The 263,256-nt window shown below is 40.1% G+C and overlaps 3 protein-coding genes across 3 annotated transcripts; 1 reads left to right on the top strand and 2 right to left on the bottom strand.

Moving 5' to 3' along the window:
* Nucleotides 1–30,700: 30,700 nt before the first annotated feature.
* On the bottom strand, nt 30,701–159,317 carry LOC127624152 (mRNA-capping enzyme-like). The gene is made up of 16 exons (XM_052098835.1): nt 158,940–159,317; nt 157,823–157,932; nt 157,635–157,738; nt 155,681–155,769; nt 139,554–139,629; nt 130,593–130,848; nt 129,681–129,790; nt 125,635–125,736; nt 114,573–114,708; nt 112,287–112,358; nt 99,845–100,009; nt 75,862–75,930; nt 54,271–54,371; nt 41,822–41,888; nt 33,758–33,881; nt 30,701–31,229 (listed from the first exon to the last, which is right to left on the bottom strand). Exons 1-16 carry the CDS (start codon nt 159,001–159,003, stop codon nt 31,078–31,080), a joined length of 1,797 nt encoding a protein of 598 aa, XP_051954795.1. The 5' UTR covers nt 159,004–159,317; the 3' UTR covers nt 30,701–31,077.
* Nucleotides 159,318–159,541: 224 nt separating this feature from the next.
* On the top strand, nt 159,542–164,264 carry pnrc1 (proline-rich nuclear receptor coactivator 1). The gene is made up of 2 exons (XM_052098836.1): nt 159,542–160,016; nt 162,154–164,264. Exons 1-2 carry the CDS (start codon nt 159,795–159,797, stop codon nt 162,502–162,504), a joined length of 573 nt encoding a protein of 190 aa, XP_051954796.1. The 5' UTR covers nt 159,542–159,794; the 3' UTR covers nt 162,505–164,264.
* Nucleotides 164,265–165,451: 1,187 nt separating this feature from the next.
* gabrr1 (gamma-aminobutyric acid type A receptor subunit rho1) lies at nt 165,452–200,318 on the bottom strand. The gene is made up of 10 exons (XM_052098923.1): nt 200,196–200,318; nt 199,187–199,237; nt 197,257–197,363; nt 196,242–196,309; nt 190,329–190,552; nt 181,320–181,402; nt 179,460–179,600; nt 176,639–176,791; nt 173,845–174,041; nt 165,452–165,749 (listed from the first exon to the last, which is right to left on the bottom strand). The coding sequence occupies exons 1-10, from the start codon at nt 200,291–200,293 to the stop codon at nt 165,453–165,455; spliced, it is 1,419 nt and encodes a 472-aa protein (XP_051954883.1). The 5' UTR covers nt 200,294–200,318; the 3' UTR covers nt 165,452.
* Between the last annotated feature and the right edge of the window lie 62,938 nt (nt 200,319–263,256).

The raw sequence follows: 263,256 nt of genomic DNA, 5'->3' as shown, positions 1-263,256 counted from the left end.
CTAGCAACCAATAACAAATCACATATCTCTGCATCAGAAAAGCGTAGAGACTTCGGGTTGACTTATTTCAATCAGGATGGCAAGGACACTTGATTACTATCACTATGATTACTGCCTAGCAACCAGATGGGGTTACCCTAGCAACCGAGTAACAAATCACATATCTCTGCACCAGAAAATAGTACTGACTTCGGGTTGATTTATTTCACTCAGGATGGCAAGGACACTTGATTACTATCACTATGGTAACTGCCTAGCAACCAGATGGGGTTACCCTAGCAACCGAGAAACAAATCACATATCTCGGCACCAGAAAAGAGTACAGACTTCCAGGTTGATTTATTTCAACCAGGATGGCAAGGACACTTCATTAGTATCACTATGGTAACTGCCTAGCAACCACATGGGGTTACCCTAGCAACCGAGTAACAAATCACATATCTCTGCATCAGAAAAGCGTACAGACTTCTGGGTTGACTTATTTCAATCAGGATGGCAAGGACACTTGATTACTATCACTATGGTAACTGCCTAGCAACCAGATGGGGTTACCCTAGCAACCGAGTAACAAATCACATATCTCTGCACCAGAAAATAGTACTGACTTCGGGTTGATTTATTTCACTCAGGATGGCAAGGACACTTGATTACTATCACTATGGTAACTGCCTAGCAACCAGATGGGGTTACCCTAGCAACCGAGTAACAAATCACATATCTCGGCACCAGAAAAGAGTACAGACTTCGGGTTGATTTATTTCAATCAGGATGGCAAGGACACTTCATTAGTATCACTATGGTAACTGCCTAGCAACCAGATGGGGTTACCCTAGCAACCGAGTAACAAATCACATATCTCTGCATCAGAAAAGCGTAGAGACTTCTGGGTTGATTTATTTCAATCAGGATGGCAAGGACACTTCATTAGTATCACTATGGTAACTGCCTAGCAACCAGATGGGGTTACCCTAGCAACCAGATAACAAATCACATATCTCTGCATCAGAACATCGTAGAGACTTCCGGGTTGACTTATTTTAATCAGGATGGCAAGGAGACTTGATTAGTATCACTATGGTAACTGCCTAGCAACCAGATGGGGTTACCCTAGCAACCGAGTAACAAATCACATATCTCTGCACCAGAAAACAGTACAGACTTCGGGTTGACTTATTTCACTCAGGATGGAAAGGAGCCATGTATTAGTATCACCTATGGTAACTGCCTAGCAACCACATGGGCTTACCCTAGCAACCGAGTAACAAATCACATATTTCTGCACCAGAAAATCGTACAGACTTCTGGGTTGATTTATTTATGACCATAATTTTTGTTCTTTTCAAGTTACAACATGCTGTTTGGCCGAGTTTTGCCACGGCAAGCACCACTCACATTTTCTTCAGGAAATGTACCTATCTAGTTATACTTTTATTTCTTATTTTTATTATTATCATCTCTTAACAAAACCCGGCACCTAACTTCGTCCCGCTACCGTTTGGCGTAGACCCACGAATGAGGTGTCAAATCGAGCGACCTATTGAGGACACGTGTGCTATGACTTTTATAAGCGATCGAGTGCGGTATTTGCCCCAGGGGCAAAAAAGCGGCGAAAAATCCCATAGACTTAACATTGAGACAAACTTTGGCGTCACAGCTCCGAGCGAGGATTTAGCAGAAGCGTGTGATTTGCCACATTTGAAGAGGCTGGCAGGCTCTGTAAGAGCATACCTCAATATGGGGTAAAAGTTGCACCCCTGGGGGCAGGAGCTGCCCAAAAATGCCCCAATTGACTTATAATGGTGTAGGGCTGGCCCATGAAATGAAAAGGCATAGGGATTTGTATTGAACATAGCTCTGGATCACAGTGTCATAGAGACGAGGGGTGGGCTCATTTTACTCAGGCGACCAATCAGTCTCTCAGGATCATTGTGAAGCTATCAAGCCACGCCCTAGCAACCATTAAGAGCACCTTAGCAACAAGTCCCATAGACTTCTATTGAAACAGATCAAAGGGATATCTCCGGATAGAAGTGTCATAGAAACACAAGGGTGGTCTCGTTTGACTTCGGGACAGCAAACAGCCAATCATGCATCACATCAACACTTCCTAGCCCCTCCTAGCAACCATTGTCGAGCACCTTAACAACCAAAATCCATAGAGGGATATCTTCCATTCTGAATGTCACAGAGGCATGGGAGTTGGTTTATATCATTCATACTGACAAGCAGCCTTTGGAGATTCATGATTGGCAGCTGCCAAGCCACTCCTAGCAACTAAACAGAGTACCCTAGCAACCGTTTAGCAGTAACTATATCTCTGCACCAGAAAATCAGAGAGACTTCTGGGTTGATTTATTTCAATCAGGATGGCAAGGACACTTGATTAGTATCACTATGGTAACTGCCTAGCAACCAGATGGGGTTACCCTAGCAACCGAGTAACAAATCACATATCTCTGCATCAGAAAATCGTAGAGACTTCGGGTTGACTTATTTCAATCAGGATGGCAAGGAGACTTCATTAGTATCACTATGGTAACTGCCTAGCAACCAGATGGGGTTACCCTAGCAACAGAGTAACAAATCACATATCTCTGCATCACAAAAACATAGAGACTTCGGGTTGACTTATTTCAATCAGGATGGCAAGGACACTTGATTAGTATCACTATGGTAACTGCCTAGCAACCAGATGGGGTTACCCTAGCAACCGAGTAACAAATCACATATCTCTGCATCACAAAAGCGTAGAGACTTCTGGGTTGACTTATTTCAATCAGGATGGCAAGGACACTTGATTAGTATCACTATGGTAACTGCCTAGCAACCAGATGGGGTTACCCTAGCAACCGAGTAACAAATCACATATCTCTGCATCAGAAAAACATAGAGACTTCGGGTTGACTTATTTCAATCAGGATGGCAAGGACACTTGATTAGTATCACTATGGTAACTGCCTAGCAACCAGATGGGGTTACCCTAGCAACCGAGTAACAAATCACATATCTCTGCATCAGAAAACATAGAGACTTCGGGTTGACTTATTTCAATCAGGATGGCAAGGAGACTTCATTAGTATCACTATGGTAACTGCCTAGCAACCAGATGGGGTTACCCTAGCAACCGAGTAACAAATCACATATCTCTGCATCAGAAAAGCGTAGAGACTTCTGGGTTGATTTATTTCAATCAGGATGGCAAGGAGACTTCATTAGTATCACTATGGTAACTGCCTAGCAACCAGATGGGGTTACCCTAGCAACCGAGTAACAAATCACATATCTCTGCATCAGAAAAGCATAGAGACTTCTGGGTTGGTTTATTTCAATCAGGATGGCAAAGACACTTGATTAGTATCACTATGGTAACTGCCTAGCAACCAGATGGGGTTACCCTAGCAACCAGTAACAAATCACATATCTCTGCATCAGAACATCGTAGAGACTTCCGGGTTGACTTATTTCACTCAGGATGGCAAGGACACTTGATTAGTATCACTATGGTAACTGCCTAGCAACCAGATGGGGTTACCCTAGCAACCGAGTAACAAATCACATATCTCTGCATCAGAAAACATAGAGACTTCTGGGTTGATTTATTTCAATCAGGATGGCAAGGAGCACTTGATTAGTATCACTATGGTAACTGCCTAGCAACCAGATGGGGTTACCCTAGCAACCGAGTAACAAATCACATATCTCTGCATCAGAAAAACGTAGAGACTTCGGGTTGACTTATTTCACTCAGGATGGCAAGGAGCCATGTATTAGTATTACCTATGGTAACTGCCTAGCAACCACATGGGCTTACCCTAGCAACCGAGTAACAAATCACATATCTCTGCATCAGAAAAGCGTAGAGACTTCTGGGTTGATTTATTTATGACCATATTCTTTCAAGCATGCTATTTACAAGTTTGACACTTGATTAGTATCACTATGGTAACTGCCTAGCAACCAGATGGGGTTACCCTAGCAACCGAGTAACAAATCACATATCTCTGCATCAGAAAATAGTAGAGACTTCCGGGTTGACTTATTTCACTCAGGATGGCAAGGACACTTCATTAGTATCACTATGGTAACTGCCTAGCAACCAGATGGGGTTACCCTAGCAACCGAGTAACAAATCACATATCTCTGCATCAGAAAACAGTACAGACTTCTGGGTTGACTTATTTCACTCAGGATGGCAAGGAGACTTGTATTAGTATCACTATGGTAACTGCCTAGCAACCAGATGGGGTTACCCTAGCAACCGAGTAACAAATCACATATTTCTGCACCAGAAAATCGTACAGACTTCTGGGTTGATTTATTTACAGACTTCTGGGTTGATTTATTTATGACCATAATTTTTGTTCTTTTCAATTTATAACATGCTGTTTGACGAGTTTTGCCACGCCAAGCACCACTCACATTTTCTTCAGGAAATGTACCTATCTAGTTAGTGGTGCTTGCAAAGCATCACTATTGTAATCTCACATACTTATTTTTATTTTTATTTTCTTTTTTATTATTATTCTATCTCCGTACAAAACTTGGCACCTAACTTCGTCCGCACCGTTTGGCGTAGACCCACGAATGAGGTGTCAAATCGAGCGACCTATTGAGGACACGTGTGCTATGACTTTTATAAGCGATCGGAGTGCGGTAATTGCCCCAGGGGCAAAAAAGCGGCGAAAAATCCCATAGACTTAACATTGCGACAAACTTTGGCGTCACAGCTCGGCGAGGATTTAGCAGAAGCGTGTGATTTGCCATATTTGAAGAGGCTGGCAGGCTCTGTAAGAGCATACCTCAAAATGGGGTAAAAGTTGCACCCCTGGGGGCAGGAGCTGCCTAAAAATGCCCCAATTGACTTACAATGGTGTAGGGCGGCCCATGAAATGAAATGGCATTGGGATTTGTATTCAACATAGCTCTGGATCACAGTGTCATAGAGACAATGGGGCGGGCTCATTTTACTCAGGCGACCAATCAGTATCTCAGGATCATTTTGCATCTATCAAGCCACGCCCTAGCAACAATTTAGAGCACCTTAGCAACAAGTCCCATAGACTTCTAATGAAAGACATCAAAGGGATATCTCCGGATAGAAGTGTCATAGAAACACAAGGGTGGTCTCGTTTCACTTCGGGGCAGCAAACAGCCAATCATGAATCACCTCAACACTTCCTAGCCCCTCCCTAGCAACCATTGTCGAGCACCTTAGCAACCAAAATCCATAGAGGATATCTTCCATTCTGAATGTCACAGAGGCATGGGAGTTGGTTTATATCATTCATACTGACAAGCAGCCTTTGGAGATTAATGATTGGCAGCTGCCAAGCCACTCCTAGCAACTAAACAGAGTACCCTAGCAACCATTTAGCAGTAACTATATCTCTGCACCAGAAAATCAGAGAAACTTCTGGGTTGATTTATTTCAATCAGGATGGCAAGGAGACTTCATTAGTATCACTAAGGTAACTGCCTAGCAACCAGATGGGGTTACCCTAGCAACCGAGTAACAAATCACATATCTCTGCATCAGAAAAGCGTAGAGACTTCGGGTTGACTTATTTCAATCAGGATGGCAAGGACACTTGATTACTATCACTATGATTACTGCCTAGCAACCAGATGGGGTTACCCTAGCAACCGAGTAACAAATCACATATCTCTGCACCAGAAAATAGTACTGACTTCGGGTTGATTTATTTCACTCAGGATGGCAAGGACACTTGATTACTATCACTATGGTAACTGCCTAGCAACCAGATGGGGTTACCCTAGCAACCGAGAAACAAATCACATATCTCGGCACCAGAAAAGAGTACAGACTTCCAGGTTGATTTATTTCAATCAGGATGGCAAGGAGACTTCATTAGTATCACTAAGGTAACTGCCTAGCAACCAGATGGGGTTACCCTAGCAACCGAGTAACAAATCACATATCTCTGCATCAGAAAAGCGTAGAGACTTCGGGTTGACTTATTTCAATCAGGATGGCAAGGACACTTGATTACTATCACTATGATTACTGCCTAGCAACCAGATGGGGTTACCCTAGCAGCCGAGTAACAAATCACATATCTCTGCACCAGAAAATAGTACTGACTTCGGGTTGATTTATTTCACTCAGGATGGCAAGGACACTTGATTACTATCACTATGGTAACTGCCTAGCAACCAGATGGGGTTACCCTAGCAACCGAGAAACAAATCACATATCTCGGCACCAGAAAAGAGTACAGACTTCCAGGTTGATTTATTTCAACCAGGATGGCAAGGACACTTCATTAGTATCAATATGGTAACTGCCTAGCAACCACATGGGGTTACCCTAGCAACCGAGTAACAAATCACATATCTCTGCATCAGAAAAGCGTAGATACTTCTGGGTTGACTTATTTCAATCAGGATGGCAAGGACACTTGATTACTATCACTATGGTAACTGCCTAGCAACCAGATGGGGTTACCCTAGCAACCGAGTAACAAATCACATATCTCTGCACCAGAAAACAGTACTGACTTCGGGTTGATTTATTTCACTCAGGATCGCAAGGACACTTGATTACTATCACTATGGTAACTGCCTAGCAACCAGATGGGGTTACCCTAGCAACCGAGAAACAAATCACATATCTCGGCACCAGAAAAGAGTACAGACTTCGGGTTGATTTATTTCAACCAGGATGGCAAGAACACTTCATTAGTATCAATATGGTAACTGCCTAGCAACCAGATGGGGTTACCCTAGCAACCGAGTAACAAATCACATATCTCTGCACCAGAAAACAGTAGTGACTTCGGGTTGACTTATTTCACTCAGGATGGCAAGGAGACTTCATTAGTATCACTATGGTAACTGCCTAGCAACCATATGGGGTTACCCTAGCAACCGAGTAACAAATCACATATCTCTGCATCACAAAAGCGTAGAGACTTCGGGTTGACTTATTTCAATCAGGATGGCAAGGAGACTTCATTAGTATCACTATGGTAACTGCCTAGCAACCAGATGGGGTTACCCTAGCAACCGACTAGCAAATCACATATCTCTTAATCACAATAGCGTAGAGAGTTCGGGTTGACTTATTTCAATCAGGATGGCAAGGACACTTCATAAGTATCACTATGGTAACTGCCTAGCAACCAGATGGGGTTACCCTAGCAACCGACTAACAAATAACATATCTCTGCATCACAAAAGCGTAGAGACTTCGGGTTGACTTATTTCACTCAGGATGGAAAGGAGCCATGTATTGTATTACCTTGGTAACTGCATAGCAACCACATGGGCTTACCCTAGCAACCGAGTAACAAATCACATATTTCTGCACCAGAAAATCATACAGACTTCTGGGTTGATTTATTCATGACCATAATTTTTGCTCTTTTCAAGTTACAACATGCTGTTTGACGAGTTTTGCCACGGCAAGCACCACTCACATTTTCTTCAGGAAATGTCCCCATCTAGTTATAATAATAATTATTCTTCCACATGAAAGTTTGGCGCGTAACTTGTCCTGCAGCTTTTGTCACACACCCTTGAGTGAGGCGTCAAATTATGCGGCCTATTGAGGAGAGGTGTGCTATGACTTTTATAAGTGATCGGGGGTACGGTATTTGCCCCAGGGGCAAAAAAGCGACCGAAAAAATCCCATAGACTTAACATTGCGACGAACTTTGAGGAGTCACAGCTCCGAGCGAGAATTTCGCAGAAACGTGTCATTTGCCACATTTAAAGAGGCTGGCAGGCTCTGTAAGAGCATACCTCAATATGGGGTAAAAGTTGCACCCCTGGGGGCAGGAGCTGCTCAAAGTTGCCCCATTGACTTACAATGGTGTAGGGCGGCCCATGAAATGAAATGCATAGGGATTTTGTATTCAACATATCTCTGGATCACAGTGTCATAGAGACAAGGGGGCGGGCTCATTTTACTCAGATGACCAATCAGTCTCTCAGGATCATTGTGAAGCTATCAAGCCACGCCCTAGCAACAATTTAGAGCACCTTAGCAACAAGTCCCATGGACTTCTAATGAAAGAGTTCAAAGGGATATCTCCAGATAGAACTGTCATAGAAACACAAGGGTGGTCTCGTTTGACTCGGGCCAGCAAACAGCCAATCATGAATCACCTCAACACTTTCTAGCCCCTCCCTAGCAACCATTGTCGAGCACCTTAGCAACCAAAATCCATAGAGGGATATCTTCCATTCTGAATGTCACAGAGGCATGGGAGTTGGTTTATATCATTCATACTGACAAGCAGCCTTTGGAAATTCATGATTGAAAGCTGCCAAGCCACTCCCTAGCAACTAAACAGAGTACCCTAGCAACCGTTTAGCAATAACTATATCTCTGCACCAGAAAATCAGAGACACATCTGGGTTGATTTATTTCAATCAGGATGGCAAGGAGACTTGATAAGTATCACTATGGTAACTGCCTAGCAACCAGATGGGGGTACCTTAGCAACCGAGTAAAAAAACACATATCTCAGCCATTATAAAATGCTATTTGACGAGTTTTGCCACGGCAAGCACCACTCACATTTTCTTAAGGAAATGTACATTCTAGTTTTGTTTGTTATTTGGCCTTGTCTGCCCCTGACGCTAAAAACCCTTTTGGAAATAAACGCATGTTATTTTTGATATCTCTCTGGTAGTTTGACTTATTCCTTTTCCTGTTACGGCCGACCCCTAGTGGTCGTAACACTGGTGAATCACGTTGTCTCATTGTATGTTATGTCATTGTTTTGGATGCTCGCTCATTCATGTTCCTATGGAGTGTGTGCACAAGCTGGTAGCTGGCCGCAGTTCACTTAACAGCCACATGTGTCACTAATAACATGAAAAAACTTTCTGAAACTTACTTACTACACCTTTAATAAAACAGTAAAAAACTGTGCAGCCCTCATGGCTAAACCCATGCTTTGCAGGGCTTTCCGAAGTTGAATAGGCCAACCCCTGATCTACCGTATCATCTGCAATAATGTCAACCCTGCTGTGCGTAAAGTCAGTCTTCCTTCATCGATTCTTTAATTCTCATCTCTCTGTAAGACTTTTCATCTGCTCAGTGAGTGTTTTGAGGTTTTAAACTTGTCTGAAGTGGAATATGAGCCACAATCAATGTCTAATCACTTCAGATAAACAGACTTATCGTTGTACTTTTCAGCAATTTTGAAACAATTGGATGTAACAGGAGAGATTTGGACATGAATGTCAGATGTGACTCACTCCTCCGGGGACAGAGATAATGTCAGTTTTTCTCAGTCATGTGGATTTGCTCTTTGCATTGCAGCTTTCAGTATTGTAAACACTGGATGAGACGCACAAGAGTGATAAAGAATTCTACAAGCATCACAATTTCATTGTATTTAGCGCACTGACGTTCACTGAGGCTGTGACAGTTGAATCATGAGAGACAACTGCTGAAATGTTCATATTTATTACAAAAACAACACATTCCGACGAATGCAATGGTAAATTTAGCTAGCTGTGATCTCATAAAGTGAAAATAATGACACTATATACAAACATTTTACTCATGAAAATGGACCAATGATCAATTGTTAGACTTATTAATTTTGACTGATTTAAACCGAATCGATTCTCAAATCAATCAATGTTTGTATCTATTAGTCGGTTTGTCTTTCCACAGTATATGCATACCCATTTAAAAGTCTGTAATCTGCTAGAATGCCTCTGCACAAAGGTGAGCATGCTTCAACAGTCTCATGACAATTTGTAATAATTCATACAACTTAATGCTTTTATGCCCATACCAACCAATGAACAAACTCAATTTCAAATCGATAAAATACACACATCCATTTTTTGCTAACCTCCAGTCCAACAATTTCTTTTAATAAAGGAATTGTCTGTGAACAAATTTTGTTTCTCATTGTGCAATAAAATGACTGATGTATTACAAAAACCTGTATCCCTTCCATGTCTTCTAACAAACGTTCATGGTTTCTTTCTTCCATGGTACACAACAGTGATTTTCTTCTTAAAATCATGGTTGCCTTTCAAAAAGGTAACTTTGATGCTGCGTCAAATGCTGAGGCTATAAGAGCACCCCAAGGGGGCATTGACTTTGAAACCCTATACCATTACGGCTTAATGACTGGCTGGTGATGTTTGGTGCTCCAACTATACTTACGCCATTATGGGCATATAAGCCAGAGCCCAACGCAACACCATTAGAATTTTCCTCTTTCAGGGCAGTAGCGAAGACATCTCTCGTGCTCTGAAAATTTAAACCCAGTGCTTCAATGGTGACCTGCACCCAGTCAGAAAGAATGAGTTCTATTCTTCTCCCTGCTGTGTTCCAGCAAAAGAAACATCTCTTCAAAAACTCTCCGGGTTTGCAGTGTTTACATTACTCTCTTAACACAGTAAATTAAAGAAATACTGTATAAAAGAGTCACCTGGTGAAAGCACATCATTTTAAACACCTGTGCTTAAAATCAGTCTTTCTTCATCGATTCTCCCATTCTCATCTCTCTGTAAGTCTTTCCATCTGCTCAGTGAGTTTTTTGAGGTTTTAAACTAGTCTGAAGTGGAATATGAGCCGCAATCAATGTCTAATCACTTCAGATAAACAGGCTTATAGTGGTACTTTTCAGCAATTTCTTTTTCATTTTTCTTCTGAGGAAACAATTGGATGTAACAGGAGAGATTTGGACATGAATGTCAGGTGTGACTCACTCCTCCGGGGACAGAGATAATGTCAGTTTTTCTCAGTCATGTGGATTTACTCTTTGCATTGCAGCTTTCAGTATTGTAAACACTGGATGAGACGCACAAGAGTGATAAATAATTGTACAAGAGCTCCAAAATTTCACTGTATTTAGCGCACTGACGTTCACTGAGGCTGTGACAGTTGAATCATGAGAGACATCTGCTGAAATGTTCATACCCCGTTATTTATTACAAAAACAACACATTCTGACGAATGCAATGGTAAATTCAGCTAGTTGTGATCTCAAAAAGTGACAAATAATTACACTATATACAAATGTAGGGAAGTTTTAACGTTTTACTCATGAAAACGGACCAGTGATCAATTGTTAGACTTATTAATTTTGACTGATTTAAACCGAATCGATTCTCAAATCAATCAATGTTTGTATCTGTTTGTCTTTCTACAGTATATACATACCCGTTTAAAAGTCTGTAATCTGCTAGAATGCCTCTGCACAAAGGTGAGCATGCTTCAACAGTCTCATGACAATTTGTAATAATTCATACAAATTAATGCTTTTATGCCCATACCAACCAATGAACAAACTCAATTTCAAATCGACACAATACACGCATTGATTTTTTGCTAACCTCCAGTCCAACAATTTTTTTTAATTAATGAAACATCTATGAACAAATATTGTTTCTCATTGTGCAATAAAATTACTGATATATATCAAAAACCTGTATCCCTTCCATGTGTTCTTACAAACTTTCATGGTTTCTTTCTTCTGTGGTACACAACAGTGATTTTATATTTAAAATCATGGTTCCCTTTCAAAAAGGTATCGTAGATGCTGCGTCAGATGCTGAGTTTATGGGAGCACCCCCAGGGGGTGTTGACTTTAAAACCCTATACCATCAAGGCAATATGATTGGCTGGTGATGCTTGGTGCTCCACTTATGCTCACGCCATTATGGGCATATAAACCGGAGCCCAGCGCAACACCATTAGATTTTTTATCTTTCAGGGCAGTAGCGAAGACATCTCTCATGCTCTGGAACTTTAAACCCAACACTTCCCTGGTGACCTGCACCCAGTCAGCAAGAATGAGTTATATTCTTCTCCCTGCTGTGTTCCAGCAAAAGAAACACTGTAAAGGGATTAATGGAAATTAGGAGGCAAGAACCAGCTTGACAATATAAATTATATTTAATTAAGAACTTAAACCAAAAGACACAAACACACACATATGTCAGACAGCTGCCCGTAAACACTCTCTCTCTGTCGCGCCACCATCCGCATTCAGCCTTTATCCCTCTCGGAGGCTTGATTAGCCTGATAAGGGGCTGGGTGTGTATAATCCCGGCCCCGCCCTCTGCCCTGTCACAATCACCTTTTCAAAATCTCTTCCAGGTTTGCAGTGTTTATATTGCACTCTTAAAACAGCATATTAAAGAAATACTGTATAAAAGTGTCACTTGCAGAAAGCACATCTTTTTAAAGAAGGCAATGTTCTGCAAGGGTTTTCCACCTGTGAATGATCCATTGCTCTGTTTGACGGGCATGATCAATGTTTTATAAAAGCATGGGAAGTGAGACGCACCTGCAAATACACTTTAAGAAGGTCTAGGTTGGTAACAAACTTAGAGGATCACACCCTATCAATGCAATCCTCCATCCATGGTAAGGGAAACAAATCTTTTGTTATTTTATTTCAAATCAAATCAAATCACTTCACACAACCATATACACAAGTGCAACAGCAGACTTGTGTGCAAAAGACTTGTGTGCAGTTCCGAGCAACATAAACAACATATTTACACAACACAATTTATATATCAAATGTACACATAATTACACAACAATAATATACAATGTACAGTAAACAATACACACAATATAGAATACACATACAATAAAAACATTAAATAAAGAGTATATAAAAACATATATACAGTAGTTGTATTACTATTTACTATTATCTATTTACTTTGCAATATTCAAAATGAGGAGTCCAGTTTAGGAACAAGCAGAGATGGGGAACACCATGGGCTTTGGCTTGGCACTGCAAGGTCGTGACACAAAATATACTCATAATTTCGCTCTCTGGAATTCACTCTATATGGGTGCTGTTTTATGGGAGTACATTCACCTACATTAATATCATGAAACAGCATGGTAGTCCTACTTGGCACATCTGAAAACAGAGTTGGGTGCATGTGTAACAAACAAAACCTCCTTCTGCTGACCTTCAGAAAAGTGAAAAAGTAAATTGGGCAAATATTTCAATATCTTCTTCTAACCCATCATCTTCTAGACTGTAAGTAACAGAAAAGACTGTAGGAACAGGAACAGTAACTACAGGAGAAGAAGGAGATTTGTCAGCACGTACCAGATATTTTTTAGCATGTTTATGTGGCACACTCGTGTTATCCACTGGCGATCAGGAGTACAGATCACAAAATTGGTGTCACTAAGATTTCTCTCAACTTCATAAGGCCCAGAAAACTTTGCTTGGAACTCTGAGCCAGAAAAAGGCAAAAGAACAAGAACAAGATCACCAGGTTTAAACTCTTGTATAACGTTCTATCAAAGCGAGTTTCCACAGTATACTGGGCAGCAGCCAAATTAACTTTTGCAAGCTCCCAAGCCCTATGAAGTCGGTCTCGGAAGGAACAAACATAGTTCAAAATAGACACAGGTGAAGAGTCAAACATGAGTTCAGCAGTACTAAACCCTACTGAATCTTGTACAGTGTTTCGGATAGCGAACATAAGCAAAGGAAGACCTTCAACCCAAACTTTTCCTGTCTAAATGCAATAAGCACAAATCACGGACTTCAAAGTTTGGTGGAATCGCTTGAGTCCACCCTGCGACTCAGGATGGTAAGTGCTCGACAAGCAATGCAACACCCCCAATGCCTCCAAAGTCTGCTTGAATTTTTTTAGAACCTTGATCTATTTTGATTTCTCTCAGTAACCCAAACATTGTACAAAACTTTACCGGTTCTTTAATCACTGCTGGAGCTTTAATTGTGCATAACAGAACTGCTACGGGGTACCTAATTGAGGTTCACATGATAGTCAATATATACTGATACCCTGTTTTAGATTTAGGCAACGGGCCCACACAATCTAAAATGAATCTTTCAAACAGTTCATTCATTACCAGTATAGTTTGTAGAGGGGCAACTGGAACTTTTTCATTTGGTTACCTGAAAGTTGACATACCGAACAACTTTTTTCAGAATTTAGATAGAGATGATTTTAAACCAGGCCAGAGGAAATATTTGACAGAGACACGTTGAAAATGTTATCCTGACTCCTAAATGTCCAGCGAGTACGTTTTTGTGAGCTAACTTCAGAACTTGTAATCACTAACCAGAGGGCAAGACAATTTGCAGTACATCTGGATAATCTCAGAAAGCTTGGGTTTCCACTTATGTATAAGTATGCCGTCTTCCCAGAAATATTTTTAGTATCCACTACCGCACTTATGCACCCAACTATAGAAGGATCTGCCTTTTGAGTAGCAGCGAGTTGTTCTTTTCCAACCTTGAGGAGCAACTCTGGTTCTGCGGTCGACTCACCAGAGTCAATAACAACTGCAGGTTTTACTGTCAATTTACTCTCAAAAGGTTCAGAGGAAACCTGCAAGAATGAATCAGAGGTGTCAATGATGTCTCAAAATGTCAAAGATTGTGCACGCGTCACCGTACAATTAGGACATGTAAAAGGAAACTGACGAACAAGGTCCAGCGATTCGCTAGCACTAAGCTCACTTGTTACAGTTGGTCTGGGAAAAACCTCGCCACCTGCGAGATCGTTACCCAATATAATACCAACACTATCAACAGGAAACCATTAGCGCACCCCAAGCTTAATTGCACCAGTCACCAGGTCAGACCATAAATGGACATTATGAAGAGGTACACTGTCACATCCCATTTCTATTCCACGTATCAAGCCATCGATGCCAGTGTACAATCCTGCAGAGTAAGCCAGCACTTCTTCCATAATGAAGGACTGAGCCGAACCAGTCACTTAGAATTACGACAGGCCTGTGATCAGTGTCAGAAACGGCATCTGATGCAGACAGGAAAAAAGGCTGCATCAACTAATATTTTACTCCCCGCAAACTTGGCACAGTCCGCAAAAGCACAACTTTCTTAGTCTTCGCATTCAATTTTCTCTCTTTCCATGCCTGACACTCAGCAATCAGCATCAAGACAGAAAAAACAGACGCAACGGTGATTTATTTCTGACGTTAGGCGGAGAACTCTCTTTCGGAACATATGAGAAAACATGAGCCGTTTCTCTTATGAAAACACTCTTACTTGAAAGCGAAGTATTTGACTGACGTATGGAAGGGATCATATTTCGGTTTGTCAATGCAAACTTGTCTGCTAAGACAGCGACATCCAAAAATGAAGTGACCTTCTGTTCATTTAAATTAATGGTAAATTTCTCGGGAATACCGCTTTTGAAAAATTCCAGCAAAATCAACTCCTGCAACTGATAAAAAGTTGTAGTCTTGCTAGAAAGACACCACTTTTCGAACATTTCTTCTCTTTTGAATATTAAACAAATGTCTGTTCTGCTGTTTTTGCTCAGTAACGAAATTTTATGGTAAGCCTCAGGCATTTATTCGTATGCCCTAAGAACTGCAGTCTTCACTGTCTCATAATCAAGTCAAGTGGTTTTTATTGTCGTTCAACCATATACAGTTAGGACAGTACACAGCAAAACGAGACAACGTTCCTCCAGGACCATGGTGCTACATAAAACAACATAGGACAAACAAAGAACCACATGAGACTACACAGACTAAATAACATACCTATAACGTGTGCACAAAGTACGGGACAGTACAATAAATTATTAAAAATGAACAGGACAATAGGCACAGTGAGAGACAGTGCATCGCTGACCAGTACACAGTAGTGCAAAAAGATGACAGTTTCTAAAAATGCCAAATGTAAACATAACATACTATGAGATAGTATTCTATGGACATAGCAGAAAGTGACAATAATTAAAGTGCAACTCAGGACTGACACACTATGAAGAGTTGGAAACCAAGGACCTGAACTACATGACTTCTAACATGAGAAGCAAATAAGGGGTGCCAAGTAATTAGCAAACACACTGATATGGTTTTTTGGGGGTGGGGCCAAAATTTTGACTTTACAAAAAGCACATAAAGGTATCATAAAAGTAATCCATATGACTCCAATTCATATCTTCAGAAGTGATATGATAGTTGTGGCTGAGAAACAGATCAATATGTAAGTCATTTTTTGTTTGAAATTCTTTGACCCTGCCCAATGGGGGCAATATGCATGAAGAATGGGAATCACCAAAAACACAAAAAGAATGTGAACGTTTCATACGCATGGTCAGTTTATGAGCATTGGCTGTTTAGACCAGGATTTTATATGGGCTACATTTAAAATGTCATGTGAACAACCTTACAAAATAAATAAATATTTTAAAAAAATCAGATTTCAGCAAAAAATCAGATCTGGGTCACGTTCAGCTGCCTTTGCCACTAGTGATGGGAATTCTGGCTCTTTTCAGTGAGCCGGCTGTTTTGGCTCCCAAACGGCTCTTTAAAAAATAAATATTTTTTTAAGTCAAACAGTTTGCGATTAGTTTGACTATAATTGCGGTTAAAACAACCACTAACCTTAACCACAATGTATTTAAAAATGCATTGTTTTTTTATGAAAAAGAATGCTATTAAACTTTTGCATTTAAAGTATAACTTTTTAATGTATATAAACAAAGTTCATATAAATGTAACAATTCAAAACAAATACAATCTGAACAACATAAGTTGGCTCCGCCCTCCCTCACACATCTTTGGTTCATTGGCTGACTGTGCATCTGATTTGACAGGAACAACAGGTGAGGCTGTTAGTCTGAGCAGAAAGTCAAAACAAATGTGTGTGCGCTTGACCATTTAGGCCTATATTATTTTATTTCTTGAGTGGTGGTGGCGTAGTGGGCTAAAGCACATAACTGGTAATCAGATGGTCGCTGGTTCGATCCCCACAGTCACCACCATTGTGTCCTTGTGTAAGGCACTTAACTCCAGGTTGCTCCGGGGGGATTGTCCCTGTAAAAAGTGCACTGTAAGTCGCTTTGGATAAAAGCGTCTGCCAAATGCATAAAGGTACATGTCAAATAGATTTTTTCATTCTTTGAATTCGTTAATTCTATTCATTTAAATCTTTTGATTAATCTTCATTTTTTATTTTTATAAATAGATTCGGCTCTTCTGATATGTGAGCCGGCTTCCAACGTTCACCTACAAGAGCCAGCTAGAGCCGACTCATTTGTGAACGACACATCACTATTTGCTACCTGCATGTACCTTCCCTTTCTTTCCAGATCTTTCCAGAGGAAGAAGTCTGATCACTGAGCAATTGGTTAGAATTTGTGTTAGATAAAAAAAAACTATGGTCTCTCCATTCCTACTGCTGTAAATGAGAGCATGTGTGCAATGTTTCACTACCCTATTGGCTAGTGTCATTGTACACTGTAAAAAATGTCTGTAATTTTAATGGTAAAAGACTGTAAAAATGCTACGGTAAAAAAAAAAGAAAGGTTACTTGGTTAATGGGTAGTTATCTTAAAATATACGGTCAATTTTTTTAATATACTTAAAAAGACAATACATGATGTTTTTCCTGTAAAATATTGTAAACATACATTTTTTTTTATGTAAAAAGTAGGATTTTCCTGTATAATTAATGGTAAATAATTATATTATGTTTAACAAGAGAGTACATGTATTTTTTTATGGTAAAAATTATGGTACAAAAAACAATAATCGGGTGTTCCCAGAATTCCCTGCGTGACCCAATACATTTCATTATATGTTATGGGAATAGTTATGTTTCTTTTTATTTTTAAATCAGTTATGTACTTTGGGGTGTTCTGTGTAATATTTGATGTGGTTTCATTAATGTTTATTGCATTATTTTAATTTCACATGTTTAGTATTTGTGGGAGTGACACTGAACGGTCTCTACATGTTTATTGGTTTATTGATGAACTTCATGTCATCATGTGCTCTTCTGTAATTACTACGGAAATTAACAATACATTATAAAGTGAAAAGCAGATTTTTACAGTTTCAGAAGTTTAATGGCTCAAGTTTATCATTTAATACATAATACAAACAATGGTAAGGCACCATAAAATATACAGGCATCAAAATTACATCCCTTAAAGCCTGAAACCTTACCTTATTTTTTACTGTAAATGTCTGACAGTAAATTTACCGTTAATTTTATGGAATTATATAACTTTTTTACAGTGTACAAAGGCAGTGGGCTAGGCAATCGTTCTGCTTCCCTCCTTTCTGGAAACAGAGAAGACATTGCTCCACTAACCGGCATGGCTCGGCCTGGCACTACCCATGTTTTTGTCTTGACATTAGACTGTTGGTTTATTGTTCCCCACCGCCAAACACTGCAGGTTTCTCTTTCTTTCATGGTACACAACAGTAAAAGTTATACATTTTGTAGCCAGCTTGTTTGTTTTCTTTGCCATCTCACACTATTCTGACTTATCTTAACATCAGGTTCAGAATTATTTGATAAACAATATGTTTATAGAATTGGGCATTTGTTTAAAACAGAAACAGTCCACTGTTTCTTTAGACGTTACCTGGGATTAGTTTTTTATATAGCAAAAGTTCCACTGTGAAACTAATCCGAGTTGATCTATTGAATGCACAAATGTATAATGTCTCTTTGTTTGATCAACATTAGGAAATTTAGTCATTTTTGATCAAATCTAGACTGGCCCCATTTCCAGCAGCCATCACTCCAACACCTTATCCTTGAGTAATCATGCTAAATTGATAATTTGGTACTAGAAAATCACTTGCCATTATATCAAACACAGTTGAAAGCTATTTGGTTTGTTAAATGAAGCTTAACATTGTTTTTGAGTTGCAAAAGTATGCAATAGACTGGCATGTCTTAAGGTCAATATTATGCCAAAAATGGCAAAAAAGAAACCGCTTTCTCTAGAAACTCTTCAGTCAATCATTGTTTTGAGGAATGAAGGCGATACAATGCTTGAAATTGCCAAAAAAACTGAAGACTTCATACAAATGTATACACTACAGTCTTCAAAGACAAAGGACAACTGGCTCTAACAAGGACAGAACGAGATGTGGAAGGCCAGATGTACAACTAAACAAGAGGATAAGTACATCAGAGTCTCTAGATTGAGAAATAGATGTCTCACATATCCTCAGCTGACAGATTCATTGAATTCTACCCGCTAAACACTAGTTTCATGTACAACAGTAAAGAGAAGACTCAGGGGTGCAGGTCTTATGTGAAGAATTGCAAAGAAAAAGACACTATTGAAACAATAAAAAGAAAAGGTTAGAATGGGCAAAGAAACACAGACATTGGACAACAGATAATTGGAAAAGAGTGTTATGGATCTTAAACCCCTAAGCTTTTGTGGGATCAGCTAGACTGTAAGTTGCATATGAAGTGCCTGACAAGACAGTCACATCTATGGCAAGTGCTGCAGGAAGCGTGGGGTGAAATGTCACCTGAGAATCTGGAGACTGACAGCTAGAATGCCAAGGATCTGCAAAGCTGTCATTGTGGATTATATATATATATATATATAAATATTGTGGCAGGAAGAATGAGGCACAGACAGCTATTCTCAAGTGCAAAGAAAACCCACAAAGGGCTTGTTTTATTGTGACAACAAGTAAAAAGAAGGACTTAATGGTGCGTGGTATCTTTGTTGCTGGGGCAGGGTGAGCATGCCGGGGTGTCTGTGAGTCCGGTGATCTGCGTAGCTTCCAGGAAACGCGTACGGTGATCGGCGCTCACTCGTTGCTGTGGTCTGGAATTTGAGAGCGAGAGAGAAGAGGATGAGACTCATGCCTTGGAGTTAATGCTCACCGTCTTCCTCTTCCTCTGGCGTTTAAATCCCCTCCAGCTGATCGTTCTTAGGTGACGCCGATCAGAGCCAGCATTCACTGGAGTTGATTGGGAAATGAGCTCCATATATATATATTTAAGCAATATCACACTCACAGTCATGCTACATGGCCCTAACTATATGGGCCTAAATCAGCATTGCTGATGTAGGGCCATATAGCATGATTGCAAGTATATAAGGATATCGCTTATATACAACAGTTCAAAGAACAAGTACATTTTAAAAAATTAGGAAAAACTGAATATGGTCATAAAAACAGGATTTGTGCATGGAACTACTTTCTTATGCGACGGATCAGAATCTGGTCAGAATGCTGGTTCAAAACAAATAATGCGTTCAGGCCTCCGTTAGTAATTCAAAAATGTCACTTCAGAAATAGTATCACGGCTTGTGCTGTTTCGAACAAGTTATTGGATAAACAAGAATGGATGTGTATGTGTGTGTGAGGGGAGAGAGAGAGAGAGAGAGAGAGAGAGAGAGAGAGAGATGGAGCGTGTGTGATCACCTGTTGCCACACCCAAGCAGAAATGCTGTCAGCTTTCTGGAGATCAGCTTTCTCAGAGGAAAAATAGCCATCCAAGCGGGGGTAATCCTCCCTATTTCGCGGTAGCCGGTGTAAGAGTATTTCACTATAGAAACGGCAAAGTCCTCTGCCATTTTGAACAGTACATTTTCTCCTATGTGGAAAATCCAGTAAGAGGTAAGAAATGAGTTGTATATTTAATCTGTCTGTTGTGTCTCTCATCTGTGTTGAGCCTTAATGCTGAAGTTGTTCTTTTAAAGCCATTTAAAACTATTTTCTAGCTGTAGTTGTGTAGTAGTAATAATGATGTATTCACTTCACGTCACCAACTGCTCATATTACACACAAAACGTATCTTTTTCCACCACCTGCTGGCTAACATATGTAATGGCAAAAACAATATATATGTAAGTGACACTTAAACAGTAATTCTTAACACATATGCACTACTCATACACTTTAGTTTAGAACAGCACGAACACAAGCGGAGTGACACACACACAGTGAAGCATCTGAGTACTGTGGTGTCAGACCATCAGTGCTCATGGAACGTCTCTCTAACTGTTGTGTATGTACAGTGAGGGAAAAAGTTTTTTTTCCCACTGACAAAGAAATGATCCGTCTATAATTTTAATGGTAGGTTAATTTGAACAGTGAGAGATAAATCCAGAAAAACGCATTTCAAAAATGTTATAAATTGATTGCATTTTACTGAGGGAAATAAGTATTTAACATAAGAGATTTCTGGCTCCCAGGTGTCTTTTATACAGGTAACGAGCAGAGATTAGGAGCACACTCTTAAAGGGAGTGCTCCTAATCTCAGTTTATTACCTGCATAAAAGACACCTGTTCACAGAAGCAATCAATCATGGCCAAGTCCAAAGAGCTGTCCAAGGATGTCAGGGACAAGATTGTCGATCTACACAAGGCTGGAATGGGCTACAAGACCATCGCCAAGCGGCTTGGTGAGAAGGTGACAACAGTTGGTGCAATTATTCGCAAATAGAAGAAACACAAAAGAACTGTCAATCTCCCTCGTCTGGGGCTCAATGCAAGTTCTCACCACGTGGAGTTGCAATGATCATGAGAATGGTGAGGAATCAGCCCAGAACTACACGGGAGGATCTTGTCAATGATCTCAAGGCAGCTGGGACCATAGTCACCAAAAAAACAATTGGTAACACACTACGCCGTGAAGGACTGAAATCCTGCAGCGCCTGCAAGGTCCCCCTGCTCAAGAAAGCACATGTACAGGCCTGTCTGAAGTTTGCCAATGAACATCTGAATGATTCAGAAGAGAACTGGGTGAAAGTGTTGAGGTCAGATGAGACCAAAATCGAGCTCTTTGGCATCAACTCAACTCGCTGTGTTTTGAGGAGGAGGAATGCTGCCTATGACTCCAAGAACACCATCCCCACCTTCAAAAATGGAGGTGGAAACATTATGCTTTGGGGGTGTTTTTCTGCTAAGGGAACAGGACAACTTCACCGCATTAAAGGGACGATGGACGGGTCCATGTACCGTCAAATCTTGGGTGAGAACCTCCTTCCCTCAGCCAGGGCATTGAAAATGGGTCGTGGATGGGTATTCCAGCATGACAATGACCCAAAACACACGGCCAAGGCAACAAAGGAGTGGCTCAAGAAGAAGCACATTAAGGTCCTGGAGTGGCCTAGCCAGTCTCCAGACCTTAATACCATAGAAAATCTGTGGAGGGAGCTGAAGGTTCGAGTTGCCAAACGTCAGCCTCAAAATCCCTCCTGAGATGTGTGCAAACCTGATGGCCAGCTACAAGAAACGTCTGACCTCTGTGATTATAATAATAGTTATTTCTCTAAAAAACATCAAATTAAATTGTGATTCCAATCTTTGTATTGGTAGTTTACTGGTAATCTATCTGACTGTGTGTCACACACAGCCTAACACAGTGTCCTAACAAGGTGCAACACAGAAAGATTCCATCATCAGAATCAGAATAAATTTGGACCAATGAGATAAAATGCAACAGAAATAGAAAATAAGGGACAGATCCAATAATGTCCTGTAGCTTATTATAGTGGGTAAATGGGATAGATCACCCAAAAAGGAAAATTATATCATCATTTACTCACCTTCATGCCATCCTAGATGTGTATGGATTTCTTTCTTCTGCTGAACACAACGTAAGACTTTTAGAAGAATATTTCAGCTCTGAGGTCCATACAGTGAATGGTGACCAGAACTTGAATGCTCCAAAAAGCACATAAAGTCAGCATAAAAGTAATTCATATGACTCCAGTGGTTTAATCTATGTCTTCTAAAGCAATCCAATTGATTTTGAGAAAGATAAAACTGTACTATAAATCTTGATATCAGCCGTCTCCTTGGCCATCTAGAGCTCTGCGCATGCGTCAACCAATAAGAAGTGTAATCAAGTTTGAAATCATTATCGTGCCTAGAGACTGCAATGGCAAGGTGTTCAAACAAATGGGAGTTTTCATAATGCCAGAGTTCAGTTTTTGCAAAAATGTACCTACAAATGGCTTAATTGTAGTTTTCTCTGCATATTTAGCTGGGATAGGATAAAGTATTTTAAGACAAAGTTAAAGACATTTAGTATGTAATGTGAAGTTATTGGCATAACGACAATCTTTATTTTATATTTATTGCTTTCTTATTTGTTTTTCTTTACGTCCATAAACAAAAAGATTGAAAAAAACATCCAAGCAAACTGACATACAAAACACTCTCACCTAACAAATACACAATCATAGGACAATAGCATATGAATGAATAACTGTACAGAGCAACTGAAATCAATTCTAGGTTTCAAATGATTTATCATAACTAAGAGTTCCAGAATTGGTGAAATTTGAGAAAATAGCTAACACTCAGTTTTCAATGTCAGGTTTCACTCACAAATGTCAGGAATAGTTTAACAAAGTGAAAACACTGTTATTATTTATTTACCATCATGTTGCTCCAAACCTGTATGCTGTTATTTTTCCATGGGACATGAAAGGAGATTTAAGAATCTTCATTACATCGTTTCCAATTAATTGGAACCACGGCAGTCCAGTTCCTTACATCACTGAGCTCCCATGGGAGAATTCAACAGATGAGGCCTATAAACGCAAGAAACTGCGCTATATAGAACTGGCAGCAGACGCTCAACAACGAGGATGGAAAGCGAAAGTCTATCCGGTTGAAGTGGGATGCAGAGGTTTTGTGGCTTTTTCTACCATCAGACTGCTGAAAGACCTTGGCATCCGTGGACAGGCTCTGCGACAAACAATTAGATCAGTCTCTGAAGCGGCCGAAAGAAGCAGCCAGTGGATATGGATTAAAAGGAAGGACCCTTGTTGGGCTCAAAGAGCATCAACATGACCCACTCACTAATCCCCCCACCCTATAACCCACTTGAGAACCCAGGTCATAGCCCTCCATGAGGAGGCTGAAGGTATGCGGTCAGCCTTATGCTTGACTCAGGGAAGAGGACGCCTCCTGCCTTGCATAGTCCTAATTTTCATGATTGGGCATGGGACACAAGCTCAGGTTTGATCACCCTGTAGCTGGCCACCTTTGATGAGGGTGTCTAGTGATGAAAGGCCGAAACACCCCCTGATTCAAAGGTACATTACTGATGATGTGTCCCGAAATTTACATCTTTCCCATGACTGAGGTACAGCTCCCACGCCACTCTCAACATCAAGGCAAACCTCATGTGCATACCATCCATTGGCACAATGGACAGTTTACCATCACGTCCCGTGTTTATGATTCTTCTCTCTAATGGCTTAATTTTAGTTTTCTCTGCATATTTAGCTGGGATAGGATAAAGTATTTTAAGACAAAGTTAAAGACATTTAGTATGTAATGTGAAGTTATTGGCATAACGACAATCTTTATTTTACATTTATTGCTTTCTTATTTGTTTTTCTTTACGTCCATAAACAAAAAAATTAAGTAATGAATCCAGGAAAACTTAAACGCACCTACCATTTTTTCAAGAAACAAAACCCAGAGAAAAAGATTGAAAAAAAACATCCAAGCAAACTGACATACAAAACACTCTCACCTAACAAATACACGATCATAGGACAACAGCATATGAATGAATAACTGTACAGAGCAACTGAAATCAATTCTAGGTTTCAAATGATTTATCCAAGAGTTCCAGAATTGGTGAAATTTGAGAAAATAGCTAACACTCAGTTTTCAATGTCAGGTTTCACTCACAAATGTCAGGAATAGTTTAACAAAGTGAAAACACTGTTATTATTTATTTACCATCATGTTGCTCCAAACCTGTATGCCGTTATTTTTCCATGGGACATGAAAGGAGATTTAAGAATCTTCATTACATCGTTTCCAATTAATTGGAACCATGGCAGTCCAGTTCCATACAGGACCAAGTCAAGTCAAGTCAATTTTATTTGTATAGCGCCTTTCACAACACACATTGTTTCAAAGCAGCTTTACAGAATATCAGCATTAACAGACAATAAAACTGTAATGTCTATAAAGTCGATTAATCATCATTGTGTAATTTCGATAAAATACGATTTTTAATAGTGTTTAAAAATAATTAAATAATAATTGTATTAATAACCCCAGTGAGCAAGCTGTAGGCGATTGTGGCAAGGAACACAAAACTCCATAAGATGTTGATTAATGGAGAAAAATAACCTTGGGAGAAACCAGACTCACTGTGGGGGCCAGTTCCCCTCTGGCTAACATTTTGAATGTAATGTAAATATTATGTATAGTTAAAATCATGGTTTAAAATTATTAAACTAAGTGTTAAGGGTCAGTGATTAAACATCGATTGTGTTTGAACTGTAAGATTAATGACCAAAGTCTTTGAAGTCCATCTTGATTAATTGCAGAAGTTCACATAGATGCAATTGTCCTTGTTAATTGGCTGATGAAGGCTTTTGTTGGCAATAGTTAGTCTATGCATTCCATTTCAAGATCGTAGTCCATCTATAGACCGAGGTGATGCAGGTTGGAGTTGGCATCATTTCATCCTCTGAAGTCCGTCATAATAGATTGAAGTGATGTTTGGCTGGCACCGGCTGCATTTAGTCATCATCATTCTGCGACATGTAGCAGTGGAGTCCAACATGAAGCAGGAATGGTGCTGGATCCAGCCAGTTCTGGTGACCTCAGGATAGGAGTCCCGAGGTTGAGACAGGGAAACAAATAAAAAGATATAAGCGTAGATGCCATTTAATTTATTGCAGAGTAAGAGATCATGCTCAATGTTTCTGGTTTCTGGTTCCAGCAGACCCAACTAAAGCAGCCTAATTGTGGGTTGGAGGATAAATTAGGTGTATGCCTGGCTAAATAGATGAGTCTTTAGTCTAGACTTAAACTGAGAGAGTGTGTCTGCATCTCGAACAGTGTTTGGGAGACTATTCCATAGTTTAGGAGCCAAATATGAAAAGGATCTTCCTCCTTTAGTGGATTTTGATGTTCTAGGAACTATTAATAGGCCACAATTTTGCAATCTTAATGAACGTGTTGGAATATAGCGTGGTAGAAGATCACTTAAGTACTGCGGAGCTAGACCATTCAAAGCTTTGTACGTAGTTAACAGAATTTTAAAATCAATACGGAATTTAACAGGTAGCCAATGTAATGATGATAAAATGGGGCTAATATGATCATATTTCTTGGTTCTCGTCAGCACTCTGGCTGCTGCATTTTGAACCAATTGAAGTTTATTTATTGATCTTGCTGGACATCCTCACAGTAATGCATTACAATAATCTAGTCTTGAGGTCATGAACGCATGAATTAGTTTTTCGGCATCAGCAACCGAGCATATGCCTTAATTTAGCAATATTTCTTAGGTGGAAGAATGCTGTTCTACAAACATTTGTAATTTGATTTTCAAAGGACAGATTGGTATCAAATATAACACCTAAGTTCTTCGCTGTTGAAGATGATGTAACAGTACATCCATCTAGAGACAAATTATATTTTAGTGGCTTATTTTTATTTATTTATTTATTTTTTTTTTTAGAGTTTTTTGGTCCAATAATTAGAACCTCTGATTTGTCAGAATTGAGTAGAAGGAAATTTCTGGCCATCCAATCTTTTATTTCATTAATACACTCTGCTAATTTTGAGAATTGTGAAATCTCATCAGGTTTTGAAGAAATATAAAGTTGTGTATCGTCAGCATAGCAGTGGAAACTTATTCCACGATTCCTGATAATATCTCCCAGGGGAAGCATATACATGGAGAAAAGCAGAGGCCCTAAAACTGATCCCTGTGGGACTCCATATTTTACTTTTGTTTGGTTTGACAATTCCTCATTTACATAGACAATGTGGTAGTGGTCTGCTAAATATGACCTAAACCATGCTAATGCCACTCCACAAATTCCAACATAATTCTCTAGCCTATTCAAGAGAATGTCGTGATCTATCGTGTCGAATGCAGCACTAAGATCTAAAAGTACTAGAAGAGAAATGCAGCCGCGATCAGATGATAAGAGCAAGTTATTTGTAACTCTGATAAGTGCAGTCTCTGTACTGTGATGAGGCCTAAATCCTGATTGAAATTCTTCATATATACTATTTCTCTGTAGAAATGAACATATTTGGGAGGATACTACCTTTTCTAGTATTTTTGACATAAACGGGAGATTTGAAATCGGTCTATAATTAGCAAGTTCTCCAGGATTAAGTTGTGGCTTCTTAATTAGCGGTTTGATAATTGCCATTTTAAAGTTTCTTGGGACATGTCCTAAGCATAGCGAGGAGTTAATGATATTAAGAGGTTCTGATATTACAGGAGATACCTCTTTTAAGAGCTTAGTTGGTATAGGATCTAACAAACAAGTTGTGGCTTTTGATGTTTCGATAAGTTTTGTTAGCTCTTCATGACCTATGATAGCGAAGGATTGAAGATGCACATGAGGGAAATTATTCGACATTGTTTTCTGGGGTGCTATGACAGATGATTGCATAATTCCAATTTTATTTCTGATTATTTCAATTTTATCTGTGAAGAAATTCATGAAGTCAATGCTCTTGAGCTGTGACGTAATATCTGGTTCGGTTGAGGCTTTATTCCTAACCAATTTAGCCACAGTACTGAATAAACATCTAGGATTGTTGTGGTAATTTTCTATGAGTTTACTAAAATATGCTGACCTGGCAGCTTTGAGTGCGTGTTTGTAGCTACAGACACTATCCTTCCATGCACCCTGAAATACTTCTAATTTTGTATTTTTCCACATGCGCTCCATTTTCTGAGCTGCTCTCTTGACAGCATGAGTGTGATCATTGTACCATGGTGCAGGGCTTATTTCTTTAATTTTCTTTAATCAAAGTGGGGCGACAACATCAAGGGTGCTAGAGAAGACTGCATTTAAATTTTTTGTTATTTCATCAAGTTCTTCTGGGCTTTGGGGTTTATTGAGTATATGAGATAGATCTGGAAGAGTATTAGTGAAGCAATCTTTAGTGGTCAAAAGAATGGATCTACCTGAACGACAGCGTGGTAAAGATTGAGTAACATTAGCTGATTGCAGCATGCAAGAAACAAGGTAATGATCCGAGATGTCATCGCTCTGTTGCAGAATTTCTATATTATCAACATCAACTCCATATGAAAGAATTAAATCTAGCGTATGATTATGGCGATGAGTTGGTCCTGTTACATTTTGTCTGACTCCAAGAGAGTTGAGAATATCGATAAATGCTAATCCCAATGTATCATTTTCATTATCTATGTGAATGTTGAAGTCACCAACAATTAAGGCTCTATCTACAGTAACTAAAAGATCTGATAAAAAATTTGCAAATTCACTAAGGAAATCTGAATAAGGCCGGGTGATCTATACACTGTAGCAAGGGTAAAGGACGACAGAGATTTTTTATTTATATTTGTATTTGATGGTGTCACCTTAAGCATTATTAGTTCAAAAGACTTACATTTATATCCTGTCCTCTGAGTAACACCAAAAACTTCACTGTAAATTGTAGCAACACCTCCTCCTCGACCCTTCAGACGAGGCTCATGTTTATAACAATAACCTGGGGGAGTAGATTCATTTAAACTTATATATTCATTCGGTTTAAGCCAGGTTTCAGTCAAACAGAGTGCATCCAATCTATGATCTGTAATCATTTCATTGACAATTAGTGCTTTGGTAGAAAGAGATCTAATGTTTAGTAGCCCTATTTTTATATGATGTACATTTTTAATTTGTTTGTTTTGTTCAAGTTTGACCTTAATCAAATTTTTTCTAAATGATTTAGTGAGGGTTTTGTGTTTGGTAGTTCAGGGAACAGACACAGTCTCTATGAGATATCTAGGTGATACAGTCTCTATGTGTTGTAGTTTATGTGACCTGTGTGACGTCTCAAGGCAGCTAGCAGACGTTCGGATTAACCAGTTTGTCTGCTTCCTGACCTGGGCCCCATTTAGTCAATTAATATCATTATTAAGTCTATGAGCCAAATTACTAGAGAGGAGAGCGGCACCTTCCCTGGAGGGATGGAGTCCATCTCTCTTTAGCAGGTCAGGTCTACCCCAAAAACTTTTCCAATTGTCTATAAATCCTATTTTATTCTGCAGACACCACTCAGACATCTAGCCATTCAGTGACACTAATCTACTATAAACCTCGTCACCACGACGTGCAGGTAGGCGACCAGAGCATATTACAGTGTCTGACATCGTTTTTGCAAATTTGCACACCTCTTTAACATTATCTTTAGCGATCTCCGACTGGCGAAGCCGGACATCGTTGGTGCCGACATGGATACCAATTTTAGAAAATCTACGTTTAGCATTAGCCAGCACTTGTAAATTTGATTTGATGTCAGACGCTCTGGCCCCCGAAATGCAATTAACAATAGTGGCTGGAGTCTCTATTTCCACGTTCCTTACAATAGAATCACCGATAACAAGGGCTCTTTCAATATGATTCTCAGTGGGTGTATCACTGAGTGGGGAGAATTTATTGGAAACCCTAACAGGAGCGGGAGAGTGGTGTCTCTTTGCTGAACGATTATGCCGCCGAGACGTCATCCAAATGCCCTGCTGCAGGGGCTCTATAACCGGAACCAAAGTGTGTGTGTTGCTCTCTGTACTGCCCGCATCCGAAACAGTATCTAACAGCTTCTCTTTCTCACTGACCTCTACTAGCGTTCAGATGCGAGTCTCTAACTCATTAACCTTCTCCGTCAGCCTGACTAATTCCTTACATTTATCACAAGTGAATCCCTCACTGCTGACGGAGGAGGCTATTTTAAACATGTGACATGCAATGCATGAACAAATAACATGAGCCGATGCCATGACTTACCGCAAATTGTTCGTTGTTCCTGAGCGGTGAGGGTTTTGAGATTGATTTGAATCCCTCACAAAATGGTTTGTTGTTGGTGGTGGTTGTTCTGATAAGCAGTGCTTTGAGATCGATGCAATAATCTGTGTACCGCAGAGGAGAAAAAACGGGTGCGCGCTGAAAAAATGCACGCAGTTTAACCACGATAAAAATAGAACGCGGATACAGGTGGAATATGCGCCCAGTTGAATCCCGATAAGAGAATAATACGGGAAGACCCGATGCGTGCTTAAAAATGGCAGATGTTTAAGGATTAAAGGCTACAAACACAGACTCTAGCTAGGTGTCAGCAGCAACCGGTAAAATACACGCAGATGAAACGGGAGAAAAAGCGGAAGACTCTGAAACGCGGTAAAATGTCAAAGGATATAACTATGAATGACGCGGTAAAATGACAAAGGATATAACTATGAACGATGACTATAACGTTGAACGTATGAGAATAAGCAGTGCTAAGCAGGCCACAAACAAACTCTCATGCAGCGTGCGTGCGTGCGTGCGTGCTGTGCCGTCAGAAACAGGAAGTCCAATTGAATACCAAAAAGAATAATGAAAGCATCATAAAAGTAGTCCAAATCACTAAAGTTATACAACTGAAAATCTTCTTCTCCGAAGCAGCTTTTAATCTTTATTCGGCATTATTTACATGTTGTTCCAAAATTGTTGTACCTGCATTCTTCCATTGAAATATTTAAAAAAGCTTTTTGCCTTCGCTATTATGAAAGTGAATGGTGACTAGAGCCTGCTCAAAAAAGGCACCCAACCATAAAACCACAATAAAAGTAACCAATACAATCTATTTGTGTGATGAACAGAAAAAGTGTTATTGATTCTCAAATCAAATCATTGATCAACTCCTGGTAGCTGTGCCCAATTCAAACAGTGACTACACCGCAGGTTTGATGTCATGACATTTAGTCATGTGACACACAAATAGGATGTTTTTGACATCCAACCTGTGCTGTTGTTGCCATATTTTATTTGAGAGTTATAAACTTCAGACAGATCACACAGAGATCATATGGCTTCAGACCACTTGGAATACAGCGCACAAGTCGCATCAACTTCTTTGGAGTTTGAGCTGCATGAAGACTCTTTAAAAAAATTAACTTTTGTGTATTACTGAAAAATAACAGCATACAGCTTTGGAATAATGACAATATTTTTATTTTTGGGTGACTTATTCTTTAATCAAGACAACCTGCGGGTAGACAAATCTAGCACACTTTACTGTTCGTCAATAAAAATAAAATAACTGCAAAGGACACACTGTAACAAATACAGATCATGATAAAGAAAACAAATACAACCCAATCCATTTTTATTTTTATTATTTTAAATAAGAACTCATTGTTGAAACAAGTTCCCTGAACAATGTCTTTAAATAGATTCACTCATCAACAGCAGCCCAGTGAGGCCAAAAATCAAAACATTCTCCAAAAGTCTCTTGCGGTGTAGACCGGCAGATTATTTCAGGAATAAAAAAATATGTAACTGTTTAAGTTCTGCTCGGGCGGTGTTGTGTCATTATGGTATGGTGTGGTTTGGTCTCTTGGGTGCTGGTGGAGGCATGAGTTCAGAGTCAGGTGGATGTTTGCGGGACTGCATCTGCGCACATCGGTCCACAAACTCAAAGAGAATTTCCTTGGTTACAGGATGTTTGATACTGTTGCACACAGCTGTCGAGAAAAAAAAGCAGATAAATAAATAAACAACTATAGCATGTGTGTTAAACAGTTAAATAACTACTAAATGACATGATTAACCCCTAAAACACGCAGCGGCCTGGAAGCGATGATGGTATTATTCAATAACACTTGCTTGATCTGCACACAATGTGTCGTTTTAAAACTTAGACTCTAATCTTTACAATGAATATAGCTGACCAATTCTAAAATACTGCTTCTAAATTGATTGACGAATTAGAACTGTTCCAGTTGCAAATGTGCAATCACAACAATCATTTTTAAAACCACTAATAAGATCACATAGCCATGTGTTATATATCTTTGGGATCAACTTGATTAGTAGACTACAACGAGCAAAAAGTAGAATACAATTTGTTCCACTCTTGTGAAATCCACATGTATAATAGAATTTTCATCACATTTTGGTTTATTACTTCATGAAAAATAAACAAGCCCATCAAACAAGCCCATACTCAGCGTAATATGGGGTGCAGATTCTGAAATATTCCTCAAAGAGTTTTGTGATTTATTAGTGACGGTTTCTCTGGGATCGATTCACTGAAACACGATCCTTTGCATCATAGATGTGTTAGATCATCATCACAATGTCTAGAGAGAGTTAGAATCAATATTTGGGAGGTGTTCAATCCTAACATGGGACCCAGAGCACACATACACAGACTGTGCACAAGACCGGGTGATAGAATAAGGTGATAATGTAAGTGTTTTTTGTTTGGCATATTTGATATAAGTTTAAGTATTTTAATATTTCTCAGATGTTTGCATTCATAGTTTTTTGTTATTCCATTTTAATGTTCAATGAAACACCTGAATGCATGTTTGGAAAGGTTTTTGGACTCTTAAGTGTAATGAGAGGCCACTAGTGTCCAAAAGTTGAAAACAAGAAATTCTACTTTTGGCAACAACTATTTGGGAATTTTCTCAGCAGTGTCTAAAACTGAAAATGTCATGCAATTAACCAAACATATGTTTTATACCTTACGACCATTTATTTTCTGTTTGCCCTGAAGTCAAGTCAATTTTATTTGTATAGCACTTTTCACAACACACATCATTTCAAAGCAGCTTTACAGAATATCAGCATTAACAGATGATAAAACTGTAATGTCTATGAAGTCGATGAATCATCATTGTGTAATTAGATAAATTAAGATTGTTAATCGTGTTTAAAAATAAGTAATTAAATAATAATTGTATTAATAACCCCAGTGAGCAAGCTGTAGGCGATTGTGGCAAGGAACACAAAACTGCATAAGATGTAGATTAATGGAGAAAAATAACCTTGGGAGAAACCAGACTCACTGTGGGGGCCAGTTCCTGTCTGGCTAACATTATGAATGTAATGTAAATATTAATTATGTATAGTTAAAATCATGGTTTAAAATTATTAAACTAAGTGTTAAGGGTCAGTGTTTGAACATTGATTGTGTTTGAACTGTAAGATTAATGACCAATGTCTTTGAAGTCCATCTTGATTAACTGCAGAAGTTCACATAGGTGCAATTGTCCTTGTTAATTGGCTGATGAAGCTTTTGTTGGCAATATTTAGTCTAAGCATTCCATTTCAAGATCGTAGTCCATCAATAGACCGAGGTGATGCAGGCAGAGATCAGGGATGTGAAACGCAGGTCAACCTGGCCAGTAATTTCGGTGAGGTTCGGTGTGGTAGAAGGTAAATCTTTCAAAAATGTCTTCAGAGTGTAAGGAGTAAATAAATAAATAATATAACTTTTAAACCAAATCTAATTAATTCCACCCATGATTCTCTGCTGGAATACCATCGTAAGCTGGGAACTGTTTTGGAACATTGTAGCAGGTTTCAAGATGGTTATTGATATTGCAACACTTGACACTTGGGTCGTGTTTCTTCCTGCTTCAACTTGTCTCCACCATTTTTCAAATGACTGTTTACATGCAAATACATTTTTTACATCTCTGTGCATGCCACAGATAACAGACTTACTGATAATAAATTTGTTGTCGATTATTTTCTTTTTTTACCGATTTTTATCGATTAGTTGTTTCAGCACTAGCTAAGACCAAACACTTCTACACGCACTTTAGATGCTTCATACATTGTATGTGTTAAATTCTTAGTATTGCCGCAAGGGGTGCTATAGTGGACATCAGTGTAAACTGTTTACTTTTACATTCAGTCTTCCCTTTCAGGTCAGTTTCATGGTGGAGCAACAGTATGAAGAGAATCTTTGAGAATTATTTAGTTACATTTTGTTGACACATGCAACCTGAATAATAACACATCTTGTTTCAAAGCACACACATTTAAAGATAACTATTGCCCCTTTGGTTTGTTACCACAGTATTGTTAAGTGTGTACAACAAAACAGTGTACTTGCAATGGCATAGCCAATCATTCATGTTTGCGAACTTAGCGAGTGTATGTTTCTGGCTGTTAGAGTCATAAGAATGCTTTGAACTAGTTAACTGGATTGGAACGGAGTTTGACTCTGGCTTTAGTTTAACCTGTGAGTTCTTACCCATAGCTGTGTCATATGCGTTGGGGAAGCTCTTGTCAATTCTCTGCCGCATAAATACCCAGGTGTTATTGGCGAATGTGCATTCTATGATTTTATTATCATACTGTTTCAGATCCTTCGTCACCTGGAAGAAGAATAACAGGGTATCAGCATTTAATGAATCTGAAGCAAAAAAGACAAAGTTGCATCATATAAACCAAAAGACATTCTTGTAAACATGTATAAACCACTTTGAACACTGTTGAAGCATTGCTATTTGTGTATTATTATTGTTTTGACCTTTCTGTCATTTTATATATAGTGAAAGTAAAGCAATAACATTATCTGTATTGGCCGATAATTGTCCCAGATTGGATGATTAACTGTTAGATCCCCCTATTAATAATTCCAAAATCTACTAATAATTTCAACATATAAAAACTGTTTCTGTTTGCAATAGTTTTAGTTAATTATCTGGCAATATGTAATTGCAGTCCATCCCCCATTTACAAAGTCCAAGAAACGTTCATTTATTTTTTTGAAATTGTATTTTTCTAAAATAACCCACGTTGCCTTTAGGACAAAACAAGAGTGTGTTTAGAAAGTGAATAAGAGAAATACATTTTAGAAAGATAAAAAGACAAAATCCCACTGAACTACAGCAGGCTATGTGTGTGAGTGTGTGTGGGAGGAAGTGAGCTGGCAATGAAGCCTCCCCCACCACTCCCCTCGGCCTGCTGGCATGATGGCATGAGTAAATACCCTTACAATCCAACAGTGATGGGCATCTGTGAGCACAGAGGGGAGGCAGAATACGTCACGCACGGACACACACACACACACACACACACACACACACACACACACACACACACACACACACACACACACACACACACACACACACACACACACACAATAGGACAATATTCCAACAATTAACTGACATTTGGGGGTGTGGTACATTAACGGTGTATGCATTCTTGTACTTTCAGAGTTTGTGATGCATTAGATGAAGAACTTACTTTCTCTGTTAATAAAGTATGTTCTTTAGGTATGCCGGTGTGTTGCATAAATACATTCCCAGACATACTACATCTGAGGTCATGAGCATTGTTCTATGATCCAAATGTTATGGACCTTTCACTATTAACGACAATAATTCACTCGAGTGTTGTAAAACAAGTACAATTTAACCACGAGGAACACATTTTACTGGCCCTTAAACTTGAACTGTTTGGTCCGAGTTCTCAGTCAGCGTTTCTCAGCTATTTTTTGTAATCATTATTTTACAATTATTTTAATTTGCAATATGAAATTAAGCAACATGGTGAATATCTCAATCTTTTCAATGCACTTTTTACTTTGTCATTTAGTGTCTAAAGAGTGCATAATTAAAGTAGTTTTGTGATCCCTCCCAATACTCCGAGTTGCATCATTTTATAGCTGTATTGGCCTTTCCTAACTGGATAGATTGGGAAAGGGCAAAATATAATAGAGAAGGCGGGCAAAAGATGGCTTGCACACGCTTTGAGCAAACCACACAAGCACAAACATGGCAGAGATCCAGGGCTGTTGTTGGGCTTTCGTCTGGCATGGAACACAACGCTCCTGCTAGCTCTGGATCAAACCGTCATGACTCCCCAGTCACTCTACTGAAGATCTGGCAGACATTTACAAACACCACAAGGTGCCTAACACAGCCAAATCCAATTAATTATGTGCCAAAGCCTGACAAACACCTTATTAGTTTGCAATGGTGATACGGTAAAAAAACGAGACAAACAATAATGAATACCGGTAGTGGTTAACCAATGTGGGTTTTTCAATGGCTGATGCTGATAAAGAAATTTAGTGAGCTGATGATATGTATTTAGGCCATTGATTTAAGTAGTTAATTAAGTGCGATTAGTGATATTAAAAAAATAACACATACATTTTTTTTATGCAATTCATCATGCCCCCTGACCTGCACATAATTTCCATAATAAGAAGTTTTCCTACCATAGGAGCAATTCAAGCTTGAAGTACCACCTTTATGTTTTTGCGTTTCTCAGTCAGCAGGTGGCAGTTAGCACAGCCTCAGCCCCTGCTTCACCAAACCACAAAGGCAGCACAAAATATCCTTTCACTTTGGCTGTCCCGTTTTGAAGGCTGCATACTCTGTAGGTCACATTTGTCAGGTGCATACACGTCTCATTTCAGAAAACTGAGTAGGACAGTCCAAATGTAGCCTTTGAATTTGGAGGATGCAAGAGGTGTATACTTCATTGGCACTCACAACCATAATTCTTTACTTCAATGGAAACAGATTTAGAAAAAACTTTCAAATGCAAGTAATGTTAATTCCCTAGTTGATGTACCTCAGTAGATGGGAGTGAAATATATAATATGTAAAATTCTAATAATATATAATGTAAAATAAATTATGATGAATTATAAAAGTACAGTTATAACTCTCCTAAAGTTTACCTCAGATATTTCCTTCTCACTCAGAGCCAAGGAGCTTTAAAATACCACTCGGAGCACTCGCGCAGGATAAGAGCGATGTGTGCTATCACAGCAGCCATGATACACTCAGTTTCCCCTACCTAAGCCATCTCGTTTAAACAAAGCTAATTCGAAGTTGAGGACACTCTGTATACAGTGCATCCGGAAAGTATTCACAACACTTTTTCCACATTATATTATGTTACAGCCTTATCCCAAAATTGATTAAATTCATTATTTTCCTCAAAATTTATAAAAAAAAAAAATCACATGCACATAAGTATTCACAGCCTTTGCTTAATACTTTGTTGAAGCACCTTTGGCACCAATTACAGCCTCAAGTCTTTTTGTGTATGATGCTACAAGCTTGGCACACCTATTTTTGGGCAGTTTCACCCATTCTTCTTTGTAGGACCTCTCAAGCTCCATCAGGTTGAATGGTGAGTGTCGGTGCACAGACATTTTCAGATCTCTCCAGAGATGTTCAATCAGGTTGAAGTCTGGGCTCTGGCTGGGCCACTCAAGGACATTCACAGAGTTGTCCCGTAGCCACTCCTTTGTTATCTTGGCTGTGGGCTTAGGGTCGTTGTCCTGTTGGAAGATGAACCTTTGCCCCAGTCTGAGGTCCAGAGTGCACTGGAGAAGGTTTTCAGTCTCTGTACACTGCTGCATTCATATTTCCCTCCATCCTGACTAGACTGCTGCCACCACATGATTCACTGTAGGGATGGTATTGGCCAGGTGATGAGCGGTGCCTGGTTTCCAGGCGGGCTGTCATTTGCCTTTTACCGAGGAGTGGCTTCCGTCTGGCCACTCTACCATACAAGCCTGATTGGTGGAGTGCTGCAGAGATGGTTGTTCTTCTGGAAGGTTCTCCTCTCTCCACAGAGAAATGCTGGAGCTCTGTCCCTGACAAAGGCCCATCTCCCCGATCGCTCAGTTTGGCCAGGCGGCCAGCTCTAGGAAGAGTCCTGGTGGTTCCAAACTACTTCCATTTATGGATGATGGAGGCCACTGTGCTCATTGGGACCTTCAACGCTGCAGAAATGTTTCTGTACCCTTCCCCAGATTTGTGCCTCGATACAATCCTGTCTCGGAGGTCCACAGACAATTCCTTGGACTTCATGGCTTGGTTTGTGCTCTGACATGCACTGTTAACTGCGGGACCTTATATAGACAGGTGTGTGCCTTTCCAAATCATGTCCAATCAACTGAATTTACCACAGGTGGACTCCAATCAAGTTGTAGAAACATCGACAACGAAAAAATTCATCAAAGAATTTTTTGAGAATAATGAAAATTCTTCAAATCCACACAATATTTGGGAAGCTTTTAAATGCTCTTTCAGAGGACATACAATTAAAATGAGCTCATACAAACGAAAGAAACCTTTGTTGAACTCATTTAATTATTCATTTCAGAAAGGAACATTATCTAATTCCCAAAGAGAAGGAGTTATATCATTACTGTTAAAGCAAAATCCAGATGGTAAATTTAAAGATCCTATGTATTTAAGAAATTGGAGGCCTTTGACCTTGCTTTGTTGTGATACTAAAATTCTTTCCAAATGCATTGCATTAAGAATGAAAAAAGGAATTGATTGTATTATAGGGAATGAGCAAGTAGGGTTTATAAAAGGAAGATTTATTGGTGACAATTTGAGACAGATACTTGACACTGTAGATTTTTATAAAGATATTCAACAGCCAGGATTATTATTTATAGCGGATTTTGAAAAGGCCTTTGATAAAGTTAGATGGGAGTTTATTAAGAAATGTCTTCGTTATTTTAATTTTGGAGAGAACTTTATCAAATGGTTAGAAACGCTCTACAAACACACCATCAGTAGAGTTATAAATAATGGGCATTTATCTACAGGATTTCCCCTAACACAAGGGGTTCGTCAGGGGTGTCCGTTGTCACCATATCTGTTCCTGATATGTATTGAAATATTAGCAATTAAAATTAGAAAGAATATAGAGATCATAGGTTTGAAGCCGAATGGCATAGAGACAAAACTTACAATGTATGCTGATGATGCAACCTTTTTATACAACCAAAACAATCTACTTTGGAAGCCTTGATTACAGATCTAAATATGTTTTCTAAAATATCAGGTTTGAAACCAAATTTTGAGAAGTGCCATATATTGAGAATAGGGACTATAAATGGAACAGATTTTAAGTTAAGTTGTTCGGCCCCTATTAGATGGACAAATGGCTCTGTAGATATTTTAGGTATTCACATACCAGACAATTTCAAAAATATTGTCAAATATAACTATGATAAAAAAATGCAAAAAGTAGATAGAATTTTACAGCCATGGAGGAGTAGTTCACTTACATTACAAGGTAGGGTCACATTGATTAACTCATTGGTAATCCCCCAATTTGTTTATTTAATAACGACCCTTCCAACTCCTGACACATCCTTTGTTAAATGCTTTGAACAAAATATTTTTAAATTTTTATGGAATAGTAAACCAGATAAAATTAAGAGACAATATTTATACAATTCATATGAAAATGGTGGACTAAATCTAAAAAATTTTCAAGCAATGAATAGTTCGATAAAGGCTTCTTGGGTTAATAAAATATATAATCACAGACAATGGCTTACCAGTAAAAGATTATATACATTTTTTTTATTTCTTTGGTTCGGATTTATTTCCTTTTTTTCAACTAAAATCATTACATATCAAAGAAATATTTCAGAATCAATTAAAAGAACTTTCTCCTTTTTTTAAAGACGTACTTAAAAAATGGTTGAATTTCCAGTACCATCCTCCTGATACTCCAGATGACATGCAGAATCAGCTATTATGGATGAACTCTGAAATTACTATAGGAGACCAACCACTTTTGTGGAATATATGTATTCAAAATGGTTTAATCTTTGTGAATGACTTTTTGGATACATCTGGTCACATTATTTCATTTTATGATTTCTCAATACAATTTAATGAATGTTTGGATTTGTATCGATACAATCAGATTGTTTCAGCAATTCCAATTGGCTGGAAACAAAAAATACAAAATAAACACAAGCAATTGGTTTGTCTCCCAAAAGTACGATGCTGGAAATGGTTACATAATATAAAAATAAATAAAATAATTTACAATTGGAATTTATATTCTGCAGGATTTGCACTTTTTCCTCACAGGGTCTGTCAGTACTGGGAAAATGAAATTAATGTATCAATTCCATGGAAAGAGTATTTTAGATCAATTTATAACACTACTGTAGATTCATATTCAAGAATATTCCAACTAAAAAATTTTTACAAGATAATTGCAACTAAAAAAAATTTATATTTATATCACATTGAAAATAATCCATATTGCAGATTTTGTGAGGAAGAAGAGGAAGACCTATGGCATTTATTTTACTTTTGCCCAGTAGTATATAAATTCTGGTCAAGTGTCCAAGTTTGGTTAAAGACGGCTAGAATGGAATTTACCATAACACCTCAAACTATTGTACTTGGTCTTTTTACAGGTAGTTTGCTTGTGATAAATACCATTTTATTAATGGGGAAAGTGTTTATTTTTAAAACAAAAGTATCATCATGCTTGTGTTTAGGTTACTTTAAGAATGTTATAAGGTCGCATCTTCTTTTAGAAAAGATAATAGCAGAAAGTAACAATAAATTAGATGAATATAACAAAAAATGGAATAATATTCTATGTTTATTATAACCTTTTCTCATGTATGTTGTTGGGGTATGAATGTGAGGATGAATGTATACGCATGCTGTGTCTCTGTAGATTTGGGTCTGTAAATTGTATTTCTTATTAAATAAAGATTAAAAAAAAAAAAAAAAAAAAAGTTGTAGAAACATCTCAAGGATTATCAGTGAAAACAGGATGCACCTGAGCTCAATTTTGAGTGTCATGGCAAAGGCTGTGAATACTTATGTACATGTGATTTTTTTTCATTTTTTATTTTTAATAAATATGCAAAGATTTCAAACAAACTTCTTTCACGTTGTCATTATGGGGTATTGTTTATAGAAAAGAATGAATTTTATCAATTTTGGAATAACCACATTTAACTTGACACGCTGTCTTAAAACATTGCGTTTATGGCTAGTCACTGAAAATCATGCTGTGCAACCCAAGTAATTCACCTCAGCAGCATCTGAATAAAGTGTGTGTGTATATATATATATATATATATATACACACACACACTACACATGCGCACACACCCTAAATAGTTTCCTTTTATCAATTAAAGTCATACAAGGTCCAGTAAACATAAAAAACCTACATTAATATTTAGTGTTACAACCTCTGCTTTGAAAACAGTACCAATTCTCTAAGGTACACCAGGACACAGTTTTTCTTGGATGTTGTCAGATAGGATGTTCCAAGCTTCTTGCAGAACTTGCCACAGTTCTTCTATCTATTTAGACTCAATTGCTTCTGTCTTGTCATGTAATCCCAAACGGACTCAATAATGTTGAGATCAGGGCTCTGTGGGGGTCATACCATCTGTTGTAGGGCTCCTTGTCCAGGGCTCAGTTTCTATTGCTCTTGTTGTTCGCTGATTTTGAGCGTGGCCGAACGAACAGCACGCAGTGCAGAGGAAACATTACATTGACCCTGAAAACGCTTGAGATTGCACAATAGCAAAGTAGGCATCAGACTAATTTTGTTCCCTTGTTGCAACACTGTTAATAAATGCCATTTGTGGGATTTCTAAGTGCTAGAAACGATACTTAACACACGTGTGAATGGGTTAAAATTTCTGTTAGCACGTTATAATTTAAGCGCAAATGCCAGCAAAAATGTCCCACTGTACAGCTGTGTTTCTTTTTTTTATTTATTTGATTTGTTTATCCCCTTTTCTCCCAATTTGGTGTCCAATTCCCACTACTTGGTAGATCCTTGTGGTGGCATGGTTACTCACCTCAATCCAGGTGGTGGAGGACAAGTCTTGCCTCTGCTTCTGAGACAGTCAATCTGTGCATATTTTCATGTGGCTCGTTGTGCATAACACCGTGGAGACTCCCAGCATTTGGAGGCTCATGCTACTCTACGTGATCGATGCACAACTTACCACACACCCCATTGAGAGCGAGAATCACCAATCACGACCACAAGGAGATTACCCCACGTGACTCTACCCTCCAGTTGCTTAGGAGACCTGGCTGGAGTCACTCAGCAAACCCTGGATTCGACCTCGCGACTCTAATGGAGGTAGTCAGCATCAATTCTCGCTGAGCTACTCACGCCCCAGCCGTATTCTTTACACATAACTAGCATACAGGCTTATTGACTCAATCTAGGTCTGAGTTGAGTTTCTGGTTTGGTTTGCGCTGTTAATTTTGAATGTCAACTCTTTCATGGTTTTGTGGCTATAATAAGCACTGCTAAATGTAACATTGTTATGTACATCTGTAGATTAAATTAATAAAAATATAGAACATAATGTGTGAATGTAAGATGAGTCACCTGTCTCCCTCAATTAATTAAAAGCCCATCAGTAAAATAATTCGACATGACTATCTTTAGCAGTGTCTGTTTGCAGTGAATGTTGGATCATGCTGACACAAGACATTATCAGAGACACATTCTATGTTTGACTTACCTTCATTTGTGCAAAGGGCACGTCATGTCCGCCCACGTACAGAAGCCCCACAGTCTGAGGAATCAGTCTGCAAAAAAATTGCCAAAATAAAGATCCAATTTAAATTTCACATCCGGACAAGAGCAGCATTGTGATATTTCACAGGACAACAGAATAATAGCAGCTCTCCTAAAATACTGCCATGCAATTATCTTGGCTTTATAATAAATGCCTTGAAGGCTTCACAGTCAGCATGAAGTTCCCAAATACAAAAGACCCAAAGAGCTTTATACTAAGTTAGATATCAGTATAGATGTGGGTAACATTATATAATTCGGGCAGGCATTAAATAGTTTTATAGATATGAAGGTACTTATGAGTGAAGTCATTTTTCTGCTCTTCATTTACAAATGTACAGTGAAAGGACATGCTTAACCTTCATAAAATATTGATTGTCGAGCACAGGAGGTTTGGGAGGAGGTTAAAACTAGCAATATTTATAAGAATTCACTTTTTTTTTATTTTATTTGTGCCTTAATTTGGAAAGTGGCAAAAATAAATGAATGTGTCAACTGTGAATATTTCTTTTGTATATCCTAACAAACAGACTATAGAGTACTGCATCATCAGCATTCAGTAATGGTCACAGCTGCTCACACTTACACGCCCACTAAAATGTGCTAGCATCCAGAATAGTGCTAAATCACAGGGGAGGAGACCGGATCCAAACCCTGACACCATGGTAAAGACCACCCTGCCACTCAAGCAAATGGCGCTGTATATTGGGAGCATGGTGGAGGACTGATTTACCCACATACAATGACTGTTTTTAGCCTCTGTTACTGGAAGTGTGTGGATAGGCTTCTTCTGTCTGTGTGCTTGTTTCAGCCCTTTAAAATCCAGATTAACAGCTTTTAGTCAAATAAAAAAAATAAAAATTTGGCTAATTGTTTACAGCAGGTTTTTATAGCTTTGAAAATGTAAAGTTATTTTTCTTTTCATACATACAACTAATTGTATTTGACTGAAAATACAAAGTCATTTCTCTGTAATTGTAAGTTTTTGTTTGCATTTTATTTTGTTTAGCTTTTGAACTTTTGCAAAAAATGTAACAACGATAATACAATAATAATCTTGCTTTACACATTACTGTAACTAATTTCCCTTTCCCCTGTTTACACATTAAGAAGATTAGACCCTTCCTATCTGAGCATGCTACACAACTCCTTGTACTGGCTCTTGTTATATCTAGACTGGATTACTGAAATGCTCTTCTGGCAGCATTTAATGCATGTACAGTAAAAACATCTTCAGTTAATCTAGAATGCGCCAGCACGTTTTGTCTTCAACAAGCCCAAGAACAGCACTGGTTGCCAATGGTTGCTTGCATCCAGTATAAGGCATTAATGCTCGCTTACAGAACAAACACTGACTCTGCACCCCCCAATATACACTTGATACCTCAAGTCTAGTGATTGTTATTTAAGGGGTCATTGTTATTTTAATTGAGTAACTGTTTTAACTGAACTTCAAATGTGTCACTGTATGTTGATATCAGACTAACTGAATATACTCTGTGTATTCTGAGTACTTATATACTCAGTCGAGTGGTGGCGTAGTACTCACTGTGAAAGGAAAGTAAGGCAATCATTCCCTCTGCTAACCTGTGGGATACCCTTGGGCAAGGTCGAGCACCCACTAATCCTCCCACTCAGGGCCATAAGAAACCCCCACTGCCTTGTTGGTCAGGTGTGGAAACATAAGGCTATGGGATGGAACATCGACAGAAAAGCCAGGCCAAGAGACAACATGTAAGGACAGTCGTGCTCGTGAACTCCGCAGCTCTTCCGGCCAGTCACTGCGACCACTGCACTGCTGATCTTGTCCTGGATTCCCTTGCCACATCAATATGCAACCAGTGTTGGAGAGGGCTACTCTGACAATTGGAAAAAAAATCAGTGTATCCTTAAAGTCTTGTCTACAAGCCTATGAATAATGAACTCCAATAAATACCCATACTGGCAGGACATCGCCCAGGATAAAAAGGTCCACCCAACTTACAACTTAAGTAACAAGACAAGACAGTGAAAGACCAGAACACAGAAGTGCAATCATATTGCACAAACTTGCTAAATACAAAATTGACATGGCAGCACTCAGCGAGGTCAGATTTTCTGAGACTGGCAGCATCTGAGAGGAGGCTGGATACACCATCTTCTGGAGTGGCAAGCCCGCTGGAGACAGGACTAAGTCTTGAGTGGCCCTGGCTGTCAGAAATAACCTTGTGCCAAGACTGACAGAGGAGCCGAAACCAGTTAATGACAGAACAATCACGATGAGATTGCCTCTAACCAACAGCCGATATTGTACACTAATAGCCATCTATGCCCCGACAATGACCAACAGCCAAGAATCCATCAGCGGATTCTATTACCAGCTCAGCCAAACAATAAGAAGCATACCTAACTCTTCAATGCTCGAGTAGGTCAAAATTACACCACCTGGCCGAAGGTCTTAGGAAAATTTGGATGTGGCCAAACCAACTCGAATGGAGAGCTCCTACTCTCCCTTTGTATGGAACCTGAGCTAGCTATCACAAACACATGCATCATATATCATCACTCGCCAGCGCGACGAGGCTGACATTCTTGACACCAGAGCAATGAGAGGTGCAAACTGCAGCACTGATCACATGCTGATCAAGTCAACCACTAAGCTGAGGGTGCGAAAGAAAATGAAGAAAACAAAACCAAACTAAAGTTCACGAAGCATTTGTCCCGTCTGGATCTATGGAAGCATGCTGGGATGCCTTTAAGTCTACTGTCTACGAAGCATACAAGACTACATTGGCCATTGCCACCAGGAAACACGAAGACTGGTTTGATAAGAACAACAAAGAACTGGCTGCACTCATAACCATTAGAAACACAGCTTGAGTCAATCTTCTGAATCGGAACACACGCTCAAACAAGACAAAATACAGGAATGCCTGCAAGAAACTCCAACAAATGAGCAGGGAACTAAAAAACCAGTGGTGGACAGCTAAAGCAGCAGAGCTTCGGGAGCATGCTGATAGGAATGACACAAAAGGTTTTTAACCAAGGTATGAGAGCTTTCTGGGGACCACGAGTTAACTACCCTGTCCACATGCTGGCAAGCGACAACCAAATGATGCTCATTGAGAAGCGGGATATGCTCAACAGATGGGCAGAGCATTTCAACGTCCTCATCAATGAAAGTGCCTCGATAAGCCCCGATGTCATCAACAGCATCCTGCAGTCTTGGAGGCCATCAATATGCTGAGTTATGGCAAATCTCCCGCTGCAGATGGACTCCACCCCGAAGTAATCAAGCATAGAGAACAAAAAATGACAGAAGCACTCTATATCATCATCAAGGAAGCATGGAGCCATGCTAAAGTCCCACAGGACTGGAAGGATGCCAAACAATCTTTAAAAAGTGATAGACAATTGTGCGGCAATTATCACGGTATATATCGCATGTCCTTCTAAACAGACTGTCCTCATATGCAGACACCCTGCTGACCGAGGCCCAGTGTGGCTTTCGCTCTGGTAGAGGCACAGTAGACATGATATTTCCCCTCAAGCATTTTCAGAAAAAATGTATAGAACAAAATATGCCACTTTACATGGTCTTTGTGGATTTCTCGAAGGCCTTCAACACTGTCAATAGAGAGGCTCTCTGGAAAGTCCTCCGGAGAGCTGGCTGTACGGACCACTTCAACGACCTTATCGCTGCCTTACACTCTGGAATGAAAGCCTCAGTCAACAAGATGGGAGAGACCTCACACCCATTTGAGGTCAACAATGATGTGAAGCAGGGCTGTGCGCTCGCCCCGACACTCTTTTCGATATATCTCTCTGTTGTCATGGCCCATGCTTTCAAAGGCTATTAAGAGGGTGCGCGCATACAGACAAGAACAGGCGCAGACTTGTTTAAAGGAAATCAGCTCAAAGCAGCAACAAAAACCAGGACAGTAGTAGTATGTGAACTCATGTTCGCTGACGATACAGCCTTTGCAGCCCATACTCATAGAGATGCACAGGACATCATCTTTCGTTTCACAAGTTCAGCCAGAGCTTTCAGTCTGAAGATCATTATCAAGAAGACAGAGATGATGTACCAAGCACCTCTGGCTCCAAGGACACGGGCAGCCAAATTCAGATAGATGGAGAAGACCATGCGCAGGTGCACCAATTTAGGTGCCTCGGCTCCACTGCTGTGATAACAAAATGAACGCAAAGCTAGGATTACGGAACTCAAAAACCTCAGCAGCCTTTGGAAGACTAAAGGACAGGGTCTGGCAGAACAGACAAATCACCATGAGAACAAAATGTACAGTATATCGGGCCATTGTGCTCCCAACATTTCTCTATGGGGCCGAATCCTGGACTGTATACAGGGCTGCTGCTCACAAGCTAAATGCTTTCATGATGAGGCAGCTCCGGCAGATAATGAACATCAAATGGTGGCAACACATACCAAACAACCCCATCCTTGAACGTGGAACTATACCAAACATGTATGAACTCTTTGCCCAGCGAAATCTGCGATGGACAGGTCATGGACAGACAAGACGATCCCTGACTACCCAAATGAATCCTGTACTCACAACTTCAAGAAGGGTTTCGCAGCAGAGGCAGACCTAAACTGCGATACAAAGACACTATCAAACGAATCCTAAAAGCAAAACAGATTCCTCTCAACAGCTGGCAAACTATCGCCAAAGACAGAAATTTGTAGTGGAAACAGATTCACAGGATGTCTTCATCGGACACAATGGACAGCTGATTGATTGATTGTGTTCTGAGTACTTACATACTCAGTCCATAAATGTTTAAAAAAAACAAATTTTTCAGTTGGATGCTTGTTTTTCCCCCATGTTTTTGTAAAGCCACAGTTAACCGGCAAAGTTTAAGACCCTTGTTTTAGGGCAGTGGTTAATTGGCAGATGGGCAGGTCCTTCATTGTTGTCTGGGACACACCAAGACATTACCTTTGACACTACAAATGTGATCTGGTCACATGTTTCTGACTACCTCTGAATGTGGTTTGAATGATCAGGTCACAAAGCATTGTGGATCCCTTTATAAGAGATGATGCAAAGTGAACACAGTAAATAGCCTAAACACCACCTTTGAGTAAATCCTCAAAACTCAAAATATTGATAGCCTATTAATAATAATATCTATGTTTTAGAGGGTATTTATATTGTACAAGAGTAAAACTCTTCTTCAGTCAGTTACTTGATACGGCAAGCATCTCTTGCTATTTTAAACAGCCTACATTTTTTTCTTTTTAATGATTAAATGCTCCGTTTCACTGTCATTGTTGCTTAGTGATTTTGTCATAGCATCCCGTCCGCAGCTGTTGCTTAAAGTCCCTATTATTTTGTAAACATCTGTAAACTCCCTTAAGAACAACTCTCACCCACCTGTCTTTACTTCGTACTCGCATCAAGAGATGCCTGTGGTTAGATTGGACGAGGAATGGGCATGAGGTAAATGCATGGTTAAGTCAGACAGGGTATTAGATGCTGCGTCTAATTCTTCATTTGCCAAGTAGTGTGAGTAACATAAGAAGAAATCTTTTCAGGCATATTTTTTTTTAGATATCTAAACAAAGCAAAAATGGCAGTTATGGATTTTGGTGCCATTTCCACTTTCATAGCTTCTTCAGAATGCAACGACTGACGCTCTTCGCATGTGCAGAAGTTTTGTTCGGAATACATGTAATGCACATGTAAACCCTCAGGCTATCTCTCAGGCTGTATCAGACTGTAAAGTTTAGGGGACATTTAAGCAGTACATTCAGAATCTGCAATCGAATTGAATTTATTCGGATTGAGGAAAATGAGTGCATGTAAAATTGTACTGCGCGGTAAAAATAGGCTGAGCGCCTATTCTCTCCTCTCACTGCCAGTCAACACTAGATTACATCACCACAGGTTTCCCCGTTGTAGGTGCAAAAGCATGAAGGAAAAGTCTCTTTCAGTATATAGTTCATCTTTAAGTGTCTCCTTTCAATTAGTTCCACTTGGGGAGTACCAGAATTAAATGTTGGAAAGCCCCTATTGCGACTGAGTTCATTTCATGAGGTCTTCAAAAATCTATCACTGACATCTAATAAAATGAAAAAAAAAAATGCGTAACTATTAACTGTAGTTTACCAGCACAGGTATACTTTAGAAGTACAAAAAAATTCATTATATAATTTTTAAACAAACCAAACACACATATCACATGCACAAATTAATAAATGTATTTAATTAAATTCTGTGCAAATGAATAATTAAGAAATGAATGACAAATTAAGGTATGGTTGATGCCGGACCTGATATGTAAGTAAAGCAATGGTATGTAATGACACCTCATCTCTGTAGTCTTTAAATGCTGAGGATGGCTTTAAAGAGAGTGGCCTCTTCAGGTCCTGGAAACTGGTAACCGAGTCACCATCATGACCCTCAAGTCAAGTCATTTTTATTTGTATAGTGCTTTTCACAACACACATCGATTCAAAGCAGCTTTTCAGAAAATCATGCATTAAGAGAAAATGAAACCGTAATATCTATAAAGTCTTAGAGTAATCATTGTGTAGTTTGATTAAATATGATTGTAAATAGTGTATAAAAATAAATAATAATTGTAATTCATTGTCGTGCACCAGCGTTGAATCCCTCGTTGTGCACCAGCCCGTTAGAGGCCGAGCCGCTGGAAAAAGCAACCACCCACGCGACCCAGACAGGAAAAGGGACATATTCAGCCACCCCTTCTCTGCACTGCCTGCACTGAGCCTCCAGATTACGACAAGAACACTTACTTTTGGTGATATCACAATTCCCTTAGACATTATACTTACACCACTTGTGTTAATTTTTATTGAAAATAAATGACTTTCCGGTGGCATACAGTCATTGTCTATCTTGGATAAGGAGAGCATTGTGAATTTGGGGGAAAAAACAGATCTGAACTCAGATCATCCGCATTACTAATCAGCTGTCATATTAATTGCCACACTAGATCTTAGGCTCAGACCTGTCTTCAAACCGTATGTAATATTTTTTATAGTTTTGACAGATACCATCGGACTACTGACATGCATATAGCCGGGCTGTGATGACAATGCTTTCTACACTTATTGCAAATAATTATTTGTCAATATTAAACCTGTGATAGGGGCTCCCCAGTGGCCGCTAGGGCACTATGCAGTCGCTTATGTCTCTTTATGTAAGGAAAGGCCCTGCCGCCACTCTCCATAAGGCAACGCAGCATGAGACTTCCAAAACTCTGCTTAATTAAAAATCCTCGAGCTGAGACTGGTAACAGATGAGACCATACTGTCCTACAATGTCTCAGACTATGCATTCATAAATAACTGACCAAGAAGACAAGTCATGACCAAACAAGGAGGCCAATAAAAGATGATACCAGCTTGTCAACAGCTATCACCCTGCAGCTCTTGTCTGGTTTCCTGTGAAGCTAAACAGAGCTGAGCCTGGTCAGTATTTGTATAGAAGACCTCTTGTGGAACACTAAGGTTGCTGCTGGCAGAGCTGTTAGTGAGACCAGCAGGGGGTCCTTATGCCCCAGTAAATTGACGGGGACCCTATACTGTAAAAAGGCATAAACTTTCAGATAAGACGACAGGTCCTGTCTGTCTGTAGTCATTAAAAATCCCAGGGTGTTTCTCAAAAAATGTAGAGGTGTAACCCTGTCATCATGTCCAAAGATGCCAATTGGCCTCTATCCATCATGGCCTCCTTATTTACTAAACATATTGGTTAAACATTAAGGCAGCAATACATTTCAAGCTAAATCAAAGAAAAAAATGGTTGTGATGTCAGTTTATGAGGTGGATTGAAAAAGCTTGTCAGTGCAGACTTTCCCTAAGGAAAACTTTGTACTAAACAGCTTCTTTTACTGATTACTTGATGTGGATTCTATTTATAGAATCACGCATTTAGTCATTGATAACACGTTTCAATGTCGCAATTGTTAATGTTTTAAATTAAGTTTAAATTAAATCTGTGCCTCATATTTAAATGCTCCTCTAAACATGGGTGGTGTCTGAATGTTCGCAAACAGTTTACCGTTGATCAGCTATTTCAACCTTCTTTTCTAGCTCTGAACAAAACAGAGAGCCTTTACTCTCATCTCCTCTCCAGTGATAGTCTTTGTCCAAGTGAACAAAAATGTCCAGAATTTCTAATATGTAAAATTGCTGACCTGGCCATTATAACAATATAACCACAAAGCTCAAGAAATGGAAATGGGGAACAAGCACTTGAGTGGAGTTTAACTTCTAAATGCCACCCACCTCATGTTGCAGTCTCTGAACGCCATTCTGGCTATTCTTGCAGTCCTGTGTTTTGCCCATTTTTTTTCTCTCCCCTGACTCGGAATATAGAGTACCAGGCAAAAACAACAACAGAAGCCCGTTCATGTATCTATTTGATTACATCTGTAACACGGCTCTAAAAACAGGAGGGCAAGAATCAATAAGTCTGTAATTGTACGATGCCTAGAATTGTAAAAAAAAGTGTCAGATAGACAAGAGTATATTTATGAACTCAATTCCTGACGTTTTGCTGCTTTTTGCACTTGAATGTTACAACACAGACCTTGGAATTAACTAATAAACTCTGACTGTTGATAGTGTTGTTTTCTGCACTTGCTATCTGTGTTATTTTAGCACATATTTTAAAGTAAGCCTCATTTGCTCAGAAAGGAGGCGTGTTTGTGCTAAAAAGTAATTGACTGTAAATATGTGCAGTGATGAACCATTATACTGTTTAAAAACCATGGACTATATGGATGGTTTGTAAACAAGCCGCAGGTTTTTGCATTGAAATATTGGCTATGTTCAGACTTTCAGTCCAAATCCGATTTTTGTGCATATCCAAATTAAGTCTAAACTGCAAAAAATTCACATGAAATACGATTTTTACAAACCAGCAACACACTGACGTTATATGCTAAAATCTAATTTTGAATTTCAATTAAAAATGTCATTCCCTTCAATGTTGTTGTTTTGCATACTGACGCAACATCATTGCTATAGCAACCAATGCAGATATGCTAGAAAATGAAGATTGCTACGGAACACACAAATCGGATCTGATCAGTTGCGATACACAGGGCGGACAGTCAATTACTAGAATCAGATTTTGATGGGTCACACAAATTGGATTTGGACTAACAGTCTGAAAATAGCCACAATGCGCTAAAGTGGCCAACTCTTTCACAAATTCGCCCCTCGAATTGTAAATACACCAAGTTATATTGTAATGCCTTTTGGGGTTTGTAGTTCAATGGTGAACACTCTGAAAGGGCATGAAGACTTTCAACCCCTCCACCTCCCCTTCATGTTATGAGAAAATATTCCCAAAGAATTCTGACTGCTTTTACCACCACGCACAGCTTGTTTGTTGTGAAGAGACTAATAAAATGTTTATCTGTTGTCATAGCACACAATTTTGAAGTACAAATTGATTTCCTTTAACAATTGCAAAAAATCAACTTGGTCTTCTCATTATAACTCTCGTTGTAAGAAGTGTCGACATACAGTGTTGTCTATGCTGAACACTTGGGGGTTTCTCTTATTATTTTACCCATCTCATTTCAAAGCTCTCGGCAAATCAAGAGGGCATGTAGAGAGGGATAAAGAAGCGATGTGTGGGAGGAGGAAGATGTCATCTGTCTCGCTTTGCTGGCAGGGAAGGAACGCCACTAATAACCTCCGCTGCTCATTGACACATCCGCTGTAGAAAAGCCCAGATGCTATGATACTTCAGTGACATGCAGTGCCCAATGGCCTTCATAAAATATATATCTAACACATCCACAGGACACTTTTGGCTGATCGATTTAAAGAAAATCGTTTGGGAATATTGAAACATACTGAGTAAAGCTTAAAAGGGAAATATCTATTGGGTAAAATACATAAATGGTGATCAGAAGAAATGATTGCACTCACAATAATCAGGTCACTCAGATTCAATTCAATGGACTAACATGCCCGGGTCATATGAATTTTTTTCACATTACATGAGAATTTAGGCAAAAATGTGCTTGATTGTCATGAAAACAAACATGTGAAAATGCAATGGTCCTAAAACTTCATTTACTTCTTATTTCTTTTATTTTCAGGGTGAAATATAACCTAGACTTGTTCTTGACAAGTTTTCTAAGATTCATTCATATGCTGTGAAGTACACTGAAGAATGCCTAGATTTTCACATTAGGAAACAAAGACTGAAAATGCTGAAAGTCCTGAGAGAAAGGCCACCCTCCCTCTGGCTGGGATGCAGCCTGTATTTTAAAGATAAGACTTTCGTTTGAGTCTGGAGTGAGCGGACAGATGGTTCGAGAGAGGTGTAAATGAGATGTGCTACATTACTGCTGAGAGAAATGTCAAGCTGCAATTAAAGCTAGTTTATTTAGAAATGAGCTACACAAAGCACATTTATGTGCATATTACAGTCTCAAAAGTACCAACTATGCCTGTTGCAGTTATTACAAAATCACCTTATTTGATTGAATCACAATTATTTGAGAAAACCATGATTTTTGAGAACTTTCTATTCCAATGCCATATTGCATTAAAGCATTAAATCATTTTTTGATAGAAAATAACAAAATGTAATTAGTGAGCAAGTACACCAACAATCCGTCTTCCAAACCATGTTTTTTCCCTGATTCAATAATCTTATAGGTAATAATATTATAGGCAAGCCTATAATAATGATTTATATTTTAGAGCTGTCGGGGCAGATTTGGTGGGAAATTGCATACTGCCGTCATTCGTCCATGTGGGTTTATGTCATGTCCATAAATAAAGAAAAGAATGTCCGGTTATACAGCGCGTGTATATATGCAGTGAAAGTCGTGGTAGTAGTTTGAAACTGAAAGCTTGTAGCCACAACATACGAGCGACATTGAACATGGATCATTCAAAAAGGCAACCCTCTGGGGAATCACCCATTTTCAAAATAAAGAAACCTCGGACCGAAAAGAATTTGCAAGCAAGGGGAAGTGACAGAGGCCGTAAATAATAATAAAACACCAAACAACATCGGCTTGACTTTTCAGAGGTGGCAACAAGATCTAAAGGGACTTAAAACAGAGTTTTTCTTGCTCGACAAGTAAGACATTTTATTGGACCGATAGTTAGCCAGGAAGCTCCCTTAGCACGGTAGTTCGTAAGATAGTGTTTATTATGGATTGGAATAGTTTAGTGCTTGATTTCATTTTCAAGGAAGGACAATAGAAAAAAATAATTACCTTTACACTGGTAACTACACCAATCTCTAAACCTGTTACAACATTAGTCTATTTACTATATTATAAATATTAGCTAAGTTATAATAGTTTCCACCATTCTTTTTCTTAATTTCATTATTTATTTATTGAGGGGAGGGGCGAGTTTTGTTGTTGTTAGTGGCATTCGCTCTGATGAGACGATCACCTGTAACCCATGGTTACAAAGGTACTCCTCAAACCATCAGATTCATCTGCACAGATGAGCAGAGCCAACGCCCGACTCATGTAATTACCAAAACAGTGTTTCTCCACAAGTAACTTACAGTTTTATGCTTCAACCGCTAGAGGGCCAAAAGTTACAGTGTAGCTTTAAGTGAATAGGTAAAAACAGATCTGGCATTAGTTGTGCAACAGTCTCACTGTTCACAGCAGTAGTTCATTATGCGAGAACTCCAAATTAACTCAAAAAGACAGTCTCAAAAGACCGCTATTGTGAATGCAAAGCACTGCAATTTTTCTTTATTTTACGACTCACTTGAAAATAACTCTTTAAAATGACTCTCTCCATTACGTATATTAAAGATCATGTAAACGGAGGTTACAAACTTAAATGGATAAGTGCGGATGTGGCCTGACAGCCTGTGGAATGCCACAAACACAGAAAAGCAAAGTGATACAACCAGTGAAATGTTCCAGTGCTAAATATCAACACTCTTGACGCACCGTTTGACCCATCAGATTGGAGGACCGTGACTAAGTGTTGTACAGTCAAATATGTATATTAATTAACTATAATATTCATGTTGGCTGGGTTCACAAAAATAACAGTGTGAATAGAAAGTGGACTAAGACTACAGAGGACCAAAAGAAGAAGTATTTAAAACATTTGCAAATATTGTAATATTTAAAATATTATTATTTCTGGCATTTGTCATAGCCCTAATGCTTAACTGAAAATACCCCTTAACTTGCTAATGATGCACCTACCAGTGAGTGAGAACTGAATGTTTTATAATCTACACATCAACGCATATATAAAGATACCCAAGAGAAATCACTGAGCTTCCAAAAATACAAACGTGCCCTCAATGTCTCCGTGTGAGTTGTGTGAAGTTTGTATGGAACGTTCTGAGGTTTATTATTGATTTCAGAGCGGTGGATGCAGTTGCCATAGTGATGATGACTCACCCCTCCCCGCCAACTTTGGTGATCTTGAGTCTGAAATCAACAGAGTTTAGGCTCGGCGGCTTCCACTTCAGAATATCATCACATCGGCCCGGCTTATATTTCTACAGGAACAAACACATGACAAACAACACAGGGACAAAGACATGAGTTTAAGAAAGAAGAATTCAAATGAACTGAAATAAATTCATACAGCTGTAAGTGTGGTTTTGGATAATACATTTCATTTTCCAATAAGAAGAAACATAAAGCATGTTCTCATGCAACAAATTATTTCTGTGCTATTTCCACAAACATTAGATGTGGCTACAAAAAGGATATCTTGATATTTTTCAGCCGTCTTGACGATTATGTATTTGCTCGGAAATGGCTTTTATTTTCAGAGGAACTATCATTTCAACTTTTATTGTAGTCAAATAGATTCAAAATGTTTAATGCATGTCAAAATCTAGTAAAAAAATAAATAAAAAAAATTCTTAACTAAATTAACACAAGAATAATACATAAAGTATACATGCACCAACTAATAATGACACATAATTGAATGAACATCAAACACATTTTTTTAAACCCAGAGTTGGAATATTAAAATATGATAAAATACTGAATTATTAAAGTGACACCCGGTCAAGTTCATTATTATAAAACAATACTGAATAATTATTACTATTATTTTGAGGATTAGATTTGTTCTATTCAACAGTAATACGTTTCTGTCATAATAAATTAGAATTATCTTTATTTAATAAATTTAAACCTTTTATTTTGGAGAAACACTGACAGTACACTGCAGTGCAGTGTTCCTCATTACAAACCCGGTGAGATGCTGTCATTTCCTTCTTTTCTGTGATACCGTGTGGTGTTTTTAGAACTTATAGCAGTTACAAATGTTCTGAGTTGCGTGATTGGTTGATTGATGGAAACAGAGGAGTGCGTCACCATTCCTTCTGAAGCACGTAAATGACCACGTCATAAGGTCACAGGATTAATTGCAGATCAATATTGACATATGACTACATTACGATTCTGATTCGATTCATTGTGCAGCTCTGGAGTATTGTGACACAAGGCTAATGATATGCTCATTAGAAAATGCAGTGGCCAAATAAAAGGCACATTCACAATGTTGCTTAATATAATTTTGTCAGCATATCTATTGTGATTATATTGTGAATAATCAATATATCGCCCAGCCCTAGTAGAAACATTGAAATAAAGTTAAATAAAAGTAAATTAAATAGTTTTTATTGCTTTGACAGTATTTAAAAAGTTTAGAAAAAGTATAATTAAAAGAAAATTCAACATAACCAAGAATGAATAATAACAATTAGGCAAAATTAATCATGTAATTATTATAAAATATTATTTATACCATGGTCTGTTCAAATACTTGATTCTGATTGGTTGGAATGCGTGCATTAAAATCGTTTAATGCACAAGTAGGTCCAGTCACTTTTAAACACTGTTCTATATTAATGCAACTAATATGCTATCCTCCGTAATAAGAGTTTTATGCCTCAGTTCAAATGGCCTCCAGACATGAATATAGTCTCAGAACTGGGATTAACCGTCACATCACAAAACAACATCATCAAGTAATGCAGTGCAGTCTTAAATTCAACTGTGAAGTAATACAGGAAACACGGAAAAGATAGCAGTGTTCATCAGGCCTGAATTACTCAAAGCGTTTGTGAGGAAAGTATGGTTTGACATTCAGGGAGAGAAAGTAAACGTGAACCATCAAATTAGTCTTTTGCTGTCCGTCAAGATGAGGCAAGAATATATATATATATATATATATATATATATATATATATATATATATATATATATATATAGTAATATGATAAAACATCATCATCATCTAAAATAGCTGCACTGTTTACACAACGTGGATTTATAACCGCTAGAGGGGACCCCACGATCACACATCGTTTGATGAAGGAGACTATTTTATAACATGCAGCATTTTGCCGTTTTGAAATTGAGCAAGGACACATTGCAATTTCATTCTTAATTCAATCAATCGTGCAGCTTTAATGGATACCATATGGATGTTTCAGAGGTCTGTTAATGGGTTTTGAGCATTTTGGATGTTTTTTCCTCGTCTTGTACAGTAAGTGCTGTACAGTAAGTCACGTCAGCAACGCTGGTTTTCCTCAATGTGAAAAATACAGAGAATAGGAATGAAATATTGCATGTTCTGAGGAGTGCCAACCCTTCTATATGATGTGGCAATTATTATTTCTAGATTGAGTATTTAAATTCACAGTTTTTAAAGAGAGTTTGGTCTCCAAAAAACTGTGATATTACACAACTTTATCTCTGTGTCTGATTTAGATCGGGCAGAACGCTTGATTTAACACCCTGTAGATATAGTTAACCATTATTGTTCATCTGCCAGCCAATGACAGCTGTAACTAATCAATGCTGGCAAGTGACCATGTTATAAGAGAGATAATCCACGGCTAGGTAATTGTTAAACATTTGAACACACTTTGCGGAGGCCTCTGCTTTGGGTGGTTCATTGCCTCTATGTCGTGCATTAAAATCATTCAATGCACAACTGGCCATGGACTATCCCTTACTTAATGTTGTTTATGTTGGACTAAAGCATTTCTTCTTTTTTGTAACTGTTGAATTACATTTCATTTTTATTTCAATTCAAATTCCAATTCAACATTCTGTGGGGGCATGACCAATTCAATTCATTTTCCAATTTAATATTCCGTGGGGCATGGCCAATTATATTACATTCATATTTTATATTCTGTGGGGCTTGACCAATTCAATTCAAATCCAACTTTCTGTTGGGATTAGTCCTTTCAATTCAAATTACAATTGATCATTCTGTGGGCTATGTCCAATTCAACATTTGGAGGAGCATGTCCACTTCAATAAAAATTTTCCAAATATCATTGGCTTAAATCCTACCATGCAGGAGAGAAATGACCCTCTATGACTTTCGAAAAAGCATAAGTGCCAATGTCCAGGGCCATGCCACAAGAAATTACATTTATCTTCAGTTGTGAGTTTTCAGTCTGAATTGAATGTGATACAAACTCTGGAGACCGTGAAATAACACAAAGACAAACTAGATCTGGCTCGCCGTCAGGCAGTCGGAGTATGTCTCTGAGAGACTCAGATCTGTCTCAGATCCATCCTTCGATGCAAGTCTATGGGATTTTTACACCAATTGTATCGTTCTTTTAATGAATCCATTTAAAAGACCCATGAGTTTGTTTAAATCATTCTGATGACTGCTTTGCAAGTTCCTGCTGCAAATATATATTTGCAAATAAATAAACAATTAATTTCTGCAATTAATATTTTTTAACACTTTAGAAAAAAAACGCAGTGTCCAAACAAAAAGTGTTTTTGTACTTCCTGAAACTTCATGTGATTTTATCTTAAATAATTGTGAAAACAGAATTAGTAATCTTTTTAATCGAATCACAGCACTAATATATATATATATATATATATATATATATATATATATATATATATATATATATATATATATATATATATATATATAAAATTATATAAAAGATTTATATATCAATTTTTATATAAAGCATTAATTCGATAAATTTTTTGGCATGTCATGTAATTGATTGTAAGTGTTGGCACACACACACACACACAGCTATATGAGGATTTTCCATAAACATAATGATTTTTATACTGTATGAACCATAAATTATATCCCCTAACTCTCACCCTCACAAAAAACTTTCTGCATTTTTCCATTTTCAAAACAACTTTGTTTAGCATGTTTTTAAGTGATTTGAATTATGGAGACACTAGAAATGTCCTCATAAACCACATTTATAGCATAATACCTGTGTAATTACCAGTTTGTAACCCAATAATATGTCCCCGTAAACCGCACACACACACACACACACACACACACACACACACACACACACACACACACACACACTTCCTGTAAATTCTTATTATAAACCTGCTTTAGGATTCATTTTCAAGTACTAGTTGAGTTTTTTATCAACCTGAGATGAATATCTCTTGCACTATACAGAGACGAGCCTTTAATCCGGCTACCAGTTCTCGTTCACATTAATATACATTTATATTTAAATTACAGTCATTCATTCAGTATGCACTTCTCTTCAAAGCCACTTACAAAACTTCAAGACTTAAAGTAAAAACCATCTAGAAGTTTGTTGGACATGCGCTCATATTTAAATTAGTACACTGAAGTACACTAAATGTTAACTACAGTTATATAAAACTAAAATGAAATGAGCTTTCAATTTAACAATTTTTTTCGTACAAATAATATAAGTATAAAACCAAACCAAAGGATATTTTTAAATAGACTGAATATGCAAACAAATGTCTTTGTACTTATATTAATGTCTTTGCATTATATAACAAAATACAAAGCAAGTGCCAATTATTTTAGAGAAATACAGCACCCTTTTCAAGCAAACGTTTTCAATAATAGAACTTTATTGACTCCAGATGCTTAAAAGTCATTGCAAAAATGGCTCAGAAAAGTGAAGTTCTGAGAAAAGCTGTAGTAGCATTTGTTTGAAGATGCCATTTGTATTTAAAATGTAATGGCAATGGCACATGTTTATTTGTTACTTGTGCCCAAATACTTTTTGGGGCCACTGTATATCCAATTTTGCGATTAAATGGATTAATTAATCACTCAACATATCATTTAATTCATAATAAATGTAACTTAAAAACAATACAAATAGTGGTGCTCAAAGGGTTTTAGACAGCTCTCACATTGATACTAGTCATGTGACTATAAGACCATTCATTATAAGACTACGAGAACATTCATGCTGAATCAAAATCTGGAGAAAAGCAGCGATTGGGCAGACCAAAATGAGTTCCAGCGTAACAGATGTGTTGCCAGGAAAAGGAATGTGAGCCGCTGGACGGCTACAAGACAGGAGGTGCCTCTGCAAGATTAGGGATGAAAGTGCGGTTGTTACAGGTCACAGTATCCAAACTGCCTTCACACATCTCCACAGCACTGCTCTCTGAATTCATCAAAGCCCTTCAGCAGCAACAAAGCTGACTGTAAGAGCATCATTTTGGGGAAATACTCACATTGGCTGCATGTGAAACTGAAGAGGCTGAAAACAACCTTACAAAACAATACAATGTCATGCCTTTATTGTGTCGATTTGTAATTCAGTTCATTGATTGGTTGGTGTCGATGGGAATAAAAGACACCTCTTCATACAAGCCAAATCATACAATATCTTGACAATGTTTTTTTGGAACGGTGCAATAATGACCGAATTTAAAATTCTGGGTGAACTATTCCTTGCAGCCGGGGCTAAGGGAAGGGCCAATTAGAGGTTAAGTTAGAATTTTTTTTAGTTAGAAATATTTAGGTTTCATAAGGTTATTTAGTGGAACATAAATCAAAAGCACTGTTGAAAGCACTTCAACAAAAGAGTTATGCAAAAGAGTTCTTGAAAATGTATCGCATATTTGCTAAAGGTGCAAGATGTCTAGACTACTGATAATTCTTTTATGTGGTTTGACGGTACTGCTACAGCTCTCTGAATGCATGAATGTTCCTTGTTTGAACACTGTATTGCAATAACACAAAACACAAGCAAGGTCGACCGGCCACTGCCGCAGATCTTCTTGTGGATCTTCAAAACACCATTCTGAATCATTTGGATTGTGTTCTTTAATCAAATAACCGTAGTTATTCAGTCATGTGGCGACACTGAGGAACCTCAACAGCAGAGCACCGTTTGTCCTTGATGGAGTCAAACGGAATGAATGCAAGGGTGAGTGCAACACAAACCCAACACATCACCATGGAAACAAGCTCTACCCTGTTAACATTCCTCCATGCCAGACTAACCTGTTTACCTTGGGCTTTTCAATTCTAATGGAAGATGTTTGTTTCTATACACTTCCAACCCAAGCAAAATCCTACTTCAAGATTTGAGATAACTCTTTTCTATCACTTTTATACTTTGTTTTTCTGCAATCCGGATAAGATTGAGCCAGGTCGCCCACATTGCCTTTCCAAGTATACTCTTTAATTCCGATCAACACTACAGAAAACCGAAGTATACTTTTGCTTTTAGGCCATGTCCACACAAATACTGAATGTTTTCATTTGAAAAGATATTGATTTTGCTATGTTTATGTCTCTCATCCACACCTGAATGCTCTCGATAACCACATACTTTTGGTTTGAAATTTAAACAGGTTAGTGTGGATGAGGCCTTAATTTCTTCTGTGGGAAATTAAAGGAGATATTAGACAGAATTGTTCAGCCTGTCACCATTCACTCAAATAAGATGCAATGAAATAAGTGCTGCAACAACTAATCCATAAAATCATTAATAATCGATGATGAGAATAATCAACAACAACTTGCTTTATCAATTAATCTGATATATGCGGCAAACAAGGAGAAACTTTTTACAGTAGTGAAACTCTGCATGATAAAACTCATCTGAAAAATGGTGGCGACAAGCTGAAGCATAAATAACATGACCCAAGTTTTCCAGCGCACTAGAGTACTTTATGCTAAACATTTCAATCATGCATCCGCATCAATCAAATCGACCGCAACAGAAAACGGGAGCACGACCATTATGTTTAAAATGTGTCATCTAAATAAACATATGTTTGGACATCAAGTTTACTGTAGGTTTAAATGTAACTGTAAATTAAATCCTAAATATAAATATAAGAAATAACATTTGAGAACAACAGAAACTGAATCCCTTATATTTATTGAAAAAAGGCATTACAACATTCAACATCTAACCAGTTTTTCTCCTTTATACTAACTTAGAATTGTGTGGTTTGAATCGTCCTGCTGCATTTGAAAAATATTTAAACTGCATGCAATACATTTTAACATTTATATGTTAAACATTTTTTGTACACAATGTTTAGCATACAATCATTTATATTTTAAATAAATACTACTTAATAAAATACAGGAATTAAAAGTTGGCTTTTTTAATATCCACTTAATTGAAGAAATAATCAAAAATGTATAGACTATCAAAATAATCGTTAGTTGTACAAAGTGCATAGAGACTGAGGCTAACATTCTACCTGGCATCTCCTCCGACACGCAACTTGTCCTGCACTCTTTGTACTAAGGACATAATAATTCTAATCATGAGGCTCTTTGAGGAGAGGTGTGCGATTACTATTCTTAAGCATTTAGACTTTAGAACTTTCAGCAGGTGAACAATTAAATAGGTGCAACATACCATAAACCTACATTGAAGCCATATCTAGAGACCAGAACATCATAATTATTTATATAAGATGTGTCTCGGGTGATCCGATTACATGTTGTCAGGCGAGACACATTGCCGTTCACACTTGGATGCTTAAATTAGTCTCCTGTGACCACTTACATCTTTGACATACATCAGTCACTCTGTCAGTGTGTTACTGCATGATAATCTAAGTCATAAAAGGAAAGCATGAAAGAACCAGCCCACGATTTCTCCCATATGCAATTGAAATTTAATCTAAGCACAAATGCATCATTTTGAGCAGAAATTTCCATTGCTTGCCAGTGCTGGCTGAGCTTCATATGTGTGTGCTTCTCAATCACTGTGTGTTGATATAACACAGTAAAGAAGATCAGTGAAGTTCTCATGCTTCTTTAAATTTTCAGATCGGATAGTTATTTCCTTTTATTGCACAGCTCTCTGGAATCCTGGATTCTGATTGGTCAAGGGTGCCATCTAGCGGTCGGATATTTCTCTGTAACAACCGTACATCCATGCGAGCCATCTTTCCTGCTTCTCGGATCACTGTGCGTTCTCTACAAGTAAGCTAATAAATAAATAAATGCACATGAAACATTGATTTGCATTTAATTTATTTTAATTGACAAGTAGTCTTGTAATAAGCTGGATAACGAGGAGTCAGATGGTCATTTTCACAAAATAAACACCAACAGAACCGGAGGTGGATTTCATCTGTTCAGGGATTTATTTCTTGTCACAATTTCAATGCAAATCAACATTATATGTCCATATGTTTATTTATTTGGTTGGTAGCCATGTAATAAGCCCCTTCAGGCTGATACTAGACTCGTCCGCTTTGTCTTGATCACCCTGTCTGGGTTTATTTTATGAAAACAACAGTCTGACTGTCCATTATCCCTACATAAAGCCGCGTGTAACTGACAAAGTTGAAACTCTTGTTTTATCACACCGGTTCATTGAGGTGAGGGGTGGTGTTTCGCTGCTGTCCGGGACACATCAGGATAAATTAGCGTTTACACCTCAAATGCGATGTGGTCACTTGCGTTTTTCACTACCATCGTATAAAGTTTTTGGAACACCTGAGACGTATCTTAGTACAGTTGTAAACGGGGTCATAGAGAATTCGGGGTGGGTTTTATCAATAACCTCCCATAAAACAGGCAAGCACAAATTGCATTCTCTTTGGAAAATTTATTTTCTATTTGCATCCGATATTTGTACACAGACAATTGTGAAGGATATGATATTATCTGCTTGATCCGTGTGGGAGATTTTCTGGAATAATCTTGCCATCTGTCTGACATTCTGACACTGTGTGTCTTTGTGGTGTCAGCCAATAAGCGTTGTCATGAAGTCATTTTTCTGTTGCTCCAGAGTGATTAGTCACAGCATTTATAGCTTAACGATTATGCCCAATCATGAGCAAAGATGGCAGCATGCAAGTCGTGAACTAGCTTTGCAATCCCTAGCCTACATTAATAAAGAAATATCTGTTGCCGTAGAATTTAAGAGATGAGTTTGATCCTCTTTGACAAAAACATTTGAAAAGGAATTCTATTTTAATGACAGTGCAAAAGAATAAGAGTGTGTGAATAAAATGGCAGGCCACAGAATGGCACAATCCCAGCAGTCTTTATCTCCATACTTGGAAATTTCAAATGCTGCCGGCAAAAGCTGATATTAACAACATCGGTCTCTGTCACAGATATTCAATTACCACAGGGCAATTTCCTTATGCACACTGGAGAGCCATTCTGGATATATGATCATATCATTCAGTTATTCATCTGACATACAGTTTTCCTTAACCTAAAGATGAGGTCATGTTCATGAATTATTTCATTATCACAATCAGTTTATAGTATATCGTTCATTTTAATAGCTCAATGTAACCTTTATTGTATGTATTGATGAATCTACAAACATCATGTGGCATAATTTTCTTGAATAATCATTGATTTTAAAGGTCAAAGATATTTTACATAGATAATACAACATATTTCTGAGCAAAATAGGATATTAAATGAGAAACAAAATGAGAAAAAGGACTTGGAATTCCATACTTGAATGGAGTCAGACCTGAATGTGAGCAATATTTACCAGTATATATATTTTTTACAAATTTATACTTGAACATCTTTGATTGTGATTCTCACAGTGTTGCTTCAATTTACATCACCAGAAAATGTGCATTGTGAATATGCTGTGTATATTTAAAATATCAGCCCTGATTTTGATATAATCCATGTACACGTGTGTGTGTGTGGCTTCAGGGACCATAACAAACAATCAGCTCAGGTATTGTGTGTTGCGAGGATGGTGAAGTTACCTGGCGCACATCAAAGATGGCAAGATCAAAGATTATTTTTAAGAGTTTATCATGAGGAGGAGAGTGTGTGTGTGAGTGTGTTTGTATAACCTCTGCTCTTGTGTGCATTTAAATGTGACTCTTGGCATTTTCATGTGAATGTCATTAAAAGCAAAAGGAAGGCAGATATGTATGTGGATTGGTTGGTGTGTGGAGGGGTTATTTGGAGAGTTTTCAAGTTTCAAATAAATAGAACAAAAATTACAGTAAATGAGATGAAATTACCTTTCCTTTGTAAATTGCATAAAAACATGTATAAAGAAAATTATGAAAAATAGACATTATTACAAGGTTATGAAACTTTACAGCATTAGAGATTCGTTGAAATGTACGTGTTTTACATGAACACAGCGTAAACATCTATTATTATCGTATGGGGATATTGCAGGCTGAGAGTTAAATAATAATTTTTTTGTAGATCTCAAAAACAAAATACACAGCTATGCCGAGGTCCATAAAAAACTATGCTTTGTAAAGCACAATATAACGTGTTGTGTTACTATACTAGCCATACTATACTAGATACTAGCCATACAGCCATACAGTTACCATACTAGCGGTTGACCAATCAGCAGTTACAGAAATACTCAAACCAGCCCGTCTGGCAGCAACAATCATCCATGCGGTTATCTAATCTGCCAATCGTGTGACAGCAGTGCATAAAATCAAGCAGATATGGGTCAGGAGATTCTGTTAATCCATCACATCAACCATGAGAATGGGGACATTTTTTTTTATCTCAGTGATTTGGACTGTGGCATGATTGTAGGTGCCAGGTGGGCTGGTTTGAGTATTTCTGTAACTGCTGATCTCCTAGGATTTTCACACAAAACAGTCTTTAGAATTTACTCAGAATGGTGACAAAAACAAAAAACATTCGGTGAGGGGCAGTTCTGTGGATGGAAATGTCTTGTTGATGAGAGAGGTCAACAGAGAATGGCCAGAATGGATAGAACTGGCAAAGTCTACGGTAACTCAGATAACCACTCTGTACAATTGTGGTGAAGAATATCATCTCTGAAGGCTTTTCTGAGATGCAGGTTGGCACTGTTTTGGTGGACCTACACAATATTAGGCAGGTAGTTTTAATGTTGTGGCAGATCAGTGTATACATACACCTCTAAAGGCAGCTATTATATTGTAGAACCAAGCCGTTTTAACAGTAGAATCCTCCAGCACTGTCCATAGATAAACTATTTACTACTAAAAAACTATCCGTAAAACCGATACATCATTCTACCATCAATTGGAGTAAAAGATATGTGCCTAAAGTAACCGCACAGACTTGTAATGAGAAACACTAGAAAATAATATAAAATGTAATACAAGTGGCCACAGCATTAAAACTGTTACCCGTTACAGATTTATGAAAAATAAATAAGCTCTCTGTATCTCAAATAACAACACAGCACAAAGTAATAAAATTCATGCTTTGAATAGTTAAAAGTTCATCAGATACTAATTATTTTAGCTTTGGGGAATAATGAGCATTTAAAACCTATATTATGTTTATCCAATTAGCTGATACATCAAAAACTAGATACTTCTTCAAAATAATGTGCATTACGCATTTTAAATATTTAATTTTCCAATTAATCATTATATTTTCACCTTGTGTGTACTGCTACAATTGCCCCTGACCTCAGCCTTGATTAAATCCTTTATGGTAGCTACCAGTTACAGTTTAAGACTCATGTTAGCTTTTAACCAACAACTTATAATTATATTAGTAAATTGTACCAAAAAAATAATAATACCCAATTCTTTCTTGGCATGGAAGTTGTAAAATGCATTACTGTATATAAGGTAGTGTATATTTCCAAGAGAATAATATTCTTTACATGGAATACATTTAAAACACGAATTAGACTAGTCTCTCTCTGTTAGTGGTTCTGCTGAAGTATAAAGTGAAACTCACAAAGAAAGACAGCTGTGTTGATAATAACAGGATCACTTTTTTCATTTTAGAGTGATGTAGTTTTGGCACATTATGCTTTTGCTTACAGCATAGACACTGTGTATTAAAGCAGTAAAATGAAGAATGTGAAATAAACAGTGTACTAAAGCACTAAATAAACTTCCATCGTTGTGGAACATTTTTATTGAAAATGACAAGACTTGCATCTCAGACACACACACACACATGCATGTCACAGCCACTCAAATACACTCACAAAATAATAACTTGTATGACAATGTTTTTGTTCATCCAATTAAGATTTCCTGTAGACATTGATAAAGCCCTAATTAAACTACTGCCAAAACAAGTAAAAGCCAACATGAAATGTGCTAACTTACACCCTATGAGCCTTTTAAATGCAGATATAAAGATATTAAATAACTAAATGGCAAAATGGCTAGAGGATTTATTACCCTCTCAAACACAGAGTGACCAGAATGGTTTTATCCAAGGCAACCAAGGATTTCACAACATCAGACGAGTGCAGAATATTGCGAAGCATAAAAGAGTATCGTTTGACACCGCTCTGCTATCAGTGCATGCAAAAGAGATTTTGAAGGGCTTCAATGGGCCTATCTTTTGAAAAGCTTAAGAGATTTGGATGTGGTTGTTCTATAAAACTCCTGTGGCTGCAGGGCTAATCAACAACATGGTGTCAAAGTCATTTAACATGTCTACAGGCAAGAGCTACTCTGTCCTCTTTAGAATCACCATTGAACCTTTTGTTGAGCATAAAATAGCTTTCCTGAGATTGATGTCTCACTCATCTAAACTGCTTTGACACATCCATCCCTGCTTTACTAATCTTACTGACATGTTAAAGAAATATCACTCTGCAAGATGAATAATTTTAACACTATATCATGTTGCTAAGAGAGGAAGAAACTCATAACAGAGTTACTAAGCTCAATATAACTCAGCATTATGAATCTAGATAACACCACAGGTGTTATTTTGCCACAGTGATTTATGATACTATTAAAAAAATAATATAAATACATAAATCTTTTTTTTACCCACATCCTAAATTAGTAGAAATAATATTCGAAAAATGGGCGAATCTTACCTGAAACACATAAAATTAGAATTATATGAGAATTTGTTGGAAAATGTGCTTAATTGTCATGAAAATAAAAATGTCTTAAATTTTTAATTAGGTCTATCTGAAAAAAAAAACAAACAAACAAAAAAAAAAAACAATTAGACACTAAACAATGGCTACAAATTCAACCACACTGGCACACAAGATATAAGAAGGGATTCACAAATTTGTGAAGCATTTCATTCACTGTGACTAAATTATCAAAAATAGTAATTTTTTATGGTTATGTGACTAACAAAACATGTTACGGTTGAAAAAAAAAATAACTACACCATGATATATATCATAACCGTTGTATAACATAACTCATATTAGTTTTTTCACAGATTGGTACAGATACCAGTGGAAGTCCAATTTTGTAGATACCAGTGGAAGCCCAATTTCGATACCACAGAAAGAATATGCTAATATGTTTAAGTGCTACTGAGCACACTCCTTTAGCCTTTTTAAAGGCTTACGTCACAGCTCAAGAGTAATGACTTCATGAATTTCTTTACAGATAAAATTGAAATAATCAGAAATAAAATTGGAATTATGCAATCATCTGTCATTACACCTCAGAAAACAGTGTCGAATAATTTTCCTCATGTGCAACTTCAATCCTTCACTATCATAGGTCATGAAGAGCTAACAAATCTTATCGAAACATCAAAAGCCACAACTTGTTTGTTAGATCCTATACCAACTAAGGTCTTAAAAGAGGTATCTCCTGTAATATCAGAACCTCTTCTTAATATCATTAACTCCTCGCTATGCTTAGGACATGTCCCAAGAAACGTTAAAATGGCAATTATCAAACTGCTTATTAAGAAGCCACAACTTGATCCTGGAGAACTTGCTAATTATAGACCGATTTCAAATCTCCCGTTTATGTCAAAAATACTAGAAAAGTTAGTATCCTCCCAATTATGTTCATTTCTACAGAGAAATAGTATATATGAAGAATTTCAATCAGGATTTAGGCCTCATCACAGTACAGAGACTGCACTTATCAGAGTTACAAATGACTTGCTCTTATCATCTGATCGCGGCTGCATTTCTCTTCTAGTGCTTTTAGATCTTAGTGCTGCATTCGACACAATAGATCACGACATTCTCTTGAATAGGCTGGAGAATTATGTTGGAATTTGTGGAGTTGCATTAGCATGGTTTAGGTCATATTTAGCAGACCGCTACCACTTTGTCTATGTAAATGAGGAATTGTCAAACCAAACAAAAGTAAAATATGGAGTGCCACAGGGATCAGTTTTAGGGCCTCTGCTTTTCTCCATGTATATGCTTCCCCTGGGAGATATTATCAGGAATCGTGGAATAAGTTTCCACTGCTTTGTTGACGATACACAACTTTATATTTCTTCAAAACCTGATGAGATTTCACAATTCTCAAAATTAGCAGAGTGTATCAATGAAATAAAAGATTGGATGGCCAGAAATGTCCTTCTACTCAATTCTGACAAAACAGAGGTTCTAATTATTGGACCAAAAAACTCTAAAAATAAGTCACTAAAATATAATTTGACTCATTAGATGGATGTACTGTTACATCATCTTCAACAGCGAAGAACTTAGGTGTTATATTTGATACCACTCTGTCCTTTGAAAATCAAATTACAAATGTTTGTAGAACAGCATTCTTCCACCTAAGAAATATTGCTAAATTAAGGCATATGCTCTCGGTTGCTGATGCCGAAAAACTAATTCATGCTTTCATGACCTCAAGACTAGATTATTGTAATGCATTACTGGGAGGATGTCCTGCAAGATCAATAAATAAACTTCAATTGGTTCAAAATGCAGCAGCCAGAGTGCTGACGAGAACCAAGAAATATGATCATATTAGCCCCATTTTATCATCGTTACATTGGCTAACTGTTAAATTCCGTATTCACTTAAAAATTCTGTTAACTACGTACAAAGCTTTGAATGGTCTAGCTCCGCAGTACATAAGTGATCTTCTACCACGCTATATTCCAACACGTTCATTAAGATCGCAAAATTGTGGCCTATTAATAGCTCCTAGAACATCAAAATCCACTAAAGGAGGAAGATCCTTTTCATATTTGGCTCCTAAACTATGGAATAGTCTCCCAAACACTGTTCGAGATGCAGACACACTCTCTCAGTTTAAGTCTAGACTAAAGACTTATCTATTTAGCCAGGCATACACCTAATTTATCCTCCAACCCACAATTAGGCTGCTTTAGTTAGGTGTGCCGGAACCAGAAACCAGAAACATTGATCATGATTTATAACTCTGCAATAAATTGAATGGCATCTACGCTTACATCTTTTAATTTGTTTCCCTGTCTCAACCTCGGGACTCCTATCCTGAGAACCAGAACCGGCTGAATCCAGCACCATTCCTGCTTCATGTTGGACTCCACTGCTACATGTCGCAGAATGATGATGACTAAATGCAGCCGGTGTCAGCCAAACATCACTTCAGTCTATTATGATGGACTTCAGAGGATGAAATGATGCCAACTCCAACCTGCATCACCTCGGTCTATTTATGGACTACGATCTTGAAATGAAATGCTTAGACTAACTATTGCCAACAAAAGCCTTCATCAGCCAATTAACAAGGACAATTGCATCTATGTGAACTTCTGCAATTAATCAAGATGGACTTCAAAGACTTTGGTCATTAATCTTAAGGTTCAAACACAATCGATGTTTAATCACTGACCCTTAACACTTAGTTTAATAATTTTAAACCATGATTTTACCTATACATAATTAATATTTACATTACATTCATAATATTAGCCAGAGGGGAACTGGCCCCCACAGTGAGTCTGGTTTCTCCCAAGGTTATTTTTCTCCGTTAATCTACATCTTATCGAGTTTTGTGTTCCTTGCAACAGTTGCTTACAGCTTGCTCACTGGGGTTATTAATACAATTATCATGTAATTATTTTTAAACACTATTAAAAATAGTACTTTATCTAAATTACACAATGATGATTAATTGACTTTATAGACATTACAGTTTTATCGCCTGTTAATGCTGATATTCTGTAAAGCTGCTTTGAAACGATGTGTGTTGTGAAAGGTGCTATACAAATAAAATTGACTTGACTTGACTTAAAGTTATATTTCAAAGTACATAATAAATTAAAAGAAATGCATGTTTCCTTCAAGTTTTTCTCAATTAAGTATGCATTGCTTAAGTGTTTTTTAGTAGGGCCCTACTTAAATCTGTTTTGTTATTTCCTAAATCATGTTTTTTCTCCTTTTCTTCTTTTTCAGAATTCCATGTTTAAATGTTTAATTTAATTTGTACATATTGAACAGCAAATACTTTTATAAAAACTATTATAAAACAACTTTTACCCAGTACAACAGCACTCTTGCTTGTGATCTATTGCTTATTTTTATTATAATTTATCGTTATTTAATTATTATAAATTTTACTACATTTGACTTTATAGTTGTAATATATATCTGTTGCAATTTCTTCTATTGTGTATGTCTATCTTTTGTTTTGAATCGTGCTTTTATTTTGACATGAGCTTTAATTTTGATGTGTGTTTTTGTCAAAAGCCTCATTATAAACAGTTTGCTACATGGCACAGTTCGATCGTTCAAGCACAAATGCTGTGATTGAATTACATAAAGTCTACATGTGCTGTGCACTTCACAGTAGCTTAGTGCTCTGCTCTGTCATCTTCTACAAAGTGAATGATTCTCAATGTCTGTGAAGTTCCCAGTATAAGAACAAGTATATGAAAAGCACACAGCTAGAATGCAGACTAAGATTGCAGCTTTTCACGGTTTAATAACCTCACTAGAACATTTTCGATTTTAATTTGATTAATTGTGCATTTCAGTTTAAAAGGAGTAACAGAGCACAAGCTCAAATAAGCATGTGAGCATTTGAAAGCATTCGTTTTTCTGTGTAATTATGTAGCCCTTTTAAGAATGTATGATCTCCCCAAAAAAGCTTTCTTTTCAAATATGTATGATTTGGAACATCTATTATCTGAAAGTCTATTTAAAATATATGGACAAAGTGTTGTATTTTGTTCTAAAAACTGCTCCTTAAACAGGATTAATATGTTTTCTCAGCTGGAACAGGTCATTTGAATGGACATAATTTAATTACCATACGGCACACTGTTATCAGGGTCACAGGATTTCTCCCATTGAAAATGAAAGGCCTGGGGCATATATGGAAATGAAGATAGCATGGATAATGATTGGATGGAGGCGTGCGGGGATGCTCAGATGAAGAAATTGAATGAAAGACTGAAATAACTGATGCATTATTCCAGTAACGAAACCTAAATATAGTTACAACAAGCTGGACATCATATGAAAATTAGAAGTAATTGTGAATTCAGACAAAGTCACGTACAATTACTGAATAACCATACCTTAGCAACTGCTACCATCCATCATATCACACAACAAACATTTGCTCTTTTCTAATGTAAGTCAATGGAAGGCCTTTGTGTTTGGATACAGTTTTACAACAGATTTGACAGAATTTACTGCTTTAATATTGACAAGGTGCCCAGAGAGGATTTCTACAATTTCTACAATGTATATAATATACATTCACAGAAATCTCCTATTGATTCTGAACAAGAAACAGTAATTAAGGGGCGGAGCTTAGCGAAGAGTCAACTGAAATGTTTTTCTACTTGTACAAAAAATATTTCACTTCATTGAAGTGGAAGAAAATCAAAATTGGACCAGCTTTATAATTTTTTGCATTTTTGATGATTTCAGAGGTTTTTAGTCATAAATATAGTGTAGGTTGTGTGATGTGCCCTCATTCTTAAAAAAACATGAACAAAACAAAACAAGGTTAAAGAAAATATGACCCAGATGTATTAAATATTAAATACAGGTTCACTTGCAATAAGGATAAACATGGTTTGTGTCACCCATAACGTATTTTGTTCTGTGAATTATTAGCTGCCGAGAGCATGAAACCATTGGATTAGAAGAGAATTTGAAACCACTGAACACTCATCTGTTTTATTTCAAACAGTCAGTGTCATATTGATGCCAAGCTTCTTTTGTCAATACTGCAAACTTGTTGTGAATCTCGTGTATTACTATGTGGTAAGCCAGTAGCATAACCTGCATGTATGCAGTGTTTTGACAAAAGATGGCTCATCCTTTGTGCTCACTGTTACTTAGAACAGAAACTGTGTGTCCTTGACTGAGGTTTGAGTAGCGTTTCTTGACAGATTCTATTATAAAATATAATCACACCTGGATACAGGTGCAGGTAAGGGATAGAAATAGGATTTTAGCTTAGCATAAAGCTAATTGTTTACATGGCAAGTTACACAAGGTAAACTATTTCTGCTGCTCCAAACTTAGTACAATATTCCACAAAGTGCATACAACCACATCATTTTTCACACTGTATGTTGATTTTGTTCATAGAATAAGGCAGAAAATATATTATTTGTAGCTTTCTATATGATGTTAAATGTTACATTGGTTAGCATTTCTCCTATAGCATCCTTTGTTCTTGTAAAATAAAACAAACGGCATAAAAAACACTGACAAACCACATTATTGTTGTAATTGTGTATTTATTGGATTCATGTTTCATCAGTCTACTCAGAACCTTTCTAACTGTTTTCTGTTAAGATGTATATTGACCTGTTTCAGTGCAGCCGCAATATTTGTGACAATCAGCGGGAGGAAACAATGGTGGTGAATGCAAAAACTCCTGAAACACGATATCAAGAAAACATAAAAAATTACTTTTGATCCATGCCAAGTCCCAGGAAAAGTTCATCCAGGTCTGAAGGTGGCACAAATATTACCAAATTGAAATTACGCGGACATAAAGATATTTTATCCACAATTCATCCACAGATGCAGGCCAGTCTGACCGGCGAGTACACACACATTCAGCAGATGTCTTTGAGACATTTTATATTTAGAATGATTGCAAATCTGATCTTTGTAAGATGTTCAGGTGTTGTTTATTAAAATGCGATGCTATCCAGATGAAAAATCTAAAACAAACGCCTCAGAGACGTACGTGTGCTATCTGGGAAATGTTTTTGTGTTGTTTTATGGTCTGATTTAGTCACAGTATTAACAAACATCTGTGATGATCCAGTCTATATGAATGAAAGAGCTGTTTTTAACTAGGGATGCACCAATATCACTTTTTCTCTTCTGATCCGATTCCGATATCTGAAATCTCAGTATCGGCCGATACCGATCCAAAGCCGATACCAGTGTTGTTTTTTGCAAAAGCGGTTTAGAATTTCTTTACATTATTGTGTGGAACTAATTGGGTGTGCTCTTTAATATGTAAAGAAACACAAACCTCTAACTATACATTATTTCAATATAAATGTATAGCTTATTAAGAAACACTTTATTATTAATGAGAATACTGGATAATGTAGCAGCAAAATTAACAGTAATTCCAGTCTTCAAGCCTTTAGTAGAAAATAAACCAGTGTTTTATTTTTGCCTTGTTTTCTCCAAAAATGTTTCAACTTGCATCTGGACTTTAAAGGATTCAGATCTCTTTTTGTTCAATTTAGTTGTAAGATATCAGCTCACTTTTTTTGGAACCCATTCAACTTAAATATTGTTATAAATTGTAAACTACTACTAATGATGACAATAATAATAATAATAATAATAAACTGTCATTAATGTTATTGACTTTTAATTTTAAATACAATAGTAATATATTTAAATTGTGCACATTTAAATCCTCAGGCTTTTATTTTGACATTCTGAACTCTCCAGGAAGTTGTGTCTGTTTGTAGGCAAGTTCACAGTAGTTTAATTCGCTTCTTATTAAAATTCTGGTAAAATGCTCCTCTGGTGCTGTTCTAAATGCATATTATAAGTAAACCGAACTATTGAGCATCTACATCTGAGATGTTGTTCGTAAGTAGCGCTCAAATATTGCGCACCGCTGTGAAGGCTGAAAATAGCTGTGAGTGCCTCACAAGCCTGTCCATTATGCTTATGTGTGTGTGTGTGTGTGTGTGTGTCAACAGAGTAGCACCATTCACTACCATGCTGGTGAGGCGCATACAATATATTTACTTATTAAACATAGCCTTTTGTGATTCACAAAAGCTATTGCACATCTTCAAGTGGCTTTGAATAAAATACTTGTTTTTATGGTTCTTTTATGTCATTTTTGGAGGTTGACAGTAACAAACATGACTAACTAGCATAAAGCTAATTGTTCTAATAATAATCTAAAGATTATTAGTATGATTATCCGACTATTAACCGACTATTCAGCTTGTGACTGACTTAAAAGGTTGTATTAAACATGCTTACAAACAATCAAGAGGACAAATTTGTCTTTTAAAAATACCTCTAAATGACATTCACTGAATTTAAGGGGGAAGTAATACTTTTTATTATGTTTAATTCAGTTATCAAGTGTTTTTGTCTTGTTTTCCATTTAAAATTGTCTAAAAATCCTTAAAAAAGATAAATTTACTTGAGAAGCAGCATATAAGATATTTAGACTTTTAAGAGGATGCATCTTAAATATAAGTGTATTTTGTATATACGTGTATTTCTTTCACTTGGTTATACTTCTGTGAGTGCAGTAAAGACAAAATACACTTATATTCAAGATCTATTCTCTAAAAGCAAGTCTAAATATCTTATATGCTGCTTCTCAGGTGAAAGCATCTATTTTTAATAATATTATATTCAACATTTTCAGATAACAATTTGTTTTTCTGCAGTATAGTTCCTAAAGTAAATGTACATTGTTTTAATTAAGTTTTAGATATTTGTATTGGTAAACAAGCAAAAACAAAATCAAATCAAAAACGTAGTTGCAGTGTATAATGGGGTGAACACAACACCTCTCTCACCTTTTTGTTCACTTCAATCCATATTTAACTCACAAAAAACAAACTCTCTCTTATTAATAAAGTTATGTATTGCCAATTTCCTTCACGATAAGAAATGCACAGTGACATATATTATGATTCAATAAGTCATAAGCCATCACGTTATAATCTAGCTGCATTAAGTGTGCGCGCTTGAGGGATGAGCGTCCCCGAGACAGTGTTCATCAGCCGGGTGCAGTTTCAATCTCTTCCCCTTAGATCGGGACATTCACTCAACTAATAGAGGCACTGACCGCACAGAAAAATACCAGAGTCTGAGTTTGTATTTAATTACATGATCTGCTTCCGTATAATTCGATTTTTAATAAAGCTATAACGCATTAAAACTGCATTTAAGATGTAACACCAGGGTGTTTCCTTTAAAGAGCTCCGACTCCAATTATTCCACAACGAGAGTGCTTCTGTATTTACTTATTTGGTATTTTTGTATAATTTCCTTGTACTTTGCTATCTACCTCACCTGAAGCTGTGAAAGTTTAGAGAGCATCTGGACTGTGATCTGTGTAATTCTTCCTCTCCTCAATCAGGCTATCACACATCATCAAAAGAGTTTCATGTGATCTCATATTACGTCAAAGGAGATCAAACGACCATTCGACAACAAAAATTTTTGTCGCCAATTTTTTATTGTCGACGTTGTTGATAACATTAACGTTGTTGTTGATTACAACTGGACATCGCTCGCAAAATGTAATCAAATGACAACAAATTAGCATATTACTGTCTAAAATGTTGATTATGCATAATGAATTCTGTTTCACATACTATTTTAAAAAGTAGCAGTATAAAATATATACTGTGCAGTATTCCATATGTAGTAAGCTAATAATCCATTCTGAGCGCAATCAGACACTCCGATTTACACTTTAATATGCTAAAGTTACTTCGTTCAGCCTCAAATCTTGCATTTTCTTTTCTGAATTTGAAGGTACATTCCACTTCACCAGTTTATATTTATGTGAATGATGTGCTGTGAATGTGAATACGTACAAAACACTGAAGGTACAACTCACCCCTATCGGCTGGAAGATCAGACCATCCACTTCATGGCTCACCTGAGAGGTGAAACTGCCCTCCAGCAGCTGCGAAAACACACACATTACACATCAAAAACCTACCAATGGATTTGCTGGGATAGGAGAAAGTATTTTAACATCCAAAAATTTACATTTGCATACAAGCATTAGTGTCCAGCTTGATTCACGGCAATAAAACCACTGAAAAGTGTAAACACTGTGACTCTTTGGTGATTGGAAACGTTGCTCCATTAGTTTGACCAACACAAACAGCCCGACATAGCAACACTGTCACAACCAATAATGCGAATATGGGTGGGATTATCGGTCAACATGAAATAGCCTTTTAATTCAATGTACTTTTATCTGGAAATTTGACAAATTTCCAAATGAATCCGGATATTCAAAAGGAAAACAATTTGGGACTTGATTCTATGCACAAGGAACTGAGTGTCTCTATATGACAGCTGGGCTTGGTGAATTCAGCTGAAAAGGAAAGTTGTTTAAAAAAAGATTTTAACTGTATTTGTATGACATATTACATAATAAACATTACATTCCTTAGAATGTGCATAAAAAGGCCATGAACATGTATTAAAAAAATAGGGTTAATCCATGTCTGCTTTAAAAAATAGTGAGAAAGCTTTGTGGAACAATACATGAAAAAGACGCTTAAACCAGCCAAATCTGGTTTACTGTTCTGTTTTTGGAACTGGTTTTAGCTCGTGTGACTCAAGTGACAGGTGTCCATCCTCACGGCCTGGCCACACCCTCCTCCTCATCACAAACTGATCAACATGTTTGGCAGACATGGGACAATGGTAATCATTACATAGATTTAGAATTTCTAATGGTAACTTTTATTTTAACAAGGTTGGGAGTGATTGGATAATGCTGGCCATTAAGAATTATTTATTCAGCTTTACAGAAAATCCGCTGTCATGTCTGTAACGTCTAAAAAAAAACTGAACAACCAACACTCTTGGACATATAATAAACAATTTTATAAAACAAATTTGACTTTCTACAGCTTGGTATTATTTAAAATTTCACAACTTAGTCCAGCTGTCCACATATGTGAACATCAATTTTAAGAAAAACTGTTTGATCTCGATTTTTTTTTTGTGCATGTTTATTAGGTGCAACTAGCTACAAATCAAAAAGGGATATGTAAAATGCACACAGCAATCCCGCTCTGGTCTCAGAAGGTTAAGGTGGTCTAGCTGGTCTCTCTGTCTGGACAAGTGCACAAAATTCTTCTAGCAAACCAGATCAGCCTGACCTGAAAAACCATCTTAGTTTGGTTGAAGCTTCTTATTTTTCTTAGCAATGAAAGGGGACATTACTGAGAAATAGCAACCAATTTAATATGTAAAACAATGAGTTATAAATTAATCTAAGCAAGTGTGGAAACAACAGAAAGTACACTGTGTGAAACTGAGTGAGAAGAGTGCTGGAACACTCAAGATTTATTGTCTTCATTAAGTGAAGAATGGTCTATACTGTAGTACAGCTGCCATAAATGAATTCTCATTTAATAAATGTTTCAAGACCTTGAGTCTGTTTGTGTTTAAAATGATCTCTCCAGCATAACATTTTGGTAAACGATTAAAGGAAATGACTGCTGCACAATGTCAGAGCAAGAGACCTTGGAATCTGTAAACTGAACATATTTTAATTACTTTTTAAAGGAATATTCTAAGTTCAATACAAGTTAAGTTCAATCAACAGCATTTGTGGCATAATGTTGCTTACCACATCACACATTTGTAGCCTGCTTAGCATTGTTTATCTTTCTATTTTCAGCATTTAATCTTTAATCTATCCCTTTTTTGCGCGCATTGTTTTTTCCACTTTTATACTTTTAACGCGATACACCTACGTGCATTTTACAGCGCACACCCGCCTTTCCACTTGTATTATTTTACACAGATCTTTAAATCAATCTCAAACCACTGGTGATCAGGAATCACCACAACAACAACTTTTAAATGAGGGATTCACATACATCTCAAACCCCTGCTGATCAAAAACCACCACAACAAAAACATATGTAATAAATGTAAAGAATTAGTCAAGCTGACGGAGAAGATAAATGAGTTAGACAAACGCATCAGAACACTAGTGGAGGTCAGTGAGAAAGAGAAGCCGGTAGATACTGTTTTGGATGCGGTATCACAGCGAGCAACACACATTTTGGTTCCAGTTGTAGAGCCCCTGCAGCAGGGCCTTAGGGTGACGTCTCTGCAGCATACTCGTAGGGAAAAGCGATACAACTCTCTCGTTCCAGTTAGAATTTCCAAACAATTCTCCCCACTCAGTGATGAGCCCACTGAAAATCATGTTGAAAGCACCCTTGTTATTGATGACACTATTGTAAGGAACATGGAAATAGTGACTCCAGCCACCATTGTTAAATGCATTTTAGGTCCCAGAACATCTAACTTTAGATCAAATATACAAGTGCTGGCTAAAGCTAAACAAAGATTTTTTTAAGATTGTTATTCACTAATGTTGTTCAGCTTTGCCAGTAGGAAATCACTATTAATGCGAAATCGTCAGATCTTTGTCAACTTTTGTTCATGCAACAGTATTTAGACCACCAGGGCCATATTCGGATTCCATAAAACGTTATTGCTCAGGTAGAACTATTCTTTCAACTACTAAAGATAGCTTCACTAATAATCTTTTAGATTTGTTTCAAATACTCAGGAGTAATTGATGTTGTCACAGAAAATATGGATACAATCTTCTATAGCACTCTAAATAGTGTCACCACCCTTCGATTAAAGAAAGTTAAAGAGAAAAATACTACATCATTGTACACACTCATGCTCTCAGGAGAGGAGCTCGGAAAATTGAGTGCAAATTAAATACAAAATTAGGAGATATTTTGCGGTGCATGGAAGGATAGCGTCTCTAACTGCAGACAGGCTCTAAAAACTGTCAGGTCTGCAAAACAATCCTAGATGTTTATTCAGTTCTGTGGCTAAATTGGTTAGGAATAAAACGTTGATTGAACCAGATATTCTATTGCAACATAATAGTAATGACTTTATGAATTTCTATACTGATAAAATCGAAATCATCAGAAACAAAATTGGAATTACACATCCATCTGCCACAGCTACCAAGAAGACTAAAATTATTCCCTACAAGCAACTTCAATCCTTCACTGTTATAGGTCAGGAATGATCAAAACATCAACAACATGTATGTTAACCCAATACAGACTAAACTCCTAAAAGAGGTGTTTCCTGTAATCTAAAAATATCTTCTTAATATTATTAACTCCTCAATGTCCTTGGGGCATGTCCCAAGAAACTTTAAACTGGCAGTTATCAAACCACTTATCAAGAAACCACAGCTTCATCCAGGAGAATTAGCTAATTATACACCAATTTCAAATCACCCATTTATGTTGAAAATAATAGAAAAGGTAGCATCCTTGCAACTGTAAATTTTTTATGAGAAATGGTATATTTGAAGAAATTCAGTCAGGATTTAGGCTCCATCGTAGTACAGAGACTGCACTTATCAGAGTAAATTACTCTTATCATCTGATCTCGGCTGCACTTCTCTTCTAGTACTCTTAGATATTAGTGCTGTTTTAGGGCCTCTGCTTTTCTCCCTATATATGTGTGGCAGGGCGGAGGGCGGAGTCGGGATTCTACACACGCGGTCCCTTATCTGGCTAATTAAGCCTCCGAGAGGAATAAAGGCCGACTGCGGAGGATAGTGCGGTAGAGAGAGATCGTTTACGGACATGTCCGTTATAATTTATATTGTCAAGCCGGTTCTCGCCTCCTCATTTCCATTGAGTGTTACACTGGTGCCGAAACCCGGGAAGGAGGAGGGATACGCCGTAGTAGAGTTCTCGCCACTACAGTCCATCCCAACGGAGCAGCTGTGGCCATCTGCCGGGGGACGAGGAGACCGGCCGCTTGGAAGCGGAGGAAGGCCGCCGAACGCGAGGGGAGAAGGGGCTCCTAACCGACCACCTGGAGTGGTCAGGGCCACTGCCAGGGGCGGAGGAGTCCCCTACCAACCGTTGAAACGTTGTGGGGTCTGAAACCACCGACCGCGAGCGGGGAGGTGCTCACTGCTGACCGCCTGGAGCAGGAGAATCACTGCCAGGGGCAGGGGAGACCCCTTCTGTTCCACAAGAACGTGGCAGGGTGTTCCGTCCGCCAGGGGCTGGAGGACTGCCTCCGATCCGCCCGGAGAGGCACGGCTGTCTTCCGTTAGAGGTTGGAGGAGTGGCTGAGGAACAAGCTACGGCATATCGGAGAACTGGCGAGTACGTTTTTTTTTTTCATCTCTCTCTCCTCTCTCTCTCACTGCCGCACCGCGTTGGCCTTTTCCCTCTCGTTTAAATTTTACAGTGTTTTTGGGGGTACTACACTGTTACATGAGATTCTTCATAAGCCTCTGTCTGAAGCATGAGCTGAGGATGGAGTTCACCAAAATTACCTACCATAAGCTTCCAACTGGACTGGAAGCCTTCATTGGCCAAAATCAAAGTACCATGCATCTATGTGTATTTCCTCCGTTAATTTGGGAAGGACTTTAACACTAAAACTTATAGTTCATACAAAATCATGTTGTTTAACCAACAACACTTACTTAGTTTACTCATTTTAACCACTAATAGTTCTAAACATAAAAAAAAAATATTTTGGCATTATATGTAAGCAATAAGGTACGAGAGGCTGTGCTGTATCGTGAATAAGTAACGGCTGAAGGGCGTTGTTAGGCACGACGCGAAGCGGAGCACTTGCCTCGAGTACCGTTGTTAGGCACGATACAGCACTTGCCTTGAGTACCTTATTGCTTTTATAAAACGGTTACCACACAATATTAAAGAAAAAAAAAATGTATTAGTGGAAATTTCATGAAGTTAAATCAATAAAAGCATTCCATCCGCTAGAAAGAAATAGTCCCTGACTGTGAACAACAACGTTCCAATATGTAATATGCATGAAAGCTCAAATAAAAACAAGAAACTGTTCTCAAATTTTGTCTCATTCTTTTTATTTTTTACAACACAATATTTGTGAAATTTCCTCACACAAATAGGCATAGCTTATCTCTCAGCATGAGAAAATGTTTATTTTTTTGTTTATTCCATTATTTTCTCTCTGCACTAAACTAAACATTTACATAGCCTATAAATAAAAACACAAGGGCACATATTTTGATAGATAACAGTTAGGTCTTTAATCTATTTAATTAATGTTATTAATTTAGTTGCTAAAATGCTGCCTAACAAGAGATACTTTTTTATTGTTGTTTATTTAAATGTATTTGAACATCTCCGTTTATTGTGCACGCATTAAATATTTGTCTCATTTCAATCGGCTCCACTGTGGTGATATTTAACGCGGTTCTCTTTAGTTGGGGCTCAGCACTGTCAGCAGTGTTTTCTGTTGCAGCAAGAATGTCGCTCCAGTGCTTTCTTTGTTTTAAGTTTGGCCTCGAGTAGCTCTGTAGTGAACTTTCACACTTATGTCTACTCACAGACATAATTTCCCTCGATTCAAGACCAGCATCGGACAATCTCTGCACCATGGTGCTGCGAAGGCAGTGATTTGTGTAAACCTTGGAGGTGCCTGCTGCTTTACAAATTCTCTGCAACATTGTTGCGAGGTAGTTCACACCCGTAGGCTCTCTTGTGTACCTGCAACAGTCAAAAACGAGAAAAAACTTTAACACAACAAGATTTAACACAAATTATAAATAGCTAATATGATTTATGTGCCGCTGCGTGATCTACGTACCAAACACATTTAGAGAGGTTTTGCTTTTTGGGGTGAAGGTAAAAAGCAGGGGGGTTAGATGGCAGAAGAGAAACGTACTTCTCTAGAGAGGCAACGGGACAAAGCGGGTTCCCATTTTGTTGGAACATGAAGCCACGCCTGCTCTCTTTATTTCTGTCATGTGGGTCCTTATGGTTTTTAGTGTCTTCATTGAAGCTCATTGTGACATACTTTAGACCATTTTCGGTTGTTAAAATGCGGAATGAGTCTGGAATGAGTTCTCGGTTCCCCTCTTTTTCTCTACGTCCGAAGTGTAACTGCACGTCAAACCAGACTTTGTTTACGAGTCCTTCAGGTGTGTTAGGATTAAGCACATCGGACAGTTTTATGGTGCTGAAATCTTTAGTAGAAATCGGTGTGTGATGCTCCGTTTTATCACGACCCTCTCTTCTCATTGTCTTTACGACTCCAACGAAAACATTATTGGATGAGGTGAATTCGCTGTCTCTCATCAGACACCAGGACAAACTCAAAGGTGGATCATTCAGGAATCTGTTCAGTCCCGCACGTAACGCTACATAGCTACTGATCCCATATTTTTCGCCTTTGGAGCTTCTGACAGTTCCGTTGAAGTCACGGAGAAGTACGTTGAGTTCCGTCTTGGTGATTTGTTTAAAATCAATGCTGCAACCCTTTTCACTACACCAGTCACCGACGCATTTCACTGCCCATTGGGTTTGCTGCACAGTATTTTTTTCATTACGAGTCTTCTCGAATGTATCAATGTTACATTTCAGCACTTCAGCATGACGGCTCATATTTGTAGATGTCTCTACAAATTGTTCCTCAAACCACTTATCCATCGTCATGCCACCTAGTAAATCGAAATTTACTTTAAACACTTTAGCCTTTTTAATTCTTACGTTTTTTTCTATGTTTATGTTGATACATGTGGTTGCTAAGGGTGTTGCTAAGGGCGCAGTGATAAATAGAACCGTTGGGTGAAGCGGTCATAGCTGTGTTTTATCGTGAATAAAGCACAGCTATTGACCAATCAGAATCAAGGATTGGAACTAACCGTTTTATAATCATTCATTTTCTGTTACACCATAATGTCATGTACAGCTGCTATATATTTACAAGTGCTATACAAATACATTTGACTTGACTACATAAACTCGAGGTCGAGGTTACAATGTGTCACTTACAATCAAAGTGAACATAGCCAATTTTTGTAGGATTTAAAAAGGCAGAAATGTGAATCTTATAATTTTATACAAGCACTTACATTAATTCTTCTGTTAAAACTTGTGTATTATTTGAGCTGTAAAGTTGTTTAAATCATAATTTTCAGTCATTTGAGGGTTTGTTGACATTACATCATCAGTGCAACAAAGTTGTAAAATTGGCACACAAAAAGTTAATAAGTGATTTTACCACACAAAAATCATGTTAACACACATATTATGTCTTGAGGCTAAACTTTTGAAACAGTGAGTAGTTATCATTTTAGGACTGACCCCCCCATTCACATCCATTGTAAGTGCCCCACTGGAAGCCAAATTTTTGCTTTTTTGTTTTGTTTATTTGTTTAAGAAGAGACATGTCAAAATTAATTTCTGTGGTAATACATTGTATGCCACAAATGCGTAACCTGTATTGAACCTGGATTATTCTTTTAATTATCTGTCCTCAACTGAATAGCTCTTATATAAAATAGAACTGCCGCAAAAGGGGTAAAGTATGGAAGCCCAGGAATGCCATGTACAAAAGAATGAAGGAATAAATCATCAATCTATTAATTTGAAAATAAAAATGTGAATAAACCAATTTATAAATGGACAAATAGATGCATTTAAATGTGTTTATTAAATTTTTGTTTTAATGTACTTATATTTAGCAATAAAACAGCACATTATAAATCAATTTTTTTTCATTATATTTAATAATAAATTGTGCATTAATAAATCATATTTATTTCATGTTTAAATTGTAATTAAAAGTGGCAATAAATGAATACATTAATGAGTATGTTAAAAGGCACTTTTTAATGCACTTTAAAAGCACCTTTTAAAATGCATTTTAAAAAGCTATTTGGCAACTTCTTTTCTAAATTAATTAACCAATGGCTTTTTTTTTGTTTTGTTTTCCTTTTTCCAATTTAGAATAGAGTTAAAAAAAATTCCATTGGACTTTTGACTCGAAGAGGATGTAAAACAGCCTGTCATTGGACGATGGTACAAGCAGTTTGCGTGATATTACCACACATAAGAAACGGATGCAAACATAACAGAAGTTAATGGTGGCTCTCTCACTGTTGCTGCGAAATGCTGAACGTGGCCCTAACTGAGCGTGGACAGTGATGTGTCTAGGATGGGAGAAAGTAATCATGATGCTGTCAAAAGAACAGCATCATTATTTATTTGCTTCTCTATTTTTAAGAAATATTTGACACTATTTTTGTATTTGATTATTCTTCTTTAGTCAAATAGTAATGTTATGTTCCTTTTGGACCGTATATGTGATGAACAGTATGCCTTAACTGAAAATCAAAATAATGTCTTAAAAAAAAAAAAGAACAGCATCATATTCCACACCAATCTGCTGTGTATATCGGTTTATAATGTCTTTTGTTGTGCTCATCTTCATAAAGATGTTTACTGACTGACAGTAGCTATACACACAGTAAACACACAATGTACACATTCTTTTATCACATTCCTCTTTTATAATTTTAGTCTGAGTCTTATGGATTTAACAGTTGGAATTATTAATTAATTTACATTTTAATTGTATCTGAATCGATTATGTTCCAAGCAAAACGTAATTGACACAAGATAATGGCAAGACATGTCCACGATTTAGGCCAGACATTTTCCAAGAGAAAAAAAAAAGCAATAACCAGCATGTGCTAGAATTGTGTGAAATGAAACCTAACATTACTTTTACTGGAAGAAAAAAAAAGACCTTCAGGCTGTGTAAACGAAAGTTATCACTTCATTAAGCTTTATAAACAGAAACAGTTTAGCAAAGTTTAATCGTGACCCAGTGCTTATATGATCCCACAGTGCACAGAAGGTACAGTATATGGTATTTGTTCACAAATATGGCAGAGAGAGCAAATCCATGTATCATTCATTCATTTCATATTCAATTAGGAATTAAATATCAGAAAAACAACTTTATTTAATTATTTGTTTACAAAACAATATTAAACACAAATAATGACTTGTTTTTCATAATTTCGGTGTAATGCTCAAGTTAAAAATAGGACATTGGAAAAATAGCCATGGGATACTGTGCATTTTGATAATTTGATTAACATATGGCTTGGGTGGTTTACAAGGAAATTGCTTTAGGTTACAAACTGGTAATTACTAGGGATGCACCAATGCGATACCTGGATCGGTATAGGGTCCGATATTGACGTTTTCAGACAGATCGGGTGAGCCCGATCTAAATCCGATACTGTGTTAGTCATGTTCATTACTGTCAAGCTCCAAAAATGTTAATAAATTAACACCATTAATGTAGTTCATATGACTCTATTGACAGCTATTTTCAGCCTTCACGCCGTGCACAATATTTGAGCGCTACTAACGAACAACATCTCAGATGTAGATGCTCAATAGTTCGGTTCACTTATAATATGCATTTAGAACGGCACCGGAGGAGCATTTTACCAGAATTTGAATACGAAACGAATTAAACTACTATGAACTTGCCTACAAACAGACACAGGAGAGTTCGGAATGTCAAAATAAAAGCCTGAGGGTTTTAAAGTTAAAGGTGCATAATTGAAATATATTACTGTTGTATTTAAAATTCCAAAGGCAATAATAAATTATTATCATTATTATTTGTTTTCAAATTATTACAATATTTAATTTGAATGGGTTCCAATAAATAACTGTGTGAATAAAAAGTGAACTGACATCTTACAACTAAACTGAACAAAAAAGAAATCTGAAGTCCAGATACAAGTTGAATGCAAATGTTTTGCAAACTGGCTTATTTTCTACTGAAGACTTATACTGGAATTATTGTTAATTTGTTACTACATTATCCAGTAGAATAGTTAACAATAAAGTTTTCATTAAAATGATTTAATGAAACAATAAATCTATACATTTATATGAAATAATGTGTAGTTAGATGTTTGTGTTTCATTACATATTAAAGATTACCCATAATTAGTTCCACACAATAATGCAAAGATATTTTAAACTGATTATTTAAAAAAAAAAAAAAAAAAAAAAAACTCACCAAGGTCTCACCAATTCATTTTGGTGTGTGTGTTCCACATTGTGGCTGATTGTTTTAATTTTTGACAAATTTCAAAATAATTGTTTTGTTTAATAGTCTGACCAGTTAGTGTGTGTTTGTGTTTGAGTTTTGCAATCTTGATATTTGGTAGTCTCTTCCATTCATGTTTGTGTGTGTTTTATATGCATTGTGGCTGTTTTGTAGATTTTACATCATTAATTATGCCAAAAAATATCTGATTTTTAGTGTTTCCCATTAATTTCCTATGGCGGTCACTTTTGACCGGTTACAGTACAAGTGTGACTAATTTTTGTGTGTGTGTTCAGATATGAAATGGACGAAAAGTCACCAAGTTTCATACCCGTCAAATAAAGGAAACTAGTTTTATTGAAGAAAATTGATTTCAGTCAAAAATAACCGAACAGTGCATAAGGTCTAAAGGAATTTCATGAAAGCTCATCTCTCAAAATCTCAACCAGTGAATTAAAAATCAGCATTTACACATAGCTTTCACATTTGTCCGATAATAAAAGGCACACAAAACTTCCGCGTATATGACCCAGTAGGTAAAGGTTACCCATATTCCCGTTCAAAATCATGGATTTCAGAATGATCTGAGCTTGAAATTAATACTCTTCGCTGCCATGTAAATACTTATTGTCTTATAATAAATGTAATAATATCTTCCAATTTATTTATTATTATTATTATTAATAATTTGTTATTTACTGTTGTGGCTGTTATAATTCACTGGCATAAATGCTCATCTGTCTTGGATACACCCTAGTTTAAGTCTGTATATTCCGTGAACCGCATCTTGCTTTATTTCACTCCAATATATAAAATTGAATATAAACTTTCAAAGAGTATTATTTCAATACTCTTTAATGATTTCTAATTTCAAAAATGCACAAAAAAACTGATGTCAATTTAAAATGCTTATTTAAAGGAATCAAACTATAGCTGTCTTAGACTAGTTATTAGGACAAATGGTGTCCCGACTGCAAGTCTACCACGATGCGGTTTTAAAGTGATGTCTGATCACCCTATCTGTGAATGCCATACACAACTGCAGCCGATTCTCCAGTGCATTGTGAACCACCAATGCCCAAATGATCAGCTGCATTGCATAGTACCACTTATAAATGAATAAAACAAGATGTGTGGTAAGATAACTGTGAAAAGGCATTTGGCATACAGAGCGAGGGATTAATCTTAATAAACAGTGTGTGTGTGTGTGTGTGTGTGTGTATTGCTCTCATCAATTGCTTCACGTGGCAATGATTGTCCTAATGCTAAATCGCATGAAGGCGAAACCCTGTCTGCATTCAGTGAACATTTGACGGTTATGTGTAGGCACTGTGTCTGATTATTTGATGAGAGAGATATTGAATATGAATATAACGAATGATACATGAATTAGAGCGGTCCTACAGTAATGAAACAGGTGAATAGCTGTAAGGTCAGGCAGTGTAGAGAAGCAATTGCTTTAGTAACTTTGGCATAGGCAAAAATGAATGTTAGTGCTGGTTCGGTGTTTGAAATATTAGACATTATATTAATAATGTGTGTCATTAATTTCCACCCTTTGTGGTCCAAATCACTCCAAACTGGTGCCGTTTGTTTGAGCTCGTTTTGTGCCATTAAATGAACACTAACTACTTCCCTTCCTTAAAAATAGCAAGAAACTTTTCAGGAGCATTGACTTCACTCTCCACCCCATATCGTACAAATCGCTCCGAACCGGTGCCGTTCATTTGTGCTTTTGGGATCCGTGAAATCGCGCAGGCTAAACCTTGTGTCAATCACTCTCACCTGTCTCCATTGTATGCTCTAATCATTTTTGGAAAAGATTTAATCTTTCATCACCCACCAGCTAACATTTTTTAGGCAAGTTTCCATGTAAAATTCAGGGCTAATTTCTCTTCCCAGACCACCCCTAGGTGAGAGTGATTGACATGGGGTTTAGCCTGCATGATTTCACAGTTTCCAAAAGCTATCTTGTTTAATACAAAGAAAGGAAAACGTTATGATGTTTCTTTTGACAGCACAAATCGAGCACAAATGAAGGACACTGGTTAGGAGCGATTTGGAGTGACAAATTAAACAGGCTCTGAATAAGAATCGGTTCTCCATCCCTAGTTTTGAAAGCATCCAATAGCTTTGTGTGAGCATAACAGGCTGATATTTCAGTCATTATTCACTGAAAATCCTGACATCTGCTCTAGCTCTCCTTCATGAGAGAAGTAGCAATGGATTCTTTAAGTCTGTTATTTTTGGTTCACAAAACTATTGTGACTGACTCGTTTACAAATCAGACCGAGCTCAACTCAGTGGGCACTATACACTCACCTAAAGGATTATTAGGAACACCATACTAATACTGTGTTTGACCCCCTTTTGCCTTCAGAACTGCCTTAATTCTACGTGGCATTGATTCAACAAGGTGCTGAAAGCATTCTTTAGAACTGTTGGCCCATATTGATAGGATAGCATCTTGCAGTTGATGGAGATTTGTGGGATGCACATCCAGGGCACGAAGCTCCCGTTCCACCACATCCCAAAGATGCTCTATTGGGTTGAGATCTGGTGACTGTGGGGGCCATTTTAGTACAGTGAACTCATTGTCATGTTCAAGAAACCAATTTGAAATGATTCGAGCTTTGTGACATGGTGCATTATCCTGCTGGAAGTAGCCATCAGAGGATGGGTACATGTTTGGCCATAAAGGGATGGACATGATCAGAAACAATGCTCAGGTAGGTCGTGGCATTTAAATGATGCCCAATTGGCACTAAGGGGCCTACAGTGTGCCAAGAAAACATCCCCCACACCATTACACCACCACCACCAGCCTGCACAGTGGTAACAAGGCATGATGGATCCATGTTCTCATTCTGTTTACGCCAAATTCTGACTCTACCATCTGAATGTCTCAACAGAAATCGAGACTCATCAGACCAGGCAACATTTTTCTAGTCTTCAACTGTCCAATTTTGGTGAGCTCTTGCAAATTGTAGCCTCTTTTTCCTATTTGTAGTGGAGATGAGTGGTACCCGGTGGGGTCTTCTGCTGTTGTAGCCCATCCGCCTCTAGGTTGTGCGTGTTGTGGCTTCACAAATGCTTTGCTGCATACCTCGGTTGTAACGAGTGGTTATTTCAGGCAAAGTTGCTCTTCTATCAGCTTGAATCAGTTGGCCCATTCTCCTCTGACCTCTAGCATCAACAAGGCATTTTTAGCCCACAGGACTGCTGCATACTGGATGTTTTTCCCTTTTCACATCATTCTTTGTAAACCCTAGAAATGGTTGTGCGTGAAAATCCCAGTAACTGAGCAGATTGTGAAATACTCAGACCGGCCCGTCTGGCACCAACAACCATGCCACGCTCAAAATTGCTTAAATCACCTTTCTTTCCCATTCTGACATTCAGTTTGGAGTTCAGGAGATTGTCTTGACCAGGACCACACCCCTAAATGCATTGAAGCAACTGCCATGTGATTGGTTGATTAGATAATTGCATTAATGAGAAACTGAACAGGTGTTCCTAATAATCCTTTAGGTGAGTGTATTTGCAATCACGCTAGGCACTTGACCAAACCTATTCACACTTTTGTATGCACTACCCCACGCCAATCCACTTAAGCCTCTGACTTATGTCATGATTGCACGAAAAATGTTTACTCCATGGCCATGCTCCCTGAGTGTATGATGTATTGCATAGCACTTTAAGACAAATCAGTCTTAAAATAGGGACCATTGTTTACATTGTCCTGTCGCAGTGGTCAACACGGGGAAAATTATCAGTAAATATCGACTTGAAAGCCAAATTGAAACCCTTCATGTATAAAAAAAACATGACAAGTACACTAAAAAATGTCTCCTTTTTTGCTCCATGTAAGACAAAGTCATAAGTCAAATGGTTTTGAAGCAACCTGAGGACGAGTAAATTATGATCGAATTGTTTTTTGTAAGTGCACCATTTCTTTCAAGAGATTTTCTTTCCTCTAATGAAGCATGACTCTCAACACCACATTAGCTGCCTTATTTTCTCATTTAATCTCTCAGAAACACACACAAGTATCTGCTCTGCCGTATAAAGCTTCTCAGGTAGTGTATTAAAATTCCAGTCAGTTCAGCAGTCTGTTGCAAACAGAATCTTTCATTCCTAATACAACTCACCCTCAAAGCTCTGAGCCACTGCTGTCTTTTCAATATTACCTGATATTTTACAGTCTGCTCAGGTTAGTGGCCAGTTAGATGCCCTCTGTCTGTCTCTGTTAAGTATATTAACACTTAACGAATTCATTAACTCTTGTTAAACGTGTTTCCTGTGAGAAGTGTAAGTGTGTGGGTAGAGGACTGAAAAGAGAGGAACAGGTTCTCAATGGCTGGGCGATGCCTCTATCATTGCACTCCATGTTCTTTTCTCAACTGCGGCAATTCATTTACATTTATCTTTCTTCCCTTGCTTCATTTCTTCCCTTCCTTTCCTTGTATTTCTTTTATTTTTCCTTCCATATATTTCCTTTTATTTCTTTCTATTTCTTCCCTTCTTTTTCTCTCTTTGTTCTTTTTTCGCTCATTCTCTTTTGCTCTTTAATTTATTTCATTTGTTCTCTCTCTTTGTTTGTTCTCTTTTTCGTATGCTCTCTCTCATTTTTTCTCTTTTATACTCTTGTTCATTTGTACCTTTGTTCTTTCATTAGATTTTTTATTTTTGTTTTGTTTCTTTTGTTTGTTCTCTTTTTTGTATGGTCTCATTTGTTCTTTTGTTTTTCATTTTAGTTCTCCTTTTGCTTGTTCTTTTTATTTTACCTCTTTTGTACTCTTGTTCATTTGTACCTTTGTTCTTTCTTTCATTCGATCTTTTGTTTGTTTGCCTTTTTCTTTCCTTTTGTCCATTCTTTTGTATGTTCTCTTCTTTCTTTTTTTGTTGGAATGCCCAATTCCCATTACTTTAGTAGGTCCTCGTGGTGGTGCGGTTACTCACCTCAATCCGGGTGGCAGAGGACAAGTATCGGTTGCCTCCACTTCTGAGACAGTCAATCCACGCATCTTGTCACGTGCCTCATTGTGCATGACTCCGCGGAGACTCACAGCATGCTCATAATAAACTCTGCGATGCACACACAACATTCCACGCGCTCCATTGAGAGCCAGAACCACTGATCATGACCACGAGGAGGTTATCCCATGTTACTCTATCCTCCCTAGCAACCGGGCCAATTTGGTTGCTTAGGTGAACTGTTTGTAGTCACTCAGCACGTCCTGGATTCAAACTCGTGCCTCCAGGTGTGGAAGTCACCGTCAATACTCGCTGAGCCTCACAGGCCACCTTGTTTTCTCTTTTTTACATTTTCTCTTTTATTTGTCCTCTCTTTCATTTGTTCTTTTTTTTTACATTTGACTTTTGTTCACTCCCTTTTGTTCTTTTCATAGTTTATCTTTTGTGCACTGGTTCATTTGCATCTTTGTTTTTTTATTTAATTCAATCTTTTGCTTGTTTGCCACTTTTTTACTTTGTATTATTTTATTCATTCTTTTTTATTCTAACTCTCAATTTTTGCCCATTCTTTTGTTTGTTCCCTATTGTTCATTTTTTTTTTCTCTGTCCTTTGTGTGTTCATTCTCTTATTGTTTCTCTCTTTTTCAGTTTGTTTGTTTAATTTTTAGGTTTGTTTGGAGTGCTTACCAAAACCAGTGAACCACACTGAGATCCCTGAATCAAAAAGAGTGAAAAAAAAAACATCCAAGTATCAAATTTCAGTATTGTGGAGCACATGACTACTTATTTCTAAGATTCCATGCTAGTAGTTATTTGTATTTATTTATTTTGTGTTACAGTAGACATAACTTTAATTCAAATCTTAGTTTTGCTGGAGAAAATTCTGTTAGTTTTCGGTGAAAACCGGACCACATTGAGTGAAAGTGAAGAAATTATGACAGAAATTCAGAACTAAATTATTGTTGTATAATAATATTCTAATCAATAACAATAAAACAATAATATTAACAACAGTATCTTTAGGAAACAAAATCATAAAAAAAAAAACAACAGAATAGCTATGAAAATGAGCCCATTATTCAAACAACATGACATGTATTGCGATACTTTATTAAGGTATCAAGACCTTATTCACGCTTTGATTTGTAATGGGAATGATAACGAGTCTGTGAGGGATAGAATTAGCCTCTCTTCAATGGCAAGAATGGTATAAAGCTGTATAAAGCTCCTAGAACACATCTGATTTTCCACATCTCATGTTGCCTAGAGATCTTTGTATACTGAACGTGCTTGGACAGATATTTTATCAACGTTTTGTCCACGGAACGATCCAAAAACATTTGAAACTGTAGTACAGTCCACTACAGACTGTAAGGGGGCTTTTCCACTGCACGGTACAACACGACTCAACTCGCTTTTTTGGGGTTTTCCACTGTGGATTGTACCTGGTACCTGATACTTTTTAAGTAGCACCTCGGTCGAGGTTCCAAGCGATCCGAGCCGATACTAAATGTGACAAAATCATGCAGATCACTGATTGGTCAGGGAGAATTGTCACTACCAGTGTCACTGGATTTCCGACACAGGACATCAGCCAGCTAGTTTTAAAGTTAGCAACAGCGATAACAGTATAATTCTTTCACGCGCCTTTCAAATTGTGAAAAAAGAAATGGCTGTGCGCAAAACCATGCCGTGGTCAATAGAGTTGCAGACGGTCCACTCGTTAGCGAAGAAAGAAATGACGCAAAACTAAAGTCTCTCAGGAAGCTGTACCAACAGTGTTGGGAAAAGTTACAAAAACTTAAAAGTGACTACAGAACCATCAAGGAAATGTGGAAGTGGTTCAACCAAATGAACACTATATAAATCGGCGAGCAATGGGAGGGAGAATGCCCTGGGCTAAGCCACGATGGAGGATGGTACGTTTTGTTACATTAACTCTATACTCTGCTTGAAAGCTTCACTTTATTTAGTTGACCAGCTACTGGAAACATGCTTCTAAAACAACCAGGCCAATTTAAATGTTACACTTGTGTAAAATCACAATGCAACAACTGCTTTATGCAGCACAATGAGCTAGTAGCTAACAGCTAGTGGTTGTGTTATTGTTTTGGTCAGTTTGTGTCATGTTTAAGATGATGTCACGGCAGTTGAGACGGCGCAACTATGACGAGCAGCCTATAATCCCAACCACGTTGTTGTGGTACTAAACTGCAGTGGAAATCCAAGCTCCGAAAAGTAAAGCGAGTACAGTTGAGGGGAGTCGAACCATAACATGCAGTGGAAAATTGCCATAAATCTATCCTTCACAGACTCAGTTATTAAAAAAAAAATCAAAGATGGCGCTAACGTGAATGAGGTCTATACAACCCTACAGTATTAAAACGTCTGGCTTTGTGTGACTAATATATATCATACTGACTAAGGATAATCATATTTATGACCAAAATATCCATAAAGAGCAACGTAAATGTCACATATACTGTAAGTATACAAATTACTGAGATGTTCTGAGAGTCAATCCTCATGTTGAGGAGACTGTAGAAGATTTTTCAAGAGGATTTGAGACAGTAAGTGACATCACTGCTCATGAACACTGGTTGAGGGATCTGATGGATATCTGATGGAATTCATTGTTAATTTATGAGTGAAGACCACAGTACACAGTAGAGATGCCATTCTTCACGGAGTGCTGCAGAGAATCTTTTTCCACTCTGCTTCTGTACATTCTTTCTTTCATTTGTTTGTTAATTTATTCATATGTTCTCTCTTTTACATCCTTTCCTTCTGGTCTCATGAGCAGTGACATCATTGCTCAACTGGTTGAAGTTTCATATCTGAAATCAAATCATATGTTTGTCTGTTCATGAGTGAACGTCTGGACAACAGCCCTTTGATCCTAAACATGCCATTCTACACTTGAGTACTGTTGGGAATCTCTCCATTCCACTATTTTCCATTTCCTGTGTGCACATCAGATGTCTGGATTAACAACAATGACCCTCTCACAGCTACAGAGCATGTCAGTATGACTTCATCCAGAAAGACATCCTCACATAAGACAAAGCTGAGATACAAAGACATCCAGAACATTGTGAACATCCATGGCACAAGGTTGAGCAGAGGAAACGAACGTATTTATGGCCAACAATGAACAGAGAATGAACAGTGGTTACAGTACGGTCAGCGACATGGGAAATTTCGGGGAAATCCTTGTGAATGTTAATTTCACAGAAAATTATCCCTTAATAATTTGGCCTTTGTGAGAGAAGTAATGGGTTTAAAACAGGAAAAGGTGTTTTAAATGTATTATATGGTCTTAATATCTGTGCATTACAGGTCTGAATGGCAATATATATTAAAACTGCTAGAGAACCAGGACGTACAACATTGCAATATGCATTTCTAATCTGTGAGCATGTTAATACACAGCGATTTCACCACATTTCACCAATAATCCCTAATTTCATGAGGTATAGGAGACTGGGGATAGTTGGCAAGCTAGATCTAACTAGAGTTATATCTCAGTAACTACAAGGTTTTCCCAAGCAGTGTTTTGCATTTTGGTTTTAGAAAAGGGATGGTCCACCCACAAATGAAAATGTTGTGATTATTTACTCAGCCATATCTAAACCCCTATGACCCTATGTTTTGCTCACCAATGTTATACAATGGCTGGATGGTGCACATCTATACAAGCTTCAAAAGGGAGAAAAAGATCTATCATTCACCCATCCATCTACCTACCAGTCTATCTGACTGTCTATACACACACAAACACACAGTAAATAGATATAAAATATTACACTATAAATCTTGCTTAGATTTTGCTCATTGTAATAATCCCATATAGTGAACACAACATGTCGTATAAACAAATATCAGAAGAATCCTCTGTTGAATTAGGACTAAGGAATTTAAATAAAAAAAAAAGTGAAACTACAGTTGCTGCTATTCATTATTTCTTTTGTATTTTGGGCACTGTGGCTTAAGGTTTCATATACAGTTGAAGAAGTTTACATACACCTCAGCCAAATACATTTAAACTCAGATTTTCCACAATTCCCGAAATTTAATCAAAGAAAACATTCCCTGTCTTAGGTCAGTTAGGATCACTACTTTATTTGAATAATGTGAAATGTCAGAATAATAGTAGAGATAGCACCAAACTACATTCATCTCTAGAAGACATAATGTGTCTAATTTCTGAGCGTGATCTGCATGATCCCATAGTGTGTACCCTTGTGTACTATTGTTTGTACAGATGAACGTGGTACCTTCAGGCAATTAGAAATTGCTCCCAAGGATGGACCAGACTTGTGGAGGTCCACAATTTTGTTTCTGAGGTTTTAGCTGATGTTGTTTGATTTTCTCATGATGTCAAGCAAAGAGGCACCGAGTTTGAAGGTAGGCCTTAAAATACATCCACAGCTACACCTCCGATTAGTACACCTCCTATCAGAAGCTAATTAGCTAATTGTCTAAATGGTTTACATAATTTTCTAGAATTTTCCAAGCTGCTTAAAGGCACAGTTAACTTAGTGTATGTTAACTTCTGACCCACTGGAATTGTGACAATTAAAAGTGAAACAATCTGTCTGTAAACAAATGTTGGAAAAAGTGTCATGCACGAAGTAAAATGTCCAAAATGACTTGCCAAAACTATAGTTTGCTAATATTAAATCTGTTGAGTGGTTAAAAAATGACTTTTGATGACTTCAACCTAACTATACAGGTGAAACTCGAAAAATTAGAATATCGTGCAAAAGTTCATTAATTTCATATAATTTTTATGATTATGGCTTACAGCTTATGAAAACCCCAAATTCAGAATCTCAGAAAATTAGAATATTGTGAAAAGGTTCAGTATTGTAGGCTCAAAGTGTCACACTCTAATCAGCTAAACACCTGCAAAGGGTTCCTGAGCCTTTAAATGGTCTCTCAGTCTGGTTCAGTTGAATTCACAATCATGGGGAAGACTGCTGACCTGACAGTTGTGCAGAAAACCATCATTGACACCCTCCACAAGGAGGGAAAGCCTCAAAAGGTAATTGCAAAAGAAGTTGGATGTTCTCAAAGTGCTGTATCAAAGCACATTAATAGAAAGTTAAGTGGAAGGGAAAAGTGTGGAAGAAAAAGGTGCACAAGCAGCAGGGATGACCGTAGCCTGGAGAGGATTGTCAGGAAAAGGCCACTCAAATGTGTGGGGAGCTTCACAAGGAGTGGACTGAGGCTGGAGTTACTGCATCAAGAGCCACCACACACAGACGGGTCCTGGACATAGGCTTCAAATGTCAAACGTCTTACCTGGGCTAAAGAAAAAAAGAACTGGTCTGTTGCTCAGTGGTCCAAAGTCCTCTTTTCTGATGAGAGCAAATTTTGCATCTCATTTGGAAACCAAGGTCCCAGAGTCTGGAGGAAGAATGGAGAGGCACACAATCCAAGATGCTTGAAGTCCAGTGTGAAGTTTCCACAGTATGTGTTGGTTTGGGGAGCCATGTCATCGGCTGGTGTTGGTCCACTGTGCTTTATTAAGTCCAGAGTCAACGCAGCCGTCTACCGGGACATTTTAGAGCACTTCATGCTTCCTTCAGCAGACAAGCTTTATGGAGATGCTGACTTCATTTTCCAGCAGGACTTGGCACCTGCCCACACTGCCAAAAGTACCAAAACCTGGTTCAATGACCATGGTATTACTGTGCCTGATTGGCCAAAAACTCGCCTGACCTGTACCCCATAGAGAATCTATGGGGCATTGCCAAGAGAAAGATGAGAGACATGAGACCAAACAATGCAGAAGAGCTGAAGGCCACTATTGAAGCATCTTGGTCTTCCATAACACCTCAGCAGTGCCACAGGCTGATAGCATCCATGCCACGCCGCATTGAGGCAGTAATTAATGCAAAAGGGGCCAAAACCAAGTACTGAGTACATATGCATGATTGTACTTTTCAGAGGGCCGACATTTCTGTATTTAAAATCCTTTTTTTTATTGATTTCATGTAATATTCTAATTTTCTGAGATTCTGAATTTGGGGTTTTCATAAGCTGTAAGCCATAATCATCAAAATTATATCAAATAAAGGCTTGAAATATCTTACTTTGCTTGTAATGAGTCTAATATATTAGTTTCACCTTTTAAGTTGAATTCCTGAAATTAATGAACTTTTGCACGATATTCTAATTTTTCGAGTTTCACCTGTATGTAAACTTCTGACTTCAACTGTAACTTCTGAAAGTCCTATGAGTTCTGAGCCATATTTCACTGAACAAATACCTTTCAACCTCTATAGTGCGTTTTAATACTCAAATGATTTCAAAGCAGCTTTATAAAGAACAAGTGACAGTGGCAATGAAAAACTGCCAAAGATTTTTAATTACACAAGGCAGCGACCTTGACTCAGCTGAGGAAGCAATGTTCCTTTGGCCAGAACATGTTGAAATAAATGTGCATTTTCCAACAACAAAACTACCCATGGAATATTTGCTACTTTCCATGAATGGGGTACACTTTGATGTCCTATTTTTTTCCCGTATTAGAGGCACAAATCCCATGTTTTCCATAGTGACAAATAGGGATGTCCAAATAATTTTTTATTTTTTTTTGAGAACGAGTGCAAGTACCAATACTTCCTTTTCAGTATTCGCCGATACCGGTTTTCTTTTTCTGAATTACATATCAAGAGGTTATTTAATTTTTTTGTCATCAAAATGGTGTATTAATGAATTCATTAAAACTTTAACCACATAAAAAAGAACAATACATTTTGAACATAATATTGTATCCTTTTTCTCAAATGAATATGCATAACAGAGCATCACAGATGCTATATTGCCTAAATATAACAATTACTATTGATTTTAGCAGTAAATTTGCATAACTATACAGTTGTGATATATTTCTATTGTACTTTTTTTCCATAAAAATTTAGCTTTTATTTTGGTGGAAGCTTTTATTTTGGAGTGAAGTCCTTTCCATTTCTGTGTGTTTTTGATGGTAGCTTCTCACTTCCAGAAAAGCAGGTCGCTGCATGACCCAATGTGATTATTAAACTGCAAAAGGCTGCTTTTTAATTAAATGCAGTCTGCACATGGCTCATGCTACAAAGTCAATCAGCACTGTGCTCGATGCCATCTTGTACAAAGAGTACGCTCAATGCTCATAATGGTGTTTTCTGTGTAAGGGACAAGGAGTTCTAAAATGTATGAGCTGTTGGCATCGGTACAACACTGGCTCCACACATTTACAAGCGCTCCCATTTGAAGCGCACAGTACATGCAAACTATATATTTATCTAATTAAATTGCAGCCTTTACGGTTTAATAATCACACAAGGACATAATGTGATTTTAATTTGTGTACTGAATGTTTACTGAATGACATTCGTACGTCAGATGGTCTCGGTTTTTGGTATCAGAGCATTTGTACGAGCATGAGTACAAGTACATGAGAGCAGTATTAGTATTGGGACATCCCAACTGACAAACATTACACATATGAAATAAACTATTATCTAACATAGGATTAATATAGCATGAAAAGTAGCTGTTTTTTTATTATTTTTATTATGTACCCTCTTCTTGGAAAGGACCCTACTATTATGATGATCAAATGACTCAATAGTGTTGACTTGTGGAAATATTGAATAATGTTCTAACTCTGGCTTAAAAGTTAAAGAGGAATAGTACTCTTTCAATCATATAGCTGGCTTTTTAAGTGTTTAGCATCTCTGAGCCAGTAGTAGAGATGCACCGATCTGGATATTTCCAGCAGATACAATCCAGAATGCAACAGAAAACCTATATCTTACGGCCAATTGATCTACTTTTTTTTTTTTTTCATATTACCATTTTGCTTTTGATTTACACTGTTTCTAGATGAACCCTATTTAATACAACCCTACAAAAAGAGCAGTTTTTAATGTTAAATTATCATTTCGTCATTCACATAGAGCAGTACTATGGCCTACCCTCAAAACCTCTTTATGCACCTTTTATGTAAACAGCTTTTGATTAAACCAAGCAAAATTGCATCTGAAAATCAGTGGATGACAGAAATTGGTGAACAGCTTGTTGCAAATTTCACGATGGAACAGTACAGACCGCGGAGCAATAGAGAGGCGTAGCGCCGTCTGTATGCAGGGGCACGCTGTCTTGTGCCACTTTAGAGAATCGTGCCACTCGTGAATGTGCTGCCTCTACCAGCATGTGCTGCAACTGACGAACCTAGCATAATGAACTTGAACATTTTTTTGGCAAAGCAAGCTAAAGACAGAATGTGAAACAGATAAACCAATGAGAAATAGGATTGACACACAAGCAAAAAAATATTTCTTCTTTGAATCAGAGGTGCCGGAACACCACAGTATCATATATGAGCCAGTCTCACAATCACATTTATAGGGACATATTAAAATTTTTAATGCGAGGAAAGCTTAACATGGATTAATGTACTAAACCAATAACCTGCAAGAACTAAATTTCCCCTCACACTTCACTTCACTTCTAAAAATTGCCTGCTCCCAAATGAATGCACTATAATTGAAGGACAAAGAAAATATGGATGCTTCAATACATTTTGTTTTTCTCTGTAGAAAGAAAATACTTTATGTATGTTTTAGCAGTAAATAGTGCTTAAAACAATGAAAGAGAAAATCAAGTACATTAAGATGCATTTAGTGTTTAAAATGTCCCCATTTAATACATTACACAAGCATCACCGCAAAGAGTTATGGAAAAAAAATTAGGCATCGATAGTAAAGATAGTTACACTGCGGTAAAGGCTGTTAAAAGATGTGTTTCACAACAGTCACTGAATAGGTTTACCTCTTACCAGCAGACAACAAAATCAGAGGAGCACAGTGTGCATGTAAACACTAACACTTCCATCATCATTAGCTTTCCTTCCACGCTTCTACACAGAGCCGCTGGGGTTTATGAATAAATACCTTGCGTGCAGCGTGAATGTCGAAGAAAGGCTTGTTTCTGATGCTGAATGGCTCCTTGCTTTTGTCGATGTGGCCCAATCTAATCTTCTCAGAACGAGGAGAGATGATCTCCTTCACAATACACAGCAAACGTCTGTCAAAGTCACACTGACCGACGGGCTGACCCTGCCAAACAAACCCAACAAATCACAATTCAATAGAACAGTCAATCTATTCAAACATTTCCTCAAATGAATTACATAATGTGCTGTTCAATTCATCAAATGAATCGCATACATCAACATTGCTGAGAAAAGCCCCCAAATGAATATAATACAAAGACATCAGATTATTGTGGCAGAGAAGTAAAGCATTGAATGACAATACAATAAGTGACTTTAGAAGCTGTTGATTGCTTCATTTTGCATGTTTATTTTGGCACTCATATTAACAGATAACAGCATTCACGCAATGTGCATCTGTGTAGAGGGTGTTCACACAGAAAGCGTTAGAAAACAGCTAAATGCAGCACTATAAAATGGAACAGAGGTTGGTGGGTCGAGACAAATTTTTAAAAGTTGAACTTATTTTGTGGATGTGCAGCCTTGCTCTTAGCTACTTGCATAAATTAGGTTTTGGGCCTCAAGTACTGTATGTCCTACCCTACTGTACATCTACCCACCCAAGCAACCTTGTAGCAACTGGTTGCCTAGGAAGCCTGACTGGAGTCACTCAGCACGCCCTGGATTCAAACTCATGACTCAAGGGGTGGTAGTCAGCATCTTTACTCGCTGAGCTACCCAGGCCACCCCTAATTGATGTTTAACGATAACATAGGACCAAGCGTGAGCTCTTAGGTTATAAATCAACATTATATGCTTCTGTTGAAGCCACCAGTCAATGTTATTTCAAATTCATGTTTTAAAAATCATAATGTTTGATAGTGAATTACTGGTAAATATTTACACTACCAATGATCCTGAAGAGAAAGATTCACCAATCAAAGAATCGCAGCAAACAAAGCACACCAAAAGAGCCCTGCAGCGACCGCCCTCTTCTATGATGCACTATGAATCAAGTCCTTCTTGCTACACTCTCAAACTATTTCCATATTTGTACATTTCTGAATATTATGCAATAAAATTTAAATATATTGTTTCTGTACTTCTAATCAACAATTTTAAATCAATAATATTATATATTTCCATTGTTTTTACTTCGATTTAGTCATTCACAATCCTGCACTGGATTCTAGTACACAGTCTTGTACTTTTGTATTTTTGTCCGATTGTCGAACACTTTTTTGCTTCAATCAATGTTTGTAACGTTGTGATTCACCTCGGAGCTGTTTGGTTTTATTCATTGCTTAGAACTCTTTTATTTTATGTCATTCCAATTAAAGAAATTAAAGGAAATAATACTTCACTAAGCATTGTAAACTCTTTTATTTCAAAAATAAAAAACAAAGAAAAATTGATTGTCCATGATGTTCCCTTTAAGCGTGATCACAGTACGTGCTGAAGCAAAAGACATAGGGATGGTTTATGTGTGTTTATGTGCATGAGAGCGGCCACGATGAGCTCTGCCAATAATCCACCTCTCCATCAATACCGCAGCAGCCGTCTCCATGGCAACATCTTCATATAATGCTCTGTTGTCTAGGGTGTATTGTAGCACTCCAATGGGACCACTGAGCAATGTCCCAACTTAATTAAACCTAGTCACGTAACGTTTCAAATAAAGCTTTGACTAGGATAACAGAATTAACTAGATAGGTAAAGTTTGTGTAGACACACTTTGATGTTGGCTTGATAAAGCCTTGTCTGAAATATGGTTTTGAAAGATAGATGAGAGAGACAGAGAGAGAGAGAGACAGACAAGCAGGAAGGCAGGCAGGCAGACAGATAGATAGATCAGACAGACAGATAAAAGTTAGTAGGTTTGTACGATTATGACAAAAATCCTAATTGTCAATTATTTTCCATGATATTGTAATTGTGATTACAGAATTTATATTTAAATACTTAGTTTTTTACAGTATTTGTCAAATCAGACAGCTGCATCATCTCAAGATTTTGTGAAAACGTGCTTATTTGTTGTTGGTGACCTAAAACTAAGGTCTGTAAAATATCCCTTGCAGATTCTAAAATTTTTATACTTTTTCAGCACCCAGAAGTATTTACCATTTCCAGGCCACAAAACGTATTATCTGTGAACTTATGTTGACAAACTTGTTCCCTTCAAGTCCTAAATGTTCAGTGTCTTCTCAGGGTACAAATATTTTCATAATTGGGCCATAATGTTAAATATCCATCTTATATATCTTCTATAGTCCCTTCATAGCATTATTATACAGTACATTATATTCAGCATTACATATATTAGATTAAAATAGTACTAACATTAAACCTATGTAACCTTTAATGTTCTTAAACTTTAGTATAGCTAGGTTGTTGCTAGGGAGTTGTGATTGCTAGGTGGTTGCTTACTGGCCAAGAACAAAAGAACCTCCAAGTCTCCATGACATTCTGATCTCTAGATAGGCATCTGGAGATTTTTCTAAGCCTTTTTTTTTTTAATAATTTTTGCTTGATTTCTGATCTTGAAATCTGATCACATAGAAAAAAATAGCACACCTCTTCTCAACAAGCTTACTGATTTGAGGTATCATTCATGTCTGTAGCACAAACTGTGTGTTATGATTGTTAGTTTCATACTAATACCCAAAGTATGAGCAACAGCATAAGTCATGCTTTAATTAGAAAACACCACCAACAATAAAACATTTACAAAAGATATTTACAGTATAAATTCATTTAAAACTCAAACCAATAAGGAGGAATGTTTTGAGAATGTGAGCTTAAAAAAAACAGAGTATTTTTAATGTTCATATATAAATGAAATGTCCAAATATATTCACAGCTGAACGTTTCTGTGGTAAAGAGGAGTGCCAAAGCAGAGAGATGCAAGAAAGAGAGATCAAATTTAACACCAGACTTCTTCCACAACAGCCACTATAAATTTTACATCTTATTTGCAATTTTCCAATTTCCCGGTTTCCTATCGCAAGTGCACCCATATCTGCGGCCCGACTGTCAGTGGGCAACTTTCAAGTGCAAATTGCCACAGAGGAGGCTCTTCATCCTAACACATTCCATATCAAAACGTAAAAATGAAAGCTTATAGAAATACAGTGGAGGGCAGAATAATGTAAACATTACATGAAAAAGTCATTTGACTTAATAAGATGCAAAGGTGACTAAATAGATAAGCAGAAAGTGTCTACATAAAAGACAACTAGAACTTCCATTCCTATTTTCCTGTTTCCATTGAAAAACAACGTGAATGTTTACTAATACTTATTACTAGGCAGGGCTCCAGAGGAACATTTGAGAGTGGTAACACAGATGTCACAGATGGTCGCACCAACACATGAGTTGGTGAAAATGGGGGGTTCACGGTTTCCTTTCATTAGGATCTTACGGATTAAAATACAGTCAATACAGTCATCTGAAGACAAAGCCTTTTTTTAAACTAGTTTAATCACCAACACATTAGGGGTTTTCACAGAGGCTTTAAACAAATAATCAATGCAGAATCCACAACCAAGCCCGTGTTTCTCACAGTGCTGTTTATGACGATCTGCGCAGCTGAGAGCTCGTGAACGGTCCATGAGTAAACGCATGTGCTCGGCACTGATCGGTCCATTGAGCTGCGGTAACTGATCTGGGTAGAACCAAGTTTCACTTTTTTAACATTTGCTGTTTGATAGTTCTCATCCACAACACAAAACGACACGCATAATGAGAGTCGGCCAACTTTGTAGCCGCACCAGTGCAACCTCTTGCAAAGTTAAATCGCACTGTTAGGAAATGTGACCATTCATTTGCAGTCTGGAGCCCTGCTAGGGGTGTCAATCGATTAAAAATAATCAAATTAATTACATGATATCTTGATTAGTAGTTAATCAAATGAATCACAAGTAACCACAAATCCATATTTGATTAGAAAAGCCCCCTATAACAAGTTGCTATTGCTCAAGTCTTCAAACTTTGAAAAAAGCATCCTAAGACCATTGCGTTCTATACCATTCTGTTGTGCTGTGTCCTGCGGTTTCTGAACACAAGAATACATCCTGGACTAATGGCTCTTCACTCATTTTGTGCTGTCTGCATTCCCTAAATGTGGCTAGGGAAATAGCAGCTGTGGTAATTGTGGATGGGCAAAAACAAAGGATATATTTCTAGCTTGAATTGCATTGATTGGAAAGTTCAGGGGCACGAGTGTGTCAGGGGCATGATTAATTGTGTTATAGTTTTTGTAATCAACACATTACATTGACAGCCCTACTTACCTTTTGACCTGTCCACAAAGAAACATGACAGGATTGCTGTCTTTGTTCACGAGTCTTAAGGCCCAAAAAGTTGTGTTGCTTTAATTGTACAGCTGAAAACAACTTGTTTCATAACTCGCCTTTGGCAGCCCTCCGTGGACATTTCAACAACCATATAAAAGACTGGTAGAGATTGCAAAGATGCATGAAAGCATTATGTTCAGGGCTGTCCCACCAAATATTAATTTCTGAACACTTCCTAAGTTAAAACAATTTCAGTGGATTTGGCTGGACATCAAACGATAGCAATGGTAAAGTATAATCTGCCAAGCCCAACAGGGCCAAAACAACAGAAACAGACTAACAGCGGGCCAGACAACAGCGGGGGTCTTCATAAGACCAGTGGGAGGTTGTGGACAACAACGAGTAAAGCAACAATACTTTGATGATGAACCATATGCTGCACAGGTCTAAGAGGACAAGATTAAATCTCTTATTAAACAGTACCTTATATAACTAAATGTTTAGATATTTTTAATAAAATTTGTGAGGTGAGACTGCTCGTGCAATTTGCAAACCACAATGCTGAGGTGTTCTGGGTAGGGTTGCACCAGCTGTGTCTCACTTCAGTTGGGACGTAAGACTTAGCTAGTAGGTGGTAAAGCAAATATGTGTAGTCAAATAAAGGCCTCAATATACTTCCATAGAAGTACCTCTTCATTCTTCGTTCAGGGGTAAAAAGAAGTTCGAAACAGCAGAGCAACAGTATACTGTTTGCGAACGTTCAGACACCCGCCACACCGCTGTGGGATGGCATTTAGAGGTACATTTAAATATGAGGATGCTAAAGACAACATGTAAAACCTTAACTAATGTGACAAAATGTGTTATCAATGCCTCAATTTTTTAAAGACACATTTTTTACCACTCTATGATTATTTGAATATATATGCAGAAGAAATGTTATATTTGTCATGTTTAGATTCTGAATTCATGTAACTATTGAACTTGAATCTTACTTTCAAAAGTCTAATTTTATTCTAAACTACTTTTATTAGAACTTTAATTTTATTCTACTAGATGGCAGCAAACACTAGAATTTTTTTTTTCTTTATCATATACTATCACAATATACAGATCTGAAATGTAGGTGGCACTATAATGCATTTTAGCCCTCACAGATGTGCTCGTCCATAGAAATTCATTCTAATTTACAGTTTGTGCACCACCCTCATTGTTTTATTGAATATCTCTGCCTCTGAGTAGGCTAGTAGCTCAATCTAGGTGTCAACAGAAATCTAAGATTCGAAGATATATAACATTTTAACATCAATAGTCGAAAACTTATTTTATGATGATTTGTTTAGCATGCTTTTCCTGCTAGATGTCTTATTTTGTTCTGGACATTTAAGATATAACATTGGATTATTCAGCCAAGCAGGCTCACAGAGAAGTAAAAAATGACTCATTAAGACAACTGCCAAAGGTAAAAGCAGATATAACATTTTTAGCTATTGGTGCATAAAAGAGACTGTAAGGGGGTTTAGATGGGAAAGGAGGTGGTGAGAACCAGCTTAACAATATAAATATCACATTAAATAAAAAGACACACACAAACACACAAAGGGCAGCTGCCAGTAATTCTCTCTCTCTCTCTCTCAAGCTGTCATCCTCAGCCGCCTTTATCCCTCGCACACCCCCATCAGGCAGATTGGGGACCGGGCGTGCGCTGTTCCAGCCCGGCCCCACCCTCCTCCACTCTACACTCCTCCCGGCATTGCCTCAGGCCGGGGAGCCTAACAAAATAGGTGTGGGAACAATAAATAAAACAAAATAGGCGAGGGAAAGGCCAAGACGGTGCGACAGGGCAAGAGAGAGAGAGGAAAGAGAGAAAAAGGTGGTTACTCACCGGTTCTCTGATACACCGTTGTGCGGTCCTCGATCACTCCTCCACCCTCTCAGGAGGATGACAACCGCTCCTCCCCAGGCAGACCGCAGTCAACCTCCAACCCCCAGTGGACAGAACGCCCCTCTGCTTTTCTGGTGGCACGTAGGGACAATCATCTGCCTGTGGCAGCAGCTCCATCGGTCCAGGAGGTCGGGGAATCCCAACACTCCTCGCTGACGGCGACCGTTCCCCGCATCTGGGCGTTTGGGCTACTCCGTCCCCTGGGGGATGGCAGCGGCAGTCACCTGGGTGGGCGGCAGTGTCGAGGACTCTACGATGCGCATCCCTCCTCATGGACATGGAAGGCGAGTTTCTCCACTCACAGGTAAGGCGTTTTAAAAGGACACACTGCAGCGCTTACAGTTGTACAATAATAGCTCTTCAGGTTCACAATGATAACTTTACAGGTTCTCAATAAACATTTAACAAGAAACGCCAGTCACTGGTCACTTGGGTCATTCTCTCCCCCTTTCTGGCGGTGGCGTGGCCGTTTATATGCCGCTCTCCCCATGCTCGCTGGAATTAGAGACAGGTGTTAGATATAATTTAGCTGAGGTGCAAGCATCCTTACGGCTTTCTCTCGCTCTCTCCGGATGGACACTTGACCACGCCTCTGCTGCCACATATCCACACCGTCACCACCCCGCCCCCATCCCCCCATTTCTGGAAAGGAAGTCGGCAAAAGCCATCTGCACCCCCGGTCTGTTGACCACCTTGAATTTAAAGAGCTGGAGAGCCAGATACCACCGGGTGATCCGCGAGTTGGTATCCTTCATGCGGTAGAGCCATTGGAGTGGGGCGTGATCTGAGCAGAGGGTGAAGACCCGCCTCAGCAAGTAGTACCGGAGAATGAGGACCACCCACTTGATGGCCAGACACTCCTTCTCCATGGTCCTGTACTTTGTCTCCCTTAAGGAGAGCTTAAGGCTAATGTACAGCACCGGGCGCTCCTTCTCCCCACCACCTGCGAGAGTATGGCCCCTAGTCCTCTGTCTGAAGCATCCGGACGCAATAAAAAAGGGAGAGAGAAATTAGGTGCATGCAAAAGCGGCACCCCGCAAAGTGCAGCATTAACCTGAGTGAATGCCTGTTGGCACTACTCTGTCCACTGAACCAGTTCTGGAGCCCCCTTTTTAGTGAGATCAGTCACCAGGCTGGTGACATCCGAATAATTGGGCACAAACCTCCTGTAATAGACAGCCAGCCCCAGGAACCGTCTCACCCCCTTTATGGTCTTGGGACTCGGACAGGTCGCAATCGCTGCAGTTTTGTCAATTTGGGGACGCACCTGCCTGTGGCCAAAGTGGAACCCCAGATACCGTACCTCCACCCCCCCAATCGTGCACTTTTCGGGGTTTGCTGTGAGCCCCGCCCGCCGCAGCAATCTCAGGACCGTCCTCAGATGCTGCATGTGCTGCTGCCAATAATTACTATAAATTATAATATCATCCAAGTAGACAGCGGCGTAAGCTGTATGCGGTCTGAGGATTCGGTCCATGAGACGCCGAAACAAATGGAAGGGTCACAAATTGGTGCAATCCAAACGGCATGGAGAAGGCCGCTTTTTTCGCGGGAAATTGGTGTCAAGGAGGTCTGCCAATAACCCATTGTCAAATCCAATGTCGAATAAAATCGAGCAGTGCCTAACCGATCGAGCAACTCATCAACGCGTGGCATCAGGTACGCATCAAATTTAGACACCACGTTGACTTTTCTATAATCCACACAGAATCGTTGCTCTTGGGAAACAACCAGACTAGACCAATCGCTTTGGGATTCCTCTATTACCCCCATATCAAGCATCGCATTCAATTCTTCCCAAACTATTTTCTTTTTGTGCTCAGGCAAACGATAGGGATGGCTACGTACCACCACTCCCGTTTCGGTCTCGATGTGGTGCTGAATGAGGTTCGTACGACCCGGTAGAGGGGAGAACACCTCTGCAAACTCTTGTTGATACTCGGCAACCCCTGTGAGCTGATACGGTGAGAGGTGGTCTCCGCAAGTGACTGGAGTGTTAAGATTACCTTTAGTGTTTACCTCCGGGCCGAGCTCTGCCCTCTCCAGAACTACCGTAGCCAACGTCACAGGGACCGCCTTCCTCCATAATTTCAGGAGGTTGAGGTGATATATTTGATTGTGCGCCCCCTCTATCGTTTTGCTTTACCTCATAATCGAGTTCCACGACTCGTCGTATAACCTCGAAGGGTCCTTGCTACTTGGTGAGTAATTCGGAGCTAGATGTGGGGAGTAATACGACTACTTTATCTCCCAGAGCAAATTCCTGCAGCAGAGTTCCCGTTACACAATCGGCTCTGTCGTTCTTGAGCTTGGAGCAAATTCTCCTGTGTTAGTTGCCCCAGCGTGTGGAGTTTTGCTTGAAGATCAAGAACGTTCTGAATTTCATTCTTGCTATTTGAAGGCCTCTCCCCACCAAGCTTTGCGGATGACGTCAAGCACCTCGCATGTGTGCCGCCCATACATCAACTCGAATGGGGAAAATCCTGTGGAGGCTTGCGGGACCTCTCGTACTGCGGGACTGGGGGTCAAGCCATTTATCCCAATTTCTAACATCATCGTGCACAAACTTACGAATCATGTTCTTAAGGGTTTTATTATATCACTTCACCAGGCCATCTGTCTGCAGATGGTAAACACTGGTGCGAATCTATTTAATACCAAATAGTTCATAAAGCTCACGTAGTGTACGTGAAATAAAGGTTGTGCCCTGGTCGGTGAGGATTTCTTTTGGAATCCCCACCCGGGAGATTATTTTTGAAAACAGCCTCCGCAACAGTACGTGCTGAGATGTTGCTCAGACACTGCTTCCGGATATCGTGTTGCATAATCCACTAGGACTAACACAAAGCGATATCCCTGTGCTGACCGCTCTAATGGCCAGACGAGGTCCATGCCAATTCTTTCAAAGAATCTCGATTAGCGGTTTAGCTTTTGGGGTGGCCTATGGTTTAACAAGTTGACATTGGTCTTGTGTAGTCCGATAACAAATTAAAGAACACCCGCTTTTTCATTCAATTTTACAATGATTGCGAGATACTGTGTTTTTAAGGCCTCTCCAGGTCTCCGACTAACCATTAGATGACCAGGTGGAGGATCTGTGTTGATCTGGGGGTACATCAGCCAAGCTGGAACCAGGCAGACTCGTCTTTGTGAAGGATGCATGAATCACGCCACGTACAAGGTTATTGTAACAGGGTTAAAAATGGGCAAAGAGGAGGCGGGAACCGGACATACCATCAAAATAATGTTTAATGAAAACTTAAAAAGATGCAAACATAAATACACACTGCAGTGGCGTGTGGCTCTCACACTCCGAGCTGCCGCATCCGGCTCGGCCTCATCCCTCTCCTCGGTTGATTAGCCCAAATCTGATAGGTGTGCACTCATGGCCCGGTCCCACCCTCCTCCTCCTCCTCCTCCTCCTCCTCCTCCTCATCATCCATCCATTGCCTCAGGCCAGGGAGCCTTCGGCATGTCGTACATCAGGGCATTGCCCTTCTGCCTGCACCAGCCGGCAGGCATTCCCCGCCTTCCGAGACCTTGGAGGGAGACAAGGGGAGGGAAAAGAGGAGAGGGAAAGAATGAAGAGGAGCGACAGTGAAAGAGAAAGAGAGACAAAAAAAATTGTTCGCTGGTTCCCAGACACGATGTCGCCTGGTTCTCGACCACTACTCTGGCGAACGACAGCCGCTCCTCCCTGGGCAGACTTGAGCGAGTCCTCTGACCCCTGGTGGATGGAATGCCCCTCAGTGTTCTGGAGGCCAGGAGCGAGTTCCTCAGCTCCTGGCAGCGGCTCCACAGCTCCAGGCATCAGGCAGCGACTCCTCCATCCCCCGGCGACTGCTCCTTTGGGCGGACAGCAGTGGCGAGGAATCCACGACAGCGCGTCTCTCCTCCCTCCCAATGTAACAGGGTTTAAAATGAGCAAGGAGGAGGCACGGAGGAACAGACGAACCATCAAAATAATGTTTCATGAAGACTTAAAAAGACACAAACATAAACACACGGCTGCCATATCCAGCTTGGCTTCATCCCTCTCCTTGGCTGATTAGCCCGATTAGGGGCCGGCCATGTGCACTCAAGGCCCGGCCCTCCTCCTCATCAGAGTTATCCTAGTAGAAAATTTGCTTCCTTCTGCTTTGACAATGTTCCCCAACTCTGAGGATTGTTTTTTTCTACACATTTTCTCTCAATCAATGTGTAGATGGAGGACCACTGGATCCTTTCATGGTCAGCCCAATCTCCAAACCTGAACCCCATTGAAAACCTCTGGAATGTGATCAAGAGGAAGATGGATGGCCACAAGCCATCAGACAAAGCCGAGCTGCTTGAATTTTTGCACCAGGAGTGGCATAAAGTCTCCCAACAGCAATGTGAAAGACCGGTTGAGAGCATGCCAGGATGCATGAAAGCTGTGATTAAAAATCAGGGTTATTCCACCAAATATTTATTTCTGAACTCTTCCTAAGTTAAACATTTGGATTGTGTTGTTTAATGAATACTAACTTTTTTTTTTTTTTTTTTGCATTATTCGAGGTCTGAAAACACTGCATCTTTTTTTGTTATCTTGACCAGTTGTCATTTTCTACAAATAAATGCTCTAAATGACAATATTTTAATTTGGAATTTGGGAGAAATTTTGTCTGTACTTTATAGAATAAAACAAAAATGTTACACATACCTGTAAATAGTAAATCCAGAGAAACTTATAATTTTACAGTTGTCTCTTAATAAATTTTTTCCAGAGGTGTATTTAATATGTGTTAAAACTTTGCATGCTAGTAACACTGGCAATGCACACCAGAAAATGTGACGTTTAAATCGGTTTCATGCTGACGAGTTGCTAAGAAGTCGCATGTTCTCTCTCATAAATGTAAACTAATGTAAATATCAACATCATCATATACGTCTAAAGGATTGAAGTCGGTCAAAACATGAGCTAATTGATTTAATTTAGTCAGTTTACAACTTTATTTCAATCATCACTTCTGGTCGAGACTTCAGTAAATAGTACATTTATACCCAAGTTTAATGGTACAATGCTCAAATATTTAGTAGTGTGTACATTTTAAGTAATTGCCCATTTACTTTGTAACTAGTCTAAGTTTTAACTTATATATGGCTGTTGCAATTGGCCCCTGGAGAGTTGCTTAGTGGCTACTTACTGGCCAAATTGAAAAGAGTCTCTATGATATTCTGCCCTAAGTATATGGATCCCTCCTTCAATGCAAGTCTACAGGATTATTTCTGCCTGATTTATCATCCACCAGGACTATTTGCAGGACAAAATGTGTGATCCCTTAGACAAGTAATAGCAGACACATCCTCTACAAGCTTCAGGATTTCAGTTAAAATTAATTAAAATTAATTTGTAGGATGTTACAATTAAAAGTTTTCATAAAAATTGTTTCATATAAATAATATTACATAGAAGAAATAAGGGAAGAATGTGTGCCACTTCTAGATCGATAATCTACCTCCAATACACTCACGCTTTTAAATGAGATCTGGTCTTGATGGGTCAATATTTTATAAGAGATACATCTGCATTAGTGTTTGATGTACTCATATATCATAGACAAACATAATAAATACAGCTAATGGAACACCGAAAATATGTGAGCAGAATATCTGTTTGAATATTAGTCATTTAATAGAAGCCAGCATTTGGCACATCATTAGACAGGTGCAATTAATGTGTCGTCTGTATTTACATGCTGGCTGCTGTGGCATCAATCTTACAAATTAAGGTTTACAAGCTGCTTTTTTGAAAAATGGCTTTCCGCTCCGGTAACAAAGCAAAACCAATTCAATAGTCCTGTTTCAAATGCAGACTGTTTGCAACGTGAATGCCAGGATCTACAGTATATCATTTTTTCAGCAGAACTCTGGAGAGGAAAAATGTGCACAACAAATGCTGGTATACTTTTGCATTCTCTTCCAAACTTAACACACAAAATGAAGAACTGACTCACATGTTTAATAGAATTTAGTCAACATGGAATTTTAGTAGGGTGAAGTATTTTTTATGGTTGGTAAAATACCTCTGTTTTTCCTGTTATGTGCTTTTGCATTTGGGTTTCTGAAAAACGCTTTTTTTCTAAATTAAATCAAGAACAAACAGGCTTGTGTTTTTGTTATTGTTGCTGAAAGGTACTCACATTAAATTTAATGATGTCGTAGATGAGATAACGTGGGACAGGCTGACCATTCACTTTGTCGATAATCATCTCCTACAAATTCAGAAAAGTAGAAAACAATTACCAAAACAATCAAATATAAAACTTAATGAGCTAAATTATTTTAAAAATGTAAAGGCCAAATGCCTGTGAAGTTATTAGATTTAGATAATTTGCTTAAAAGCTCAACCACACATAAATCAAAGACTAGAATCATTAAGTTTATACAGTATATAGAGGTAGACCGATATCTCAGTTTTACAAATTAATCGGTGCCGATAATTGTTTTTTTGGAACTAATCGATTGTTACCGACACCAAATAAACCTAATTTGGTGAAAAACCTTTATCTGGTCAATACATACACAAATATATATATATATATATATATATATATATATATATATACACACACACACACACACACACACACACACACAGGCCAACAGTTTGGAATAATGTATAGATTTCGCTCTTATGGAAAGAAATTGGTAATTTTATTTACCAAAGTGGCATTCAACTGATCACAATGTATAGTCAGGACATTAATAACGTGAAAAAAAAAAAAGGGTTCAGAACTTCTTAAACTATTTCAATATGTTCTCATCAAACAATCCTCCACGTGCAGCAATGACAGTTTTGCAGATCCTTGGCATTCTAGCTGTCAGTTTGTCCAGATACTGAGGTGACATTCCACCCCACGCTTCTTGCAGCACCTGCCAAAGATGGGACGGTCTTGTCGGGCACTTTTCACGCACCTTACAGTCTAGCTGATCCCACAAAAGCTCAATGGGGTTAAGATCCATAACACTCTTTCCAATTATCTGTTTTCCAATTCTTTACTGTTGTACATGAAACTAGTGTTTAGCGGGTAGAATTCAATGAATCTGTCAGCTGAGGACATGTAAGGCATCTATTTCTCAATCTAGAGACTCTGATGTACTTATCCTCTTGTTTAGTTGTACATCTGGCCTTCCACATCTCTTTCTGTCCTTGTTAGAGCCAGTTGTCCTTTGTCTTTAAGACTGTAGTGTATACATTTGTATGAAGTCTTCAGAATTTTTCAGCCTTCCTTCCTCAAAACAATGATTGACTGATGAGTTTCTAGAGAAAGCGGTTTCTTTTTTGCCATTTTGACCTAATATTGACCTTAAGACATGCCAGTCTATTACATACTGTGGCAACACAAAGACAATGTTAAGCTTCATTTAACAAACCAAATAGCTTTCAACTGTGTTTGATATAATGGCAAGTGATTTTCTAGTACCAAGTTAGCAATTTAGCATGATTACTCAAGGATGAGGTGTTGAGTGATGGCTGCCGTCTCGATTTGATAAAAAATGACTTTTTTCAAATAGTGATGATGCTGTATTTTTACATCAATAATGTGCTGACTATACTTTGTGATCAGTTGAATGCACCTTTGGTGAATTAAAGTACAAATTTCATTCCGAAACAGCAAAATCTGTACATTATTCCAAACATTTGGATGCCATTGTATATATGTACACATTTATACACATGCATATACAGTAAATAGAGCTTTGTAACAGAGCCAAGTCATTTGAATATAAGTGTCCCGGTGTATTTCTGTCTTATTCATAGTTACAGTAAAAGTCTGGCTTCATACACCAAATCAAATTTTTTTCTGGTTATTACTGGGATTTTGGATGACAATAAACTGTTTTTGGGGTTTTATTCATTTTGCAGCCTCAATATCTGTTTGTCTTCTTTATAGTAAGGAAATTTGTTATGATTCTATAGATCGATTTTAATAAACGATTGACTGATTAGTTGGTTATTGACCTTTTGCACCACCCTAGTTATAGGTATCAGTAAAATCCACTATCGGTCGACCTCTATATTGGGTATAAAAAAAATTCTAAAACCAAGTTGAAAACATGGGAAGTTGTTTAGTCATTAAAAACTTGAAATACAGATTTTGAAAGATGTAAAGAAACAATGATGCAAAATGAAAAAGAAATCTTTCAGATTCTAAACTATTTCTAGGTTACTAATCAAATAAGCAAATTTGTGCAGTACACACTCACAGAATTAGCTAATAAATGCTTTAAGAGCAAGGATATTACTCTTCACATGTTTTCTACTTTAATGTTTCAAGAAAGATACTGTACTTTAGCTGACAATATCGCACCGTTTTGACCAGCCTGATGTAAACCAAACCTGTGGACACCCATTTAGTGTAGTGACAGAGCTGATCCACACTCTCGGATCCAATCAAAAGGATTTCACCCAATAAATAACTCACCCCATCCAATAACGTGTTGGAGAGGTGAATACGCAGATCCTTCCGGAAAGGAAACTCCAGGTTTACAATGTGAAACACGGAGTTGTCTCTGTCAATCATGTACACTTCATTTTTACCACCGATAAACATCATGTACCTGTAAAACACAAAAGACAGACCGAGTACCGCAAATCAGTGGGAGTCAGACATTTGGTCCACTGTGCTTGCAAATCAATAATCAACATGAGACTGTGTGCTACATTGTCTTCCCCGGTTGTGATTTCTGTGTAAATACTTTCATTCCGAAGGCATGTTGGCCAATCTGATGCGGCTTCTGTGTGGAGTAAAATCACTGTAGATAATATAATTGGCTCATTACATCGTGAGGGGGCTTCATAATGAGCTGCCTCCCTGTCTACCGTCTGTATAGGAAGATGCCTTCATAGGCAACATCCTAACCAAAATGGAACCTTACAAGTGGCCAATTTAGAGCGCTCCACGGCTCCTGTTCTGAATAAAAAAATAAGCAAAAACATGAGTGGGGGGTTGCTAGGGCACTGAAATGTGGTTCTAAATACTTTGGAATACTTTGAATGACAAAAGAAATTTTCACAAAAGAAAAAAGAACAAAAAAAAAAAAAGAGTTTCTTCTCAAGTTTTAAGTATATTTTATTAGATACAGTGCATCCGGAAAGTATTCACAGCCTTAATCCAAAATGGATTATATTCATTATTTTCCTAATTTTTTTAGTTCATTATTTTCATAATGACAACGTGAAATAAGTTTGTTTGAAATCTTCGCAAATTTACTAAAAAAATTAAAAATGAAAAAAAATAAATAAATCACATGCACATAAGTATTCATAGCCTTTGCTCAATACTTTTTTGAAGCACCTTTGGCACCAATTACAGCCGCAAGTCTTTTTGTGTATGATGCTACAACCTTAGCACACCTATTTTTGGGCAGTTTCTCCCATTCTTCTTTGCAGGACCTCTCAAGCTCCATCAGGTTGAATGGTGAGTGTCGGTGCACAGACATTTTCAGATCTCTCCAAAGATGTTCAATAGGGTTCAAGTCTGGGCTCTGGCTGGGCCACTCAAGGACATTCACAGAGTTGTCCCGTAGCCACTCCTTTGTTATCTTGGCTGTGTGCTTAGGGTCGTTGTACTATTGGAAGATGAAGCTTCGCCCCAGTCTGAGGTCCAGAGTGCACTGGAGAAGGTTTTCATCAAGGATGTCTCTGTACATTGCTGCATTCATCTTTCCCTCTATCCTGTCTAGTCTCCCAGTTCCTGCTGCTGAAAAACATCCCCGCAGCATGATGCTGCCACCACCATCCTTCACTTTAGGGATGATATTGGCCAGGCGATAAGAGGTGATAAGGAAATTCAGGCTAAAGAGTTCAATATTTGTTTCATCAGACCAGGGAATTTAGTTTCTCATGGTCTGAGAGTCCATCAGGTGCCTTTTGGCAAACTCCAGGCGGTCTGTCATGTGCCTTTTATTGAGGAGTGGCTTCCGTCTGGCCACTCTACCATACAGGTCTGATTGGTGGAGTGCTGCAGAGATGGTTGTTCTTCTGGAAGGTTCTCCTCTCTCCACAGAGAAATGCTGGAGGTCTGTCAGAGTGACCATCGGGGTCTTGGTCACCTCTCTGACTAAGGCCCTTCTCCCCCGATCGCTCAGTTTGGCCGGGCGGCCAGCTCTAGGAAGAGTCCTGGTGGTTCCAAACTTCTTCCATTTATGGATGATGGAGGCCACTGTGCTCATTGGGACCTTCAATGCTGCAGAAATGTTTTGTACCCTTCCCCAGATTTGTGCCTCGATATAATCCTGTCTCGGAGGTCCACAGACAATTCCTTGGACTTCATGGCTTGGTTTGTGCTCTGACATGCACTGTTAACTGTGGGACCTTATATAGACCGGTGTGTGCCTTTCCAAATCATGTCCAATACACTGAATTTACCACAGGTGGACTCCAATCAAGTTGAAGAAACATCTCAAGGATTATCAGTGAAAACAGGATGCACCTGAGCTCAATTTTGAGTGTCATGGCAAAGGCTGTACATATGTACATGTGATTTTTTTTCATTTTTTATTTTTAATAAATATGCAAAGATTTCAAACAAACTTCTTTCACGTTGTCATTATGGGGTATTGTTTGTAGAATTTTGAGGAAAATATTGAATTTAATACATTTTTGAATAAGGCTGTAACATAACATAATGTGGAAAAAGTCAAGTGCTGTAAATACTTTCCAGATGCACTGTATTTTGGCAGGAAAGCAATACAAAATTCTCATCAAGTATGGGATTTTTGCTGTGCATCTTTGCCCTATTATCAAACATCACACAAGAGAAAAATATTGGTGCTAAATGCAGGCAGAAATCACCAGTGGAAACGCGGTCACTGTTACTAGCCACTTTGACAGGTGACGTTTTCAGGGTTTTTGTTTCATCCTTCAGGCTCCCATCATTATCCATGATTTATCATTATGCGTGCTCGGACAGCGCAGAGCTGAACACATTCAACAAGGCTTCCCTCGATATTGCGGCGCAGATCACAAAACGAATGCAACCCATTCTAAATTGAACACAGATAGTTTTAAATTGAAGTCAAACATCTCAAAAAGCTAGACAGCCTTGACATCTGACACCAACACAGTTTTTTCAATCTACATCATCACCCTTAATAACACTTTTCACATTTTGTACTGCAGTAACACTTAAAGATAACATGACAAAACTTTTAAAGGTTCATATGAAATAAGTGCAAATCTATTACACAACATTTTTGAAGATTAGACTAAATCTGTGAAAGTTGTAGTTAAAGTTTCAAAATGTGTTTAGTATATTCGTTTTCCCATAACAAATCCTAAAGTTTATTTATTTTTTTAGAAAGACTATCTACATTGACCTAACCACAGTTATGAGTAGCCATCAATGATCTTACCTTTGGTAATGGCCTTATTATTACAAATGCCAGAATCAAAGAACAATGTAACTAGAGATGCACCGATTGCAATTTTCTTGGCCGATTTCTATTTCCGGGTTTTTTCAAGTGTGACCTGCCGATACTGATTTTTTCCGATTTTCTTTCTAATAATTATTATTGATCACATATACAAACAAAATCTACCTTTCTTCAATGCTAAATTTTATTTTCATAATAAAATAAATTATTAAACATTACAATTTCCCCCAAACTGCACTGTTACAGGATCTTCTCTCACTTAAACAACTCTCAAAATAAAGTGCTCTGTGACTGGAAAGAGGTAGAAATAACAATTAACTGCAAATGAATTGCTTTATATAACAGATGTCATTTTCCACTATTTTTATAAATGGACCTTTTTCTCTTTATTACTCGTCTAACAAAACAATTCCAAAGACCTGAAAAACTGAAGTGTCCAATACGCTCAACTTACGTTAGATGTCCAAATATCAGTTGTAAAACTGAGCACTGCTTCGGGAACGGCTTGCATACCTGTCAACACTCCCGTTTTTCCCGGGAGTCTCCCGTTTTGTTATTTCTCCCCAAAAAACTCCCGTAATTTGCATGGCCCAAACAACGTTATATGAATAATCACATCAATATATTATTCCAAGGTGGTCCAGTTGCCAGATCTTGAATGAAACGCATCCTACTCACACAATCGACACATCATACACATTACAAATCATTTATGACCACAATCTGGCAACCAAAACCCATTTGCGCTGTTGATATCTGCGCAGGCAGTAGACGCGGGATGTTAAATCAAGCATCACTGGTAGATGGGAGGAGAAGACTCAGCTGGTGCTCCGGTGAAAAAAACAAAATATACATGTACATTTAACAACAGCTGGATGGAAGAATTGAATTTCATATCCCGAAGCCATATCGACAATGCCCACGCCTTTTGCAATGTGTGTCACACTGATTTTAATATCGGACACGCTGGGAAAAATTATGTTAAATCACAACGGCACAATTTGTAAGTATTTAGCCTGCCTCTGCCATCCAGCACCCCCCTTCCCCTCTCCCGGATTTGTGTACCCAAATGTTGACAGATAACAGGCTGCGTGTGTTACATGACACGAGATTAAACAACTCGGGCAACGCAATGTCGGAGAGTACCTCCTACTCTGTATCGAGGAAATTTATCAGATTTCTGATCCCTCTGTCCTCAACTATGGAGAACAGCTGGTCATCCAGGACCATGAATTCCATCATTTTCCTCGTAATTGCTTTGGTATTTTCGCTGCTCATACCAAGGAATGATAGGAGAGGCTGCTGACTTTTGGCTGGCTCTGAGCTCTGGCTAGCTTTAGCCGCTTTCACTTTTTAGCTTCTTTAATAAAATGGGCATTTTCAGCTGGGTGATGGTGTTTTAAATGTCTAATTAGGTTTGTTGTTCCGAAAGTTATTGTGGTGGTTCCCCCGCGGTTTAATTATTCCACATTTCGAAGTTTATGTATTCTTCACTCACACAGTGAAGATCTTCCAAGCCAATGACATGTTTACGTGTGGCTGTGACGTTATTGCCTGCGCTGCTGGCAACAAAACGGACCGGCTTGGAATCGGTAAGACGTGAGGCTGACCGGCCGGTTACCGGTCCAGGCCGAGCATGCGGAAAATCGGCTAATTCCGGTCCCTGGCCGGTCGATCGGTGCATCTCTAAATGTAACTGTGGCAGGGTGGAGGGCGGGGCCGGGTCGTGATCATACACACCCGGTCCCTCATCAGGCTAATTAAGCCTTGGAGAGGGATAAAGGCCGATGGCAGACGGTGGTGCGACGAGAGCGAGATCGTTTACGGACATGTCCGTCATGTGTGTGTTTGTGTCTTTTAAGTTTCTCATTAAAATATTATTTATATCGTCAATCCGGTTCTCGCTTCCTCTTTTACATTGAATACGTTACAGTAACACTTACATAAGTAATGCAATTTTGAATGACATGGACTTCCATAAATAATGGACAAATGATTGACAAAGTTTTCCTCCTGTTCTGACTGGTTATGTTTGCTTTCATATATTCAAATGGATTACTTATCATTAGGCCTGTGTCCTGCTAAACTCATGTCATTCTTGTTCAAATAAAATGTTCAAACAAATGCATGCAGTTACAGTCTCCAGTTACTTTTATCACTTTTTGTGGGCTGGAAGATTTTGGCATGTGTAAATGATGAGTAGCTAACGACTTTGGAACACCACCAGCCACAGTGGGCAGTGAGCCAAAAGATAATGCCAAGCCCTGGATAGAAAGCATCCAAAAATATTGTTGCACTTACTATTTAACAATGAAATAAATACAATTCCTTGTCTGTCTTTTTCTCCTGCACTAGCTTCTATACTACTCTCGCAACTTTGAGAACTTAAGATATTATTGACTTTCGTACGACAAATTGCTTATGTTGCTCATTTGTTAGTCGCTTTGAATAAAAGCATCTGCTGCTAATGGCTAAATCTAAATTTAATCATTCCTAGTAACAGGTGCATACTATAATATGCATTTTAGCTTAGCATAAAGCTAAAGGTTTACATGACAATTTACACAAAGGTTTAAACATTCTTCCAACAAGATACATTTATTTGATAAGCAAAATGACTTCAGATAATAAAGTATTTTTTAAATAAATCTAAAACATTTTGTTTAAAAAAAAAATTACATTTAAATTTGCTATTGGCGTAAGAAATTTGATTCAAAGAGAAAACAAGTTTATTTTTCTTACCCCATTGGCAAATAGTTTTTTCTTGTTTTAGGCATAATCCCTACCATATTTTGTTACATTTCTCAGAAAACAAGACTTAATATCTTATGCCATTCTGCATCATGTTTTAAGAGTGTTTAGAAATGTATACAGGAAAATGAGGAAAAAAAACACTCAGAAACAAAAAGATTCTAATGCAACGCATCATAAGACAATGTTTCACAGCGGTTCAAAGCTCCTCGGATCACATCATTTATATTGATAAATGTTTTACCATTAAATGTTTGAATCAAGTAAACATTAAATGAATCAAAAGACAATAAAATAAATCCAAATACGTTTTGAATGTACATTTTTTTTTTCCCTTAACTGTTGTAGAATACCTAAAATAAAACCCATTATATGTACTCAGTTACTCCCCAACCCTGGTTAAGGCAACATTTGGTAATAACTTGAAGTGAATTGTTACCAAGGGTTGTCTTAAGAAAAGGTGTTTTTTTGCAACCGGCTAATGTCAAGATATGGCTTGGGTCCACCCTTCAATGTGATTTCACACATTTAATCGTTCCATCGAAGTGATCACATTTTGAAAACCGTAAACCTGGTCACTTAGAAATGAAATAGCATCACTTTCCTCAACAAGTCCCTTGATTTGAGGTATCACTCATGTCTATTGTACAAACAGTGTGGGGCGCTCATGAATATGTTTGTTAGTGTGTGACGATAATAGTGATACCTATAATAAAGAACAATACAGGATAACACTATAGCCAACATTAACAGAAGATTTCCCCTCAAGAAACAGAACATTACAGGTTAAATTGTAAGATTACATGCGGCAACAACATGAGAAAGAAAATGACATAAACAAGCCAGGCCAGATTTAGCAGCACTACACTGTTTATGAGCGGAAACTCATTGCTGAAAATGATATGCACTGATTAATAACAATACATCACAGAGGCATTTCACTGCGGGACTGATTAACACATTGATTAATGACTATGCTTTGATTAAGCAGTGTGGTTCATTTAGATCAGAAAAATGCAGATACATCATGTTAATAATGAATATATTTAGATAAAAAAAAACAAAGATTTAGTGCGAGTGCCTTTGATGGGTTTCATTCCAGAAACACGACTAGAGCGATAACACCATATAGAGCGATTACACCGTTTCCTGAAAGAGGCCCACAGATATTTGATATCACTGATGTCAAACCTGGCCTAACGCGGCAAGTTTGAGTATGCAAATGAAGGAATGCGACAACCGACATGAAGATTTTATGTGAATAACAACTTACATTTCACACTTCTTCACACAACAAAAGAAAGAAAGTCACATCAGTTTGGATCAGCTTGAGGGTGAGTAAATAATGGCAAAACTTTCATGTTTGGTCAAATTTCCATTTAATACTCCGCTGTGTAGTCATTATTACCGAGCACTGCTGGGTGTCTCCAGAGCAAAGCTATCAAAAATGCATGCTGGCTTACCACAGAACAAGATAATGGCCTTGTTAGAGCACATCTGCAGTTAAAGACATCCACAACATGCTTTCAACATCTCGGTCGTTGACTCAGGCATCTGTCCATTAAAGAATCACAGCCATTCATTTAAACTGGGTTTAGACAACATCGTTCATTCACTGCTGTCTGGACATGAAACATTGTACAAGGTGCCAGCTGTGGAGCCACTGAACTGATCGCTACAGTGGATGAGTGTGTAATGATGTTGAAGCAGACATTTTGATGCTAGTTTGAGCACATGAGACAGCAGGAGTAACTTTTCACATCATTACAGCAGACAAACTGAGGCGGAGCTGCCATTAGATGACCTTCACCATCATTAACGACCACTGTATGAGCACTACACTCTAGCATCTCCAAAAGAGCACTTGACAATTACAATGAATATTATTTGAAAGGGTTTAGGGAATCTGTATGTTTAAGCGAATTGAATTTAAAACCTTTTAAATGGCAATTAAAAAAATTGTGTTATGCTAATTACTAACAGTGGACACACTCCCGTCGTGTAATAACCCATAATCATCAACATTAGAACGAGGGTGAGAAAAAATTTATGTGCGAACACACTAAATCCAGCAGTGGGTTTGCATGAAAACTGTTAGTAAACAAGACCCAATGAAAGGTGACTTGGGGTGTACAGTATAAATCCTTCTGTGTTAAAGCAATATCACACTCGCAAGAGTGCTGTGTGGCCCTACATCAGCACGACTTGCGATTTGTTCGCAAGTGATCACAGCCGTGCTGATTTAGGGCCATACAGCACTCTTGCGAGTGTGATATTGCTTTTATACAACAGTTCAAAGAACAAGTAAATAGAAAAACATGAGGAAAAACTAAGGACTGTTTATGCATCTACTACTTTCTTAAGGTGCGTACACACTGCCAGCGACATCGCGCAAGACAGCGACTCAATACCATTCATTTTCAATGCGAGCACAGCGACTTCCGGCGACACGAGCTGTCGCGACCGTTGGCGCTAGATGTGGGCGTGTCCAGCGACGCAACAAAGTTGAGAAAAGTTCAACTTTGGAGCGACTAACGGAAGCGACAGCCAATAGGAGAGACGACGGGACAGCTCACGTGATCCTTCTCTCTCTCTCTCTCTCTCTCTCTCTCCTGCAGTAACGGAAAGATGGATGAAAGGCTAATTCTTGCTGTTAGAAATTTTCCAGTGCTCTATGATATGTCTCTTCCCACGTACAAGGACATTTTAAAGAAAAATACTGCGTGGAAAGGTGTATCTGAGATCGCGGGGATTTTATGGACCCAGACAGACCGACATTTGCATTTTCGCCGCAGATAAACAGCCACTCTGGCAAACAGCACGACTTGTTTATCATTCATCTTTGATATAAAGCATTTTATGTACTGATTCCATTTATATTTAGTCTTTTCCCTCCAAAATGTTTGTTTTTAGTGGCAAGAAAAGAGATTCGCTGTCAACAGCAATGGAATGACATCCGTGAATGTCATTTATAAACGTTACTAGGCAACCAGTAGTGGGAACACCCACTAGCGACTTCACCGCCAGCCACTGGCGACCTGCAGCGATAAAGTCGCTGGCAGTGTGTACGCAGCTTTAGGCCACGGATCAGGAACTTCCATTGCTAGTTCAAAAGATGTGCACAAGCCTCCGTTACAAATTCAAAAACATCACATCAGAGAAAGCGAATGAGATTGTATTATGATTACCTTATATTACAAGACTCCCAAGCAGTATTGTAGTGTTAGTGCGCTTGCTGAAGTTAATGGGAATTTTGGTCAAAAACAAACCCAATTCAAAAAAGATGGGCAAGTATAATAAAGGCGAATAAAAACAAAAAGGAGTGATTTGTAAATTGTATTCAACTTTTGCTATATTGAAAGCACTACACATTACATTATATTTGACCTTTTTTTTTTATTGTACAGTAATTTAAAATCAGCTGATTGCAACATGCTCCAAAAAAGTTGAGACAGGGTCAATTTAAGTCTAAATGAAATAAGGCGATGTGAAACAGGAGATGTTAAACAAGTGTGGCAATTATGTCACAGTACATAATGAGCCTCCAAAAACAGCCTAGACATTCAAGAGAAAGGATCATTTGAAACTTGTCAATTTTCCAACAGATGCTTTCAGCACTTTGAGAACAATGTTCCTCAAAGACAACTTGGAAGGATTTTGGGCATTTCAACCTCTACAGTGCACAATATATTTAAAAGATTCAAAGAATCTGGTCAAATCTCAGTGCTTAAAGTGCAAGAAGAAAACCACTTCTGAATGTGCGTGATCTCTGATCATGAAAATGGGCTTAGGATATCTTGAGTAAACCTTTGTTAGTCAACACCACTCACCGCTGCATCCACAGACACAAGTTAAGTCTTTACTATGTAAAGCAGAACCCATACATCAACACTGTCCAGAAGCGCTGCTGACTTCTCTGGGCTCGGTCTCATCTTAGATGGAAAAAAGAACAGTGGAACTGTGTGTTTCTTGGTCTGAAGAGTTCACATTTCAAAAAGTTTTTGAAAAACAAAGCTGTCGTGTTATCTGGGCCAAAGAGGAAAAGGGCCATCCAAGTTGTTATTAGCTAATTAGCATTAGCTGTTATTAGCATCAAAAGCCAGTGTCTGTATGGGCCAGGGGTGTGTCAGTGCCAATGGCATGGGTAACTTGCACATCTGTGAGACATTTTGGAGCATCCTATAATGCCATCCAGCACCATCTTTTCCAGGGATGTCCCTGCATTTTCCAGCAGGACAACTTCAATACTGCCCAGATTACAAGTGCATGGCTGTATGAGCAGAGCATGTGGGTGCTAGATTGGCCTGCCTGCAGTCCTGACCTGTCATCAATTGAGAATTTGTGGCACATTATGAAGCATATCATATGGCAATGAAGACCCCCCATACAATTGTGGAACTGAAGACCTACGAATGGGGGAAAATTCCAATATCCCAAAGTGTAGTGTAGAAGTAATCCGAGCAATCAGTGAGTGAGAGACAATGATGACGCTCGAGAAAAGAAACTGCTCGCTGACTGACTGACTCAATGCACGTCAAATTAAACTGGCTCATAACAAGTAACAATTTTCTTTGGTTACCACCTGCTGGCTAAAATCTTTAATGTCACAGGAAAGAATTAAAGACACATACTGTATCTAGCTCTTTTGCACATCAGTGCTGCTCTTTTACTTTAGTTTAGAATGTATACGAACACAAGCAGAGTGATACAAACAGTGAGAAGCATCTGATGACATCAGTACTCATGGGATGTCTCTCGTCCAATCAAATTTGAGGATCAGAACTAACTGTTGCTAACTTTAACCTTTGATTACATGTTTGACACTCTACTTTTGGACCAAACATCAATAGACCTTTTTCACATTTGCAGGTATGGAACACTTATTCTGAATACGTCAATTCTGGCAGAGTACATTTATAGAGCTGTGAATGGGAAACCAAAGCAATTATTATTATTGCGTTCTCATTTGCTCCAACAGCAAAAGAAAAAAAGGTATTATGTGTTCACAACTTTCCAAATGGGGGGACTACGGCAGTCAGAAGAAACAAAGATGCCAAATTTTCCATCACTCTCAATACAGCAGCTGTATTTTTTATTTTTTAAACAATGCCAATTACACAATTATGTTGAAAATTAAAAACTTTTAAAGATTTAGCCTACGCTGCTAAATAAGGTAGAAATGCATGATCACAGTCAATGGTTGCAAGTTAAACTGAAGAAAACAAATACAGTAAAATTTAGACAAAATAATGTTAGTAGCCAGTGTGCAGGTACCGAATTCACTCTACAGTTTCAACTATTTTAAGTATGGACTTGGTAATTAATTACCAGTACTGTGACATCAGTTATTGTACTCACCGTGTCCCGTCTGCCTTCCAGCTGACCTTATACACATTCTGCTCTAACAGACGTATATTCCTGCGGTCCATCGACACAGGCTGAGCACCAGGAAACCCAGATCTGACAAACACAAACAAACAACAATAATGTAATTTCAGGACACAAATTACACACAGAGTTTTTATTCATCTACTTATCGATGACAAGACACGTGGGTGCTGTTTTCAGCAGGCACATTGTAAGTAGATAATCTGATTCCATTTTTAGAAGTATTCAACAATTTGTAGTGCTGGCTGCATTTGTCAAGTTCACCTTTCTGCACTGTGACCAAACTTATTAGAAAACGATCAAACTAATATATTTTTTCTCTAATTATTGGAAAATATAAGTTTATCAATAACTACAAACCAAGATTTATTGCCAAACTAGCTAGCCTCTACTGAGTGATGTAGATAAGTGCAGTCATGGAACTCTACATGGCGCAAGCTGTTGGTCTTTGAACTAGTAATCTGTTAGCCAACTGGCTCACACACTCCATGGTGCATGCCGATATGGTCCATTGACATGTAATCTGTTAGCCAATCAACTTGGTTACATGTATTTGTAACATTTAAATTGCTCAGTTTTTATGTATTTAATTATTTTATTTTTTTTATTTTTTTTGCTCCATGGTAAAACACAAAACATTTCATTTTCTTCTTTACATAATTTAAATTCCCATGTGCAAAAGTGAGCAGAAAGAAGATAAAATCTTATAATATCTGTTCCCTATTCCAAAATACAAAATAACTTTCTTAAGCAGCTTACAGCCAAAATTACACTGACAAAAAACAATGTTGGTTTAAATAACAGCAATTCATGCAGTATAAAAAAGCAGGCAATGCCCAGACAGCAAAACAACATTTTTGCAGATGAACCTGTTTCACTGCAGAGAGCTACAAGAGTTTTGTCTCTGAAACCCTCCTCCTCGCCAGCACCAATTCTCTAGATCTGCTTTGAGGGGATTAACAGCAGCAGCATCAGGAGTATAGCAGATCTAGACCGCCAAGAACAAACCTTCCAACTTGTCATAAACATTATACATTTTTAGTTTTGAGTTGTCATGACTGAATTTATTTGAGGATAAATATTCAACTCTGTTAATTGTGACCATGCGACCATCTATAAAATTCAATAGATTTCAATGTTAAAAATATCATTTTAATAATCATTTTTTTATTTCTAAATAAATAACTTTTATTTTATTTATTTTTTGTTAGATTTATTTAAAGTTCATTGCTAGAAAAAAATAGCACACCAAAAGGGTTTTGTACTGTATGTCTAAATGTTTGGTAAAAAACTACAAACCTAATTATATTAAAGCTTAACTTTTGCGGTGTTAAAACACTTTCTCCGATCCCAGCTTTATACTGTATGCAGAGACAACTTTAAGTAAGCCAAATTTTAGGTTAATTTTCTCAAAAACAGTAAACAATACATCTCTCCTGTCCCAAATTGATGTGGGCTTGCGGTCTTGTGGCCTGTGTAAGGGTGTAACGGTCCCATTTGACATTTTAGATCTCAGAAGGGTGCTCGAACGCACCTTTTGCGCCCTCCACGTGCCCTTCTGCGGCCTGCATCAGTGCAAGCTTATCCTCATGATCAATCACAACAGACTGGAGTTTCCGAGCTGGAGGAAAATTCATGGCAGACGAGGTGATATCAAGTGCGGATTTAATATTGATTTCAATAAATGTTTTCTCTGATTGTCTACAACAGATCTATCTCTTTTTTAAAGGGAATATTCAGGGTTCAATACAAGTTAAGCTCAATCGACAGCAGTTTACCAGAGATAGCATTGCTCTTAGACAAGATATAGCTCTTTTTTTTTAGATTCTATTGAATAGTTTTTCTTGGCAAAGTTTTGTGCTCATAAAAGCAACTTAAAACTAAACCTTTGCTATAATTGTTTCAAAGAGGGGTTTAATATTATTGTGAGTCTCTAAATACTAAGACACGCGGGAGTATGCTTCTGCACGTAGCTGCAGCTGGCAAGATAAATTATGCAAATAGCAATGTTTGGTCTACCTGCAATATTTAACCTGAAGAAGCGTGGCTGTGTATATAAATATAATGATTTCTACAATCTTCAGCAGTGTGGGATGCATGTTTTCTTTTCTATGAATTTGACTTTTTTTAAGCACCTGCATAAAACCAGGTATCCGAGTCATGTTTATTTGTTCTCTAAATAATAAAAAAGATGGGGTTTTGTTGTTGTTGTTACTTGATCGCTTTATTTGACAGTATTTCATGATTAAATCTTGTAATGGCATGAATTGGTGGTGGAAATACCTGTTTGCTTGGAAGACTGTTTATTTTTGCCATTCCATTCGGTACCGCATAAATTACACACTTCAGCTTTAAAGGGATCACGACTTCCTTTTTTTTTTTTTTTTTTTTAATAAATGTTCCTCGAGGTGAACTTATAATATTAGTTACGTTTACTAGCACTAATGCACATGATCATTTTTCACCCTCATTCTGGCGCTCTGTCAGAAATGCTCGGTTTTGATGCTGATTCTCCTTTAAGACTTGACGGTAAACGGCCACTGATCTTATTGGCTCTCTGCTCTAGACCGACATGCTCTATCTTGCATCTCACTGCTCACCGCTGCTGGGCGGGCTACAGAAGTGATTAAAGGTAAAGTAGGCTTTGATGTGTCTTTGTGGAGGTGGTCAGATGCAAATATATACCACAGTGTTACATCACAATGTCACGGAATTAGAGAACAATTCGTTTGGCAGCTTTCAACGAATGCTCTTTTTGCAGTAAGGACACGAGTTCTGAAACTTAAGAGCATATTTTTATTGTACAATGACCTCTTAAATGTCAAAAGATCAAGGAAAATTTTATTCCTCACGTCACGACCCCTTTAATAAAAAATAAAAACATTACAAATTCCTTTTTTACATTAAGAGTTTCAGTCCATGTTTTGTACCCAATAATCACTTTTCCACAGCATGTTACGGTTCGACTCGCCTCAACTCTACTCGCTTTACTTTTCGGCGCTGCAGTTTAGTGCCACCTCAATGTGGGTGTGATTATAGGCTGATTGTCATAGTTGCATCGCCTCTACAGCTGTGACATCATCTTAAACACGACACAAACTGACCAAAGTAATAACATGACCACTAGCTGTTAGCTACAAGCTCATTGTGCAGCATAAAGCAGTTGTTGCATGGTAATTTTACACAAGTGTAACAGTTAAATTGGCCTGGTTGTTTTAGAAGCAAGCTTCCAGTAGCTGGTCAACTAAATGAAGTGAAGCTTTCAAGCAGAGTATAGAGTTAATGTAACATGCCATTCTCCATCGTGGATCATTGCCAGTCCAGGGCATTCTCCCTTCCATTGCTCGCCGTTGAGATAGTGTCCACTTCCACCACTTCCACTTTTCCTTGGTTCTGTAGTCACTTTTACGTTTTTGTTGATAGCCGTGTGCAGCCAACAGCTGAGACACTTCCTGAGAGACATTTTTGTTTCGCTCATCACTAACGAGTGGACCGCCTGCACCTCGTTTATTGAACACGTTGTGGTTTTACGCACAGCCATGTCTTATTTCACAATTTGAAAATCACGTGAACAAATGAGACTGCTATCGCTGTTGCTAACTTGAAAACTAGCGGGTTGATGTCGCGTGTCGGAAATCCAGTGGCGTTGGTAGTGACGATTCTTCCTGACCAATCAGTGAACTGCAGGATTTTGACGTCACATTTAGTATCGGCTCCGCTCACTTGGAACCTCGGCCGAGGTGGTACTAAAAATGTATCAGGTACCAGGTACAATCCACAGTGGAAAACCCAAAAGAGTCGAGTTGTACTGTGCAGTGGAAAAGGCCCATATATGTGATGTACACACATCAACTGTATGATTATGATTTACAGGCCTCACGATTTAAACCAAAGTTTCTATTTCACACATCAGTCACACAGGCTCACAGCAGGAAGGCATCCATATGCGATAAAACACACTTACCCACACATGCAAACACACACATACACACACACACATACACGCGCACACTCACCTGTCCCACTCAGAAAACTCCTGGCATTTTCGCTGGATCTCGCCGAGTGTGGGTTGTGACGTGACTTGAAAGACTCCTTTGACAGACACCCCCTCCAGAAACACAGCCCCCTGAGACACAACATACATAAACAACACTTCAGACTGCCTGTCATGTCACTAACTGCATAGATCATGACTGACATTCACAATTGAATGTAACATGATGCCCACAATACTAAAAGCAATGTCCCTGGTATTAAACAATCGAATGCATATGTGCAGCATTTGTGCCATGCTGTCAATTACTACAGAAAACTCATGCCCCAGTATGCATAAATGACTGAAAAAATGCATTTAAAGTAATAAACTTATAATGGAAGTCTATAGAGCATGCGAGCAGCACCACAAATAAATGTTTCAAACATGTAATTCACACTGTTAGTGTGTGATAGACTTACATATATGTGCTTTACTATAAACACAATTTTTGTTTGTGTTTACAAACAGAGATAGGTCATAATTATTTTCTGTAGTCAGCTACTTTTTATGCAGTCATTTTTAGATTTAAAATGTCAGAGATTAAGCATATGGGAAATTTTACCGTGAATAGCAACTGACATTTTGGTCTGTTCCTTACATAAAACTATCGTTTGAATTCAGAAAACTTGATATACAGCACATGATGTGTATGAACTACTTTTATAGTGCTTTTTGGAGTTTGAAAGATGTGGTCACTATTATCCACGGACAATAACACCACAAGTTTTGAAAAAACCTGTACTTGGAAGTACAGATTTTTAATTCCTTGTGTTATCCAATCCTTTAAGTGGGATTTTCCTTTCAGAGTATAAATAAAGGACTTCAAACCAACTGAATTACAACTAGCAGAAGCTTCAAGTGATGAAATGTTGATATGAGTTTGATTACTCGCCAGTTTAAGTCGTTCCTTCTTCTTCTTTTTGCCGTGAGTGGAGTGTGAGGAGCTGGGCTCTGCCGCCTGAGTGATGGCGTTCCCATCATCATCCACACCTTCATCCTCCTCTTCCTCAAAGCACCACTCAGGGAGGGTAGGCGCAGGTGGGGCGTCCTCTACATCACCATAGCGACGGAAGAGCTCCTTCAGATAGTCTCCTTTATAGATTCCCGGTGCCCGAGCCTGAGCAAACGCTGCAACCGCGGCTTCAATACTAAGATGACAAAACACACAATCACTTACCACTGTGATTTCTGTGTTTCAGAATAGACTGCATTCCTCACCCATCAGAAACAGATGAGCAATTAGATTATTTGCAAATGCAACAACAGCACTGGAAGTATAGAAGAACAGGAGTGCAAAACATTCTTGACACCAGTAGATTAAAAGTTGCTGCCAAAATAAACATTTTAAATTAAAAGTAAAACAAATATATATATATATACAGTGGGTACGGAGAGTATTCAGACCCCCTTAAATTTTTCACTCTTTGTTATATTGCAGCCATTTGCTAAAATCATTTAAGTTCATTTTTTTTCCTCATTATTGTACACACAGCACCCCATATTGACAGAAAAACACAGAATTGTTGACATTTTTGCACATTTATTAAAAAAGAAAAACTGAAAAATCACATGGTCCTAAGTATTCAGACCCTTTGCTGTGACACTCATATATTTAACTCAGGTGCTGTCCATTTCTTCTGATCATCCTTGAGATGGTTCTACACCTTCAATTGAGTCCAGCTGTGTTTGATTATACTGATTGGACTTGATTAGGAAAGCCACACACCTGTCTATATAAGACCTTACAGCTCACAGTGCATGTCAGAGCAAATGAGAATCATGAGGTCAAAGGAACTGCCTGAAGAGCTCAGAGACAAAGTTGTGGCAAGGCACAGATCTGGCCAAGGTTACAAAAAAAAATGTCTGCTGCCCTTAAGGTTCATAAGAGCACAGTGGCCTCCATAATCCTTAAATGGAAGATGTTTGGGACGACCAGAACCCTTCCTAGAGCTGGCCGTCCGGCCAAACTGAGCTATCGGGAGAGAAGAGCCTTGGTGAGAGAGGTAAAGAAGAACCCAAAGATCACTGTGGCTGAGCTCCAGAGATGCAGTCGGGAGATGGGAGAAAGTTGTAGTAAGTCAACCATCACTGCAGCCATCCACCAGTCGGGGCTTTATGGCAGAGTGGCTCGACGGAAGCCTCTCCTCAGTGCAAGACACATGAAAGCCTGCATGGAGTTTGCTAAAAAAAACACCTGAAGGACTCCAAGATGGTGATAAATAAGATTCTCTGGTCTGATGAGACCAAGATAGAACTTTTGGCCTTAATTCTAAGCGGTATGTGTGGAGAAAACCAGGCACTGCTCATCACCTGTCCAATACAGTCTCAACAGTGAAGCATGGTGGTGGCAGCATCATGCTGTGGGGGTGTTTTTCAGCTGCAGGGACAGGACGACTGGTTGCAATCTGGTTGAAAGATGAATGCAGCCAAGTACAGGGATATCCTGGACGAAAACCTTCTTCAGAGTGCTCTTGACCTCAGACTGGGCCGAAGGTTCACCTTCCAACAAGACAATGACCCTAAGCACACCGCTAAAATAACGAAGGTGACAACAACTCCGTGACTGTTCTTGAATGGCCCAGCCAGAGCCCTGACTTAAACCCAATTGAGCATCTCTGGAGAGACCTGAAAATGGCTGTCCACCAACGTTTACCATCCAACCTGACAGAACTGGAGAGGATCTGCAAGGAGGAATGGCAGAGGATACCCAAATCCAGATGTGAAAAACTTGTTGCATCTTTCCCAAAAAGACTCATGGCTGTATTAGATCAAAAGGGTGCTTCTACTAAATACTGAACAAAGGGTCTGAATACTTAGGACCATGTGATATTTCAGTTTTTCTTTTTTAATAAATGTGCAAAAATGTCAACAATACTGTGTTTTTCTGTCAATATGGGGTGCTGTGTGTACAATAATGAGGAAAAAAAATGAACTTAAATGATTTTAGCAAATGGCTGCAATATAACAAAGAGTGAAAAATGTAAGGGGGTCTGAATACTTTCCGTACCCACTGTATATAAAATTCAATATTAATTAAAATCACACAAAACAATTCAATTTTTTTTCAGATGGTTACTATAGATTCAGCTATCTACAATAAAGAAAACATAAGTAATGTACGAGCAATTATGAGATATGACTAGCGAGTTATAAAGACAACATGTTTACATCACCACAAGAGTACAATGTGAGGAAAATTTCGATTCAGAATGAAATCTGAATTAATTTTTTTCTTATGGTATATCCTGAGCTACACTGAAGGAAAATGACTAGTAACATTTACTTCATTTTTATTTCATAAGTTTTTGCACATAGTTATTCTAAGAAAATTGTAATCGTATAAAATTACGTAAAATCTACTACATGACATAATAATGAATAAAGTGAGTAAATTGAACTTAAATATTTTAACTTAATACTCAGAACACAACATGGAAAATATCCCAGCCATTGCATGTTTTAGCTATTTTCAACCAATGACATGATTCATTAAATGGTAAATGGTCTGCACTTTACACTGCGTCTTATTCACCAATTTACGCACACATCCACACACCAATGACGGCAGAGCTCTCATGTAAGGCGCTAGCCTGCCATTGGGAGCAACCTGGGGTTCAGTGTCTTGCCCAAGGACACTTCGGCATGTGGAGTCATGTGGGCCAGGAATCGAACCACCAACCCTGCGATTAGTGGCCAACCCGCTCTACCACCTGAGCCACAGCCGCCCCATTAAACTAGGTGAAGTATTGTTGTTTCTTCATACAGACAGCATTTGTACGATAGGGACATTTCAAGACACGCACATAGGAAATACAGTTGTCAATCCCAAACACTGACTGTGTCATAGCCATAGAGCAGTCAAATCAGGAGAGAAAGTGTTTGGATTTAAAAACTGAAGAGTAACTTCTCATAAGAAGTGCTCTTGTAGAGCGTGCTGTTGATCAGTTGGTTTTGTTTTGGGACACAGATTTTACATTGGACTTCAAGTAGTGACCTAACACAGCAGCAAACCTATTTATCGTACAAAAGGTAACAAAAATGTACTAATAATCCAACACTAAAGTATATAAATATCACCATGAACTGCATAGGCCCAATGTACAAAATTATTAGCACGATGACACAGGGTTAATAGGTAATAATTCACTGAATAAGACATATTGTGATTTGGAAGTTAATTCATATTTAAAATCTATGTTGTATTTTAGCTTTCGTTTTGTTCATGTTTTTTTAGAATGAGTGCATTTCATGCAACCTGTCCATGTTGGCATCGGTCTAATTCGACTAGATTCTACCAAGTGACAGATGAATTTAAGCCGAAATACTGTAGAGTTTGGTTGGATGTATGGCCTTTGACGTCAACAACAAAATATATGGGAAGCGTTTTCCCTTCTCTTATAAAAATCAATTTAATTATGCATGGTTGTACTCCGATCAGCCACAACATCAAAACCACCTCTCTAATATTGTGTAGGTCACCCTCGTGCCACCAAAATATTCGGAGATGTTATTCTTCTCACCACAATTGTACAGCGCTACCATAGAGTTACCATAGACGTAGTCAGTTTGAACCAGTCTGGCCATTCTCTGTTGACCTCCCTCATAAATTAGGCGTTTCCATCTGCAGAACTGCTCCTCACTGGACATTTTTTGTTTTTGGCTCCATTTGAAGTCAATTCTAGAGATTTTTGTTTGTGATAATCCCAGGAGATCAGCAGTTACAGAAATACTCAAACCAGCCCATCTGGCACCAACAATCATCCATGCGATTATCTAATCAGCCAATCGTGTGGCAGCAGTGCAGTGCAGTGCATAAAATCACGCAGATATGGGTCAGAGCTTCGGTTAATGTTCACATCATCCATCAGAATGGGAGGAAAATGTGATCTTAGTGATTTGGAGCATGGTATGATTTTTGGTACCAGACGGGCTGGATTGAGTATTTTTTAACTGCTGATCTCCTGGTATTTTTATGCAGAAGAGTCTCTAGAATTTACTCCAAATGGTGCCAAAAACAAAAACATCAAGTGAGTGGCAGCTCTGTGGAAGGAAATGCCTTGTTTATGAGAGCGGTCAACAGAGAACGGCCAGACTGGTTTGAACTGAGAAAGTCTACGGTAACTAAGAAAACCGCTCTGTATAATGGTGGTCAATAGAATAGCATCTCAGATTGCTTTTCTGAGATGCAGGTTGGTGCTGTTTTGGAGGCACAAGGGGGACCTACACAATATTAGGCAGATGGTTTTAATGTTGTTGCTGATCGGTGTATATTAGTTGCATTCTATTATTTGCATTCAGTATTGCTTTTCCCTGCTGTCCGTGACCCAATCAAAACAGATGTTAGCAGTTTTCAAGTCACAACAAACTAGTTGGCAACAACTGTTGTAGATATGACAACATTCATGTCAGCAGGATAATTTTCCAGTGTTTGGTCAGAAGACAACTTTGGGCACAATATATTGATGCGTTTTGTCAAGCACAATGTCGGCTCATTAAATTTTTTAGGGATGTGCTACGGTCAGTATTGGAAGCACTGGCTCGACACAGATCAATTCCATTTGATTTCTCTTAACATTTTTCAGCTTTCCAGAGATGCCTTCTAACCCCCAGTGAGCAAGCCATGTGGAACAATGCCAAACATAAGAATCTTAAATGCACTGCCAACACAACTAAGAGCTGTCTGGAGCAGAAGTCTGCAGAGTCTACACTTACAGTCAAAAGATGGACCAACTGCCTCCTGTCCGATTTCTTCTATTTTTGTGTATTTTTAATACTAAATTGATTCTGACCTTCAAACGAGATATAACATAAAACAAAGACAACCGAGTAAACACATAACACAGTTTTCAAATATATATATATATATATATATATATATATATATATATATATATATATATATATATATATATCAAACAGCTATATCACCCATGTGAGAAACTAACTGCCCCCTTTAACTTAATAGCTGGTTGTGCCACCTTTAGCAGCAACAACTGCAACCAAATGCTTCCAATAACTGGAGATCAGTCTTTCACTGAATTTTGTCCCACTCCTGCCACAGCATCTCAATCAGGTTTAAGTCAGGACTTTGACTAGGCTTCAAAACTTAAATTTAGCATCTTTTGAGCCATTCAGATGTGGAATTACTCCTACCCTGCTTGCCAAAAGTTTGGAATAATGTACAGATTTTTTCTCTTATGGAGAGAAATGTATACTTTTACTCACCAAAGTGGCATTCAACTGATCACAATGTATAGTCAGGACATTAATAATGTGAAAAATTACTATTACAGTTTGAAAAAAATAAATCAGAACTTCATAAACTACTTCAATGAGTAAAAAATCCTCCATGTGCAGCAATGACAGTTTTGCAGATCCTTGGCATTCTAGCTGTCAGTTTGTCCAGATTCTCAGGTGACATTTCACCCCACACTTCCTGCAGCACTTGCCATAGATGTGGCTGTCTGCTGGGCACTTCTCACGCATCTTACAGTCTAGCTGATCCCACAAAAGCTCAATGGGTTAAGATCCATAACACTCTTTTCCAATTATCTGTTGTCCAATATCTGTGTTTCTTTGCCCACTCTAACATTTTATTTTTCTGTTTCAAAAGTGGCTTTTTCTTTGCAATTCTTCCCATAAGACCTGCACCCCTGAGTCTACTCTTTACTGTTGTACATGAAACTGGTCTTTAGCGGGTAGAATTCAATGAAGCTGTCAGTGGAGGACATGTGAGGCGTCTATAGAGACTCTGATGTACTTATCCTCTTGTTTAGTTGTACATCTGGCCTTCCACATCTCTTTATGTCCTTGTTAGAGACAGTTGTGCTTTGTCTTTGAAGACTGTAGTGTACAACTTTGTATAAAATCATCAGTTTTTTGGGGGCAATTTCAAGCATTATACAGTCTTCATTCCTCAAAACAATGATTGACTGACAAGAAAACTGTCTTTTCTGCCATTTTTGACCTAATACTGACCATAAAACATGCCAGTCTATTGCATACTGTGGCAACTCAAAAACAAAGACAATGTAAAGCTTCATTTATCAAACCAAATAGCTGTTTGATGTAATGGCAAGTGATTTTCTAGTACCAAGTTAGCAATTGATAGCATGATTACTCAAGGATAAGGTGTTGGAATGATGGCAAATGGGGCCTGTCAAGATTTGATAGGTAAATCCAGTTGCACTTGAGTGACCGGACGTTCTTCATGTTTCCCTCAATTATTGCAAGTCGCCTGTACCTGAAGCAGAAAGCATCCCCAAACCACAGATGTAACGGTACACCTGTCTTCCAAACAATTCCACTTTCGACTCATCAGTCCACAGAACATTCTCCCAAAAGCTTCGGGGACCATCAAGGTGTGTTTTGGCAAAATTCAGACAAGCCTAAATGTTCTTCTGGGTTAGCAGTGGTTTTTGCCTCCATGGATGGCATTTTTGACCAGTGTCTTTCTGATAGTGGAGTCATGAACAGTGACATTTACTTATACGAGAGAGGCCTACAGACCCTTGGATGTTGTCCTTGGCTTTTTTGTGACTTCCTGGATAAGTCATCGCTTTGCTCTTGGAGGAATTTTGGAAGGTCGGCCACTTCTGGGAAGGTTCACTACTCCATTTGGAGATAATGGTTCTCACTGTGGTTCTTTGGAGTCCCAGAGCCTTTGAAATAGCTTTGCAACCCTTCTCAGACTGATGGATATTCAATCACCTTTTCCTCATCATTTCTTGAATTTCTTTTGACCTTGGCATAGTGTGCTACTGGGTGAGACCTTTTAGCCAACTTGTTGCTGCTGAAAAAGTTCTATTTATGGGTAGATTTGATTGCGATCAGTAATCAGGCCTGGGTGTGTCTAGTCCAGCTGAACCCCATTATAAATTCATAGAATTGGGGATTTAGTAAGTAAGGGGCAAATACTTTCACACAGGCCAAGTTGGTATTGGATAACTTTCTTTCTTTAATAAATAACATAATAATTTAAAAAAATATATTTTGTGTTCACTCAGACTGTCTTTGTTTATGTTCGATTTTGTTCGAATTTTTGAAACAATTTAGTATGAGATATACACAAAACCAGAAGAGATCAGGATGGAGGCAAATACCTTTTCACAGTGAAGGGTGAGGGTTGAAATCCCTTGTCTCTTCAGTTATATCGATACATAACAACAGAACTGTAATATGTTGTCATATAATTCCCATTTTTAATAATATGTTTTAATAATGCGCCCTAAGTCCTCGTGGTGGCATATTGACTCTCCTCAATCCGGTTGGCAGAGGATGAATCTCAGTTTCCTCCGCATCTGAGACCGTCAATCCGCACATCTTACCACGTGGCTTGTTTAGCGTATTACCACAGAGACCCAACACGTGAGGAGGCTTCACTATAATCTCCGCAGTATCCACACACTACACACCATGCTCCCCACCGAGAGCAAGCACCACATTATAGCGACCACGAAGAGGTCCTACCTAGCAACCAGGCCAATTGGTTGCTTAGGAAGCTTGACTGGAGTGACTCATCACGCCCTGGATTCGAACTTGCGACTCCACGTGTGGTAGTCAGCGTCTTTATTTGCTGAGCTACCCAGGTCTTGCTGGTGGGTCTGTCTTTAAAGGTTTTTAAATTATCGTTAATAATCAATTCCCCTTTAGAAATATTTAATGGGATTCAACTTCGAGAACCAGAATTTTGTACTGGATTATCCAGTTCTAGCAAAAAACACAGACAGAAAAAACAATAATTGCTGTATAAGGAATGTTCCAGGTTCACCAAATCAAAAACGTGCATTGACGAGCTTTACAATAGAATTCTATTGTGCAAATGTACAACAATGTGGGACGAGTTCAAATTCTTTTTAGTGATTATCGACACTATATAGCTTAACTTGTACTGAACCTGGAACTTTAAAAGGAAGCACAAATGTTAATAAATTAAATAAAATACATGAAAATAATTAGCACAAAGAATTTCCACATGTGGCTCTTTACATTTTTGCACTTTCGCATGAATGTTTGAGCCCTGCAGTTGTTTCGAATGGGAGTGTTATAATTTAGCTACAAATACTAAATAATAATTTAAAACTGCCACGATGCTTTTTGCTTTTGTTCGAAAGCTTGTTTTTGAGTGTCAGGTGATGCTTCTTGTGCCAATGCTAACAGAGGTCTTAAAACTCACTCACTTGTACTGTTGTCATTAAAGAGATAGTTCACCAAAAAATGAAGACTCTCTCATTAATTACTCGACTACATAATGTCAATAATTTTTTCAATAAATTGTGCTGTCCTATAATCATCTTTCAATATGGAATTAATACAATCATTTAAAATAAACGAGAGGTGAGTATTTAAGTTGGCATTTGCCAGTACTGGTTTGTGCTATTCTGGTCTCTCAGGATTTTACCCACGATTTACTGACGGTTGAGTCTTGAACATTGACCTCAGGCCATATAAGTAAAGCTGGAACTGCTATTCATGTTTTTTTAATGTGCTCTCATCAAAATTTTAGCAGATGGCTTCAAGGAAGTTCTACTACTGTGGCAAGCGCTTCCATTTATAGATTACAGCTTTAGAGTTTGCAGGAGTCTCAGAGCCTTAGAAATGACTTCATAACCTTTTCAGCAGTTCAACAAAACAGCAGTAAAAAAAAAAGAAAAGATAATTCACAATTGTATCAAAACATGGGAATTACCATATGGGTATGTAATATATAAGCAACTGTTTTCATTGAATTAAAAAAACAACTTTGAGACAAAGAGTATATTTATAATGTGAAATAAAATTACTCATACTGCGAAATAAGGTATACTTTTAGCATGTGTTCATTGGGTGAGTGCATGCATGCATGTTATTGTACCTCCAGTCCATTTTCTCCACCAGGTAGGCACATATTAAAAAGCCTGTGCGGTTGAAGCCATGTGTGCAGTGAATGCCTGGGGAAAACACAACACAGCTGAATCACACAATATTCACATAAACCACCTACATACCAAACCAAACGTTGAGACTCTGGCCCTTTGTACGTTTTTAATATCTCACTATTATTGAATACTTATGTAGTAGTATAACTGTCTATGGGCAGAAATGGTACACTGGCTTCTACAGTGCTGTGAAAAGTATTTGCTGAAAAAGTATCCTGATTCTTCCATTTATTGTGAATTTTACATACTACATTGTTTTAGATCTTCAAATGAGATGTAACATAAATCAAAGGCAACCTGAGCAAACACAAAATACAGTTTTAAACATATATTTTTTTATTGAAGCAAAAAAGTTATCCAACACCTATAATCACCCATGTGAAAAACTAACCTAATGGCTGGTTGTGCCACCTTTAGCAGCAACAAATGCAACCAAATGCTTCCGATAACTGGAGATCAGTCTTTCACACCGCTGTGGTAGAATTTTGTCCCACTCTTTTTTTGAGAAGTGCTTTAGTTCAGCCACACTGGAGGGTTTTTGAGCATGAACTGCCCATTTAAGGTAATGCCACAGCATTTCAATCAGGTTCAAGTCAGGACTTTGACTAGGCCACTCCAAAACATTAACATTGCTTCTTTTGAGCCATTCAGAGGTGGACTTACTCCTATGCTTTGGATTACTGTATGCGCTTGAGCTTCAACTCATGGACTGATGACCGGACGTTCTCCTTTAGGATTTTTTTGGTAGAGAATTAATGTTTCCCTCAGTGAATGCAAGTTATCCTGAAGCTGCAAAGCATCACACTACCACCACCATGGTTGACCGTAGGTATGATGTTCTTTCTGTGGAATTCTGTGTTTGATTTACACCAGCTGTAACGGGACCAGTGTCTTCCAAACAGTTCCACTTATGACTCATCAGTCCACAAAACATTCACCCAAAAGATTTGAGGATCATCAAGTGTATTTTGGCAAAATTCAGATAAGCCTTAATGTTCTTCTGGGTTAGCAGTGGTTTTCACCTCACCACTCTTCCATGGATGGCATTTTTGGCCAGTGTCTTTCTGATAGTGGTGAACTTTATTGATGCGAGAGAGGCCTGCAGATCCTTGGATGTTGTCCTTGGCTTTTTTGTGACTTCTGTACGAGTCGACGCTGAGCTCTTGGAGGAATTTTAAAAGGTCAGCCACTTCTGAGAGGGTTCTCTACTGTCCATTTGGAGATAATGGCTCTCACTGTGGTTCTTTGGAGTCCCAGAGCCTTTGAAATAGCTTTGTAACCCTTCCCAGACTGATGCATTTTAATGACCTTTTTCCTCAATTTCTGGAATTTATTTTCACCTTGGCATAGTGTGCGAACTATGCCAGGGTGAGAACTTTTAGCCAACTTCACGCTGCTGAAAACTTCTATTTAAGTGTTGATTTGATGGCTAGCAAATGGTCTGGGTGTGTCTAGTCCAGCTGAACCCCATTATGAATGCAGTTTCATAGATTTGGGGATTTCCTAAATAAGGTGGCAAATACGTTTTCATACAGGCCCAGTTGTATTGGATAACTTTTTTGCTTCAATAAACAACATTATCATATAAAAACTGTATTTTGTTTACTCAAATTGCCTTTGTTTTATGTTCGATTTTGTTTGAATTTTTGAAACAATTTTGTATGAGATATACACAGAAGAAATTATGATAGGGCAAATACTTTTTCACAGCACTGTATAATTATGCTGTGATAATTAATGAGAGAACAAAAAATGTATAAAAATAGTATTAATACACAGCTCTCTAGAACACGTCACGCGATAACGCTATTGTGCTACCGTTGCTTTGCCAACTAACATCTTAGTACCCTTAAGGTTTGTGTTTTCTGATTTGAAATGCATCTTTATTTTTCCTACAATGAAACTGCAATGCTCTCCAGGTAGATCTCGGATTATAATGGTTTCCAAGCATATCTCTGTGTGTGTGTGTGTGTGTGTGTGTGTGTGTGTGTGTGTGTGTGTGTGTGTCTTTCAAAAGAGGGGGCAAGTCTAATTAAACAGCTAATCTTGTTGATGTTCTAGAATTACTAATAATGCTTACAGCAGCTTTAACATATATTTTTCCTATAGCTTGCATTCTAGTGGTCGACCAATATATCAACAAGGCCTATAGGTCACCCAATATCCCTTCTTATTAAATTATTGGTTGATAACTTTTCCCATTTGCCAAATTAGTGTCCCACACCACACTTTTTTTTGGAATAAACTCTAGTTCATATTGTTCCTTAACCAAGAAACACCTACTCTGATGTGAAGGGGCTGTCTGACCAACAAATCAGGAAAACAAACACACAGTTTGTTTCTTACGTTTAGTGCCGTAAACCAAGACAAAGTGCAATTGATTAACAAACTTTTGCAATTACCCTACATTTATTAAAGTATATGCCAGCTGAATGTCAAAACTCAACCAACCATTAAGTTTGTGATTGTTGTTAGTTCTTAATCACCAGACTTCACAAAACCGTCATATTTATAGTTCAAATAATTCAACAGAAGTATCACCGATTTAGATTTATCATCAAATCAATCTCATATGGGTGCAGCTGTCAATTCTGGGATTATTTCCTCTGGCTAAAGCAAAAAAAAAAGAAAAAGAGGCACGCTGATGAATGCCACACATTCATCAACGTGATTTCATAACACAGGCACCACAGCTGTCACACTGACTATAGATAATCATTTTACAAAACCTTTATACTGCAATTCTGCAAACACTGATGTCACTCCACAGATGTCTGGGCATTGACTGGTCTCTGCAGGTCTTTTGGTGGGTTTAACCTCATGTGACCCCCATGTCCACAGGTGCAGACGTTTTATTTTTGCTTTTCTATACACAAAACATAACACCAAGTCACGTTTTTGCATTGAAACCTGTTTGGTTGTTAAGAGTAGAGTCTCTAGTTTCATTTAATATGCCACTTTTTCACGCATCAGTGAGCTAATAAACATGATGTCCACATATGTGGAAATTCAGAACTTGTTCCTCAAAAGCTGAAAACATATGTTAGTTATTTTGAATAATTTTCAAATATACCACAACTGTGGGTAATTTTGCTTCGTTTTAATATATTTTTTATACTATATTTTGTCATCACTGTACAATGTGGCTCTATTAATAAACATTAGTAAATATATTCCTATATTTACAGTGCAGTTTCACATTGAGAATCAATGTATTCATCCAAAAACTAAATAATCTTTGCTTTCAGAGTTAGTATCAGTTAGGATTAGGGAGCATCATATAACTTTTTATGCAGCTAAGTGCATTCACTTACTATAACTATTTGATTGAAAAAAATATTTGTAATTGTTTTTGTAAATGTTCATTCGGTGCAACTTGTTACAAATCAAAAAGGGAAATGGCAAATGCACAAATCAGTCATGATCTGGTCTCAGAAGATTAAAAGGAATAATCCACGATGACTCTGGATTCAGCCTCCTGGCGGACGGCAGCCGCTCCTCCGTCACCTGGCGGACCACTCAAATACTATCGAACCACTTCTCTCCTTTGCGTCGCGATCCTCCATCAACGGCGAGGGCCCTCTGGACCCACAATGATGTTTGTTATTTCAAATCGTCTTGCTTCTTGCCAGACAGCAAAAGATGCATGATGCAAAAGTGCAGGTGTATTTCTAATTATCTCAAGGTGAGTCTCAGAAGTACAAGGCCGATGAACGTTGGTGTATCTTCCAGTTTTTTTTCCTGTAGCAGTTCAAAGTTGATTTAAAGATGGCATTGCATGCCTTGATGATGTTGTGTTTAGAGATGTGAACATTAATCTTGGATCCGAGACTCAACATCAGACTTGATACAAAATATTCACATCTGGAGGCTTATTAAACATAGGCATAAAACTCTTGCAATGTCTCATTACGGAGGACAGCATATTAGGTGCATTAATATAGAAGAGTTAACGCACACATTCTAGCCAATCAGAATCGAGTATTCGAATAGACCATGGTATAAAATTTTGGTGATGTGTTTTGTCCTTTCTGAAGCTTAAAGTGTTGTTGTATGGAAAAGAGCTGCGTCAAGTTTATTAAAAATTCACCTTCTGTGTTCAGTTGGAAAAAAATAACAGGATTCCGCTTTGGAACAACGTGAATAAGTAAAGACTTGCAGCAGCGAGGACTTTGGGTCGTGATCTGCTTTTAGTTGGCAAGACAAACTCAAACCATCCACTGCTGCAGTAGAGACTGACTCATGACTGACTGACTTTCTGGTAGGCGGTAACGTACTGCAAGACACAGATACTAGAACAGTACATCTTGTCAACAATCAAGTGCACAGTATCTTTTATCGTGAACACCTGCACAATGCATCACAACTTACTTTACTGCAAATGTATTTCCTAAATAATATACATTTTTACTTTACATATACATATATATTTTGCGGTTTTGCCAATTAATCTGCACCGATAGTTGCTTTTTGAACTATCGGCTATTGGCAGAAAATAACGATAATCGTAGGGAAATAGTTTTTTGCATGCTGGACTTTGACCGCAGCCTCTGGAGAAGAAATTTAACCAATCAGTCAACTCGTGAACATTTGCTGTGACTAAATTTGCTTTTTTGACAATATTCATCCATATTTATCTGTATTTTATACTTCTGATATTTTGATTAGACTAGAGAAGTGCTCTAATTTGGAGTGAGGGCTTGTATATGAGTAAATGTAAATGTGCCTTTGATTAAGGCTGTCACTATTCAGAAATTTGGCTGACGATTACCAAACAAATAATTGTGATTAGAGGTCAACTGATATATCGCAGAGGCAGATAAATCGGCCAATATTCAGAATTGTTTTTATTATCAGCATCGGACGATACATTTTCCCGTTTGGCTGATTTGTTTCTTAACCCTCTGGGGTTGACTGACGTGTCGGCGCATCCTGCTGGATATTTTTGTCATTACAGCTGAAACAACTTAAATACTCCGTCATTTTGGGGCATACAGATAAGTGTAAGACATCATTAGAGACTATAAAGGGTCTACTTTTATTGGTGTTCACTCACAATAACAACAAAATCTTGTGCTTTTGTAAAATAAAGAAAATTAAAAAGGGTGAGCTATCAGACATCTCTGTCTCCACAAGCATATTTCTGAAACACGTCACAAAAATGAACTGAAACTCTGCGAATTCTTATCACACAAACATGAAACATATGTCTAAAGAAAGCTTAAGATTTCTACTTTTAAATAAAACTATTCAAACTTAAAACAAATATTATCCTGCAATGTAATCTGTATGAAACAAAGCACTGTAAATTTTTTTACAGGCTTAGCTCATTATAGGTATGTGATCCCACCCACCAGCAGAGCGCGCCATTCATACGCTAATGTGCTGAGACGATCAAGGGAAATGGTACACGCCCCCGACATTGTTCAGAGGTTTGATGTAAACAATTCATTCATTTTACTGCACGTTTGTAACGATACACATGCGATAGGATGAAGAGTTAACATTTTCCTTAGAAGAAGAGCGGGACTCCGATGAACATTTGTATTTAGAAGAGAGACTTGATCCAGACGAGGATCCAATTTTGGACGAGTAAATCATTTCGTTTTCATTAGTTGACATGCTATTTTATATAAACATGTACATATTTTACTAGTGAGACTGTTTCCAGATTGCCAGCCAGGATTCAGAGTATTGACATTTGAAACATGACTCAGAATAAGCAAGTTTCAGTTACATTTAAATGCTGTTTCGGCTAAAGCAGGTATTTAAATTGTACGCTGTATAATATAAATATGATATGTAATATGATATAAAATTATATGAATGTTTAAAATATATTTTATCTAGTGTTTATGCTGCCTCATTATCATCAATGCTTGTGCTGGCAAATATGTGTTCAGGTTAATTGAGTAAAATGCACTTTAACTCTTTCCCCGCCAAACACGGAATTTTCCGTGTTTTATGAAAAAACGCTTCCCCGCCAAACACAGAATTTTCCGGGTTTCTGTGTTTTAGGTGTTATACGGTAAGGAAGACCCCTGCGCATGTTTTGAAAGAGTACGCAACTCTTTGATCAAAGAAACAGACTGCGATCGTCTCAAACATGAAGAAGTGGAGTATTGAGAAGCTCAAAATATCAGACATAAACATTTTCTCAGCTTTTTGTCTGAAATGTTGTTTTTTGACAAAACCTACCTCTGTTCAATTCGCAATAAAAAAAGAACAAATGAAGATAAAATAAAATAGTTTTTTTTTGCCTAAAAGCAGAGGCTCAGATCTTTATTGTGATATATAGCATCTTCATATATTCATGGAAGAAAATATTCTGCGGGCCATTAAAGTTTAGCGAAAATCGTCAAAAACCCTGGCGGTGGCTGGCAACTTTTTTTTAAAAACGCTGGCGGGGAAAGAGTTAAATATGCCCATATTAGAAAATCAGCATCTTATAATGATTTCTAAAGGATCATGTGACACTGAAGACTGCAGTAATGATGCTGAAAATTCAGCTTTGATCACAAATTGCATTTTACAATATATTCAAATAGAAAACTGTTCTTTTAAATTGTAAAATGAGTTTACACAATGTTTTTACTGTATTTTGGATCAAATAAATGCAGCCTTGGTGAGCAGAAGAGACTTCTTTTAACGGTAGTGTAGGTCTAAAATTAAGTAAAGTCTTTATGTAAAGATGTAACTATTATATAACTTCTTTTAACTTAAAACTTGATTTTGATCATTAAGTCTCCTCACATTCATTCTCTTTCTGTCACATTCCTCATTGATAGGCCCAGGGGAGGGTCTTTGTGTCCTCAGCTGTGAATTACCTCAATATTCATGATAGTTCACGCCTCCTCGCATATGAGCTTTCAACACGAAAAGTGTCTTACAAAAGTTAAAGTACTATATTGTTTTGTATGAGTGAGTGATCAGGATGGTTTTCACATCATTTTGTAGCAACAATTCTAGGCTACAAGATCCACTTCTCAAAAGTCTTGTGGACAAATGTTTAGTATCTGTTATATGGCCTTATTGCAATGATTTAAACATTTTGTTTTTTCAAAAACCATGCATAAACGTTATTTTCTCAAAAATACTATCCTGTACATAGATGTTGCTCACATATTATTGTAGCCCAGTTTGTGCTGAATACAGTGTTATCAGACTTTAGCCATTAATATGTTTTTAAGCAACTGAAAAAAAGCACAAATGTCAAGGCATGTCAAAACTTCTACAGGGCCCAAAACACCCTCAGACCCCAGAGTGTTAAGGCCGCAAAGGAGCACAGAATTGCCTGCTTGCATGTGAAGGTGTGTCTGTGACATGTAAACAACCAATCACAGTTTGTTTTGTTGTACAAGCGTGGTAATACAATAATAGTCCGGTGTGCAACACAGTCTCATTTAAACGATCCGCATATCAGAGCCACGATGTGTTTCCATCTCTCTCCTCAACAGTTCAGTGTATGTTTTAACTGTATTGACTAATGATAAAAAAGGCAGATATCAATAAAACTTCTATCAAATACTGTCTGCAAATATGTGGATATCTTGTTTAAACAGATGTAATCACAAACCTCATGAAAGTCCAGCGTTTTTTTCCTGTCAAGCGCTCATCTAATATATCCTCTTAAGCGAATATTCCATCAGCCAGAATCAAAAACTTCAAGATAAGATCAAATGTTCCTCTGATTCACAAATCATAATGGTCAGTCCGTTATAATCCACGGCATTTAAACTCTTAGTAGATTGCTGCTGATATCGCTGGATCCGCACAAGCATGAGTGCAACTTCAAAAGTAAAAGCACTTCACGTGCACTATGAGTAAATGCCATATTCACTGTTTACGGTATGTACAATTGCTTTGATTGGGTCTTTTATGAGAAAATGCGATTGGTAATGCACAAAAACCATTCATTGTAGCTGAACTACTGTGTGTGTACTGTAATTTCCTTCTTTCAAATATAATAATTTTTTCATGCAGAAATAAATTACCGCCTGCCTGTTTAGTCATAACATTTTTGTATCGCAGCATCAGGACCCACACCAGCCGACTACATGACAGCTTCTTGCCCCAAGCAATCAGACTTTTGAACACTTGATCTCTGACGATCAATAATCAGCACTGCACTTTATTAATGATTTATCTCACACTGGACTGTCATAATTATATTCTCCACAATACAACTACAGTGTGTGTGTGTATATATATATTTATTTTTTATTGTATGTGTATTCTATATTGTGTGTATTGTCTACTGTACATTGTATATAATTATTGTGTTGTGTAAGTATGTGTACATTAGATATGTAAATTGTGTTGTGTAAATATGTTGTTTATTGTAATTGGTATATGTCTCGTCACTGACATGACTGCTATGTTGTTCGGAACTGCACACAAGACTTTCACCTACTGTTGCACTTGTGTATATGGTCGTGTGACAATAAAGTGATTTGATTTTGATTTGAAATCAGAAGAAACTACTATATAATTTAAGATAATTAAATATAATACAAGTTTATTTATATAACTTATTAATATAAGTTTTGTATATAATTGAGTAAATACAGTGCTAAATAATATTTATTAATTTTTGTTACTATATTAAATTGTGTGATATATCGCCATTGTATAGTCATATCAGCCACCCTGCTATCTGGATATCGGCCACAAAAAATAAAAAAACATATTGGTCGACCACTACTTGCGATTATGAGGATTAATTGTTTCTTTTAGGGCTTTTGCGATTAATTGCCATATAAAGTCATATTTCCTATTAAACTTCAAAGCTATAAATCAAATATAAAATAAAATTAATTTCAGGAGGTAATCACTTGACTCAACTGCACAGCCTCATACAGAAACTGACTGTGTAGAGCAGTGCATGTTTAGTCAATGTGCGATACGCATGTCCCGGGCTTAATAAGAACAGAAGCGGATTTCCTGTGCAGAGAACGAAGATTCTTCATATGCAAGCAGGCGAGTGATATGGGCAAGCTGTCGTATCTCTTTGCATTGCGCAAAAACTCTGAATTTTTCAAAAGCGAAACTGCCTGCGCGAGACCCACCGCTTGTGCGCGATAGAGACTGGGAAGGACATGGCCATTCAGCAAGCTGCAGACAGGAATACTTGTAGAGACTGAACAGCAGCCAGAGAAAATAACAGTTTTGAGAATTTAAACTTCAGCAAGTTAAACTTCAGCATTCAGCATGTTTTAGATCTGTATGTAATTGTATAGTGTCTAATAATGCATTGAAAATGTACAAAGTTTAATATGAAGTGAATCTGCCCATTTGATCCTATTATTAAAAAACAAAAGTCCACTGGGGGCCTGGGTAGCTCACCCAGCTTTATAAATAATAATTATAATAATAATAATAAAATAAATGACTTCGGGGGCCTGGGTAGCTCAGTGAGTAAAGACACTGACTGAAACCCCTGGAGTCACGAGTTCGAATCCAGGGTGTGCTGAGTGACTTCAGCCAGGACTCCTAAGCAACCAAACTGGCCCGGTTGCTAGGTAGGGTAGATTAAAATCGTGGTCGCGGTTAGTGGTTCTAGCTCTCAATGGGGCGCATGGTAAGTTGTGCGTAGATCACGGAGAGTAGCATGAGTCTCCACATGTTGTGAGTCTCCACATTGTCATGCACAACCAGCCACGTGATAAGATGTGCGTATTGAAGTTCTCAGAAGCGGAGGCATCTGAGACTTATCCTGCGCCACCCGGATTGAGGTGAGTAACCGCACCACCTAACCGACGACCTACTAATTAGTGGGAATTGGGCATACCAAATTGAGAGAAAGGGGGATAAAAAAAAAAAAAGAATAAAAAAAATAATTTGATTTTCATTCTGATTTGATGGCATTTAACCACTTTACAGTTTTAATATTAGCAAACTATAGTTTTGGAAAGTCGTTTAGGACATCTACTTTGTGCATTACTTGAGTAATTTTTCCAACAATTGTTTACAGACAGATTGTTTCACTTTTAATTGACTACATCACAATTCCAGTAGGTCAGATGTCACATACACTAAGTTAACTGTGCCTTTAAGCAGCTTGGAAAATGTCAGAAAAACTCAAGCCATTAGATAATTAGCTTCTGATAGGAGGTGGACCTGTGGATGTATTTTAAGGCCTACCTTTAAACTCAGTGCCTCTTTGCTTGACATCATGGGAAAATCTAAAGAAATCAGCCAAGACCTCAGAAAAACAAAACTTGGACTTCCACGAGTCTGGTTCATCCTTGGGATAATTTTCCAAATGCACAAATGTACCACGTTCATCTGTACAAACCATAGTATGCCATTATAAACACCATAGGACCATGCAGCCATCATACCACTCAGGAAGGAGACACATTCTGTCTCCTAGAGATGAACCTAGTTTGGTGTGAAAAGTGCAGATCAATCCCAGAACAACAGCAAAGGTCCTTGTGAAGATGCTGGAGAAAACAGGTAGACTAGTATCTATATCCACAGTAAAACGACTCCTACGTCGGCATAACCTTAAGGGCTGCTCAGCAAGGAAGAAGTCACTGCTCCAAAACTGCCATAAAAAAGCCAGACTGCAGTTTGCAAGTGCACAAGGGGACAAAGATCTTACATTTTGTAGAAATGTCCTCTAGTCTGATGAAACAAAAATTGAACTGTTTGGCCATAATGACCATCGTTATGTTTGGAGGAAAAAGAGTGAGGATTGCAAGCTGAAGAACACCATCCCAACTGTGAAGCATAGGGTGGCAACATCAAATATTGTGGGGGTGCCTTGCTGCAGGTGGGACTGGTGCACTTTACAAAATAGATGACATCATGAGGAAGGAAAATTATATGGATATATTGAAGCAACATCTCAAGACATCAAACAGGAATTTAAAGCTCGGTCACAAATGGCCTTCCAAATGGACAATGACCCTAAGCATACCTCCAAAGTTGTGGCAAAATGGCTTAAGGACAACAAAGTCAAGGTATTGGAGTGGCCATCACAAAGCCCTGACATCAATCTGATAGAAGATTTGTGGGCAGAACTGAAAAAGCGTTTGCGGGCAAGAAGGCCTACAAACCTGACTCAGTTACATTAATTCTGTCTGGAGGAATGGGCCAAAATTCCAACAACTTATTGCGAGAAGCTTGTGAAAGACTACCCAAAACGTTTCACCCAAGTTAAACAATTTAAAATCAATGCTGCCAAATACTAACAAAGTGTATGTAAACCTCTGACTCACTGGACATGTGATGAAAGAAATAAAAGCTGAAATAAATAATTCTCTCTACTATTATTCTGACATTTCACATCCTTAAAATAAAGTAGTGATCCTAACTGACCTAAAACCGGGAATGTTTTCTAAGATTAAATGTCGGGAATTGTGAAAAACTGAGTTTAAATGTATTTGGCTGAGGCGTATGTAAACTTATGACTTAAACTGTACCAAGATTAATACCTGTAAAAATGTGTTAAAAAAAATACATTTTAACATGTTTAAATAGTTAAAATAAATGACTTGCATGTTCTTGCATGTTTTTTGAAACAAAGTATAAAGTAAGTATATTTATGATTTCTTTGTTTGTTGTAATGTATCATGAACCAGAATTTAATCGCAAATTAATCACAGAAAAATGTGCGATTGATTCGTTTAATTTTTTTACATTCACAGCCCTACATTAAACAACTATTTAAACAACCATTATTCATTGTTAAATTCATGCTCATTTTGATGTCAATTTTAGTGACAAGAAAACCAATTCCTAGTCAAATTAGAATGACATCTTAGTATTACCAGCAATATGTCTCACCTGCGATGTGATCAGATTTTCAAAAGACATGGCTAGATGTGCAGTCTATCAATATCTTTAATGCCCGCAAATGACATAAATTACAAGGACTAGTGAAATCAAGCAATAATGTCGCTGCATGTGTGAACGGGGCTTTAGATTGAAGGAGCCCAAGTCATATCTAGAGACAGTAAACAACCACTGAGAAAAAAAACCCAGAACACCCTAGCGACTGCATAGCAACATGCTGTTCAGAACTTCATAGTAACACTTTGGCAAACAACACTCTAGCATGGAGGTGAGTTTTGTACAGGCAAGCACCAATCACATAACAGAAAATAGGACAGTTTATTCAAGAATATTAATTTCTCCAGATTGAAAGCCCAAAGTGTATTTTATAACAGTTTTTTGGCTAGCTTTAAAATACTCTTCACCACCGTTGCACCTAATTTTTCACACTCACAGCGATACACAATTTTAAATATCTTCACCATCCTACAACTGATGACACCAGGCCAACAAACACCAAACATGAAAACATATTAAGTGTGTAAACTAGCCAATATTCACTGTTGAACGCCCAATCTCAATTTTTTTCAGCGATGCAGGGTAAACAAAGTATTTTTCAAATATTACGTGTATTTATTCCTCAAACTACAGACAAATGAGAGGTCAAAGGCCAGAAACACACTCGATGCAAGTATATAAATGTAGACAAAATACTTGTGATCCTGATGAACATCATTTTTGCATTCATATTATAATAATTCATATTATTGTTATAATGTAATCTTAAGGACATTTCTGTATTATATTCAATTTCTCACCAGTGTTGGGTCACCAGTTGTTTTCCCATGTAAAATCTGTGTCCTAAAGCAAAACCAGTTGAGCGATACTGCCATAGCAAACACGACTAATTATATTTTTGTACTTAATCTTACAAAATGCCTGATTGGTTATTACTTTGACAATATAAAATACGTTGTGTTTGATGAATTTTAAACAATTCTGAGCTAAATACATCACCAATGCATGTTTTTTGAAAGCTATATTCTATGGAAACACAGACTGATTTTTTAGTATACTAACTGTTCCAACCACACAAAGCTAATGTAACTGACTAATAATCAGAGATTACCACTGACCATAATCTACAGTAACACTCCTTGTGTCTTGCTTTCTCAAATGTTCCCTGCAGTGTCAATCACACTGTTACCGTGGTGATAACAATGGCATTCATATCATCCTCAGTGTCATTCAGTGGGTTCAGTTTGCTGCTGTACGGTGTAATATGTCAACATGACTAAAGAGCGCCTCCAACAGGCCAAACTCATACTGTTAAACTACAATAGCACGAGTAAAGCATAAGCCAGCCAGTCCGTACCACAAAATAAAACCTGACAGGATGGTCAGGACTGTGATATGAAAATAAATGCATTGCGGTATTAAGAAAAAAAAAATCAATAGTGTAAACATATCAAGCCAATCGAAAACATTCTTTACTTGAACACTTTAACCCCCAAATCTATTTGGACACTTGAAGGAGATAGTTCACCTAAAAATGAAAATTCTCTCATCATTTATTCACCCGCATGACATCCCAGATGTGTATGACTTTCTTTCTTCAGCAGAACACAAATTAAGATTTTTAGAAGAATATTTCAGTTCTGTAGGTCCATACAATGCAAGTGAATGGTGACTAAAACTTTGAAGCTCAAAAAACACAAAGGTAAACAAGCAATCCGAACAACTCCAGTGTTATGATGTGGGTGAGAAACAGATCAATATTTAAGTTATTTTTAAGTTCTTGTGTTTTTGCTGATTCGCATTTTTCGTGCATGTCGTCACCTAATGGGCAGGGATAATAATTTATAGTAAAAATTGATTTAAATTTGATCTGTTTCTCACACACACCTATCATATCACTTCTAAAGTCATGGATTTAACCACTAGAGTCTTATGGATTACTTTTCTGCTGCCTTTATGTGCTTTTTGGAGCTTCAAAGGTCTGATCATCATTCACTTGCATTGTATGGATCTATAGCGCTGAAATATTATTCAAAAAAATCTTCATTTATATTCTGCTGAAGAATGAAAAGCATACCCATCTGGGATGGCAAGAGGGTGAGTAAACCTTTAGAAAGTTTTAATTTTTGGGTCAACTATTGCTTTAATTTCACCAAGATTTGATGCAACTAAATACTGATTACAAATCAACCAATGAATTGTAATCCGGTACTGATTAAAAATTACAAAGACAAAAAAAATGCAATTAATAATGTAATAAAGTTTACAACCAAAATACTTTTAAATCACTACAACATAAAACTGCTTTTCAGCATAACAAAACCATAATGCACACACAGTTTAGCGGCTGTGTGCACCTCCCTCTCCCTCTCGAACTGGCGACTCCGGCTCCTCTTTATCCCTCTCCTGGCTGACTGCAGTAAATCCGTGCCACGCGGCCATCCTAACGGCCCGGTCCCACCCTCCTCCTTGTCACAATTACATTTTAGGGATAATCTAATCTGATTACTTTTGGATTACTTTCAACATAATTCTATTTTATGTCACATGCATTTGAGTAGGATAATCATTTTAACATAAAAGTACAAAAAGGAAGAAAATGTTTTCAATTATTTATTTCTAACAAAAAAGAGCCTCACAAAAGAGCTCATGACATTTTTTAAAAGTGCATTTAACATTACATGAATTAAATATACATTAAATCTACATTACATCTAACAGCAATGGGATCTTTTACCAATTTTACAATTGAAAATGAATGTTAAAAGATCATCTGTCTGTTCTGAAGCATAGTAACATCAGTCCAGTATTTGTTGGAATATTTTTACATTAAAATGAAATATTTTGTATATTTCTTAAGATTCAGATACCCAAGTATGGGGCATAGAAGTTCTTGTGACTGTGGAATGATGCTGAATGAGGGTTCAGGGGTGTCCGGAGAGAAAAATGTATAAAAACATTTGTATATTTTCATTAAATTGAGAGTAATTAGTAATTTTAGTCTTTCCTTATCCATTCCAGACATCTAATTAATTTTCACAAAATTAGAACAGAAATCGAGTTGTTTATTATTAAAGATCGTAACATGCTGATTAATAAAGATACATTTAGAAGGGAAAAATGTTTTAGTCTTAAACGGTGCTTTGAAACCACATTAACTCATGCAGCGCTTCATGTCTACACACATGAGACTATTGTAGAGACTATTTTGACTGTTTAGAATTCGTTTTTTCTGCTTTTCTTCCGTCAACTTTGAAATAAAAAAAAAAGAAAGTGTTTGTTGCTACAGAACAATATTCAAGATTACAACGCAGAAAGATCAGAGCTGTTGTCCACATCACTGTTGTTCTGTCGCGCTCTTCACTAGAGACGATGAGAGGGCGCAACCGTTGTCATGAAGTCTTGCGTTGTGGATTAAATCAATCCAGTGTCAGACGTAACCTAATTGTTAGCAAGGCAACTAGCATTAGCAAGTTCATCCAGTCTGACCCTACGTTACCACTGGCGCATTGTGAGCCAAGAGAGTGTTTTCAATTCATTCCTATGAAAGCCGAGTGTCATGCTCACAAGGTGGATCGTAGGATTGGCAGCGGTCCGGAGCAAGATCTCTCCTAGCGCTGTGAGCGCCTTTGAGCGGATTTCATCCGCCCCAGTGGAAATGCAGCCTGAGAAAGCCGAACTGCTTGAGTTTTAGCGACAAGCAGTAAATATCGAAAATCACTCAAAAGCTTATCGTGGATTTTCTTTATCGTGATATATATCGATATCGTTTTATCGCCCAGCCCTAGTTGAACGATAAACAAACTTAATTGTTGTTCTCTTAATATCAAGTTGTCCTTTTCTGCATGTCGCTGCGCCGTTTTGTGGTCCAATCTGAATAACACGGCGTATACCCAAATATCGTTACATGCCTACAACTTACTTAATATTTAATGTACTGCATACATACATTTTCCAAATTTTTAAATGCCATGTGTTACAGAAATGATTGACGCTTGGGATTTTCAGCTTAAAGCTGATGCATTTCATTTTTTTTAGTTGAGATACTTTCTCCTACCCCAGTTTAAAATGCAGATTAACTGTAAGTAAACCATTCATGGGTTGATTTCCCTGAAAAAGTGTACACTCTGCAGCTCTGTGGCACCATCCAAACATTCCTCTGCTTGTTTGAGCATCCAGACCAGAACAGCCCAACACTGGATTCAAATCCAAAAATGTGGTAACCATAACTAATAATATAACTGTCTGAGTTGTCAGCTCTTACCTATGAGTTCTGTGGGTATTTTTTCAGAGAAGGGTTCACACAGTCTGATGAATGTCTCTGTCGTCTCTACTGTAGGGCATTCAGCATGACTGCATTAGGGAAACAGATAGATTGTAGTAATGTGACAGGATGAAGCCAGAACGTCAGCCAGAGCAGTAATGATCATAAATTAATCATAATGCAGACAACACATTAGCTGACTGACATCTTTGCTGAGTAGCTAGAATGTGTTCTTTAAGGAGGTTTGAGAGCTTAAAAGGATAGTTCACGCGCATTATGAAGATTGTCTCATCATTTACTCAACCAAATGTGTATGAATTTCTTTCTCCTGCAGAACACAAACGAAGATTTCCAGATGAATATATCAGCTTTGTAGGTCCATATAATGAAAGTGAATGATAACCAAATCATTGAAGCTCCAAAAACACATAAAAGGCAGCATATAAGCATTGTAATTAATACAAATCCAGTGGTTTAAGTTATGTCTTCAGAAGCGATATGATAGGTGTAGGTGAGAAACAAATACATTTTTAATTATCCTCCCTGAGGCAAAAAAAGTCAAAAACAGAACTCTTAGGAAAGAAGAGCCCTAAGGGAGCTGTTTGAAAGAGGAGAGTTATCGTTAAAAAAAGGAGTTAAATATTGATCTGTTTCTCACCCACACCTATCAAATTACATCGGAAGACATGGATTATACAACTGGGGTCTTTTGGATTACTTTTATGCTGCCTTTATGTGCTTTTTGGAGCTTCAACATTTTGGACCCTGTTGACTTGCATTGTATGGACCCAAAGAGCCAAAATGTTCTTCTACAAATCTTAATTTGTGATCTGCAGAAGAAAAAAAGTCATAAACATATGGGATGGCAAGTAAATAATGAGAGAATAAAACATTTGGGGTGAATGAATCCTTATAATTCACACTGAACAAAATGAAAAGCTTTTTTATTCGTCAAAATGTTCCTTTTTCCTGTTCTTTTTCTTTTTGATGAAATGTATGTCACAAACTTAAAATAATATTAATATTCACAATTTACTTGTGACGTGTTTGCTAGAGTAATCAATTTTGCTACATTATCGTTTCTCATCTAAACTACAGCAGTGTTTCACACATACTTTGGAAAACCATGATGTTAGGAAAATGAAAACAGGCAAGTGTGGATGTGGCCCAAGGCAGCAGTTTGTCAAATATAAATAATTTTATTCTCTTCATTCTCAATCTTAAACGTAATCCTGGGTTATCTTGTTTCATGTTTTACATATTTTACTTCAAGTTAGGAATTACTCCTTGCTTTCTAAAACATACCACAAAAACACGTGCAAAAGGAATACTGTCCCTTCATCACACCTGTTATTGCATTTGCATCACTGTTCGATATTTTACCAGTTTCCCATTTTATCGGTTGAAAGTTTGTGCGACTGTACTAAGCAAATGGACGTGCTAACCTCCTTAAAAAAATGACAAGTCTGAAATATTGCTTTACCTGGGGTTAAGAGTGAGGTTTAAAAAGATGATAACCCAGGTTGAGTGCAGTGTGAAAAGCCCTTAAATGTTCCACAAACATTGTAAAGCAGACCAGTAGTACATTGGACATAAAAATACATAAAGTTTTTCCTATTGAAAAGAAATCATAATTTAAAATGTACATATTATTATAAATACAGATTAAAACCTAAACAAAATATCTAAAGCTACTTTAAAAATGCACACCAGGTAGGTATATTTCAGCTGCATAAAATTAAGGTGCATTTGCAACTAAATGTAATTTGTCCTCAAAGTTGCAGTTTAAAAACTAATTATTTTTGGTCATTCAAATATGCACACTGCGTGTCATGTTTTGGCTACATTATTTTTATATATTTGTTTTTTATTTTAGATAAGCTCGCTTAAAGCTTGCTGAGGTCTTCTCTGATGAGCTAGAAAAACCCATTTAATTCAGATTGATGTCACGTACCCTTTACAGGCAAGCTTTACGTATTTGATTCCTTCCTTTTCTATCTCTGCCCGATCATAGAAGCGGTTTGTGTTGGTCAGGTCCACCAGCAAACCCATCTTCACCTGAAGACGAGAGTTCAACATCACATAAGCTCAACATCTGGATGAAACAGTGGATATATCAGTTTTACAGGAATGTCCAAGTACCTTTAAGCTCTTGAGATAGTTGGACAGCATGCTGGGGTGAAACCTGTTCTCCTCAGGGACTTCACCATCGTACCTCGGCCCAAGCATGGTTTTCATGGGGAGAAATTTGCCTGCAAGAGAAAATTCAACATAATTATGGGAAGTTTGTGCTATGATCTTAAAAGCTGAAGTGTATCATTTCTGCAACACTAGCGCCACCAAACGGAATTGCAAAAATAATGGCATAAAGCAAATCATGGCGCTAATTTATTGAAAGACGAATACAATTATAAGTCAAGTCAGTTTTTATATGAAAGCACTTTTCAAAATACATATTTTTTTTCAAATTGGTTCAGCAGAAAATAATGCCTTGCGAATCTTAAAATATAGCACCTGAAAATAAACTATTTAACCATTTAATCGTTTATGCAAAATGAGTCTTTACGTTTAATAATATGCATAACGTTTAAAACACTATTTGAAATGTTAGGGTTAACTAAAGTAAATACTTCTGGTCATATGAGTTGAGTAGACAAAAACATACTAGAAGCTGTACACAAAACTAATGAAGCTAAAACTTAGCTAATGAATATTAATACATCGCAATACTTTAAGCTTCCAAGAGCGTCAAGTAATCTTATTAATATTTATAAACCAAACACAAACAACTCCCTATCAGCAAATCAAGTGGCCAAACGTCACAATATCATTAATATGCATGAACCCACGTATATGTGTTGTCCTGCGTGTAGCTAGCTAATCTGGCTAACCATTCAATTTAAACACTAAAACAAAAACCGTACAGTACACTGCTTGTCTATATAGATATCGTACACCTTCCTAATAAAATATACACATAATAACACTAACACTGGTTTATTATGACATATGACGCAGTATATTTGGCATTGTATGACAGTGTTGTGATCATGTACATGCTAATAGTTGATTTACAGTAGATTGAAACATTTTCCAGAGATCTTCATTTCAGCTCACTGATGCTGCAGTCACACAGTACTGGGTTTAAGTAAACTATAATGTCAGAAATAGTGCCCTAACCCTAAAATACTCATTTAAACACAGAGACTGAATGTAGGTTGGAAAAGCAGCTTTGTTGAGAGCTAAAACAGACGCTTACCAGCCACAGGTTGTCCTCTTCTCGGGCAGTTAATCCATCGAGGAGGCGCTCCGGGTTGAGACATTCGGGTTGAGAGTTCGTGTTCAGCTTCGCCGTAGCTCAAGCTTTCAGAGGGGGTTGGTGGATCTTCAGTGATCTGCTGTCTGGGCCCTTAACACGAGTCCAGTAATTTTAGGGTTTCAAAGCCTTATCCACAGCTGGATGTTGTAGAAAGCTCCCTCCTCGGGTCAGCGTTCAGGAAATAAGGTCCATGAGGCGCTCGCTTCTCAAGCTCTTCAGCCAAGTTAACACAAATTCTCCACGTTGTCCCGCAGTTCTCCTGCATTACCTTCTCAAACAATAGTGACTATAGGCGGCCAGCAGGTGGAGCTCTACACTAGATAGATAGATAGATAGATAGATAGATAGATAGATAGATAGATAGATAGATAGATAGATAGATAGATAGATAGATAGATAGATAGATGGATAGATGGATAGATGGATAGATGGATAGATGGATGGATTGAGGGTACTGAAAAATGTAGTAATGTTCCTGAATATTGACATCATAGTTTGCACTCCAATGTCATGATGCAATCGTTGTAGAGGGCGCATGCGCGTCGTGCCGTTCACAGCTATTATGCAAGGAGCCTCGATCTTTTGTTAACGCGTTACAAACGTTTATTTTAATAGTATTCGAATGCAGAAGTGCAGACACTTGATATAGTAAGTTTCATGCACTGTCACTTTTTGGCTTTGGACCTCAATAATTTTTCAAGAGATCCTAATATTCCCCATGATCATCAGTATCGGTTCACACATTTGGGCGTGTTCATATAAAGTACGGCTTTTATTGCATTATATTCATGAATTATGCTGAGCGACTCGTTTGCACTTCGTCTTGAATCACGCGTGGAAAATAAATCTGTGAAGATAAACCGATCCAAACAAGCTCTATGGAAGAAGAGTGGACCAAATGTGCACAATAAAACAAATAAAACAACAGGACACATCAACAAAAGCAGCTCTAAACCTCTGTTAACCAGCCATGACGATTGTAAAGCAGCTCAGACTAAACCAACCACCAATAAACTGGTAACGTACATTAGTATTTATGCATAATGTCATGTTTTTGGACACTAACCATTTTATTACCACCGTATAATTTGCAGTTCATTTGAGTGTGCCATGTTAAGACCATGTTAAATGATCGTTACTGCCATCATTGTACACACACACACACACACACACACACACACAAAAAGGCCTGTATACATGTTAGTCATAAGTTTACATACGCCTTAGCCAAATACATTTAAACTCAGTTTTTCACAATTCCCAACATTTAATCGTAGAAAACATTCCCGGTTTTAGGTCAGTTAGGATCACTACTTTATTTTAAAGTATGTGAAATGTCAGAATAATTGTAGAGAGAATTATTTATTTCAGCTTTTATTTCTTTCATCACATTCCCAGTGGATCAGAAGTTTAGACACTTTGTTAGTATTTGGTAGCATTGACTTTAAATTGTTTAATTTGGGTGAAACGTTTTGGGTTGTCTTCCACAAGCTTCTCACAATCAGTTGCTGGAATTTTGGCCCATTCCTCCAGACAGAATTAATGTAACTGAGTCAGGTTTGTAGGCCTCCTTGCTTGCATATGCCTTTTCAGTTCTGCCCACACATTTTCTATCAGATTGAGGTCAGGGCTTGGTTGGGGACATTGTCCATTTAGAAGACCCAATTTGCGACTGAGCTTTAACTTCCTGGCTGATGTCTTGAGATTTTGCTTCAATATTAATCCTACCTCATGATGCCATCTATTTTGTGAAGTGCACCAGTCCCTCCTGCAGCCAGGGCTGTAGCTAGTGGGGTGAAAGGTGGTAATGATTCTAGGGGCCCAAAGCTCCAGGGGGCCCCACAACTGTTTGTTTTAATGAAAAGGGCCCATACATTCAGGGGGCCCAGATTACCTTGCTACAGCCCTGTCTGTAGCAAAACACCCCCACGACATGCGTCACAGCCATCCCCCATGCGTCACAGTTGGGATGGTGTTCTTCAGCTGGCAAGTCTCACCCTTTTTCCTCCAAACATAACGATAGTCATTATGGCCAAACAGTTCAATTTTTTGTTTCATTAGACCAGAGGACGTTTCTCCAAAAATTAAGATCTTTGTCACCTTGTGCACTTGCAAACTAGTCTGGCTTTTTAATGGTGGTTTTGGAGCAGTGGCTTCTTCCTTGCTGATCAGCCTTTCATTTTACTGTGGATATAGATACATGTCTACCTGTTTCCTCCAGCATCTTCGCTAGGTGCTTTGCTGTTGTTCTGGGATTGATTTGTACATTTCGCACCAAACTACGTTCATCTCTAGGAAACAGAATGCATCTCCTTCCCTGAGCAGTATGATGGCTGCGTGGTCCATGGTGTTTATACTTGCATACTATTGTTTACAGTACAAATGAACGTGGTACCTTCAGGTGTTTGGAAATTGCTTCAAAAGGACTTGTAGAGGTCCACAATTATTTCTCTGAGGTCTTGGCTGATTTCTTTAGATTTTCCCTTGATGTCAAGCAAAGAGGCACTAAGTTTGTAGGTAGGCCTTAAAATACATCCACAGGTACACCTCCAATTCAGTACACCTCCTATCAGAAGCTAAATGTCTAAAGGCTTGGCATAATTTTCTGGAATTTTCCAAGCTGCTTAAAGGCATCGTTAAAATTCAGTATCAAAATATTGGTACCCATTCACCTGAATTGAATGGGCTTTCTGAACTGAGATATTCTTCTAAAAATCTTCATTTCTGTTCTGCAGAAAAAAGAAACTCATACACATCTGAGATGGTATGAGGGTAAATGAGTAAATGATGAGAGAATTTTCATTTTCGAGGGTGAACTTTCCCTTAAAGAAACAAAATGCAAATCTAGTGAGTTGCTGAGGTGTTCTGGGTGGTTGGCTGGGTGTTGCTATGGTGATTGCTAAGATGTTGCCTAATACCTATGCAGTTGCCAAGTTGTTCTGACTGGTTTGCATTGCTCTACAGTTGCTAAGGTTTTATGGGTGGTTGCCAATGTGTTGTGTACTTCTTGGGGGTCCTGCACCACCTGAGCAACTGCTATTGAAATGAATGGAAATCCTAATGGTTGGGGGAACTCCAGGTATTATAGACCACCTTGGGTGTTTTAATGTTGTACTACAAGATGCTAATATTGTGTCCTGTTTATCTTCAACAGTTCAAGTCCAAAACAGTATGTGTCGAGCGAGGAAGTCAGTCCAGCAGACCATCTGTGAACCTGAACAACCAAAGATCAAGGAGCAATACTCCGCATGCTAAAACACACAAGACACACACAGAGAACAACATGCTGACCCCAGCTGAGGGAATCAGAAACATTTGCTCTCCTGAGCCCTCCTCAGATGCCCAGAAGGCATATGCCGGAGCCAAGTTCAGCGAGCCCCCTTCACCCAGCGTCCTTCCCAAACCGCCCCGTCACTGGGTGGGTGAGTATGTTCATCATCAACATGCTGCTGCGCAACACAACTGCAGTCAAGAGCAGATTTCTGTGCAGCTGAAACCTTGCTGAATGTCCAAGCAAAACCCTGAGATGAAATCTGATCACAGATGTGGACTTGAGAAACACAGGACTCCTTAGAAAATGACATGAACAAGTGTTTGCAGTTTGCAAATGTGCAATTGTGTTGGGTCAACCTTGAGTTGTTGAACTGCAAAAAATGAAGACATTTTTTTCATGTTATTTTAGCATGTTTTGGTACTGAAGCTCATTAAACTTGTATCATGGTATTTTTTAAATGTTGTGTTTATGTATTCACAGCATGGAATGGGTCAAGTCACGTGTAAGTCATATTTCAAGCCAATATCAAAAGAAAAAAAGATTTTGTGTAAAGAAAATGAAGGTGCATTTTAAGACCATTAAGATTTGTTTTTGAAATTTTTTATGTGTAATTCAATTATAATTAAGATTCTCATTATTTCTACTGTATTAAATCAATACTGTAATGCAATGTGTTTTATTTCTTCAAATTAGCATCAATTAAATTTAGTACAAGTACTATCAAACTAAACTTTATAGTGTCATTACTGTTATGAGGATTCAACTAATCATATCAAATTTGTCACATCAATGCAAAAATAGGCTTCATTTTCTTTATGCTGAATATAATTTCTTTCTTTTGATTTATTTGTTTTTTGTGGTGAAATATGACCTGGACATTTATGGGATTTGCACAGGACTGAAAAATGAATGAGACATTTACAACTGTGTTTTGCTGGTGGTTCCATGCCCAGAATGCACTGCTTGTGTTGGAAAATCCTGATTTAGAACTAGATGGGTTATAATGAGAAAATGATTGTTGTTGTTTTTTTTACCTTATATTGATGCACTCTAGTCAGGATGTACAATCACTTGTGTTGGTTTTCAAGCACTGATTAAATATGTCTCTATTTGTTTATAACACTTTGTTTATAACTGTCTGAAGCATCATTTTGCACATGGTCTGTTAGTGTTGTGATGTCAAGCTTGATTTCCATTTAAAGCAATAGTTCTCCCAAAAATAAAAATTCTCTCATCATGTACTCATTCCATCCAAGAGGTGCATGACTTTCTTCTGCAGAACGCAAATTAAGATTTTTAGAAGAATCTTTCAGCTCTGTAGATCTGTCCAATGTATGTAAGAGAATGGTGCCCAAAACTTTGAAGCTCCAAAAAGGACATCAAGTCAGCGTAAAAGTAATCCATAAGACTCCAGTTGTTTAATCCATGTCTTCTGAAGCAATCTAATCAGTTTTTAGTGAGAACAGACCAAAATATAACACTCCTTTTTCACTGTACATTTTACCATTGCAGTCTTTAGGCAGTAATCGAGCTTGAAATCATGATTGCCAAGAAGACCGCAGATGTCAATATTTATAGTGAAAAAGAAGTTATATTTTGGTCTGTTCTTAACCTAAATTGATTGTATCGCTTCAGAAGGCATGGATTAAACCACTGGAGTCATATGGATTACTTTTATACTGACCTGATGTACTTTTTGGAGCTTCAACGTTCTGCTCATCGTTCACTTGCATTTTATGGAACAACAGCTCAAATATTCTAAAAATCTTTGAGTTCTCCAGAAGAAAGTCATACACATCTGGGATGGAATGAGGATTAGTAAATGATGAGAGAATTTTCATTTTTGGGTGATATGTTTTTTTCTTTTCCAACAATTATCAGTTGTAATATCTGCATGAGTTAAAAAAGAAAGAAAAAACTATGCAGGCTAATACAGTTGTAATGATTCGTTTTATCTTTTTTCTGAACTTACTGAAATAAAGATTGTTGGTCCTCATCATTTTTGTGTTTTATAACTACTTCGGTTGACTTTGGCCTGTTTAATGTGTTTAGTAAACTGCAAAAGTATACAGACCCTTAGCCAGTTCTCCATTTAAAATGAATCTCAAATCCAGATTTTATGTAATAGTTTTATTTTAAAACAGCACCCAAAACAAATATAAAACAAGAAGTTTTTCTAAGAGTTTGGCAAATAGTTATTTTCTTGTTTTAAGTATACACCCATTCAATTTTGTTCGATTTTTTGAAAACAAGACTTAATATCTAGTGTCATTCTGCCACTCAAATTAATTTGTACTTATTTTAAGGATGTTTAGTCATTTTTACCAGTAACTAAGACAAAAATATAGATTTAGTTTTTTTATATCAACTACTATATTGAGTCATTGTCTAAAAAGCCATATATTTGAGGTTTATGGCGAAATATTCAAACATATACAATTAAAGTTGTTTGATACTCTCTAGGGAGACTCAATCATGTAAATTGCAATGTTTTTAAACCACAGACAGGATTATGGGTAGTGTAGTTCTTCACCAGGAATTTCATTATTAAACCATTTTTGATTGACAGCAAAGTTCATCAAACTGACATGTGGTTTCTACAGAACCATACTGTATATCAACAACCTCAGAGGTCATGGTACGTTGGTCTTCAAAGGTTTTTGTTATTGCGAAAAATGCATTTCTCTATGGAGTCTGTTGCATTGTATTAAAGCTGACGTGTGTAAAATTGTGCCACTAGCATCATCAAATGGAATTGCAAAAATAGTCACTGTTTTCAAGCAGGTGTTTTGAACTCGCTCCTCTTATGTACGAGTTGTCAGCCAAACAGATGGTCCCACCCCAAGGTTACACCATTGGTTGAGAAAATGTTGCTGTTTCAGACTGGTGGGTGTGCTTAAACAAACAGAGCAATGTTTTTATAGTACACAGAATCACAAAGTGTTTGCACTTGTCAGGAAATTCAATCTACAAAATCAATCTTAGTCGTCTCACAATATTCAGTAAAATGTCTGGATGTTTAAGGGAAAAGTTTGTTTTTAATTGCTGAGTAGCAACAAATTCACTATGGCAAAACATAATACAATTAGTAAAAGTCCAAGAGGAAGGATAAATATGTTTCCTACTTAATTTGCATTTCCAATACATTCTCAAATGTCCATATAACAATAAAAAGAGCGTCATTGTGAGTATATAGACCAGTATATGATGTTAAAGAGTGTGTATGCTCCAGGGAATATGACCCGTGAGTATTTGTCAATAGCATGAGTGTCTATAAACACACTGCTGTGTGATGTCACAGAAGGTCCTTGCATTCCCTGCTCATTCTCCAGCACCAGGTGCATCAGGAACTGCTCCTGTTTGTCTCCATTCATCTCAGACATGCCATAGTTTCCTGTGGTCATCATGTCCATTTCACTGTAGCTGCTGCTCATGATCATCTGACCAGGATGAGACATTCCACATGCGCACGGCATCTACACCAGTATACAATGACATCTTATTTGACATGCCATGCTTCGAATTAAAATACGCATCATGCTCATTTTCACAAAACGGTGCCATTTGTGTCCCTATGACTTACTGTTGATGCAATTAACAGAAAAAATAACAGATACTGAAATGAGCTCTGTTGTGTAATGGGTAATCAGGGTCGGGAGGGTTACTTTTGAAATGTATTCCACTACAGATGACAGAATACATGCTGTAAAATGTCATTTGTAACACATGCCATTAGATTAATAAAAGTTAGTAATGTATTCTAAGTACTTTGGATTACTTATTCAGCACTGGTAGATTTATTTAAATTGTTTTGACTATAAAATCTCTGACAGTACAGTAAGACAAAATACACATGTTAAAAATACATTCTCTGAAAAACCAAAATATCTTATGCAGTGTTGTTTCTAAAACAAGATCAATCAAACTGATCTTGTTTTAAGGATTTTTAGATATTTTTACAGCAAACCAATACAAAAATTATCATCAAGAATATGATTTTTGCCCTAATATCAAAGGTCTTACTAGAAAAAAGAAATTATGATCCAATGTGAATTTCCTTGATAAAAATTATAATCGTGTCTGGTATCATGTGCATGTAAAATGGCTAGAAATAGCATTTTAGCTTAGCGTAAAGCTGACAAATTACACAAGGTTTATTTCTATTTCTTCTACTCCAAACTTACTTCAAACTTATTTCTCTGTCTGCTCGTATGAATGTAACACATAATCAGAAAGTGTTTCACCGCTGTTCAAATGCACTTTAGATCACATCATTTATATGTAAAAATGTTTTCCATCTGACAGGACTAAATATTAAATGAAACAAATGACAATAAAATGCAAAGTAATCTCTTCAGTAATCAAAATACTTTTTGAATGTAACTGTATTCTAATTACCAATTATTTAAATTGTAACTGTAGTGGAATACAGTTACTTATATTTTGTATTTTAAATACGTAATCCCATTACACATATTCCGTTACTCCCCAAACCTGTGTGTAATGCAAATTTTTTTTTAAATAATAATAATAATAGTTTTTTTTGCATGTCCCCATTCAACATTTTAAAAGTTACATCAAAAATTGCTTTCATGGAAATCAAAATAGCATGCTTTCACTATTATTTTCTAACTTGCTTTTGCCCAATGCAGTTTCTCACCCCGTCCAACACTGTAATGCAGTGACAATAATGTTTTGATGTTTCTGACATCACATTGAAGAAAGTGACATCAAGTCTTTTTTTTTTTTTTTTTTTTTTACCACATGGGTTAAACAGAGGTAGGTTGCTTTTACAGCCTTTATTATTATTTGATTTCATTTATACAGTAGATTATAACTCTGCCACTGGACAAAATCACTGCAATCCATTATCTGAATTTATGTTCCCTCTCGAGAGGTCTCTCCTATTGCGTAAGTAGCTTACGCTATGGGAAAACTCCGTTTCTTGAGAAATATTGAAGTCTTTATGTAAAACGCATTGCAGCTGCACAGCAGACAGCAATGAGCGAGGCAGCTCGGTCATTGGCTGTGCTGCGGCAACTTGCTCGAACCAATAACGGGGCGACTCTGAACGCGTGACCAATGAGCGCTTCAGAGCCTGCCAAGATTGCCGTGGCTAAGGCTATATATTAGGCGCCCCGTCATGAGAGTTCTTTAGATTTAATCTCCTTCAGCGAAGACCTTCTCTTCGCTGGATCCTCCGGATTATTGGAGTTTTTTCGCCCGCCGTCGACAAGCCTACAGCAGGACTGCTAAGAGGACGCCGGCGCCTTCAGCCGCCTTCAAAGCCTTCTGCTACGCCATCCGGCGCGCATCACCCTGATATCCTTTGCTAAGCTACTTTTCAAGTGTTCGCCTCTGCGACGCTTTTGTATTTTAGTAAAAGAGCAATTTTGAGGCGTTGTTCCAAATGCCTTCCACCTGCGCCTCGTGCAGAGGCCTTCTTCCTGACGGGGACCGTCACATTATCTGCACTCGCTGCCTGGGACCTGACCACGCAGAAGCTGCTCTCACTCGAGGCAGATGCCCCGAATGTGACTCCCTGGGCCTCACCGAGCTGCGCGCTCGCTTCGCCGCCTTCGCCGCGAACGAGCCTGCTACCACCGTGCTGTCGTCCCCTCTGTTCGAGCCGCGCAAGAAAAAGCGCCGCTCACAGAGGCCGCCAGAGCACGTGGAATTCAGTGACGTCACACCGGGCCAGTCCCCGCGTGCTTCACCACTACCCGAGAACTCCCCGCCGCCAGTCCATTTCACGCAGGCGGACCAGCACCCCTCCAACAGAGCGGTGGGTCTCGTCTCGTTCGGCGCGTCAGGGGACGATGGTGAAAAGGATGACAGCCTTTCCATTGACGCTGTATCCGACGACTGGCCGGGCTCGGCCTTCGACCCCACGCCGTCGACATTAGCGGACGCGAGCACGGGCACCAGCATGGACTCGGAGATCGTCCGCATCCTATCTAAAGCCGTGGAAGACCTCGGGCTCGACTGGTCTTCGCCGGAAGAACCCGCCCGCAGCTGGCTGGACGAGTGGTTCTTACAGGGGCGCCAGCAGGCCCCTCGACAGAGACCCTCCCCTTTCTTCCCCGAAGTTCACGACGAACTCACAAAGTCATGGAAAGCCTCGCACTCTGCTCGCCTGAAGCCTTCTTTCTCTTCCTCGCTCTCCTCAGTAGACGGCGCGAGAGAAAGAGGCTACGAGGGAACCCCGCCCCTCGAGGAGGCTGTGGCCAACCATCTGTGCCCACCCTCCACCGCTGGATGGAAAGCCAAAGCTTCTCATCCCTCAAAGCCCTGCCGATCTACCTCAACGGCCAAGCTGCATCAGCGCTTCATTCCATGGCTGTTCTGCAAGTTTATCAGGCCAAACTTCTCTGCACCATGGACGAGTCTGGACCTGAACCTGAGGCTTTCAAGGACCTGCGCAGCGCCACTGATGTAGCCCTGTGAGCCACAAAGGCCACCGCCCAATCCATCGGCCGGGCCATGGCTAACCTGACTGTCCTTGAGCGCCATCTGTGGCTGACGCTAACGGAGATGAAGGACGCGGATAAGGCGCCATTCCTCGACGCGCCTATCACTCCAAGCGGCCTGTTCGGACCGGCGGTATGAGAGTTCGCGGAACGCTTCACTGAAGCTCGGAAGGATTCGCACTTCCTGCCCAAGCGCTCCAGCTCGTCACAGAGCCGCCAGAGACCGCCTCAGGAGCAGCAGCGAGCCAGAGCGGCGCCTCCCGTCTCCCAGCCAAAAAAACAGACCTGAAACAGACGCTCGACGCCGCTCGCATTCCGCTAACCGAAAGCAGCCGCCTGAGCGACGGGGACCTTGGCCCAAGATCGTGCTGAACCCGGAGCCTCGTAAGTCTTCCTAGCCATTGGAAGAAAAAGAGAGAGTGCGTGTCTCGCAAAAGCCGGACCACTCTCTCCAAAACGTGTAAAACATTACCCAGTCCCCTTACAGGCAGCTGGAAATGTCTGTACAGCAGTCAATGGGACTCGCTCACCTGCAATCAAACGCCGTTTTAACGGCGACACACAAAAAACACAAAAAGATTCATTTTCTGCTTGTGTCACTAAGGGGTCACGTGTCCACACTAAAGTGCGCATTCCCACATATCAATACTGTCCAAACAGTGCCGAATACTTCCCCAGCTCCAGCTGGACGCCCCATAAATGTAGATCGTGTGCCTATTGTCATGTATGCACCACTACACACAAGCACTGTTCCCACAGTTATAAACACTTCCCCAGTAAAAGCGGGAAATACTATAAAGGTAGCGCGCGTGCCTGCTGTCATGCATGCACCCCTACACACAAACACTGTATGCATGGCCAGAAACACCCCGCCGCGAGCGGGAGGCTTTATGAAAGTGGCGCGCATGCCTACTACAGTATATGCACCCCCACCCATAAGCGCTGCCCATACAGTTTCAAACAGTTCTCTGGCTCATGCCGCGAGCATCACAGATGCGACGCGCGAGCCAAGAAACTCCCCGCTAAGAGCGGGAAGCTTTATGAAAGTGGCGCGCGTGCCTATTACAATGTATGCACCCCCACCCGTAAACACTGTCGATACAGTTTCAAACATTTCTCCAGCTCATGCTGCGAGCATTATGGAGATAGCACGCGTGCCTGTAATCTCACACGCACCCCTGCACTCGGCACTCAACAAAGCTGCTCAGCGCGCGTCCGTGCTTCTGAGAGCTGTAAGCTCAGTGTTAGCACAAGGCGATTCGCCGGTGGGGCCCATACGTCACTGCGACACGCCCCCAGCCAGCATTCAGCCCATATCTGTGCGAGCAAAAGCCTGGGAAAAAAATCCCCGACATACCGAAATGGGTTTTCAACATAATAAAACACGGTTACTCGCTTCAATTCGCTCGCAGACCACCCCGCTTCTCAGCGGTGGTCGAGACGAAAGTGAGGAAAGATGTTTCACATGTTCTACGCACCGAGGTGCTCAAACTGATAGAGAAGGGCGCTATAGAAACTGTCCCTCCCTCTATGAGCGAGGCGGGTTTTTACAGCCTCTATTTTCTCGTCCGAAAAGGACGGTGGCCTCCGCCCCATCCTAGATCTCAGACATCTGAACAAAGCTTTAATGATTCAGCTCTTTCAGAATGTTAACGACCAAACATATCCTCGCGCAAGTTCGCCCGGGATTGGTTCCTATCAGTGGATTTGAAAGACGCTTACTTTCACATCCCGATAGCGCCTCATCACAGGCCTTTTCTGAGATTCAGCTTCGAGGGACAGTTATACCAGTACACAGTACTACCATTCGACCTATCATTGGCCCCGTACATTCACGAAATGTATGGACGCAGCACTTTCCCCCCTGAGACAGCGGGGAGTGCGAATACTGAATTACCTCGACGATTGGCTAATCATAGCACAATCAGAGAGTCAGTTAACAACGCACAGATCTTGGATTATCAGCCATCTAGAATGCCTGGGTCTGAGAATCAATTTTGCAAAGAGCGTGCTATCCCCCAGCCAAAATATCTTTTTTCTGGGAATAGTGCTAGACTCAGTGCAGATGACGGCGCACCTCTCATCAGAGCGCACGCTTGCTATTCGGCGCCTTGCAACATCATTCAGAGCGGGCGTGCGCCCCGTCAAACGATTCCAAAGGATGCTCGGTCTCATGGCCTCGGCATCAGCTGTACTCCAGCTAGGATTGTTGCACATGCGTCCTCTCCAAAGCTGGCTCAAGAGCCGTGTCCCCACTCACGCGTGGCGCTCGGGCCACTTTTTAATCAGAGCGAATCACGGCTGTATAAAAGCCCTGATGCCCTGGAAAGCCGTCGACTGGTATCAAACCGGCGTGAGTCTGGGCGTGAACACACGGAGAAAAATGATCACGACTAGGAGGATGAACCCTCCTCGCCCCCCCTCGGTGCCGATCTGGGACCTGGCCACGGTCCTGGACGCACTCAAGAGTGCCCCGTTCGAACCTCTCCGAACCGTGCACCTTAAACAGCTCTCGCTCAAAACTGCGCTCTTGCTGGCGCTCGCCTCAGTCAAGAGAGTGGGCGACCTGCATGCGCTGTCATCATGCTTGCCTGGAATTTGGACCTAACGACTGCAGAGTTGTCCTTAGGCCAAAGCACGGGTATATTCCTAAAGTGCTCTCCACACCCTTCAGAGTACAGGTTATATCTCTGGCAGCACTATCGTCTCCAGCAGACGAAAGCGACGCTAATTTACTCTGCCCGGTTAGGGCGCTCAGAGTATATTTGGAACGTTCTGCCCCGTTCAGACAGACGGAACAATTATTCGTATGCTTTGGCGGCCGCACTAAAGGTCTTGCAGTTTCAAAGCAAAGAATATCGCGCTGGATAGTGGATGCTATAGCGCTGGCTTATGAAGCCAAGGGTCTTCAATGCCCCTTAGGCGTCAGAGCTCACTCTACGAGGAGCATGGCCTCCTCGTGGGCGTGGTCGAGTGGAATACCATTGAAGATATTTGTGCGGCGGCAGGCTGGGCCTCGCCTTTGACATTTATCAGGTTTTATAACCTACAGGTCCCCTCATGGCATTCCAACATTCTATCAGCCTGACTGTAGTATGAACTGGAGTATGTATTTGCTGAGCATTATCTCCTCCCTTATAAGGTCCGTCTCTGACTGACTTAGAGGGTTTTTTATGCATATCAGTAAGTAAAAAAATCAGTACATAAGATATGTGCTTATGTTTTTACAATGAGCGCCCCACCATGAGCCACCTTGGGGCAAAGGCGCTCTGTTTTATCCCATTATATAGCTCGCCGTTGGCCGGCTCGTTGAATAATCACTTTGCTTTAAGGCTCAGGCATCTGCCTCTGGCTTTATAGAGCGAAGTCAGCACGCGCGGCGTTTTGCATGGTGTTCCCATAGCGTAAGCTACTTACGCAATAGGAGAGACCTCTCGAGAGGGAACGACTCGGAACGAGTATTGCGTAAGCTGCCGTGCTTGTGCTTGGTCAGTCGCTTCAGTCGATTGAACCTAAAGAACTCTCATGACGGGGCGCCTAATATATAGCCTTAGCCACGCCAATCTTGGCAGGTTCTGAGTGCGCGGGCGTGAAGCGCGCTCATTGGTCACGCGTTCAGAGTCGCCCCGTCATTGGTTCGAGCAAGTTGCCGCAGCACAGCCAATGACCGAGCTGCCTCGCTCATTGCTGTCTGCTGTGCAGCTGCAATGCGTTTTACATAAAGACTTCAATATTTCTCGAGAAACTGAGTTTTCCCATAGCGTAAGCTACTTACGCAATACTCGTTCCCTCCTCTCAGGGAACCGAGGTTACGTTAGTAACCGAGTCGTTTTCTTGTCAAAAAGCATAAATATACTGACTGTAAATAGTGTGGTGTGATGCAATGATATTATCTACTTTAGGCTGTTCTGAGCCATTTTCGCACTGACCTAAAACCCTGAAATGTTCAACACCAAAAATGTTTTAATGTAATAGGGTTGCATGGTCAATCCAAAAAACATAGTTTCAATAGTGAAATGTCATGACATACATATTTTATCTAATAAATGGCACAAAGAAACTGGGTGGCACAACAGAATTTACTCTAATTTTAAATTTACTTTAAAATTATAAGTTGCCTGTATAAATTCTAAGCTGACTGTGTCGGGCCTGAAATAATATAGCCCTTTAAGGTTAGGCTAGGGTTAGTAATGGGAAATAACTATTGGTATTTTCTTTGCAAGACAGTAACAACATGTTAAGGGTGTAAGAATTAAAAAGATTGTTCACCTAAAAATGAAAATTCTCTCATAATTTACCCTTATGCCATTCCAGATGTGTATGCTGTTTTTCTACAGAACACAAATGAAGATTTGTAGAAGAATATTTCAGCTCTGGCGGTTCATACAATGCAAGTGAATGGGTGCCAACATTTTTAAGCTCCAAAATGCACATAAAGTCAACATAAAAGCAATTTTATGTGGTTAAATCCATGTCTTCAGAATATATATGATAGGTGTGGTTGAGAAGCAGATCAATATTTAAGTCAGTTTTTGCCATACATTCTCCTCCCTGTCCAATAGGGGGCGATATGCACGAAGAATGCAAATCACCAAAAACATAAGGAGAAGACTTAAATATTTAACTGTTTCCTCACCCACACAAATCATATTTCTTCAGAGGACCAGTGGAATTTTATGGATTACTTTTATGATTACATTTTTGCACCCTTTCACTTGCATTGTGAGGACAAACAGCTGAAATATTCTTTCAAAATCTTCGGTTGTGTTCAGCAGAAGAAAGAAAGAAAGTAGCACACATCTGGGATGGCATGAGGGTGAGTAAATGATGACAGAATTTACATTTTTGGGTGAACTATCCCTTTAAGACCAGTCCATTGAAAAGCCCATATTGGGCTTTTCAATCCCAAATTAACCAAATCTGGTAAAGGAGGAGGGGTTCAGAGATAATAAAATAAATGATTTCTTTTCAAATTAAATTTTCCAGCACAAATGGCACAGTTTTCTGGAAATGGTTCATCACAACAAATTTCAAGTGATTTGATTACAACATATAAAGATGCTTTATTAACCACAGCACAAGTGCATGTGAACTGTCTTGCCTTGTTGCTTTGCATCCTTTCTTTGCGCTCCTGCACAGTGGACAGGTAATTGACAGCAGCATATTCAATCACAGACAGGAAGACAAAGACGAAGCTGACCCACAGGTAAATGTCCACAGCTTTGATGTAGGAGACTCTGGGCATAGAGGCGTTCACTCCAGTGATGATAGTGGACATGGTGAGCACCGTCGTGATGCCTGCAAAGTCAATTAAAGACATTACATTTCAACTTTGAAGATCACATAATCCTAAAATGACTGTAAAATTTACAATTTAAACAGCTTAACAGCTCAAGTAATATGCAAGTTTTAACAGAAGATTCATGCACATGCTTTTATACAATTATAAGCTTCAAATTTCTGCCTTTAAACCCTCCAAAAATTGGCCCCATTTACTTCCATTGTAAGTGTCTCACTGAAACACTTTCTATTCCTTCATCTTTTTTTTTGCTACTTTTCAAATGTCTTCAATTTTACCTTGTCTCAGACTTTCAATTTTAAACTATGAAAATCCATTAAAAATATTCATTATTACATAAAAAAAAAAAAAGATAAGCTATGATAATTTAAAAAGATTAAAATAATAACTATTTTTGTGTGAAAACAGTTTATCAATTTTAAACAAATTATTGCTGTCCATCGGTTGTGGCATCATGTCCACCACTTAAAACAACTCAATGAAGCTTTTTCAAGAGTACTTAGCAAGGAATTAACTACAGAGTTCCTTTATGGACAGGAAGGGAATTTATTTTCTGAAACAGATTATTACAGAGATTATTTCCATTTACAGTAAATGTACATTTATTTTATTTTTTTATTTTTCTTTATTTTTACAGGCAAGTCATTAAGAACAAGTTCTTATTTACAATGGCGGCCTGACAAGTGGAATAACCACTTAGGGAAAGGTAATGGGGCTAAAATAAATACAGTACATTTATTTGTTTTGTTTTACAATCCAACCACCGTATTGCTGTACACTGTAAATTAACTGTAATTTATTTTTACATGAATGTCTTTTGGTGTTTTCTTTGATCATATATTTTAGGTACTTGTTGGATAAATTTGATACATTTACATCATGGATTTTGTCACTTTGGCTAGATGCACATTGCAAGTGTAATGTTCATGGTGATGACTGTATATATATTACAGTAGAGTAACTTCTTTTATTGAGCAGCAAGGGTGATTTGAAACATGTATCTTGCATTGTTTGCTACTGAATTAATTGACTGTTAAAAGTACTAAATTGAAAGAAGATCACACTGTTGTGTTTTGGTGATCAAACCAAATGTTCTCATGACATGTTAAATAATCTTGTGTTTCGAAACAATAATTATGTGGAAAGAAAACATGTATAACTATAATGAAAGCATGAGAGCAGGTTTTGAAAGAATGAGTAGTTGTGTTACAAGTGTGACCAGAATGGAGTTTTGTATTGAGACTTTTGAAAATGCACCACTTGTGAATATTCACAAGTGGTATATTTTAAAAACTCTTAATACAAAACTTGATATATATATATATATATATATATACAATACTGTGCAAATGTTGTAGGCACTTAAGATGTTTCACAAAAACAAGAACATCTGATCTGCAACAATCAAGTAAAACTGTGTCCAGGTGTTTCTAGGAGAATCGGTGCTGTTTTAAAGGCAAAGGTGGTCACACCGAATATTGATTTAGCTTTTTTATGTTTACTGGACTTTGTATGATGTTATTTGGTAAATGAAAACTATTCATGTCATTGTTTTTGAAGACATCCTCACTATGCAGCATTTTTCACAAGTGCCTAAAACTTTTGCAGTATATATATATATATATATATATATATATATATATATATATATATATATATATATATATATATATATATGGGTTCGTTTGCAATAGATTTATTCATCCTTTAATAAAAGTAACCATAACTTTACAAAAGTAACTATAGTTGGAAAAGCTAGAGCAAGGAAAAGGCTTTTGCAAGGGAACCCAAAATAACTGTGCGGATACACAAAACTATTCCGAAAATAAATTCTGTTCTCTAGGCACTGTAGACAAAAGTGTCAGTGAAGAGCATGCTTGATATGTAATATAAGACATTTTATACATGAAGAAAACAGACAAATCAAGGTAAATATCAGCAGTGAATTAGATTATTTTTATTGTGCCATTGCCAATAAAGCTGTAATTATGTCATATTATGAGGATACATAAAATGCTAGCAATGAAATTGTTTCATAGTTATTTTTTAGAAGTCCACAAGGTCAAAATTGCATACAGTTAAAGAAACACCTTTTTATGATTTTCAATTAGTATTATACATTATTATTTCAATGGTTCTAAATAATTCATTTGAAATAATTCAGTCAAAAGTGATTTTTATGAATTTGTGAATTAACACTATATTAATATTGATCTATTGTATATTTCTGTACCCATGTACAATTCTGTACTATTTAAACATTTATTTAAAGTTTATCTAGAAGCCACTCCTCCCAATATGTTCAGACCAGCATACACTTGATTTTTGTATGTAGAGGGCGAAAGAGAAGAGTTATCTTACCGTATGAACCTAAGGAAAAATATTGTGTAGGTTTCTCAAAGGAATTGGAAGTATTGGCTATAGAAATTACAAGGATTCGCCTTGCGCTCATTGATGAGTAAGAAACCTCAACTCCTCCTAATAGAAGCAAGGAAAGGTGATTCTGAACCTTGTCTTCATGGCCTGTACGATTAAACAACACATGCCGCAATGGTTTGCAAATGATGCCGTCACACATTTGATCGAAACATCTCACCCAGAGGAACTCTAGCAGGAACAGCTCTGCGGTCGATCCAGAAGGAAACCCATGACAGCATGACCATCAGAGTGGCGGGAAAGTATGTCTGAAGCAGGAAGAAGAAGACGTGACGCCGCAGAGTGAAGTTGATGTACAATCGATTGTACCAACCTGCAGGAGACCAATTATTTATTTACAATGAAACACATTTAGACATGTACAGACATTCCTACTGTATATAACAATGTATTAGTTAGTGCTGTTTTCAAGCCAAGTCAAGCATCACTATTGCTACTATTGCTCAAACTTTGATTTGAGCAAACCCCTAACACTAAGTGTTAAACATAAGTATGTAACTCTAGCCCATTTGGGCAACAGACATGAATGGCACCTCAAATTATGCGGCTTGTTGAGATGCGATAAGCAATCAGACACTAAAAGCAACCAACCAAGACACCCTAGCAACCATATAGGAACTTGCTGATGACAGCGGTCCAATGTTTTAAGGCCTCTGTCTAACCTTATATTTTCAGGTATTTTATAGGTGGGGACAATGAGATTTTAGAATATTTAAGATAGAGGAAGTCCTCCAGGGCGTGCTGAGTGATTCCAGTCAGGTTTCCTAAGCAACCATTTGGCTCGGTTGCTAGGGTGGGTAGAGTCACATTGGGATAACCTCCTCGTGGTCGCTATAATGTGGTTCTTGCTCTCGGTGGGGCGCGTGGTGAGTTGGATGCTCATAATAGCATGAAGCCTCAGTGTGCGTTAGGTCTCCGCGGTATCGCGCTCAACAAGCCACATGATAAGATGCACAGATTGAATGTCTCAGACGTGGAGGCAACTGAGATTCGACCTCCGACACCCAGATTGAGGTGAGCCACTATGCCACCACGAGGACTTAGAGTGCATTGGGAATTGGCATTCCAAATTGGGGAGAAAATGGAAGAAAAAATATAGACTGATATATACATTTTATTGATTAATCGGTGCCAATTGTTGCCTTTTGGAACTATCGGATATCTAAAAAATCTACGGCAATTGTTTTTTCATCTTTTCAAAATAAGAGTCCTCGGTTTATACTTCAAAGGCACCAAATCTTATTTTTTTTTGGTTAATATTGGGATTTTGTCATGTCTTATCCTGTCCAGTCATTATATGTTTTGTTCTTGTTCTTTCCTGCTACTCTTTCGCCATCTGCTGGCCCTCTCTGGTTACTTCTCCCCCTTCCTCTCGTTCTCCAGCTGCTTCTCATCTCCCCTTAATTCTCCGTCAATTCCCTTCCCACCTGTTCCCGTTTTCCCGCTGATTAGATCTCTACTTCTTTCCCTGCTTTCGCTGCTTTCGTTGTCTGAGTTTCACTTGAGTATCACACGTTGAAACAAACCGTTGTCTACCTGTCGCTGTCGCTGTCGCTGTCGCTGTCGCTGTCGCTGTCCTGTCCTATTGGCATCCGCCTCTCTACGCTCTTTTCTCCGTTAATTACCTGGATATATTTGTGTTCTGTTCAGTTCGCCCCGCACTGCCAGAAGTCTGGTCGCCACGGTCTCGCCTCGATCCCTGTCGACCCCAGGGTAGTCTACAGCCTGACGGCGCAACACTGCAACCCCCGGCTGCTGCCTAAGGGACACTCGCTAAGAGCTCAGAAGAAGCTTCCTTTATTCATCGCCCACTCTGCGGGTTGTTTGTGTTAACCTTTGCCTCTCAAGGAGAAGATTTTGTGTTCATTTTTTGTGTTGCTAAGAACTTTTCATTAAAGAACAACATTTCTGTTACATCGCTCTTGGGTCCTCACTTACCTCCACAACAGATTTTGTTTGCAGAATACTACATAACTACATTTGGGATTTTATTCATTTTGAACACTTTGTCTATGCCCGTCATAGTAAGGAAAGAAAACGATTTTAAAGAGATGTAAAAAAAATTGGTTATCGGCCTTTACCACCACCTTAGTTATCGGTATTGGCAAAATTCACAATTGGTCAATCTCTAATTGAAGATTCATGAAACTTTAGAACTGAGGTCACAAACTACTAGCCCACAGGTCAAATAGGTTCATATGACCCTTCCATTAATATTGTTTATAGTTTATCTTTAAATTCATCACACAAGTACATTTTTACTTGAAAATGACATGACTGTGGCAACATTTTTGCATTATGATATTACGTGGTTCCTCACATGTATTGCATCAGTTTGGAGGTGAAATGTCCACTGTGCGGCGTTAAAAGCGAGTAAAAATATTTCTTTGTGTGAAAGTGAATAAAAATCATTGTTGTTGTAGTAGGGCTGCCCAATTATCAAAAATCATAATTGTCGATTATTTCCTTTGCTATTATAATTGCGATTATTCATTTGATTTCAATCAAAATACTTATTTTGTGTGGGGCTGCTGCATGCCACATTATTTGTAGGCTACACATCCAAAACAGGCGAATAACTGTTCCTGAATTGCTTTTTATTTTAATTGCATGAATAAAAGTGTTCTTCACATTTAGAATAAATTATAAACTATATAATTTAGATAGTGAGCATTACTTATATGCAAATGACTAATTTAAACACGGACTCTGATGCATTCATGCACACAACGGCCCAAAAAACATGTACACCTAAGTGAAATGCTGTAATTGACATTTTTCACGATTATATAATTGCAACAGCTGTTGTAGTGTTTCTCGAGTTCAAAACCCTTTGTTGCAGATTTTTCAAAATTCACCCTAAAACATAATATCCATAAATATCTTGATTTTTGCCACTGCATAGAAGAGGATTCCAAAAAAAAACCTCTCAAAGAGGCAATAGGAAATACATGCAATAGGAATTGTACAGCATGCATTACCTGTGCTGCTGTAGAAGGCCAGTTTAGTGGTGGTGTGAAATTCCTGTATAAGGAACTGAGAGAGAGAGATCTTTTCATCTGTCTGCAGAGATTTATTCCCTCTCTTCCAGTAGAGCATCAGGTCATCATCAGTATAAGCATCTGCAAACAAAACAACACAAAAACATACTGTAGATTTACAATATACAGTGTTGTAAATCTATCAACATTCATATCTGCCGATATACAATGGTTAGATTTTAATCCCCAGTTACAAATTTAAAAGGATTAAAGACTTAAAAGTAAGCGTTGCCTATAATAATGTAACTTGAAATGTATCTTTAGCAGACCTACACGATTAAACCTGTATTTTTCCATAAAAACTCACAAAACATTTTGATGGCTAATCTTGCATCCAGGGACGTATACACATTTTTTTCCAATCAAATGCTCCCTAAAATAAGAATGTCCCTCCCTCTTATACTGCCTGCCCCTGACTAACAAGCAGTAAATCACGTTTCATGGCTGTAACGAAGAGAGCAGAACAGTGCCCGCCCACTTGGTCTTGGTTCTGGAAGTATTTTTCCTTCTCATCTTTTCTATAGGGATATCATGAAATCCTTCTAAAAGTGTTCTAAGCCTAACCAACCGGCTCTGAGCACTGTCGTCTTAAACTCGTATGACTTTCATTTTTCTGCCGAAAAATAAAGATATTTTGATGGAGATCTGGTGTTTTTGTCCATACAATACAAGTCAATGGTGACCAACACTTTCAAGCTCCAAAAAAGATAAAACGCTGCATAAGGCACACTATCTGGCAACGATTCTCTGATTCGCTATTTGTTTATGGAGAAAATGAATGGGATTTTTACTTCCGGAACCCAACTGTTGCATTCGATTAAATCCTATTGGCAATTGAAAAAAGGGAAGAGCCCCTCAATTTATCTAGCTCCGACTTCCAGTTTCAAGAGGATCAATATGTTGAACTTCACCAGTGAAGTTCATACTTATGAGGTCGGAGGTTGTAAATATGATGTGACATGCATTCATTGATTTTAGTAAAAAAAAAAAATGGATCAGGTTTTTTTTCAAATTCATATTTCTTTCTCTTTTATTCACTTACTGGCAAAACTTTTTTATCACCAATGCAACAAAAGGAAGAGCAAAGCCGTGCATTTGGTGTGTAATTGATGCTTATTAAATTTTTTCATTCTCATGCGGCCACATTATGGGAAATGTAGGAAATGTAGTTTTGTTGCATAAGCCTGTGACTTTATAAACCAGCTAAATGAGTCTTATTTCTGACAAACTTTATCACTATTCTTCAATAATAGTAGAAAAATGCATTGAAACTTAAGTGTGCAGTCAATATCTGCATGTCAACCAATAAAAATGAGCTTCCGGCATGCTTCTTAAATGGACACGCCCCCAACACAGAAAGTATGTGCTCAACGAAAATTTCTCATTCGTAATGAAAACTTTGTGGAGCTGTTCAGGTTCTTAAACACACTAATAGTTCAACACAGTAAAGAAAACTGCACTCATAATGCCATTTCATGGGGTCTTTAACATGCATCTGATCATTGTGTGCATGATTCATCAGTGCACGTTAATCCAGATATTATTTTTTTTTTATAATCTTTCATCAAAATGTGGTCTGGGCATGCAAAATAACTTTTCATCAATAATATAAGTGCACTTTACATGATCAAATAAAAAAACTATGCCCTACATTATTAAGTGCTGAATATTGTTTTATTCTTAAATATGTCATGGTACAGACTTTCAATGCATTATGAATGTTGTTCCATGTTGTCTCTTATCATCACTATGTAAAAGGTTGTAATAGTACTTTTCATGTTGTGTTGTGTATAAACTCACAGCTCTCGATCTCCAGTGAGCACGTCTGGGTGTCCAAGGGGAAGTGACTGAGATCCATACTGCACATCGCTGTGACTGTCACCCTGTTTAGTATGGAGTAAATAAAAGTTGTCATAGATATACTGAGCAGATGCAGCATATGTAATGCTAATGGGCTCCAAACAAAGGGTGGTGCTCAGATGGCAATATGTTCAAGGTGTACAATTTGACAAATGTAGTAGTTCATTCAGGTATTCTATGCCAGGGCAATCTTATAATCACCATAGAAACACTTTTCCTGCACCACGAAAGTGTCACGGACAGATTGGTCTCTCTTTAGTTCAGACGATTATGTTACAAGCTCAGCAGTCTTCATTTATACAGTATACTATTATTGTGTGTTTAACCAAAATATGTTTTTATTATACTCAATTCATAAATATATGTTACATTATTCTATTTTTTAGATCCCCTAATCCAGCCCCACTCCTAAACTTAACCACTTGTAAACTATAAAAAAAACATGTAACAGACATATAAATTCAGTCACAATAATTTGTTACATTACATTATTATATAGATATATTGAGCACCTAACAGCACCCCTATAACAAGCAAAAAAATAAACACTCTAAAAGAATTCCAAACGATAATCTGGCTTGTTTGGAGCATTTGTTCTGAGTTCTGACAGAGTATCAATGTGGAATGGTGGAGGGCAGGGCCGGGTTGTGATTATCCCTTATCAGGCTAATTAAGCCTCCGAGAGGGATAAAGGTCAATGGCAGACGGTGCTGCGACGAGAGAGAGATAGTTTACGGACATGTCCGTCATGCGTGTGTGTTTGTCTTTTGTTTAAGTTAAGCATTCAAATATTATTTATATTGCCAAGCCGGTTCTCACCTCCTCCTTTCCATTGAACTACGTTACACACTACTAACAAGCCGATGAGTCGGATTAGGTGTGTTTGATTAGGGGGAAATCCAAAATGTGTAGTGTTGAGCAGCCTTGACAGGGTTGAGAACCACTGCCCTAAAAGCCCCTGCATACTTCCAACAAAATCGAAGAACGAATGGGTCAATCAAGTGGTTTTTATTGTCATTCAACCATATGCAGTTAGGACAGTACACAGTGAAACGAGACAACGTTCCTCCAGGACCATGGTGCTACATAAAACAACCACATGAACCACATGAGACTACACAGACTAAATAACATAGCTATATAAAGTGCACGTGCATACGTGTGCAGACAGTACAATACAGGACAATAGGCACAGTGAGAGACAGTGCAGCGCCGACCAGTATACAATAGTGCAAAAAGATGACAGTTTCTAAAAATGCCAAATGTAAATATAACATACTATGAGATAGTGTTCTATGCACATAGCAGTTATTGAGGTAGCAGCCAGTTATAAAGTGACAATAATTAAAGTGCAACTCAGGACACACGTGTGTGTGTGTGTGTGTGTGTGTGTGTGTGTGTGTGTGTGTGTGTGTGTGTGTGTCAGTCCAGTCTCTGAGTATTGAGGAGTCTGATGGCTTGGTGGTAGAAGCTGTTACACAGTCTGGCCATGAGGGCCCGAATGCTTCGGTACCTCTTGCCAAATGGCAGGAGGGTGAAGAGTTTGTGTGAGGGGTGTGTGGGGTCATCCCCAGCAGTGTTTTTTTAAATGTCTTTGATGGAGGGAAGAGAGACCCTGATGATCTTCTCAGCTGTCCTCACTATCCTCTGCAGGGCTTTACGGTCCAAAACGGTGCAAGTCCTAAACCAGGCAGTGATGCAGCTGCTCAGGATGCTCTCAATAATCCCTTGTGGCAGGGCGGAGGGCGGGGCCGGGTCGTGATCCTACGCACCTTTTAAGTTATTAATTAATTGAGTAATTAAAAGTTGCACACAGAACTATGGTAAATAATTACAACATAAACACACACACATGACGGACATGTCCGCTAACGATCTCTCTCTCCCGCACGATACTCTGCAGTCGGCCTTTAAACCTCAGAGGCTTGATTAGCCTAATACGGGACCGGGTGCGTAGTATCACGACCCGGCCCTGCCCTCCGCCCTGCCACATTCCTCTATAGAATGTAGTGAGAATGGGGGTGGGAGATGTGGTTTACTCAGCCTTTGAATAAAGTAGAGATGCTACTTGGTAATAGAGCTGGTGTTGAGGGACCAGGTGAGGTTCTCCGCAAGTTGAACACCAAGGAATTTGGTGCTTTTGATGATCTCCACAGAGGATCCATCGATGTTCAACGGAGAGTGGTCACTCTGTGCTCTCCTGAAGTCAACAACCATCTCTTTTGTTTTGTGCACATTCAGAGACAGGTTGTTGGCTCTACACCAGTCCGTTAGACTCGTCGTTCTTGCAGATGAGACCCACCATGGTCGTGTCATCGGCAAACTTAATGATGTGATTCGAGCTGTGCATTGCTGCACAGTCGTGAGTCAGCTGAGTGAACATCAGTGGACTGAGCACACAGCCCTGGGAGGCCCCAGTGCTCAGTGTGGTGGTGGTGGTGGAGATGATGTTCCCGATCCATACTGACTGAGGTCTCTCAGTCAGGAAGTCCAGGATCCAGTTGCAGAGGGAGATGTCAAGGCCCAACAGGTTCAGCTTTCCAATCAGGTGCTGGGGAATGATTGTGTTGATTGCTGAGCTGAAGTTTATGAAGCATCGGTGGGTTGACTCTACATAGAGTTTTCCTCACATCAGCCGTGGTGTGACATAAAACAAAATCTGTCCAAAAAGAAGGTGTTTTTCAGTTTGTTAGTAAAACTTCTTATCAGCTGCTAAACACCTTCTTAAGTTGGTGGTGGTGGTGGTGTAGTGGGCTAAGCACATAACTGTTAAGCAGAAGGTTGTTGGTTTGATCCCCACAGCCACCACCATTGTGTCCTTGAGCAAGGCACTTAACTCCAGGTTGCTACAGGGGGATTGTCCCTGTAATAATTGCACAGTAAGTCGCTTTGGATTAAAGTGTCTGCCAAATGCATAAATGTAAATGTAAAATGTAAGTTTGACATGAAGCTCCAACTACTTTGAGGCCAACAGCAAATTCCCTTAAAGTCAGCTGAGATCAGTCAACATGAACAGACCGGTGTATAGTTATTAGCGAGTTGGCACAAATTTACCTACATCTGTACGATAGTTCACCTAGAGACATTTTCCAAGACCATGTCATGATACTTCTTTGTTTAGAGAGTCTTGAAAAGGAGTCAAATCTGCTCAAATACTCTTAAGGGGCCATTCAATATTTTGTTTGATATGCTACTTCACTGTGCAATCTGCAGTCGAAAACTATTCTGCCCAAAGTAAGATATGCCTCTCTTAATTCTTTTTTTGTATTCTACACCCATTAACACTCTTTGCGAAATCAATCTTTGAAGTAGTATCAGTGTCATTTTATGCGCCATGTAGCATGTTAGCTCAATAGCTTCATAAATGTAGTATGTAAACATTACCAATTACACATTATCTACAGCACTGTATATATTACTTTAAATCATCATCTAGTAGTTAAAACTTCTTTTAATGAGCTTGGGTGAATTATACTCATAGAATGAGGCAAGTCATTCATAAGACATTTTAATGGCATATTCATTGATGTTTACATGTAGTCTTGAGTGTCCTCTTATTTAAATGTATGTCTAAACGACTCACACAGTAGTGTTGTAGGTGTTTGCATGTTCGCAAACAGTATGTTGTCGCTCAACTGTTTTGAACTTATTTTACCTCTGAACGAAGAACAAAATAGAATGAAATTGTGATGTTCTCGTGCCGAGCCTGTGCTCCGCTTGTTCAAGATCGGGGGAATCTCGAGCCTATCGTAAACCTGCCATGCTTTTCCACTGACCTGAGAGCCGAACAGTGACATAACGGGTTACTGTCCACATGGTAGTTTCACTTGACTACCTCAAACATAAATAAACATGGCACGTCACAGTGTGTTTGTATACAGCTTTTACTAAACAGGTAAAGTCATTACATTATATTGTATGAACTATGATTTTACTTGCTAAGATCTTTAAACTGTTACAGTGGAATCATTATTAACATTTGTGTAGCATTGTAACGAACTGGCCATGGAGACGGTGTTAGGATCCATGTGCAGGAAGTTTATTAAAAGAGTCACAAGCTAACAATCCTAAACAGCAGGCAGATAAATTCAATAAACCAAATAGACAGTCCAACCAGCCAAACAAAACAAAGGGTAATCTCAAAAGCAGTAAATCCAGAAAAACAGGCAATGGTCATAACATGAATCAAGAAACAATGGCAATGGAAAAACGCTCAGTGAGGCAGGGTAAACTGGCAATACTTCGCAATGAACAATGGAACTGCATGGCTATATATTCATGTGGTAAACAGGAAATGAGCAGTGAAGAAATGGGTGAAGATCAGTATTCGGGAGAGGCCTCCCTCTGGTGGTTGATGGATGGGTAACAACCTCAGATGTTACGGTGGATGACAATGGATAAGCCTTGCTTCTCGGTGGAGCTGTATTAGACAGAAGTTCAATGGCGCAGTCCCATGGATGGTGAGGAGGAATTTGAGTAGCTTTGACTTTACTAAAAACTTCATTGAATTCTGCATACTTCTCAGGTATCATGGTTACTGTTTGGAATTCAGGGCTTCAATGTTGTTCGTAAGACAAGGCATGGAGACAATGTTCATGACAGAAACTTGACCATTGCGTGAGCTCACCCATGATATAGAAGGGTTGTGGATGGTCAGCCAAGAATGACCCAGGATAAAAGCGTGATTGGGTAGGTTTATGACAGTGAAATGTTCTCCACATGAAATACTCCAATCTCTATGGTTATGGGAACTGTCTGTACCAATGGGAGCATTGTCAACTGTGGTGAAATAAATTGTTTGAATACACTGAATAGTGGGTATATTGAGTTCTTGTATAATCTCTTGATTTATGAGATTCACAGCAGCCCCAGAATCCACTAAAGCTGTAAAAAAAAAAAATATTATCAACAATGGAGATCACTACAGGCAACAAAAAAATGTGAAGGATAGGTAATACAAAATTCGTTGTACTCACTTTCAGCTTTGATTCATGGGAACTTGATTTATTGTGTATGCATGCAGCATTGAGATGACCTGGTTCACCACAGTAATAGCAAAGTTTTCCTCCATAGAAACACAGGCGTAAACAACTTGCATAGGTTCGGGTGATTCAGTAGATGCCTGTGCCTGTACCGAGACTGTAGACTTAGAAGTGGAGTGAAACTGGGGCCGTGGAGCATTACGAAGCCGGTTATCCACCTTGATAGCCATGGTAATGAATTCTGACAGAGTAGAACCCTCACACTTGCATGTCAGTTCCGCCTTGAGTTCTTGAAGCCCCTCGTGGAAAACTGTTTTCAGAGTGACATCATTCCACCCACTTTGAGTCGCTAGTGTCCTGAACAGAATTACATTTTGATAAAATGATTCAGGTTGGTTAGAGAAATAGACTGCATTTCTCAGCAGAACCAAAGCTTACCAGTTTAGCATGGGGAGCTGGCAGTGAGTAATTGTAGTGAGTCAAACATTCGTTGGTGACTCATAGGTTGTTCAGCTAGTCTTGATAACCTTTTAAAACCTCGCACTAGTGTGCAAATGTAGCCTGGAACTGTGAGACTTCCACTTGATTCAGATTTTCGACCCCGGAACAGCCTTTTCTGTGGTAGAAATGCGTGGAAACTTTCGAGAATTCACACTGGCCCAGGAACACGCAACCGAACAATGTCATGGAAAAGAGCTAAATGTGGAAGAGAGTATGGTCTTGAAATCTAACTCTACTGCCTACCCAAAGCTGCCTGAAGCAAATTCAGGGCTTTGACTTTGACCTTCAGGAAAGCTGATGGAAAAGCACCCGATACTTCAACTCACTCCTCTAGGTCTACGTCTATGTGCCTCGTTGTGTTCTAACCACCAATGACCGCAAAGAATGACAAAGTCACACTCCAGATCATTCACTTTCACTGCTCCTCTGTGGAGGAATGAGCTTTCAACCACCACCTGATCCATGGAAACATCTCAATATTCAAGAAATTGCGGAAAACACCTATTTTATTAGCACTTCCGTAAAGTATTTCTGTTCTACTTTAGCTACTCCTGGAACTTCGCAGTGTGATACCACAGATAATGTAGCACTTGTATGGCAAATTACTTGAGATGTTTCTCATTTGTCAGTCACTTCAAATTAAAACATTTACTAAATTACTAAATTGGGCATGTAAGTAGCAAATCATGATTTTGCTGAACTTTAGTGTAAACTAAAGGCTTTTGGCTATTTAAAAAAGGACAATCCATTTGATAAGTCCTGCCCAAACTTCCTGTTTCAATAGGAAACACATCAACACAGGAAAGAAAAAGAAGGTAGATAGCAAAAACAAAGAGATCAGCCATCTGTCCAAGGATAAAAGGGACAGATACTAGATCAAATGCTTTACAGGGCATAGGGAGGCACTGGCCTTGGTACAGTGGATGAGATGAACTACATTGCAATTCAGTGGATATGTATATAGAAGGATAAATTCATTTTGTCTGACAGACTGGGTGTGGGACAGATCTGAGATTAACGTTCACCAATGAGCCAGCTTTATGTCTGGATAGACACATTAATCCCACAGATTCCCACAAAGTTAATCCACACATTCCAGTGAAATGTTTAGATTAGTATCTAAAGCAAGAAACAGGATCACTGCACACTATGTGGAGATGATGAATCATTTCCTCATTTTATCTGGGACTGAACTGTAATTGCATTACAAAGGGTTTCATCTGAACAAGCACCTGACTTGAATCATGCTGCATTGAGAATCGCAAAAGAGCAGTCAAATAACCTTTGCATGTTTTTAAAACTCACCATTCATCCATAGGAAAGAAATCTAAAATTGCATTTTTTGATTAGGGTCCAAGCACTGAAGGTATAAATGGGAATCTTGATTGGTTTGCCAGGAAATCAACTGTGTATATTTATATGAAAGAGCTTTTATGAAACACAGGAAATATAGAGCAAATATGAGTCTCTGATTAAGTTTAGACTCAGCCATGTCATATGTGTACAGCAAAGCCGTACATAACATAACTCATCTGATACTTGGCAACAGCATGTTTCTTGAGCTTTAATCAGGATTAAACTGTGTGCTTCCAACCAGACATTTTTGTATTGGTTTCGGTGAGTTTACCTTCCCACGTGGCGCGACTGGGCATTGAGCATGTTGTGTCAACAGTGTGGGAGATCTGGGTTCATATCCACGTTGAAACCAGGAAGTAATCCTATTTGCTTAAACCCCGTTCACACTGCCATCAACTTTGTGCGAGACAGCGACACCATCCCATTAAATTTCAATGAGAGAACAGCAACTTCCAGCGACATGAGCTGTCATGACCATTGGCGACAGAGATTGCCGCGGGGAGTGACAAGACAAGTTGAGAAAATGTCAACTTTATGCAAATGACATGTGACATTCGCAAGCATCTACCAATGAGAGTGAAGATAGAGGAGTTTATGTCATCCTTTTCCAGGCAGGGTGAATGTGAGATACTGGAGTCGACTCAGGAGGAGAAGTTAATCGTTTCTGTGAGCGATTTCACTGTTCTATATAATTTGTCTTTAACCACAAACTGTAAATAGTTATTGCTTAATAAAATGACACATCGAAAACCATGTTGGCATTTTGAGTGAGTTTGATTCATATACTGATATAACGTTCGTCTCGTTTAATGATATGATGCATTAAGCACTGCTGCCGGTTATATAAAATGTTCTCCCCTGCAGAATGTGCATTTTTAGAAGCAAAGGAACTGGTTCTTTGTCAAATTAGAATGATATCTTAGTTTTATCCACAGTATCAACTGTAACCAGCGTTTCAAACCCTACTATTGCTAGTTGTGCAGTCCACCAATAACATTAGAGTGGCAGCAGTAGGAATGCCCACTAGTGACACAGATCACCAAGTCTAGCGGCATGCCGGCCGTGGTGTGAACGGGGCATTAATCAGTGACGAGCGTGATACACAGGTTGCACTTTTTTCTCTAACATTTAATTTTTACTCCACAAATGGTTAAGTACAGGTTTGGGTTTAGGTTAGGGGAATGAGCTCATAAAATATGCATATCACTTCATTGTATTGTACAGCTGAAAGTAACTTGCTTCACGACATTTGTCGACCTCTCTTGGATATAAATGGAGCTCACATGTGCCTTTACGCCCTACAGCACTTACTGCTTTGGCCACTGGAGGCAGTGTTTTAAATTTCAGTAAGCATACTGATTTTTGCTAAAGAAAATTCAACCTGGTCTTTCCGATTTCACTGTGAGATCACTGTGGTTTGGGTGACCAGTCATCCCCATTTGCAAGAAAGGGACATCAGTGGATGGAGCAGTCCACAGAAATGTCTGTTTTTCAGTCTGTGTTCAAGAAAGACTGCAATGTGAAATAATATCTAATGTGGCAGCAGAACCGACAGTGTCGTGTTTGTTTTGACCAACAGAGGGGGCTTTTCGCTATAGCAGTTTTAAGTCACGTTATCATTCCTCTTCTGAATAATTATTTGGTTGTACTAACTAGACGTAGACACACTGAACACCCACAAGAACATCATTATCCTATCATTGTTATTTTTATGTTATTACATTATAGGCTATATGCAATAATGATTTCTATAATGCACATTATTATTGATTGAATTTAGTTTACATAGCAGTCACTGTCAGTCAATGAGCATTTCAATAAGGGTGCCGTGAGTTATTCTTAACAGTTTTTATAGCTCATAAGTGTGAATTAATGACCAAATGTAATTTATAGTAGACAGAGTATGATTTACCAGACTTCACACTATTATATTTACTATGGTCACAATACACAAATCCGGAACTGTCCCCATTTTGCTTAAATAATAAAAAACAACAATAGAAATTTGGATGATATATAGTGCCAGCTGAACTACTGCAGAAGTGTCCATGGTTTTCATTTCAGAAATCTGGTCATGTCAGTGTGTGTATAATGTTGTGTATTGTTTTACCTCAAGCTGTAGAGCACTTTGCCATCGGGATGCACTCTGAGCATAACATTCTCTGTGGTGGTGTCATGGATGAAGGATCGTTTGGAATGGACAAAGAATATGTCAGGAACCCAGATCTTCTTTACCAGTCGGCCATCAAACGTCATGCTCTGATTGGTGTTGCTGGGAAACGACAGTCGCTCGTCCTTCCAGTAATGTCTCAGGTACAGTGTAATGGTGAAATCCTGTAGCATACAGTCAAACATTTTACACAGATTCTTTCCCTAATGAACTTGCATTTTAGTTGAATAAGAAACAAAATAGTGCTTAAAAATTCTTTAAAAGAGAAATCAAGTTTTGTTGCTTTGTTTGTTCACTTCAGGAGGTCAAACTAAATATTGTATGAGCTGTTTTAATTTACATTTGTTTTATATGAGGTTTGACATTTTTTGCAACACTGTAACCAAAATTTGGGAACTGTCTAAATACAGTTTAACCCTTTTAATGCATACCTCTTTAAGTCTTTAGTGTCCCAAGACCACCCCCTGTCCCTCATCCATTTTATGGAGGTTTGCCCACACCTTTTAGTATTTATCAATTTCTTCTCTGAATAGTCTAACAAAAAAAATTCAAAAAATATATATTTTTTTATTTCTGCATAATTACCAAAAGGGTATAGGGTCATTATTACAGGATATCTATTTCTTTGTTTATTACAAGACAAATGAGTGCTATATACATATGGGATCAAAATCCCGTCAAAAGTATTGCAGTCACAGATATAACAAAAAATAACAAGCATGAATCAAAAATATATAAGTGCATTTAAAATATGCTGCAATAAAAAAAGTCAAATTAAAGCAGTCTTCAGAATTGCAAACAGAATCATGTTTTCTTTGGTTATATTACTGTTTTTTGTGCTCTACATGTAGCCATGACAACGATGCCAACATAGGATCAGAACATAACGGCACATTCAGCAACATGGAAAAGCAGATCAAGTTGGGATCTGAACTCACGACTACACTGGTACAGCTAGTAAAAACATGCATCAAACATCCACACCAACCAAACCTTGTTTTTTTTTTTTTTTTTTTACATATGCAGCCAATAACCTACAAACAAAGGAGTCTTTAATAATGCCTGAAACTAAAACTCTGCTAACTAAATTCAGCTGACTCTGAATAGAATATGATAATGGCCTACACTGACAACACGTTTCCTAGAGCTGACAGAAAATACTTAAAACAGACACAAGCAGCGTATATGTCAACCACAAATAATATACTGTAATATTGAGCAGAAGCCGTTGGAGTCGCATTGGAGTGACGTCACCTCCCCTCATTGAATGATTGGCTACAGGTTTACCAAAACAAAAGCAAAGAAAAATACAGTGTAAAATAACAGTAATATATCCAAGGAAAACATGATTTTGTTTGCAATTCTGATGACTTTGCTTTCATTTTCTGTTTTTTTTCCAGCATATTTTAAGTGTTTATATATTTTTCATTCATGCTTGTTATTTTTTGATCTGCGCTAATTATTTTGATCTGTGACTGCAATACTTTTGACGGGATTTTGATCCCATTTGTATATAGTACATAGAAATGACTACTATATCACGTTAACATTCTGTGTGACAATGCTGAATTATCACTATTCCATACACGTGTACACATACATATTATACATTCTATTTATTACTCAACATGGCACTTATGTTTTAGTGATTGACTTCATTTATATTTTACATTGCTATTTGATTAATTAGGAACATGTAAGCAAACTATAGCAAGTGTAACACATGAACAGTATGATTTGGTTATTGTCATTTGAGCGTACTACGTACAACTCAAAAAGTGCCTGAGAAAATATGCGTTTGACGGCCAGTTGTGTCTCATGAAATTTAAATGTGGAAGTAATGAATCCTGTTTTATATTTGTTGCATCATATCTTTGATGTACTCTATGCAAAGTAAAATCATGAAATATCAGAATATATTCTATTTTATTATTTTCTAATTGTTTCTTTTGTAGATTCATTTATTATCACTAAATACCCAAGCATATAATAATGTTTGCCAAAACACCCATGCATTTAAAGGTTAAACCCTAATTTTGTTATTTTCTAGCATTTAAAGAGAATTATGAATTGCCATTCACAATCCATTTTACTCAAAGTAATGTACTTCTGAAACAGAATTTTCAATGAGAATTTATATTTTATTGATTTTAATATATGGGCAATTGATTGCATTGAGAAAAGTGGATGTTACATACCACTTTTAAATGTGAGATTGCTAAAACAAAGCCTAAACAGCTTTATGGCTATTTGGTTAATATTATCTATCCAATAGCCCACATGTATTAAGTGACAAATGTAGTAATGGACAGTAGTTTGAGAGGAAAAAAAAGATTTTCTTTGGAATAACATGCAAGGATGGGTCATTTATAATAAGACCAGCAAAAAGTATGAAGAAATTAAATAGGGTCAACGTTGGATCAGATTAAAGCAAAAAAACATTTAAAAGTTTAATTGAATCAATGTTCGAATTGAGGGGGGCCTGGGGAGGGACCCCCATTAGGGACCCTCCATAAGAAATTAAAAATAGACTGGCCTCCAAACATTTTTTTTAGTAAAGGTAATAATTAAAAATACACTTTTATATAGGCATTTAGGATACTTTCGTTAATGTCTTTGACATTTATTTTCAGTCTATTTGTTACGTATCTTTAAAAATGTAAACACCCCTAAAAGCTGATTTATACTACTAGACTCTATTTAATTTCTAGATTCAAAAGTATATTTCTTTCTTTCTTTTTTGCAATTAACATTTTTTATTGATTCATAAATACACAACAAAGAAAAACACAACACAAATACGTTGAATGAACATTTAACATTTAACCCCCACTAATATCCCTCCCCAATCACCAACCCCACCCTGACCCCCAGCGAACACCCCTGTGGTCACATATCATAAAACACACACACACACACACACACACACACACAAAAATGAAAACAAAAAATAAAATGTAATAAACATACATAATTAAACTACACTTCTCTCTCCATATCCCCTCCCTGTGAGTCCCCCAAATATGCTAAATAATTGCCTAATTTCTTAACAAACAAGTCCCAAAACCCCAGCCTTGTACTTGCCACCTCCTCGAAAGCTGTCACCCTCCCCATATCCGCACACCACTCTGGAAATGAGGGTGAACCTTCCGACTTCCATCCCCTTAAAATAATTTGCCTGCAAATCATGATACTGGTCAGAACCTAATTTTCAGACATCCTTCCCAAAACGTTGAACCAAATTTTCAAAGGATCTCAACACTACACTCTCATATAGGTCACCGAGTGTAGCAACCCCCCTCACAGTCCACTCTGTCCAGCAGAAAGGGGACTTATAAATACATAATTTAGGGTTCAGACATATGCTCGAGGCAACATTTAAATAAATGTCCAAATTAAACACTCTGGACACTTTTATTCATACTGAGTGCAAATGCGATGTAACAGGGTGTAACTAAACTTCTTCGTTTAGTTTGATAGAAAGGCTTTGCAGTGGCGAAATAAGGTCAAGGACTTCCTGCTCAATAAAAAACCAGGGAGGGGCTATTTCAGGTGGAAGTGACCAATGAGCCAAATGTCTGTGACTGAATGCATTATAATAAAACTAAATCTTGGGAAGGCCTAACCTACATTTGTCTATTGGACTATGTAACTTATTAAAATGTAATCTAGGTAGTTTACCATTCCAAATCAAGGACCTCGCTATGCTATCAAATTGTTTGAAATAAGAGAGGGGGACATCTACAGGGAGAGATTGTAGCAGGTAGTTACATTTTGGAATGCAATTCATTTTAATAACATTAACCTTCCCAGTCATAGATAAATGTAATGAAGCCCACCTGTTAACCTCACTCGAAAACCTTTTTATTAAAGGGTCAAAATTAACTCTAACTAAATCATACAAATTTGCTGGGAATAAAATATCCAAATACTTAATGCCCAGTTTGGGCCACTGGAAGTCACCCGGCTGAAAAGCTGTTACTGGGCTGTACGCTGTCAGAGCCAAAACTTCTGATTTAGACCAATTGACTCTGTATCCTGAGAACTTAGAAAAGTAATTAATAATTCTGTGAAGGCAAGGCATAGATCTAATGGGGTGGGAGACGAATAATAAAATATCATCTGTGTAAAGCAGAAGCTTATGTGCCACACCTCCTGTCACCACCCTTGAAAAATCATCTTCCCTTCTTATCGTGGCTTCTAATGTTTCCAGGGCAAGACAGAACAATAATGGGGAAAGTTATGACATCTCTTATACATATAGATCAGGTGGGGTTATTCGGGGCCGCAGCTTTTCTGATAACATTAGGTGTTTCATCAGTATTATGTGGTCAGTGGCGCATGATCAGACGCCGATGATTCAGATCTGCCTCCATTCTGCTATGCAATACCCATATTTCACAATCCATTCAACAACCAATGTAAAAACTCAAATCCCTGTCCTACAATTGTTTCTTGTCCATTAAGCTGTTTTACGCAGAAATACGTCACAATACAGAAGTCGGTCACAACTTCCATTTCATGCCAACTTTAAGCCAAAAGGCTGCTATGCGCACATCGTCATCTCTGCATGTTCAGCTAACCTGATCAATTTAGTACAGCTTACACCTAATTGTTCACCAAAAAATAAAAATTCTCTCATCATTTACTCACCCTTATGGCATCCCGGATATGTATGACTTTCTTTCATCTGCTGAATTCAAAAGAAGATTTTAAAATAATTTCTCAGCTGTTTTGGTCAATATAATACAAGTGAATGGGTGCCAAAATTTTGAAGCTACAAAAATCACATAAGGCTGCATAAAAGCAATCCAAGACTCCAGTGGTTTAATCCATGTCTTCAGAAGCAATATGATAGGTGTGGTTGAGAAACAGATCACTATTTAAGTCCTTTTGCCTCTAAATTCTCCTCACTGCTCAATCTCCACTTTAACTTTCACATTCTTCTTCTAGTGTTTTTGAAGATTCACATTCTTCATGCATATCGCCCCCTACTGGGCAGGGAGAATAATTTCTAGCAAAAAAAAAGGACTGTAGTAGTGAACTTTTTCTCACCCATATCTATCATGTCACTTCTGAAGATATGGATTAAAACACTGGATTACTTTTATGATGCCTTCATGTGCTTTTTGGAGTTCTAATCGAATCTAATCACCATTCACTTGCACTGTATGGACCTACAGAGCATGTGGCGATGATTCGTACAGATGATGACCGCACCTGTGAGTCGTAATAATTTGGTGATATGGTGTGAGGCTGTACTAAGCCCTAACCCTACTCCAAATCATAACCCCAACCCTTAAACTATGCAAATATATAGTGTTGGTAGCACATCCAGATAGGTAGCATATATTTTCAGGACACCGGCGGACAGTCAAGCCGCGCAGACTAGATTATGACGTAATTTATTTCACACATACTGTGTGTATCAAGCATAGATTGGCCTTTACTTTTCCCCGTGAGGTCTCCCATCCAGGTACTGGCCAGGCTCAACCCTGATTAGCTTCAGTGGGTAATATGATGTGTCTAAAACAAGCTACCGGTACTTTTCATGTTATTTTGTACTTTAGAGAATACAGAAAATGGTAAAAACTTGGAGATCAAAAATACTCATTCAGTTCTAATTGGAATAATTTCTTTCCCATCAACCATAACAGTCTATCCCAAGAAGACATACAGTATAGAAGCTCTCAGTGCATGTTTAATGCTTGGAAAAGTTACTGGTGTTAAACAGAGTTCTTGCCATAATCCAAATCCTGCAGTGTGGAATAATTAATGAAAGCACTGAATCATAAGCGGTGTCCACTCTGAAAGGTCTAAGTCAAACTTCTAAAGATATGTGTCATCTCTTACCATATCCACTTCAGAGATGGCATCCAGACTCTCCAGTTGAACATCAACACCTACAGGTATTGCAGGCCCTAAAGAAAATTCAGTTTAATTAAGTATCATCCTTCCACTAGAAGATATAGTCCCTGACAAGATTATTAGTTGGTGTCAATGAGTGCTGCGCACTGATATGGTGAAGTTTTACATCATACTGTAACTGCTTTTACATTGTATATTTTAGCACAGCTGGAACACTTTATTAACCAGTCAGCATCAAGGACCCCAAATATCCATTTTCCATCTGACATTTCTGTCCTGTTACAGTAAATATGTGCAGAAGATAAAAAAACTATGAAAGCATTATTTCCAATTTCTGACACTCATTTTCATAATCACTAATCATGTTTTAATTTGACTGTAGAATTGACAGATTTTGTAGACTTTAGTAAAGATAAGTGAATGGTCATGGCATTGAGCCACAGTGTCATAATACTGTCTGAGCTTACAGTATGTAAAGCTGATTGCCTGTGATGTAATCAAATCCTGCATGAATCTGACTCTGAGTTTACAGATCAGATTTACATCAGATCCTCTGATGTTTGCCATTCATCAATAATTCACTAATGATAATAAGAGCTAGGCCATTAGCCAATCGAGCCAATCTAATGATGCTTAGAGCAAGTAGAGGTCAATGAAATGTGTTTTTATTTATTTAATGCTTTTATGGTGTTTTCATACTTGGTTCGATTGCTTGGTCCCAAATCCAATTTCTCCCCCTTGGGTCTAAACCACTGCACGATTACATCATCAGCATGAGTTCCGTTGCAGGTAGCGGCAGCTGCTTACTATTGGACCTAGATGCTAGTTTACCACTGTGTTATTGAAGTATTTGTCCAAAACTTTAAACTTATAGAATGGCACATGCATGCCACAGATGCATTGTAAGAGATGTGCAGAATGCACGCTACTCCATGCAGCTTAGAGAAATGCATTATAATAAGTGTGTCAATGTGGCTCAACATTTTCTATGTTATCTTACCTCCAAAGCCAGGCCTCATTGTGAAGTCATGATCATCTAACTTGAGGAGCTTTTCTGAATTAGTGATGGGGGCTTTTGTAACGTCTGGGCTACTCATCAGTATGGTGCTATTAGACAGAGAAACCAACACGAAAAGAGAAGTTGTACAACAGCATAATCACAAATGTGCAAAGTTTTAACTGTTTGAATTAAATAACTGCAGAGCATTATTAAATCAAACTATAAAATCAAAATACTATAAACTAAATCAATAATTGATTATAAATTATAATTGATCATATTTAATATAAATAATTATAAATGAATGATTATGTTAGAATTGGAAGTAGTAAGCAGGGACATAAACGGTTCAAGGAATGAAAACAGAAACCATAAACAAACAAAATGTTTTGCAGAACGTAACCGAAAAGGGGAAGTCCCTTTAAATTTTTCCAGTGATGGTTCATTTTGTTCCCATCATTTTTTCATAATCCTCTAAAATAACATTATATCAATATTTTAGATAAATAAAAGGCACAGCCATATAACTCAACTAGGGGTACTGCTTTAGTCGTGAGGGAGTAATTTACCTCATACATTTTTTGAGACTTATATTTGGTACATTTCTGTGCATTAACTACAATGCCAAGAGTCTTCATTGGCCTTGGTTCTTAACCCTCTGTGCAGCTCAAGAGGTGCAAAGAACTTGATAAAAGAGCGATGTCTGTCATCCTGTTATAAAAGTTTCTAGCGTTAATAGAAACCTTTAATTATTTTCGTTATTTCACAACACGTACAGTGACAACACAGACTTTAAAGGGGATTTATGCCCACTTGCAACATGCATAACAGCAGTTCATTTATATATAATCTAAGAAGAATTAACATCTGTGACTTTGAAATAAACAAATGAAAATGAAATGTTAAGGCATAATGCAATTTAAATAAATTCAGCATTAAATTATTCACGACTTGTCAGCCCTTTCCCTTTATTTTGACTGCTGGGAAATGTTTTGTTTTGAAATTACTTTCATTTTAGCTGTTGTTAGCATTAATGTTCAGGGCTCTCACTAAATATCTTTAACTTAAACAGAATCGGTCTGTCGTGATGCCAACCAATCACTGCATTCCTAATCATGGTTTTGAGTACATACCTGTGGCATTTTTAATAAACACAAGAACATGCAATTATGTCAGACAACTCTATCCAGATATACGAATCAAATCTACATGTGCGTTTAAAGAACTGAATTAGTAAGAGAGGATTTATCAAGATTAGAAGATTTAGAATACGTCTTCAAGATGTATGAAGCAGAACTGGTCCCCAGTCGCTTGTTTCTCTTACGAGATCTGGCAACACTACAACTGATGTATCACCCACCAAGAACATTATTAACTGTTCTTTTATTTCAATCTAGCCAGTTAACAATTGAAAAGGAGGCTATGAAACACCAAAACTGAAACAGAAAAATACTGTTTCAGCTCAAAGGAACCAAAATTAAAAACATTTCGTGCCTACAGTTTATCTTGGGGTTGTAACATTATTGGGGACTTGTCCGGGATATGAACCCAGGACCTCTCTCAAACCACAGTTATATTGTGGCAGGGCGGGGCCGGGTCGGGATTCCACACACCCGGCCCCTAATCAGGCTAATTATACCTCGAGAGGGATAAAGGCCGACCGAAGATGGCAGTGCGAGAGAGAGAGAGATTTACGGACAGCTGTCCGACACCTGTGTGGGTTTGTCTTTTTGGTTCAGTTTTATATTAAACTATTATTTATATCGTCAAGCCGGTTCTCGCCTCCTCCTTTCCATGAATCTCTTTACAAATATATGTTATGTTTTAAATAAAAACTGATAATTAAATGTAAGAATCAAAAAAGGAATAAATGACTGATAGACATACATTGCAAATATATGCTCATTTATTCGTTCAGAAATGTTGCTACCTGCCAGGTTTATGTGCTTCTCTCTCCGTTCTGGTTATTTCTCGTTTGGATCTGACAGATGCAGGAAGTGACATCATCATTAGATTTCAGAACATAACAACAACTTAACAAATCCACTAGACACATTCATGATTATGCTGTGAAAGTATTACTGCTACACACACACACACACACACACACACACACACACACACACACACACACACACACACACACACACACACACATACAGTATATACTGTATTTCACATTTAGGTTATAAATTGTAATGCCTTTAAAATTTCAATTAAGATATCACAGGCTGCATTTTCAGCTACTGAACACGGTTTGATAGAATGTTATGGTGTAGGTATGAATTCTGATAAATGTCAAATAGTATAAATGCACTTTCAACCTTTTTAATTTATTTGTATACATTTTTCTAATTCTATATGATCATTCCTTATTACATGACATTTCAGGAAAAACTACTAATATGATTGTATACATTAGCATTAGTAAACGTAATACTATGAACAACAATGAACAATATTTTAACAATTAATATAGGCTCAAATTAATTTCTACAAATATAAATACTTGTTAACACAATTACAATTATTAACATTAAAAGTTGTGAACACCATCATTAGATTATGCATTATAAACTAACATGACCTAACAATGAACAATAACTTATTTAAAAATTGACATAAACCAAGGCAAAATGGATAAATGTTGAATTGTGTATCCATTTTTAGTTCATGACACCAAATGCTTTAATGTTAACATATAGAACCTTATTGTGAAGTGTTACTGATTTTTATTTTCTATTATTTTCCATTATATTGACTGTTGCATAACTTTAGAAATGTTTCTATAAATGAGTCAACTAAAAACAACATTTAAAAAACATTATATTTAATAATGCTATGAAATACTTACCTCTCATTGGCAGCACCATATTAACAACCCCCCACCCATGTTTACCATGAACACTTGCTGAATGCATGCATGAGGCTGCTCTTACCTCATTTGGCTGAATGTCTGAAGCACCAGTCCATGTGGATGCAATGCTCCAGCTTCAAAAAAGCATGCATATAGCAGAAAGCACAACTCTCCATGCATGATGACTGCATAAATCCACAGACCCCAAAATCCTGTTAGTAGCAATTAAAACAGACAGCTCTGACTTAACTTTACAGACCGTCCACTCTCATAGTGCAGTCTGTGACAACGTGCCATCAAATGCACACACGTAGCATGCATGCAGCTGCATTTAATCAGTATAAATGTGAAGGTCAGATGTGCTGTTAACTACATTCTCTCATCCAGGAGGGGCTTTAGCGTGTTACAGGGCGAAAGAGAAATTTGCTGGATATACCGTATATTATGTAATGCTCAGTAGGTATTATGTGCTGTACGAATTAAACTTACATAATCCAATGGTATAGTCAGTTAACTTTGTTCTAGTATCTTCCAAAATGGTAATCATAGAATTTTTAATAAAGTAATATTAACATACACATACATTTACAAAGTCAAAATTAGATATACGTAGATAGAGTGGGGCACTCACAGTGGAAGTAAAGGAGGCCACTGTAACCTCTGTTTTTGCTTTTATTAAACAAACAGAAGGGGCACATCAAAATATTGGTAATGAACATTATGCCACAAATGCTGTTGATTGAACTAACTTGTATTGAACACGGATTATTCCTTTAAGTCATTTTATTGAACATAAATGTGGAAATTTTACCTTTCCAGGCACTTTTAATTATGATCCATATGGAATATATCCTGACATTATACTGTATCTTTGTGGGAAGCTTAGAATGTCTTGTGCCTTAGTCAAAAGCAAAAATAAATGTTTTTTTGAAAATGTAAAAATGCAGAAAGTTTTTTTGTGAGGGTTAGGTTTATGGGTAGTGTTATAGGATAGAATCTGTATTTCCTACAGTGTAAAAAATATTATATCTATGTAGAGTCCTCATACGGATAACCGCACCAACACGTGTGCGAGTGCGAGTGTATGCGAGTGTATGCGTTTATGTTCGAAGACGTGTGCTCATCTAATGGTTGGACAGGCTCCTGAACACACTTTTTCAACACACTCATACAGACAACCACACCCACACACACACACACACACACACACACACATGTTGTGTTTCCATGTTTTATGGGGACTTTCCATAGACATAATGGTTTTTATACTGTACAAACTTTATATTCTATCCCCTAAACCTAACCCTACCCCTAAACCTAACCCTCACAGAAAACTTTCTGCATTTTTACATTTTCAAAAAACATAATTTAGTATGATTTATAAGCTGTTTTCCTCATGGGGACCGACAAAATGTCCCCACAAGGTCAAAAATTTCGTGTTTTACTATCCTTATGGGGACATTTGGTCCCCACAAAGTGATAAATACACGCTCACACACACACACACACACACACACACACACACACACACACACACACACACACACTATGTGGTTTTCTAGGCAAGCTAGAAACATGTCCAAGCACACACTCACCCACACGTGACATTTGGTTCCCCTTCTGTCGCTCTCTCCACGTTGTGTCGGAGAAGCGACACTAGGGGTCTCTCTTGAGCGCCGATATTCACCTCTGATCTACTGAAAAGGGCCAATGGGAGTTGGCAGTCAGTATTTGCATACCCCGCCCCCGGACATACGGGTATTTAAGCGGGGCAAATACGGAGTTCATTCAGAAAATTTCTTCGAGCCGATGGTCTGTCTGCAGTTTGCTGCGAGTTACACACCACTTAAACGTTCCTGTTTTCCTCTGACGATCTGCATGCTGTTGGATCTTGACGGCGCACAACAGCGGCTTTCTCCTTCTCAGTGCACGGCATGCATTGTTGCCCCTGAGCGCTTCGACAGCGCAGACACATACACACACACTGTGTATTAAAAGAGTTTTTACTAAAAGAGTAATTTTCTCTAAAAGAGCAAACACAGCGGCGTTGAACGTCCTTTTAAGGACGCGTCTTTTTCAAGATGCCTTTCCGCCCCTGTGTCGTTCCTGGATGCGGTAGAGTGCTCTCCGCTTCAGACGGCCACAGGCGCTGTCTCGTGTGTTTGGGCTGCGATCACACCGAGGCGGCGTTTGTGGATGGTTCATGTTCTCACTGCGAGAACATGACCATGACCACGTTGCGGTTCTGTTGAAAGCAAGCCACCCCAGCTGCACCCTGCATTGCTCCTTCTTCCCACGGGATTGAGGACGGTGCGGTTGGCGCTGGGGGCGATTTGGGGGCGGCAGCAGGTGCAGTTTTGCCGGGTAACCCCCTTCGAACCTCCCGTTCCCCGACACGCTCGCTGGTCTCCGTCCACTCTCGCCGATAGCGGCTCGCCTCACGGCCTGGCTGTCTATCCTCCCGAGTCCGAAGCAGATGAGCTCGCCGCTGCATCGGAGAGTGCGGTGTCTGATGCCGAGGACTCCCCTGGACTGCCGCCTTCGGGCCAGCAGGCCCAGGCTGAGGCCGACGCTCAGATGTCCGACATGCTTGCCCGGGCCGCCTTGAGCGTGGGGTTGGACTGGAACCCTCCATCCTCCCCACAGCCTTCTCAGTTGGATGATTGGTTCCTGGGAGCAGCCGCTCGCTGGCCTCGCGATCCCCCGGTCCCTTTCTTCCCGGAGGTGCATGATGAGCTGACGTCTACGTGGAGAGCCCCGCTCTCCGCTCGTCTAGGTGCCACCCGCTCCACTCTCTCCACCCTCGACGGCGGAGAGCGCCACGGGTACGACGCGATTCCCCAGGTCGATAGGGCAGTTGCGCACCATCTATGCCCCGGTAGCCCTACTTCCTGGCGGGGTCGCCCCGTACTCCCATCCAAGCCCTGTAGGACAACATCCTCGCTTAACGTGAAGGCCTACACTACGGCTGGACGCGCTGCCTCCGCCCTGCATGCGATGGCCCTCCTGCAAGTCCACCAGGCCAAAGCTCTCAGAAACATGCACGGGGGTGGACCTGATCCAGATGTGCTGCAGGAACTGCACTCAGCGACCGACCTCGCCCTGAGAGCGACGAAGGCCACAGCGCAGGCACTCGGACAGACGATGGCCACCCTAGTGGTCCAGCAACGCCATCTTTGGCTCAACCTGGTCGAGATGCGTGAGGCTGACAAAAACCGCTTCCTGGATGCACCTGTCTCCCAGATTGTCCTTTTCGGTGACACCGTCGAGGACTTCGCCCAACAGTTTCAACCCGGGCTCAGCTCTCAGCCCCAGCGTCGAGCACTCCGCAGAAAGTACACATGCACATTTGTGCTCATCAGATGGTTGGACAGTCTCCTGAATACTCCACCCATTAGTTTCCAATGGCCGGTTATTTTTGACCATGAACACAACAAGTGTAACACCTGACAGATATCCTTCAAATGCACGCCCACCGCCCAAGCCCTGGACGAAGCCATGCTCCTGGTAGAAAGAGCTTTAACATCCAATGGTTACTGCTTGTTTTGCTAGTCAGTGCAATGGCCTCGAACACCCAGTGAGCGAGTCTGTGCTTGGATATGGAAAAATATTTTGAACGGCCTCTGAATCAAACAGAGCTGATCTGACAGCCTGAACTGACTTGCGTGGTCAATGTATGTAAAAAGGCCCTCGGCAGACAAAGCATGTGAAGTCTCTTGTCCAATGCACAGCCCTGAAGGGAGTGGCCCAAACTTTGTGCACATAACCTTCTCAGGCTTCAGGATTTTCCGTCCCACAAGGAGAAATACCGGTGAGTGCCTCAGCCAAGTGTGACCAGGTCTCACTACTTGTAGCTTCCAGACATATAGGATACCCAATGTCACCTTTTCTGCCAAACAAGATCAAACCATGTTTGTCGATGTTGGGTCACAGGTGAACTGAACAGACGATGCCGCAGATGGAGTAGAGGACAGACTCAAGGCCTGAGCAACTGACAAATCATCCTTACACTCTCTGTTAGGTTACTTAAAATGTAGTGTGATCTAATTACAGGTACTTTATTTCTGTCATTTGATAATATAATCAAGGTTACATGAAATCCGTTACTACCCAGCAAAATTGGAGACCCCAAAGCTATGTGCTTGGCCCTTTTCAGATATCCTTGTGCACCCACAATTGTGTCACAGACTTAAACTTCAGTTTGTAGATGATATAATGGTCACGGACCTGATCACAGATGGACAAGTATCCAGAGAGGAGGTTGAAACAAGGACAGTGTGGTGCCAGGACAACAACCTCTCTCCGAACAATAGTGAAACTACAGAAATAATCATGGATTAAAGGACACATCAGGGATGAAACATCTGTTTTCATCAATGGGACTGAAGTGCAGTGGACATTAGAAACTTCTAAGGCTCTGCATGAAGTTGATGTCACTGCAGAAATTGTGGTCAGAAAAACTTGTCAGCCTTTTCTTTCTCCATAGATTGGATGGTTATTAAATTAAATCATGTATCTTGGCCATTCTTGACACAGTGATGCTTTAAAGAGCAGAACGGTGTTAAATGCTGAACTTCGATCAACTAACAGCATTTGCACATACCTTTCTTATCCAAAAGTGAACATCTGCTAGCTGGTTTGCAAATACCTTCAGGATATGTCATTAGCATCAGGGCCAAGAGACTCATGTAAGACTTACATTTTAAAAACTTTACGCACAGCTGCTTTTGAATGTGCTCATCTGTTGATCATTATTGGTTATTGAGATCTCATAAAGTTGGGTCTGTATTGAAGAAATTCAGATTTATGTGTGATATGGTTGCTTTGTTGTTTAAATTGAGTTTTAAATAAAGGTTTGGGAGGAGCTAGTTCATCTTATGCTGTCAATCATTATGAAAAAGTGTATGAACAGCTGCTTAATTCACTGCCGTAACAATTCTCCTGGCATTCCTCCACACCTCATCTCCTGCATTATTTTATGCATAAATTAAAACCCCAATACTGAAAAAGTTGGGACAATATGAAGAATGCTAATAAAAACAAAAAGTAGTGATTTCTAAATTATATTCACCTTTTTTATTTTGAAAGCACTACAACTACACATTAGATTATGTTTTACCTTGTGAATTTCATTGATTTTTTTTTGTGAAAATGTACAGAAATTTCTAATCAGATGATTACAACATGCTCCAAAAAGTTGAGACAGGGTCAATTTAAGACTAATAACAATTTGACGAGTTAAAATAACAAGGAAATGTGAAACAGGAGATGTTAAACAGGTGAGGCAATTGTGTCAAAGTACATAAGGAGCCTCCAAGAACAGCCTAATCCTTCAAGAGAACGGATCATTCAAGACTTGTCAATTTGCCAACAGATGCTTCAGCAAATAATCCAGCACTTTGATAACAATGTTGCCCAAAGACAACTTGGAAGGATTTTGTGCATTTCACCCTCTACAGTGCACAATATAGTTAAAAGATTCAAGGAATCTGGTCAAATCTCAGTGCGTAAAGGGCAAGAAGGAAACCACTTCTGAATGCGCGTGATCGTCGATCCCTCAGAAGTCACTGACTTTAAAAACATCATTCATCTGTAATTGATATCATGAACATGGGCTTGGTATTACTTTAGTAAACTTTTGTTAGTCAACACCATTCACCGCTGCATCCACAGATGCAAGTTAAGGCTTTACTATGCAAAGCAGAATCCATCCATCAACACTGTCCAGAAACGCTGCCAACTTCTTTGGGTGTGGTCCTTGTTCTATTCCCGGCCGCACGCTCACAAAAGACAGACAGAAGAGCGCACGTCTGGGAATAGAACTGGGACCACATGCTCCCACAAAGACAGACATGGGTGGATAATGCAACGGCCCAGTCAGATCAAACCACAGACTGACAGAGATACAGGACTGTGACAGTTGAATAGAACACGATCCAAAAAAGTTGTAACAGTCAAGTTTTTACCACTGTGTAAAGTCACACCCCTCCTTGTTTGCTTGTTATTGTTTCATTGTTAACACCTGCCCTGATTTAACCTGCTTGATTTCTCTCCCTATTTTAGTCTCCTCGTGTGTGCTGTTGAGTGCCAGTTCATCTTGTAATGTTTTCTGTGCAGTTCTGTTTATTGTTCCTCTGCGTTCCAGCCACTGTGTTGCCTTACAGAGCGGTTTGGTTTGTCCTGTTTCACGTTTTCCCTCAGCCCAGTCCTTGGATTACTTTTGTCCCCCTTCGGGTTGTTTACGTTTTTTCCCCATTGTGGAAGTTTGTTTAATTAATGAAGTATTTTGGTTTTGAACTCTGCGTTTGGGTCCTTACCTCTCCCCAAACCTGTAACATCATCTGATTTGAAATCACTGTACATTTAAAAAATAAATAATAAAAAATGTAATTCACAAAGTAAAAAAAAAAAACAATGTATATTTCTAGGGCTTTCAATATAGTAAAGGGTGAATATAATTTACAAATCACTCCTTTTTGTTTTTATTAGCATTTTTCATACTGGAATTAGGGTTGTACCAACTTCATTTATTAAAGGGATAGTTCATCCAAAACTGAAAATTCTCTCATTATTTACTCACTCTCATGATATACAGGTTGTGTATGACTTTCCATCTTCACCAGAACACATTTGAAGAAAAATTTTAAAATGTCTTGCAAGTGCAAGTGGATGGCGATTTCTCTTTTGAAGTTCCATAATCACAGATAGTCCGCATAAATGTCATCCGTACGACACCAGCTGCTAAATTAATGTCTTCTAAAGTGACATGATCGCTTTTGGTGCGAAAAAGATATTTAAGTTACTTTTTAAACTCTAAATCATGCTTCCTGTGAGCAGTAGTACACACGTGTGATGAAATAAGGGAGAACTGACACATGTGCATTACAGCCGGAAGAGCAGCGCTGTTTACAAGTAAGAAGGAGGAACGCTGTACAGTATCTTGGTTGTTTTTGGTTTAGATCTGTTCTAATCTGTTTCTTTACTCACAATGGTGTATTTGTGTGCTCATCCTAGATGTCTCAACCAAGTGGAGATTACATCTGTATCCATGGCAACGTGAATACATCACGAAAGACCACTTGGACTCCACCCTCTTGTGAAGCATTGGATTATAGGTAAAAAGTTTTCTGTAAAGCTCCTTTACATGAATGTGACCCGGCCCCTTATCAGGCTAATCAAGCCTCTGAGAGGGATAAAGGCCGACTGCGGACAGTGGTGCGACAGAGAGAGAACAATTACGGGCAGCTATCCATCCTATGTATGTGTTTGTGTCTTTAGTTCGGGCAATGGAAAGGAGGAGGTGAGAACCAGCTTGACAATATAAATAATAGTCTAATGAAGAAATAAACCAAAAGACACAAACACACACATAGGACAGACAGCTGCCCTTAAATGTTCTCTCTCTGTCGCACCACCGTCTGCAGTCGGCCTTTATCCTTCATGGAGGCTTGATTACCCTAAGGGCCCGGGTGTGTAAAACCCGCCCTCTGCCCAGTCACAGTGTTGATTTGTTCGTAACATGTTAAAAACTATTACATTTTGTTTTATAAAATGACAATTAGAAAACGCCCAATTACCAGACAAATATCACAGAAACATTTACATTTATGCATTTGGCAGAACCAGGTGCCAGGAAATATCAAAGCTGTCTCTGTAACAGCCCTAGGCTCAGTAAACAGAGGGGGAATAGATATTCATGAGCCACAGTCAGGTCCTGTATTTCTTCTTGTCAAACATTGTGCTCGTTCACAGGGCAGCCTGCAAAAAAATCAGGTAGGATGGCAAAACACAAAAGAGGACGCTCTCCCCTCCATGCGCTCCAGTTCAACGAGTGTGTGCGCGTGTCTTTTGAGTGTTGGATTATAGAAAGATGTTTTGTGGCTAATCCAAAAGTAATCCAAAGTTTTGTGGAAGTTCCAGAATGATAATTTGTTAATTCTGAATTAGCCACACCCCCTCAATCCAAAACCCTGCCAAATCCAAGTAAAAGAGCAGCATTGTTTGTTCCTCTGGCTGTCAAATTTAAAAGTGGCACAATAGCGCCCTCAACTGACAAATATTACGAATCACAGCCTCAATGATCCACTTCAAATTCAACACTATGAGAACTAGCAAAATGATTGACAGGTGAAAAGCATCAATGTCTGCGAACACATTTTAAATGTGTCCCTATCATAATTAATTTATTTTATTTGACAAAATATTTTTATACAATTGAATGTGTGTGTTAAAACTCTACTTCGTGTTCAGAAAATTCAGTCTTCACCTCAATAGTGACCCAGTGTAACAGAATCATTTCTAAATACCAAAATAACTGAACGTTAAACACTAAACAAGTGTTGCATTTTTTTCTCATATTGCTGAAAATTATATAAAATAAAACTGCAACATTTTATCTCCTCCCTGTCCCAGACAAAGCATGCTGGAAACTACAAATCCCCTGCCCACTTAGGTCAACACAAATAATGAATTTAGTCACAACACAAAATGGATTAAGTATAACCATTATAAAAATAAAATTGTCTGGAATTAAATTTATTTGAGCAAAATGATTTTGCACTGTTGTTAATCATACTTGATTGGTTCAAATTCACCCGTCATAATTTAATCTAGTAGAATGCACATATAGTATTTGAGAAATACATTAATCGAAACATAGAAAACAAGATTAGTTTTGATATTTTTTCTGTTTATATTAGCAGTCACACAGAAACCAAATGTTCCTTTGCTTCCTTAAACTAAAGAATGTTCATTAAAGATTTTGAATCTTCAGACTGCTGTTCTTCAGTTCCACAATGCATCAAAAATGTATATCTTATCCAAAAATATATATATATTTTTTAGCAGTGAACGTAAAACCTGTATTTCAATAAATATTCCCATACAGTGCAAACTGTCTCTCCATGTACATTTTGTATCTTCAGCATATTTTGGAAAATAATTATGAGTTGTTCAAAAATAATCTAATCAACTTCATTATATTTTGTCATTATGTGAAGACTTGCTGGTCAATTCATTGGCTGCGTTGCACTTCACGTTTAACATCCACTCGCTAACTCTCCTAAGCTCTTACCCTCGGGGGAATCTCCACCGCCATTTTGGAAGTCCATGGGAAGATTCTGTTGACAGACCCTCAACCCCTAAGGGAAGTGGGCATCTGCATACTCAATTACCTCGACGACTGGCTCATCCTAGCCCACTCTCGAGAGTTACTGTGCGCCCACATGGACCAGGTCCAGCCAACTATTTTCGTAAAGGGGCCACACCGGGCTTTAAGTAGTGCATAGGGGGCCACATTGTATTTCTTTTGAGATACAATGTTCTGCATTTATTTGGTTTTTGTATCTTTTAAGCCCAGAACTCTGGCCCAGTACATTGTGTACTCAATTTTCTTCAGTGTATCTGTGACTAGTGAGACTATCCTGCAATTGCCAAAAGTATTGTATTGCTCTACAAAGGTAGATCCTTTTCTATCAGGCATAAAACAAATAGAATTAAGGCTGAGCTTATACATTTATTTTACAATCTCTACTTCCCTGTTAATTTATTATTCAATTTAACAATCTCTACATCAGGGCTAATGAAAAAATGAAATTTATAGAACTTTTAATGTTTGTCGCAAAGCAGGCGGGTTTACTTATTTTATTCAAAAACATTACACATTTCCCTACTAAAAGGGTCATGATGCGGGTCTTCTTGATGGTTTGACTTACAGCACACAACAGAATAACACCGGCTGCATGACTATGATAAATGATTACTGCAAGAGTTAGATTAACATACAGGTGCGAGGGGACTTCAACATTTCTAAATTGCACAAATAAAAAATACATATACATATTCGTCTCTGGCTTGCTTTTGCTCGCATGTCAATGATGCAGAGGTCTACTTTTATATTTAATTTAATCACTGAGAAGGTTTACCTGCAAAGTAGCACCAAACATCACAAGCATCCTCAAAAAGGGACACAGAGTAACAGTATAACACATTTCCTTGAGCAGAATATTGCACTACAGATCGCTTTGAAGTTTGTTCAAATGGGAAAGCGAGATATAGAAATAGCGCACTCGTGTGCATGGTTGCCAGATTGCACAAAATAAGTATAACATTAGGCAGACTATTTCCAATTTGCACAAGTATATATCTCAAACTGGGGGTCTTTCTTATCTGGCAACCCTGAGCATGTTAAGCGCTTGTGGAGACGCGTTAGGTCCCAATGCAAGTTAAAAATAAAATGCTTTTACGATAAAAGAGCCGGGGCTGTCCCCCTCCACCATGAAGGTGTATTTAGCTGCTATCACACCCATCACGACGCAGTGGACGGCAAGTCCTTGGATAAGCACGACTTGATTATCAGGTTCCTTAGAGGTGCCCGGATGTTGAACCCTCTCCGGCCAAGCCTGTTCCCCTCCTAGGATCTCTCAGTGGTCACCACATGATCTATAAAAAGGGGTTGTGGGAAACTTGAGTAAATACCACAGTCGGGGTCTCAGGATAATGTGAGAGTAAGCTGGACCGAACTCCAGGCACGGTTCGCTGACAGAGAACGCCTGCAGGTCCCCTACCCTCTTGATGGAGGTGAGCGCTGTCAGGAGGGCAGTCTTTAAGGAGAGAACCTTTAACTCGGCTGACTCAAGGGGCTTAAAAGGAGCTCCCCGAAGGTCCATGGAGAGGGCGTGGACTGGGGGGGTTTAACCCCCTCGCGCCTCTCAGGAACCCAAAGTCATGTGTCTCCAAATACTTACCTTCTACTGCATCGTGGATGTGACGATATAGCGACTACACAAATTCATCTCTGGGGATCTTCTCATCGGGAAGTACACCACTTAGTCAACAGGTGCCTTGTTAAGGGGGCCCTGGCCTGAGTGACTGTAGCTACTACCTTGGGTGGTAGGCCTTTTAAGTCTTCTGCGTCCCATCCAATGGCCAGACATGGAGATTGCAGAGGTCTGGTTGCGGGTGCCAGATGGTGGCCCGTCCCTGAGAAAGAAGGTCCCTTCTCAGGGGAATTCGCCAGGGGGGAGGGGCTGTAAGGAGTCCGGGAGGACCAATAAGGGGCCACTAGGAGGATCTGCTCCTCCTCCTCCCTGACTTTGCACAATGCTTTGTATTTTGAAGAGTGATTTTATCCAGCCGAGGATACAATTTCGGATGATTAAGTCATTTAGTTTTACTTACATTTGTTGACATGCTATTTTATATAAACATGTACATATTTTACTAGTGGGACTGTTTCCAGACTTGCCAGCCAGGATTCAGAGTATTGAAATTTGAAATATGACTCCTAATAAGCAAGATTTAGTTACATTTAAATGTTGTTTCGGCTAAAGCAGGCATTTCAATTGTATTCTGTATGATATAAATATGATATGTAATATGGTATAAAAATAATATGAATGTTTAGATTATATTTTAACTAGTGTTTATGCTGCCTCATTATCATCAACAAAGCACCAGTTACCACACAGTGCTGTGTTCCTCTTTGACAAATTGATTATTAGCGGTGGGAAGTAACACGTTACATTTACTCCGTTACATTTACTTGAGTAACTTTTTTGGGAAAAATTTACTTCTAGAGTAGGTTTAAAGTGGGTACTTTTTACTCTCCCTCAAGTAAATTTCTAATTAGTTTTTTTACTTTTACTACTTTGCAATGTGTGGCGTTATTGTCGTTACATTACTGGGTTTAATTTGAATTAATTTGTAATTTATTGAGAGATTACTGAACAGGACATTTACGAGAGCGCAAGTTCACAGCTGCACGTGATGAGTTGCTCCTACTTAAGTGATGAGACTGTCACTCAAGTCATCAGTGCAGCAGCAACAAACTCTTCAAAGTGAAGCACTTTCTTTGCTCCACACAGTGAAAAAATTATAGTTTCATCTTAAAATAACTAACTGGCCCCAGAGTTGTCCTTAAATTTATCATGTTCATTTCTTCATCTTTTTTTTATCAATCTATTTATTGCTATTCCCATGTAAATTTGTCATATACAAACATGATTCAGAGCCACAATAAAAAAAATGTCCTTACCTCTCTCTCAATAGACAGTCAAACATAAAGATTAAAACAGGTACCCACACGCTGAAGATACATTATTATTATTATTAATAATAATAATAATAATAAAATATCTCTTGTTCAAAAACACACTCCAAGCCTTTTTCCCATCTCGATTTAGAAAGTGTCATATCATCTCCATGTAAATAAATAAGATTAGCATATATACTGTATATGCGATACAAGGCTTTTGGGCCCCTTTTTTCTCTTATAACTTTATCTATTAAAAGAGAAGAAAGAGTCACTAAGTGACAACCACTAAATCTCTACTGTGTCATGAACAGGTGGATCTGGTTGAGAGGGAAGATTGTGTGCTATCAGAACTGGGCTGGAGGTAACGGGTCAGGACAGGATTACTGCAGTGATGGACCGAGAGTTGGAGCAGTTCAGTCTGGAGGAGATCAGTGATGAATCAGCCTTCCTCAAACTCACAAACGTTTGGTTACGTATGTAACCTCCGTTCCCCGAGGGAGGGAACGACACGTTGTGTCGGAGAAGCGACACTAGGTGTCTCTCTTGAGCGCCGATATTCACCTCTGATCTATGAAAAAAGGCCAATGAGAGTTGGCAGCCAGTATTTGCATGTCCCGCCCCCGGACATACGGGTATTTAAGCGGCGCAAATACGGGAGTTCATTCAGGATTTTTCTGAGGAGCCGGAAATGGTCCGGCCACAACAGTGGCTCGGTTCAGTGACATGGCGGAGGAAAGACACAACGTGTCGTTCCTCCCTCGGGGAACGGAGGTTACATACGTAACCAAACGTTCCCCTTCTGTCGCTCTCTCCACGTTGTGTCGGAGAAGCGACACTAGAGGACCCATTCCAATCTTGCCATGTGCTGAACCGTGTACGTGAACTGCCGATACAGAGGCGGGCAGGGATTCATCCAGTGCCACGCATCGTCTGTACCCGGCTGCACGTACCCTTACCCAATGCCCCATACGAACATCGGGATCCTTCTAGTTACCCTGGGAGGGGAACAAGGCGATGTTTGCCAACATGGGAACGGGCCAGCCTGGCTGGGCCTCTTTTCTCTCTATGTTTCTCGCATAGAGCAATCACGGCCGGGGCCCTTACACGCATATAGGGAAGGGGGTCTTACCCAGACCCTGCGGAGACCACACCTGCCCTTTTTCTTGGGGAGGAAAAGTGGTAGACACGTCACATTGGCCGTCTTAGGGCTTGTGTGGAAAGTATGGTGCGGTGGTAGATCCCAGCCTCGAAGGGGGGAGTTGCTACAGCACGGCGACCGGGGCAGCTGTAACTGCCTAAGGGAGACACGGGGGTCCGCTCGTAAGGGGACAGAACCGTGGAAATACACACAGGGGGCTTCCGCACAGGAGGCCTTCTACTTTACCTGTGGAGCACCTATACCAGTACAGGGTAGCCATCAGGGTACCCGCAGTGGCTTGGGTCGGCGAGTTCCTCCGCTGAACCGCTGACCCGGAGGGCTGGGGAGGAATCGACCAGGGGCCCGACTCGGAGTGGGGCACCCTGGAAAGAAGGCGCACTACTTTACCTTGACGTCAGGAAAAGGGTGCTGGGCGCAAGCGATCCACCCGGCCGGTCAGTCTACGTGTTACCGAGTTCTACGGGCTCGGACCTGATAAAACACGAGACGCAACCGACTCAACGCGGAGGTTGTAAAACCTCGCAAAGGTGTTGGGTGTTGCCCAACCCGCGGCTCTACAGATGACTGCTAGGGAGGTGCCCTTGGCCAGTGCCCACGAGGACGCAACACCCCTTGTTGAGTGAGCTCGGACCCGTACGGGTAGGGGCACGGCCTGGGTGTGATAAGCCAGTGTGATGGCATCGACAACCCAGTGGGCGAGCCTCTGTTTGGAGATGGCATTCCCTTTCTGCCATCCCCCAAAGCAGACAAAGAGCTGCTCAGAGCATCTGGTGCTCTGTGTGCGGTCCAGGTAAATGCGCAGGGCGCGCACTGGACACAGCAACGAAAGGGCTGGGTCTGCCTCCTCCCGGGGCAGCGCTTGCAGGTTCACTACCTGATCTTGGAATGGTGTGGTAGGAACCTTGGGCACATAGCCCGGTCGCGGTCTTAGGATCACAGACATATCTGCCGGACCGAACTCCAGGCAAGTGTCGCTGACAGAGAACGCTTGCAGGTCCCCGACCCTCTTAATGGAGACGAGCGCGATCAGCAGGGCCGTCTTAAGAGAGAGGGCCCTGAGTCCAACTGATTCGAGCAGCTCGAAGGGAGGTGAGTCCTGCCAAGACTACTGAGAGATCCCAGGAGGGAGCTAGGCCTGGCCGGGAGGGATTCAACCTCCGGGCGCCTCTCAGGAACCTGAGGATCAGGTCGTGCTTACCCAAAGACTTGCCGTCTACAGGATCGTGGTGGGCGGCGATAGCAGCAACATACACCTTGAGGGTGGACGGGGACAGCCTCCTGTCCAGCCTCTCCTGTAGGAACAGAAGCACTGACCTAATCGCGCATCTCTGTGGGTCTTCGGCTCGGGAGGAACACCAATCTGCGAACAAGCACCACTTTAGGGCGTAATGGTGCCTGGTAGAGGGAGCTCTGGCTTGGTTGATGGTATTCACAACGGTCGCCGGTAAGCCGGCTAGCTCTTCCGCGTCCCGTCCAGGGACCAGACGTGGAGGTTCCAGAGGTCTGGGCGCGGGTGCCAGAGTGTGCCCCGTCCCTGAGAGAAGAGGTCCTTTCTCAGGGGAATTCGCCAGGGAGGAGCTGTCGCGAGGAGCCTGAGTTCCGAGAACCAAGTCCGAGTGGGCCAGTAGGGGGCCACCAACGTGACTTGCTCCTCGTCCTCCCTGACCTTGCACAGCACCGGTGCAAGAAGGCTCACTGGGGGAAATGCGTACTTGCGCAGCCCTGAGGGCCAGCTGTGTGCCAGCGCGTCTGTCCCGAGGGGAGCCTCTGTTAGGGCGTACCAGAGCGGGCAGTGGGAGGTTTGCTGGGCGGCGAACAGGTCTACCTGGGCCTTGCCAAACCGTTCCCAAATCAGCTGGACCGACTGGGGGTGAAGCCTCCACTCCCCGCCGGGCAGGCATTGTCGTGATAGCGCGTCCGCTACGACGTTGAGCTTGCCGGGGATGTGAGTGGCACGCAGCGACTTGAGTCGCTGCTGGCTCCATAGGAGGAGACGGCGGGCGAGTTGTGACATGTGGCGGGAGCGTACACCGACTTGGCGATTTATGTACGCCACCACCGTGGTACTGTCCGATCTCACGAGGACATGTTTGTCCCGAACTAACGGGAGGAACTTCCTGAGAGCAATAAGGACAGTCAGCAACTCCAGGCAATTGATGTGCCAACGCAGCGGAGCCCCTTTCCAACAGCCCGCTGCTGCGTGCCTGCTGCACACGGCACCCCACCCGGACCGGGAGGCGTCGGTTGTGACCAGGATGCGTCGGGACACCTGCTGCAGGGGCACTCCTGCCCGTAAAAAGCAGAGGTCTGTCCAGGGTCGGAGTGTTTTGAGGCAGGCGGGGATGATCCTTACCCGATGCGTGCCGCGGTGCCATGCGTGTCTCGGGACTCGAGTCTGGAGCCAGTGCTGGAGTGGTCTCATATGCATCAACCCCAGTGGTGCGACCGCCGCGGAGGACGCCATATGCCCCAGGAGCCTCTGGAAAAGTTTTAGAGGGACCACTGTGCCTGGCTTGAAGGAAGCGAGGCAGTCCAGCACCGACTGAGCACGCTCGCTCGTGAGACGTGCTGTCATTGAGACTGAGTCTAACTCCAACCCGAGAAAAGAGATGCTCTGAACCGGAGTGAGCTTGCTCTTTTTCCAGTTGACCTGAAGCCCCAAGCGGCTGAGGTGCCGGAGCACCTGGTCTCTGTGTGTGCATAGTAACTCTCGAGAGTGTGCTAGGATGAGCCAGTCGTCGAGGTAGTTGAGAATGCGGATGCCGGCTACTCGTAGCGGGGCAAGGGCCGCCTCTGCGACTTTTTTTGTACTGAAACGCCTGGCCGTCGAACGAGAACCGTAGGAAGGGTCGGTGTCGTGGCAGAATTGAGACGTGGAAGTACGCGTCCTTCAGGTCCACCGCTGCGAACCAATCTAGATGCTGAACGCCAGCCAGAATATTTCTCTGCGTAAGCATTTTGAACGGGAGTTTTAACAAGGCCCGATTGAAAACTCACAAGTCCAGGATTGGTCGTAAGCCGCCGCCTTTCTTGGGTACAATGAAGTAAGGGCTGTAGAAACCCTTCCTCATTTCGGTTGGAGGGACGGGCTCTACCGTGCCCTTGGCTAAGAGGGTCGCGATTTCCGTGTGCAGGGAACTAGCGTGCTCACCGTGTACTGCGGAAAAGCGGACGCCCCTGAAGGGGGGCGGGAGCCGGGCAAACTGAATTGCGTAACCGAGTCGAATGGTCCGGTGCAGCCAGCGTGATGCGTTGGGAAGCGAAAGCCATGATTCCCAGCTCTGCGCTAGGGGCACCAAAGGGACGAGTATTTTGGGCGTACCCGGCGGGGCCTCGCAGCGGGGCGGAACAGGTAATGCAGCGTCGGGCGGCTTCGTTGTGGCCTGAGGCTGAGGTGCTGAGAATAGACTCAAAGCACTTACCTTGCTCCGCGCGCCCGGCAGGGGGGCGGGTTCTTGACTGAGGAGGAGGTCTGATGTTGGCGTCCTCTGGACTCGTCTGAACCGGCCGGCCAGGGGACAGTCGTGGGCAGGCGGAAGGCGGGATCGCCGCGTCCGGTGTACCGGGACTGTTGTGATCTGAAAGCACATTGCCGTGAAAACGGCATTTGCAGGCCAGGTGACCCAGAGGCAAAGGAAATAGCTCTTTTATTGAGAATGTGGGTACCACAGCCCCCGTCAGGGGGTGTGGCAAATGAAAAAACAAAGGATTCTCCTCCCGGCCCTCCACCGGGGGACGGAGCGGTCTTACCACCTCCGGAGCTAACATCTTCGGCTCTGGGTCGGCTGTCTCAGGAACGCTTGGGAGCCTTCCGGGTCCTGGAGGGGGTTCGTGAGACAGGGGGCGTGCGCTGCCTGCGGAGTGCTCGACGCTGGGGCTGAGAGCTGGGCCCGGGTTGAGGTGGAGCAGGAGCTGGTTTCCTCACAGGGGACGCCCTCGGCGGGCAGACGGGCAGGGCCCGTGAGCGGCAGGTCTGCGGCGGGGCATGATGTGCTGAAATGGCCTCCGTCTGCTTCTTCACCGCGGAGAACTGTTGGGCGAAGTCCTCGACGTTGTCACCGAAAAGGCCAATCTGGGAGACAGGTGCGTCCAGGAAGCGGTTTTTGTCAGCCTCACGCATCTCGACCAGGTTGAGCCAAAGATGGCGTTCCTGGACCACTAGGGTGGACATCGTCTGTCCGAGTGCCTGCGCTGTGGCCTTCGTCGCTCTCAGGGCGAGGTCGGTCGCTGAGCGCAGTTCCTGCAGCACATCAGGATCAGGTCCACCCCTGTGCATGTTTCTGAGAGCTTTGGCCTGCTGGACTTGCAGGAGGGCCATCGCATGCAGGGCGGAGGCAGCGCGTCCAGCCGTAGTGTAGGCCTTCGCGTTAAGCGAGGATGTTGTCCTACAGGGCTTGGACAGGAGTACGGGGCGACCCCGCCAGGAGGTAGGGCTACCGGGGCATAGATGGTGCGCAACTGCCCTATCAACCTGGGGAATCTCCGCCGTCGAGGGTGGAGAGAGTGGAGCGGGTGTCACCTAGACGAGCGGAGAGCGGGGCTCTCCACGTAGACGTCAGCTCATCATGCACCTCCGGGAAGAAAGGGACCGGGGGATGCGAGGCCGCGAACGGCGCGCTGCCCCCAGGAACCAATCATCCAACCGAGAAGGCTGTGGGGAGGATGGAGGGTTCCAGTCCAACCCCACGCTCAAGGCGGCCCGGACAAGCATGTCGGACATCTGAGCGTCGGCCTCAGCCTGGGCCTGCTGGCCCGAAGGCGGCAGTCCAGGGGAGTCCTCGGCATCAGACACCGCACTCTCCGATGCAGCGGCGAGCTCATCTGCTTCGGACTCAGGAGGATAGACAGCCGGGCCGAGACCAGCGAGCGTGTCGGGGAATGGGAGGTTCGCGGGGGGCTACCCGGCGAAACTGCACCCGCTGCCGCCCCCAAATCGCCCCCAGCGCCAACCGCACCGTCCTTAATCCCGTGGGAAGAAGGAGCAATGCGGGGTGCAGCTGGGGTGGCTTGCTTTCTGTTGAAAGCGAGCCGCGACCGCAACGTGGTCATGGTCATGTTCTCGCAGTGAGAACATGAACCATCCACAAACGCCGCCTCGGTGTGATCGCGGCCCAAACACACGAGACAGCGCCTGTGGCCGTCTGAAGCAGAGAGCACTCTACCGCATCCAGGAACGACACAGGGGCGGAAAGGCATCTTGAAAAAGACGCGTCCTTAAAAGGACATTCAACGCCGCTGTGTTTGCTCTTTTAGAGAAAATTACTCTTTTAGTAAAAACTCTTTTAATACACAGTGTGTGTGTGTACGTGTCTGCGCTGTCGAAGTGCTCAGGGGCAACAATGCACGCCGTGCACTGAGAAGGAGAAAGCCGCTGTTGTGCGCCGTCAAGATCCAACAGCATGCAGATCGTCAGAGGAAAACAGGAACGTTTAAGTGCCGTGTAACTCGCAGCAAACTGCAGACAGACCATCGGCTCCAAAGAAATTTTGAATGAACTCCCGTCGATATTCCCGCCGATATTCACCTCTGATCTATGAAAAAAGGCCAATGAGAGTTGGCAGCCCGTATTTGCGCCGCTTAAATACCCGTATGTCCGGGGGCGGGACATGCAAATACGGGCTGCCAACTCTCATTGGCCTTTTTTCATAGATCAGAGGTGAATATCGGCGCTCAAGAGAGACCCCTAGTGTCGCTTCTCCGACACAACGTGGAGAGAGCGACAGAAGGGGAACTCAACTTCATCTGCACCTCACTATAAAGGTACAAGTGTGTGTGTGTTGTAATATAATGACGCATGAAGGAAAATTTGTTTTCAGTTGCTTGAATGTCATAAGTGTATCTCGTTTACCTTAAGGCCCTTATAAACAATTATTGTGTTAATCCATTTTTGAGTACATCTGAAAGAGCCACCGGGGAGTCAACTTGTTTAGCAGATAATATAACATTCATGTTATCAAAAGATGACCTATTCTTCATAAAACTGGTCTGAGCCGTATGTATTAGGCTTGCTAGAACTCACTCCATATGCAATGCAATCATTTTAGTGAAGATTTTATAATCACAGTTAAACAATGAGATAGGCCTGTATGTCAATTGGGATCTTTACCAGGTTTAAATAAAACAGTTATTAATCCTTGTTTTAGAGTTTCTGGTAGTTCTTGTTTCTCTGTTGCTTCAGTGTACATGGAGAGCAACATATCAACTCATTTTGACAGGAAGGCGTAATAGAAATCTATCAGGAAACCATCTATCCCTTGCAGCTTAAGCTGAGACCGCTGTCTGAATTTCCTCCTTTTGAGATTTATTTTTCCAAATCATCCTGATCCTTATTCATTTAACATGTTCTTGTACTGTTTCTCACACTCTGTTATCTGTGTCAAGGGAGTCTCATAGAATATTCAGGGGTTTAGATTGTTACAAAATGAAACTGCCATCTCTGTAAGATTTGTTTATTTTCTCTGGGTGTCTCGCAAATATAAAGCCTGCGATTCAATTTCATAGAGTTGTCTCATATCTAGACCTGGCTGTGCTGTATGCATCTCTGCAAATCTCAACAAAAGCTCACACACATCTTGGTCTCGTCCTTGTCTTTGACTAACCCACAACAGTTAGCTTAAGGGGTCAGGTTAGGGCAGTGATCCTCAACATGCAGCTTGCAAAAGATACACTTTTAATAAATAAAAGTTTTCCTGCAATTAAACATATTAAAAAGATTAAAAACATGATGCAATTACAGATGCAGCCTTTGAGAATGCGCATCAAATGAAAATGGATCCCGCGATTTCACACAGTATCACGCAGGATTCTGCAGCGCAGGAAAGACATGACCGTAGGGGGCAGTCGTGTTTCATTCTTTGAAAAAGGGTTACAGGTTTAGTCAGTGAGTTGGGACCATATAATAGCCAGTCTGTATGTGTGTCTAACCGAAAGCCACAGCAAGCAATATTTATCACAAACTATGTACTGCTGTTGACATTATTTCACATATCACTGACATAAAGCCTACTGTTTTTATTTTATTTTTTCACTGAAACGGTGCTGTTCTTGTGCAGAAGCTGATTCATTGTATTTTTAGATATCCGCTTCTACGCACTCGGTTTTATCATACTCCAGTTTAAAAAGTTCCAATGACATTCAAAAATACATAATGTGGCTTATGCTACTCAAAATGATGACCAAGAAGAAACCAAATGTCATCACTCCTCGTCTTATATTTACTGCCAAAACAACAACACCGTAATCCAAGGAGAAAATGTTTATTTTTTTATAAAATATTGTGACAAGGCAGTCTGGGGCTTGCCTGAGACATTTCATGGAGCAGGCTGAGGCATGGCTGTGACATGGCATGTAGCAGACTCAGACGTGGCAGTGACATAGCATGGAGCAGACACAGACATGGCTGTGACATGGCATGGAGCTCAAAACTAGGAGTCCTGGATGACTGGGAAAAGACCTCAGTGGTCGTGTACATGGACTGAGTCTCGATAACAACCTCTGGGGTTGTGGGCATAGACAGAGACTCGGGAATGACCACTGTTGTCATGGGCAAGGGCAGAGACTTGGAAACGACCTCTGTGGTCATGTACATGGGCAGAGACTTGGAAACGACCTCCGTGGTTGTGAACATGGGCTGAGACTTGGAAATGACTTCCGTGGTCATGAACATGGGCTGAGACTTAGAAACGACCTCTGTGGTTGTGTACATGGGCAGAGACTTGGAAACGAAAGCCTTTCTCCTCCTCCTACTCCGGGAGGCTGAAGTTGGCAACGCAGGCTCTGGGACAGACGGGGCTGGCAACGCTGGCTCTGGGACGGACGAGGCTGGCAATGCTGGCTCTGGGATGGATGAAGCATTCAGCTCATTGGCCGTGGCAGGCGTGGGTGTTGACTTGTCAACCATGACATGGGACGCTGGCTTGGCGGCAATGACGTGGAACTCTAACTTGGCGGCCATGACGTGGAACTCTGGCTCGGCGACGGCCATGTCGAGGAACTCTGGATCGGCGATGGCCATGTCGAGGATCTCTGGAAACAACATAAGATTAGTTTTGGATGTCCTGGACTATTCAGAATTGATTAGTGATAATGGGTTTATACTATTTTTTAGATTGTTATAAAGCCTTCGACTCAGTAGAGCATCAGTTCATCTTTGACACACTTTTTATTTATTTTTTCTGCAGCAATTAAAACCGTCTAAAAATGCCAACTGTTCTATTAAGTTACTAAATGACACTTCCTCTAGATTCGATATTACTTCCTATTAGTGAGCCAGACTTCCTTTCTTCTCATATTAAATCAAGTCCAATGAAAGGTATCACTATTGTTGATGGAGAGATAAAAATAACCCAATTAGCGATGACATTTCACTCTTCATTCAAAACGAAAACCAGATTTCTGTGGCTACTGAATTAATCTACACATTTTCAAAGGCATCTGGTGTATACTTAAATTTGGCTAAATGTGAGCTTATAGCCATCAAGGATTGTTCTGAAGCATCTTATTATGGTGTTCCCTCAAAAAACTATGTTCAGTATTTGGGAATAGTCATTACTAAAGATCAGCACAGAAAGTGTTTACTAATTTTCAATCCTATTGTTGAAAAAATTAATAAAATGAAAATAAAAATCTGAATTTCATCGCCATGCATTTTTTATTTATTTATCATGGATTAGGCTATATATGGAACAATAAGGATATATTATATAAATGCACGTCGTTGTTTCTTAAACATTGGTTTGATAATGGCATCATATTGGTGGATCAGTTATTTAATTGAAATGGTTTTCTTTTCACTTACAATGAGTTTTTGGAACAGTATAACATTCCTGTAACACCAGGGGACTATGCAAATTTTTGGTGGAATATCTCCTGAAATCTGAATGCTGTTTAGACATCAGAAAAGAAGTAACATTCAACAATGGTCCCCACCTACTATAGAAGTTCTTATGTAAATATATGTTTTCCCCTTAACTCACAAAACAGATCCAAGAGCGTTATTTCAAAGAAACAATGTGTCTCTGCCTTATATTTTCTCATATTGGAATCGTTTGACAGATAATATTGTGTGAAAGAAGGTTTGGCTTATACCTAATCAATATTTAATTACAAAGTTAAGGACGTATCATCCAAAATTATACATAGAATTTACCCAGTGAAACATTGCTTTGTAAAATTTAAAGGTGATATTGATTTTAATTGCACTTTATGCGACAGTTGCCCTGAAACTGTGGTTTATTTATTCTGGAACTGCCCATTTGTAAGTCCGTTTTGGCAAACTGTTTGGGATTTTAAAAAAACATTGTTAGATAATTTTGTCATCAAATGTATTTAATTTATTTGTTGATCTGCAATCCCCGTCTCGATACGGCTCAGCTGAGGGAAGAACTGACATACATGAATGGTATCAAATCCTTTCTTCGACGTTTATTGTCTCAGCTTTCTGTTATATGGTCCAGAAAACCACATTCCACTGGACCCTCACCAATGAAATAGTTCTTTACCTTATATGGGGGTGACATACATTCGAGGTAGTGTGAAACGTGAGACAAAAAAACACATTCCTTAGAACATCTTTAGAACAGGAAGCAGCTGCATCTACCCTCAACAAAATAAGTTTAAAAGAGGCCTTCATTATTCCACATTACATCACCAGAGAAGTTGTTGAGAAGCATTATTTATTCCACAATGCCCACTTTGATCCTGAAAGGATCACATAGCCTTCTCAACCAACTTCAGTATTAGGTACACGCATATAATGGAGCATGGCGATATTGTGCCTGTTTATCATCACATTCATCTTTTGCATTAGTAATTGTAGCAAACATGAGCCAAATAATAACATGAGTATAATGCATACAGCAATCTATATAATGGAAGACATCCAGGGTGCGAATCACCCAAATACATTGAAAATTTTCCCATATTCCCTGATGTTATCAGCAGCTAATTCTTTATTCAACTTATCCATTTCCTTTCATACCTTCATGAATTCACCATCATCATCAATGTAACCCAGGATGAATGTATAGCATTTGTCACCAAATATTTCACATATTCCTCCTCCATCTAAAGCCAAGAGTTAATCCAAACATTTAATACCTCTTGGCTGTCCAACACAGTCTAGATATACTTCAGGGTCACTTGAGGCATCACATTCTATGTACCTTCGTTTCTGGGTGTTCACCCGTACCTTCATAACAGAAACATCTTCCTATAACATTACCATAAAACATAAACCATCATACATTATTTCTTGGAATTGGAATTACACTTGTGACTCCTTGCTGTTGTGTTGATACTGAACGAGCATAGGCAAGCACGACCACTTGCCATATGCAGAGTGTCAGTAGGAATGTCTTCATGTTGACTGTTCCGGGTCCCTCCTCAGGTCCTCCTAATTCACAGATTCCCGGTTGGGCACTGGCGCTGCGTGTTCAGCTCCTCCAGTGCTTTCACCGTTCACCTTGAATCAGTAAGGCCCTCCTCTGGAGCAAGCTTCACGCGGCTTGCGTGGATCCACTGCGGTTGAAGGTCAGTTAGCACATTTCTGGTCACCGCCAATACAGTAGTTGAGCCCACTTTGGTTCACCTAACTTCGTTGGTTTCAGACACTTCACCAGAACCTGCTGATTCGGAACAAATGAGTAGGGCTTTCTGCAGGCAGAGGGAGAGAGAGATATCATCATTTATGCCATTTAATATTTTAATGAGGGAATCCACATATTCTGCATTCACCACCTCCTTGTCACCTGTGGAGAGAAAGCTAGCGCGGCCTTTGACCCCAAGGGGTCGGGAAAGGCTTACCCATTAGTATTTCAAATGGAGAGATTAACAACAGAGGATGGTGACATTCTGAGCTCAGTCAGCCTAATCTCTGTATTATTTATTTTGCCAATTTTCACCATTTTATAATATTACCTCACAGGAAAGCTTCTGTCCGTTTAGAATGGCAGTTCCGGGTGTGGTAATGAGTCATGCTTCGTAGGCTTGTGTCTGTTGTTCTGTGCGCACATTAAGACACAAGACATACTGGGGCAGTGGTGGCTCAGTGGTTGAGGCTCAGGATTACTGACCAGAAGGTCGGGGGTTCAAGCCCCAGCACCACCAAGATGCCACTGTTGGGCCCTTGAGCAAGGCACTTAACTCCAGGTTGCTCCGGGGGGATTGTCCCTGTAAGTATAAGTGCACTGTAAGTCGCTTTGAATAAAAGCATCTGCCAAATGCATAAATGTAAAATGTAAACATACATTTTACTGCATTTTGTACCCCATTTATGCAATAAGTTTGATTTCACTTAATTTGAGGCCCAATGTTGTCAGATTCAGATGGATTTACCTGTAACAATTGTCATTGTCTTTTACCAGTATCGATTATATCATGGAAAAAGTCTCTTCAGCTTGATTCAGCTCTGGGCTTACCATAACTTCCCTTGCAGCCCAATTTGCTACCTCATCAGCATACTTCGAGTCTGTGTATATATCGATTGATTTACCTTTAGCCAAATGGCATGCTCTGATCAACGCAAACAACTCAGCAGCTTGTGCAGATTTATATGGGAGCGAATAATCTTCAATAATTCGATTTGGAAGTTCCATTACAGCTTAACCAAACAGGACCCATCAACGTTCCAATGGTTCCCCTCGGATGATGAAACATCTGACCTGCATAAAGTCGATCAATGCAATCATGTGAAAGTCGGGGCGTGTACACCGGAGGTTGGTTTAATGGTCTGATTAGCAGTAGCCAATAAAATGACTTCATACCCCGATCAATGTTGTGCTGTCATGTGGTAATGTTGTGCATAATTGTTCCTACCTGGTGAGAGGTGTGCACACCTAATGGATGTGAGAGAACAATGCGTTCTGCATGTTGTACCATCAACGCCTCAGCAGTCACTGCTCACAAACATGCAGGGAGGTTTTGGCGACTGCCTCTAAAATTTTTTGACAAGTACGCCACTGGTCTATATGTTCCGCCATGGGACTGAGCGAGGATCACTGCTGCAGTGCCTGTCGCCTCGTGCATGTACAGATGAAAGGGTTCATCATAGTTCGGTAAGCCTAGCGCAGGTGGAGAGCTAAGGCTGTTTTGTAGATGTTTGAAAGCCATGTCCATTTCAGCAGTCCACTCTATAGGTTCTTCAGCATTTGAGAGTGTTGCTTCTCTCAGTATTTTGTCATATAATGAGCAGTTTGGCACCCATGCTCGACAATAGTTCACTAAGCCCAAGAAACTTTGCATTTGAGTTTTTGTTTTTGGGCATTTGAAGGTAGTAATTGTTTTCACCCGGTCAGTGGAGAGACGTACTGTTCCTTTCTGTAGTTCATGACCCAGATTGATAGTTCAGTTCACCTATTGCATCTTTTCTTTTGATGTCTTGAAGCCAGCCTTCGCTAATGCATTGCACACAATAGTTGAAGCGGTTGTGCATGACTTGATGTCTGGGCCGGAAACCAGGATGTCATCAGCATATTGCAGCAGACAGGTCTGTGGTGGCAGTTTGGTACCTTTGAGAGTAGCGTGCACTACAGCAGAGAACACAGCAGGCGAGTCTCGAAATCCTTGAGGCATTCGCGTCCAAGTATACTGTTGGCCTCCATAGGTGAATGCGAACAGGGGCTGCGTAACTGGTGCAACTGGCACACTGAAGAAGGCAGAACATAAATCAATAACAGTAAAATGAGTGTGGTTTGCTGGAATTGAGTTAATGATAGTGTGTACATCTGGTACCACAGGTGACAATGGAATAATTAAATCATTAACTTTCCTTAAATCTTGTGTTAAACGCCATGTACCATTAGCTTTCTTTACTGGATTAATCGGTGTGTTGTATGGTGAGTGAGTAGGTTTTAAAATACCTTGTGATAGGCATTGCTGTATTATTGGGCCAATGCCTTGTTCTTTCTCTTTGGAAAGTGGATAATGTTTGCAGTATACTGGTAGGTTTGAGCAGAGTTTTGCAACATATGGTCTTACGTCAGTAAGGCCAGCCTCATCTTTGTGGGCGGCCCATAGCTCTGGGTCGACGTTGAGCATTTCCTGTTTCGCAGCAGAAGTGTTGTCAGACGTTGAGCTGCAAACTTCTCTGTAATGTCCTGTATACACAGACTGAAAATATACAGCAATTGTAATAAGTTAGAATCAAAAGTAATTTTTCAATTTTATGCATCGGATCACAGACGAGTCAGGCAAAATCATGCATTTTAAACAAGTTTGTGTTATCTGGAGATGTTACGAGTAATTTTGGTGTCATATTACACTTCACAGGAATGCCATTCATTCCCACAAAGTTCAGAGTGCGTCCTGTAATAGAGCCCTCATAGCAATGCGCTGTAAATGATCTTTTAGATGCGCCAGTTTCGATGATAAAGGTATGCGGTTTTATATAGTAATTCTTTGCATATAGCCAACGTCTCTGACAATGTTATTGAAACGATTTTATATCCTTTTGGGCACTTGATTAAAGAAATGCAGCTGTTGTATCTTTGCTCGTATTTTTCTTTGAATCTGAATCGATTACGTCCGCGGCTGCAGCGAATGAGTTTCCCTTTAAATTGTGTTAAATCGTGATACAACAGTGCGCATGGTGTCTCTGGGGAGCTAGGGGTTAAAGCTTTGTGCACGACAATATCATATTTAGGCGGCTTGTTTTGAAACAGAGACCGCTACTTGCATTTGTTTAGTCTCTTTTTGTTCAGGACCTATGTCCCAGAATAGTTTTATTTTCTTCCACACATCTTATGACTCTATATATACTATTAGTATATATTTATAATCTCACTGAGGGTCTGTTCACCCTTTTTTAACCATAGATTTTGGATTTACTCCTGAATTGATCTAACTACATTTTTTCTTTTTTTTTTCCTCCTTTTTCCTTTCTCCGTTCTCTGACCACCCAGCCAAATTGCTGATGGCTCAGTATTATAATCTTATTTATTGCAAAACATCCATTATTTTGGAGTTTACTTTGATAACGGGCGGCTTATTTCCTGTCCCACAATGTCACCCTTTAATAATAATAATAATAATACAAACGATTTCCCGATCGACACGGTTCATGCAGAACAATAATGCAGATCAAATTGTCTCCGTCTTTTCCTTAGGACAATTACCGTCCTCTTCCTATTCATACCAGAATAAGGATATCCTTAAAACTTCTGCTGCAGTCGTGGGGTTTTTCCTATTTATAATAGAGCAAAAACCCTCCTTCCTATTTATAATAAGGCAAATTCATCCCTCTGACGGGGCCCCGAGCAGAGTTATTAACGGAGTTAATATCGAGCCAAATTAAACGTTTTATTCAATCTCTCATCAGACAGGAACACCTGATACTTAAATCAGTCTTACCTGTCTGGAGAAATCCCGGACGAGCCCCCAAACGGTTAGATAATTTTGTCATCCAATGTATTTAATTTATTTGTTGATCTGCAATCCCCGTCTCGATACGGCTCAGCTGAGGGAAGAACTGACAGACACGAATGGTATCAAATCCTTTCTTCGACGTTTATTGTCTCAGCTTTCTGTTATATGGTCCAGAAAACCACATTCCACTGGACCCTCACCAATGAAATAGTGCTTTACCTTATACGGGGGTGACATACATTCGAGGTAGTGTGAAACGTGAGACAAAAAAACACATTCCTTAGAACATCTTTAGAACAGGAAGCAGCTGCATCTACCCCCAACAAAATAAGTTTAAAAGAGGCCTTCATTATTCCACATTACATCACCAGAGAAGTTGTTGAGAAGCATTATTTATTCCACAAACATTGATGGCCAATTTGTGCTGTTTTGGAAACATGCATTATTTGGTCTTCTGGAGAATTGTAGAGACAAGCACAGTCAGATTTATATAATACATTTTATTATTTTAATGGCAAAATTCCATGTTCACAAATGTAAGTTTTCCTATAAAAAAAAACCTGTATTACATTATTCAAGAAAGATATGGAACTTTATATTTGACTCAATCAATTTTCTATTAAGCAAAAAACAGTTAAAACTTTGAAAATATTTGAATATTTTTATGTAAATCTGCATTAAGCCCCCCTACTGTGCATTAAAAATACAAAGTTTGTGTCGCGTTTAAGATGATGTCAGGGCAGAAGAGGCGGCACATCTATGACTATCAGTTTATAATCCCACCCACACTGAGGAGGCACTAAACTTCAGTGGAATTGCAAGTGAAAAGTAAAGCGAGTAGAGATGAGACGAATCGAACAGTAACATGAAGTGGAAAAGTGCTATAAGTCTCTTCCGGTGCTTCTTAGCCACACATCTTCTCCTCTGTCCACCTTGTCTTGTCTGTCAAATATCCATACTTTCCCCAGTCTCTGTTTTACACGTAAGTATAATTGATAACTTTTTATCACTGATTATATTTAAACTTCTCTATTCTAATACATGTTTATATTCTCATATTCTAAACGTAAGTATATAATAAAACTGTTTAAAACAATTCAAATCAGTTTCAAAACTTTCTAACTTTTTCTCTTTTTGAGATTACATACTGTACACCTCACAGCTGCATGTTAGAAGCAAAACGCTCATCACCCGCAGAGCTTTTTCAATGTTGCGCTGAACACGGTTTCCAAAACTAATACATCGGTGCCATCTATTGGTTATTTAAATGTACTACAAAACATTTCCATTTATTTTTAATCTTTACCTGAACAATACCTCAAACATACTGTAACTGTCTGTTAACTGGCTTCCATTTTCATTTATGCATTTGGCAGACGCTTTTATCCAAAGCGAATTGCAGTGCGTTTAAGGTATACATTATACATATTTAAAACAAGGTAAAATATATTACATTTGTATGGTTACATTAGTATGATAAGTAACATAAATTCATACTTTCCTCACAAGCTCACCCCTTGGGTGAGTAATAAAGTCCTGATGAACACTGTTGTCTTACCATGTTTCCTGTAGCACTTCACAGTGGAATTTAAGACTGCACTGCATTACTTGATGAAGTGGTTTTGTGATGTGATGGTTAATCCCAGTTCTGAGACTATATTCACATCTGGAGGTAATTTGAGCAGAGGCATGATACTCTCTTAATGTCTCATTATGGAGGACAGCAGAGAACATGCATTAATATAGAACAATGATTCTATCTGACCGGAACTACCTGTGCATTAAACGGTTTTAACACATGTATTCCAACCAATCATAATCGATTATTTGAATAGACCATGGTATAATACAGTATTACTTGGCCTTCTTTAAAAATCATAACTATAATGGCAATATAACAAAAGATGATATGTTCTTATTACACAGATTTATTCAGAAGACATATAGTATTTAAGTAAAGTGACCCCAGTAAATTGGCCAAAATAAATCATTAAAATAGGGTTAACAAAGGAGAATAGAGTGAGAGTGTGCAATGGGCAATTCACTCTCTCTCTCTCTTCCTCCTCTTCTTCTTTCCTCCAATGGATGGTTCAAATAGTCTGTTTACATGGCAGTCACAAATTACATGTTGTATAATGGCAGTAAGATTACAAGTACACAGTGCCAAGAAATCTAACCAGATGATCAATGTACTATACATATAATTTACTTGTCCGTAACAGAGAGATCTCATAATAGAGAGAGATATGATTTAAAACAGTCAGAACTCATAGATAACGTTTACTGTTATTTTATTTATTCTTCCAGTTATGACAGCTTTAACTAATGAATGCTAGAAAGTGACCATGTGTCACATCCTGTGTGTTCTCCTTGTACCATTTCTCTCTCTTTCTCTCTGTGCAGGTGGATCAATGTGGGCATGATTTTAAAAAGACTGTGTCACCAGTAGATGGAGAGCTCCCTCCAGTCCGCAGACCAAATGTGCTTTCAGTATCAAGACTATGTTTGATACTTTGATGACTTGTGTGTTCTGTTCAACTACAATTGCAATTTTATCAGAGAAGGGGAGGCCTGCCATTTATTTAGCTGAGCTTGGTTTGTGAGTGTTTGTTAGGTAATGAGGGAAGTCCTTCATTTTCATGTTATTTATATTATTAGTTTTGGTGGAGGGTTTTTTCTCTTTATTATTTGAGCATTTGGCTACCATGAAGCTATTTGTCAAAATGTTCTAGTCTTTAAATACATTCAAAACTTTGCTACAACCCTGTGTATCAAGATTGAAAAAAATATTTTTATTTGATTGTATATTGATGAAGCAACATAATTTGTTTTGATAATAAATCATAACAGAATGTTGTTTTGATTAAAATGCCTTAAAATGTGGGCAAGTCAGCATTTTGCCCCAAGTGTGGGGGGTTATAGTGATATTGTGTAAATAAAGGGACAGTGGCTATATGTACAAATTTATGAAGATAATTATAATTTTTTCGTAACATCTCAAATATTCTATAAACAAACAAATCTCCATTGTGATTGGATCAGCCAATTCCTGATGCTATAATTATAATAAAGCTATAATTAATTATAATTAATTACCACAGTAATCTTTGACTAAATGAAAATAATAAAAAGAAATATATATTAATTTAATTTTGTTAAAGATTATTCAGTTAAATTGTATTTAAATTTGTCATGAAATTGAAATGCATAAATCTTAAAAATAGGCTGTTTTGAGTACATGTACATAGCCTCATTTTGTACCAAAGCTGTATTATTTTCTTTGTTCCGTGGAACATAAAAGGCGAATATTTAAAAAAATGTGTTGAGCAATGAAAGCTGACTGGAATTTGAAGCTTTAAAAAGGATGCAAATCTTCTGATACGATATTGCAATACGATTGCTTTGTGTAAAAAACAGACTGAAATTTTAATCATTATTCACTGAAAAGCTCTCCTTTGCACATTCCTGAATTCATGAGAGAAGTAGCTATATCCAGTTCGTAAACAAATCCTTCTTTTGAGTGATTCATTATTACGAAACTGCTCTGAATGATTTGTTCACAGCTCACAGACTCACAAAAGATTATCAGTGAATAACGACTAAAAGTTTGATGTGTTTCTCATCCAAAGTTATTATATTAATTCAGAAGACTAGAAATGTAGCCATCAGAGTTGTATGGACTATTCTATGATACTGTAATTGTGCTTCTGTGTCCTTTTTGAGGCTTGAAAGCTCCGGTTCCCATTCACTGTATTGCAAGGTTAAGAGCGACCAGTGCATTCTTAAAAAATCCTTATTTTGTGTTCCATGGAGGAAAGAAAGTCACGAAATTGAAACAACATGAGGGTAAGTAAATGTTGAGTAAATGATGACAGAATTTATACATTTATAATACTAATACACTAGTAAACATACGGCATTGTGAATATTCTGTTTATGTAGCTGACAACATCAATTTCTTAGGAAAGGATAAGGGAGAGAGAGAGAGCACAGCTAAACAGCACACTCTCATGAGAACAGGAAATCTTGAGGAATCATTCCTGAATCAAATATTTCCTGGCACAAACACTCTACAGCAAATGATCGTGTTCTCATCCTTGTGCATTCATCTACATTTACATTTACATTTATTCATTTGGCAGATGCTTTTATCCAAAGCGACTTACAAAAGAGGAAGAACATAAGCGAATCATCTTAAGGAGACAGTGGTACAAAAAGTGTCTACTATTCTGATGTACTATCATCATAATAGTATACAAAACAGATTTAAGTGCAACAAGAAATGGTTTTTTTTTTAGTTTCCGGTTAAGTGCTTTTGGAAAAGATGTGTTTTTAGCCGTTTTTTGAAGCTAGAGAGTGAGTTAGCTTCCCGGATTGAGTTGGGAAGGTCATTCCACCACCGTGGTATGATGAAACTGAAAGTCCGGGAAAGTGTTTTGGTGCCTCTTTGTTTTGGTTAGACAAGGCGACGTTCCTTAGCCGACCGCAGGCTTCTGGTGGGAACGTAGCTCTGCATAAATGTTTTTAGGTATGCTGGAGCAGACCCAGTGACTGTTTTGTATGCCAGCATCAGGGCCTTGAATTTAATACGTGCATGAACCGGCAGCCAGTGGAGAGAGACAAAGAGTGGTGTAACGTGCTCTCTTAGGTTCATTAAAGACCAGACGTGCTGCTGCATTCTGGATCATTTGCAGGGGTCTAATAGCACATGCAGGAAGGCCTGCAATGAGAGCGTTACAGTAGTCCAGTCTAGTTATGACAAGGGACTGAACGAGCAGTTGTGTGGCATGTACAGAGAGGAAGTGTCTTATCTTCCTGATATTGTAGAGTGTAAATCTACATGATCTTGCAGTTTTTAAATGTGGTCTGTGAAATTTAGCTCATCATCAATGGTTACCCCTAGATTTCTGACCGTTTTGGAAGGCAAAACTGTAGTTGGACCCAGCTGCACTGCAGTTGGACCCAGCTGCACGGTGATGTTGTGTTTAACAGCCGGGTTGGCTGGAAAGACAAGGAGTTCGGTCTTGGCAGGGTTGACATTTACATTTACATTTATGCATTTGGCAGACGCTTTTATCCAAAGCAACTTACAGTGCAATTATTACAGGGACAATCCCCCTGGAACAACCTGGAGTTAAGTGCCTTGCTCAAGGACACAATTGTGGTAGCCGTGGGGTTAGAACCAGCGACCATCTGATTAATAGCCCTGTGCTTTAGCCACTACGCCACCACCACTCCATTGAGTGAAGGTGGTGTTCCTTCATCCAGGCTGAGATGTCTGCCAGACAGGCAGCGATTCGAGCGGTTACTGTGGTGTCGTTGGGCGGGAAAGACAAGTAGAGTTGCGTGTCATCAGCGTAGCAGTGGTAAGAGAAACCATGTGACTGAATGATGGGTCCCAGTGATGTTGTGTATATGGAGAAGAGAAGTGGCCCAAGCACTGATCCCTGAGGTACCCCAGTAAGTAAATGGTGTGGCTTGGATACTTCCCCTCTCCATGCTACCTCAAAGGACCTTTCTGAGAGATAAGAGTTGAACCAGTCAAGCACAGTTCCAGTGATACCCAGTTTAGAGAGGGTGGAGAGTAGGATCTGATGGTTGACTGTGTCAAAAGCATCTGAATTCAGTTTAATTGCAATAATAGTTGTTCAGTTTAATTGCAATAATAGTTGTAGCAAATAAAGTTATACATTAACAGAAATTTCTAAACGTGTAAGTGCAATCTGTAGGGTTACACAGTAGAAGATAAAACGGTTAAATACTGTAAGCCAAAAAAGAACTCAATCCCTGTCCAAGGCCAAAACAGCAGCGTGAGATCAGATCAGACCTCATTCACCTCATGTGAGAATTATTATTATGTGGATGCTGACAAGAATAAAGGATTTTAATTCCACTGACTAAAATGAGATGCTATTATTGCGTGCATACCACTGTATTGTAGGCTACTGTATCTGTATGAGGCATTGCAGCAAAGCTCGGATCACCAGTGTTTAAATAAGAGTATGAAAGTGAAGATGCTGCTGTCTCTTCTGCAGGAATGATCAACTAGACTGTCACTTCTCAAATAAAAATTGTGACGCCCACAGTTTTTGCGCCTGTTTAAAAATATTTTATCGGCCCTTGAGACAACGGTTTCCATCCACTTATTTTTCTGTGAATTTTAGGATATTGCATAACAAATGCTGGATGGACAAGTGCATAAACTACGATGGAAACACATTTATATTCTCAGAATTCACAGTATTTAGGACATCCAAAATGCACGCCAAAAAAGTAATGTGATACAGAATGCACTCAGAGAATATCATCAATATCATCACGTAGCGTATAAAATGTTGCTCTGGTTATTGTGAAATGAAAATGATTGTCTACTATCAACTCACAGAACTGTGACAAACTGTAAGACATCTGCTGCTAAACACTTGCAAACGTGAAGTTCGTCAGAGCATTTTGTCTGTAATTCGTTATATTTAATAAAAGAGTCACAGTGGCTTCAACCAGTAGCAGTTCTAGCTTGTTTGGTGCAAGTTTGATGGATTAACCGTCACATCACAAAACTGTCATGTTAGACTATGACAATCAGAGGTTTAATGGACAGTGTTGGGAGGGTTACTTTTGAAATGTATTCCACTACAGATTACAGAATACATGCTGAAAATTTTTATTTGTAACATATTCTGTTAGATTACTCAAGGTCAGTAATGCATTCTAAATACTTTGAATTACTTCTTCAGCGCTGGTAGATTTCTTCACTTGTGTTGTTGACTAAAAAAACTCTGAAAAAACGGAATATCTTCAAGATAAATCAAATTGTACTTGTTTTAAATTTTTGTAGATATTTTTATTGGAAATATATTGGTCTTACTAGAAAAAAGAAATTATGATCCAACGTGAATTTTCTTGATAAAAAATATGATGGTATCATGTGCATGTAAAATGGCTAGAAATAGCATTTTAGATAAGCGTAAAGCTACAATTTACACAAGGTTTATTTCTATTTCTTCTGCTCCAAACTTACTTCAAACTTACTTCTCTGTCTGCTCGTATGAATGTAACACATCATAAGAAAGTGTTTCACTGCTGTTCAAATGCACTTTGGATTGCATCATTTATATTATAAATGTTTTCCATCTGAAAGGACTAAATATTAAATGAAACAAATGACAATAAAATGCAAAGTAATCTCTTATATATATTTTGAATGTAACTGTATTCTAATACCAATTATTTAAATTGTAACTGTAGTGGAATACAGTTACTGTTACGAATGAGCATCGAAGGAGATGCGGATCCAAATGCAGTCAAACTAATAAACACAAAGGAAAACCCTCAATGGGGAAATAAACATAAAACTGAATACACAGGCAGGGGAAACATACCAGGCTAAACAACATTCAACGATAGACCAGGACTGAACAAAGAACCGGGGTATAAATACATGAACAAGGGACAAAGGGGCCAATGAACAAACAGAACTCAAACAAGATAACAAGATGATAAACAGAAGCAAATGGCAAATTAACGGGGGCAGGTGCAAACAATGAACGGTGAACACGAAAGCTAACAAGGACACTATGGAACTAAACAAGGGACAAAAGTGAAAACTAAGGAGTTACAAAAGTGACAAAAATGATAAACAAAGGGCAACGGTGAAACAAGACAAGGTAATACATAACAGTTACTAATATTTTGTATTTTAAATACGTAATCCCGTTACATGTATTCTGTTACTCCCCAACTGTGTTAATGGATACCATACCGATGTCTCAGAGGTCAAAGCCAGCAGGTTTTATTTTGAATGGTTTTCCCCTCATCATGAACAAGTAATTGTCACTTTTACAACTGTAATATTTTTCTCATTAATGTGAAAATTACCAAAAATAGGAATTCAGTATTACACGTTCAGTTGAGGTGGTTTGGGCATCTGGTAAGGATGCCCCCTGGCCGCCTCCCTAGGGAGGTGTTTCAGGCTGGGAGGAGGCCTCGGGGAAGACCCAGGACTAGGTGGAGAGATTACATCTCCACACTGGCCTGGGAACGCCTCAGGGTCCCCCAGTCAGAGCTGGTTAATGTGGCTGGGGATAGGAAAGTTTGGGGCCCTCTGCTGGAGCAGCTGCCCCCGCGACCCGACTTCGGATAAGCGGTTGAAGATGGATGGATGGATGGACGTTCTTAAAGAGCGTAAATCCTTCTATTCTATTGCTGTTTCTGGAATGTGTATTAACATTTACAGAGTTTTAAGTGTATTCTCCAAAAAACAAAATTTTTTCTTGGTATCTCAGCAAGTATTGATGCTGACTACAATCCCTGTAGCTGCGAGTTTGAATACAGGGTGTGCCGAGTGACTCCATCCAGGTCTCTTAAGCAACCAAATTGGCCTGGTTGCTAGTGACGGTAGAGTCACACGGGGTAACCTCCTCTTGGTCGCTATAATGCGGTTCTCACTCTCGGTAGGGCATGTGGAGAGTCGTGCATGGATGCCGCGAAGAATAGAAACTTATTATGAAACAATGTTGTTATATTTTTACTCTTGTTTTTATGATTTGTTCCCAATAAGAACAGAAAAATCAACGTGAAGGCTGTCAGTTTTCTTTGTCCAGTTAAAACAATAAGACTGATACCCCACCACCACAATATTTTTGCCCAGTGTGAATAGCTCCATATTATACCATTGTTTCTGTTTAAAATCTTGTTTACAAGTAACTTTCAAAATATTTACTATTTGTGTGAATATGTCTTCAGTTGGATGATAGTGTAGATTCAACACAGTGGATTAAAGTTCTCATCAAATAAGCTGATTAAATAATGTTGGCCTCATGAACTGATCAAACACAAAACATAACCAGTGAACATGGTGGAAATAAAACTGCCGAGATTCTCTTTGGGGAGCAGCCTTCCATAAGAGTCTCACATCACTTGTGGAAATTGGAGTGTGAAGTGGACCAAGGAAGGGACGGAAACAGCTGTCAGCTTAAGGGGTAAGCTTTATTATTACAGTTAATTTACTTAATTTAGTTTACAACTATTCTTTGCTTCGTGTCAGGCTCTCTCCCCATGCTCTGTGGCTGCTGGCTTTTTATCCGCTCTCCTCACGCTACTGCAATTAGAGACAGGTGTTAGACATAATTTAGCTCAGGTGTGAGCCCTTACCGCTTTCTCTCCGGACGGCGCTTGACCACGCCCCGCTGCCACATACCCCCACCGCCCGACTCAGGCCGGGCGTCATCCGCCTGCCTACCACTCCCCCATTTCTGGAGAGGAAGTCAGTGGCAGCCATCTGCACCCCCGGTCTTTGGACCACCTTGAACTTAAAAGGCTGGAGGGCCAGATACCAACGGGTGATCCGGGCGTTAGTATCTTTCATGCGGTGGAGCCACTGCAGTGGGGCATGATCCGAGCAGAGGGTGAAGGCCCGCCCCAGCAGGTAGTATCAGAGGGTGAGGACCGCCCGCTTGATGGCCAGACACTCCTTCTCTACGGTGCTGTACTTAGTCTCCCTTAAGGAGAGCTTCCGGCTAATGTACAGCACCGGGCTCCTCTCCCTCCACCACCTGCAGAGTACGGCCCCCAGCCCTCTGTCTGAAGCGTCCGTCTGCAAAACAAAAGGAGAGAGAAGTCAGGTGCATGCAAAAGCGGCCCCCACAAAGTGCAGCTTTAATCTGTGTAAACGCCTGTTGGCACTGCTCTGACCATTGGACCGGATCTGGAGCCCCCTTTTTAGTGAGGTCAGTCAGCGGGCTGTGACGTCCGAATAATTAGGCACAAATCTTCTGTAATAGCCAGCCAGCCCCAGGAACTGCCTCACCCCCTTTTTGGTCTTAGGTCTAGGGCAAGTCGCAATCGCCGCGGTCTTATCAATTTGGGGACGCACCTGGCCATGACCCAAGTGGAACCCCAGATACCGTACCTCCACACGCCCAATCGCGCACTTCTTAAGGTTTGCTGTGAGCCCCGCCCGCCGCAGCAATCTCAGGACGGCCCTCTGATGTTGCATGTGCCGCTGCCAATCATTGCTATAAATGATAATATCATCTAAATAGGCCACGGCGTACGCGGTGTGCAGTCTGAAGATCCGATCCATGAGTCGCTGAAACGTGGCCGGGGCCCCAAACAAACCGAAAGGAAGCGTCACAAATTGGTGTAATCCAAACGGCGTAGTGAAGGCTGTTTTCTCACGGGACATTGGTGTCAAGGGGATCTGCCAATAACCCTTTGTTAAATCCAAGGTCGAATAAAATCGAGCAGTACCTAACCGATCGAGCAGTTCATCAACACGGGGCATTGGGTACGCGTCAAATTTAGACACCGCGTTGACTTCTGTAATCCACACAGAATCGAACAGACCCATCACTCTTGGGAACAAGAACAACCGGGCTGGACCAATCACTGTGGGATTCCTCTATTACGCCCATATCAAGCATTGCATCTAATTCCTCCCGTACTATTTTCTTTTTATGTTCGGGTTAGCGATAGAGCGCAACGCACCACTGCGCCCGGCTCGGTCTCGATGTGGTGCTGTATGATGGTTATACGGCCCGGTAGAGGGAAAACACATCCGCAAATTCCTTTTGTAATCCAGAAACCTCTGTGAGTTGCCGCGGTGAGAGTTGGTCTCCACAAGTAACCGGAGTGTTAAGATTGTAGTTTTTGTTTACCTCCGGTCCGAGCTCCGCCCTCTCCGGAACTACCGTGGCCAACGTCACAGAGGCCGCCTCCACTCTCCATGATTTCAGGAGGTTGAGGTGATAAATTTGACGTGCGCCCCCTCTATCGGTACGTTTAACTTCATAATCGAGATCCCCTACCCGTCATGTGACCTCAAAGGGTCCTTGCCACTTGGCGAGTAATTTAGAGCTCGATGTTGGGAGTAATACGAGTACCTTATCTCCCGGTGCAAATTCCCGTAGCCGAGCACCCCTGTCATACAGCCGGCATTGGCGTTCTTGAGCTTGGAGCAAATTCTCCTGTGTTAGTCGCCCCAGTGTGTGGAGTTTTGCATTTTTGCTATTAGAAGGTCCCTCCTCCCACGCTTCGCGGATGACGTCAAGGACACCGCGGGGGCGTCGCCCGTACAGTAGCTCAAACGGGGAGAACCCTGTGGAGGCTTGTGGGACCTCTCGTACCGCAAACAACAGGGGTCTAGCCACTTATCCCAATTTCTAGCGTCATCGTCTCACGAATTTACTGAATCATGTTCTTGAGCGTTTTATTAAATCGCTCCACTAGGCCATCAGTCTGCGGGTGGTAAACGCTAGTGCTGAATCGATTTAATGCCCAAGAGCTCGTAAAGTTCGCGAAGTGTTCGTGACATAAAAGTCGTGCCTTGATCGGTGAGGATTTCTTTCGGAATCCCCACCCGGGAGATTATCTTGAAGAGTGCCCCTGCAACACTACGTGCTGAGATGTTGCTCAGAGGCACTGCATCCGGATATCGCGTCGCGTAATCCACTAGGACTAACACAAAGCGATGTCCGCGTGCTGACCGTTCTAATGGCCCGACGAGGTCCATCCCAATTCTTTCGAAGGGGACCTCGATTAATGGTAGAGGGCGCAATGGCGCTTTTGGGGTGGCCGGTGGGTTTACCAGCTGACATTCACGGCATGCCGCACACCACCTGCGGACGTCACTGCCAATGCCCGGCCAATAGAAACGGGCTATTAGACGGAGAAGTGTTTTCCGTTCCCCTAGGTGACCGGCCATAGGATTATAGTGAGCCGCCTGGAAGACCATTTCCCAGCAGCTCCGTGGAATCAACAATTGCGTTACTTCCTCCTTTGTTTGAGCGTCCTGCGTCACTCTATATAACCGATCTCTAATCATGGCAAAATATGGGTATGAAATGGCGATGCCCGGCCGGAGCTGTTGACCATCAATTACTCTCACTTGGTCAAGAGCATGTTTAAGGGATTAGATCCCATGACTGCTCCAGAGGAAAGTCCCCTCAGGGAATTCCCTGAGAGGAGGGGCGGCCACCTCGCCCCTTCCCTCGTCATTCAGAGCAGCCGAGGACGGCCCCGGCTCCACCTCCCTGCCAAAGCATCGCGACACCGCACACCTCTTTATGCAGGACCCATCCGCACAAATACCCTCTAAAATATCTTTAAAATTCGCCAATCGGTACCCAAGATTAGCAGATGGGTGAGGCGGGACTAACCGCTGCCTCCACACTATGGTTTTTTCCCCTGAATTTAATCGCCAAGGTCACCATGGGATACTTGTGAACATCCCCATGCACACACCTCACCCTCACCAGTTTAGCTACACCCAAAGCCCCGGGTTGAACCAAGCGTTGGTGGATGGTGGTCTGGTTACAGCCGGTATCCAACAATGCTTGGTATGTACCCCCCTGGATCCTTACCGGAACACGGTATGCTCCAGCCCGATCGGGGGCAGCCTGCAGGAAGTCGGGTCTCCGCACCTCCAGCAGACTGGCCCAGGTGCCACGGCCGCACCCGTGCTGGCGGGCGCCCCCACCTGAGGAGGAGAGCGGCTGTAGGACGGGGAAGGGGTAGGTGGGTTTTCCCACGGCCGGGAAGCTGGTCTCATGAATCCTCCAGCCTGCGGGGCAGGAACGGACCCTGGGAGAGAGCAGAACGAGAGGGAAGAGGGAGGGGAGAAAAACAGGGAAGACACAGGGAAGGGGAGAGAGAGAGAGGGCTCATCCGCCCTGGGAATCGCCGCCATGTGGTCCTCCGCGAGCCGTACGGCTTCCTCCAGCGATGCCGGGCGGTGGCACTGGACCCACTCCGCCGTTTTCCGGGGCAAGCGCTGGACAAACTGCTCCAGTACCACCTGATCGACCAGCTCCTCGACGTCGCGGTCCTCCGCAAACAGCCACCTCCGACAGGCATCACGGAGCTGCTGGGCGAACGCAAACGGGCGGTCAGATTTATCCAGTTTCAAGGCCCGGAAGAGCTGGCGACTTTCTTCCGGACTCCGACCAACCCGTTGCAGGATGGCTCTCCTCAGGTCGGTATAAGCCAGGAGGCTTGCTGCCGGAAGCTGTTGTGCCGCGAGCTGTGCTTCCCCGGACAAGAGAGGGACGAGGCGGGCTGCCCACTGGTCGCGCAGCCAACCCCAAATTTCCGCCGTGCGTTCAAAGAGGTCCAGGAACGCCTCTGGATCATCTGCCGGCCCCATATTCTGTAGCGAGGGTGGGGGCAGTGTGGCGCGGGGGTCTGGGGTCACGGCTGCGTCTGGAGCAGCCTCCTGGCTGAGGAGGCTCCGGATGGCAAGCCGGTCTTCTGCTTGAGCCCGCATTATTTCAAAGAACCGGCGATCCTGGTCCTGTCGGAGCTCCACCAGAGCCTGTTGGTGTCCCTGATGGAGAGTAGCGAGGGACTGGAGGACTTCCGCCAGCTGGGAGGACTCTATGGGGCGACTCTGCTCCATAACTTGGGAAAAAAGATGTTCCTTCTAGTCCCGGGTTTCGGCACCAGTGTGAAGTGGACCAAGGAAGGGACGGAAACAGCTGTCAGCTTAAGGGGTAAGCTTTATTATTACAGTTAATTTACTTAATTTAGTTTACAACTATTCTTTGCTTCGTGTCAGGCTCTCTCCCCATGCTCTGTGGCTGCTGGCTTTTTATCCGCTCTCCTCACGCTACTGCAATTAGAGACAGGTGTTAGACATAATTTAGCTCAGGTGTGAGCGCCCTTACCGCTTTTCTCTCCCGGACGGGCGCTTGACCACGCCCCCACTGCCACATGGAGTCATCTTGAAGTGGCAGGAAGGTTCACACTTTTAGACATGTCCTAACAGGCAAAAATAGCTGGGAAGCACAGAGAGCCCATCTCAATCCCTTTACATGTGTCTCCTTTAATACTACTGCCTAGTAAAAACATTTATTAAAGCTCTATTTGACATCTTCATCTGAGCAATTCATACATTATAAGACTGTATATAAGACTGTATATAACTCACAGACAGACAGACAGATAGACAGTCAGTTAGGCAGAAAGACAGATACCACCCGGTTGGCTGTTCTGTATTACCGAGTTCTACTGGCCCTGACAGAACACGGGACAAGACCGACTCAACCCTGAGATTGTAGAATCTCACAAAGGTGTTGGTTGTTGCCCAGTCCGCTGCCCTGCAGATGTCTACTTAGGGAGGTGCTGTTGGCCAGTGCCCAGGAGTATGCCACACTTCTCGTCGAGTGTGCTCGAACCCGCAAGGGGGCGGGCATGGCCTGATTCTGGAAGCAGGGGCGTAGCACCAAATTTTGGGCCCTGGGTACAAACCATCTTGCTGGGCCCCCGTACCAAATATGTATGTATAGAAAACTGACTTCTAAGGGGCCCCCCTGCCTCGGGCCCTGGGTACTCGGTACCCTTTACCCCCCCAGTCCGACGCCCCTGTCTGGAAGGCCAAGGAAATTGTGTCGACGACCCAGCAGGCAGCCTCAGTGTGGAGACAGCAGTCCCTTTCCGCCATCCGCCGAAGCAGACAAAGAGCTGCTCAGAACATCTAGAGCTCTGCGTGTGGTCCAAATAGATATGCAAAGCACATACCGGATACAGCAACGAAAAGTCTGGGTCTGCCTCCTCCCGGGGCAGCGCTTGCAGGTTCACGACCTGGTCCATTAAGGGGGTCGTAGGAAACTTGGGCACGTAGCCCGGTCGCGGTCTCAGGATAACGTGTGTATGTGCCGGACCGAACTCCAGGCAAGTGTCGCTGACAGAGAATGCTTGCAGGTCCCCAACCCTCTTGATGGAAGGTAGTACTATCAGGAGGGCCGTCTTAAAGCAGAGGGCCTTGAGCTCAACTGAGTCAAGCGGCTCGAAGGGGGGTCTCTGAAGGCCCGAGAGGACCACTGAGAGATCCCAGGAGGTGAACAGGCTTGGCTGGAGAGGATTCAGCCTCCGGTGCCTCTAAGGGACCTGATAATCAAGTCGTGCTTACCCAAGGACTTGAAGTCCACTGCGTCATGGTGGGCCACGATAACGGCTACATACACCTTCAAGGCAGCCAACCTCTCTTGCAGGAATGAGAGCACTGACCAAACTACGCTTCTCTGCGGGTCTTCAGATTTGGAAGAACACCAATTCGCGAACAAGCACCACTTCAGGGTGTAAAGATGCCTGGTAGAGGGAGCTCTGCCTTGGTTTATGGTGTCTATGACTGCAAGTGGTAGATCAATCAGATCTTCCGCATCCCATCCAGGGGCCAGACGTGGAGGTTACAGAGGTCTAGGTGTGGATGTCAGAGCGTGCCCCATCCCTGAGAAATAAGGTCCTTCCTCAGGGGAATTTGCCAGAAAGGTGCTGTCACGAGGAGCGTGAGATCCGAGAACCAAATCCGAGTGGGCCAGTAAGGAGACACTAAGGTGATTTGTTCCTCGTCCACCCTGATATTGCACAGCACCAGTGCAAGAAGGCTCACTGGGGGTAATGCGTACTTGCGCAGCCCCCTGGGCCAGCTGTGTAACAACGCATCTGTCTCGAGAGGGGCTTCTGACAGGGAGCACCAGAACGGACAGTGAGTGTTGTCCTGGGAGGCAAAGAGATCTACCTGTGCCATGCCGAATCAGCCCCAAATCAGCTGGACCACTGGGGATGGAGCCTCCACTCTCCACTGGGTGAAACCTGTCTCGACAGCACATCTGCTGTCATGTTGCGGTTGCCCAGGATATGAGTGGCACGCAGCGACCTGAGTCACTGCTGACTCCAAAGGAGGAGATGCCGGATGAGTTGTGACATACCGTCGCGGTGTTGTCTGAAGGGATCAAGATGTGCTTGCCCCGAATCTGCGGGAGAAACCTCTGCAGGGCAAGGAATACAGCCAGCAACTCCAGGCAGCTGATGTGCCAACGCAGCCTGGGCCCTATCCAGGATCCAGCGGCAGCATGCCCATTGCAAACGGCGCCCCAACCCAGTTGAGAGGGGTCTGTGGTGACCACGACACGTCTGTCCAAGTGTTGAAAATCTGGAAGGGGTAATTAACACACGGTATTTGCCATGGCGCCATGCCCATATCGGGACTCGAGTCTGAAGCCAGTGCTGAAGCAGTCTCATATGCATCAAACAGAGTGGTGTGACCACGGCTGAGGACGTCATATGCCCCAGCCTCTGAAATTATTTTTCTACTCACTCTGTGAGTAGTGACAATGTTTTCAACAGTGTGATGCTAAATTAATAATTCTACAGGGAAAGACCATAATTATTAGATGATACATGCACTGTACATTAGTGAGAATTTTATTACATTTGAAATTAATTGTATTTAAATTTTCCTCTTTCCTGCATTTTTCCTGCCTGCAATTCACTTTCTTTTGAGAGTCTTTGCAGAATGTGCTTATCTTCTCTTCATGGGAAAAGGTGATTTGAAGTGTGGACATTAATTCAGTACCAATTAAATGTAGTTGTACAGCTACTGCTTTTAATAATACTTACTGTTTTATAGTTGCTTTACAGAGAACATTGAACTTTTGTGTACAATGTTTATAATGAATGTCCAGATAAATATGTTTATTTGTATTGCATGTAGTTCTTTTGTACAGTCCAGTTTATTGTGTGACTGCTAATACATCATTATTTCCTACACAAGAACAATAAATTAAATCTGTCAATCAGGATCAGTTGTTCAGTCAACACTAAAACATTTCACGTAGGTTATTGCATTTAGATATGGATATTATGTACGTAAACTAACACTTATAAAGCTAGATTGAGTTTCCTACACATTCATCTTCCACAAAATAATTGTATTCTATCTGAAAAATGGCAGCATGACAGTCTCATTGCCTGAGTCCTGTAATACACGAGCATCCTGCTGTCAGGACCTCCCCTGTATCTACAGTAAATACATAATCTCAGTACAACAAACTCAATATATCCTTTAAATAAACATAATTATCTACAGTTCTCAAAACATGTTCAACTTTACAGCTGTGAAGGCACTAATAGGCTACAGCCTTTCAGGTTTGTCTGCTCAGGTTCAACCATCGATGGATAAGCAGATTAATTGCTGCATAACATAATGATTGTTTACGCTTAACCGGAAGTTCTGCCCACATCGACCACAAAGCATCATGGAACTCAGGAGTATTGTGAATAGAAAAACTGGACATAAATATTGATCTGTTTCTCATCCACACCAACCATATAGCTTCTGAAGACATTAATGAAACCACTTGAGTCTTATGTATTATTTTTATGATGGAGCTTCAAAATTTTGGCAACCAAATTCTTCTTAAATCTTAATTTGTGTTCAGAAAAAAGAAAGTCACTGGGATGGCATGGGCTTGAGTAAATGATGAGAGAATTTTCATTTGTGGGTCAACTATCTCTTTAAAGTACTGCTCAATGTTAGTTTAAGTTAATTAAAGAAACCTTATTGACTAAAATTAATGAATATGACAGGAGCTAAAAACAAAATGCTTTTCATTTCTGTATATACTGTATAGAGTTCCTCTGTCTCTTTTCCAAATGGTAACCAGTTAGAGCGAAATTAAAGATTGGTTAATATAAATTTCTTTTTAAAATGACAGTACTCTGTGCTAAGGGTGGGATATGTACCAGTTGTAGTGTTGCCAGGTCTTGGAAAACAAACAAGCGACCTGGTCAGAAAAACAAGCCCAAAATAAGAGAAAATAAGCGATTAAATATTTTCGCATGTGCAGAAATCAGCATTGAATCATAACAAGCAAAACATACAGATGCCTATTGTATACAATGCATTTATTTGATCAATAAATGTATTCATAATATAAAAATATTTAAATACATCTTGCCAAATAAAATCACTTAAAAACAATCGCTCCCCTGCACGCGCATGCAAACACACACACACACACACACACACACACACACACACACACACACACACACACACACACACACACACACACACACATGTTGTGTTTCCATGTTTTATGGGGACTTTCCATAGAAATAATGTTTTTTATACTGTACAAACTTTATATTCTATCCCCTAAACCTAACCCTACCCCTAAACCTAACCCTCACAGAAAACTTTCTGCATTTTTACATTTTCAAAAAACATAATTTAGTATGATTTATAAGCTGTTTTCCTCATGGGGACCGACAAAATGTCCCCACAAGGTCAAAAATATCGGGTTTTACTATACTTATGGGGACATTTGGTCCCCACAAAGTGATAAATACACGCTCACACACACACACACACACACACACACACACACACAAAGCGTGTTCATACAGTTCATACAAAATCTTTGCTTAAACACTGACCCTTAACACTTAGTTTACTGATTAAAACCTTGACTTCTACATATAAATAACTAATATTGGCATTATATTCATGTCGTTTAGTCAGAGAGGAACTGGCCTTATATATACAAACAGAACTCTATACAGTATATTAATATATATAATATATATTTATTTAGATATATACCGTATATAAATTGTGTGTGTGTGTGTGTATGTATATATTTATATATTAGGGCTGTAATCGAACTTTAACTTTGTTTAACTTTGATAACTTTGTAATCGAATTAATTACATGGTGTCCCGATTAATTAATCGCATATACAAATATTTGCTGAGAAAGCCCCTCATATATCAATAATTCAATACATAATGATGAAATAATTATACATAGTTTTTTTTAAATATCAAAAAATATATATATATATAAAATAAAAAAATATTCAGATAATTAAAATGCATTACATTCTTGTAGCAGAAGAGTTAATCATTAATAAGTCAATACAAAAAGCAGCTTTAGAATACAATGTATTGTTTACTACCATATTATTGATCATAAGTTAATCACTGGCATACAGTTCACAGCAATCCATTTCACAAGTGAATTTGTCAATCAGTTGGAGATTTATTATGAGGGTTTGTTTAAGAACCGTCGATGTACACCTGCGTCAGACATTTTTAAAATTTTTAGAAACAAGCCAGGGGTACACATAGGGTGACCACCTGGCTATTGCTCTGTTGCAGGTCAGCAGACCTGATTTTGCAGGACAAGTGGGAGAGATAACTTACTATTATTGTACTAGGTGAATAAATATTGATTTTATATTAGATGTATTTTTGCAGTGATGTTAAATGTTAATGACAGAGCTGTGAACGTCACTCAGTTTGGCATAAGGTCTACGATACAAACTCATTTTAACAGCTCAGACCTACTCAATGTAAATATAATGAAGTGAAAATAATAATCTAATCATTAAAAAGCACATTTCCAAATAAGCACATCAATTCCATTATTAAAGACTTGAACGATTAAATGCGATCTTACCAGATTTAGTGCATCTTGAATGTAATGTTTTGTCTGATCTGGCTGCTTCGAGTAGGGCCTTCTTATTCATTATGACTGTAGAACTCCTGGCAGGTGTAGGTGTTCACTTTCATAAGGAGTTTATGATGAGGTCCACAGATGCTCAGTTCCTTGTTTCGGCCATCAGTGAAAACACCCTCTCCACGAACACATTGGTGACAGCATTGCTCAAAGCCAAAGATATCAGAGCTGTCATGTTTGGGGCACTGAAATGCTTCAGCAGAGCTGTCCGTGAAACTTCGGTGGCATACCCTTGTCATGAACACCGGTGAAGGCACCGCCTCCTCGAGCCTCCGGAGATCGCATTCACCCGATTACTGATCTCGTAGTCTACATTTCCCTCTAGCCCAAACACCTAGGTCTGATTACTCGCCCAGCTGTTTCTCGTTACCTCACCCTATTTAACCGTGTCTGTTTGTTCCTTCCGTGCGAAGTCTTGTTTAGCCCCGGCGACATTTCCAAGCAACTTTAGAAAACCTCTCTAGTTTATCTGTGTACCGACCTAGCGTTTCCCTGACCCTGTTTGTTAGCTTCCTGCCCAGTTACTCTAGCCTGATTACCTACTACGACTGTTTGCTGCCTGCCCCGACCTCTAGCCTGTTCTTGTTACGCCTCTGCCTCTCTGCTTCACAATGTTTGCTGGCCCACGACCTTGCCAGAACGATCTGAGTTTGCTGTTTAAATAAAGCCGCATATGGATCCCAACCATCCTGAGTCCTCATTACAGAAGAATTCGCCGCCCATCGATCCAGCGGTGATCACCCGCATGTCGGAGGAACTCTCTACGCAGGCGAGCCTGCTGTCCGCGCAACAGCTCCAGCTCGGGCGCCTCACTTCAGCCATTGAGGAGATAATGCGCACTGTCCAGGCAACACTCCAACCAGCGCCTGCGCCGGCACCCGCACCGGCACCCGCACCGGCACCCGCGGCTCCTCAAGCTAGCCAAGCGTCAGCAGCCGACCCTCTCCTCCACGCCGCTGCCAGCCCGCGACTCGCGCTTCCGGAAAAATTTTACGGCACGCCCTCGAAGTGCAGAGGCTTCATAATGCAGTGCTCCATCTTCCTCGCGCAGCAACCGGCGCTGTACCCGACTGATGAGAGCAAGATTCTCTTCGTCAGCTCCGTGCTGACGGGCCACGCTCTCAACTGGGCTACCGCGGTCTGGACCAACCAGGGCTTCACTCAATGTTCCTTTGACTCTTTTATGCAGAGCCTGATCGACGTCTTTGATCACCCCGAATGCGGCAAGAGCGCTGGTGAGCAGCTCCTGGCACTCCGCCAGGGAAATCGCACAGCGGCAGACTACACTCTCACCTTCCGCACCCTCGCCACGCAAACCGGGTGGCTTGAATGCACCCTCAAACTCCTCTTCCGTCAGGGGCTGAGCGCGGATCTGCAATCTGAGCTGGCGTGTCGCGATTAGGGGATCTAATCCCCTAATCGCCAAGCGGCCCCGGAACCCATGCAGTTAGACCGCACCCACCTCACTCCGGAGGAGAGAGAACGCCGCCTCACCAACCGCCTCTGCCTCTACTGTGGCCAGGCCGGGCACATCCGCTCTAACTGCCCGACGCGCCCGCCTGAGCGGCAACAACCTGGGGTGAGTTTATTAATTTCTTCCACCCTAACTAGTTCCAGCCTGAAACTGCCCGTTTCACTCAGTTACCGATCGTCTAGTTTAAATACCCACGCTATGATCGACTCTGGTGCGGCTGGTAACTTCATTGATGAGAGCTTTTGCAAGCAACATAGCATTCCCCTGACGGTATGTGAACCTCCCTTGGCAGTGGCGGCCCTAGACGGACGTCCCCTGGGTACCGGTCAAGTGTGTAACACCACTACCGACATCCGCCTGCAGGTGGGAGTGCTGCACACCGAGACCATCCGTCTGCACGTCGTCACCTCCCCTCACCATCCGGTAATCCTCGGCCTCCCCTGGCTCCGTCTTACAAGCAGGAAAAACAACAGGTTCAAAATTTCCAATCTCAAAATGACAATAAAACTTATTTAGTTTGTTTGACAAGGATGGATCAACATTGGGACTGGATCCTCCTCTAGGTTTCCAAGCGGTGATAGAATTTAACCCTCGCCACATACGTCGTGGGTCCGCCTCCATGAAATGTCCCTCTATCTTAGCTCCATAGGCTCGTTTAGCAGCTTTAATTGACCGCTCCAAAGAATATCTGGACAACTTATAAGCAGCAGCGTTACCAGATTTAAAAGCCACGGCCCGCTGTTGCATTTTCTTATTCACATCACCATTGTACCACAGGTTCTGACTAGCATACTGTTTTGTTACCTTTTTTGGAACACAGAAATCAATGCAGAAATCAATGTACCCAGTCACTTCATCACAATACTCATCCAAATTTTCTGAACGGAACACAGACCAATCAGTAGCATCAAAGCATCCTTGTAGTTTCACTTCACTCTCCTTCGTCCAGCACTGAACAATACATGACGAAGGTTTTAATTGTTTACTCCTCTGTATATATGTAGGAAGAAGTAACACAGAGGAGTGATCTGATTTTCCAAAGGCTGGTCTGAGACTAGATTGATAAGCAGATTTTACATTACTGTAACAGTGATCCAGGATATGTGCTCCCCTAGTTGGATGTTTAACATGCTGATAGTAGTTGGGAAAAGCAGTTTTAAAATTGCTCTTATTAAAATCACCAGCTACTATAACCACAGCATTAACATGGGAGTTCTCAAATTTGTGTACAATGTCACTTAATTCCCGCAAGGCAACAGAAATGTCTGCCCGCGGATGTATGTAAACACCACACAGGAACATTACCGAAAACTCCCGTGGGAGATAAAAGGGGTGGCATTTCAAAATAAGACATTCCAAGTTAGCGTTGCAAGTTTTGTTCACGATAACACAATCCGTGCACCAAAGTTTGTTAATTAAAAAACACACACCTCCACCCTTCGATTTCCCGGTGCGCTCCTTCACCCTGTCCGAGCGGTGGACAGAGAAACCCGGCGGCTGGAAAGAAGAGTCTGGCACGCCGCTGTGTAGCCACGTCTCTGTCAGACAAAACACGGAGCAGTCCCAGGCCTCGCGCTGAGTCTTAATGCGGCTCAGCAGGTCGTCCGTCTTGTTCGGCAATGACTGAACATTCGCCAGGTAGATGGACGGCAGCGGGATCCTCGACTGGCGGCTGCGCAGCTTCACAAGCAACCCCCCTCGCTTCCCTCGGTATCTGCGCTTCCGCCACTGGTAGCCTGTAGTATCCCCACTCAGGGGCTCAGATGTACAGCGTGTGTGGCGATACGTCCGCCTATAACCTGGTGCGCATTCGGGAGGGGGACGAGTGGAAGACCGCCTTTTCCACCACCTGCGGTCATTACGAATATCTGGTGATGCCGTTCGGATTATCCAACAGCCCCTCGGTGTTCCAGTCCTTCGTCAATGATGTGTTCAGAGACCTGCTCAACCGTTGTCTGATTGTTTACATCGACGACATTTTGATTTACTCTAACTCTCTAGAGGAACACATCGCTCATGTCCGAACCGTCCTCAAGCGCTTGATCCAGCACCAGTTATACGCCAAGTCCGAGAAGTGTGAGTTCCACCTGAAGTCGGTAGCCTTCCTGGGGTACGTCATCAGCCCAGAAGGGGTTGCCATGGATGATCGCAAGGTGCGAGCCATCCTGGAATGGCCTCAGCCCGCCACGGTGAAGGAGCTCCAATGCTTCCTGGGGTTCGCAAATTGCTACCGCCGGTTCATCCGTAACTTCAGCACAGTTGCCTCTCCTCTCACCGCCATGCTGAAGAAGGGTAGAACCAAACTCCACTGGCCGGCCGACGCCCTCCAGGCCTTTGCCCAACTCAAGGAGCATTTCACCTCTGCACCCATCTTGCATCACCCCAATCCAGACCTCCCCTTCGTGGTAGAGCTGGACGCATCGAACACCGGAATTGGAGCCATACTCTCCCAGTGCCAAGGTAACCCACCCAAGCTGTTTCCCTGTGCCTACTACTCCCGCAAACTCTCCCCCGCTGAGCAAAATTATGACGTCGGCAACCGGGAGCTCCTGGCCATGAAGGCTGCCCTGGAGGAGTGGCGTCACTGGCTGGAGGGGGCCAGGCACCCGTTCCAGGTCTTGACGGACCACCGCAACCTTGAATACCTCCGCTCTGCCAAGAGGCTCAACCCCAGACAGGCCCGATGGGCCCTGTTCTTCACCCGCTTTGATTTCAACATCTCCTACCTCCCAGGGTCCAAGAACACCAAGGCCGACTCCCTCTCACGTCAACACGAGACCACCGTCCAAAGCCCTACTGCCGAACCCATCGTCTCGCCCGCGCTCTTCCTAGCCCCTGTCCAGTGGGACCTCATGTCAGACATCTCCCAGGCCCAAGTCTCAGTCCCACCTCCTCCTGAGTGCCCTACCGATCGGACCTTTGTACCCCCCAGCCTCCGGGAGATGGTGCTCCGCTGGGTGCATGACTCCTCAAGCTCTGGCCACCCTGGAATCTCAGCTACCACCCGTCTCCTGAGTAAACTCTTCTGGTGGGGGACCCTACCCGAGGACACTGCTGACTTCGTTAAAAAATGCCCTGCCTGCAACCTAGCGAAGTCCCCAAAATAACCACCGGCCGGACTGCTCCAGCCTCTCCCTATACCACAGCGTCTCTGGTCACATATCGCCGTGGTCTTCGTGACCGACCTACCCAAATCCCAGGAGCACACCACCATTCTCACTGTCAAAGACCGGTTCTCCAAGGCTTGCCACCTGATACCCCTACCCAAGCTACCCACAGCCCTCGAAACCGCCAAGCACTTGTTCCAGTACATGTTCCGCTTCTACGGACTGCCAGAAGAGATCGTCTCGGACCGGGGGATCCAGTTCACCTCCAGGATCTGGAAGGCCTTCTGCCGTCTCCTCAACATCAACCTCAGCCTCACCTCAGGGTACCACCCCCAGTCCAACGGGCAGACGGAGAGACTGAACCAAGAAATTATCAGGTTCTTGCGCACGTACTGCCACCACAACCAGTCGGATTGGAGTAGATTCCTCCCATGGGCCGAATACGCCCAGAACTCTTTACACAAGCCATCCACTAAACTGACTCCCTTCCAATGCATCCTGGGGTACCAGCCCCCTCTTTTCCCTTGGTCCGGTGAAACCTCGGAGGTCCCCGCCGTGAACGACTGGCTGCAGCGCAGTGAGGCAGTGTGGGACCAGGCCCACGTCCACTTACAGCGGGCCGTGGACCGCACCAAATCGCAAGCAGACCGTCGCCGCCGTCCCGGCCCCGACTACGCCCCGGGCCAATGGGTTTGGCTCTCCACCCGAGACCGCCGTCTCCGCCAGCCTTGCAGAAAGCTCATCCCTAGGTATGTGGGCCCCTTTAAAATCCTTAGAAAGATTAACCCCGTTACTTTCCGTATCGAGCTCCCCACTAATTACCGTATCTCTCCCTCTTTTCATGTCTCCCTGCTGAAACCGGCCGATGACCCGGGGGCCGAAGAGGAGGCAACTCTCAGACCCCCTCCCCTGATCGTGGGCAGCAAGGAAGCCTTCCTGGTGTGAAGGCTGCTCGACTCCAGGTGCCACCGAGGTCAGATGCAGTACCTTGTTGACTGGGAGAGGTACGGCCCGGAAGAGAGGTCCTGGGTCAGCACCAACGACATCCTCGACCCTAACCTCATCACTGAGTTCCATCGGACCAACCCGGAGAGACCGGCCCCTCGACCTCGGCGCGGGTCGCATCTTCGTGTCAGGAGCCGCTCACAGGAGGGGGGCTCTGTCATGAACACCGGTGAAGGCGCCTCCTCCTCGAGCCTCCGGAGATCGCATTCACCCGAGTACTGATCTCGTAGTCTACATTTCCCTCTAGCCCAAACACCTAGGTCTGATTACTCGCCCAGCTGTTTCTCGTTACCTCACCCTATTTAACCGTGTCTGTTTGTTCCTTCCGTGCGAAGTCTTGTTTAGCCCCGGCGACATTTTCAAGCAACTTTAGAAAACCTCTCTAGTTTATCCGTGTACCGACCTAGCGTTTCCCTGACCCTGTTTGTTAGCTTCCTGCCCAGTTACTCTAGCCTGATTACCTACTACAACTGTTTTCTGCCTGCCCCGACCTCTATCCTGTTCTTGTTATGCCTCTGCCTCTCTGCTTCACACTGTTTGCCGGCCCACGACCTTGCCTGTACGATCTGAGTTTGCTGTTTAAATAAAGCCGCATATGGATCCCAACCAACCTGAGTCCTCATTACAACCCTGCACTCTCCTCTTTTAGGGTCACCTGTAACTGGTTTTAACCATGTATATCCATCCATCCATCCATCCATCTTTTCCACTTTTTCTTCTCGGGAGCTCTGGACCCATCCCGCTCTGGCAATAAAAAAAGGCTGTGCTGCGCATGTTCAGTGTTTTCTTATTAACTTTTTTTTTATAGTGATTTTGTAATTAAAGGACGATTAAATAAAATGATGCCGAAATAATAATAAAGATAAAAAAATATACATACAAAATTAAAATGCGGGACACTGCTTATGACTTGCAGGACGCGGGACAAAGCAAAATGCGGTGACAGGTGGTCACCCTACAATACGACCTGCGTCAGACATGCTTGTGTCATGTCTCGTGTGTGTTGCATTATAAAAATTAAATGTTTAGGTCACTGTGTCAAGTTAAATATAGTTTAATACTCAATCTTTAAACACATATTGAGATCCCTTAGATCGCATTTGAATCCTTAGTAACGCATATCTGTGTTGTTTCTTCACTGTATAAACTGTGTGTTGCTCACACAGCTGACATTTCACTTACTGCCCTCTGGAGTATACAGGTCGTACTGCGATTAAACGCGTTAATTATTTTAACACGTTATTTTTTGCGTTATTAACGCGTTACGTCAACAGCCCTAATACATATATATATATATATATATATATATATATATATATATATATATATATATATATATATATATATATATATACACACAGTACATATTTTTTATAGGCATAATCTACTGTCATGTTTTATTTATCAAACTGCACAATGAAGATTTTATCACATTATAGACATTACAGCTTTATTTTCTGTTACAGCATACTCTTTTGTTCAGCTGCTTTGAAACGATGTGTGTTGTGAAAAGAGCTATACAAATGAAAATGACTTGACTTGACACACACACACACAGACTTTTTCAGGCTGAATTATTAAAATATATTTAAATCGTGTTGTACCCACCAAAAGCAAATGCAGAGACCAACAGTGCATCTCAATCAGCTCCCTAGTGCTGTAGTCAGGGCACTGATCAGGGAGTCAGACATTTATAGGGCTGTCTCAATCGCAAAATCATTCAATGCACTGAAATGTTTGCTCCATAAAAAAGGGAACGTTTATGTTCAGTTAGCCTTTTTTCACATGAATCGGAAACTACGTCACCGCAGTGCAAAGCCGTAACCATCTCTTGAACATTGGGGGGGACCAAACCATTTTGTGGGTGGGGGGTCACAGGTGTTGAGGTCACAAATATAATGGTCCTCTTTGCTCCTTTAATATAGTAAAGGCACTGAATGCAATCAAGGCTTGAAATGTGAAAGGCCCAAAATTGGATCATTTTTGGTTTTAAAAGATGCATGTATTTTTAAAGTTCACACAGTACAAGACAAACACTGTGTCTGCATTGCTAGTAATTTGCCTGTTGCAGTCAACTTTTCTTTCTTTTTTGTGCTGTCTCAAAGAAATAATGAATATAATTTGAATTTCTTTTCATCACTGATGTATCTGTAAAATGACATGACTGTCAGCTGGCTAGCAAAATAAAAATACATAAAATTGTTTACTGCCCGCAAGTTGTCCCTCAATGATTTTTTTCCTCCCAGTAGAATCTGAATACAATCTTTTCTTCAAGAATCCTAATGATGCTCTTTTCCATACAAAAACAGTTCATATTGACCACTGCTGTCAAGGTCCAAAAAGAAAAAGAAATCATTATAAAAATACCATTATGACACCACGTCAGAGTTTGTGTGTGGAAATGAGAGATGAGAAGCAGTGACACGCTTCAGGTAGGCTTTTATTTCCTTTGCCTCTGTGCACAGCCTATGCGCTCTTTCTGTGCTTTTACTCAGTTCAGTAACACACTCAAAATAAACATAAACCTCTTCACAACACTCAGTAGAATAAACACTCAATATCAACAGACGCCAACGCTGTACACTCAACTCAATCTCTCTCTCCCTTCTCTGGTGGTCTCAGGTGTTTTAAGGAGTCTCTCTTCCATCACTGTAATGAGAAACAGCTGTTAGAAATCATGTCAACCAGCTTGAAGAGCCACACCATGCCCTCTCTCCCACAGACAGACACATGACCATGCCCCCATCAACACATACCTCCACCACCCACCTCAGGCCGGGCAACATCCGGCCTGCCAACTCTCCAACCCACATTTCTTTAGAGAAAGTTAGCAACAGCCAACTGCGCCCCTGGTCTTTGGGTCACCTCAAATTTAAATGGCTGAAGTGCCAGGTGCCAACAGGTTATCCACACGTTGGTATGCTCCATGTGGTGGAGCCATTGGAGTGGGGCGTGATCTAAACAGAGGGTGAAGGCATGCCCCAGCAGGTAGTAGTGGAGAGTGAGGATGGCCCACTTGATAGCACTCCTTCTAGATATAGATGGCCCACTTGAATAGACACTCCTTCTCCATGGTGCTGCACTTAGATTCCCTCAGCGAGAATTTATGACTAATGTACAGCACCCCCCCCCCTGTCAGATGCATACATCCGCAAAATAAAGGGGGGAGAGAAATTAGGAGCATGTAAGAGTGGTCCCCCACAAAGTGCACATTTTATTTTCAGAAAAGCCTGTCGGTATGGCTCGGTCCACTGGACTGGATCGGCAGCCACCTTTCTAGTAAGATCAGTCAGTGGGCTGGTGACATCAGAGTAACAAGGCACAAACCTTCGGCATAAGGTAGCCAGCCCCAGAAACCGTCTCACTTCCTTTTTGGTTTTGGGCCTTGGGCAGGTCACGATCAGTGCGATTTTGTTAACTTGGAGATGCACCTGCCCATGACCCAAGTGGAACCCCAGATACCAAACTTCCATCTGTCCAATTGTGCACTTCTTCAGGTTGGCCGTGAGCCCCGCACATCGCAGTGATCTCAGGACAGCTCTCAGATGCTACATGTATCGCCGCCAATCATTACTATAAGTAATGATATCATCCAAAAAGTCGGCGGCATATGCCATATGTGGCTTGAGAACTTTATCCATGTGACGCCGGAACGTGGTGGGGCCAAACCGACAAACCGAACGGAAGAGACACAAATGTGTGTAAGCCAAACAGTGTGTTTTTTTTCTCTGGATATTGGAGTTCTGCCAGTAATCCTTAGTCAAATGCAGTGTTGAATAAAATTAGCCGCACCCAACCAATCGAGCAATTTGTAAATCCGGTTGAAGAATTAGTTATGCATCAAATTTGGACACTGCGTTCACTTTTCTATAGTCTACACAGAACCAGACCATCCCATCACTCTTAGGTACCAGAACCACCAGGCTGTCCCAATCGCTGTGTAACTCTTCTATTACACCATTATCAAGCATCATCTCTAATTCTTCGTTAACAACCTTTTTTGTGTGTTTTCGGTAGGCAATAAGGGTGGCTACAAACCACAACCCCCGGGGTGGTCTCGATGTGGTGCTCTATGAGGCTTATGTGACCGGGGAGAGGTGAGAACACATCTGTCAATTCCACTTGCAACTTGACCACATCTGTGAGCTGCGATGTTGAGAGATGGTCTCCGCACAGGACCGGGGTGAATGAATTTGGTTTAAGAGTCACCTCTGGCCCGAGCTCCGCCCTCTCGGGAACTACCATTGCTAAGGCCACAGGGACTGCCTCCCTCCACGATTTTAGGAGATTGAGATGGTAAACTTGACGTGCTCCACCCCATCATTCGCTTAACCTCATAATCATGATCTCCAACTCGCTGTGTGGGCTCAAAGGGCCCTCGCCACTTGGCGAGTAATTTAGAGCTTGAGGTGGGCAGTAATACAGCACTTTATGTCCCGGCACGAATTGCCCGTCATAAAGTCGGCTTTGACGTTCCTGAGCTTGGAGCAAATTCCCCTGTGTTAGTTGCCCCAAAGTGTGGAGTTTTGCTCTAGGATCAAGAACGTACTGAATTTTGTTTTTACTGTTTGAAGGACCCTCCTCCCAAACTTCCCGTATGACATTGGGCACACCACACGGCCCATACAGCAGCTCGAATGGGGAAAGCCCTGTGGAGGCTTGCGAGACTTCTCGAACTGCATATTACAGGGGGTTGAGCCATTTATCCCAGTTTCTACCATCCTTGTGTACAAACTTATGAATCATATTTTTCAGGGTTTTATTAAACCGTTCCTCCAACCCATCTGCTTGTGGTTGGTAAACACTTTTGCAAACCGATTTAATACCTAATAATTTGTATAGTTTGCATTGTGTTTGTGACATAAATGTAATGGCGCTTTTGGGGTGGCCGGTGGTGTTGAAAACGCTGCTCCTGCTCCAGCCGCAGCTCGATGAGGTCCTGATGCTGGCTCTGCTGGATGCCTACGAGGGTCTTGATCATCTTTCCCAGTGATTAGGACACCATGACGACTTATCTCCCCAAATCCCAGATTTCAGCACCAGTGTGACACCACGTCAGAGTTTGTGTGTGGAAATGAGGAGACGAGGAGCAGTGACACACTTCAGGTAGGCTTTTATTTTCTTTGCCTCCATGCACAGTGTATGCACCCTTTCTGTGCTTTCAATCAGTTTAGTAACACTCTCAAAATAAACATAAACTTTTTCACAACACTCAGAAGAATAAACACTCAATATTAAGAGACGCCAACACTGTACACTCGAATCGTTGTCTTACCCCCTTCTCTGGCGGTCTCAGATGTTTTAAGGGGTCTCTCCACTATCACTGTAATGAGAAACAGCTGTTTGAAATCATGTCAACCAGCTTGATAAGCCACACCACACGCACAGACAGACACACGACCACGCCCCCATCCCCACAACCATAAAAGTAGTCCATACAACACAAAGCTGTTGTATATTCCCCAAAATTTTTGAATATAGTGCACAAGTCATATGGACTACTGTTATGATGTCTTTATACTAGGGCTGTCGCGTTAATGCGTTAAAAACGCGCGATTAATTATACAAAAAATAACGTGTTAAAATAATTAACGTATTTAATCGCAGTACCACATGTATACTCCAGAGGGCAGTACGTGAAATGTCAGCTGTGTGAGCAACAACACAGATATGCGTTACTAAGGGTTCAAATGTGAACTAAGGGATCTCAATATGTGTTTAAAGATTGAGTATTAAACTATATTTAACTTGACACAGTGACCTAAACATTTTATTTTTATGATGCAACACACACGAGATGTGACACAAGCATGTCTGACGCAGGTCGTATTGTAGGGTGACCACCTGTCCCCGCATTTTGCTTTGTCCCGCGTTCTGCAAGTCATAAGCAGTGTCCCCACATTTTAATTTTGTATGTATAATTTTTTATCTTTATTATTATTTCGGCATCATTTTATTTAATCGTCCTTTAATTACAAAATCACTATAAAAAAAAAAGTTAATAAGAAAACACTGAACATGCGCAGCGCAGCCTTTTTTTCTTGCCAGAGCGGGAAAACACTGGAAAAATAACTGCAACAGAAAAAAGGGTCTATCCAGAGCTCCCTAGAAGAAAACATTTCTTTGTTCGTTTAATAAAGAATTGGAGACAATATATACATGGTTAAAACCAGTTACAGGTGACCCTAAAAGAGGAGAGTGCAGGGTATGCCACCGAAGTTTCATGGACAGCTCTGCAGAAGCAGTTCAGTGCCCCAAACATGACAGCTCTGATATCTTTGGCTTTGAGCATTCCTGTCACCAACGCGGTCGTGGAGAGGGTGTTTTCACTGATGACCGAGACAAGGAACTGAGCATCTGTGGACCTCATCAAAAGTGAACTCCTGGTGAAAGTGAACACCTACACCTGCCAGGAGTTCTATAGTCATAATGAATAAGAAGGCCCTACTCGAAGCAGCCAGATCAGACAAAAAAATGTAAATCAAGATGCAATAAATCTGGTAAGAACGCATTTAATCTTTCTAGTCTTTAATAATGGAATTGATGTGCTTGTTTGGAAATGTGGTTTTTAACGATTAGATTATTATTTTCACCTCATTATATTTACATTGAGTAGGTCTGAGCTGTTAAAATGAGTTTGTATCGTAGACCTTATGCCAAACTGAGTGACGTTCACAGCTCTGTCATTAACATTTAACATCACTGCAAAAATACATCTAATTTAAAATCAATATTTATTCACCTAGTACAATAATAGTAAGTTATCTCTCCCTCGTGTCCCGCATTGTCCCGCAAAATCAGGTCTGCTGACCTGCAACAGAGCAATAGCCAGGTGGTCACCCTATGTATACCCCTGGCTTGTTTCTAAAAAATAAATAAAAAATGTCTGACGCAGGTGTACATCGACGGTTCTTAAACAAGCCCTCATAATAAATCTCCAACTTATTGACAAATTCACTTGTGAAATGGATTGCTGTGAACTGTATGCCAATGATTGTCTTATGATCAATAATATGGTAATAAACAATACATTGTATTCTAAAGCTGCTTTTATATTATTTTATTAATGATTAACTCTTCTGCTACAAGAATGTAATGCATTTTAATTATCTGAATATTTTTTTATTTTATATATATATATATATATATATATAATCTTTGAATATTTAAAGATAACTATGTATAATTATTTCATCATTATTGTTACGAATGAGTGCAGCAGGAGAAGGCAGATGGGAAGTGCGGATCCAATAGCGGTACTTTATTCATAAACAAATAGGAAAAGACACAAACACTGGAACAAAGTAAAGAACCACGAGGGGAAAAAATTTACTAAACACGAGATACATGCAACGACTAACGAAGGGCAATGGAACCTCAAACAAATGAACAGACAGCAGGAAACATGAGCAGGGAACATTGAACTTAACCATACAACGATCGATGAGGGAAAGGAAAACAAACAGGGTTTAAATACATGAGGTGATGGAACTAAACGATAAACAGGTGAAAACAATGAGTGAGTGCTGGCAGGTGGTGAGGGCAAGGAAAGATGGGAAGTGTAGTTTACTTAGACAAGGACTGGTGAAAACACGGGCCGGACAACAAGGAAACGTGACATGGAGTGTGACGTGCTGAGTGAAACAGAAAACACCGGGCGGACTACAAGGGATCGTGACATAGCCCCCCCTCAAAAGGACCGGATTCCAGACGGTCCTAAGAAACAAAAAAATAGCAAAAATAAACAAATGTTCAAGGAGAGAGGGGCTAGAAAAGGGGGAAAACAGACAGACCAAAGGGGGCACAAGGGACACAGAGACAGACCAAGGAGGCACAAGGGGCAATCAGGCAGTCCACGGAGGCACAAGGGACGGACAGGCAGACCAGGGAGACCGAGAGGGCCGACAGGCAGTCCATGGGGATATGAGACGGGAACCGGTTCAGGTGGCCTGGGGGGCGTCCACCGGGTAGGGACAGGTTTAGGAGGCCAGGGAGGCATCGACCGGGTAGGGACAGGTTTAGGTGGTCTGGGAGGCGGCCACAATCTGGGGACAGGTTTGGGTGGCCCGGGGGCTGGCCACAAAGCAAGGGCCGGTTCAGGGGGCCTGGGAGGAGGAGTGGCCACTGGGGGAGCTGGCGGAGCCACGTGAGGCGGAGCGAAGGAAGACTTCTGAGGTGGAGCAGTCAGAGACTTGGGTGGCGGTGCCGAAGGAGGCGCAGGTAGGGCCGCAGGAGACCCTGGGGGCACAGCAGAGGCAGGCCTGGGTGGCCTGGGAGCTGGCCTCGGGGCAGGGGCCGTGGGAGGCTCAGGAGGCACAGCCGAGAGGGCCTCAGGAGGTGGAGCCAAGGGGGGTTCAGGAGGCGGAGCCGAGGGAGGATCAGGAGGCGGAGCCGAGGGAGGGATGGCGTAAAAGGCTCTGAAGGCGGAGCCTCAGGAGGCTCAGGGGGCACAGCCGAGAGGGCCTCAGGAGGCGGAGCCGAGGGGGGTTCAGGAGGCGGAGCCGAGGGAGGCTCAGGAAGCGGAGCAGAGGGAGGCTCAGGAGGCTCAGCCGAGGGAGGCGATGGCGTAGAAGGCTCTGAAGGCGGAGCCGAGGGAGGCTCAGGAGGCATAGCCGAGAGGGCCTCAGGAGGCGGAGCGAGGGGGGTTCAAGAGGCGGAGCCGAGGGAGGCTCAGGAGGCTCAGCCGAGGGGCCCTCAGGAGGCGGAGCTGAGGGGGGTTAAGGAGGCTCAGCCAAGGGGACCTCAGGAGGCGGAGCTTAGGAAGGCCTAGGAGACGGAGTTGAGGAAGGCGGAGCCGAGGATGGCTCGGGAGGCCCAGGAGGCGGAGCCAAGGGAGGCGGAACCATGGAAAGCCCTGGGGGCTCAGGAGGCGGAGCCGTGGGAGGCTCTGGAGGCTGGGCCGAGGAACGCTCAGGAGGCGGGGCTGAGGAAGGCTCAGGAGGCAGAGCCAAGGGAGGCTCAGGAGGCAGAGCCGAGGGAGGTGGTGGCGCCATAGGAGGTTCAGGAGGCAGAGCAGAGGGAAGCTCAGGAGGCGGAGCCATAGGAGGCTCGGGGGGCGGAGCCCTGGAAAGCTCAGGAGGTGGATCCCTGGGTGGCTCGAGAGATTTGAGAGGCGGAGCCCTGGGAGGCTCGGGAGGAGGAGCCCTGGAAAGCTCGGGAGGCTCGAGAGGAGCAGCCCTGGGAGGCTCGAGAGGCTTGAGAGGCGGAGCCCTGGGAGGTTCGAGAGGCTTGAGAGGTGGAGCCCTGGGAGGCTCGAGAGGAGGAGCCCTGGAAGACTCGAGAGACTTGAGAGGCGGAGCCCTAGGAGGCTCGAGAGGCGGAGCCCTGGAAGGCTCGGGAGGCTCGAAAGGAGGAGCCCTGGAAGACTCGAGAGACTTGAAAGGCGGAGCCCTGGAAGGCTCGGGAGGAGGAGCCCTGGGAGGCTCGAGAGGAGGAGCCCTGGGAGGCTCGAGAGGATGAGCCCTGGAAGACTCGAGAGACTTGGGAGGTGGAGCCCTGGAAGGCTCGGGAGGAGGAGCCCTGGAAGACTCGAGAGACGGAACCCTGGGAGGCTCAAGAGGAGGAGCCCTGGGAGACTCGAGAGACTTGAGAGGCGGAGCCCTGGAAGGCTCGAGGGGCACTGTCTTTTGGACGGTCATGGCAACAGGCGCTGGCTCTTGGACGGTCGAGGCTACAGGCGCTGGCTCTTGGACGGTTGAGGCTACAGGCGCTGGCTCTGGGACGGTCGAGGCTACAGGCGCTGGCTCTGGGACGGTCATGGCTACTGGCGCTGGCTCTTGGACGGTCATGGCTACTGGCGCTGGCTCAGGGACGGTCGAGGCTACAGGCGCTGGCTCAGGGACAGTTGAGGCTACAGGCACTGGCTCGTTAGCCGTGGTATGTATGAGCTTGGGTCCACAGGACACTGGGGGCAGAGCCACGGGGGGTTCCGGGGACGGAGTTGTGGGAGGCAGAGGTCGGAGAGCAGAGGATTTTCCCCTTCTCCTCTTCCTCCGGGCGGGTGAGACTGGCGATGCTGGAACGCTGTGCATGGTTGGCGTGGCGTCAGGCTCGCTGACCGTAGCTGATGTGGATCCAGGTTCGTTGACCGTGGTTGACGTGGGCTCAGGCTCGCTGACCGTGGGCTCAGGCTCGCTGACCGTGGCTGGCGTCGGCTCAGGCTCGCAGACCGGGGCAGGCGTGGGCTCTGGCTCGCAGACCGGGGCAGGCGTGGGCCGGGAGGCAGAATCCCGTCTTCTCTTCCTCCTCCGGGCAGACGAAGTCGACCGTGTGGGTTCTTGGGAAGCGACTGACGCGGGGGTTTGCTCGCTGACAGGTGGGGCTTGTGTGGTTGGGTCCTCCTCAGCAACACCCACCGTGAGTGGTGAGCCGCACACCAGTAAGGTCTCCTCCAGGATTTCCTGTAGAGTCCAGCCGCGCGTCGCCGGTGGCAACCGCTCTCTCAGCGACGCGTTCAAATTGCCCCTGAAAAAGACCACCAGGGCTGAGTCTGGGAAGTCCGAGACGTGCGCCAGCTCAAGGAAGTCCTGGATGTGGTCTTCAACCGGTCGGTCCCCTCGCTTCAAGCAAAGCAGCTGGTAGTTGGCCTGTTGGACCGCTGGATCCATTGTGTGGTCGATCGTTCTGTTACGAATGTGTGCAGCAGGAGAAGGCAGACAGGAATTGGGGATCCAATTACAGTACTTTATTCATAAACAAATAGG

Source organism: Xyrauchen texanus, chromosome 30 (assembly GCF_025860055.1).
Source record: "Xyrauchen texanus isolate HMW12.3.18 chromosome 30, RBS_HiC_50CHRs, whole genome shotgun sequence".
Lineage (NCBI taxonomy): Eukaryota > Metazoa > Chordata > Actinopteri > Cypriniformes > Catostomidae > Xyrauchen > Xyrauchen texanus.
Note: the sequence above shows the minus strand (reverse complement) of the source record. Positions and strands in the feature narration are given on the sequence as shown.

Coding starts and splice junctions, on each gene's coding strand:
- LOC127624152 (XM_052098835.1), bottom strand. CDS start 159,003: ATGTCTCAACCCGGAGCGCCTCCTCGATGGATTAACTGCCCGAGAAGA. Junction 54,372..75,861: donor TGATCTTCCAGCCGATAGGG/GTGAGTTGTACC, acceptor TTGTTCCTGTAG/AAATATAAGCCGGGCCGATG. Junction 31,230..33,757: donor CGCATATGACACAGCTATGG/GTAAGAACTCAC, acceptor TTTTCTCGACAG/CTGTGTGCAACAGTATCAAA.
- pnrc1 (XM_052098836.1), top strand. CDS start 159,795: ATGCTGAGCGACTCGTTTGCACTTCGTCTTGAATCACGCGTGGAAAAT. Junction 160,017..162,153: donor AACCAACCACCAATAAACTG/GTAACGTACATT, acceptor TATCTTCAACAG/TTCAAGTCCAAAACAGTATG.
- gabrr1 (XM_052098923.1), bottom strand. CDS start 200,293: ATGCATGGAGAGTTGTGCTTTCTGCTATATGCATGCTTTTTTGAAGCT. Junction 190,553..196,241: donor CCATCTCTGAAGTGGATATG/GTAAGAGATGAC, acceptor TGTATGCTACAG/GATTTCACCATTACACTGTA. Junction 165,750..173,844: donor AAAGGATGCAAAGCAACAAG/GCAAGACAGTTC, acceptor ATACTGGTGTAG/ATGCCGTGCGCATGTGGAAT.